The sequence below is a fragment of the Hyperoodon ampullatus genome, assembly GCF_949752795.1.
Source record: "Hyperoodon ampullatus genome assembly, chromosome: 4".
Classification (NCBI taxonomy): domain Eukaryota; kingdom Metazoa; phylum Chordata; class Mammalia; order Artiodactyla; family Ziphiidae; genus Hyperoodon; species Hyperoodon ampullatus.
This window is the reverse complement of record NC_136917.1, coordinates 83,781,632-84,069,989: the sequence shown is the minus strand read 5'-3', so window position 1 is coordinate 84,069,989 and position 288,358 is coordinate 83,781,632. Positions and strand designations below refer to the sequence as shown.

At 38.9% G+C, this 288,358-nt stretch overlaps 3 protein-coding genes across 20 annotated transcripts; 1 reads left to right on the top strand and 2 right to left on the bottom strand.

The window, feature by feature from the left end:
• Positions 1-29,096: 29,096 nt before the first annotated feature.
• REEP5 (receptor accessory protein 5) lies at positions 29,097-70,444 on the top strand. The gene is made up of 5 exons (XM_079703173.1): positions 29,097-29,253; positions 29,935-30,028; positions 54,580-54,718; positions 65,295-65,463; positions 70,255-70,444. Exons 1-5 carry the CDS (start codon positions 29,136-29,138, stop codon positions 70,302-70,304), a joined length of 570 nt encoding a protein of 189 aa, XP_079559299.1. The 5' UTR covers positions 29,097-29,135; the 3' UTR covers positions 70,305-70,444.
• An 8,673-nt stretch (positions 70,445-79,117) lies between these two features.
• SRP19 (signal recognition particle 19) lies at positions 79,118-85,275 on the bottom strand (the record flags this gene model as incomplete). 2 transcript variants are annotated; one of them, XM_079701840.1, is made up of 5 exons in its annotated part: positions 79,118-79,662; positions 81,883-81,994; positions 82,089-82,160; positions 84,480-84,555; positions 85,220-85,275. In XM_079701840.1, 5 exons carry the CDS (start codon positions 85,258-85,260, stop codon positions 79,529-79,531), a joined length of 435 nt encoding a protein of 144 aa, XP_079557966.1. The 2 variants fall into 2 exon arrangements, with proteins under 2 accessions (XP_079557966.1, XP_079557967.1); XM_079701841.1 differs by lacking the exon at positions 79,118-79,662 and adding an exon at positions 79,663-79,694 and having other exon boundaries at positions 85,220-85,260.
• Positions 85,276-94,353: 9,078 nt separating this feature from the next.
• APC (APC regulator of WNT signaling pathway) lies at positions 94,354-232,855 on the bottom strand (the record flags this gene model as incomplete). Of its 17 annotated transcripts, none has more annotated exons than XM_079702112.1 (16): positions 94,354-101,007; positions 102,821-103,035; positions 107,830-107,946; positions 108,236-108,313; positions 108,891-109,030; positions 112,742-112,795; positions 114,087-114,182; positions 116,099-116,477; positions 119,136-119,234; positions 131,514-131,618; positions 147,919-148,002; positions 157,551-157,664; positions 160,893-161,001; positions 166,176-166,377; positions 173,362-173,446; positions 232,691-232,855. In XM_079702112.1, the coding sequence occupies 16 exons, from the start codon at positions 232,853-232,855 to the stop codon at positions 94,422-94,424; spliced, it is 8,628 nt and encodes a 2,875-aa protein (XP_079558238.1). In that variant the 3' UTR covers positions 94,354-94,421. The 17 variants fall into 17 exon arrangements, with proteins under 17 accessions (XP_079558238.1, XP_079558250.1, XP_079558245.1 ...); XM_079702124.1 differs by lacking the exon at positions 232,691-232,855 and adding an exon at positions 197,810-197,869; XM_079702119.1 differs by lacking the exon at positions 232,691-232,855 and adding an exon at positions 183,370-183,519.
• Between the last annotated feature and the right edge of the window lie 55,503 nt (positions 232,856-288,358).

The following is a 288,358-nucleotide window of genomic DNA, read 5'->3' as shown; positions in this document are numbered from 1 at the left end:
AGGAGAGTGACATGGACAGTCAAGACACACATTTCCATCACCATAAGGATCCTTCATGATGCCCTTTTATAGCCAGCATTTTCTGTGTAGGTGACATGTATTTATTGTACATTCCAAATGAAGACCCTTCTTATCAATTTTACATGCCTTCCTCTCAGCTTTGCTTAGAAACTTATTGGCAGTTGCTTAAAATTACCAAAACCTATTTTTTCAGAGCTGTCAAACACACTGACTGATATAATCCTAAAACTGAACTGACCAAATTTTAGGAACCATAGATAGACTAGCAAAATATGAGCTCAAATAAGGGATTGAGAGCAGTGCACAAAATAGTGGAGAGGCATCCTGGGACTCCAGCATCAAAGCAGCATGGCAGGGAGGCAGGGCAGTCAGTGTAACCACCTGGGTGGCCCAGTCATCAAACACGTGACAGACACTGCTACTGCCAGCTGCCTCTTCCAATATCCAGGCTCCTCGTTCCTTTCAGTTAAAGGGCTCACGTAGGAATGCATGTTGGTGCAGCCACTATGGAAAACAGTATGGAGGTTCCTCAAAAAGCTAAAAATAGAGTTGCCATGTGATCCAGCAATCCCACTCCTGGGCATATATCCAGACAAAACTATAATTCAAAAAGATACATGCACCCCTATGTTCATAGCAGCACTATTCACCATAGCCAAGACAGGGGGACAACCTAAGTGTCCATCAGCAGATGAATGGATAAAGAGGATGTGGTATATATATACAATGGAATACTACTCAGCCATTAAAAAAGAATGAAATAGGGCTTCCCTGGTGGCGCAGTGGTTGAGAGTCCGCCTGCCGATGCAGGGGACACGGGTTCGTGCCCTGGTCTGGGAAGATCCCACATGCCGTGGAGCGGCTGGGCCCGTGAGCCATGGCCGCTGAGCCTGCGCGTCCGGAGCCTGTGCTCCACAACGGGAGAGGCCACAACAGTGAGAGGCCCCCGTACAGCAAAAAAAAAAAAAAAAAAAAGAATGAAATAATGCCATTTGCAGCAACATGGATGGACCTAGAGATTATCATACTAAGTGAAGTAAGTCAACAAGAGAAAGACAAATACCATATGATATCACTTATATGTGGAATCTAAAATACAACATAAATGAACTTATCTACAAAACAGAAACAGACTCACAAAGAGAACTGAATCACTTTGCTGTACAGCAGAAATTAACACAATATTGTGAATCAACTATACTTCGATTTAAAAAATTAAATTGAATTAAATAAATAAAGGGCTCACTTAAAAGCCTACATCTCCTGGCCCCTCTCACAGCTGTATGTAAGTAGATGGAGCAACTGCATTTGGCCAAGAAGATGTATGCATAGGGTAGTCTAGGACTTCAGTAAAGTCTCTAAAAGAAAGTGGCAAGCTTTTCTTTACTCCTTCCTGTGGCCAACAGCTGACCCTCTGGTCAGAGAAGTAAAATAGAAGATGCTGTGGACTCTGATGACCTTGGAGCCACCAAGCCAGGCCTGGAGTACCTATCTGTAGATTTCCTTTATTGAGAGAAAGAGAGACAGGCAGAGAGAAAGAGAGAGAGGTAAACTTCTGTCTGTGTAAGCCATGATATTGGGCTTTTTTCTCTTACATGCAGTCAGTGATCCAAACTGACATAAGCAATCTTCCCCTTATCTAGAGGCAAAGGCTTTTCTCATTTGAGGCTTAAAACTGCTCTTTTGATTTGGGAAAAAAACACTTCAGTAGGCTTTTTAATCATATAAAATTAAAGGCCTGAAATGATTACAGACTGAAGAGTTTGAGACAGTGGGAGGTTACCAGCTCTGTGGAACGATGCAAAATTTTCTCTTCCTTTGAGTAGAGTTGAGGCTCTGAAGAAAGAGGGTTACTATATTGGAGGAAGGAATAATGAGCAGAAAGGAAGGATTTCTTATCTTTTTAGAAGAAAACAAAAGGGTATAGTTGAGGGCCTGACCCCGGGTAGAGTTTAAGTTCAGGATACCCACATCTATCATCTATTCTCTCAAAGACACTTTTGCCACCAGAGGCCTAAGGAGAGTGACAGCAAGTGGGGCAGCCTTCTGTAGAGATGGATCTGGGAGCCAGGATATCAGCATACATTAATTTTAAGGTAGATTTTTTTTTTCCCTGCACCGTAATTCTCTTTGCTGGTGTCTAAATGTAGTGAGCATCTGTCTTTCCTTTCCTTTCCTTTCCTTTCCTTTCCTTTCCTTTCCTTTCCTTTCCTTTCCTTCCTTTCCTTTTCCTTTCCTTTCCTTTCCTTTCTGCATCCATTTTCCCTCTGGTAACATGAAGCTATGTTTCCTTCAGGAGCAACTCCTCCCCCACCCACATCCTAGTGTTTTGGGAGGGTTTGATTCCTCACCCCCAACCCCCTCACCCTAGCCCCCAATCTCCAAGAGCATTTGTCACAGTGATAAGTTAAGGGATAAGCTAGAAACACAAGTCATGCTCAATAAACCCAATACTATGACATTTGGGGGGCTTAGTGGGAAAGGAATGTCTTCTTTCTGCTCTTCTTGCTAAAGTGCTCAGAACATAAGCCTGGAGATTCTGTGCCTTCTCTGCTACCACTCAGGAGAGCCTGCCTGAGAATGAAGCCAAAACAGAGGAAACAGGGGCACGAGATGAAAAGAAACTATTTCTGATCACATTGTTTGCACCCTGGTATCCAAATGAGCCTTGAACTACATGTATCCCCTGCATTTTTCATGACCTTAGCCAACACATTCTCTTTTACTGATGGTGGTGTTGTTGCTCTTTAAAACCAGTTTGAGTTGAGTGTCTGTCTCTTGCAACCCTGAGTCCTGACTGACACACTAAGTCTGGTCTTCCTGTGTTTTGGGGAATCAAGGAAGAAGTGTGTGCCTACATTTGGAGTGTATGTTTATTAGGGGAGCAAAGCATCAAGAGAAAAAAGTTGTGAGAGCAAGAGAAGATTGGCAGGAATGGAGCAGCAGGCCAAAAGCAAGAGGGCGACCTTGGGAATGGAGATGAAAGCTTAAACCCTCTGTTTGGCACTCAACAAGAATGACCTCTGAAACCTAGAGACCTTGGGAACACTCCGATTACACTAATAAAGTCAGTATATCATAAATGAAATATGGTATCTGCAAAAACTGTCTCATAAGTCCAAGTGGGAAGAGCTGAATCAGATGGTTGGCTAATATTATTCACATCTTCAAAAAACAGCGAGCCAACAACGTGTGGAGAGGAAAGCCTCAAAGAGATCTGAGATGCAGAGTTTGGCACTGCCTCTCCAAGTCCCACAGACTGGAGACACACTGAGTAGCCAACTTGAGCCTCTGCTTGGCAGTTCTTCCACATAATGGCTCTGATAGGACCATTAACCTTTAAAAATTACTCAACTTAGGTGCCATTTCAATTCAGCACTCTTCAAGCAACTTTAAGATTACAATTTCACGTCCATGTAGCCTTCCATCAGCACTGTCAAGGCTGATGCAAGGCCATGGACAGGAGAGGAGGCACGTTCAGGTTAAAACCATTTGGGAGCATGCAACATCAAACTGTACCAGGAGGCCAAGTCCAAAGACCAGGTCTGGAGGGTCCTAAACAGAATCAGAGTTTGGGAAAGGGGTGTGAAATTGGAAGGTGGTGTTGGGTGAGAGGGCTACACTTTCTGAGACAGAGGCAGAGAAATAAAAGATCAGGTTGGAAATGAACAAAGACATTTGGTAATGGTTCTAATCCAACTAGAGGGTCTGCATCTGGCCTTTGTTGGCTTGGGCTCTGAGATGTGGGGCTGGTTAAAGGACAGGGCCCACAACACTTGGTCCTAATTTTTGCATGATAGAAGGCTCCCTGCCCACCAGGGGCCAAATCCACATTTTCATTAGTGTTGGAAATACCATTTTAGAAACTTAGTCCTTTGTCCTTATGCTTTTTCCCCTCTTTTGCATTTGGACAAATGCAAATGTCCATGAAGAGCATTAATACATTAAACTTCATCACTCGTATAGACATCCTTATTGATAATTTTCTTGTTTTAAGCAAAAATTAAGTGCCTTCTGTTTTACTTCTTAAAAGAGCTTCATTGTTTTTACTAGTAATCGACTTTCTAAAAGTTAATTTTCCTAACTTTGAATATGAAAAATTCATGCAAATCGATGAAAGACTCACGCTGAGAATAAATAATGCACGCAATTTTTATGCTGAAAAAGTCCAAGCCGTGATGTCATTAATATACAAAACTAGATTGTTAATTTCTGTACACCTACCCATACATATTATTCTTTCCATGACAGCGGGGTATGTGAACCATAAATTTATATTTTCCAGAATTACATGTTTTAAAGATGATCTACCTCTAGCTTTTGAGTGCCACTTCTTCAGAGGTATTTGCTTGAGAAAGAATTGAAAATAATGGCCAGCTGGCAGACTGCCAGGTTTCAAAAGAACTGGTTTGGCCTTGTATCAGTACTTACATTAAAGTCTGTTTATTTAATTTTCTACAGAAGAGAATTTGCATTGCTAAAGTTGGCATGTACAGCATGCGTCCCTAATTTAGGTAAAACACCCATTCTGCCAGAAATCCATAATTAGAAAACAAGCATAAAAGCTATTCAAAAGCATATGTTAGTTTTTACAGATTTAAAGTTTTATGTGCAAAGCATCAGCCCACTTGATACAGGTGTTACGTGTATCATGAATTATTAAATGAATTATTGCTCACTTCCTCTGCCCTGCTTTTGTTCCTAGTCTGGCTTACCTCCTCTCTCTTCCCTTCTCCCCGATTCTCCGTTTCCCCTACTCTGAGCAAGTTAACAATCTCTGCATGTCCTTGCATGCCTTCTCCCTACTCTTTTTTTCTTTTTTCTTTTTGGCCATGCTGCGTGGCATGTGGGATCTTAGTCCCTGACCAGGGATCGAACCCATGCCCCTGCAGTGGAAGCACAGATTCCTAACCACTGGAGTGCCAGGGAATTCCCTCCCTACTTTTTAAATTAGACAAACATATATACATGGGGATTTCCCCCTCATTGTCTTACAAAATAAACGAGGGTTATAAAATTTTTAAAATTTTCTTTCTTAGGGCTTCCCTGGTGGCACAGTGGTTGGGAGTCCACCTGCCAATGCAGGGGACACGGGTTCGTGCCCCGGTCAGGGAGGATCCCACATGCCGTGGAGCAGCTGCGCCCATGAGCCATGGCCGCAGAGCCTGCACGTCCGGAGCCTGTGCTCCGCAACGGGAGAGACCACAGTGGTAAGAGGCCCGCATACCGCAAAAAAAAAAAAAAAATTTTCTTTCTTAGTAAAAATATGTGGAAATCTCTCCAGTCAATTGATAGAGAACTCACTCATTCTTTTAAGTATATAATATTTTGTGTTGCTTTATATTCTATGATGTGGCTATACCACAATTTAGTCAATTATTTCCCCACTGATGGGCATACACTTTGCTTTTGATCTTTTGTTCCCGCAAAAAAAAAAGTTCTGCAATAAAAGTCCTTTATGCAAGTCCTTAAGTACTGGTGCCTCTATTTCTAAGGACTAGAAGGAGTGAGATTGCTGGGGCAAGGGTGTGCATATTTTAAATTTTAATAGGTACTGCCAGATTGCCTTCCCAATGCACAGTATTGAATTCACAGTTCAAATGTAATGTATGAGTGTGCCCTCCCCTGCACTCACCTCTACTGCCACCAGTCATAGGCACTGTTATTCTTTTTAATTATTGCATATTGGTAAAAAGTGTTGGCATGTTCCCTGACTTCAGACTATACTACAAAGCTACAGTAATCTAAACAGTGTGGTACCAGCACAAAAACAGAAACATAGATCAATGGAACAGGATAGAAAGCCCAGAAGTAAACCCCCACACTATGGTCAATTAATCTACGAAAAAGGAGGCAAGAATATACAATGGAGAAAAGACAGTCTCTTCAATAAGTGGTGCTGGGAAAACTAGATAGCTACATGTAAAAGAATGAAATTAGAACATTCTCTAACAGCATATATAAAAATAAATTTAAAAAAGATTAAAGACCTAAATGTAAGACTGGATACTATAAAACTCCTAGAAGGAAACACAGATAGAACACTCTTTGACATAAATCACAGCAATATTTTTTTGGATCCATCTCCTAGAGTAATGGAAATAAAAACAAAAATAAGCAAATGGGACCTAATTAAACTTAAAAGCTTTTTCACAGCAAATGAAATGATAAACAAAATTAAAAGACAACCTATGGACTGAGAGAAAATATTTTCAAATGATGCTACCAACAAGAGATTAATTTCCAAAATGTACAAACAGCTCATACAGCTTAATATCAAAAAACAAACAACCTGATTAAAAAATGGGCAGAAAACCTAAATAGACTTTTCTCCAAAAAAGACATACAGCTGGCCAACAGGCACATGAAAAGATGCTCAACATTGCTAATTATTAGAGAAATGCAAATCAAAACTACAATGAGATATCATCTCACACCAGTCAGAATGGCCATCATCAAGAAATCTAGAAACAATAAATGCTGGAGAGGGTGTGGAGAAAAGGGAACACTCTTGCACTGCTGGTGGGAATGTGAATTGGTACAGCCACTATGGAGAACAGTATGGAGGTTCCTTAAAAAACTACAAATAGAACTACCATATGACCCAGCAATCCCACTACTAGGCATATACCCTGAGAAAACCATAATTCAAAAAGAGACATGTACCAAAATGTTCATTGCAGCTCTATTCACAATAGCCCGGAGCTGGAAACAACCTAAGTGTCCATCATCGGATGAATGGATAAAGAAGATGTGGCACATATATACAATGGAATATTACTCAGCCATAAAAAGAAACGAAACTGAGCTATTTGTAATGAGGTGGATAGACCTAGAGTCTGTCATACAGAGTGAAGTAAGTCAGAAAGAGAAAGACAAATACCGTATGCTAACACATATATATGGAATTAAAAAAAAAAATGTCATGAAGAACCTAGGGGTAAAACGGGAATAAAGACACAGACCTACTTGAGAATGGACTTGAGGATATGGGGAAGGGGAAGGGTAAGCTGTGACAAAGGGAAAGAGAGGCATGGACATATATACACTACCAAACGTAAGGTAGATAGATAGTGGGAAGCAGCCGCAGAGCACAGGGAGATCAGCTCGGTGCTTTGTGACCGCCTGGAGGGGTGGGATGGGGAGGGTGGGAGGGAGGGAGATGCATGAGGGAGGGGATGTGGGAACAGATGTATATGTATGACTGATTCACTTTGTTATAAAGCAGAAACTAATAAAAAAAGAAAAAAAAAAAAAAAAAAAAAAAAAAAAAAAAAACTACAATGAGGTAGCACCTCACACCAGTCAGAATGGCCAATTTTTTTTTTTCCGGCCACACCACACAGATGTGGGATCTTAGTTCCCCCACAAGGAATTGAACCCGTGCCCCCTGCATTGGGAGCACAGAGTCTTAACCGCTGGACTGCCAGGGAAGTCCCCAGAATGGCCATTACTTAAAAAGTCTACAAATAATAAATGTTGGAGAGAGTGTGGAGAAAAAGGAACCCTCCTACACTGTTGGTGGGAATGTATATTGGTGCAGCCGGTATGGAGAACAGTATGGAGGTTCCTCAAAAAACTAAAAATAGAGTTACCATATGATCTTACAGTCCCACTCCTGGGCATATATCTGGAGAAAACTCTAATTCGAAAAGATACAGGCAGCCCAATGTTCATAGCAGCACTATTTACAATAGCCAAGACATGGAAACAATCGAAATGTCCATCAACAGATGAATGGATAAAGAAGATGTGGTAGGGCTTCCCTGCTGGCACAGTGGTTGAGAGTCTGCCTGCTGATGCAGGGGACACGGGTTCATGCCCCGGTCTGGGAGGATCCCACATGCCGTGGAGCGGCTGGGCCTGTGAGCCATGGCCGCTGAGCGTGCGTGTCCGGAGCCTGTGCTCCGCAGTGGGAGAGGCCACAACAGTGAGAGGCCCACGTACCACAAAAAAAAAAAAAAAAAAAAGAAGATGTGGTATATATATACAATGTAATATGTATATATATATACACAATGGAATATTACTCATAAAAAAGAATAATGCCATTTGCAGCAACATGGATGGACCCATAGATTATCATATCTAGTGAAGTAAGTCAGAGAAATACAAATATCATATGATATCATTTATATGTGGAATCTAAAAAAATGATACACCCTTGCTGAGATCTATTGAAAGTCAGCTCTCGACACAAGGCTTTGTTAAAAAAAAAAAAAAAAAAAAAGAGAAGAATGAAAAAAAAAAGAAAAAACTGATATACAAAGGAATTTATTTACAAAACAGAAATAGACTCATAGACATAGTAAACAAACCTATGGTTACTAAAGGGGAAAGGGCTGGGGAGGAATAAATTTGGAATTTGGGATTAACAGATACAGACTATATATATGGAATAGGTAAACAACAAGGACCTTCTGTATAGCACAGGGAACTATATTCACTATCTTGTAATAGCCTATAATGGAAAAGAATATGAAAAAGAATAAATAAATAAATATTTATTTATTTATTTATTATTTGAATGCTTTGAATCACTTTGCTGTATACCTGAAACTAACACAACATTGTAAATTAACTATACTTCAATTTAAAAAAATAGAAAAAAGTGATAGTTGTATTTTTAATATTCATTTTTATTAATTTTATCTTGAATGCACACACAGCAGTTATGGATCAGAGTCAGATTTCTTAATACCTCACAATAAATAGCATACTGGTCCCCTTGCACCAGTTCTGATTCACTTGTTGTCTGTATCATGGGGAAGTTCTGTGATGTGCTCTCTGAATCCTTGTGGGTCCATATAGACTTTTCTTTCACCTCAATAGATGAATGCTATCTGAGCTGGGTAAAGATTCTTGGGTAGGGATTTTTGTTTTTTCCTATCAGTATTCTGTAGATTTTATTTCATTCTCTCTAGCTTCAGATTTTTAATGGGAAATCCGATGCCAGGCTGATAGCTTTCCTTTTTAAGTAACTTTTTCTTTCTATCCAACAGATTCTAAGATTAGTACTGCTGATTCTTGAAGTTCAGGAATTTTACTAGAACATACCTGTATGTAAATATATGTTTGGTTTTTTTGTTATTATTATGTTTTAATCAATCTGACTGGAACTCAGGAAGGCCTTCCAATCTTCAAATTGTTCTTTAGCTCATATAAAATTTCTTCCTTTTTGGTTCAGTTATTGCCTCTTCTCCATTTTTTCCTTTTTCTCCTTCTGGTAATATTATTTACATGTTGCATCTCTAGTATCTGTCTTCCATGTCTTTATTTTTCACCATTTCTACTGCTTTTCTTCTTCTGCGTTTTGAAATTTTTCTTCCCTTTCCAGACCACTAATTCAGGTTTCAACATTACCATCCCTTATTTAAATTTATCTGCTAAATTTTAAAATTAGAAAATTATCCTTAATATTTCCAGAAATTCTCTTTCATGCTATAATTGAATCACATTAAATTCTCTGGCTTTTTGGGCTGTGGTTCAGGTTGTCATTTTTCTCCTGCAGTAATTTCTATTTTGCTACGAGTCACCTGGTGACTTAGTTATCTATTGCTGCAAGACAAATTACCCCAAAACTTTGTATTTGAAAACAACAGTAAACATTTATCTTCTCTGGAGAATTCAAATGGAATCAAAGTACTCCAAGAAAAGTAAAAGTCAGTTCAAGGTTTTTGAGCACAAGCCACCTGTCCTCCTTGCTTGGCCCCTCAATAAACTTTTCTCTGCTCCAAAAAATTTTTTAAAAAGAAAGAAAGAAAGAATAAAAGTCTTCCTTCTACCCCAGAACTTCGCTTCCATCTATCCATTCATCTACCCAGAGATAACTATATTTTATAGTTTTAAAACATTTCTAAGCATATACAAGCAGATACACATATGTGTAAAGATATATTTTTGGCTTTTTGCTTTGAAATAATTTCAGACTTACAGAAAAATTACAAAATGGCACAGAAAACACATACCCTTCACCCAGACTCCTCAAAGATGAGTATTTTGCCACATTTATTTTCTTATCCTCTCACTCTATACTTTTTTTCTGAACAATTTGAAATTGGGTTGCAAATATGATGCCCCTTTACCACTTTATGAATGCATTACTATGTGTTTCCTGAAAACATGGACATTTTCCTTTATAACCATAGTATAATTATAAAGATCAAGAAATGTGCATCAATGGGAAAACAGTATGGAGGTTCCTCAAAAAACTAAAAATAGAGTTGCCATATCATCCAGCAATCCCACTCCTGGGCATATATCTGGACAAAACTCTAATTCAAAAAGATACATACACCCCTGGGACTTCCCTAGTGCTCCAATGGGTAAGACTCCATGCTCCCAATGCAGGGGGATGGGGTTAGATCCCTGGTTGGGGAACAAGATCCTGCATGCATGCCACAACTAAGAGTTCGCATGCTGCAACTAAGAAGTCCACATGCCACAACTAAAAGACCCCATGTGCCACAAGGAAGATCCCGCATGCCACAACTAAGACCCAGCACAGCTTAAATAAATAAATATAAATAACAACAACAACAAACCCCAAAATAAAAAGATACATAAACCCCTATGTTCATAGCAGCACTATTCACAATAGCCAAAACATGGAAACAACCTAAACGTTTATTGACAGATGAATGGATAAAGTAGATGTGGTATATATATATGATGGAATACTACTCAGCCATAAAAAAGAATGAAATAATGCCATTTTCAGCAACATGGATGGACCTAGATATTATCATACTAAGTGAAGTAAGACAGAGAAAGACAAATACCATATGATATCACTTATATGTGGAATCTAAAATATGACAAAAATGAACCTATGTATGAAACAGAAACAGAATCAGGGACATAGAGAACAGACTTGTGGTTGACAAGGGGGAGGGATAGATTGGGAGTTTGGGGTTAGCAGATGCAAACTATTATACATAGAATGGATAAACAACAAGTTTCTACTGTATAGCACAGGGAACTATATTCAATATCCTGTGATAAACCATAATGGAAAAGAATATAACAAAGAATGTGTGTGTGTATATTTATATAAAAAGCTGAATCACTTTGTTGTACAACAGAAATTAACACAACATTGTAAATCATCTACATTTCAATAAAAAAAGAAATGGGCATCAATGTAATATTGTTATCTAATCTACAGATCTTATTCAAGTGTTACTAATTACCCCACTAACATCTTTTATAGAAAAGAAGAAGCATTTTTCTCTGGTCCAGGATCCAATACAAGGTCATATACTGCATTTAGTTGTCATGCCTCTTTAGTCTCCCTTAATCTGGAAGAGTTCCTCAGTCTGTCTTTTCCTATAGATATGTTTTCATAAAATCACAAAATAGAATAATTTTATATAAACCTATGTCCCTTGTCTCTTGCACTTAGTCTATCTTGGATATTTTCCATTTTGGTACATTTTTATCTGTCTCATATGTTTTATTGGCTGCTCAGTAGACAGAATCAGTCAGGATAATCTAGGTTATGTTATGATAACAAACAACACCAGAATCTCAGTGGCTTAACACAACAAAAGCTGATTTTCTGTTCACGTGAAGTTTGCTGTCCTTGCTGTGAAGGCTCAGTCTGGCTGCTTCTGTCTTGTGACTCTCCCTCCCAATGTGTGTTTCTACAAATGCTGCACTAGAAGAGAGCATGGAGAATCTACCATGGGCTCTTAAAATTCTTCTCAAATCTCAGGGGCCAAAGCAAATCACGTCAGCATGCTCAACTGCAAAGGGGCAGGGAAGTGTATTCCTTCCATGGACTCAGAAGGAGAAGGGATTAAGAAATGTTGGTGAACACTAGTAATGTCTACCACACATATCATTGAATGGGTATACCATAATTTATTTAAATAGTCCCTTATTGATGGACATTTAGATTACTTCTGGGTTTGTTTTTTTTTTTTTTAGAGATCTTTCTACTTTTATTTTTGCACACTTGTGTGAGTATATCTACAGCACAAATTCCAAGAGTGGATTTGCAAAAGTAAAAGGAATGTGCGTCTAAAGTTTTGACAGATCAAGACTGCCATTTTGAGCTATGTGCAACGTGAGTGAACAGAGGAAGACAGACAACGAAGGAGACAGAAACAGGAAAATCAAGGAACGAAAGAGATGGGAGAGACAGAGAGAGTAGATTTCAAAGCCTGACTTTGCAATTCACAGGCCCTTTGAATGCAAGTATTCTTGTCTATTAAACCTCAGCATGTGTTCAATAAGCACTTGTTTTCACTTTTGCATGTTTACGTGGGTTTCTGCTCCTTGCCTTAAGTTATACCAGACTTCAAGGGGAACAGAAAGAGGCCTAGTATGATCCTTACTCTCATGTCAGCTTTCAACCTAGTAAACAGTGGGGGCAGGAAAAGACGTGAGCACTGAGTTATCCAACCAGAAGGTTCCCCACTGGACCAGTGTTTATGAGTAGAGCTGCTTTTAAATCCAGGGCCAGTGGTTGATGGAATGAATTTTCCTCAGATCTGGAAAAAGAGCACAGTCCAAGAAAAGCCTTGCTTTTCCATCTCTGCACCAGAGGACATTTTTCTCATTTTTAAAAGCCCAGCTCAAATTTCACGTACTTCATGGAGTTTCACCAACTGCTATCAGATCTCGTCTGATCTCCAACTTTTCTAAATTCTTATGACACATGACATACAAGTTAGCCCATATTTGGTTTCATATTGTCCTCTGTCTTATATCTAGAATTAGGTTTTAACTTATTTGAGTGTAGGGAAAATATTTTACATTTATTTTAAATTTCCTACAGAACCTTGCAGATAAAACACTCAATAAATGTATAACTGTTGACTGATGAATTCTACCTAAGCCATGCAAACCAGACTTAACATGAGTGTATTTAAAGCCACAAACAAAATGAAGGACAACTCAGCTGAAACCAACATGTGGTTCACATTTGCCAGGATTCCCAAGGAATAAAGATTATTGCCTTGTTGATATAACTGCAGCAATTTTGAAAACCTAGTGTGTGCACCTTCTAGTGACTACAGACTATTTTCTTAGACTTGTATTATAAACTTGCCTTAAGTAAGCTTACACACATTCTATAAGCAGATTTATAAAATCTGGTACTCACTCCATAAGTAATCACTCTATAGAGAGATTTATTTTAAAGTATTGAAAGTCTCTTTCTCCCTTTCTTGGAAAATCATTCTATAAATGTCATTGTATATCATTCCTGTGAATGTTTTCATATTTTTGCCATATTAGTATGTATCCATAAATAATATGTACTATTGCTGTCATGTACATTTTAAGTTTTAAGTGTTATCATACTCTACTTATTATTCTGCAGCCTCCCTTTTTTCTCTTCGCAATATGTATTTATAATTTACCTCATGTTAATATAACTGTAGATAACTTATTTTAACTGTCTAGAATTTTATTTTAGTAAACCCATTTTCTTGTTGATGCACATTCAAACTACTTCCAGGGACTTCCCTGGTGTTCCGGTAGTTGGGACTTCACCTTTCAATGCAGGGGGTGCAGGTTTGACCCCTCAGGGAGCTAAGATCCCGCATGCCTCGCGGCCAAAAAACCAAAACATAAAACAGAAGCAATATTGTAACAAATTCAATAAAGACTTTAAAAATGGTCCACATCAAAAAAAAAAATCTTTAAATAAACTACTTCCAGTTTTTCCCAGGTTCAAAAATAGGCTGCAAGGAAAGTTCTTGTTCATACCTACTTACACACATACAGAAGGAGTTCTCTGTGGCATTTGCCTACAGGTAGACTTCTGGGTATTGATATCTTCAACTTTGAGAAAAAAACCATCAACAAAATGTAAAGACAACCTAACGAATGGGAGAAGATATTTGCACATGATATGACCAATAAGGGGTTAATAACCAAAATATATAAACAGTTCATACAACTCAGTACCAGAAAAACAAACAACCCAATTAAAAAATGGGCAGGGCTTCCCTGGTGGCGCAGTGGTTGAGAGTCTGCCTGCCGATTCAGGGGACACAGGTTCGAGCCCTGGTCTGGGAGGACACCATATGCTGCAGAGCAACTGGGCCAGTGAGCCACAACTACTGAGCCTGCGTGTCTGGAACCTGTGCTCCACAACAAGAGAGGCCGCGACAGTGAGAGGCCCGCACACCGCGATGAAGAGTGGCCCCCACTCGCCGCAACTGGAGAAATCCCTCACACGGAAACGAAGACCCAACACAGTCAAAAATAAATAAATAAATAAATTTTTAAAAATGGGCAGAAGAACTGAAGAGACATTTTTCCAAAGAAGATATACAGATGGCCAACAGGCACATGAAAGGATGCTTATCATTGCTAATCATTATAGAAATGCAAATCAAAACCATGAGATATCGCTTCACACCTGTCAGAATGACTATCATCAAAAAAAACACAGGGACTTTCCTAGTGGTCCAGTGGTTAAGAATCCGCCTGCCAATGCAGGGGACACGGGTTCAAGCCCTGGTCTGGGAAGATCCCACGTGCCACGGAGCAACTAAGGCCATGTGCCACAACTACTCAGCCTGTGCTCTAGAGCCCCCGAACCACAACTACTGAGCCTGCATGCCTATAGCCCGTGCTCCGCAACAAGAGGAGGCACCACGGTGAGAAGCCCCTGCTGGCTGCAACTAGAGAAACCCCAGGCACAGCAACGAAGACCCAACACAACCAAAAATTAAAAACACACACACACACACACACACACACAAATAACAAACATTGACAAGGGTGTAGAGAAAAGGGAATCCCAGTACACTGTTGGTGGGAATGTAAACTGGTACAGCCACTGTGGAAAACAGTACAGCGGTTTCTCGAAAAACTAAAACTACCATATGATCCAGCAATTCCACTCCTGGATGTATATGCGAAGAAAACAAAAACACTAATTCAAAAAGGTAAATGCACCCTAACATTCATAGTAGCATGATTTACAATTGCCAAGATATGGAAGCAACCCAAGTGTCCATCAATGGATGAATGGATAAAGAAATATTTTACATACATATATATATATATATATATATATATATATATATATATATGGAATACTACTCAACCACAAAAAGGAATGGAATTTTGCCATTTGCAACAACATGGATGGACCTGGAGGGTATCATGTTTAGTGAAATAACTCACACGAAGAAAGACAAATACTGTATGTTATCATTTATTTGTGGAATCTAAGCATAAAACAAATAAATGAATATAACAAGAAGAAAAAGACTCATAGATACAGAGAACAAACAAGTGGTTACCAATGGGGAGAGGGCATCAGAGAGTGGCAAGATAGGGACAGAAGTAGGGGATTAAGAGATACAAACTATTTTGTATAAAATAAGCTACAAGGATATATTGTGCAGCACAGGGAATACAGCCAATATTTTCATAATAACTTTAAATGGAGTATAATCTATAAAAAATTTTGGATCACTGTTTTATACCTGAAGCTAATATAAAGTTGTAAATAAACTATACATCAATAAAAATTAATTAATTTCTGTGCTATTTTTTCTTGCATCTAATTTCTGCTCCCTGGGTTTACTGTTCTTCTTATTGAAATACATCTTTTACTAGGTCTCTCACTGTAGGTCTATGGTTAGTACATTCTTTTCCTTTTGTATATTTATTTTCCGTAGTTCATATCTAAAAATGTATTTTCATCCAACACTTAATGCTGCCTTTCCTATACAAAGTAAGCAAATAGAAGTGGAGAAGTTTCTCATTATGGAAGTATTTCACCAACTAAACAACGAAAGAATGATTAAATTTGAATATCACCATTTTGCAACTCCTAATGAATTAGTAGATCAGTGGCTTTCAATATTACACAGAGAGAGACAATCAGCTATTACATGTCTCCTCCATGCCACCTACAATGGAGTCTGTCACAAAATTGTACCTAAATCTGATCAAGTTCATAATCCCATTCCCAATTTGTAGAAAATACAGAAGACAGAGGAATGGGGAATACAATTAACAAAATCCAATTGTGGGAAACTGTACAAGCAAATCAAACAACCCAGTTTCTTCCAGAACTAAGTTGTAAAGAAAAAGGTGGGGCAAAGGAAAAATAGAATGTACTTGGAGAATTGGAAGAGACTTAAAAGGTGTACATTTTTTAAACTATAGGGTTTAGAGATGTATCTTGGTTGACAGACTATAAAGAAAGTAAGGAAATGACCATACAAGTCAAGATATGGTTACTTTTGGGCAAAAGGGAAAGGTTTGGGATTAATACAGGGTAAATGAAGGACCTCTGGGGTGGCTGGTGCATGGACCCAATCAGGGTACAGCAGAAAACAAGACAAAGTCCTGGGTCTCAGGGAGATTGCCTTCTATAGGCAGACATATACCAATACATGCCTAATATTACAATGACAGTGATAAGTGCTATAAAGAAATACAAAGGATGATCCCAAACCTCTAAACAAGCAACAGCTGAGTTTCACTCCTAACATAAAATATATAGAAAATGTAATTATTTGATGAAGTCAATAAGTAACACAATTTTTCTCAATATCTTATGGCAAAACCAAAGACTGATACATAGAGAGATACCCACAAAGGCATAAAGAAACACCCACATCCACGGGGCTAGTAATTTTATGGAGTAAAATCTTTTACTACTGCTACAAATTCACCACTCTACGTAAATACATTTTCTTTTTAAAAATTAATTAATTAATTAATTAATTAATTTTTGGCTGTGTTGGTCTTCGCTGCTGTGCGTGGGCTTTCTCTAGTTGCGGCAAGCGGGGGCTACTCTTCGTTGAGGTGCATGGGCTTCTCATTGCAGTGGCTTCTCTTGTTGGGAGCATGAGCTCTAGGCACATGGGCTCAGTAGTTGTGGCGCACAGGCTTAGTTGCGGCATGTGGGATCTTCCCGGACCAGGGCTCGAACCCGTGTCCCCTGCATTGGCAGGCAGATTCTTAACCACTGCACTATCAGGGAAGCCCTACAACCTTACTTTTTTACTTAATATATCATAGATATTCTCGGTATATGGTAGAATGAAAAAATAAGTTACTGAGTAATACGTATGTTCATAGTATCAATGTATTTCATTTTAAAATTCTATGTTTATATCTAGATACAAATATAAATCTAGATATACAGATATATAACTTTATTTGTATAGAAAATGATCTGGCAGGGTACAAATCAAACTTTTAACAGCAGGGAATGGGATGGAAGGGGGATAAGTAGAGGAAACTTAAATTTTTTACTTTATATATATATATGCATCTATTCTAAAAAGGCATGTACTGTTTCAGAAATTAATAAAAGTATGCATAATGAACAGCTTTTCATGTCAATTAAAATATTTGTCACCCTTTTTAATTGTTCTTTTTAAATTTGTCACCCTTTTTAATTATGTCATCTTTTAAATTGTTTAATAATATTCCATTGTACAGCTATACTCTAGCATTTAATCCATTGTCTACTTACTGGGTTTAGGCTTTTTCCTATCTTTTGGTATAAAAACAGTGTTGACAGAATATCCTCCTGTATGTTTTCTGCACTTTCTCATCAGTCCTGGGTATTATCAATTTTAATTTTTTTTTTCACCCACCAGTCAAAAATGGTATCTCATTGTTTTAACCAGCAACTTTTGATTTAAAGTGAGAATGAACATGTTTCCCATGGTTGTTGTGTATTTTTCTTATTTTGTGAATTATCCTATTCACTTTGTCCACTTTTCTTGTAATTTTCCTATTTTTCTTAGATAACTGCTTATACATAGTTACTAACCCTGTCTGTGATATACACATTAAATATTTTTCCAGATTTGCTTTTGCCTTTTAGATGTCTGTTTTTACCATTCCTCTCCACTAAAAAAAAAATATATATATATATATATATTTATTTATTTATTTATTTATTTATTTGGCTGCACCAGGTCTTAGTTGCGGCATGTGGGATCGTCGTTGAGGCATGCGGAATCTTTAGTTGTGGTATGCGGGATCTAGTTCCCTGACCAGGGATTGAACCTGGGCCCCCTGCATTGGGAGCGAGGAGTCTTAACCACTGGACCGCCAGGGAAGTCCTCCCCTTCACTTTTTTTCACATGTTACTTTTACGTATATATTGTTGTCTGTCTATATGTTGTTTTATTTCTCTGATTTGTCCATTCTTGCACCAGGATACATGGCTTTAATTACTGTAGCTATATACCTGATAAGACAGTCTCCCTGCATATTTTTCTTTTTTTGAATGTTACTAGTTATTTTTGCATGCTTATCCTTACTGGTGAAATTTAGAATCATTTTGTCAAATCCAAAACGTTGGGATTGTGTTCAACTTATGGATACATTTGGGAAGAGCTGACACATTTATAATATTGAATATGTCCCAAGTCTTTTATGTTCCTCAGTCAAGCTATGCAGTTTTCTTTAAATATGTCCATCAGGGACTTCGCTTGTGGTCCAGTGGGTAAGACTCTGTGCTCCCAATGCAGGGGGCCCAGGTTCGATCCCTGGTCAGGGAACTAGATCCTGCATGCATGCCGCAAACTAAGAGTCCATATGCCACAACTAAGAAGTCCGCATGCTGCAACTAAGATCCCACATGCTGCAACTAAGACCCAGAGCAGCCTAAATAAATAAGTAAATATTTAAAAAATGTCCAACAATATCTTGTCAAATTTGTGCTTATCTATTTTATGCTTTGTGTTATTAATGCCAATAGGAATTTTTATTTCTGCTTAATAGTATGACTGGCATTTTATAGGCATTCATCAAGCATTTATTGAATGAGTAAGTACATAATAGAGAAAACTACTTTTAAAAATCATGAAAACTGGGCTTCCCTGGTGGTGCAGTGGTTAAGAATCCACTTGCCAATGCAAAGGATGTGGGTTAGAGCCCTGGTCCGGGAAGTTCCCTCATGCAACAGAGCAATTAAGCCTGTGTGCCACAACTACTGAGTCCATGTGCCACAACTACTGAGCCAGTGCATGTAGAGACCATGCTCCACAACAGGATAAGCCACCGCAATGAGAAGCCCGTGCACTGCAACGAAGAGTAGCTTGCTGCAACTAGAGAAAGCCCGCATGCAGCAACGAAGACCCAACGCAGCCAAAAATAAATAAATAAAATAAATTTATTTTTTAAAAATTAAAAGTTGTGAGAACTTTAATTATAGATGAAAGGAGAAATGTGCTTTAATATCTAAAAGATTTTGGTTTAATTGTACTAGCACAAAAAAATGTAGCCAGCTTGGTTTACTAGGACTCATATCAAAAAGTGAACTGATCATTCAGGAGTCAAAGTCAGGACTAGCCTTATTCATTTATGGTGGACCTTGGGAAATTACATACATTAAGGGGAGAAAGGCTCCATTATTGCTTCACTAATGTTTAGAGCGCTACCATTAATTTCACTGCTTCAAATTAAGGAATTCCTTTCTCTGACAATGCAAACACCTCTGAGAAAGATAGTAGAATACAATGAATTTAGCCATTACAGTCTTTTACACAATAGTGTGACTTAACAATCAATTTATTCTCAACTTGTAGCTAATTAAGAAGAGCTTTTGACAACAGGAGAGAATAAAGAGAGCAAAGAACAAGAAGTACTAGGATACTGGACATATGGGGAAGTACGGAGGTTAAAAAAAAAGGTCAGGAGAGGGAAGCTAAAATTTATAAATTTCTCTGGGCAGGAAGTGCATCTTATTCACCTTCAAGAACAATGCTTAGCACATCACAGCCACTATATAGATATGCGTAAAACAGATGAGTCAGTGAATAAATAGCTCTGCTCACCTCACAATTTTGGCTTTGGGTTGTCCTGCCCAAAGCTGTAGTCTCAGGCTATTTTGGGGTGACTCTGCTATTCTGGCTTCCTTTCCTCAGAATTACTCAAGTGGGATAGGATGCCAGAATCTCATTGTTAACAGATGTTAGTTCACTGGTATAACAAAAAATTTCTAATTGCCAACACATTTTGCATTAAGGTAAAACAATAATATGTCTGTTTATACAGTTGGAAATGTCTCCCTAAAGAATAAAAGGAGATTATTAACATAAGGTGCTTGGTCAGGTCAATGATTAGCTCTCCCTCCCATTCCTCATGGGTCTGATCATTTCACAACTGACCCCACTAGGGAAGTACTGGGAGACTGGAAGATGGGGGATAAACAATGGATCTTTACCCCTTGTTTAGTTTTTTCCACTATTAGCACTTATGAATTTATTATGTAATGTGGCATAATGATGATTCATCCGTGAAGTCACTACTCCCCCAACTCCTGTTGGATCTGGGGAAAGGGGGAAAGAAAAGCTGATGGAGTTGGAAAGGATTTGCTGCTAGCAGAGTAGAGGGTGGCTGGTAAAGAATGAACAAATGATACCACATAATGGTCAAGTGGAGAAGTTTCTTGACCTTTATAATAGTTTTCTCTTTAGTGAAGAAAAACATAAGTATTGGGTTAAGATATTAAAGTTTCTTTCAAATTCTCACTCATAGATATCAAATATTTTGAGATACATAAAGCTGGGAACTCATCTATCTTGGTTTCTGGTGTATATTCAGTGCCTAGCAGATAGTAGGTGCTCAGTAAATAAATGTTGAATGAATGAATATTAAGTACTGATGATTCAGTAGCCTTCTGAAAATGAGTCTGAAACCTTTAGAAAATTAAATCTAAATAGTTAGGTCTAATATTAATGGAAAGTGACTTCAAGGGTGGAGGAGTATATTCTGGAATATTTTCTATACTTGACAAAAACAGCACTGACCATTCTAAGTCATCCTGAGAAATCTACCCATGTCCAATTTTTCTCTGTTAAAAGGCCATAGCATGGGGCTGTCTACACCAAGTTATTGTTCATATAATTTTTAGCAGTAAGATCCAAAGATTTTTGCTTAACTCTCCACTTTCCTCTGTCAGTGGGGTTGTAATCTAAGGCAAGTGAAAAGAAATCATACTCTATAAACTGATGCAGGTCTTCAGGCTAAGTTGTTTCTTTTCTTTATTCTCCTCTGAATTAATACAAATTGGAAAAAGTAATTTGAGGTAACTATAAAAAATTATTTTAAATAGATTACTCTGAAATTGAGCCAATGTTTTTGTTTTCGCTTATCAAGATAACTGCCTATCCTCCACTTAATTTTGCACTCAAGTCTTTGTGGCTTATTTAAGATATCTGTATCTAACCAAATCATGGCATTAACATTAAAGTTGTGAACTTGATATCAAGCAATCTAAGTATAAAGGTCCTCCTACATGTTAAAGACATATGCTGTAAGTAACCACACTCCCCAAAAATCCAGAAATGGAAACTCCTCCTTTAATCCATTTCATATGTCACTATGTTATAAACATACCAAATATTCAGGTGATGTAGGCTTGGTGTACTGTGCTAAACATAAATTTAGTGACAATTGTACAAAATTATAAGTTACAGCTGTAATGACTAATGTTTCCAAGTTCAAACTGTTTGCCTAAGAATGATCATCAACAGTCTCAACACTGTGACTTTCAGTAAATTGTGTAAAGCTGATTAAGATGATACACACAACAGGTGATGTGTTTTGGAGGCAGTGTACGTACATCATAATTTTTTATACTAATACATTCTCACTTTCAGCAGAGAGTTTTTCTTTCAGTGGTCGATAGGTAAGGAGTTCTTAGAAACATAAGTGACAAAAAAATCCAGCCTGTACTCCCAAATCTTATTCCAAACCCCTCAATACTAACTAGTTATAAATCTACATCAGCACTGATTTTAGAGAGACCATCCTGGTTAATAAGCAAAAGGCTACATGATCAAGTCATCCTCTCCTAAATGCACGGAAGAGCTCATAATAAAGCAAAAGTTATTTACGTATTTTAAGGAAGAGGCATGTTCTTGAGTCAATGAGTGTGGTCACGGCATGAATGATGTCCAAGAGCTGGAGGATCTTGGGCCAAAACCCATCCAAAAAAGGTTGAAAGACAGAGACCAAGGAGAAAGAGGAAGCATTTGGAGACTATTAAGTGATAAAGAGCTGCATACATCAGCTTGCTGTGTGTCAGAGGACAGCTTGACCTGACGGGTCATGCGTTGTTAGGTCAGTTCCTTGTTCGCATCTGTGCAGGCCTGGCGAGTCCATTTCCTTTGGCCACTGATTAGTCAAAGGGTCCTAAACGCAATAGGAAATTAGCAACTTGGTTTCACTATTGTGTACCTGGAGAAAGCCTGCTTTTTAAATCCTCAAGCACCCGGTGCCTCCACTCTATTAAAATATGCTCTTGGGGGCTTCCCTGGTGGCACAGTGGTTGAGAGTCCGCCTGCCGATGCAGGGCACACGGGTTCGTGCCCCAGTCTGGGGGGATCCGCATGCCGTGGAGTGGCTGGGCCCGTGAGCCATGGCCGCTGAGCCTGCGCGTCTGGAGCCTGTGCTCCGCGACGGGAGAGGCCGCGGCGGTGAGAGGCCCGCGTACCACAAAAAAAAAAAAAATAAAAATAAATAAAAAATAAAATATGCTCTTAGATCCTTCGTGGACACAAATCGCTAACACGAAATAGGTGCTCAGTAAAAATTTTTGTTTTCCTTCCTCTTTCCCGTAATTGCTGATGAAAATATGCTCTTATTTCTTCTAGAGTATTTTTATTTTCACAGATAGCAGATACTGGAATCAAAGGGATGAGACAAGAGAGGAATTTCAGGTATCGACTCTTATGATACTTCATGTATGTATGAATCTTTCAGATTAGCGAAAACTTCATCAGCACTCGTGAGGCTAGGCACTCTAAGGAGTGCTTTATTTATTTTTTTATTTTTATTTTTTTGCAGTACGCGGGCCTCTCACTGCTGTGGCCTCTCCTGTTGCGGAGCACAGGCTCCAGACGCGCAGGCCCAGCGGCCATGGCTCACGGGCCCACCCACTCTGCGGCATGTGGGATCTTCCCGGACCGGGGCACGAACCCATGTCCCCTGCCTTGGCAGGCGGACTCTCAACCACTGGACCACCAGGGAAGCCATAAGGAGTGCTTTAGATGAAGTATGCCATTTGTCTCAACAACCCTATGAGGTATTATATTAGTCCATTTGGACTGCTATAACAAAAATAGACTGGGTGACTTAAACAACAAACATTTATGTCTCACAGTTCTGGAGGCTGGGAAATCCAAGATCAAGGGGCTGCCAGATCTAGTATCTGGTGAGAGCTGGCTTCCTGGTTCATGGACTGCCATGTTCTCTCTGTGTCCTTGCATGATGGAAGGGGCGAGAGAGCTCTCTGGAGCATCTTTTACAAGGGTACTAGTCCCATTCATGAGGGCTCCACCCTCATGACCTAATTACCTTCCAAAGACCCTATCTCCAAATACCACCACATTTGGGATTAGGTTTCAACATATGGATTTGGGGAGGACACAAACATTCAGGCTACAGCAGGTAGATACTAACATTACCTTCATTTTATAGACCAAGGAAAGTGGGGCTTTTGGAGTTTGAGAACTTTCCTAAGATCTTGCAGCTAGTCACCCAGGGTGTCTGCTTCAGGACCTGTGCCTTAATTAAACCTTTGCCATGTCCTGGGTGGGCCCTCAGTGTGAATAAAAGGGCTACATCAGCTCACTAATCTTAACATATTCATTCTTTCTAGGGACCTTGAGGCTGGTTTTGGACCCTCCATGTATGGCTGGTGTGGTAGGCAGAATAATGACCCCCCCTGAAAACGTCAATGCCCTAATATCCAGAACTTGTGACTATGTCCCCTTACATGGCAAAAGGGACTTTGCAGATCTTATTAAGGTTATGGACCTTAAAATAGGAAGATTATCCTAGATTATCTGGGTGGACCCAACATAATCACATGAGACCCTAAAAATGAAAGTGGAAGGAAGATGGATCAGAGAGATGAGATGGAAGAAAAAGGAAGAGAAATTTGAAGCATGAGAGGGATTCAACCAACTGCTGCTGGCTTTGAAGATGAGGAAGGAAATGGCAACCTCAGTCCTACAACCACAAGAGCCTGAATTTTGCCAAAAACCCAAAATGAGCCAAAATACAGATCTTGCCCTGAGCCTCCAGAAAGGAATGTAGCCTTGCTGACGACATGTTGGTTTTAGCCCAGTGAGACGTGTTTCAGACTTCTGACATAAAGAACTGTAAGACAACAAGGCTGTGTTGTTTTAAGCCACCAAGTTTGTGGTAGTTTGTCACAGCAGCCACAAGAAACTGATACAACTGCTTGCTTCCTTTATTCAAGTTAAGTACATCTTCCTGATGCCTAGTCACAAAGGGAAGTGCACAAAATTGTCTGACTCTTTCTCCTCCTTCTCCTACATGGAAAGAAGAGCAAAAAATGCACACCACCCTATAGGCTATGAGGCGAATCTGGATTGTTCTCTGTGGTTGTAACCAGACCCCAAGGTCAGTGGACAATCTCAGTATGGAATCCAAATGCCATGGTTTGTCCAGAACTGGACTAAATGGTCTTGATCATAGAGAAACAACCTACCAGTGACTTATTTTCTATATGTCTCCTGTGCAGGCACTATGAGAGAAATGGATGGCCATTTTATACCTGATGAAAATCTCTAGATTTATGGGCAATAGCAATGGCATATGCTATTTAATTTCAGAATAAAAATCTTTTGCTAAACAATAGGTTATTCCCAGGTTGATTTATTCTCAATTGTGAGCAGTTATTTTTTAAAATTCAACTTCTTGTTTGATACATGGAAACACAATAAAATGCTTTGTCCATATTTTCAGTAGAAAATGTTTAAGAATAAGACAAATGAGGCAAACAAAATGTAATTCAAATGTATTCAATGAAGCATGGTAATTTTCACATTTTATTTCTTTTAATACTCTTTCTTCAGTTATATTAATAGCCTCTGCATTTTCCTCCTGTCGTCTGTGCCTCAGGCTTTGCTTACTTTGTCTTTTCCTTTTTATTTCGATGACATGTTTCCACTAGCCTCCTCCAGCAGAGGGAGGTGGGGTGTGTGTCCAACAGGGCTGTGTCCACAGGGTCAGAGGGTCTCCTGACTGAGAAGGCTGGCTACCTCATGGGTGCCAGGCTCCAATAAAAGCCAGGGTCCCCCCTCCATATGAGGGGTGGGGGGAAGGTAACAAAGAGATTATCTGGCAAACTATGCCCTACAACTTCTTCCTAACATACATGAGAGTTAGAACAAAAATATGTTAATGACTTCAAGTGGTTAAGAAATTATCTTAACCTGAAGAAACAGCTTGTGGAGAACAAAAGTGACCTGATCATAGGTCTTGGGCAGAAATTTCTTCCCTAGCTCAGGAAAGGGTAGAGTAATAGCATTTGCATCATCCCAAGTTGGTTTCACTTCCTTCTTAGGAACTGCCAAAGTCAGCGGGCTTCAGGCCAGCCTGCTCCATGGCCTTCCAGGCAGAGACCTGGTCTGTCTGCTTCCCAGGTCTAACAGAGTCTGGCACCTAGGATATACTCCATAAATACGAGTAGGTGAATGGTTTGAGACCCAAGTCTGAGCTCTTATCTTCTGCATCTTTTTTCTTAGCTCTGAAAGAGTCTAAGCTTTGTAGTGGTGCCTGAATGGGCTAAGGGTCCCACACTCCCCAACCTTACTGTCATTTCCTAAAGGCAAGAACTATGTACTCCTCTATCTCAATTTTAGCATCTAGCTGTGTTTTTTCTTCTTCTTTCTTAAATTATTCAAGAGGGACTTCCCTGGCAGTCCAGTGGTTAAGACGCCATGCTTCCACCACAGGGGTTATGATTTCGATCCCTGGTCGGGGAACTAAAGATCCCAGAAGCCAAAAAAAAGAAAAAAATATATACTTAACCAACACTTATTGTGCAACAGGCACTCTTCCAAAAACTTTACAAATAGCAACTCATTCAATCATCATGATAACCCTATGAAATAGGTTCTATTGTCACCCCTATTTTGCAGATGAGGGAACAGAGGAACAGAGAGCTTATGTAACTTGCCCAAAGTCACACAGCTAAATGGTGGAGCTGGGATTTCATCTGTACAGGCTGGATCCAGAGGCTGTGCTCCACACACACACTACACCTTACCTTGCTGCCTCATCTTGCCAGTGTTAGAATGACGGAGGAAAGAAAAAATTTAGAAGCTAACTTCACAGAAAAGTGGGAAGGGAGCAATATTTATACAAAAGAATTCCAAATGAATGGTATGTTTCCAAATACTTCATGCATAGTGTGTTGACACTATATGAAACATAGTCATAAAAATCTAGGCTGATTTGAATACCTAACTTGAAAGATTTTGTTCCTTGGCTTAAAAAAGATAACACTATCAAACTGTGAATCATTTGAAGTTCTCAAAAACATGACACTGACTTCCAACCAAATGAATAATTACTGTATTCACTTAGTAGGAAATTACACAAACACACAACTGGTTAAAAAGTTCAAAATTCAGTTATCCTCGTAGCCAGTTGTACTAGCTACGGCTGCCGTAACAAAGTACCACAAACTGCCTTAAATAAAAGAAATGTATTGTCTCACAGTTCTGGAAGCCAGATGTCCAAGATCAAGGTGTCAGCAGGGTTGGTTTTATTTGAGGGCTGTGAGGAAGGCCTCTCTCCTTGGCTTGTAGATGGCTGGCTTCTCCCTATGTGTCTTCAGATCATCTTCCCTCTATGTGTGTCTGTCTCTGCATCCAAATTTCCCAATTTTATAAGGACCCAGTCATATTGGATTAGAGTCTACCCTAATAACCTCATTTTAACTTGATTACCTCTATAAAGACCCTACCTCCAAATAAGGTAGGGGTTTTAACTCCAACTTATCCATTTTGCAGGGGACACAGTTTAACCCGTATCAGCAGTATATTGAGAGGTAAGAGTCCTGTCTGAATTCTAGCTCCGACATTTATCAGTTTTGAGACCCTGGCATACCTCATTTCCCTCCCTTAAATGAGGATAAAATAGGTAGTATCTACACCATGCTGTTGTGAGGATTAAGTGAATTAGTACCTGTAACACATAGAATACTGAGTAGTACAATGCACGTTAGATATTCGTTAATTCATCAAATAGTTACTGAACACCTATTAAGTACCAGGCACTGTTCTAGGTGTTTGAGACACAGACATAATCAAAACATGCAAAAATACCCACGTTTGTGGATCTCATAATTTAGTGGGGAAAGAAAAAAAATACAAATATTAGAACACATAGAATATCAGAGAGTAATAAGTGTTATAGAGCAAAATAAAGCAAGACAGTGGCTAGAGAGCATTGGGGGTTGCAATTCTGGATCAGAGAGGGCCTCACAAATTTGTCATTTGATCAAGGACCTGACGAATGGGAGGAGACAGTTAAGTGCTTATCTGGAGCTTTTAGATAGAGAAGGGTTTCCCCACCTCAGCACTACTGACATTTGGGGCTGGATTATTCTTCTTTGCGGGGGTGGACGGCGGAGGGGGGGACTGACCTGTGCATTGCAGGATGTTTAGCAGCATCCCTACTAGATGCTAGTAGTGGTGAGTAACATCTGCTACCCCAGTTGTCACCACTCGTCTGACAACCAAAGATGTCTCCAGACATTGCCACATGTCCTGTGGGGGACAAAATCACTGCTGTTTGAGAGCCACTGAGACAGAAAAAAAGTAAAAGCCCAGGGGCAGGAGTGGGCTCAGCTTGTTTGAGGCACAGCAAGGAAGCAGGCAATAGGAGATGAAATTAGAAGGGAGAAGGATGAACCAAACATATCATCTATGACCTTGAGGCCACTCTTTCAGCAGATGGGAAACTACTGGAGGGTTAAGAGCAAAAAGACAGCACAACTTGACTCACATTTTAAAAATATTCCAATTGGCTGCCACACTGAGAATTGCCTGTAGGTACAAAGACAGAAATGGACACCTCAGCCGGGGAGGCTATCACAGTAATCCTATTATTGGTTTATTTACTTTTTTTTTTTTATTTAATTTGGTCACTGATTTGCCTGGATGGTCATGGGACTACTGAGAGAATTGAGCTAAGATCTGGGGAAGAAAAGAGGAAGGAGAATTAGCACAAAAGGAAAAGCCTAAGAGTGGGCAAGGTAGTTTTTCACCGAAGTGTAAGGCAGTACTGTAAAGTCAATTTGAAAGAGCAGAGGGGCTGCGTAGGACAAAGAATGTTGGGGGCAAGTCTGTGCGCAGGGCCAGTGAATGCTATACTAAGGAATGGGAGCTCTGGTCTGTAGGGAACGGAGAGCCTTTCAAGCTTAAGCAACGAGGAAAACTCTGCAGCAGGGTGCAGATCACAGGAGTAAGAAAGAATACTTTCAAAGGGAGTTTCCTGAAATAATACGGGCGAGCGATAACAAGAGCCTAAGTTTAGGTGGGGGAAGAGCATGAGCACGACATTCTGAAGGAAGCAAAGTGAAGTCCTGCCCAAAGATTTGGAATTACCTTCTGCAGGGTAATTTTGCTTGTAGGCAAGCGCACACTACTGACTTCGCGGCTGGGGTCTGGAAAAGTTTCCATGGTATCAGAGATCAAGCAAATGCCAAGCCCACCATGAAATGGTTTAAGCAGTGTAGGGCAGGACTTTTCTTGGAAATGGTGTCCCCAGAGGAGGGTGTGCTAAGTTTCTTCAAGGGTCTTTTCAAAAAGACTACTATCTGTAAGTGAGAAGAACTATGCCGAGTACTGACAGCGAAGGGAAAAGTAGGTCTGCAACCAAAGAGTTCTTTCAGGATGGTCGAGCATTTCAATTTCTACATTTAAAACGTCTCAGCAGGTTTAGCAGAGCAGGGTAGGCACATCAAACCAGTCCAGCTATTTTTTAGGTGGGAGCAACAAGGCCGCCTGCCCCCTCCTTTCCACCTCCTTTCGAGTACGATTTCCGAAGGGACCTCACAAGACTCACCACCCTCTTTTTACCCAGTTAACAGAGGCAGGGGGCGGCCGCCCAGCAGGGAGCAGCGGCTGCTCGGGCCACCGCCGAGGGTGTGGCGCTCGCCGAGGACCGCGGGAGGGAGAGGGGGCGCGGCTGGGCGGGGCGAGAAGGGGGGCTGCAGGGCGCGAGCGGAGGGACTCGGGAAGCGCCCGCCTCCCGCCCCGCCCGCTGCCGCCCCAGTCACCTCGCTCTGCGGCCATCCGGCACCAGGAGCAGCCACAGGCGGCGGCGCGACGGTCCCCGCCATGTCTGCAGCCATGAGGCAGAGGTTCGACCGGTTCCTTCACCAGAAGAACTGCATGACTGACGTCTTGGCCAAGCTCGAGGCCAAGACCGGCGTGAAGCGGAGCTACATGGCCCTCGGTGAGTGTGGGGCTGCGGCCCGCGGGATCCCGCCGCTTGCCCGGCCCGGGAGCGGCTGACGCATCGCAGCTGGGACCACGGGCTCGGTGACAGACGGGGGGTGAGTGGCGTCGTCGGGGACAGAACTGGCCGCCTGGACAGGCCAGGGACCAGAGACCTCGCCCGGGGCGGCCCGGTGGCGGGGCACCCGGGACGTGGGGCCGGGGACCGGCCGGCGCTGACGTGTCTGCCCTGCGGCCCAGTGCCGCGTGCCTGTGGACGAGCGCAGAGCTGGCGCCGAGTGGCGGGGCCCCTGCGGGAGAGAGCGCGGTCCCCGTGGCGGAGTACCGGGTCCTAGCCAGACCCTCCGCGGAGTTGGGCGCGGGACGGGAGGGGCTGCGGGCCGGCGCCGGAATCCCGGCCTCCCCAGAGCCTCCGGGAAGGAAGCGGGGCTCCTGCAGCTGGTGCGCAGCGTGGCGTGGGGCCCCTTGCGGGAGGGACGGGAGAAGGAAGGGCACAAAGGTGCGGCCTGCCGGGTATCCCCAAACCAAAGGCAAAGCCCCGAGAAGGCGCGGGCCCAGCCTCGGTGCGGTTTCTTTTTCTCCAATGCCTAGAACGGGCCAAGCTTTGCGGTGTTGGCGGGGGCTGCCCGGCTGGAGCGCCTGTGTGCCACCCGACCCACTTCCCTCCTCGTGTCTGCAGGTGTCATCGGGCTGGTGGCTTTGTACCTGGTGTTCGGTTATGGAGCCTCGCTCCTCTGCAACCTGATAGGATTTGGTTACCCAGCCTACGTCTCGTAAGTGGCTCCCCCTGCAACCGTCCCTTCCTCCTCTTTACTCCCCTTCCCCCATCCAGAGCTGTGCTAGTTACTGTACCATCCCCATTTCCCTGGGAGAGTGGTCAGAGGACCAAAGAGTAGGAACTGACTGCTTAAGGTTACACGTTTTAGAGCCTTACCTTGACACCTGATCTCGACTAGCCGAAATGTATATTTCATCAGGTTAAACTGACGGAGTGTGTGCCTTCTAACAGCTGCACAAATGAAAGGCAGAGCAAAGTCGACCTTTACTGGTGGGACGATCTCAACGGGTACAGAGAGCCGATTCTTTCTCCCTAATAATTATTTCAGTCTGTATTTCACCTTATATTTATGTACAGTAAAACCCCATCAATTAGAGCTTCTTTAGTTCAGAGTTAATGTTAATTCAGACACTGGGGAGAATTTTGTCTTCTTTATATTAAAAAGGCTGGCCACTTATTACAGGCAAACGGGAAACACTTACCCTGTATAAAAACAAAAACAAACCTCATAAAATGCATCCCTAATATATCTCCTTGGTTATATAAATGACCCATTTATATAATTAACCTAAATTACAAGTGAATCTTAGATTACGATCTGACTTTTCTGCTAGCTGAGGCTGTTTTTACTCTACAGTGTGTTTAATTTGAAAATATTCTACAATTTCATTTTTCCATTCATTCAATAGGAATTATGCTTCCCCACAAATAAATTTTGTTTTATTCTACAGTTCTTCCCAAGAAAGCTGGTGGGTTTTTACTTCTATTGAATTGGTCTGTACAACTTTCCTCAACCACAGGGATAAAAAAAAAGGAAGAAACAATTTCAGCTGGAAGGCTAAGACACCAATAACACATTATTGTAACTGTGTCTATCATAGGCCAGGCTAGAATTTAATATATGACTAGAAAGGGGAAATGTGTTTTAGAAAAAGTTCTGACTTGAAAAATTAAATAGAAATTACATAAGTAGTAATTACTGAATTAGTCCGGTACAGACACTTAGTGGCTCCAGAAAATCTAGCTACATATAGGACACTACTTGCTTTTGAATTTGGAGATCCTCTCCAGCATTATCTACTAAAGTACCATCCACACTGTTTGTGTATACCAAACGATTATGAAGACAGACCAGAAAAACTGGTTTGACTTTCAGATCAATGAAAAAGTTATAAGAATAGCAGTTATCCATAAAATAATAGATGGTGTAGATAGAAAGTTTGTAGGCAACACTGGTTCAAAATGGCTTGCATATCACTGTGTCTGTGATAATGGACAAAATAACCAGGTAGAACATTCCTTTACTTTCTTCTGTTTGTGTATTCTACTTGTAAGAATTCTTTTAGTAAGAAAGATTTTGAAGCATTTTTCAAGTTTGTGCTTTAGATGTTATTGATCACATTTAGTAACTGCCTAGCTGCTTGAATTGTTTTGAACTAGGGAAGACTGTGGATCTTTAAAAATACTGAAGAGCATAAAAAACATTTTTTCCACATCAGTGCTTTTGGTGAGTAATCTTGTGAGAAACATAACCTTGTCTGTTGGTGTGATTAGATGATTGATACGGGCTTTAGAAAAGTAAAAATCTGTTTCTGGGTGGGATGTGTAGATCCATGTATGTGGAAGTGGATGTGACTGAAGGCAGACAGGGCTTGGACATGCTTTTCTTTGACCTAGTGGATTAATTCTAACAGGAGCCACTTTGTCTGTTTTTAAATTAATTTTTATTAGAGTATAGTTGCTTTACAATATTGTGTTAGTTTCTGCTGTGCAGCAAACTGAATCAGTTATATGTATACATAGACCCACTCTTCTTAGATTTCCTTCCCATTTAGGTCACCATAGAGCATTGAGTAGAGTTCCCTGTGCTATTCAGTAGGTTCTCATTATTTATCTATTTTACACATAGTAGTGTCTGTATGTCAATCCCAGTCTCCCAGTCCATCCCACCTCGCCCTTCCCCCCTTGGTAACCATGAGTTTGTTCTCTACATGTGACTCTCTTTCTAGCAGGAGCCATTTTTAAAGTCATATTTTAAAGTAATTTCAAGCAAGTCAATTTCAGTTTTTTATCGTTTGTTTGAACTCATTCTTTCATTCATTTTCTACATAGTCAATTGAATATTATCGGCTCTCTTTATTTACAAGAAACTAAGTGTTCGTGTCTATCGCTAGGAGTTCTGTGAAATGGTAGAGATGGTCATGTATCTGAGTAGTTCAGGTAAGTGGGTTTTATATATTTTAGAATTTTTTTATTCACCAAGTAGACACACTTTTCTATCTGAGTATTCTGAGGCAAAGTGACATTTGTAGTACACTTTAATAGGAGCTGGAAGAGTATTAAAAATCTAAAAAAGGGGATTTAAATAAACATTCAGGAAACAATTTATGAGTATCTCTAGATTAGTATTTATTCATAGGATGCTTCCTTTTGGTACAACCAGCTCTTTTACCTTTAAAATGAATACAAGATCCTATTATCATAAGGGAATTAAGTGAAGGTTGGTCTCTGTGGGTGCTTCGATTTTTCACTAAAACAGTGCTTCTCAGCCTTGGCTGCCCATTGGAATTATCTGAGGAGCCTTAAAAAGTGCTGATGCCTGGGCCCTATCCCCAGAGATTCTGATGTAATTGGTCTGGGGTGCAGCCTGGGTTTCGGAATTTTTAAAGTAGTCTCATGTGCAGCCCATGCTGAGAAGCCCTGCTGTAGAGCAGCAGCATAACCTGTGCTTGTTACACTTGAAGAGGGGGTGAAAGGGGCAGAAGAACAGCCTGCTAACCCTGGGAATAGCCCACAGGCCCACCTGGCCTCTGCTTTGTGAAGGAGGTTCAAGGACACATGGGATTGTGTGCACAGTAAAAGCACACAGACCCCCAGTTAGTAAACGTTCAGGCAATCACTGTTATATTAGTCAAATCAAGTCTGTTCATTGCTTAACTGATGTAATTGTATAATTGTCAGAAAGCAAGTCCTTGTAAGTGGTACTATTAGTAGCACCACAATCAGTGTTACTTAAGATGTGATCTGTGACCACTTTAATTGTTCTCCTTGTCTCTTGGAATTCTCCCCAGCCAGAGTTATTTTTAAAAATACAGGTTCATCTATTTAGCAAACATCAAATGCCAACCATGCACCAGACACTGTGGCAGCACCTCAGATACACCAGGGACTAAGTTGGACATACTCCCCATCTTTGCATGACTAGTCTACAGGGTAGACTACAATAAACAGTAAAGTAGTGACAGTGTGGTGAGCCCTCCACAGAGCACCCGCAGGGAGTTGTGGTAGAGATTAACAGGAGGGGCCCCCTGTAGGTATTTATCTGAGCTGCTATTTGAGTTAAGACTTGAGGGATGAGAAGCTGCCCGCTGAGAGCAGAGTCAGGCAGAGGGAGCAGCATGTGCCAGGCCCTGGGCAGCCAGGCACTTGGGCTGTTGGAGGACCTTGTGCGTTGGAAGCTCTGAGAGGGAAGAGGGGCGAAGGAGGACCAGAGAGGTGCAGGTGCCATCAGGCACAGCTGGTGGCTGGCACACCAAGTGTGCATTTTATTCCAGGTAGCTGTGGGGAGTTTGCATGTTTTCTGATTGCCTTGGATCGGTTCTAAGTAGGAGGTGACATGTTACAATGTACATTTTAAGGTCATTCTGTCTGCTGTGATTCCTGGAAGGAATTGGTGATCCTGCCAAACTATTGCTAATAGTCCTTCCTTTCTCAGCTTTCAGCTTTTGCTCCTGCTGCTTCCTTTCCTTAGGCCACCATAGAGTGGCCCACAGATTGTGCTTAATGGTCAGTGATAGGCTTAGAGGCTGCAGGGTGCAGAAGTAAAATAAGGAAAAGCCTATTTGGCTTCGTAGCTTTTCTCGTGACTCACTACCTGGGGAAATATGTGGGTGGGGCTCAAGTGCACCTGGCTTCACACCAGGCCTTGTCATGTTGGAGCACTAGCCAGCTGGAGGCCTGGCTAGCCCTCGGGGCGGGGCACCTAGTGCCTTATCAGGTAGCCCCTTCCTACTGGTTACTCTTATTTTCTGCATATATCATTTCCCTTTGAGAGCAGGGCCATTAATCCTCTACCTCTAAGTTTCCAGACTTTTTGGCCACACTTTGTAGGCAATTTGAAATATAATTCCAGACTTCTCATTATCAAGAGCTGTTGACAGAATGACTTTAATCTCCCTACTTCCTTCTATTTCTGATAAGAGAAGGCAGACTACTGGATAATAATAGGAACCTTTATTATTACAGCAGACCTGCCCCTCCCCCCATTTCTTGCTGAGATATAATTTCCATGCAACCCTTTTAAAGTGTACAATTCAGGGCCTCCCTGGTGGCGCAGTGGTTGGGAGTCCGCCTGCCGATGCAGGGGATACGGGTTCGTGCCCCGGTCTGGGAGGATCCCATATGCCGCGGAGCGGCTGGGCCCGTGAGCCATGGCTGCTGAGCCTGTGCATCCGGAGCCTGTGCTCCGCAACGGGAGAGGCCACAACAGTGAGAGGCCCGCGTACCACAAAAAAAAAAAAAAAAAAAAAAAGTGTACAATTCAGCGGTTAGTATAAAGTTTTGCAACCATCACTGCTTTCTTTTTTTTTTGATAAATAAATTTATTTTTAAAAAAAGATGATGCAGGAATTATAACAGAAGCAGAAGTAGGGTCTCACCCAACAATTTTTATGTAATGTTAAATATAGCATTACCATTACCATTAAAATATCTCCAAGGATTTTTAATCTTTTTTGTATAAATAACTTTCACTGCTCTTAAGTTTATGATTCCCCTCTCCCGACTATTATTCTCGGGTCAAAAAAACAATGAAAGTCGTCTAACAAATAAACCCTGAACAGCCACCAAGTGTGTCACTTTTATAAGAAAGTTACTGAAATTTTGAGAAAAAATAAGGTAAAATAAGCTGGAATCTAGAAAATTCATGACACAAAAACTAAACTGTGATCCCTTGTGTTTAAAAATCTTAAAAAATTTTTTTACCTCTGGTGGGGTTCCAGATCCACCCCATTTTTCTCTCACACATTATTATGAAGAGAAACTACTCCAAAATAAAAATAATAATGTTCTGCATACTAAATACAGTCTTTAAATTATGTTCCACATAAGAGCTCTTCCAAAGAAAAGCCACAAATTTCCTTTAATATAGAAAGTAAGAGTTCCAGGCAAATATCTCTTTTTTAACGGTAAGTCTCTTAACAGTTTTAATATCCAGGTTTTATATAACTATTGGCTACCATTCAATCTGAAATGTCTAATCCACAAAAAACAAAGTATGAATAGGTATCTTGCTAAGTATCAGCATCTAAGGAATTTATTAAAAATACACATGGGGCTTTCCTGGTGGCACAGTGGTTAAGAATCTGCCTACCAGTACAGGGGACACGGGTTCGAGCTCTGGTCTGGGAAGATCCCACATGCCGTGGAGCAACTAAGCCCGTGCGCCACAGCTACTGAAGCCCGTGCGCCTAGAGCCCGTGCTCCGCAACAAGAGAAGCCACCGCAATGAGAAGCCCGCGCACCGCAGCGAAGAGTAGCCCCTGCTCACCACAACTAGAGGAAGCCTGCGCGCAGCAACAAAGACCAAAAGCAGCCAAAAATAAATTAATTTATAAAAAGAAAATAATAAAATAAAATAAAAATACACATTATTTCAGGCCCTACATATTTATATGTCTCCCTTGTTTGACTTAAACAGGATAAACATTCAAGTCTAAGAAATATCATTCCTAACACGGACACCAAAAAGAAGATTCCTATAATAAAATGTTCCCTACTTTTACAGGTTTCACACATTCTCCACAGTAAGTGAACATTCATTCATATTGCCAATGCAATTTTTGTTCTTTATCCATTATCATAAATTATAAAACGTATATCCCATCAGTTTGCAAAAAGTATGATGGAATAGTAGAATTAAAGATTCCACAAGTTTTTATATTAAAGCCAACTACCCATCTATTCAGTTTAACTTTTTTAACCTCCTTCAAAACCTGTCTAAACTCCTAAACCTAGAACTCTAGTGAGCAAAGAAGCACTTCAGGTGCCAATTAGAAAATACCTGGTCATTTGCTCTTATCATTTACACTATATCAAGAATATGATTTACTAACAATGTACTACATTAAAATGATAAAATTCTATAATAAAGGCATTGTAACTATCAAATATATCAAAAGAATAGAATTTTTCTTGTATCCCAATATTTAGTACATTTGGCCTATGTAGGAGATCTGGCTGCATCTTTACATAAGACAGCCATGAGAGTATAATCATCACAGAGTGACCAGCGGTTTCTAAGTACCCTGACGTCTCCTTGTTCTACCCTCTGTATTTCCCCCGAAAAGAGGGCTCCCTCAGCCTAATGACTGCAACTATCTACCATTCCCATAGTCAAGTCTCATGGGTCAGATAAAGATAAAGTGGCAGGGCATGTAATATTGAAGGAATGACCCAAGATGCCTCTTACCCAGTCTCTCCACAATAATTTTATACTCTTATTTTCCATCTTGTACCTTTATACCCAGCCCTCTGGCAACCCTGCCCGTCAGTCAACCCACAGGTACAGAAATGAAAGAAAGTTTGAGCTCCAGAGAGAAAAAGAAAGTTATTTTGATTTCTGTTGCCATATGATGGAAATCTAGAGGCATTTAACATGAAAATATTGTTATACCTAGCCGACGGGTTCCATATGAATATACTTCAAGTACATCAGTGTTTTAAATAAGCTGCTGTTGACTAGTATGGAAATCTAAGAATTTATAACATTAAAACCTCAAATACATTTCCTTATAGAGAAACAATCAGACTAGTGTACATTTATAATAGTTTGTAGCTGGGAAATGCCTTTACTAAGATATGTAAACCTTATTCAAGTGCATTTCTAATACTCAAAAGCACACTATATAAAAAAAATCACAGGACAGTCTTACTAACATCCCCCCCATTGCCTCAAAAATTTTATAATTCAATTTAAACATATTCAAGAAGAAAACCAATCAGGTCAATTAAAAAAAAAAAAGACAAACCTTTACATATAAAAATTAGTACCTTGGGCTTCCTTGGTGGCGCAGTGGTTGAGAGTCCGCCTGCCGATGCAGGGGACACGAGTTCGTGCCCCGGTCCGGGAAGATCCCACATGCCGCGGAGCGGCTGGGCCCGTGAGCCATGGCCGCTGAGTCTGCGCGTCCGGAGCCTGTGCTCCGCAACGGGAGAGGCCACAACAGTGAGAGGCCCGTGTACCGCAAAAAAAAAAAAAAAAAAAAAAAAAAAATTAGTACCTGATCCATCTGTTCCTGAACCAGATCTGACAGACGCATCTGTGAAGGAAATGGATTCAGAATCAGAGTGGCTAGCCTCACTTCGGGTGTCATAAACATTTCCCTCTTCCTTCTGGTCTCTCTTATCCTGTTCATATTCTTCTTCTTCCTCCTCCTCCTCCTCACCATCGTCATCCAGCTCTTCATCTTACTCTACATCTTCTTCTAATTCTTCATCTTCTTCCACATCTTCCACCCTTTCCTCCTCATTCTCAGTGTTGTTGCCTTACTCATCAGCAGAACCAGTGCTGCCAGTCTCATGGTCAGAGCCATATTCTTCAGAGTTCACTTCCTCCTTAGAAGACTGGCTGTATCTGCTTGCACGTCTGTCCGCTTCAAGCCCAATTCTCTCAGAACCATCTGGCGTAAGGGATTTGACCCTCCTTTCAGGATCCCTTTTCCGCAGACGTGTTTTTTCAGGTTGACTCTTATAAGGTTCTCTGGAGGCCCTGCTTGACAAACGAATTTTCTGACCAGTTTCTAGATGTTTGTTTGTTTCAGATCTTTGATATTCCTCATTTTTATACTCTGTGACTGACTTTCCTTTGGTACTAACCATTCATTTTTATTTTTATTTTTTGCTGTACGCGGGCCTCTCACTGTTGTGGCCTCTCCCGTTGCGGAGCACAGGCTCCGGACGCGCACGCTCAGCGGCCATGGCTCACGGGCCCAGCCGCTCCGCGGCATGTGGGATCTTCCCGGACCGGGGCACGAACCCGTGTCCCCTGCATCGGCAGGTGGACTCTCAACCACTTGCGCCACCAGGGAAGCCCTGTACTAACCATTCTTTTGTTATTGCTAACTGATGAGCTCAGTGACTTAGAAATCAATTGTCTTGAATGAACAGAAGGCTTTTGTCGCTCTGTGTCAGTAGATTCCATTTGGTCACTTTTTCTTTGTGAACCCTTTTTCTCATTTTTATCTTGTTCACTCTCTGGATTTTGGAGTTCTTTATCCTGTTCTGATACTTCAGTCAAAATATCATCTAGAACATAAGTTCTCCATCTGCTAGTGTTGGAAGGGCTCCTGCAGAGGTGGGGGGCGGCTGTGGCTCACCATGGGAACAAGGCCACTGGCAGCAGAAATTCTGGGAGGTTCTCCTTGGTGTGGGCCCTCCTGGAGTCTCCATCACTGCTTTCTAATTCCAAAACATGTTCATCACCCCAAAGGAAACCCTGTACCCATTAGCAGTCTTTCTCCATTTCTTCTACACCCCAGTCCTCAGAAACCACCAATCTACTTTCTGTCTCTATGGATTTGCCTGTTCTGGACATTTCATACAAATGGAATCATATAATACGTGGTTCTTTGTTTCTGGGGCGGCCCTGCTTTGAATGGCACAAAAGTGAGTCTTTCTGAGAGACCTCTCGGGGAGTGTGCTTTGCTGCACCGTCACATACACAAAGTCAGAGCCCGAGACCGAAGGTAACTGCCTCCCAGTGGTCCCAGAATGTGGAGGCTGCTCCTGTCCCTGCTTCTTTATTCAAGTGTAGTTATGACAGAAGTCTAATGACTTTGTTTTCTATTTTTATCTTTGCCCTGCAGAGAAGGGAAAGGAGGAGGGTTGGCTTTTTGTCCAACTCATCCATCTTTTTGTTTAAAATTATATTAAAACGTCTATTACTTTTCCTTTCATATATTTCGTATGTTTCTTAAGGATCAGGTGGCCACCTTCCTGGGACTATCAGAGCTGGGCCTTAGAGATGAAACATGTAGTCTGATCACTTTTCAAAAGATACAGGGATAGAGAGAGTTAGAAGGTTTTGCAAGGTCACACAGAGGCTAGACTTGTAACTGAGGGCTCCAGACCTACACAGAAATGTGAAAGCACATTTAGGCATATTTTAGTACCAAGCTTGAAAAGATTAAATATGCTTAGAGTCCAGAATTTTAATGTCTGTATTTAATGTTTGGCAACACTTCAAATCTGATACCCACTTTAGTGATGTGTCATTTTATCTTCTGTGTGTCCTCACCAGCCCATTTTAACCTTTTGCTATCAGTACAAAGAGTGTTACTGCTTTTAGGTTTTTGCACGGCTGCTGAACACCTGTGCAGCCCTTAATTTAATAAATACTTAAATATATCTGTTTAAGTGCTTTATAAATATAGCTTATTTAATCCTCATAACAACCCTATGATATAGGTATTATGATTATTCCCATTTTACAGGTGAGGAAACAGAGAAAGAAGTAACTTGATTAAGGTCTCATAACAGTAGATGGTGACACTGATATTTAAACCTAGGGAGTTTGGCCCCAAAGCCCATGTTTTTAACTTTTCGTTATATTGCTTCCCATATGGCTCTTTGAGTGTCCCACAGATACATGCCATAACCTTATATAGAGATGAAAATTAACTATTGATGTAAGTTTTTCTTTTATCAGTTTGACACTGTCAATACAAATGCATGACCTTCATGCAGTGTAGTTCTCAAATAAGGTACTACTATCCCAAATCATATATCTGCACACATAGTCATTTGCAGTGTTTTGTGAACATGAGTTAGAATATATTACTAACAAGTTCTTTTCTCTTGTTGGCTGTGGTACAGCATTGATTTACAACAGCAGCAATATAGCTCATAATGTGCAGAGACCTGCTCTTTTTTTAAGCAGTGCATGCCCATCTGAAGATGACACACTGCACTGTATCTCCTGAGGAAATGCAGCCTTGTGTTTAGTTCTTTGTCAGGAGGCAACGAATCTCAAGGGGGAGATGTTTGGGGATGGTCCCTATGAGGTCAGATCAGAAAAGGGGATCGTGAGGGAGAATATTTGAAGGAGACAGTCAAAATAACTACAAGAGTTGTAATACAGTCAACCACAAGTAAAAGCTACAACATCTTAGCAAATGATGCACAGCAGATAACATGAGGGAATATAGGTTAAAAAGGGTTGAAATCTACTTATTTACAGTTTGCAATGGCAGATTCCTGAACAGGTTCACTACCCAGAGGAGAATTTGGGGAAGTCGCCATGGTTCTGACTGATGGTTCTGAACCACTTTCTGTTTCTCAAGAGCAAGTCATCTGAAGCAGAGCTAGGCTTCCCTAATGTTGCTGGAGGATGTGTATTTGTGGTTGTCTTCATGGACTCATTAGTAAGGGGTGTGTTTGTGTTCTTGTGTTTTTTAAATAACTTGTAATTATCTTATTTTTTTTCTTTTTTTTTTACTCATGAGCACTTGGGAGCAGATATATTTTCTACTAAGCTGCTTATGTTCCTATTACACCAGCTTTTCTCTGTAACTGTGTGTTCTTTGTTACTAGCACTTCAGGGCAGAGCAGCTCATGCCCACACTTTCCTTCTCTGGGTAGCGTGAAGCACATGCACATATTCTGGCCTACTGGGCACTTGGACCAAAAATATAACTGGCATTCTGTAAATGCCTTAAGCAACAGTGTAGTTGTAAACATTTAAACATTTACCTTTGTCAGCTTTTTACTGGTTGTGTTTTCACTAAGTATTATGGCTAGCATTACTGAACTATTTTAAAAGGAAGAAGTTGTGGAGAAAACTTAAATGTAGATAATTAAAGCCAGCATTTTGGTTATGTTTTTGTTTTTTTCCCTTTGCCTGTGTCATAGAGAAAAGAAAGCTTTGAGGAGCAAATAAGATTTACACGATTTATTCATGATCTAGTTTCTGGGCTCTAAAGCAGTTGTGGAGGGCGATCTCATTCCTAAGACTCTGTTCTGGAGTGTTCCCTATGAACTTCAATGAACTTTTTTTGTTCTCTTTATGGAGGCCCTGGAGATAGGGTCTATTTGTCCTTCTGAGCTGCCTCCCTCTCCCCCCGTCCTAGAGCTCTCTTTTTTAGGACTTTGAATGAGAACTCTGTTTTTCAACTTAATATCCTCAGTATTTAAAACAAGTATAAATATTTATTGGCCATTTTAAGATATTTAGTGCCTATCAATAATATTACCAAGTAATTAATTTTTTGAATAAATGATTATAGCAGAAGTTTAAAAACAATTTCAAAAATTGCTAATGAAATTACTTTTGTAGCAGTTGAAATATAAGCAGGGGCTGCAGAAACCTATCCCGATTTCATTCTAACACTCCCTGATTCCTGGGAGTGGAAGAATCAGGGAGTGGAGCTATCATGCGTCCCTCTCACATGGCTTCTATATATATCCTGCAGCTTCTGGTAGTTTGGCCAGGTGATCTAGTAAAGGGATCACTTACACGTCAGAGGTAACTCTGGACTGCTGTCTACATCTTGATGTGGCCCTCTTTTGTCTGGGAAAGGTCAGTTTAGGTTGTTCTTGTGCAGGTTGTGAGGGTGCTTGAGCGTAAGTTAAATTTTCTGATGCCAGACCTGACATAGATATTATATATACAGAGCCATCAATTTTATTGACAGAGGGTTGTCGTAGTAGGATTTGCATCTGCTGTTTTTTTGTTTGTTTGTTTACTGAAGTATAGTTGATTTACAAAGTTGTGTTAGTGATTGCAATGTGGTGTACAGCAAAGTGATTCAGTTTTACATGTATATTCTTTTTCATATTCTTTTCCATTATGGTTTATTACAAGATATTGAATATAGTTCCCTGTGCTATGCAGTAGGACCTTGTTTTTTGCATCTGCTGTTTTATTGCTTCAGGCGTTCATCTTTTTTAACTGTCTATTGAATAGTCTAAATGCATTCTGTTTTGAGTTATAAAATGTTAGCTAGGAGAGGTCTTAGAGATCAGGCTGCTGGGGCTATAGCCATCTTTACCAGATTTGGAAATCGAGGAGACAAAATGAAGTTTTATGACTCAGGTCACAAGTCTGTTGAGGCAAAGCCAGGCGTAGATGTAGGGGTGCCTGACTCCCCTGGCCTGCCCACTGCCAACATTCCTCATGCTTTATATTCAACTGTGACTGAAGCTTCCATTTTGCATTAAAAAACAAAATGGTGAACAATTGACAAATAAGATCAGTATAATTAAACACCAAAATATTTGTCCAGTAAATGACTGCTTTTGGTTTTTTTGTAATTTAATCTCCATTAGAGATGTTTTACAGACTCATCTTAAAATGCATTTGCTTGTGAATTTACCTTATATTATGCATTTCATTAAGTCAGTCATTTTATACTATAGGAGAACACTATATTAAAAATGAAAGGAACATGGTATATTTTTTCATTGTTCTTGTATAGTCATCTTATAGTTTCTACATATTTAAGAAGCATATTTGCTGCTAGTGATTGTATCTTTTTTGGGGTGGGGAGGAGGATTGAGCGTGATATAAACAGTAAATAAGCAAATTGGTTTTATTGTATGTTTAGTTTTTTCCCTTTGTTTGTTTGATCTCTTGCTCTGTTGGTTCTCTCTCTTGCTTCGAAAGCACACCTACTCTGCAGTGAAAAACAAGTGTACTTTTCTGAGTGCCCATAGTTTCTGACCTTCTTTTTTCCATGAAGAAGAAAAATCTTTTCCTTACTGGCATGGAAATAAAATACTGTTCATGTCTTAAAAGGTGTGATTTTTTTTCCTTCTAATCTGACACACTGTGTCAAATAATATTTGCAATGGCAGACTGCTAAACAGAGTAATAGGAAATAGGAAAATTATTTTGAGCTATCAGGAATTCCTGCTTCCCATTCCCTAATAAACACAGCCAAAAGCAGTCCTACACGTAGTGGGCACTGTGGATGGTCACACTGTGTGTCTGCTGTATCAGAAAGGATTATAAACATTATGGTCCGTATTCTTCATATTCATGCTTCAAAGACTCTACCTTGAACTCTGGAATATTTGTTATTAAATATAACTTACCACGTTAGAAATAAAACAAAGCAAATGGACCAGAAGTAGTTTTCCTTTCTGTTCTTTACCAACAGCACATCTCAAAGCTTTTTATTGTTATAGGTTTTTTTCATGAGCTGCTTTTTTTGATGTCCTGTCTGGTAATATAATCAACTCATTAAAATCCTATTGATGAGTACAACTGGTTTCAGTAGTAAAGCCAGTGGTCTGAAGACATATAATATTACTTAATTTTATATCATTTGGCTAGTGTGAACTGTAGTGGCTAAGTTACATATGAACCATGTACAGTACAGGTAGTGTGTACCTAAGTTTCTTTGGTGTGAGTGATCAGAAACATATGTACATGGACCTGATAATTACTAGTTGAATTAACCCTTGGGGAAATAGATTAACTTTTATAATACTCAGTTTTCTCAAATGTGAAAGGAAGGGATAAGTTAAACACTAGCACAGGATCAAGATTTTAGTAAGTGCTTAATTAAGTGTGGCTACTTTTGATTAACATACAAAGAGGAAAACTGACAATCATAGTCATGGTTGTCTAACTCCATGTCATTGAACTTTAAATGATTAAGGAAAAACCCCCCAAGTAGTATTTCCTTTCACTTATTTTTTTCGCTTACTCTTTTTCTGTTCCTTATCTTACTTTTTCCTGTACTTAGATCAGCAGCTTAAGACTTCGTTATTCTAAGGCGCAATAAAGTACCATAAAGTTTTCTTCTTCCAAGCTAGAAATATGGCTAGTGGTTTTCTTCTCTTTTGGTACAGTGGTATACATGTTCCTAAGCCCTGGGCATGGTTTAACGAATAATTTTTAAATATTAAACCTATTTTTTACTTGTTTTGTTTCCATTGAGATTTCCAGTCTCCCAGAACTCCTTCACTGGACCCCTCCGCACGCACACGTGTGCTGCTTACTTAAGAATGGAATGATCTTTTGACTGTTTTTCACTTTATGTCCTTGAGCATCACTATTTTGGCCCCAGAGCTTCAGTACAGGGTCAGTGCATGGTCAATGCTCGGCATATGCTTGCATCCAAAAGAGTCTGTCACTGACAGTTGCGGTGGATTACCTAGACAGGGCCTCTCTGGCCATTTCACTTCATCCCCCACCACTAAGAATCGAGTGGAGAAAAGTAGAGCCAGTTAGGTTTTTGGTTTGTACTGACGGTAAACAATCCTACTTAGTTTTTGATTTCCTTTTTATCTTAAGAAAAATTTTAACAAAGAAGATTAAGCCAGACGGTCTTATTCCCTGTTAGAAGCTACCTTTGAAGTAGACCATTTGGAATATAGGACATAGGAATAAATAATTGCAAAACTTCTCAATGAGCTTTTTGTATTTGTCATCTATCTTATGCTTCTCCTTCATTGTAGACATACATGTATATAATACTAAATATAATATACACACAGTTTATCCTTCATACTAGTGTAGGAAATTGACATTTTTCAACTTAATGACATGAATGAAGGTTTTGAAATACCCATTAACCAGGAATAACCTTTGAGTCTGAAAAAGTTAATATAGTGTTAAAAATGCTTAATTTATAACTATATCAAAGTAAGAGAATGCAACATCCATCCCAATGATAAATATAACTAAAGTTGTCATTGATGGAAGAAGAAAATCTCAGGAACAAATATCTATTACATATCTCAAAGGCTTAGAAAACATGGCTTTCCTCCACATATCTGCTTTTCCTATTTGCTAGTTTTAATTTCTTAATGATATAACGATAGAATATTTATAATAGTAAATATTAGGTAAAAGTTGGGTAGCATATTATTTGACATATTATTGTTTATATTTGTTAATTGCTTATACCTCTGAAAGCTATTTACTTGTTACACATAATAAACATGGACTTTGTCCTAAAAAGACAAGAATTAGAAACAAATATAAATAGGTTGTACAATTCATATATAGAAAAGCATTTTTATCTATTTTGCTTACTAATAGCATGAATCTGAATTAAGAGGATGTGTGTAAAGGTGAATGTTTCCCTGATGGATGTGTTGTGTCTGAAATAATTCTAAAAATAGTATGGAGGGTTATCTCTTCCCTGCCCTCCTACATGAGCATTAACTGTAAACAATGATATATTTAATCAATAGATAAAACCTCAGTAAGGGAAGCAGAGCTGTTTCTGACAGTTACCTAGATATCTAATGTAAGTTTGGTTTAGAAAGCTTTTGGTGGGGCCACTCACGTTTTAGATCAGGGTTCAGTCAGCTGCTTCCATCAACCGTGGCCTGAGCCACTGAATTATCTAGCATAATAAGAAGTCTGGAGGTTGATATTCCAGGGCTGGGACAGCAGAGGTTCAGGCTTTTTTTCTGGTCACCTTGGAGTGCTGGCTTTCCTGCCCATGCCCATAGCTCCAAGATATCACAAGACTGTTGCCTCTGTTAATGATTTTTGAACTAGTTCATCTCTAAAATACCTTCCTTTTGCCTCACAAAATTATTTAAACCCCTGGACTGTCCTTAGTTTACATGATTTCATTCTAATAAAGTACTCAGGGGATTTGCAGTTTAGTGGTGCCTGTGGGTCAAAGCTAATATTTAGGTTCTCTGAATGATGACTCTTAATTTGGGAGGGAGAGGATGCTGGTAGCCCAGGACTGTATCTGCTCAAACTTTGGTTTCTTCACACATGTTTAACGCTATCCTTTGGCCATTTTTAGTTCGTGATCTTGCGTTTAGAAAAAGCAGCAAAGAAAGAAATAGATGAGCCAACAAGGTAGAGGCAGCCAGTACCAGTCACTGGCGCTGGGTGGTCTGGACGAGGGCTGGCCAGTGGTTACCTCCCTATCAGTACCAATCTGATACCAGCGTCAAGACTTTTGGCCAGTCCTCCCCTGTAGCATGGGCCTGAAAAATGTTTTCAGCAGCGTCCAAGTTTGTTGCCATTGACCTGCAAATAGGATTTTTGGATTTCAGCTAACCCTTTACTCTCTGTAGCATTTGGGATTTGGAGAGTGAGGTACAATTAAAATTCATGAGTAATTCCCTAATCACCCTTTAGCCTTGTTAACAATGCTATTAATCCTTTACCTGTTCTACTTAGCCAGAAGGACTGGAGTGTTCTTATTGCTCTTTTCTTTTTAATCTCTTGCCTCCCTATGATAATAATAAACTATCACCACCATATTATAGTTACTACCTAATAAGGTAATATTTCTGAATGCTTACCCTGTTTAAGTGCTTAACATGTATCAACTAAGTTAATCTTCACAGCAACACAATGAGGTTTATCATCTCTACTTTACAGATGAGCACACTGAGGCCCAGAATAACTTGCCCACGGTCATGTATTGGGCTGGCCAAAAGGTTCAGTCGGTTCATGAATACGTTGTTCAATAAAGTTCTTGGTGAAAATGAAAAATGTGTCTACTTAAAACCAAACGAACTTTTTGGCCAACCAATACCTAGTAAGTGGTAGAACCAGGATACAAAGCTGCAAGCCAAGAATGGTGAAATGATGTAAAGCCAGGTGAGCATTGGGAAGAAATGAAGGGAAAAGCCTGGCTCTTTCATAGTTCAGTGTAATTAATAATTTTTTGATAGTTTGCTTTGTTTAAGGAGGAAATCAGAATGAGTGAATCACATATGATGGGCCATGTGACTTTCTTTTCTCCCTCTGTGCCTTTCTGTGTGTATTGAAGCCCTTTTAAAGCCCTAAAACACAATAGATTGTGTCTAATCATTGTTAGAGAAGTTTGTTTGTTAGAAAATCATGAGCTGTTTCCTCAAGAGAAAAATTAAATGAATGTGTCTGATGTTCACTTTAGTGTTTGTTTTTAACAAAGCCCTAAAGAGAGACCTAGTCTCATAGGAGAAAGTAGTTGTATAAAGTCTGGTGCCCTGTGGTTTTTTTTCCTTCCAAACAAATATTTTTCCTCACTTTCATTATTAAAAGTAGTACATGCTATATATGTATAACTGATTCACTTTGCTGTACACCTGAAACTAACACAACATTGTAAATCAACTATACTCCAATAAAAAAAAATAGTACATGCTAGCAGACTCACAGAGAATAAACTAGTGGCTACCAGTGGGGACAGGGATGGGGGGGGCAATATAGGGGTAGGGGATTAAGAGATACAAACTGTTAGGTATAAAATGAGCTATAAGAATATATTGTACAACACAAGGAATATAGCCAATATTTTATAATAACTATAAATGGCATATAACCTTTAAAAATTGTGAATCTCTGTACTGTACACTTGTAACATATAATATTGCACACTGGCTGTACCTCATTTTTAAAAAATAGCACATACTCATTGTAGAGATCTTAAAAAAGTAAAATTCTGCAATCCCAATACTCAGGATTAACTGTATACAACTTGAAATAAATATTTCTGAATACCATTCTTGGTCTGTAAACACATGCAAATATATATCTTTCTTTTTTCTTTTAAACACAAAGTTAGTAATCTCTTTTGACACAGCACTATATCTTGGACATCTTTTCCTGTTAATATCCTTTTCAAAGGCTTCAGAATATCTCATTGTATGGATATACCCAAATTTATTTAAACAGTCCATTCTGCCCTTAAAAAAATGTGTAAACACATGCTTCTATAATCTTTTTTTTCTATAATCTTTTAGTTTGAGTTGAAATTCATTTTAATATCACTCTTTCTTCTTTGAACTTCATTTTTTGTGTCTATAAAATGTGGAATCTGAACTAGTTCTTTAAGATACCTTCCAGCTCAACATTCTACAATTTCTAATTCGCTCAGTGAATTTTTAGAACTGCTAGCTGCTCCCATAATATTGCCAACCATCTTCCTCACCCTAGGCCCATCTCCTGCTCACCCAGGCCTTGCTTCCTTTTGCCACCTGCTTGAGGGAGGTGAAGCTTTGCCTCTAGAACATGGCACGTGGCTCAGGAGAGAATAAGGAGCCACAGCTCTGGGCTTAGGTGGCCAGGCTTTGGGCCAGTGGTGAGAATGTGGCAGTAACAGTGGGCAGAGAGCAATGTAAGACCATGGTGCCCATCTTTTGTGAATGTGTCCTTCCCAAACCCCTGGGAGTAGTTCTGAGCCCAAGGTCACTGCTGACACCTGCCATTTGATGACAAGGTGGCACTAGAGAGATAGTGGCCCAGGACTTGGGAGAGAGTGGTGGAATTGCTGTCAGCTGCTGTTGGGACAGTTCCAGAGCTCCTCTAGGATTGAGCTTTTCTTGTCTCTTGGCTTCTCATTCATTGCTGGAAAGGGGTAGCCTCCCCTCTGGCTATAGCTGATGGGACCCAAATCAGTCATTTTGATTTTCTGTCCTAGAAATGACATGACGAAGTGGTAATGAAACTGGAACTTGGAGCTAGTGATTCTGAAACTTGGCTGTGTGTTAGGATCACCTGCATATGTTTCTAAAAGCACATACCTGTGCTGTACATGGTAGAGTTTGAGTCACTAGATCTGAAGAAGGACCTGGGCATGTATAGTTTTTAAAAGTTCCCAAGGTGGATGTGGATCATCATCTAAGCTTGAGAACGAGTGGACTAGCAGCGGTGCCCAACCTTTTTGGCACCAGGGACTGGTTTCGTGGAAGACAGTTTTTCCATGGACAGGGCGGGGGATGGTTCGAGCGGTAATGCGAGCGACAGGGAGTGATGGGGAGCGGAAGATGAAGCTTCAGTCGCTTGCCTGCTGCTCCCCTCCTACTGTGCGGTCCGGTTCCTAACAGGCCACGGACTGGTACCCACTCCACGGCCTGGGGGTTGGGGCACCAACTTAGAATACCATCCTGTTCACTTTTTTAAAAAAATTAATTAATTAATTAGTTTATTTAGTTTTGGCTGCGTTGGGTCTTCATTGCTGTGCGTGGGCTTCCTCTAGTTGGAGCGAGCGGGGGCTACTCTTCCTTGTGGTGCGCAGGCTTCTCATTGCAGTGGCTTCTCTTGTTGCAGAGCACAGGCTCTAGGCGCGCAGGCTTCAGTAGTTGTGGCAAGCAGGCTCAGTAGTTGTGGCTCACGGGCTCTAGAGTGCAGCCTCAGTAGTTGCGGCGCACGGGCTTAGTTGCTCCACGGCATGTGGGATCTTCCAGGAGCAGGGCTCGAACCCATGTCCCCTGCATTGGCAGGCAGATTCTTAACCACTGAGCCACCAGGGAAGTCCCATCTTCTTCACTTCTAATGATCCCCCCACCTCAAGAAAGCAGGATGGAGGGTGGAATGGTCCTTTAGGAATCTGGATGTTGAGACTATGACCTTTTCTCCTGTTTGCTCTGTGCCCAAGTTAACCTTTCTAAGCCTGGATTTTCTCCAATAGAGGACTCTGGTCCCTTCCAAAAGTAAGATTATGAACTCCTTTTGTATTTATATTTATGCAATAAATATTTAGTAGCTGCCCACTTAGCACCAGACACTTTGCTAAGTGCTGTGCAGTCGGGTAGTGAGTGGTTCTCCCAATTAGGAAAACAGCTTGGGATAGAGAAACAGACACAGGCTTTGTTGGAGTTAGTCTTGGGTGTAAACCCAGTCTCTGCTGTTGCAGCTGGGTGCCCTGTCCACGTTATTTTTCTTCCCTAAACCTCAGTTTCTTCCTCTCAAAAATGAGAATAACGTTACCTATTCCATAGGGCTATTCTGAAGGTTACATTAAATAATTATTAGGTTCCTACCCTTCCCATTCTTTAGCTTTGCCACTTCGGCTAAAGGCCAAAAACTACAAATGACCTAAGGATAGAGATTGCATCTTAGGATTTCTTGAATCCCCTGTGTTGCCTGAAAAGTTGATACATCCTCATTCTGATACGCGAGTTGAAATACCATTTAGCATAGGTACATGGCAGTAGAGCACATTGTCAAAGAATCACCCATGTGCAGAGGGCCAAATTCGAAGGCTTCTCCACACCAACAAGTAATTCTCAGAGGCCAGCAGAGAGTCCGAGAGTTCACCTCAGTTCTGTCACCTTCTACCGGAGATAGAATCAAATTCCACAGGTAAAGGGCTCAGTCCAACAAGACTGCCTTCCACTTCAGACACCAGTAACAAGCCCGGGTTGTTAACCTGTGCTTCTGACCAACTGGCTATAAATCAGAGGTCCCGACGTCCCCCTCTTCAGGTTCAATTAGAATGGCTCACAGAACTCAGGAAAACGATTTACTCACTAGATTACCAATTTATTATAAAAGGAAACAAATCGATAGCCAGATGAAGAGATACATAGGCGAGGTCCCAAATAAAGGAACTTTTGTCCTCGTGGAGTTTGGGGTCCAGCACAGTGGCACAAGGAAGCATTGTGGTTCCCCAACATGGAAGCTCTCTGAAAAGGGACAAAAAGCTGTCCTTTGGGGTTTTATGGAGGCTTCATTACATAGTCATGACTGACTAAATCATTGGCCGTTGGTGATCGATTTAACCTCCAGTCCCTTCCCCTCCCCAGAGGTCAGCGATGGGACTGAAAGTTCCAGCCCTCTAATCACATAGTTGGCTCCAGGGACATCCAGCTCCCCTCCTTATGTGCTTTATAAAAGTCACCTCATTAACATAACAACAGACACCTTTATCCCTCTCAACACTTCAGAAATTGCAAGGGTTTGGAGAGCTGTGCAGGAACCTGGATGAAGACCACATATATAGGAGAACTATATTTTGGTCTTTCGAATGACCAAATATATATTTTGCTTATAAATCACAAGTTTGCATCCACTCATTTGGACAAGACAGTATATATGCAAATAGCATTCAGGAAATCCCAGTATTAAGCTCTTTTCTTCTCTTAACCTCTTTGAGTCTTAGGTTCCTCAACTGTACACTGAGTGGGTTAGACTATCTTTTATGTTCTTTCTTGTTCTGACTAGCTTATGATGTTATGACATGTAGACACATTTTAAAAAATGAACATTGTGGTATTTTTAATTAAAACAGTAATTAAATGCTTCAATAATAGAAGTTCTATTTAAAAATTCTCTTTACCTTAATGAGACTCTGTGATCTTTCCTGTCTTTTTTCCCAGGCCTTTTCTACAAAGTTGTGTTCAATATGTGTGTTCAATTTTGAGTTCTTCCTACTTTTCAGTGTTACTGTAGAGTGTTCCAAGTGTATCAGCTTGGAAACTTTTGAATTCATATTGTTGATAGCTTAGGGAGCTTATTCCTTGAGGGACTGAACTTGAACTGTTACAGTAGTTTTTCTGTTTTTGAATCTGTGGATCTTGACTAACATCTTAAAAATAATGACATAACAGGGCTTCCCTGGTGTTGGTTGAGAATCTGCCTGCTAATGCAGGGGACACAGGTTCGAGCCCTGGTCTGGGAGGATCCCATATGCTGTGGAGCAACTAGGCCCGTGAGCCACAACTACTGAGCCTGCGCGTCTGGAGCCTGTGCTCCGCAACAAGAGAGGCCGTGTTAGCGAGAGGCCCTCGCACCGTGATGAAGAGTGGCCCCCGCTTGCCACAACTGGAGAAAGCCCTCGCACAGAAACGAAGACCCAACACAGCAAAAAAAAAAAAAAAAAAATAATAATAATAATAATGACATAACAGTTTTCCAAGGCAATAGAAATAAAAGCAAAAAAACCCAAATGGGACCTAATCAAACATATAAGCTTTTGCACAGCAAAGGAAACCATCAACAAAATGAAAAGATAGACTACAGAATGGGAGAAAATATTTGCAAACAATACAACTGACAAGGGATTAATTTCCCAAATATACAAACAGCTCATACAACTCAATAACAAAAAAACAAACAACCCAATTAAAAATGGGCAGAGGGCTTCCCTGGTGGCGCAGAGGTTGAGAGTCCGCCTGCCGATGCAGGGGACGCGGGTTCGTGCCCCAGTCTGGGAGGATCCCACGTGCCGCGGAGCGGCTGGGCCCGTGAGCTATGGCCGCTGGGCCTGCGCGTCCGGAGCCTGTGCTCCGCAACGGGAAAGGCCACAACAGTGAGAGGCCCACATACCACAAAAAAAAAAAAAAAAAAAAAAAAAAAAAAGGGCAGAACCTTATATACATATTTCTCCAAAGAAGACATACAGATGGCCACTAGGCACATGAAAAGATACTCAACATTATTAATTATTAGAGAAACGCAAATCAAAATTACAATGAGGTACCATCTCATACCAGTCAGGATGGCCATCATTAAAAAGTCCACAAATAACAAATGCTAGAGAGGGTGTGGAGAAAAGGGAACCCTCCTACACTGTTGGTGGGAATGTAAATTGTGCAGCCACTATGGAAAACAGTGTGGAGATTCCTCAAAAAACTAAAAATAGAGTTGCCATATGATCCAGCCATCCCACTCTTGGGCATATATCCAGATAAAACTATAAGTGGAAAAGATACGCATATCCCAGTGTTCATAACAGCACTATTCACAATAGCCAAAGCATGGAAGCAACTGAAATATACATCAGCAGATGAATGGATAAAGAAGATGTGGTGTGTGTCTGTGTGTCTGTGTGTATGTATGTGTATATATATACACAATGGAATATTACTCAGCCATAAAAAAGAACAAAATAATGCCATTTTCAGCAACATGGATGGACCTAGAGATTATCATACTAAGTGAAGTCAGACAGAGAAAGACAAATACCATGTGATATCACTTATATGTGGAATCTAAAATATGACACAAATGAACTTATCTACAAAACAGAAACAGACACACAGACATAGAGAACAGACTTGTGGTTGCCAAGGGGGAGTGGGGGTGGGGAGGGATAAATTAGGAGTTTGGGATTAGCAGATACAAACTATTATATATAAAATAGATAAACAACAAGGTCCTACTGTACAGCACAGGGAACTACATTCAACGTCTTATAATAAATTATAATGGGAACGAATATTAAAAAGTATATATACATACGCATATATATAACTGAATCACTTTGCTATACACCAGAAACTAACACAACATTGTAAATCACGTATACTTCAATAAAAAAATAATAATGACATAGAATGGAATTGAAAATATCAGTGGTTTCATAAATGTTTGTTTCAGTTTATATTTGTGTGTGGATGTGTGTTTGCTGGTTAGTCATGGACTGCTTTGGTTCCCAAAACTAAGACCTTAGGTGAAATATAACTATGTATCCCCTCTGCCCAGGATGGATGTGTAAGAAACAAGTTTTTTTTATTGTAGTGATAATTTTAAAAATCCACTTAAATATAAATAGGTAAACCATATTCTATACCAAATAAAGCACAGAGGGGAAAAAACCTTACGTGTAAAGGGTATACATGCTTGCCTACCCTCTTCCTTTGGCCTTCTATTACATCACCTAGCTTCTACGTGAGGAAAGCTAAAACACAAACACAGTCCACATGTGAGAAGCCATTATTTTATAATTAGCTGCCTTCAATTCATTTTATGATTCTGTGTTTATTCTTGATGTTCAAAGCAGCATTCATTTAATCACTCCCTCCTCTCCTTTTCCTCATTAGCAGTCATCTCATTCAGCTATAACTTTTACCTGCTCCGTCATCTTCTTAAAACACTCATGCAGGCACACACACCTACGCCCACGGCTACTTCCAATTAATTCAGAGGCTTTCTTAGGGGATGACTCAGCATGATTCATCAGCCTGTCTCTGGTGAACCCTGTTACCAAGTAGCCAATGTATTTTTAATAGTTAACCCATCGCATAGGCTAAACAAGATTCAGGTTTCTTCTAGTTTACTGTTGTAGTCCAGCTCAGTTACAATAAGTATCCAGGCATGTATCAGGATAGGATAAAAGATTATGGAATTGAGGTTTAGAATGAAGGGATTCCCAGGACTGGAAGAAATTCCTGTGATTCAGAAGTAAAAGAAGGTTATTTTAAATTTAGTTCTCTTCATTTACAGAGTGAATTTTGTTTAAGCAGTAGTTGATACTGAGAAAGTCATATTATTAACCGATAAGAGGAGGAAAGGTCACAGCCTGAGGATCATATAATGTCAGTCGAAACCAGATGGACACCATGATGTTTGTTTTCACCTCTTTGTAATGAAGTGTGTTGTGAACTTTGGACAGTGCCTAAATTATGTTCCAGAAGGTCTTTTATGGAATGCCTCCTCACCATGATGTACTTCAGTTATTAAAAGTGCATGAGAACTGAGTTACATGAGTGAATTATTGATATATCCCTAGTGGCAGGACCCCACTTGAGAGTGGGGATTACTCTAGTTCCCAGTCATTGGTGGTATTTCCTGGAGCCTTGGTGGAGTCTCAAGCAGAGTAGAGATCCAGGGGACAACTGGTGCTGGTTTCTCTGGTAACCAGAGAACTGGTAACAGGTAGTTATAATGGCTTGTCCTGACATCTCTACATTGCTGCCTGTTTTCATGTTGTACTTTTGCATCTAGTGACATGATGCATACATTTGCCTGAGTTTCTCAGTTGGTGTTGGAGGGCAGCTGTGAAAGTGTAATGTTTGAAAATGTCTCATTGAGATCTTACTACATGATACACTTGCTTTTGTATTGCCTTTCAGAATTAAAGCGATAGAGAGTCCAAACAAAGAAGATGATACCCAGTGGCTGACCTACTGGGTAGTGTATGGTGTGTTCAGCATTGCCGAATTCTTCTCTGACCTCTTCCTGTCATGGTTCCCCTTCTACTACATGCTAAAGGTACGTTGGCTTTCCTGAGCTGCCGTTTTCTTCTATCTATGTTTTTGCTTTGCTCCCTACCCCTGAAATAAACTCCATCTCAGGACCTGTATACGAGGAATAGGAACAGATGCTTGAATGTTGGACATCTGTGGCTCTGCCTCAGATTAATAAACAGGAAGACAGGATTCAACATGTCTAACTTATTTTGTATATTATCTTGGAAACAGCCAAAGCAATTGTCTTTACAATGTGTTTGATAATAATAAAAGATGGAAATACTATGAACTAGCACAAGCATTGCTCTTTGCCAAGATCCTATCTTCATGCTCTGTTGTCTGTGTTTGATGCGTCAACATTGCAAATTTTACCAAGTCATCAATTATTCACAGTGGTGTGCTGGAGTCATTATTTCTGGAGAAAAATACTTATTTCTTAATAGGTTTGGAGAAAGCAGACGTGAAACGGGCTCTCTGAGGAAGTCATTTTAATAACTCTGGCAGGTGCAGTAGTCTGGGATCAGCCCTGCCAAGCCTTGTGTTTGCCAGAGAACTCTCCTCGGCTACATCTGTGTGAGGAAAGGGAGTAGGATGTTGAACTCGTCCCTAATGGCACCTGTATCAACTCCAGCCTTGGCCTCCAAGGCACATGACGATGAAAAGTTTGCATCTTTTGATAGATAGAGTGGTTGGTTCTTTTTGTCTAAATGGGACAGACTGTCTTCAGTTGATTCCTCAGGTGTCTTCCATGGAAGAGGCTTGCTTCTGGTTAGTTGCATAGGATGTAAATAGTTCCTCAGGTTCACCGACCCAGACTTCCCAAGCTGCCGAGGGTGGTGAGTCCAGCTCTTATGAATTCTGGGTCCTCTTCTTTTCCCTCATACTCTTAAGTATTTGCTTTAGTAAGAGTTACACATGACATAGTTTAAAGACTCAAATAGCTCTGGAAGAGTTTTGAAGATCTGCACTCCTGCCCCTTATATTGCCCTTCCTTAAAAGCAACCGCTGTCCCTTCATTTATGACACATTATTTTGTCATTTACTTCTGTTTCTAAATAATATCCTTGTTTAGTTACCTCTTAATTTTCATGTTTTACACGTTAGCTCTTTTATTTATTTATTTGGCTGCGCCAGGTCTTAGTTGCCGCATATCTGCAGGATCTAGTTCCCTGACAAGGGATAGAACCTGGGCCCCCTGCATTGGGAGCACGGAGTTTTAACCACTGGACCACCAGGGAAGTCCCTACACATTAGCCCTTGATTTCCACCAGAAGATAAGGATTTGGCTTTGTTTCCTCCTTCCTCCCTGCCACACATGCAGGCTTGATAGTAATAAAAGATGTCCTCATCTTCCCCAGGGATAATTTTGGTTAGATAAGGCTTCACCGCTTTTATTATTATGACTTGTTAAGCACTGTTTAGTTGGGCCATATAGTATATATATAATGTGCATGCAGTGTTACTGCAGTTTTTTAGCTTCCCCAGAATCAATAATTGTTTCCTTATTTCTATATTTAGGCCTATTTTGAGTGTCCTTGTTATTTTAATTTGTCCTAATGTCTACATTTCTATTCACTTGCTTTTTAAATTTTCTATCTGAAGAAATGTAGTTACAGGAAATTAGATAGCGGAAGCTCTGTCATCCTTTGGTCTCCTTCCCTGCAGCCGCCACCACGTTGATATTACCTTGATTTTTAATTCTTGGTAATTATGGATATATTTTTTCTTTTCCTCTGGCCTTACCTATTTTTCAAACGTATTTATGTGTATTTTCCTTCTTTCTGGGAGATTTTCTCAATCCGATCTTCCAATTTTCAGTTTTGTTCCATTCTGCTGTTTATGCCATACATTGTGTTATTTCAGCTGTTATATTTTTCATACCTAGTAGTTTTGCTTGGCTCTTCCCTATGTTTTCTTGTTCTTCTTTCATGTCGCTGTATTTCTTTTAGTATAGCTGTTTTTAAATTCTTGGTTGTTCACTTCTAAAATTTCTGCTGCTGATAGAATCTGTAGTTGATTGTGTTGTCTCTGTTTTGAACTGGTTGTACTTTTCAAATACCTTGTTATTTTGGCCTGTAAGTTCCTTCTCCTCCAGGAGTACCAGCTATTCCATCGGGTGTTAGAATGGAGGAGGCCACACCCTGATCCATGCTAGTCCATAAGCTCAGGGTAGGAGTGTGTGAGTCCTAGGGTGGGGACCCCCAGGCAGCAGAAGAGCCACAGTTGATTCCCTTCCCCCACTAAACAGCCCCTCAGGTGCAGGTGTCACCCTTTGCTCCCCCAGCAGCACTAGAAGCAGGTGCTCCTAAGTTGGAATTCACAGCTCTAGGGGTTGGACCAGGAGGGCTTGAGGAGGAACTGCCCTGGCTACTTAGCCCTAGCTGTTCTCCTCAGTGCCTCACAAGGCAGGACTTCTATGCCAAAACCTCTGTTTTAGAAAAAGTGGAGGAGAATGTTTTTTAACTTGGAGGTATGGAAACTAGACAGAAATTTCTATATGACAGTGGGCAGTATAAGCAAAGATAAAATCATGACAGACTAGGAGGATGTCTTTACAATACTTACACCAGATAAGGAATTAATATCCAGAATATATAAAAACATTTACAAGTAAGAAGAAAAGGAGAAAAATGAACAAAGGTTATAAATAGACATTTCACAGAAGAGAAAAAAATATGAGTAGTCAGTGATCTGGGAAATGTGAGTTAAAATAGTGAAATACCATATTTTGCTCATTACATTGGCAGGTATTTAAAAGGTTGAGAATATCTGGTATTGGTGAATATATTGGGAAATGGATGTGTGGTGGTAATGCTATAAATTGGAATAGCCTTTTTAAAGGAGGATTTGACAGTTTCTTGTCAAAATGAAAAATGATACTCTAGCAATTCTAAGTATCCATCCTAAGGAAATATTCACAAATAAGAGAGCTGCATAAAGGACATTTACTGCAGCATTTTTGTTTATAAATAAAAATAATTAAAAAAAAAACAACCCTGCAGGGTCCACCAACTGGCAACTGGTTAAATGAATTAATAGTGCATCCATACAGTTAAATGAAATGATCCATTTGTAGAGATACAGAAGTTTTGCATAATTCATTAATTATAAAAAATTATAGAATATTACAGTATGAAACCACTTATGGTAAAAAAAAAGCTAAATAGTTTAAAAGTTTAAATGAAAACATGGATATTCTCTTAATTTTGAATGCTGTTACCACAGAACGCCTGTAACAAAGCTGAAAATTTTTCCTTCAAAACAAATGGGAAAAAAGTTGGTCTCTGGGAAGATTTAGGATTCCAGAGATTGCTGGATTTTTCATGTGTTCTTGTTATCCAAAGATATTTAGCATTTATAAAAATAACTTTATAATCTTTAATTTGAATGTCCATATTTTAAACTTAAAGTATTTTTGAACCCCTTAATAAGATCCATCTGATGGCAGTGACATCACATTGTGGTCTCTAACAGAAGGAAACTGGGCTTTTGCCTTGGGCCCCACTGCTCGCCCTGAACAGTATCCCATCAGCAGAACCACTCACACTAGTATCTGACCTCAGACTTCCGAAACACAAGCCCAACTTCAGCCTGCTCCTGATCGCCTCTGCTAATGGAGGCCCCTTGAGGTAGAAAGTATCCAAAATAAAAGATAATCACCAAGTCATTTATATTTGATTTTGAAGTACATTACAAAAATTGCTTTGCAACGAATTTTCCTCCCTAACAGTAAAACAAATGCACATCCATTAGTAGTGAGTGTCCAGCTGTTTGATGTCACGGCGTCCAGAATGAGAGAGTGAATTTTACCGCATATGTTCCAAAAAGATAATATACTTGAGATGATTAAAAATTGATTATGCTGTCAATAAAAATGCTTTCTTCCTGCATTAGTGGCATATTCTGAGTGGCTTCAGTGAACTGACTGAGAAAAGGTCTCTGAATTGCAGAGTGTGTAGGAGAATATCCCACTTTAAGGACTAGCATAGATCTTACCTGTGCCATTGCTACAATGACAAGTTGATTGTGTGGGAGGATGAAAAGGAGACCTGCAACTAAGGCCATGTTTACTATTTTATCTTTTGCAGAATTAGTATTGTTGGCCTTTTCCCCCCATTTTTCTAAAGCAGCCTATAAGATTGCAGGAATATAAGAGGAACCAATGATTAGGCATCAAGGGTTAGTCGAGAAGATACTGTTCAATGTATTGAGCTAGAAAAAGTGGATCCTGCCTGTTCAGAGCTTTGCTCTGAGGTCCATCTTTGAACAGGAAGGTTTAAAAATAAATGTATTTATTTAAAAATAAATTTTTTCTCTGATTGTGAAAGTAGTGTATTTCTTTATTCAGCAGATATTTATTTAGAACCTCTATGTGCCAGAATCTGTTCTAGGTCAGGGGATTTTGGTGAATAAAACAACATCCCTGCTGTCATACTGTTTGCATTTGTGTTGTGTGTGTGTGCATGTGTGTTGGGGCATGTTTTAGATAGGGAAGAAAATAGTATTTGGAAGACTACCACTGGTATCATCTTAGGGTAGTCTTCCTTTTTTTTTTTTAATGTGCAGATAAATTGCTTGATGTAAGACAATTGTTATTGTCTTAACCATCTATGTATGGTTGAAACCATATATATCAGGGGTCCCCAATCCCCAGGCCATGGACCAGCACCAGTCCGTGGCCTGTTGGGAACCGGGCCACAGAGCAGGAGGTGAGCAGCGGGCGAGCAAGCAACGCTTCATCTGCTGCTCCCCATCGCTTGCGTTATCACCTGAACCATACCCCCCCGCCCCCCGCGGAAAAATGGTTGTCTTCCACGAAACCGGTCCCTGGTGCCAAAAAGGTTGGGGACCGCTGGTATATATGATATATGATTCTATAACTCACTTTTTTTCAATTAACACAATATTATGAGTATTTTCTCATTCAATATTCTTTGACATAAATGTCTAATCCATTATAGGTAATAATGTATTCATTCCCCAGTTAATAGACATTTAGGACATTTATCTTGCTATTTTAACTAATGTTACAATTGACAGAGAGCATAATATTTCTCTTCTTAACTTTGTAGGAGGCAAAAAAGATAGAAAAATCTTCCCCTTCACATGTTCATTTTTTTTTTTTTTTTTTTTTTTTTTTTTTTTTTTTTTTTTTTGCGGTACGCGGGCCTCTCACTGTTGTGGCCTCTCCCGTTGCGGAGCACAGGCTCTGGACGCGCAGGCTCAGCGGCCATGGCTCACGGGCCCAGCCGCTCCGCGGCATATGGGATCCTCCCGGATCGGGGCACGAACCCGTATCCCCTGCATCGGCAGGCGGACTCTCAACCACTGCGCCACCAGGGAGGCCCCACATGTTCATTTTTACCTTTCATTTGTGCATGCTGAGCAGTCTGTTTTTTTTGTTTTTATTTATTTATTTATTTACATCTTTATTGGAGTATAATTGCTTTACAATGGTGTGTTAGCTTCTGCTCCACAACAAAGTGAATCAGTTATACATATACACACGCCCCCATATCTCCTCCCTCCCACGTCTCCCTCCCTCCCACCCTCCCCAACCCACCCCTCCAGGCGGTCACAAAGCACAGAGCTGATCTCCCTGTGCTATGCGGCTGCTTCCCACTAGCTATCTATTTTACGTTTGGTAGTGTATATATGTCCATGACTCTCTCTCGCTTTGTCACAGCTTACCCTTCCCCCTCCCCATATCCTCAAGTCCATTCTCTAGTAGGTCTGTGTCTTTATTCCTGTCTTACCCCTAGGTTCTTCATGACATTTTTTTTTCTTAGATTCCATATATATGTGTTAGCATACGGTATTTGTCTTTCTCTTTCTGACTTACTTCACTCTGTTATGACAGACTCTAGGTCCATCCACCTCATTACTTCAGCCCATTACTACTCTCGTGGCTATGTTGCAAAAGCTTCCCAAGGCTTCTCTTTCTGATCAAGTGATTGCAGCATACCAGGAAGTCAGTGTTGAAATACATTTTTTCTGACATTAACTCTCAGTTCTCACCAGGCTAGTCCCAAACCGTGCATATTAAATATATCCCTACCTTGGAAATACCTCTTCTAGGGCAAAATTGAATAGTGACAGCATTAGAATCATAGACGGAATTATCTGGCCTGTTGTAATTTGTAATTTAAGGATTTAGTGTGTCATTGCTAATAGTGCCGAGAGTTGAGTTGAAATGGCATGCCCGGACTCTTTGTCTGAGCTCTTTGTCTGAGTGGGCTTGTGTTTGCTGTTGGAAGTTTCGTCAGCTGGCACTATGAGGGCAGCTTGATTAAAAGGATGGCCAGATCTGTGTAGCTCAGGGTATTCCAAGGCTGTAGAGTAGTTACATAGATTAAGAAAAGGGAGTTGTAAAAGCTGGTGGCTGAATATCACCTTGAGAGTTGAATAGTAATTAACTTTATTTTTAATACAAGGAAGTTACTTCATATGAGAACTGGAAAATGCTCACGATGTAGGTAAAGAGCAGTAATTATTTTATTGTCTCAAGACGATAGCTAGAAGGTACCAGACAGAACTAACTAAACAGCCTGGAGAATAGCCTATAAAGTTAATCACATTGCAGAGGTACAAAAATGTAGACTCTTGGCTCTGGTCCTGTCTGGTAGCCATGCTTAATTCATCCAGAAAAGGTGAATGAATCAGCTTTTCTGGGTTGCTGAAGGGCTGTTATCTGCATAGGCAGGTAATATTTCAGAGATTTTTCAACAACAGTAAGAACTGTAGGACTTGGTAATACTACTACTGTCTTGTACGTTTTTTAATTTGTGACTTTCCTAAAACTCCTGCAGAAGAGAAAATCGACTCTTAGAGAGGTTGTTTGATTTACCTAAACTCATAGAACAGATACCAACTCGCCTGATTCTTAACCCAGTGAGTCATTTCTACTTCACCTTGAGGCCTATGGGCATGTGTGTCTACATCAATAATCCATTCCTGACAATTATATATTCTACGTAGGAATACCAGCCAGGAGACTATTTCTTGCAATTTTAAATAGTAAAAATTAAAATGTATTACATGTCAATTTAAAACTCCATGCCAATTTCCTAAATATTAATACAACAAGATGCCCCTGTATAAATTACAAATATATTGAATGTTAGATGCTAAAAACTAAATCCAAATAGTTCCTGCTCTCCAAATAGTTAATATAGTTGGTCGGAAACTATTGCTTTGTTTGCAGTAAGTAGTACATGGCACATCCCCTTGGACACTGCATTCTCTTCAAAATGTCCACACAGAATTCTGATGTTCTGTCAAGAATGTAACTTTTCCTTTTCCTGTATATCATTTTGTCTAAATTGTTTTATTAAGTTTTAGGTGTGTGTGTATGTATTAGTGCTACCTATATAAGCAACCGATGGAGGGATTTCCCTGGTGGTCCAGCGGTTAAGACTCCGCGCTTCCACTGCAGGGGCACGGGTTCCATCCCTGGTTGAGGAACTAAGATCCCGCATGCTGTGTGTGCGGCCGGAAAAAAAACCCCAAAACAACAAATGATGGAAAACATGAATGTTTGGATACTAAAAACCACAGGGAAATGTCAACTAGAGAGATGGTCTCTAGGGTCTGCCTGTTAATAACAGAGGACATCAAAGCTAAAGCCAGTGAAAACTGCAGTCACACTTAGTCACACTTAGTTCCATACTTTGGGTTAATGCAAATGTGTAGTTCAGAAAACCAGGTTTCTCTGGCACATCTTCACAAGGATGGCTGGCCAAGCCCAGTGTGTGCTGGAGCAGAGTCACTGGGAAAACTGAAAGTAAACGTGGAGCTACACACACACACTAAAGACCGAGCATATTTCAAGGAATTGGCTTCATTTAAGAGCTTGGACCTGTAACAGAAGGTCTTACTTGCCACTGTGTGTCTGTGCGGGCTCACTGGAGTTTTGGGTGGTTGCACATACAGCTGTAGTGAGACTACGAGATGGCCAGTCTGAATCTTTGCCCTTCCCCTTCCTACTGCCATGCTCTTCCATCCTTTGCTTTCCTAACTCTGAACATCCCATTTTCAGGAAATGAGTTTTGGAGTCTGTCGCACGTAAGGGGTGGGAGAGGTGAAGAGAGGGCTGGCTTAAAATCATAACTTGGGAGATTATGGCAATGAATTGCATGGCTGAATTCTCTGATATGGAAAGCAGGCAACCTTTTGGGAATACATGGAGAAAATTTTGTCTGTAGCTGTTAATAGTCATTGATTCTACTTATTATGTTGTTTTCTAATATAGTTTGGCTTGAATATTTACATTTTAAAATACATTGTTTTTTTATAAATTACTTTCACTTTGTTTTTTCTTTATATTCCAGTTAGAAAACTTTTTTTTTTTTTTGTAATTGTGTATGTAAGTATGTCATGACTTTGAATTTCAGGTAGTAAAAGGAGAGGTAAGAACAAAACAATTGTTTAAAAAGGGTGTATGTTGGTCCTGGGATTTGATTTTACCTGGCTTAAAGCTCTAATGAGGGAGCTTGTTACTGTTTCATGGATGTTGGTAGAAGACACAGTATTCTTGGGATAGGGACAGAGCCTTACTATGCTAGATGCTCGAAGTGTTTCTTATTTTCTTACAAAATCTGTATGAGGTAGATTTTTTAAAATTTCTATTAATATATATATTTTTTATAGAGTCAAAACAGACTTAAGCAATTAAGTAACTTGCACAAGGTTTTCCCAGCTAGTAAGAAGACTGGAACCAGTTTTTCTGAGCCCAGTTCTCTTACCTCTATATACTGTAGTATACAATTCTCTTAGTCCCCAGTTTGTTGGGTGGAGAGATCTGTGTATGTCTTTAGATCAAGATTTTAAATTTTGTGTATTTTGCTTTGTATTCTTACTGATTTCTAGTTTTTTGATATATCAATTTCTGATGGAAATGTTAAAAATCGACTGTGGATTTTGTCCATTTATCTATATAATTCTGACTTTCAAGTTTATACATTTCAAAGCTATATTTGGAAGTGATATATAATTATAAACTACATAATTATAAAAATTAAAATTTATATAATTGTAAATATAAAAAACACAAAGCTATATATATTTACATATTTCAAAGATATATAGGTTCAGGTAAATTGTTCTCCTTGACAAACTGTTTTCCTTCTTTATCACTGTTTACTTATTTTGCCTTATGTTTATGTACTGCTAATATTACTATAATATGTGAGCTAATTTGAGAGTTGGTATTTGTCAGATACATCTTTTTTCATCTCCTTATTTTCAGTGTTCCTAATTGGTTTTATCTCTGGTGTGTTTCTTATCAGAAGCATATAGCCATAGTTTGTTTTTTTAGAATCCAGTCTGGTAACCCCTGTCTTTTGAAAGCTCGCCCCCCGACCCTAATCTGTTTAGAACCTGCATTTTGTTTTGTATTTTGAGTGTCATAGAAGTTCAAAGTGTAATGGAAATTTCTCAGAGCCAACGTGGTACTGCTGGGGTGAGCTTTGGGCACAAATGTGTGCATTTTAACTCAAGCTCTCTGTCAGTAGTAGCCCCTTAGCAGGTTTGCATCTCTAGAGCAAACTTAAAAGACCATCTTAGAAAGGAACGTAGCTTCTTGATTATTTGAATACATTCTTTGGTTTGGAATAAAAGGACTATAGAATTAAATATATATGGCATAAGAAGTTGAAAGGTTTTTACTTTAAGGAGGAGAAGTAAAAACTACAGATTTGGAATCTCAAGAAATGACTCCTGTTTTTTATAGAGTCACCTATGCTGTGTGGAATACAATATAGTTAGAAGCTTTTAAGCTGAAAGAACACAGTCTGCTGTTTATCAAACATTCTAGGGAAATGAGCGTATCATTCTGAATGTTCCCTTTTTTGCTCATTCATTATATTATAGAGGAATAAATTGCTTGGACAACTTAAAGTGCTGAGTTATTTATCATTTGAATAAACAGTAAAGGTTTTTCAAAGTAAACATAGTGTGACAGTTCTTGTTGTGTAAGTTTTTAGGGTAGAACTCTTGTCAATTTTTCATCTCAATAGCAAAGTAGAGCCATAAAGAAAGAGTTAGGAATAATATCTACATTCAAGGTGAAAGATGATGAACAGCTGACTGTAAAGATTCCTTGAAGGCTAAGATCGACCCAAAACTGAGATCCCACTAAGGGAAGAATTCAAGAATGGCCAGGGTATTTTTTTCTATAACAGGATGAATAAAGGTGACAAACTTACTGAGGTAAGCCTGTTGAGAACAAGCCTCATAGATACCTACGTGGACAGGGTTTACACATGCAGATAAATACTATTTTTTTAATTGATTAAGAGTTATAATTAATACAAAGTCTCTTGTAACTGTCAACTAAAAATTGGTCCAAGTTAGGAAGGAAGTTAAGCTGCTGGACTTGGTGTGTTTTGCCTTTTTTTTTCAGTCTCAACTTTTCCTTACTAGGTCATTACTTGTCATGTTTTTTACATCTAAGAAAAGTGCACCTGTATCCTGCAGGAAACACTGGAAATGCTGTTGGGGCAAATAGCAGAGGCAGTGCCATCCCCAGAGTAGTGGTGGCAGCGTGTGTTGTCAGATGCTGCTGCCCTCTGTCACCATGCTGCCTCTCCTCTGTGCAGTGCGGCTTCCTGTTGTGGTGCATGGCTCCCAGCCCGGCCAACGGAGCAGACCTGCTCTACGCACGCATCATCCGTCCTTTCTTCCTGAAGCACGAGTCGCAGGTAGACAACATGGTGAATGACTTGAAGGACAAAGCCAAAGAGACTGCAGATGCCATCTCTAAAGAAGGTATGGCTCGGGGACAGCTGATTCAGCATGTGAGAGGACATGGGATATACTGAGCCCACATAACAAGCTTCCTCACTTCGTGTCCTATAACCTTTCCTCAGCCATGTGCCAGGGCTAGTCTGGGATTTCTTTCCCAAGACTTTGCCTGTTGCCTTTACTTTTCCCGACATTCTTCTGCCATGTCACATAAAACACATCATTCGGTCAGCACATTAGGAAGAATGACTTTCCTTTGGTTGGTAGAGATTTCAGAGAGTCATCTGTATTTATACACAAGTGCAATCTCTTTAATTCATTTCAGGTTGAACTGCTTAATATGCTGTTCACACTGCTTTTGTTAGAGGCCCAAGAGAATGCCCTCTGTCTCAGCTCTCCTGATCCTTTCATTCAAATACTTATTTGTTGAGGTGCTTAATATGTGCCAAGCATGTTCATAGCACTGGGCATGATCCAGGGAACCAGACAGACCAATGGACCATAGTGAACTCATGAAGGTTACAATCTTGTTGAGAGAGAGAGAGAGACAATACCATTGAAAAGCAAGTTATATGGCATACTTAGCAGATGATACAGAGAAAAATTAAGCAGATAGAAAGATAGGGAGTGCCAGGGGCTGAAGGGAAGGTTACAGTTTTAAATAGAGTGATGTAGCAACTCCTCACAAAGAAGGCTCTACTGAGTCAAAGTTGAAAGTGTTAAGGGTAGGAACCATGGGGAAGAAAGCTCCAGATAGAAGAAACGGCATGTGCAAAAGCTGGGAGCGGGCAGAGTATGATTGGTAGGGGGTGATCTAGAGGGAGAGTTGAAGGAGACAAGGTCAGAGAGGCTGGGGAGTGGAGCTGGAAGAGGACAGATCATATGATGCCCTCCAGGCTGTTGTAAGGGCTTTGGCTTGTATTCTGCGTGAGATGGGCGTGAGATGGGGTGCCACTGGAGAACTGTGAGCAAAGGAGCAACATGATTCGTCCTCTGTTGGAACAGGCTTATGTTGGCCACTGTATTAAGAATAGACTGAAGGGGGACAAGAAGGAAATCAGGAGACCAGTTACAAGGTTATTGCGGTGATCTGGCTGGAGATGGTGGTGGTGGCTTGACTTGTTTGTAGTGGTAGCAGTAGGAGGTAAGAAGTCAGATCCTTGATATGTTTTGGAGTTAGAACCAGTAGGATTTGCTTATGGATCAGGCATGCAGTATGAGAGAGGAGTCAAGGACAAGGCCAAGCTTTTTTAGCTTGAACATATGGAAGGATAGAACTGCCACTGAGCTGGGGAAGACTGGGTGTTAACAGGTGTAGAGGGGAAAATAAGGAATTAAGTTCTGGACATAACTTTGTGTCTACTGGGTACATGGAGAAGTCTCAGCACAGCCAGGTGGATATGGATGTTGAGAGTTCAGGAGACAGGGCAGGGCTCGGGCGGGGAGGGAAATTTGGGGGGGGTTGCCCACATATGGACAATATAATAAGCATGAGACTGGATGAGATCACAAGGGAGTGAGTGTAGTTAGAAGAGAGGAAGTCTGAGGCCTGGGCCCTGTGGCCACCAATATTTAGAGATTGAAGAAATGAGAAGCAACCAAAAAAGCAGACTGATAAGGACTGGCCAGTTGAGCAAGCAAGAAAACTCGAGACTGTGGTATCCTTGGGGCCAAGTGAAGACACTGTTTCAAAGAGGAGGGAGGGGTCCGTGGTCACACGGTGCAGATGGGTCAAGGAGGATAAGGGCTGAAAACTGACTCTTGGATTTAGCAGTGAGGAAGGCACTAGTGGTCTTGACAAAACAGAGTTTGTGGGGTGGCGAGAGCAAAATCCTGATCAGAATGGATTTTATGGGAGGAAGGGCATGAGAGAACATAGGTTAGTCTTTTGAGAAGTTCCTCGCAGAGAGGAGTAGAAGAATGGGGCTGTAACTGGAGGAAGGTACTAGGGTCCTGAGGATGTTTTTTTCTTTTTCTTAAGGTAGAAGAAACAAAGTAGGTTTGAAAATTAATAGGAATGATCCAGTAGAGAGCAAAAAAATGATAGGAGTGAGAAGGTGAATTGCTGGAGCTCTGTCCTGGAATAGACCAGAGGAGACAGGGCCTAGAGTACAAATAGAGGGATCGGTTGTAGGAGCGGGAACAATTTAGAATCATAGGGGGGGAATCAGTGTTGATGGGTGAAGATGCTGGTAGCTGAGCGTATGTGATGGTGAGAGCTTACAGAAGTGATTTTCTCATCACTTCAAATTCCTCAGTAAACTAAGAAGAAAGAAGGTCAACTGAGAGAGGGTAGGGAAGGAGGTGATAGAAAGGGGAGATGGTATGAAATAGTTACTTAGGACGAGGGTCAGCAAGCTTTTTCCATAATGGGTCAAATAATAAATACTTCAGCTTTTGCCGGCCGTCAGGTCTCTGTGGCATCTACTCAACCCTGCCATTGTAGCTTCACGCAACACGCAGCCAGAGGTGACACAGTGACCAGTGCGTGTGACTGTAATGTGCTGGCTGCTCTAAGACAGGGGAGAGTGGATGGACTGGGACAGTGTTGTGTGATCGCCAGGGGGCATTAGAGGCTCACTGGAGGTTTGTGTTCCTGGACTTATAGTGAGGCCGCGTAGTCTGCTTGTGTCTTCTTTTCCAGCCACATTTCCAGCTGTGTGGGTGCAGCTGTGGGAGAGATGGAGAGCTGCGTCTGGGTTGACTTGGTTAAGTAGGAGCTCTGAAGGGGGATCTAATGAGTGGTTCATGTTTGATGGCGGAGGAGGGAAGTGAGGACAAAAGCGAAGTGAGGAACAGTGAAAGGGGCGATAGAATCGATGGATTATACAACCAGGTGGTGGGGGAAGAAGAACTTGGAGTCAGGAAAATAGAGGGAGCGGGCTGCAAAGATAGGAGGTGATGGTGGAGTGGGACGCTCGGCGCTGAGACCGGAGAGGGGCAGCCATTACCGGTTGTGACAGTGAGGACGTGAGGTAGGCTGGAGCAGGTAGGGTGGAATGTCAAGGTTATTGGAGGGGAGGAACCAAGAGGCCAGGATACTGGAAGAATATCGTAATCACTGATAATTAAAGTAAGAGTAGTGCTAGAGAGTGATACTAAGTTTGGAGTTAAAATCTTAAAGAAATGAGGCAGCACAGCCCAAGGGTCAGCAGACTGGAAAAAGAAGGGCTAGTGGGAAAGATAATCTGATGACATGAGATTCTGAACATGGCCCTGAAGAACAAAGGACACTTTCTGGACCTCCAGACCCAGTAGTACCAGGGTCATGGAAGGAAAAAACAGCCGACACTTGAGAAAGCAGTGTCCTTAGGGGATAGCCAGGTTCCTGTAAAAGCAACAAGGTAAAGGAAACATTCAGAGAAATGGATGAGGATAGAGGAGATCTCGCTAATGATGGGACTTAAATTCCAGGGGGCACAGTAAGAGTTTTAAACACAGAATTAGAGAATTAAAAAAAAAAAAGAGTTCTACAATAATGAGAAAGTGGGGGACAAGAGGTGACCTGGCCCCTGGGGAAGGAAGATCCCCCAGACGGTCCCCCGGCAGCTGTGTGTCCCCGCAGTGGTGTGCTCTCCCCTCCCCCGCTCACCGTCCATTCTCTCCCGACGCCCTCTCCTGGGCACATGGCTCCAGTCTCCTTCAGAACGTTTTTTAGTTTCTTCACATCCTCCTGCTTTGGGATCGCCAGTTCCTTTTTAAGAGATTTCTTAACTGTTCATCCTTGCTCTTAGCCTAACCAGCAACCTCTGGTGATGTCATTTCTGTCTAGTTTGCCCGCATTTCTTAGTCTTTGATTCTCTCAGATCTCAGTACTCTGAAATCCGATTTTACTTTGATACATTCCTAAACAGAGGTGTGAGAATGAAAATAAGAGGAATTTAGGTGCTGACACATTTTAGACTTTTCTCTGAGTTTCTGGATTCTCCAAAAAGGACATTTTTGCAAAAGGCTAGTTAAGAGAGAAGCTGCAGTTTCTGTGTAAACTTTGTTCAGCAATTTTAAGTGAGTGAAGGGAGAGCAGCTGTCAGGCAGCTGGTGAACAAGGAGGGGCCTCCTTGGCTGGCATTCCCCTTGGGGCTCCATCAAGAACAGCTGCAGTTTGTGGAATCTCAGGCCTGGAGGCTTCCAGAACACTCCCCCCTGCCCCATCACACATATCGCACTCCTTCTTACAGCACATTTCAAGCAACTTGGTAATTAGGCAGGGTAGGTGGGGCTTAATCTCCCACAGATGTAAGAATATTTTCCTGATGAATGTAGCTTCGTGCCACGAACTTGAAGACTTACAGCAAACTCTTCCCATCATACAAGGAAATGGTGGCACAACGATAGAACATAAACATGCATATAAGTATTCCGTCATTTCTTGATTCGGGGAATGATGATTGTCTCTGATTTCTGTCACCAAGGCATAGACAGCCGACCCTGTTGTCATCAGATTGAGACACAGTGAAATTGTACAGGTGAGCGCTCAGACACAAAGGAGAATTTCTTGAATGTACAGGGGACACTATACACTCAAGGAATCTCTACTTCTTGTGATACTTAAAGGAGGACAGAGGGCAACGGCTTAGGTGACAGTCACTACAAGGGGGCTAGGCCAGATGATCTTCAGTAACTCTGCTCAAGTACTCAGGATTTGCCCTTGAAGAGGTCTCTTGTCCATTTCCGGAAAACTCTCCTAGCCCTGCCCGCAAACCTCCGTATGTTCTCATCTGAGCATGAGTCATCCAAGTTGTTAATCTAGTAGCTACATTAGGCACAGAACCGCATTGCAAATAGCTCTGATGCAATTTTCTTTCCTCCTAATAGCCAAGAAAGCTGCTGTGAATTTACTGGGCGAGGAAAAGAAGAGCACCTAAATCACTGACTGGATGAAACCTTTCTGCCCTCTCTGTACCCTCCTTTTAGAGCTTGATGTTGTATTAGGAACTGTGGTATAATCATTTTAATAATGTTGCCTTGGAAACATTTTTGATATATTAAAAAAAGGAATGTGTAAGTTTTTTTGCTTACTTTTACTGTCTATATACATAGGGAACATTTAAATTTAATGCAATGGACAGTGTCCAAGTTTCTGGAAAGTACATTTTGCCTCTGGGTAGGAAAAGACATATGTCACCATCCTGCAGGAAATATAAACTTAAAATTATATATCCTACAGGCTTTGTACTTCAGTGGGCTCTCTCTGCATGCATTTTCTCTGTACTTTTAGGATACTCTATAATGGTTTACTTCATGTAATGTACAATTTTGTATTAAATGTTTTTAATGTATTTGTGCATACACACGCATAGGGAAATGTTACTGTGTGTAATGCTCATGGGGAGCTCCTGCAGAAGGCTGAAGGTTCCACTGTTTTGGTGTGATCTGAGTAATACTTCGGAAAATTAATACACATGAGTAATGTTTCAAGTGAACAGTTAAGTGATAAATGAGGCTGAACTGGAGGTTGGCCTGGGGGTTTTCCTAACATTGTAGCAGCTGAATACAAAAACATCTTTGTAAAGCAGTCAGTTGAGTGATAAATGGGGAAATGTACATACACACATCACAGCTCCCAGTTCTGTAGAACTACTACATGCTAATGATGACACCAGGCTCTAAGAGCAATTCTCGGAGAAGAAAGGAAGTATGATATAACCCATAATCCAGTCGGCAGTGGTTAAGACAAACGGCCTTCACCTTCTTTCCCTGGCCTTTAAGGTCAAACACCAGACGCTTCCCTAGTTTACAAATCAGAATCATTTGTAGTCCATTTACACGCCTTCATCTTTATGCTTTATTTTGATAAACTGCACACAACCTCATAGTTTAAGTACAGAACACAAAGTTAAAATTAATGTCACTAGCTTGATTAGCCACATAGCTTATAGGGACCTTGACAACTTGTCTGTATTACAGAATCTGAGCTTTGCACCAACCACACTGCTAGGATGCTTCTGAATTAGACTAAACTGACCAAAACAAAAGCATAACAAAACTAAAATTAAATATCCAGGCCTGTAAAATATTTCTTAAAGCAAATAAAGATGATTAGTTCCCTTTCAGATAACAATTAGGTAAAATCATAATGTCGTCTCATGAAATCATTTCTCACGAAATATCAAAGATATCAAAAATAGGGGATAATATCACCCTAATATTATAATAATATGGATAATATCACACCCAGTATTATAGTAATATTTTGGGAGGGGAATGTGATGATAAGGCATCTTATTAACCATACCTTAAAAAATAAAAAACTTTTAGAAAGCAAACAGAATTAGTTGTTATTGGAAGAAAATCAAGCCTTAGGTTAAAGATTAAAAAAAGTACCTCTAAGAGTATTTAAATCCCTTTCCCCATAAATAAACTATGCTTTTCTTGGTGGCAGAAGAATGAAAATTAGCAACTTCTAGCTAATCAGAATATATAATCAGACTGTTAGTATACAAAATATGTAACTTTTAGTATACAAAGTATCAGGCAAGGTGGAGCATACAAGTTACTATTGCTCATAACTACTTACAGGCTAGTATCAGTTTTAAAACTACTATACTAAGAAAATTCTGAATGCAGTTTTTTTTTTTTTTATCCCTATAGCTTTATCCTGCAGTGCATTCTGTAAGAAATTTTAGTTACTGTTTTTGGCAGTCAACGTGTACATATTAATGACAGGAGAACTTATGAGTTGAGCAATTCTGTCTCAGTTTAGTTTTCCCAAATAAGATACTGCCATGGCTAGAGTATTTGAAAAACTAATCGAGCCTGTGTCTAGCTATAAGACAAGCATTTGTTTATACATGAACACTATTTCGGGGATATGTAAAGGCAAAGAATTCCTACGACAATTCTCCTACTTAAGAGCTTCTGGTTGACAATTACTGCTACTCTACCTACAGCCTGAAGAACATGAGCATAGCCTTTAAATAAGTTACCACCTATCCTGAAGATGTGATATAGTAAATGAAAATGGATGTAAATAAAATTCCGTTATCTCATTGAGCTGTTTTAGTTCATTTTATTTGATGGGGCTTAAAAGACTTTCCCTAAAAACATACCAACCAAAAAAAGAGTTTCTACCAGTAATTAGCATTAGATGTAGAGGAAACCTAAACTACTCTTGACCTTTGAAATAACACAGGTTTGAACTGCACGCGTCCATTTACATATGGATGTTTTTCAATAAATACATACTACAGTACTACATGATCTGCGGTTGATTGAATATCCAGTTGCAGAACTGCAGCTCTGGAGAGCCGTTTGTTTGCAAAGTTATCACTGGATAGTTGACTGTGATAGTTGTCAGCTGTACTGCTTTCTACTGGCATAATGTATTACACACAGTCACATACAACTACTAGTTGGTGTTATTATTGCATGTAATATATTTTGATGTAGTAAACACATATGTGCCTCCAAATCACTCTGTACTTTTAAGAGACCAAGAAAAGAACTTGGGATTTATTAAAAATACCTACTTCTGGAGGGCGTACTTTGGTCAGCTTCATCTCCTACATTTGCTTATTACATGTCTGTATGTCTAGAATCATGGTGTTTAGAGTAATAGATACAATTCACATCCTTAGCCATCAAATATTACAGTTCTATATAATACAGCAGGAGAAAGTAAATATATTTGAGAATGACCTTATTTAAAAGTTTTTCTGGCTGCTTACTACAATATTAGCTTATAAAGTATCTTTGTAAACACACACCTCAGAGAATTAAGAGAAATAAAGAGGTTATTTGGTCAAATCAGTGGTTCTCAAACTTGTGTGCATCAGGATTTCTTGGCGGGGGTTGCGGGAGCGGGAATTGGTAAAACAGATTGCTGGCCTCATCCCCAAAGTTCCTGATTCAGGAAGTCTGTGGTGGGGCTGAAAAATCTGCATTTCCAACAAGATCCGAGGTGATGCTAACGATCCAGGAATCACAATTTGACACAAAGCCACTGGGTTAGATTAATGCTCTCTTTACACTTAGTATACAGAGGTTTTCAGGCCTGGGCTGTGCATTACAATCATCTGAGCAGCTTTCAAAAAATACTGGTATCTGCCTCCACTACCAGAAATTCTAACATTAACCTACTATACACCCAGGTGCTAGTATTTTAAAACTCTTCAGGTGATTCAAATATGCAGCCAGGGTTAAGAATGTGAAATAAGATTCGTATTTATGGCAACACAAGAAAAATTTAAACATAAAAATTCTTCTCTGTCCTTTGGTCTCCCCTCTCCCCGCAGTGTGCATTGTGTACCCACATTATGCATTGACCAAAGCTCCCCCATCAGCAGGAATACCTGCTCAACCATAAATAGCAACATTCTCCTAGCATCAACAAGACAACTCCTTGAAAGATAACAGGCCTTTTTGAGCTTGTAAAGGTTCACATGACCCACCACGATGGCGCTTAGATCTGGATTATGAAAACTGTCAAGTACAAACACGTCATTTAACATACAGCCCTGTCTCGAAAAAAACCATATATAAACTGTGTCTTGACTTCTAACGGGCAGAACAATTCTCAGAGCTTTCTGAGATGCTCTTCCCGGGTTTGAGGATGCTCAATCCTCAAATTTGGCTTGAATAAAATTTTCCCATTCTTTCTTAGATCGACTGATTAAATTTTTCACCAACAAGAACTACTGGTAGAGACTACTAGTAAGGTCGAGAATCCCAAGGTCTGGAGAGTTTGTCTTAGCTCATTAGTTACCTGGTGTGTTAGTTTCCTATTGTTGCTGTAACATATTACCACAAATTCAGTGGCTTAAAACAACACGGATGTATTAGCTTACAGTTCTGAAGGTCAGACATCCAAGAGATTGGCAGGGCTGCATTACCTCTGAAGACTGTAGGGGAGAATCCATTTCCTTGCTGCTTTCAGCTTCTACCTGCTGCCTGCATTCCTCGGTTTGTGGCTACCTGGTACTCTGACCTCTGCTTCCCTTTTATAAGCACCTTTGTGATTACATTGGGCTCACCTGGATAATCCAGGATACCCTCTCCAGCTGAAGATCCTTAATCTCATATGCAAAGCCTTTTGCCATGTAAAGTAACATACTCACAGGTGGTTTTGTTTTTTTTTGTTTTTTTTTTCCGCAGGGGTGGCCAGTGGTAGGGAGAGCGGCCCATTCTGCCTACCCCACCTAGTCTCTCTTTGGGTACAGAAATTTCATTATAGTTACCCTCAATATCAAAATAACTGCAAAGAGCATCTTAATGTTGGGAGGGAACTAAAAAAAAAAAAAAAAAAAAGGGTTTAGGGAAGAACTATTCATATCCAGGTAAAGACTGGAGGTTTATCCTCTGGAGATAGTAAGACGATCTTTGGAGTAGGGGACACAGGCAGAGTTAAGGGAGGGAAGTCGCATTAAAAACAGGATTGAGCGACTAAATGCTGAGACCCATTAGCCCCACCCTGCCTTCTCCCACTCAGCTCCCAGATCTTTATCCTCCTGGAAGCTTCTTAGACTTCTCTCTGGGGAAGCACATCAGCCTAAGAGAAAACACCTCTGATCTTGGAAGTTTCCCCCCAAAATGTCTCAGGCAGATATCCCTTTAGTGAAACTCACAGTCTGCAAGCCCTTCTTATATGCTCAGAACTTCCAATCAACTTTTTTGGTCTTTCCCTCTTAAAAAAAAATTAAGGAAAGCCACTTAAACATGACAGGGATCTAAATAAAAAAAATTTTTTTAAAAAGTGACTTGGAAGTAAAAGGATATAAACCATACCCTCTAAGAAAGAAGAAATTACATCCATGAAATAAGAATAGAATGCTAGAAAAAGGAAACATTTAGATGACAAAAGAGCTTACAGAAGTTGAAAATAACAAGAAAAATGAAAAGTTCAATAGAAGGGTTGGAAGATAAAGCTGAGAAATTCTAGGAAATAGAACATAAAGACAAAGAAATGGAAGTAAGAAGGAAAAAAGATAAGAAAATTTTAGGCCTTGCCCAGCAGGTCCAATATTTAAATAAGGAATTCCAAGATCAGCACTCCGGCTATAGGATGCCTGGATGCTCAGAGTCTGAGGCCGATGCCACCAGGACCCTGGGGGAAGAGAGGCTCTGTTCTCATCTTTCAATAAAGCTGTTGGTCTAATTTTTTTAAAAAAGCAATTCCAAGATCAGAAAGGGGAGAAAAATCATCAATGAAATTTTCAAGAAAATCTCCCAGAACTGAAGCACACAAGTCTCCATACTGAAACGGCCCATTAGGTACCCAGTACAACAGACAAAAGGAGACCCACACAAGGCACACTATTGTGATATTTAAGAATACTAAGATCTGAGTTTCAGTAAGAAAAATGTGAGTCATGATAGATCATGAACTAGAATGGCTACAACAGAAGACCATGAAGCAATGCCCTTAGACTTCTGAAATAAAATGATTTCCAATTCTAGTTCTATACCCAGCCAAACAGTGTGAGGGTAGAATGATGACACTTTCAGATATGCAAGGTCTAAGAACATTTACCTCCCTTACATTTCTCCCAGGAAGATCCTGAAGATGGGCTACACAAAACAAAGAAGTAACTCAAGAATACAAAACATGCAGAAATACAGGATATCCAGAAACAGCAAAGTGGTGAAGCGAGTCATACTCTGAATGATGGGGAAGAGAGAGCCCTGAGTGAAGCTGTGCACTGGGTGGAAAGGGTAACTAGTAGAGATTAGAGCCAGGTGAAAGGCTCCAGAAGAGACTTCTTTAAAAAGATGAAATTAATGAACTACTTGGGCTTCCCTGGTGGTGCAGTGGTTAAGAATCTGCCTGCCAATGCAGGGGACATGGGTTCGAGCCCTGGTCTGGGAAGATCCCACATGCCACGGAGCAGCTAAGCCCATGCGCCACCAACTACTGAGCCTGCACTCTAGAGCCTGTGAGCCACAACTACTGAGCCTGCATGCCACAATTACTGAGCCCGCGCACCTAGAGCCCGTGCTCCGCCAACGAGAAGCCTCTGCAATGAGAAGCCTGCTCACCGCAACAAAGAGTAGTCCCTGCTCACAGCAACTAGAGAAAGCCCGCACACAGCAATGAAGACCCAACGCAGCCAAAAATAAAAATAAAATAAATTTAAAACAACAAAAAAAATAAACTACCTGATGTGAACAAACTATTTGTAAGGACGTTTTGACAACTGATAGTTTATGGCTGAGTTAGTGACAAATATTCAGAAAAGTGAGCAAATAAAAGAAAAAAAATTAGCCCCAAAGAAATAAAAAATAATCGTAGCATACTCAAGAGTGTTTCTGGAGATCAGCTGGGGATCTTCCTAAATGCATTCGAATTCTGGGCTTGGGCCAGAGATTCTGCATTTTTCACAAGCTCCCAGGGGAGCCCAGTGCTGCTGGATCCCTGACCGTAATTTTGAACAGCAAAGGTACTACATGGTTCAGCTATGAATGGAATATAGGATAATAATGTAAACTCTGAATAGTGATTAAAATTATAAAATACAGTGGTAGGAGGGAAGATGGGAAAAATGCATGCATGTGTTGGGGGTAAAGGAAGGAAAATGAAATCATCCTCTTCTACAGATGGAAGTTAATGCCTAAAATTGAAACTATTAAAACTGGATGGCTCTTTATATTATGTACAATATTGATAACAATAAAGTCCTTAAAAAAAGGGCAAAGGATGTGAACATAATTCACTGAAATAAATACAAATGACATTTCAACATATGAATAAATGCTCAATTTTGCTCATTAGAGAAGAGTCTATTTTTCACTTGATTGGGAAAGAAGCAAAGTTAATTATTCACTGATTGCAGCAAGATGAAGAAACAGCAATATGTTACAGCAATAGTTGTGAAACCTTTTCTGACAATCCTATTGCCCCATAAGTAGAAGAATTTTAGATTCTAGTCATCTTTCTGTAACAAATCTTTTAAGTTGACTGCCCCAGTATCCACTCTCAACTACTCACTTCCTTGGCTGCCTCTATCAGGACCTGAAAGGCTGTATTTCACTTTGTGCCAGAGTTCTCGACAATGAAACTTAAGTGAAAGTTGGCCAGGAGGAATTTTGAGAAATCTCTGGCTTTCCTTTTAAAAGGGGACACATGTGGAACTCTGATACAATGTCGGGTCTGGTATCAGCCCTTTTACAAGCTTGTGACAACTCTAAGGATGTTAGAAACATGCCATGGATAGTGGAGTAGAAAGGTATGAGGGCATCACTGAGCAACTGAACCAACACCAATAATAACCTTTGGGTTTCATGTTATTTGAAAAAATTTAATTCCTGCTTAAGTCCCTCATCATTTTCTGTTACACAGCCAAACACATTCCTAAGTGATACACTTCCCCAAAGAGGGCTTCTCTGAATGTTTTGCACCCCTGTATTTATTGGTAAGTCTGGTATATAAACTGCTGTACTATTATGTTCACTATAAAACGTATTAACAACAGAAGTCATTAGAGAGAAAAAAACCTAAGTAGCAATTCTAATACTTCTTCCTGCATACCAATGGATCATCTCATACAGCCTGGATGTGTAACCCCTTTTAAAGCTCTGAAAGTCTGGCTTCGTTTATTCTGTAATCACTTGGAATTGTTTGATCTCAAGCAATAAAAACTTGAAGAAATGGGGATTTAAAGAAGGACATAAGGGAGCTCATAAGATTCACAGAAGAGCTATACCAGGCCTCAGGATGACAGGAATCAGGATAGCTCAAATTTGTAAACAATTCCCATCACCATCTGTACTTGTGTTTCTACTCCAGATTTAATATTCGTGAGAAATAATCCATTGGCCTGGCTTGGATCATATCCTGTGGTCAGGATGCAGTCCTGTAATTAACAGCCCTTCCAGAAGCATATGGAGTCAGGAAAGGCAGTTCCCCAAGAGATGATCAGTAGACAAAAACATATGGCTGGACAAGGAGTCTCTTAAATTTTACACAAAATCACCACTTTTAGAACAGTGCTTTGGAATAAAGTCAGAATCACCAATCCAATTTAGTTTCTTGAAAAAATGTTTATGTCAAGGTGCTAAAGCATAGGTAATTTTAGAACTCCAATGAAAATAATATTCTTAAGTCTACACAATAAGCAAATCTAAAGCTTAAACTCCAGGACTTTCCACATGCCAACAAACTAGTAATTGATTAAACAATTCAATTACAATAATTGAATAGAAGAATATGATCTACAGAGTGAAGTCAGAAAAACAAATATATATTAATGCATATATGTGGAATCTAGAAAAATGGTATAGATGATCTTATATGCAAAGCAGAAAGAGAGACACAGAGATCAAACATAGGGATACCACGAGGGAAGCGGGGGTGGGATGAACTGGGAGATTGGGATTGACATATATACACTACTATGTGTAAAACAGATAACTAATGAGATCCTGTTGTATAGCACAGGGAACTCTACTTGGTGCTCTGTGGAGACCTAAATGGGAAAGGAATCCAAAAATGAGGGGATATATGTATATGTATGGCTGATTCACTTTGCTGTACAGCAGAAACTGACACAGTAGTGTAAAGCAACTATACTCCAAGTAAAAAGAAAAAAAAGAATATGATCTACAGACTGCCCGTTCATAGACCTCCAAAAGGATTTAACCACTTTCTTCTGGTTTTAGGCTCACACTACGCTTCCACTCCCCGTTTTATTCTCTTTATCTCCTCTGCTGGCATTAACTAGTTCGTAAGCAAAAGCTACAGAAGTCAGTTTGAAATTTATTTCATTAACTTAAAAGAGGAACAAAATGTGTACTTCAAATCTTATTAAACTCATTTATCTGAAACATGTTTACACAGAGGACAAACAGATATAGGATTTCAAGTAACTTATGGTAGAGTCCACTGTCCATTTAAAAATATGATTCTTTCTTTCACAAAAGCTCTGCATTAAAAGGCGAAAAGAAAAAATTTCTTTTATACTGCCTCAGAGCTGGATGCATACTTCTGATGTAAATTTATTTCATTGTCAACTCTGATGCTGAAGCTGGGAGGCACAAATGTTCATAGTTCAGTTAAATGATGCAAACAGAAAGCTTCTGTTTCTCTCAGATACAAATGAGAAACCTCCATTCATGTCTCTTACAGTAGTACCACATCCTTGATTCTCATACCAGGTCACTTCTTCTTCTTTCCTTTCCCTTTTTTACTTCCCTCTCCTTGCTGAAGACTCTGGTCACCACCTCCTGTTTTTTGTGTCCTTGTTTTCAGTTTAGGAATCATTTCTGCAGCATACAACATTACTGACTTACCTAGGAACAAGAAGTTAGGCTTAGTGTATAATCTGAGAAATGAGACACAAAAGGTCGTTAACTTGAAAATCATAAAGTTTAAGAAATCATCACCACATCAAGAACATAAGAAGTTAAAAAGAAAAAATCAAATGACTATGAAGACAATGATTTGCTCAAGTGAGGACCTTTCCTGGAGAAAACATATTAAGAACAATGCTGAAATATTTAAATGAACAAAATAAAAATTTAGAACACTTTATTTGAAATAAAAAATTTGATCTTGGTTCCAGGAATTGACTTGAAGATCAAAGGAAAATATATCTAAACATAACAAGGTGGAAACAGAGTCAGGATATCATTGTAACTTAAGCTAGGAAGCACAGGCCCTCTCAGTCTTACAGCAAATGCCCACGTCATTAAGCTACAAAATATGTTACTCACACGCCCAAATGATTTATGCCCACGTGCCCCCTGCTCTGGGCAACAACCACCTCCTCCAGCTCCAGTGGCTGCTTTCAACACACTGCCGCTCAGCTCTGTTTTTTACTTTCTTACTGTTTTCTTACTGGAAACAGGAAGCAACATCTTTTCAACTGTAATTTTTACTTCTGTGTTATTAACTAGTCAAAGCAAAAGGCTGATGGTTTTTTTTTTTTTTTTTGGTCTTCTGACTTGTAAGAAGTAGTGTAGGAAGATGCCAAAGAAAAGAAAAAATACACTGAATATACTACCTGTCATTCCTGAGTCAGACCCTTAAGTTTCTAGAAATATCTACCAATCCTGACAGGTTTTGGTAGATATTAATAAACAAATAATTATGTTAGAATAATAACCAGTTATTTTAATTCAATTAAAAACAATTCAGTTGTCACTTTGAGGTTATTGTGTCAAGAAAAAAATTAACAGCTCCATTTAAAAAACCTAGAACATATTTTTTACAAATAAAAAATTCAGAAAAGTAAAGAATTACATGTAAATAAATACTTATCTTCCCAATACACCGAGTTAATATATTGGAATACTGAAGTTTGTTTTGTTTGGTTCTCGTTTAAGAAATAAAACACTAGAGCTAATGCTACAATCTACTCTGACCATCACACCCCTGACCACACTCCTCACCCCCTACTCGCCATTAGGTTAACTACTACCTTAAGACTTGGTGTCTTCTTCTAGTCCATTTCAAAAGTGTTTACATATATGTCAATAAACAATACTGCATATACATCAATCAATAAACAGTAATATTTTGTATTTAAATGTATACCTAAATGGCACCACACTATGCATATCTCTTGCGTTTTTCACTCAATATGGCTTTTTATTTTTAATTTTTTAAATTATTTATTTATTTATTTATTTTGGCTACCCCACCCAGCTTGTGCAATCTTAGTTCCCTGACGGGGGATTGAACCCTGGGCCCCTGGCAGTGAGAGCACAGAGTCCTAACCACTGGACTGCCAGGGAATTCCCTCAATATGGCTTTTTATTTTTTTATTTAATAAATTTATTTATTTATTTTTTGGCAGTGTTGGGTCTTAGTTGCTGCCCGTGGGCTTTCTCTAGTTGCGGTTAGTGGGGTCTACTCTTTGTTGCAGTGCACAGGCTTCTCATTGTGGTGGCTTCTCTTGTTGCGGAGCGCGGGCTCTAGGTGCACGGGCTTTAGTAGTTGTGGCATGTGGGCTCAGTAGTTGTAGCTCGTGGGCTCCAGAGCACAGGCTCAGTAGTTGTGGCGCACGGGCTTAGCTGCTCCACGGCATGTGGGATCTTCCCGGACCAGGGCTTGAACCCATGTCCCCTGCATTGGCAGGCGGATTCTTAACCACTGTGCCACCAGGGAAGCCCTCAATATGGCTTTTTAAATTTACTGATAGAAATGAATAACAGACCCCAAGGGTCTCCAGGATCTGAAATAACAGTAATGTATGACCATTTAATAATTTCACATTCTTAACCTGGGAACAATGATGGGACTTCCAGAGGTTTATAAAATGTTCACGCAACAATTTTTTTTTTGGAGAAATGATTAGTAGGTTTCATCACATTCTCAAAGGTCCTTAACTTAAAAGAAGTTAAAAGCACTGTTTACCTCTCTGCATCAGCAGTAGTCCTTTTTCTAAATTAATCTATAGAATGCAAATTATGTTTTTGACCTGTCAAAAGGTCAGTTTTAGAACATTTTTTGGCAGTGTAGAGGAGTAACCGATCCCAAACTTAATTCATTCATTAAAAAAAGCTTACGTGATGGGAACTGTACAAGACAGAGGCTGCCATCTTCCTGTTTGAGCTGCACCCGGACTCTGCCCCTGTACTGAAGATCACGATTCCATTCTCTAGAGTACATTTTATTTTTCTAACATAAAGAAATAAATAAAAACAGGCTTTAAGAAAGTTATTATGTCAATGAGATGAATATGGAACATAGTGAACAAAGAACCATATCATACCTCAAGAAATACATTAAGTCCAACTGCTGAGCATACATCTTGAATCTCTGTAGCTGTAGGATTTTCAACAGCCTGAAAAGTTAAAAACAAAAACACTAAATAGCTCAGCTTTAAGTGGATATTGCTACATTGTTGTATAAATCATTTCAAATACTATGATCAAAACACACACCAAAATCCTAGGTTTCCTTTTTTTGTTTTTACTAGGTACAGTTGTTTCGATTTTAATTTTTAAATTCCTGGGACTCACACTGATTCACACTTGTGTATCCACCTCCCTTCCAAGAGAATAAACTTCACAGGGTTAATACTGGTTAAACAACTATTACAGATGCAACCATTTCTTCCCTCCCTCCTTTCTTTCTTTCTGTCTGTATTTACTCTTTAGTGTCCATACTCAGCAAATTATAAGGTATAACAACCTTATATTCAGAATAGACAAAGTTTAGTATGGCTAATGGAGATTCCATTGCTTAATGAGGAGCAGTGTGTGTCCTGATCACCAAGTACCCTTTCTGGCTCCTCCAGAAGCCCTCAGAATTCTGTAGTCATTAATGGTACACTTTGATGGACACATCTGTCTATTAAATAAATATATGCTAGGAACTGTCTTTGCCACAAGGGTCTTTTTTTTCAAGAAGTCTACATAATACAGATGCAATCACTTTAGAAAACTGTTTGGCAATATCTACTAAAGTTAAATATATGCATTTTTTATGGCCATGCAATTCCACTGCTATAGGTATGTATCGAGGAAAAATACAAAATAGACAATCTCAAGAATGTTCACAGTAGCACTATTTTTAATAGCCCCAAACTAGGAACAACCCAACTATCCATCAATAGTAGACTGGATTGTGGCATATACACACAATGCAGTACTACAGAGCAGTGGCTTTCAGCAAGGTAATTTTGCCCCCTGACATTCAGCAATGCTAGGAGACATTTTTGATCATCACAACTAGGGTGGGGTAGGGCACTGGCTTCTGGTGGGTAGAAGCCAAGGATGCCGCTAAACCCCCCACAGCACAGCACAGCACAGCACAGCACAGCCTCTGCAACCATGAATCATCTGGCTCAAAACGCTGGTGGTGCTGCTGTCGGGAAACCCTACAACAGAGCAATGAAATTCAACAAACTACACTCACAAATGCAGGGTGTAAGCACTCGTAAGCTGAAACCTCATAAGCTTCATGTTCATTGAAATCAGACAGACATAAAAGTACATAGTGTGTAATGCCACTGAAACAAAATAAGAAACAAGCAACAGTAATCTATGGTATCGGAAGTCAGGGCAGGGGTCATCCTTTGTAGTGAGTGTATGTGGAGGGAACAGAGACTGGGAAGGGACACAAAGGAATCTTCCCGAGTGCTGGTAACGTGTTCTTTTTAAAATTTGGGTGCTTGGTTACCCATGCGTACTCATTTTATGAAATTTAATCAAAATAAACACTTAAGATTTATGTATGTTTCCGTATGTATGCTATAAATCAATAAAGCTAAAAACAATTCAATCATTCTCCAAATTATCTTGAGAGCTTGCTTCCAGAGGCCTCTGTCAATGTGGCTTGATGTTACGCATTATTCTGAATCAGTGCTTTGGCGTCTTCTCTTTTACCCTGTAGCAGCAAAGTAGACTTTCCTCTACACATTTAAGCAGTAAAATGAGAGATATTAAATAACACAAAAATAATGTACTGCTTCAGGCCAAGTTCCTTAAATCCATCATCAGATTACAAAATGTAAATGAATCTTTAAAAAAGTAGAATATAACATTAATTTTGAAAATGAAAAGCTACAAAGACCCCCTTCACTTGGCACTAGGCACTTTCTAAACTTAAGCCACCAGGCCAACTAAGAACTCGGGTTTTCCTACTGAAACGGCACAAGGGAGAAATCATCTTTTAAAACTATAAACACCTACTTTTAAAAAGTATTAATTTTAAAGTAACTTTACTCCTCTCAAAAAGACGACGATGACGATGATGATGGACATAAAACTGTAAAACTCAACATATCTGAATTTTCTGCAAGTCTTGTTTAAAAACTCAGCTGCATTCTGTATATCATATTGTACAATGCCATAATTTTGGTTTCCTTTATTAAGGGAAAGAGTGTCATAACCTTAAGTTTAAAAAAACAAAAACGTGCAAACCCTACAACGCTCCACCCCCAACTTCTCTAAAACACAGGCTCATGAAGAACCACTTAAAAAATTCTTTCAGTTATGAATCAGTGCCCTCCTGCATCACCATTATTAACGAAAGCACCCCAATTGTTGGCTGCCGTTCTCCTCATGCCCCAAACAATGCAGTAAAGTAAAAGAAGCCTTTGTGGCCCTGACAATACAACCTCCCCAGCCCTCAAAGACAGAAGTATCAGCCCGCTTACCTTACTTATAGGGATTCGCCGACCCTCCGCTATGGTCTTCTTGTTATTTAAATAAGCAGGATAGATACAAATGAACCTGCCACAGGAAAAGCCCAGCTTGTATCACTAGAGAAATATTTCCAAAAGTTCATTCATTCTTTCTTTCATCATCATCAGCAGCATCATCAGGATTGCCGGTACACCTATACTATTATGTGCTTAACTTTTTTTTCTTTAAATTGCCTCCCCTCTGCTTAAAAAGTGAAATTTAACTTACTACCTTAGATGGAAAAAAAATCACTTGCTAGAGGGAGGGAGGGAGGGAGGGAGGAAGGAAGCAACGCCGTAACTGTTCAGTTAGATACAGGTGCCTGTCAAAAGCTTCTGAGGGCGGGGCCTGCTCTCATATAGAAACTACGGAGTCAGAGGTATTAAAGGCTTGAAAGAACTCAAACGAGCCTTTCCGAACGTACCAACTGAAAGAACAGATTTTTCACACTGTGATTACTTAACGTCATGTCCACGTAGCACCCAAAGTCCTCTGTCTCACGTACAGGTAAACACTGAGCTAGGTAAAGTTGGGATCTACGGACCTGCGAACAGCCCTGGCGCAGCCGGCCTCAGGGAGGAACGGAAGCCGGAGGACAGGCCCGGAGCCCGGGGCTGGGGCTGAGCTCCCCCGGCGAGCCTTCCTCAGGGCTGGGGAAGGCTGCGCAACACCCACGGGCTCGCCGCAAGCCCCTTCCTCTCTCCGGACTCACCTGTCCTGGTCGGCCGGGGACCGCGCAGCGGCGCAAGCCATCTTCACCGAGCCCCCAGGCCTAACATGCAAGAAAAACCGGGCCTGAATTCCGCTCGGAGATTTCCCAGACCACCCCATTTCCGGCGGAAGTCCTGCCCACCGAAGCGCCTATGCGTCCGCCGCTTTTCACCGTCGGTTTGTTCCAGCACCTGTCGCTCAGCGTCAGGGTCTCTAGTTTCTGACGTGGCGTCGAAACCTCTCGCGAGAGGGTCCACGAACGCTACTAATTCCTTCGCTCCTCAAGATCTCGCCAAAGCTAACCTTTGGGGCGCCTTCTCTGTCACTAAAGTTGGCTTAAGCGTTCACGCGCTTTCTTGGCCAATTTCACATTGCGTTTGGATGGTGCTAACGTCTCTAGTCCTTAGAGTAGGGCTCCACACCGCGGGTGATCTGTGAGTTCTGAGCAAGTTGTTAGAGTAGGCAAGAAAATACCCTTTATGTTTAATCTTTAACCGCTCCTGGGCCCTGCAGCTTGCTTTCAACTTGGCAAAAATGGAACTAGCAAAATTACTTGGCACTGTATTTCAGTGTGCTGTATAATGTTAGAAATTTGACTATATACTTTTCAAAACCTTTACCCTAAAATTCACTGTATTTTTACATACCTTAGGTTAATTGCAAAGCACTGTTTGAGTATCCCATTCTTTAAACACAACTGTATTCCTATTTTCGTAGCGGCCGTTTATTCAGAAAACCGGACAAGGTAAAATAGGTATTTTCTTCTAAAAATGAAAAAACAGAATAAAACAAAAATCTGCCCAAAGGCTTGAGTCTCGGCGAGGCTGGGTAATTTTTGTCACTCAACGCTAGTGATGGCTGAGCATAAATACCCAGCTGGTCTGACTGGAAGCCCCTGATTTTGCTCCATCCCCTCAGTTCCTGTCTCTCAAATCTTCCTTGTACTAGTAGTGTCTTAGTTTGGTGGATTAGTTTGGTGCTGATGTATATAAATGTCTTACTTCTTTATAAAGTGCACAAGATTCCTGTAAAAAGAGCTTCATGCAATGACCAGACCAAACCAGTTTCAACAGAAGTCTGAGAATTTGCCCTAGGATAACTGTCACGGGGGGAATTCCAGAGCACAACGTGGTGTTTATGAGTAAGATTTGTCTACATTCCATCTCCAGCCTCTGTTGGATTCATATCTATTGATATATCTTGGTGTAGGAGGGTAGACTGTAAGTAAAATTTCTTTTAGTGAACCTGTTTCATTACAAATCCTTTATGGCATTTGAACACAAGCAGTACTGCTTTGGTACTCTTACGGGGAAGTGTTATACCAAATACCAAAGTGGAGGACAGGTGTGCTTCCACTTCTAGAGGAATAGAGTGCAACTTCTGGACACCAAGAACTCCTGACAGTATGGTCCCCACTTAGGCACCACCAAGATTCCAGCTGGTGTCTGATGGAGAGCACTGTTTTGGTAGATCTGGTTGGTTTGAAAAGACCTAACATGAGAACATTTACTGAGCTGAAGACTCAAGATTGAAAAGACTCAGTACTAAAAGATAGGGCTGTGGAAACAAACACACACATGGACTTAAGCTAGTAAAACTGCTTTATTTCAAGGATAAAAACAAAACTCTAAAAACACCAAGGTAGGAAATAAAAGTAATCTATAGGAGAAAAGAACTCTGACTGTTGAACTTCTTAGACACAGTAAACATTAGAAGTTAAGAGTTTTGAAGAAAATGAACTGTGACTGAAGTTGTGACCCAAATTATCCTTTGTTTGAGGGCAAAAGAAAAACAATTTTAAACAAGCAAGGATTTAGAAAGTATATTCCCAACTTAGCTTTTCTGGGAAAAAAACAAACAAAAGAAAGCTATTTAAGGACATACTCCAGCCAAGCCAAATTATATTAACATAAAGATTTGAAGAAAGTGTTTCCTCTATGCTATATAGGGGAAACAGTGGTGAACACTTATATCTACTATATAAGTGAATTCAAATAATTATTAATAATGTGATGGTGAAGATAACTGCAATTGTTAAAAAAAAGATTCTGAAAATTAAAAACAAGTGAATCCGTTACTACTGGAACAGAGATTTTGCAAAGAACTTAGATTTCAACTGAAATAGTGTGTCTCTGTTTCTAAAATCATCACCTGCTGCATCACCAGGGTTTTCATAGGACCTTGACTTCTTACCATTTTTTCTGCCTTCTCTTTCCTTTTGTCTTCCTCTGTTCCTCAACCCCCCCCCCCATTCCTGGGTACCCCAAGAACCCCAAGTTCTTGCCTCTCTTAAGCACACCTATGAGATTTTCTCTAATCCTCCTCCCACTCAAACTCCAGGCTAGGCTTTACAGATCCCAAACCCACCAAGGTCCTCAGCTAAAGAAAAGGACCTTTTGAGAATTTTACCTTAACAAGAGCCACACTTTCTGGAAGGAAGTTGTGGTTTTAAATAATAACTCTCCTTTTGTTTTGTATAGATGAAGTCATCTGTCAAAGACTGACAGTGTCACTGGTTCCATGGTTTTTGTCAGTATCCCTTTGTGTTTGTAATTTTGTTTCATACACTTGATGCTCTATCATTTGATGTTTAAAGAAAGTCATAACTGATGTTCACCTTCTTTTCATTATGTTTGATGTCTTTTATCCAGAATTATACTTTGACATAAATTTACCTTTACTGTTTTCTTTGCATTTGCCTGTGCAAAAGTAGTTGTGCTTTTAGTTTTATACATTCTGGAACATTTTTTTAATTAATTAATTTATTTTTTAATTTTTATTTTTTTGGCTTGTTGGGTCTTTGTTGCTGCGCACGGGCTTTCTCTAGGTGCGGCAAGTGGGGGCTACTCCTCGTTGCAGTGCTCGGGCTTCTCATTTGCAGTGGCTTCTCTTGTTGAGCACGGGCTCTAGGTGTGCAGCCTTCAGTAGTTGCAGCACAGGGCCTCAGTAGTTGTGGCACTCGGGCCCTAGAGTGCATGGGCTTCAGTAGTTGTGGCTCGTGGGCTCAGTAGTCGTGGCTCGCGCGCTCTAGAGCGCAGGCTCAGTAGTTGTGGTGCATGGGCTTAGTTGCTCCATGGCATGTGGGATCTTCCCAGACCAGGGACTGAACCCGTGTCCCCTGCATTGGCAGGTGGATTCTTAACCACTGTGCCACCAGTGCAGTCCCCATTCTGGATAATTTTAAATGTGTCTTTTACTAATGGCGTATAATTGGAGGATTTTTTTTTTTTTTACTTGACTCCAACCTGAGAGTGGTTGTTTTACCATATGTACTCAATCCACTCATTATTTGGTATTACTGTGTCATTTTATGCTTCTTTGTGGCTAATTCTCCCTCTCCCATTTTCTCCATTCTTTGATATCTTGTTCAACTATTCTTAGTTATCTTTGACTAATGATTTGGATGGAAATTTTTCTTTCTTTTTAACATAGGGGTTACCAGTAAATAAAAAAATTGAATTCTTATTTTTCCAAGTTAAAAGTATAATAGTATCTTTTGACACTGCCTACTTAAGATTAGAAATTTAGCATGCTTTTATGTCTTCTCTCCCTCATTTCCCAGTTTGGGTTGGAATAATCTGGAATTTAAGATTATTAAAATTATTAAGCATTTCATCTTTTCAGTTTTGAGTTACATGGACATTCATAATGAGATTCATTATCAGATTAACCACAATTATTTACACAATTATTCAAGTTTAAAGGTTTTATTGTTCAAACCATTTCCTTAATAGTTTCCCATTTATTTTAATTGCTTGGGCAGCAAGAATACTATGGTAGAGGTATGTCATGGATTCTGGTTTCCCAGTGCTTTAGAAATGCCCCTCATAGATTTGGAGAATTCATGTCTTATGCATCCTGCTTCCTCAATGGAGAAACCAAACAACCGAGCGTTCCCAGACTCTACAGGCATGTGACAGAGCTTCTGCCAATCATGTCCACCCAAGCAAGACTTCAGTCCAGAAGTGAGCAATGTGAGGAAGCAAGTGCTGCACAGAATCTTAATTTATGGGGAGGGTGGTGTCAGAGGGTCCCAGAGGTTAGGGGCAACAACTTGTTCTTTTTGAAGCAGTCTGACAGTATGGTTTGGATATTATTTCCACTGTGGTTTCCAAGTCTGATTTTCTGGCCCTCATACAGCTCCTGTGAGCTACCTAAGATTCCTTAAATGAATGTTTTGTCTTTCAGAGAAGGTCTTGTTGTTAATAACTATAATAAGAATCCCAAATGATACAAATATTCCAGATAAATTAAATGCTAGTTTGGCTGGTTTCAGAATTCTTAGGTAATATTTCCATTTGCTTCCAAATGCTGTATATATTGTTCCATTGCTTTATTTTCCTTTTTTGGCATTTGGTATTGCAAAGAAATCTGATGCCAACCTATTTTTTTTTTTTGGTAGGCAGCCTATTCCTCTCTCCCCACAGATGATTTTAGAAAGCTTTCTCTATATTAAAAAAAAAACCAAAAAACCTCACGAAGATGTGTCTAAAGAGTTTTCTGTTAGTTTCAAGTTATTTCAGGAACAAAGTGGGTTTAGAAGTTCATAAATGCCCCAAACACAAGGAAAAGTAGAACTAGGCCCCAGAATTGGCAGGGACTGAGGTAACACCAGCAGCTAATGACTCTTTTCTCTCACTTGCTTTCTATGCCTCCCTCCCATATCTGTTCCTTCTCTCCCTAGTGACCAACTTTCTCTTAGTTTTAGCTTCATGATGCCAATCATAGTGACCTCAGCCTTAGCTCTACACGATCTTTCAGTTCCAGCACTCAATCACCAACCAGAAATTTCCTTAGACTCTTATTTAAAATTGGCCCAGTTTTTTTTTTTTTTTTTTTTGACAAGCCTCACAAGTCTTTGGTCACTGGTCAGTTAATGATGAGTCTCCCCTGGGTCAGGCATCTGCCTCTGGTGGAAACAGCCATGGTTGGGGGGAAAGACTGGGTACGGGTTTCAGTGACCAACAGTGAGACTAAGTGTCTGGATTCCAAAAGGTGGTGTAGGTGGGGCAGGTAATGTGTGCAACATTCTCAATAGTTCATTTTTCACTACTGTTGCTTTATATTCAGTGGTCACCTCCACTAGTGTAAAGTTGAGTATTTTTAATTAAAAAAAGGAACAGTCTCATAACTTCAAGAAAATAAGCAAATAGTCACAGATGTAGAGAGTTATCCTGAATATCAGAAGTGTATTTAGCACCAAGAACATTATACACACAAAAGAACATACAGGTTGAAAGAAGCATCAGTGGTCTAACAAAAACCAGAATATAGTTTTATAGACCAAAGAACAGAGGAGAATGGCAGGAAAACGACCAGGTGTTTATAGGAGTCAAAGTCAATAGGTTTCAACACTACAAAGTAATATTTAAAAGTCGGCATAATATGAAGGAATTAGAAATTTAAAAAATTTTATACACTCTATTTCAACCATCAAGACTTTTGAAAAATTATTTTTGTTTGGTAAGTGTGAACAATCTGATTACTGAAATACTCTTCAGCTCTTGGCAATTTTCTTTTTGCATTTGTGGGACTCTGTTCTTTTGCTATCTTAGATACAAGGAACCCCCTGTGATAACATGAATTCAGATATAGTGCAACTGGCTCCCTTCTCCAGCAAGACTCATCCCTTCAGTTAATTAACCTTGTGGTAACTAGTTTATGGAAAAGAAGTTTTTTGACCGTACTTAAGAGTGCAATTTGATTCTTTTGGGCTTATCTTTTATTTCATTATTTCCCTCTCATTAACTTTCCTGTTAGTGCAAGGTTAACTTGTAAAGCTTATTCTCAAATACCAATTTGCCATAGTTAATTGGTTGTTTGTATACTAACAAAACGAGTGCATTTTTCTTTCATCTGAAGTCAATCTGCCTTCACTTCAAAGTTCTCTTTTCCCTTTTCTTGGTGTGTGTGTGTCTCTTTTGATCTCTTATTGCAAATCCAAATTATATATTTGCTGAAATTTTTGCCTTTTTGATAACCATTCCAAAGGGAACATTCGTCAATCCCTCAGACACAGTCATTCTCTTTAGAATTACCTGTTCATTCATGTCTGGCAAATTTGTCTACTATTGGGAGTTGCGATGGCCTCCATCAGATTGTATAGCTCAATATTCAAATCTTTCCTGCCTAAAGGAGAGGGAAGTTTGGTATACTTTCTCATATGTCGAGTCCAGTTGTTGAGAAGAGCAGCTGGAACTGAAGGCAATCACTCAAGGAGCTTCGCTGTGGTGACACAGGGCAGTGGTTCTCAGAGTGGTTCCCAGACCAACAGCATCAGCATCACCTGAGAACTTGTCAGAACTGCACATTCTTGGGCCCCACTCAGAATCACAAAGTGTGGGTGTGTGTCTTAACAACATTTTTGGTGATTCAAATGCACTCTACTTGTTTTTTTTTTTAACCACAAAGGACATATATTGAGCATGTTTTCATATTACAACATTACAGAATGTATGGATAAATTGAAAAAATACACACAAACAATAAACAAATGCGGCTTAGATTTGCACTAAGATCAAATGCACTCTAGTTTGAAAACCACTCACTGCCTTAGGAGTGCTGTTTGCTGCAGCCCAAAGATAACAGGGCACTGCCCTACTTCTCTTAACAAGTGTTGCAACTCCACGCTGGGCTCAGCATGCTTGGTATGCCGCTTGTAACAAGCATAAACTGAGAATATTTGGCCTGCTATCACTTATGGCAGCACTCTGTGAAGTTCTAAAAGTAGAATTGAGATTTGCTCCTTTACTAATTCAGAGCCATTATCTCTAACTAGAGGGTCTCATACAGCAACTTTTTCCTCAATGGGCAAAGCAGACTGATTGCACCTTCTCCTAGTAGGCTGTCTACCGGAATTCCTGAATTTTCTGGCATATGGAAGGCACCCTTTTCTCATTTTCAGCATTGTTTTTTTCCCTTCCTTGAGAAAGGTGATTTTATTCTAATTGACTTATATCCCATCTCTTTCCATAAAAGTATTTGAAGTGGTTTATAAAAATTGGCACAAGTAACTCAAAAAAATAGAAAATCAGGACTAAAGGAAAAGGAAAGAAATATGACCTACATCCACGTGTCCCTGTTGGATAAGGCAGCCTTTGAGAAAAACAGAACTATTTAGTATTATTACTTACAAACCATTTCATTCAGATAAAATTTGACAAAAATTTAAATGTAGATATACTCCAAAGGTCAGTAAATTGAGGTGTTTGCAAAGTGGTGGAATAGAAAGAGTATCGGCTTTGGAGTCAAATGCCTTATTTCAAATCACAGCACTTATTTACTGGCATGTTAGTAAATGACTTTAAAAAAGTCATGACCTGTAAATGATAAACACAGGTAAGGGTAGATAATTAACTACATGATGTGATTTCAAAGACACCAGGTAGATGTGCTTACTCCTCACCCCCTTTCCCAGCATCCTGCTATATCCAAATACCTTTTCCCTTCCCCCCAACGCAGAGTGCATGAATTTTATTATTAAAAATAAAATTTCGGGCTTCCCTGGTGGCGCGGTGGTTGAGAGTCCGCCTGCCGATGCAGGGGACGCGGGTTCGTGCTCCGGTCTGGGAGGATCCCGCGTGCCGCGGAGCGGCTGGGCCCGTGAGCCGTGGCCGCTGGGCCTGCGCGTCCGGAGCCTGTGCTCCGCGGCGGGAGAGGCCGCAGCAGTGAGAGGCCCGCGTACCGCAAAAAAAAAAAAAAAAAAAAAAAAAAAAAAAAAAAATTTCATTTATTCAACAAATATGTGAGCATTTATCATCATCCTTACACTCTGATCATTTAGAACAAATTCTGGGAAGATAATATTAAGTTAGCTTTTTAAATACTTCTATCAGTTTATCTTCCTTCCTGAAGGATTCTCTCCCTGCTGTGAGGAAGGAGGAGCTGGAACACATACTCCACAAACCTACCTATCAAAAACAAAGTCTCCCTTAACAGACAGGGGTTTCTAAATAGTCTTTTGAATATCTTAATAGTGTTAAATCTACCTTTGAAGTTCAACATGATTTGCATTTTCTGAGCATGGCAAAGTGCTGATTATAGTTGGTGCTAATCACACAGTGACATTTTTTTTTTCAGGAAAGGTTAAGTGCCAATGCATGGAATGGTTAAATGCCAACAGTCAGCTTCAATTGTTTTTATTACAGTAAGAGGAATTTTACTCTTAATGCATAGAATTTGAAGAAAAAAATTATATAAGCTTTTAAAAGAGGCCCTTTTGACAATTATTAATACAAATGTGAAATAAGACCCTTCAAACAAATACTGATTTCAGTAAGTTTATACATACAGCAATAATTTATTCTTAAATGTTCATTTAGTTTCTGTTGAGACACGATTCATGTCTCATTAATAAAAGAGCAGCCATCTCACCTCAAATACCAGAATATACAACAAGTTACAGCATAGCAAAAATTCTACCTACTTTCAGATAAAATCTAGTTCAGGTAAAATAGTTTCATTCAATGATTTACAGCTACACAGATTTTTTGTTTGTTTGTTTTGAGCACAAAATAGTGTAAGTTGTTACACTATAGCTATCTATATGAACATCATGTGACCACAGAATTGTTAATCATTACTTCTGAAATTGAACCATCAGTTTCATTCATGCAGTAAAGCAAAGCAGGCTGGGTAAACTTGTTCATCGGGAACCATATTACTGTGAATTTCACAGCCACATGATTATGATGTCAGATGGACTCACAAGGACTAAAACAGAATGGTTTTTGCATAAATACCAATTTCTCCCTGATGTAAGTTTAGTCATATAGTCTAGAAATGATTGATAACAGCAATATATCATATCTTCTATCTGTAGTGTTATTTTAAGACAAGCAATAATTAAAGGATGATGGGATGGGATGCTACTTAAATACATGAAAAACATACTGTACAAATATACTTGGCTTTACCATTTTCTTCCTAACTATCAAGAGTGCCTCCCAAAATATGACCAGTGAAGATGAAGTATACTATCAAATATGGCTTCCAGAACAAAAACCCTCTAACAAGAATCAAACCTATTTACAAAATTTTTCAGTCTTTTAGTTTCATTTGAAACAAAATTTTTTTTTGAATTTTATTTTTTATACAGCAGGTTATTAGTTATCTATTTTATACATATTGGTTGAAACAGAATTTCTACATAGCAGTTGTAATTAACACATAACACATTCTTAGTTTCATCATTCCAGCTCTTTTTAAACAGATGTCACAAGGTAAGACCCAGAATGGCGTTTAGGACTTTGAGTTCCACTGGATTCTGTATTGTCAGTTTTTGAATCTCGTTTCTTTGTGTTGTTATTCACTGGTGTTGGGATCTGAGATGGTCGGGCTGAAGTGCTATCTGCGCTGCTTTTCCTTGGGCTTGGGTTGTAATTAAAAGGACTCACTCTGGCAGCAACAGTCCCACTCGGTGAACTGTGCTTGCTTGAGCTGCTAGAACTAAATGGGGTACGTTCAGCTATAGAACTTTCATTAGTCTCTGATGCAGGGACAGGATTACTTTGTCCTGGTTTTGCCTCAGTTCCTTTTTGGTCTGGGGCATCTACCTGAATAAAGGAGTTCAGGCGGTTTTCCAAACCCATGGTGCATACAGGAGCACTACCATTGCTCACATTTTGTTTTCCCTGATTATCTTTTGAATCTTTAGTGTTTGGGTTTCCCTTTTCTGAAACAGTGTCAATCACTGGGGGAGTATTTCCTGTTGGAGATCTTCCAGATCTAGGGTTGTTAATGGGGCAGTCCTCAATTCTCACCCAAACATCCTCTGTTTTAGAAACAGCAGGTGCCATTTGATAAATCAGAGTCTTTGATTCAGCACCATTTGCAGCACCTGAGGAAGTGGTCTGAGAAGTACTATTGGTGGGAGAAATTTCACTTTCTTTCATTTTTCTCCATGTTCCTTTTGTGGATACTTGGTTTTCTTTAGTTTGTTTGGTTCCCGAAGTAGAGTTCACATGTTTTTCGTCCTCACTTTTTGCTTTTTCACTAGACTCTGATGAAGCAGAAAGAATTGAGGATGAACTTCCAGTTCTCCTCCAAGTGCTTACTCGAGGAAGGGATGATGAGTGTTTGCTGTGCTCACGTTTCCAGGTTCCTGACCTATTGATGGGAAGTCTGGAAGGACTTTCAGAATGAGAGCGTGCTATATCATGGCGCTTTACTGGTCTTCCATCATTATACTCTATGGTGGGACTGAGATTAGGTGGGAGTTTTCGCCATCCACCAGCCTGAACAGATGAATGTGTAGACAGAGACATATCAGGAAGGGAAGGACTTAAAATTGGAGTCTGTGCCTGGGACCTAGTGGGAGAATCTGGTCTAGAAGATGGAGAAAGAGATTCAAATGAAGCAGATTCCTCCAATTTTCTTCTTAGGGTTGGGCTTGGAGCTTCTTTGATGAAAGTTGACTGGCGTACTAATACAGGTCTCTCTGACCTATCAGATTCACTTCCACTTGATTTAGTTGAAGACATTCTAGAAAGTTCTACCTTTTTATTGGATCCATTGCTAGTACTCATTTGACTTAGTCCTTTGGAGGCAGATTCACTTCTTGGGATACTACTGACATTTTTGGATAAACCCGTTTGTTTGGTGAGGTTCTGTTGGCTCATCTGTCTGCCAGGAGATGTGTAAGACATTTTCCCAGAACCCGAGGACTTAGTTGAAGCAGTACTAGGGGATGACGTCCTTGGCAGTTGAGATAATTTGTTAGGAGGACTTATTCCATTTCTACCAGGAGAAATTGAGTTTCGCCCTGGAGACTGCAAAGGTCTACTTAATGGCTGCTGGGCAGGTCTTGAAGGAGTGGAATCTCTAGATCCTGATCTAGAAGGCCCTTTATTTGACCCAGGTGTCTGGGATGCTTGCCTCGTAGCGGGGCTTAATTCTGACTTCACTGATGGCTTGGCTCCTCTGGGGGAAGTGGTAGCTGCCTGACCTTCACTAGGGCTTTTGGAGGCTGGAGTCTTAAGGGGTGGGCCTTTTTTAGAAACCGGACTTGTACTTGAAGAGCTATTCCGAACTCCTGGAATATGAATCATTGTCCTACCTCGAGAGATTGAAGGCATGTTTGTCTGAAGGGGTTGTTTCATTTGGCTTGAAACTTCCGAATTAGATCGAACTTTTCCAGTAATCAAACTTTTATAAACTTTTTTCCCTCCTTTTATTCCTTTATTTTCAGATTCTAACTTCTTAGTTTCCAATGTACTTTTCTCCCCAGGTTTTAGAATTCGTGGGCCTTTATTACTTGCAAAGGGTTTTTCCTCTTGATCAGGTGTAAGATGAAATGGTGATCCCAGAGAGATTCCTGATTTCAGGGAAAGGATGGAATCTGAATCAGACGAAGCTTGTCTAGATAAACACGCGGCAGCAGCAGCTTGATGTAAACTACTTACTATGGAATTTGCACCTTCCTGAATAGCTTTCCAATCGAAATTTTCTGAATCAGGGGATAAACCATGTTCTGAATCTGGTCTCTGTATATCTTTCAAATCAAGTGTCAAATCTTCTGTTAATATGCCACTCATATTTCTGGGACTATGCTTTTCATTATCAGCCTTGAGTCTTGAAGGCTTTTTCTTTTTTGGCATTGCAGAACTTATACATTCCTGCAACAGGTCATCTTCAGAATCAATACTGAGAGAACTGAGAGAACTGTTTCTTGAGAAACAAACAGGGGTATCTTCAACGTGAAATGATTTAGGAGCATAACCTGACGCCTGAGGTTTACTTGCTTCTCCCTGTGAGTCAGGGGGCTCTGTCTCTTTGATAGGTTCATTTTCCTTATTGTTGTTGTTTTCTTGATCAATGTCACTAAGAGAACTTAGAGAGGAATTTCGGGAAAAGCAAACCGGAGTATTTTCAATAGCAAAATTCTGTAATTTCTCATCTGTTGCTGCCCCTCTGTCTGGTATATCTTTGGAGGACTGGGGAAAAGTGGATTGCTTCTGCAGCACGGGTTTAGGCTGACCTCGATTTACTGGATGTTTTGGAACAGCTTGTGTCTTATTAGCTGATTGTTGGTTTGAGGTTAGTTCTGTGTGGTTGGTAACTTTAGCTTCTGATTCCTTATTTTCCTTCCCCTTTCTTAATTCAGCCTTTTCCCTGGAAAGGTCGACATCATCATCATCAAAATCTAGAGAACTCAAAGAATCATTTCGTGAAAAACAGTATGGAGTGCCTTCAATAGGTGTGTAATGATGAGGTGAATCAAAAGTAAAACTTCCTCTGGCTCGATCTTCATTATTTGGGACCTTATCATTGAAGTCCTTGGAATTATTTTTCAAGCTCTGTTTCTTTGAATCTTTGTTGTCTGAGAAATTTCTTTCAGCATTTAAATTATTTTTTGAGTCCGTATTTTTTCTTACACGTGTCCTGTATTCAGTATTTTGTGGTATAGGTTTTACTGGTGAAGTAGGTTTCTTTTTCTTACCATCTAATTGATTTTTGTTAGTTCCAGATGAAGACATAGATGCTTGTTGGACCTGGTCCATTATCTTTTTCACACGGAAAGGCTTGTGACTTTTTCCTTTGGGCATAGCAGAATTAATGCATTCTGCAAGAATATCGCCTTCTTCTGTTTTATTGTCATCCAGTTCAGGTATAGTTACAGATGAGGCTTTCCCTGTTTGAGCCTCATCTGTACTTCTGCCTTCTGTAGGAATGGTGTCTCGTTTTTCAAATTCACCTGACTGTGTTCCTGCTCTAACACCTTCTCCAGCAGCTAACTCATTTGGAGGGGATTCTATCGTTAGATCACTTAGAGATGTAGCTGTGGAAAAGTTTATAGGTGTCCCTTCTACACAATACACCCGAGGCATATCATCTCCTGGTGTAAAACTAACATGCTTTTGTGCTTGTAATCTGGTTTGTGATGGCAGAAGTTTGTACACAGGCAGTTGACTTGGTTTCCTTGCCACAGGTGGAGGTAATTTGGAAGAAGTCTGGGCTGGCTTTTTGGCTTTGCGTGAAGATTTTGTTGGCATGGCAGAAATAATACACTCTTCTAGTATTTCAATATCATCATCATCTGAATCATCTAATAGATCTTTTTCAGAATCAGTGGGTTTTTCTGCCTCTTTTCCCTGGCTTTCATTTGATTCTTCAGGCTGCTCATTTTCTGTTTCATTCCCATTGTCATTTTCCTGAACTGGAGGCATTATTCTTAATTCCACATCTTTCTGAATAAATGGCTCATCGAGGCTCAGAGCACTCAGGCTAGATGAACAAGAAAATCCATCAGGAGTACTTTCTGTGGCAAAATGTAACAAAGCATCAGCATCTGGAAGAACCTGGACCCTCTGTACTGCAGCATTTACAGCAGCTTGCTTAGGGCCACTTTCTCTCTTCTCAGCACTAGGTGCTTTATTTTTAGGTACTTCCTGCTTAGTCTGAGCTGATTGAGGAGGAGGGGGAGGAGGGGTTTTACTTCTGCTTGGTGGCATGGTTTGTCCAGGGCTATCTGGAAGGTCACTGGGGCTTATAATGCCACTCACCATTCCACTGCAGGGTTCACTCTGAACGGAGCTGGCAATCGAACGACTCTCAAAACTATCAAGTGAACTGACAGAAGTACATCTGCTAAACATGAGTGGAGTCTCCTGAACGTAGTGCTCTGGTGGACTTTTAGGTGTCTGAGCACCACTCTTTGATGGAGATTTGGCCCCTGAAGAAAATTCAACAGCTTTGTGCCTGGTTGATTCTGAAGATAAACCAGAAGCCTGGAGTCTGCTGGATTTGGTTCTAATGTGTTGTGACACTGTTGGAACTTCACTCACAGAATCTTCAGTTGATCTAGTTCCACTGTTTTCTTTTATTTCTGCTATTTGTAGGGTATTAGCAGAATCTGCTTCTTGTGTTGTCTGATCACATCCTATTTCATCTTCAGCTGATGATAAAGATGATAATGAACTACATCTTGAAAAACATATTGGGGTATCTTCTACACAGTAAGTCTGTATTGTTTCTTGGTTGATAGAGGGAACTTTGCAAGAGGAAGAGGTGGCTTTTTGGGTCTGACCACTCCTGCTCTGTGCTGAACTTTGATGGAGCTGATTCTGCCTCTTGGCATTAGATGAAGGTGTGGATGTATTCTCACTGCTTGAAGAGATGTGTTCAGTTTTAGTGCTTTGTCCAGATGAATTCTTTGAGAATGAAAATGCTGGTTTCTGTGAAGAAGGAATGTCTGTGGCATATTTTAAACTATAATCAATAGGCTGATCCACATGATGTTTTTCTTCATTATATTTTATGCTATAATTGGTTGGTCTCTCTTCTTCCTCATGTTGCTCTTCCTCAGAGTAACGTTCACTGTAGTTGGTTGGCTTATCATCTTCATAGTCATCTTCCTGACACAAAGACTGATTTACATTTTGATTAATTCCATGATTAGAACCTACTCGATTTGTTTCTGAACCATTGGCTGCTCTTGACCTATATGGGGAAACACATTCTTGCTGTCCAAAATGTGGTTGGAACTTGAGGTGTTTATCATCAGTGCTCTCAGGATATACAGGATAAGTTGTGCTTTGACTCCTTGATTGTCTTTCCTCATTTTGTTTTATTTCATCTTCTATTATATGTTTGGGTCTTGCCCATCTTTCATTCTGTGAAGGACTTTGCCTTCCGGAGTTCAACTGTTCATCAGAATATTTAAGACTATAATTTATTGGTGTATCTAGTTCTCCATCATTATCATCCATATGATTTGCACTATGTATTTTATGGGCTAGGTCAGCTGGATACTGACCATAGCTGCAAAATTTACTTTCCTCATCTTCAGAATAGGATTCAACTGAAGGTTTCATTTGACCTCTTTTACCATAACCATCACTACTGCTGACACTATTTAAACTATCATTTGAAGATCTCTTGTATTCTACTTTGGCATATGGCACTGGACATGTCCTGTTTGAGTTTTCTGACTTGGTGAAGTTGTAAGAGTTTGCATGTGTGTGGGCGGTAGAGCTTCTTCTTAGTGCATTCCTCTCATCTGTCCCACAATGCAGTTCTGGGGTAGACCCAGAACTTCTGTCTTCCTGGGAGGTATGAATGGCTGATACTTCTTCCATGACTTTGGCAATTTGGGCTGCAGTGGTAGAAATCTGCAAACCTCGCTTCGAAGAGGTTCCTGGATTTTCTGTTGCTGGGTGGTAGTTGACTAGGCTAATACCTCGTTCTCTCTCCAAACTTCTATCTTTCTCAGAACGAGAACTATCTAAACTTCCCCTTGATGAAGAGGAGCTGGGCAACACTGTAGTATTTAAATATGGTGACAGGACAGTCATGTTCCCAGTATTAAAATTGTCTGACCTATTATCATCATGTCGATTGGTGTCAAAAACATAGTCACTATAGAGATTTTGCTTGTGTCTCTGCTTACTACGATGAGATGCCTTGGGACTTAAATTGTCAATATTGTCAAAAGTCTCTGATAAATGTTGAGCATCTAATTCTGCTTCTAGGGCTTTTTGTTTCCTGACATGAAGAGAAGGCAAGCTTGAACCAGGAGACATGATATTGGCATCCTTATACTTTGCAGGTCTATTTGCCATGAGATTCCTTAAAGCTGCAGCACTTCCCATAGCAATCATCTTGTGCTTTGAATGAATGAGGTTCTTGAGCATGCTGACTGCTCCCATGTCCCATAATGCTTCCTGATCTTTAGGATTTCTTGCTGAGAGATTCCACAAGGTTCCACATGCATTACTGACTATTGTCAAACTGTGAGATTTCAAGTGTTGTAATAAGGTTTGTAAGCAATTATTCTCTCTTAGGATTTGCCTGAAATAAAAATATCACAAAAGTAAGGTAAAAATCTGTTCGTAGTAACAACAAGTAAAAGGACAGAAAAGAAATTTAAATCTAAAGATAACTACTAAAGCTTATTAACAACAGGCATAATAAAATCACACCAGATTATACTATAAATTTCAGGCATTGCCCATCTCCTTTTGTTCTTAGTTCATTTAATGTTTATTGTTTTAAAGTACTCATCTGTCAGACTAAAAGAAGTAAAAGCGTTTAGTTTAATCAATTCTGCATTTCCTATTCTGACCCAATAGCTTCAAACACTTTTTCTTGAGTAGATATATTTACTTTATTTACATAGTGACGGAGTTTCTCAGTTTGAGGAGTACAGATGTATTATGAAATCTTAAGCTGAACAGGGGCTGTGGTAATTTAATCTCTGGATGGGCACCACAATGCCAACAAACTGAGATATCTCAGAAGAGGTAGATAGAAGAAACTGATTGACAATAGATCTTAACAAAGTCAGGGAGCACACTGTAAGCTCCTAGGTAAGCAGAATGACTTTTAGATAATCTTTCTGCCTCTGGTTTGATTTTGTAATACTGCCATTCCCCCTTACAAGTGTTCTCGGGCAAATTGTGTGTAGTCGTTCTTTCTAAAAATAAAGTGAAAGAAAAGTTTTCAAAACATTAACTATAAAAACAAGAGTTAAGAGTCAGCATAATGAATGTTAGGATCTGAAAGAGCTATGGCTTGTTTAAGGCATGGTAAAATGAAGTTTAATGACAGCACAGTTGGCACTGGTGGGCTTTAAAACTGATAGGCGGGCTTCCCTGGTGGCGCAGTGGTTGGGAGTCTGCCTGCCGATGCAGGGGACACGGGTTTGTGCCCCGGTCCGGGAAGATCCCACATGCCGCGGAGCGGCTGGGCCCATGAGCCATGGCCACTGGGCCTGCGCGTCTGGAGCCTGTGCTCCGCAACGGGAGAGGCCACAACGGTGAGAGGCCCGCGTACTGCAAACAAACAAACAAACAAACAAACAAACAAAAGAAACCTGATAGGCAAGGGTGCAGTAAGCTTTACCATGGCGGCTCTCTAGCAGTCCAGTAGACACCTGAGTGCTTACTGGGTCTAAGAGGTCTTCTATGAACAGAAGAAAGGGCTATAAGGCTTGTAGCTGGTGCATCAAAAACTTAAAGAAAAGATGTTTATGTTCTTTTCAAAGCCCTTTTACTAAAGGTACCTCATAGTCTTTTTGAAAATGAGAGAGGAACAATACAGGATAAAATAAATAAATATGCTGTGAAAGATACCCATATTTTTGTTGAGATAATACAGAGCTCAAGTTCTGAAAATATGTGCCTTGTACCTGAGGTGCCTCTTAGGTTTCACAGCTCTAACAGATTGGATGAATGGTGGTTGGCTGAAAAATATTATGATTATTGATGTTATGGCACCACTACAAAAATGTGAACCATTGTACTCTCTGGATCATAACCACAAGGTTTTGTTTTTTATAAACCTCATATTCGTTTAAGCCATGCTAACATATAGGAAAGGATTTTCTTCTCTGTAATATTTATGACTTTCATTTTTTCTTCTACACATGGGTTATACCTCTCAAGTATCATTTATTTCTAGACATCTTTATGATACTATGAACTTTTATTAGAATAAATATGTTAATGAATAAGTCAGGAATTAATAGTTATATTTTCATTGTCATAAATGTAATTTGGCTTAGAACTTGCATAATTACATAAAACACTGCTTACAGTTGAGTCTTTCTGAGAGTATGAATCTTACAATTTCATTTAAAAGTAATATAAACTCCTGTATTTACCTGTGGTCCTCATTCGTAGCTATCAAGCTGGACACATTCCGTAATATCCCACCTCCACTTTCAATAATAGCTAAAGTATTTGTCTGGCTCCGGTAAGTGAGAGTGCCAACCAAAAATGCAAGCGCACCATCTACGGCACATATATCAGCTTTATTCTCAGTGCAGTGTGCTGACAAATTCCATAAGGCACTCAATACGCTTTTGAGGGTTGATTCCTATCAAGAAACAGAATATGTGTCATCTAATTAGAGTTGGAATTTCCTTCTTATAATGTCTATGTTTACTTCTATTGAGGAAGCTTTTTTTTTTTCCTCTTTAGATCTTCCCTGCTGCCCATCCTTCACTGGTAAAGTATTAGGAACTCCTCGTTTAGAAAAACTTTCATAAAATACCAAATCGAACTTAAGACAGTGATATCCCCATGAAACAAGCAGAACGCAATATTAAAATAATGGCCTTTATGAACTTTATTCTAAGTGTTTAGATGGTGCACGCATATCTCACAAGAGCTTATATTAGAATATGAAACAGAACTGATGTGCATTCTGAAAGATAGCATTTTCAGGACAACAGAAGCTAGAGAAAGCCCTCTACATGCCGATATGGAAAGATATCTAGATGTATCATTAAATAAAAAGAGCAAGTTGCAGAGGAATATGTGCAATCTTGTTTGTATAAAAACACACATATATATTTATGTGTGGTTGATTCAAAAGTAACAATGTAACTTATTAAAAAGAAAGCATACTAGAAAAACTCCAATTTCTTAAAATCCCCAAAGAAACAAAGTAATTGAAAAACCAGAACTCCCTGGTATACAGTATCACAGCAAACTGACAAATTATAAATGCCACAGAAAATACTCTGAGTATACGATTAAGGATATTTGGTCAAAACTTGCCATGATCCTGATGTCAGTCTTTCTTTTTACTACAAATTAATCAGGGAACAGACAAACATTCATTAGAGATCTACTCTGTGCCTATCACTATTAGAGGCACTCCAGAAAACATAGCAACTGATACTTGCTTTGAAGGTGCTAACTGTTTACTCTGGGGAAAAAAGAATGCAAAACCATACTTGAAACCAAGGGCTCTAATGGAAAGATTATTACCATCTGAATTTAATTAAATAAGTAAAATATTTCATGGAGGAGAGCAGCTCTGCAGAAGAAAAGACATGTACATTCAGAGAGAAGGCAGGGGAAGTAGGAGGAAAGGCATGGAAGTGGAAATAAGCAAGGGAGGACTAAAGAACAGAAAGAAGACACAGAGGAAGTCAAAGTCCATGCTGGGGCATTGTGGGAAGTAAGGTCAGAGAGGTAAAAGGTGGCCCTGAATGTCGTGGCAAACATTCTGGGCCTAACCCAATAAGGAACTAGCCATTGTATTCTCTTCATCAAGGTATTAAATGAATAAAACAATGTAGGAGCAGGTTTAGATACTACTTATCAGGAAGCAGGGAAGAAGTGCTTTCACCACTGAAGATGTGAAAAGGCTAAGAGCTCAATTTTAATTATATTGTGAATGAGGTAAAAGGTGGGACATTCAAAATATCCTGAGAACAGAAAAAAATGGCAAGAGTTTAGAGGAGTGAGCTAAACTTACAACTGACCTAGAGGCGAGAGCTGAAGGCAGGAAAATAGAAGTTGCTCTTCTAGACTACCTGTAGAGGGCCAAGGGTCTTGTTTCAAAGAAGCTTTATAGTTAAAGGAGACAAGGAGAAATGATTAGATGTTGGAAGTACAGGTGGTAAAAACAAAGGGAAGAGATTCAGTAAGGAGTGTGATCAAAAAGTATCAAATATAGGTGTAGGTAGAAAAGAAATACCCTAGTTAATCTATAAGTCTAGATTTTGGTAGAAGCAATATTAGAAAGGACTGAAGAAGGTATGGCCAGTTAAGAAATGAAGCAAGTGACTACGTGTTCAGGGTTTTGGTTCTTATAGGAAAAAGAGGAACACTGCAGAAGTTAGAAGAAGCAACAGACGATTTTTGTTTTCATTTTCAAAATATTGGGCTTCTTACAGATAGCTGAAACATAAAAAAGCTGACTTCTCTACACCCAGTAGAGATATAGAAGACAAGAGTAAGGGACTAATAGCTTTGAGTAAATAGCCACGCTTAGGGCACAGAGTGCAGGTGAAGAAAAGATTCTGCTGTGTAGAAGAGTAAGAGCCAGTGAATGATGGTAAAATGATGCAGTACGTGGGGAACATGGAAGGTAGTTTTGGTTCTTGTGGTCATTAGTAGTAAATGAAGTTGACAAGGAAGAGATGACAAATTAAAAAAGAGAAACAGAACATTCATAATGACGGTTGCACTGAATGTAGAAAAAGAGGGAAAAAATAAATTCTAATACTGCTAACCAGAGCAGGCCCAAACCAGAATTGGATATTATAAATTTCTGATGGGCTACTTTTTCCAAGATTGGGCCTTGCATTAAAAATTTGTAGATGAATTTAGGGAGAAATGGTCTTTAAACTACTACTCTTCCTTTACAAGAACAGGCTATGTCTTTCCATTTATTACAGTCATCTCTTAACGCTTCTCAGTAGGATGTGTCTTTTAATCTAACTTTCTTGGTTTGTAGCAATTAGTTTATATGTAGATCTTTGAGGTCCTTGAGCGACAATAAAATAATGAGCTATTCAGCAGCAATACAAGTTCCCATAATACCTACAAATACATTAAATCTTTCTGAAAACACACAAGCTTGATAAGAAAGGAGTCTTAAAGTGTACATGGGGCTAATTTTTTGTATAATTTTATTAAGGTATAATTAGAGAACAATAAACTGCACATATTTCAAGTGTGCAATTTGATCATTTTTGATGTGTGTGTATACCAAGATAACATTTATATCACCCCCTCCACTTTCCTCATGCCGCCTGTAATCCAACCCCAACCCCAGGCAACCGCTGTTCTGATTCCTGTCATTGCAGATTATTGAATGTATAAATAGGTCACTTTTTTTTTAATAGCCAAATTGTATTCCACAATTTGTTTACCCATTTACCTACTGATGGACATTTGTGTTAATTTTAGTTTTTGGCTATCACAAATAATCTTTCTGTGAATATTTGTAAGTCTTTGTGTGAATTTAAGTTTTTGTTTCTCCTGGGTGGCCAGGTTGTATGGTAGGTAAATGTTTAATTTTAAAACACTGCCAAATGTTCTCTAAAGTTGGATAGGCATACCTCAGAGATATTGCGGGTTTGGTTCCAGACCATTGCAATAAAGCCAATATCGCAATAAAGCCAAGTCACATCATTTTTTTTTTGGTGTGCATATAAAAGTTATGTTTACACTATACTGTAGTGCATATAAAAGTTATGTTTACACTATACTGTAGTCTATTAAGTGTCCAATAGCATTACGTATAAAAAAATGTACATACCTTAACTGAAAAATAATGCTGTTGGAAAAATGGCACCAATAGACTTGCTTAATGCAGGGTTGCCACAAACCTTCAATTTATAAAAAATGTAATAACTGCAAAGTGCAATAAAGCGAGGTATGCCTGTACGGCATGTAACATTCCCTCTAGCAGTGTGTGAGAATTCCAGCTGCTCAACATCCTTGACAACGCTTGGCCAATATTTTAAATTTTAACCAAGATAATATCTTTAATGGTATCTCGTAGTTTTAATTTGTATTTTTCTGATGACTAACAATGTTGAGTATCTTTTCAAGTGCTTATTGGCTATTCACGTATCTTCTTTTCTGCAGTGTGAGTACAAGTGGTCTGCTGATTTGGTAGTGTTTTAAAGGTATCTTTATGCAGACCCCAAGTATATTTGAGTATTACCTTTTTTCCCAGTTTTGAGATATAGTTGACATGTAACACTGTTTAAAGTATAAAGCATAATGATTTGACTTATAAACATCATGAAATGATTACCACAGTAAGTTTAGAGAACATCTATCATCTCATACATACACAAAATTAAAGAAATAGAAAAAAAATTTTGTTCCTTGTGATGAGAACTCAGGATTTACTCTCAACAATTTTCATATATAATGATACAGCAGTGTTAATAAGATTTATCATACTGTATATTACATCCCTAGTACTTATTTATCTTATAACTGGAAGTTTGTACCTTTTGACCACCTTTGAATATTAACTTTATATCCAGTTATTTAGTTGAATACTTATTTCTAACAATTTTTCAGTTGATTTTCTTGGGTTTTTCAGGTATAAAATAATATAATTTAGAAAAAATACATAAGTAAACAAACAAAACATCCCCAGACTCTTCCTTCTCTGAAAAGGAATTTTTTTTTTTTTTTTTTGAAAAGGAAATTTTGAAGAGAAAAATATGTAGGCTCTGGATCAAGGAGTTCTGGTTGGGTGAAAGGAAATTCAGATTAGCTAAAAAGACTTGCTTAGTTCCTCTCAAATTTCAATTTAAAAAAAAATTAGCTTAGTTTCTGAAGTAGATATACTATCTGGAGTTATTTCCTTTTGTAAACAAATTATTATTTGAGGGATTTCTCACCTTTGGGTCTGATTACCTCTTGACAGGGTAACTATCAGAATTTGAGGACTCAGGTAGATTGAGATTTGGGCAGCAAAGAGTTAACACTCAACACCAGTGATTGGCAACTGAGGGTGATTCTGTCCCTTTTCCTTTACAGAGGACATCTGGTAATACGTGGAGATATTTCTGATTGTTATGACTGAGGGGAAGGTGTACTGGCATCTACTGTGCAAAGGCCAGGGATGCTGCTAAACATCCTACAAGGCACAGATCAGTCCTCCAAAACAAAGACTTATCTGGTGCAAGATGTCAACAGTGCTGAGTCTGAAAAACCCTGACTTAATACTAGGCTACCTTGTACAATCTTTTCCGGCTTAATACTTTAGGAGTTTGGAGCAGACTAAGTCTAGGGATAGGTAAGATAAGAGGGTCAGAAATTAGTGAGTCTCAGGGGTGGGAGACGGCAGCAAAAAAGTATCCAAAGATGAAATCCCTATTGTAATACTAAATGTTTTCAAAGGTACCTTTTTCACTTCCAAAGCACATTCCATCAATGCTTTCACACTTCCAACTTCACGCAAAGTCTTTTTACTATTTACATCTGCTCTCCAAGACAGATTCCTCAAAACACTTGCAATAACCTGCAAATAAATCAATTTTAGAATAATTTGTTTATAAAATTATTCATACTAGTTGCTTTCTTGTTCGTAATGTTAAGAGTAGAAATATATTAATAAATAAATTTCTTCTAAATGCTAATATAGTGCCAAAAGGAATTCCTACAATATAATTATTTTCCTCTATTGTGGTGTTAATGTAGCCACAATTTAAACATGAGATGCTAAACAGTGAGCCACAGCTTAAATTAATCTAAATCAGGGTATTAACCCACTAATAGCCAAGAAAAACATTTGAAATTCTAAGTAGTACCTGCTGTAAGTCCTCACTTTCAGATTTTAGTTGGGCCACAAGTGCTCTCATGCAGCCTTTCATAGAGCATAGTGTAGCCTGTAAAATCAAATATTGCAGAGGGTCAATAATAAGGCAACCTGGAGCCATGCTTTATTTTTGACTAGTAAACTTCAAATCCAGTTTCAGTCGTCTCATTTCAATCCTAACTAATGTTTTACTCATAAAAGAACTAGAACCAGATTACATAAATGAAAGACAAATACCCTCCTAATCCTTTGGTATTTGTTCTTTTCTTGGCAAACTGGAAAAATAAGGTGAATAAATGATAAGAAACAATAAGCAAAGGGTTTTAAAGTCTTTTATTTGGATGGAACCAACACGTGTATAACACTTGCACCAATCATCAAGATTTCCAGATTTTTGCTATCATTCCCAGGAACAGTATTTTAAATGTGATCACATAGATCCACTACTGTGTTCCATCTTTTGCTTTTGTTTAGGCATAAGACAACCAAATGAATAAGGATATGCAGTGAGGTATGAAGTACAAGCTTTTGTTGGTCAGTGTTTAATGAGGAGAGTGACAAAAAGAAAGTCAGTGAAAAGTAGTTTGTATGAAAGTAAAATAACTCACACCAGAGATATCGTAAGAAATGGATCTTATAAAACATACCTTGTTGGCTACATCTCCGAAAGTCAAGTTTGTCAAAGCCATTCCTGCATATCGTCTTAAGGTAATACTGTAGTGGTCATTAGTAAGTCCATACATTTCACAGTCCACTTGCAATAATTCTGCAATGGCCTGTAGTCCCCCTAATTTAAAAAGGGCAAGAGGAAAAAGATAATAATCTAAAATAAAACAAATGGGTACCAAGTTTATAAATTATTAGGAAAAATTCTCAAAGAATGAGAATATATAAATTTAATTTTGTCTTTAGAATTATAAGCTACAGAAAATATTATAAAGGACTCTTGTGTAATATACTTATAAAGTACAAGTGACAACTATTCCATTTTCTGCCAGTTTTTCCACCCTCCAGCCCCTTGCCTTACTGAGTGAAATGAACATTATACTCTATTTACTGCACATACGCTGTATCTTGTCACGGATGAAGAAGGCTATTTTCTAACACTAGGTCTTCCTGAATGTAAGCAGAAAAAGGTAACTTATTTTTATTATTAGGACTTCACAAACACTCTTCATTGTCATACACTGTGGCCTAATTACTTTAATATATTTTTATCTCCCAAATAATTTTTAGTATCCTTAGGAATACTAAAACTTCTAAATGAAACTGTGCATGAAGCAAAGCTTATTTTTTTTTTATGAAAAAGAATTACCTATTCAACTTATTACTAAGCTCTATAAAACCATTTTTAATTTTACTTTTTTAATTCTTACTTTTCTTTGATACTCATGAAGTGTCAAATACCAATACTAGGATTTAGTATTTTCTTTCCCCTTGATTCCCACCAATGGGTATACTTAACAATGCCCACAGTGGTCAGCAGTAGGAAGGCAAGGAGGAAAATGAAGGGAAAGGAAAGGAAAAGACATAAAGGAAGGGGTGGTAAAAAGACAAAACAAAAAGACAAAAGGTGAAGCAAAATGGTGAGGGAGTAAATAAAAAGAAAAATAAAAATGCATATGGAGGTTATTCAAAATATTATTCGTTATCAATATTAATCATCATGGGACTGGAGACATTCTTTTGTCAGAGAAGTGGCTTAGACAGAAAATGAGAAGATGAATATAAACAGGCAATTCTTGGATACTGTAAGTCTAAACAATCAGGTCATTAATCTGAAAGAGGATCGGTACATTTTTGTAAATGATCTAGAAGGGTCAGTATGTAGATGAATCAGCAAGTCTGCAAAAAGACCAAGTTCTATCTTGGGTCAAGAATGCCAGGCCAGGGGATTTAACTCTTGGAACATTTGTGTAAATCTTTACAACTAGCACCAATGACAGATGAGTTTGAATGTAGGTAAGTAAAAATTAATTTGGTTAAGGAAAATCCAAACCGTATTTAGGAAGATTTTCCTCCATCCACCCATGATGATGGGAAGATAAACAGCCAATGAAAAAAACAGCCAATGTCTTTATGGAGCTTACAGATTAGAGCAAAGACAGGCATTGAACAACTAATTTAAGTGTAGTGGATTGTGTAGAAGCACAGGGCAAGATAACAGGTGAACTTAACCCAGACTGGGAGGATCAAGAAAATGGCTGAGGAAATAATGTTTAACTTGAGACTTAAAGGATGAATGAATATCTAAAAAGGGTGGGGCAGAAACAATAAGGAAGCATCTCAGGCAGATCAAACAGCATGTGCAAGGACTGCTGGGCCTGAAATATACAGCAACAAGGAGAGGGTCACAGGTGAGGCTACAAAAATGGCTAGAGGCCAGATTATGCAAGACTTTGTGTGCCTCACCAAGGATTTAAGGCAAGGGAAGGAATAATCAGATGTTTGTTCTAAACAGATTCCTATGACTGTAGGCTGCAGAATGGATTATGATTGGAAGTGGGGGGACAAGTAAGACAAACTATGGGAGAACAGGAGAGATGACAAAGGCTTGCTTGGGGTGGGGATAAAAAGAAGAGCAGTGATATGAGATGTATTTAAGAACCAGAATTAAAGCATTTATGAGATATAGGGGATAAGGAATAGACTAACGGATGTCTTCTAAGATTCTGGCTTCAGCAAGTGGGTTGACTGCAATGCCATTTTCTGAGAAAAGGAACCCTGGAAGAGACAGAGATTTGGGGATGGAGGAGACAACAAACTCAGTTTTTGTCAGCTGAGTCAGAAATGTCTGAAAAATCATCTAGGTGAAGATGTCGAATGAGCAGTTTGAAAAATGTGTGTAAATCTCAGGAGAGAGAACTTGGATTAAGCTGTAAATTTGAAAAACACTGTAACTGAAGCCATGGAGTAGAGGATACTGCCTAGGGAGAGTAGAAGAAAGCCTAGTACAGAGCTGCAAAAAATTCCACTATTTATTACTTCGGTAAAGAAGAAGGAACCACCGGGAAAAGAACTGAGAGTTTTGACCCAGGAAACAGATCTGGGAGTCATTGTTGACCTGAAGACAGTGGCCTTGTGTACTGAGGAGATCAGCAAACCGCTGAGGATTATAAAGCAGACGATCAAAGCCAAAACAAAACATACTATGCTTCGTGCCTACATAAAATCCTGCCTGGCACAGAAGTATCTGTGATACTGTTTTAAGAAAGGTGAAATGATCTAAAGAAAATCCCAAGAAGGCACTTGACTACTTTTGTCTGGAAAAACCAAAAATCTTAGGACTTGATTCTGAAAACAAAGATTAAAGAAGGATTTGGTCAATGCCAATAAAACCATGAAGAACGTGGCTAATGAAAAAAAGGACATTCAATAAAATTTAGTGTATCAGATAAAAGAGAGAGCCCTTTATGATTTCAGGCAGGTAAAAAGAAAACCTTCAGTGAATTTTAAGGCAAAGAATCTATACATTAAAACTATAAATGGATTCACAAAAATATGATGTGAATTCATGAGCAATACAATAAAAAATAGGTTGCCCTAAGAAATATTAGGATGTTTCAAGGTAATGCAAAGGTCATGAACACATCCTTCCACATTTTCTTGGTGTCTATGTTAGAGAATAGTGGTCCAGATGAACCAAATATTATCTCATATGGTATCTCATAACCTTACAGATAGTAGAGGATCAATGGCTTCAGGTGACATTTAACAAAATCCTTAATTTAAACTTATCAAAAAGAGATAATAGAAAGATGATACTTAATTTTTAAAAAGTATATTACTTTTCTTTTACTTGGTTTAGATAGTCACCATTAGCATGAAACACCTCATTCTAAAATAAATATCAGGGGCTCAGCATCAATATTCTATATATTGGTGTTTCACAAAATTTCCCGATCATAAGAATCACCTGGGCCACTTATTAGATTTGATTCCTAGGTTCCCTCCTCCAGAGATTCAGCTTAACTAAGCTTGCTTACCACGCACGGGCCAGAGAAATACATGGTTTGACAACTGCCTCTGGTGATCATTATGATCTAGTTTGGGAAACACTAATGCAAATTAACTATGAATTCCTTAAAAGTCAGGACCACGTCTTAATCATTTTTATACCTAGTGCCTAGCACAGTTTCTGGGACAGAGCCGGGAATTAATGAATGTATACATTACTGATACTATGGTCTAAAAATTGCAATACTAATAGGTGCAAACTTAAATGACCCTAATAGTTGTACAATTTTCTTCTATGTACAAATGACAGTCCTAGCTGACTGGGCTTGGAAATTTCCCTTCATCCACTTGGGACTTCTTTCCTCCTTATTGCTCACTGTCAGATCCCCTGTGCTGTCTTAATCCATCTCCCCACGGTCCACACACCTTGATCCTTCTTTTGCTCCAATGCAAATTCAGAGGCTAGGAGTGAGAAGAAGGTAATCCCCTGTGGCTATATCCCCAGCAGTCACACCCCCAGAGGCCCCATCCTGCTCCTCACCTGAAAGCCCCTGCCCTAGCTCCTGTGATGAAATGCCCCGGGTAGCCTTCCTACCTGAAGAAGGAAGAGGAACAAATACTGAGTCTAGATTTTACTTGGAAATTCAGATGATTAATGTGTCAGTCCTAGTCTATAGTTCATTGGAACACAGGAACATTTATAAAAAACGTTTGTGGGAGCTTAAAATTGGTTTAGTTTTCCCGTTCATTCATTATTTTCCCCATTATTACTAGCATTAAAAAAACCACCCAAACTTAAAATTTCACCAATGCTGAGACAGTACTGAGGAGGGGAGAACTCATAAGCTCATACTCAGTTTCACAGGAGGCTGGGGGCATGGGGGAAGGAAAGAGAATCAAGTGGGCCGACTGCTAGGGCCTGTGGGAAGAAAAGCATGGCTGGAGGGCAGGCGGAAATCACAAAGTACACAGCCTCCCAAAGTGATGACTCTGAAGGAGACAACACTCATTTTTGGCCGTTCAGGTTCTCTGTGTTTAAGAGCGTCATGACTTTGTCACTTCGAAGATAAGTGATGAATGATAATGATGAGGGGTGGCAGGAATACACAGTGGGGGCTTGAATGAAATGTAACATAAATGGCACAAAAAGCAAGGGCACAGCTACACTAAGATGGAAACTCAGTGTATGGTTCTTGCTTGTGGCACGACTAGAGCGATCCAGTTCACATGAGATGGCTCAGCATGATGCAACTTATAAATACCACATGTGCAAAATGAACCTAGAAATCAAAGAAAAACCATTACATGAAAAATGGGGCCACAAATGCAGGTTATATAAGGTTTAGAGTATGTGAGAACACATACCTAAGAGTAACCCTTCCACAATTAATGGAATGTTTCTAACATAAATCAGAGCATAATGCTTTTCCGTATTAATCAGTTGCAGAGATACCACGCTGCTTATCATGAAAATCTAGTAAAGTACAGATAACCATGAAGATAAATGAGAATATTAGTAATAATTCCTTCTGATGTCTTTCAGAAGTGACTGAGTTCAAGAATAATTATGTAGCCCCACGTCTCAAAACAATTCAAAGTACCCTCCCCATCAACTGTCACCCAGGGGCTACCTTGACAATAGGGGCACGAATGGACCATTTAGTGTTTTTTCCAAACTTTGGCTAAGATTTTAAAAATCCAAGTTAGGTTACAAGGGTAGCAGTTTCTGCCACTTAGGACATTGTCTCCCCTGGAAACCAGAGTATAGTCATTTGCTACAAGGAGGAAGCAGATGGTAATAAAAGTTAGTGGCCTTATATCCTAATTCAACAATGATGAAAAATCTTTAGTATTCTTCTATGGCATTAAGAAACATTTTGTCTTACCAAGTTCATTCATTGCATGTCTATGCTCCTCATCAAACGAAAGTTTCATTAGAACACACACAGCAGGACAGATTTGATGTTCAACAGGAGCTGGCACTGAAAGATAAAATTGACATAAACCATAATGCTTTGTTTTCTCAAAAGTAGTGACGTTTATTATACTTAAGAAATACTCAGGGCTCACTAATACATCCCTAATGCATAGCAGTTTAGTGAATCAACAAGTATTTGCTAAAGAGATAAATAAATACTACAAACATGGAAAGGAAAACGTAAGGGTTTTTCTTGGTTCCATAAAAATGTCTACCTCTCATCAGCCTTTGACCAAGTCTGCTGGACTAAATCCCATGCAGGTTTATGCTATAATTCAAATAACAACTTAAAAATTATATTGGTGGGCTTCCCTGGTGGCGCAGTGGTTGAGAGTCCGCCTGCCAATGCAGGGGACACGGGTTCGTGCCCCGATCCGGGAAGATCCCAAATGCCGCGGAGCGGCTGGGCCCGTGAGCCATGGCCACTGAGCCTGCGAGTCCGGAGCCTGTGCTCCGCAACGGTAGAGGCCATAACAGTGAGAGGCCCGTGTACGGGAAAAAAAAAAAAAAAAAAAATTATATTGGCTATGTGAAATAATAAAAACATTTTGGTATAAAACTTTTTATTTATAATCTCTATTTAAACTTAAAGGCATGTGGCTGTATACAAATGTAGTAGAGAAACCTAGTATAAACCTAGTATAGAAAGCTTACTATACAGATACCAGATAGTAAACAAAAATTTAAAGACAAGGTGTCCAAGAAAATGTACCTGCACATTTAATACTACGCACAAAGTTTCAAAACTGTTACTTGAAGTAAAAATTTAAAAAGCAAGTCTATTTTTCAGAAGTAATATTTATTCTATTTAACTTTTCTGAGAATAGGTATTAAGAGCACAAAATGCGAGTCATTATATAATTGTGGACAAAGAAAACCATCCAGAAAGACAATGTTCTTCCAGTAAAGCATCTTATAGTTCTCCTCATCCCTAGGACAAATAAAGGACATTTCTGCTGTACTCTATTCTTGAAAACTTTTAAATTTTAAATAAATTCACTTTTATACCTACCTAAAAAAAATCTGCTAAATCTTTATAGATCATGTTTTCATCATCACTCTTTCTCCTACTCCCGAAATCAAGATACTGATACAATAGTCCTTTGTCATGTGTGTGTGCGCATGTGTGTGTTCTTATCAGGCGAAAGGAAGGTCTTACCTTATATACTTACTGCTTTTGGTTCTTGCTACAGGAATGAAGTAAGTTATGTCCCCAAAGGTCCCAACTCCCATGTTCCCTGCTCCTGAGGGAGAGGGGCTGGTGGCCAAGGGTTTCTCCCTGAGCAAAGAGCTGGGAGGCTGATCACCCCAGCAACTGGGGCCCCATGGCCTGAAGCAGGATGGTGCAGTAGGAAGAGCACTGGGCTAAGAGTCAGGAGATCTGACCTCTGATCCTGGCTCCACCACCCATTAGCTGTGAGGCCATAGGCAAGTCTTTTAGCTTCTCTGAGCCTCAGTTCCTTCATCTGTAAAATGGAGATGATATCTTCCCTTCCTACTTCACAAGGTTGTTGTAAGGATCAAATAACATATATAGCACAGCTCTGTAGCCACTGAGTAGAGTGATATGCAAATGTAAGAGATTATGGGTTGGTCACTAACAGCTGAAGGAACTTATGTAAAGTCACTTTCTTGAGCTTAATCTCAAGAGATGGAGGACATAATCGCTCAAGTTCTTTCTAGATCTGCTATGCTATGACTCTGTCTTGATTTTCTGTTCTTTTGTGGTTGCACTGTAGTACACATAACATTTTCCTTTGCTAATTTTTTTCTAGAGAAATTAAGCTTTAAACTATGTTAGCAGTGTACATGGCTAATATGAATTTCCCAGGGCTATTCATAAAGACACCATCCTAATTTAAAGTTTTCATTTCAAAAACTTTTACATTTGCTTTGTAACATGCACCATACGGAACATACTTGGATTTTTGTCCTGGTCCATGCCTTGTTCATGGGCTTCCTGCCACTCCCAACAGGTTTCACAGTAAGCTCGTATCTGTTCCAAAAGATGAAGGACTCGGATTTCACGCCTGCCTCTCTTGTCATCAGGCTGTGAGTGAATGATGTTGTGGAGTGCTGCACTGGCCCTGGCCCGAGCCTCTTTACTGCCCCGGGAATTTCCCAACAACACAGAGTCTTTGTCATTGCCATGTAAAAGCTGGATGAGGAGAGGAAGACATCCAGACTGTCGCATGGATATACAGCTGTCTTGGGAGCTAGACATAGCTAGCAAAGTTCGCGACATATCATCCTTATCATGAGTACCAAGCATTGACAACAATGAATACACCATTTCCACCTGTGGGCCAAATGAGTTTAGAAACAAAATTATGACTTTAATATCCAAAAGCCAACACCAATGAAGTGATGAATGGGATATTTATTGTAACTCATTAAAAACAAAAACAAAAACCCCTTTCCAGGATGAAGTAATGAGCGTTATTTCAAAATCCATATAATATAATCATCACCAACTTGGTTATGAGTAAATATTAGTAGTGGTAGTACATAGTGTTGAAAAAGAGAAAGTAGGTTCTTGCATAAACCTAAATTGCTGTTTGTCTGGATCAGCTGGTGATAATCCACTGATTATGATGAATGACAATCAACGGATTTCTCTGTCTCTCACATCTCCCCCCCGCACCACACACCCCCACCCCCACCAACACACACGCAGAGTCAGAGATGTGGTTTATCTAAATTCTTTACATAATTTAAACTTTTAATTTTTAAAATCTACAACCATAATCAATAAAGAGAAAATATTTTTCAGCAATTATTATTTACTAAGTACTAGCTCTCAGCAATTGCTAACCCTCACCAGATTATAATTATAGTAAGTCCCCTACATATGAACGAGTTCCATTCTGAGAGCACGTTCACAAGTCCAATTTGTTCATAAGTCCAACAAAGCTAGCCCAGGGACCCAATTAACACAATCGGTATTTAGTACTATACTGTAATAGGTTTACAATATATTTGCATCTTTGAAAGTTCGCAACTTGAAGGTTCATATGTAGGGGACTTACTGTATAATATTGTTAAAGTTATGATTTCTCCCTTATACATGTAAAAATATTTTGTTATAAAAAGAAGAATGCTCTGATCATACAGGGATACAAAGCCAGGATTCTTATTCAATTTTTTTTTAAAAGCAGCTGGTAAGCATCAATTACTCCCTGACCATAAATTCTAAGAATTTACTTAGAAGCAGATTAGAAACAGGAAACAGTACCCAGTTATCCTGCACTGTGATCAACCTCATTTTAAAGTGAGAGCTATCCGGTGCTTTGTGGCTGCTTGGAGGGGTGGGATGGGGAGGGTGGGAGGGAGGGAGACGCAGGAGGGAGGGGATGTGGGAACAGATGTATATGTATGACTGATTCACTTTGTTGTAAAGCAGAGACTAATAAAAAAAAAATAAAAAAAAATAAAGTGAGAGCTATTGCATAAAAGTAGAGGCTATTACATAAATGTATCATATCTGTAAATTAGTGGTTCTTAACCAGGCGCAATTTTAGCCACCCTGAGACACTTCTGGCAACATCTTGGAGACATTTTTGGCGGTCGCAACTTCGGGAGGAAAAGCTTCGGGCATCTAGTAGGTAAAGACCAGGGATGCTGCTAAACATCCTACAATGTAATGAGGAATTATCCAGCCAATAATGCTGAGGCTGAGAAACTCTACTCTAAATGTGTAAACACACACTACTATTAGATATGAAAGTTTTATTAGGAAGGCAGTACAGAACTGTGGATAAATAGTCTTTCAAATTCTGACTCCACCATTTACAAGTGAGTTGTGTGACATGACCAAGTTATTTGAATTCTCTGAGGCCCAGGTGTCTCAGTTGCAAAATGGAGAAATTTACCTAATAGGGTTTTCTTTGTGAAGATTAAATAAAATAACACATGTATAGCACAGTAACTGACATTTAAAAATGTAGTAAGGTCTTAATATTATCATGCATAAATCACTTCAAAAGGAAATGGTATTCTAGCTGCCAGTTTTCATGCAATAGTACTGTTGAATATTAAACATTTTCTTTATAGTGAAAACTACTTGTTGATGTTGGACAGGTCTGGGGTTGAATTCCAATTTATTTACACAACAGCTGTCTGAATCTTTTTTTGGCTTCAGTATTCTCATTTTAAAAAGAGGGGCAAGAATACCTCAAAGGGTTTTCGAGAAGATGAGATAATAAACATACAACTCCCAGCAGTTACTGGCATCCTAGTGGTCCCAAGTAGTAACTATTGTGAGTTATTAAAAGAATTAAGTTTCACATTAACAATACCATTGATACTCTAAAATTCATTTCTTAAATCGACATTAGTTATTTCAGTAATGCTTTTCCTAAGAGCCACTATATTACTAAAGTAAAGAAAGACTATGTAGAGTATGCTGTGAAAACAACTAGTGGAATTATTTAGACTTAACTGAAAATATACTGCTTAGTAATATTAGAATTTCATCTTTGTTCATATAATAGTAAAGCCTCTGGCTTTAACAATAATAAAATAATTATTTTCTTTTCAAACATACTATTCTCAAGTCCCCCCCAAAATTTACTAACATCTAAGAGACCCTAAGAAAACTCACTTATCAGCAGTGGATAGGATAACATTCAATTTCAATAATTTTTCCATCCACTAAGTATCTATTAAACACTCATTATGTGCAGATTCCGTGCTAGATGCTGCAAAGGATAAAAAACAGTCCCTATGCTCCAACTGTAGTGATTCAAAGGAGGTAGACAGATTGCATGGGGAGGTGAGAGGACCCTGGAAATCAGAAAATGTTTTGTAAAGACGGAAAGCCCAAGAAGATTTCTGAAGGCTGGCTAGGACTCTGACAGTCATTTTTCGGTGGGGTGGGAAGTGGAGGTGTATGCCACTGCAGGCAAGGCACAGAGGCAGAAGTCACAGGTTGTGCTCAGTGCTTATAATCTATTACCTTGGTTCCGAGATGACTTGTTAGCCTTCGAGGAGCAGAATGTGTGCTGCTAGAACTCAAAACACTGGCTGTTTCGTGATCTATTCGTGCAGTTGAACCCTAGAAAGTAAGCAAATTATAGACAGTATAATTTAGATTATAGATAAATACAGCTAACTTCATGTTAAGGTACTCCAAATGAACTGTCTTTAGGGTAAACAGCTAAATATACCATTAAAAGTGTGAACATTATAACTGCTCAAAATGATTATTTTTACCTATAAACTTAAGTAGAGTTTAGAGAAACACTGAAGGAAAAAAGATTGTTGCAAAAGACAGTTAAAGTACAATGTGGAAGTAACCGAACACTGCAGAAATTCTAAGAGCAATATTCTTTCACAAATCAAAAGGCATGAAACTACATTGAGTTAAACATAAATTGATTGGTAGAAAGCTCCACTGAGTGACAAAATGCTCTAAATTACCACAAATTTTGTACAGACCAAGTTCTCCAGGAGTCAGAGTAGAAAAAAGACTGCTTGAAACCTCTATTGGAGAAAGGCATGAAAAAATAAATAATTGCACTGAGATATCATGAGCACTTAGCAAGAAGAATGCATAAAATACTGAGGGAAAACAGAAAGAAATAACTACTTGCTTAAGAACTATTAAAGACTGAATAAGTTATACTTAAAGGTAGGCCTTGGATTTTGGAAGAATGATGGAAGAGTCTGTGTAAAGGGATAATTATGGAAAGCATGCTAGAAAAGAATATAGGCAGAACACTCTCTGACATAAATTGTAGTAATATTTTTTTGGATCTGTCTCCTAAGGCAAAGGAAATAAAAGCAAAAATAAACAAACGGAACCCAACTAAACTTAAAAGCTTTTGCATGGCAATGGAAACCACAGACAAAACAAAAGACAACCTACAGAATGGGAGAAAACATTTGCAAATGATGTGACCGACAAGGGATTAATATCCAAAGTATATAAACAGCTCATACGACTCGGTATCAAAAAAACAAACAACCCAATCAAAAAATGACCTGAAGACCTGAATAGACACTTCTCCAAAGAAGACATACAGGCACATGAAAAGATGCCCAATGTCACCAGTTATTACAGAAATACAAATCAAAACCAGATATCACTTCACAACTGTCAGAATGGCTATTATTAAAAAAAAAAGTTTTAAGAGAAAATTACATTTGTAAATGTAACTGTAGAAAAAAACTGTAAATGTGAAATTCATTTAACTGTATATTTAAAATGAGTATGTTAGTCTTTCCTCAATAAAGATGATTTTAAGAAGTTGCAACTTGAGAGGTCTTTTTTATGTCTCCCCATATAAAAGCATGAAGACCCACTTATTCACACCCACGTAGGGAAATCTAGGGTTAGATTAAGAATACTAGAACAGAGTCTCAGAGTGGCTACCCTTTCTAGTCTCTACTCCTTCTGTGGGTCTGGATGCTTTATGCTGGTTAGTCCTCTAGGGATACTTCTCAATTTGGAGCAGCAGGTTAGTACCCCTCAGGGTAGGGAGAACAGGCAGCAGAGAAAGACATCCTGCAACTCCTTCCACTGCCACTAGCTACTGGGTGCTTCTATAATGGTATTTCAATTCACATGCAACCAAACAACAAACATTTACTGAGCTCTTGCTACTTTCTCAGTACAGTGCTAGTCACTAGCGATATAAGTGAATAAGATATTCCCATCCTCACCGCACACAGACTCTAGACAGGTTGCTCAACATGTAAATATACAGTAGAAAGTGCTTTGACAGAGGCCACATGCACACACGGGAATGGCATATACTCAGTCTTGGGAGTACAGAGTAAAGTGCTATCCGATTTTGAACTACGAGGAAGAGTTTAGATAATAAAAAGGAGAGTTAGCCACAGGGCAGCCCAGACGAGGCAGAAGCATAAGCAAAGGTCAGAAAGAACGTGTGTGTGTGTGTGTGTGTGTGTGTGTGTGTGTGTGTGTGAGAGAGAGAGAGAGAGAGAGAGAGAGGGAGAGAGGGAGAGAGGGAGAGAGGGAGAGAGGGAGAGAGAGGGAGAGAGGGAGAGGGAGAGAGGGAGAGAGAGGGAGAGGGAGAGAGGGAGAGAGGGAGAGAGGGAGAGAGGGAGAGAGGGAGAGAGAGGGAGAGGGAGAGAGGGAGAGAGAGGGAGAGGGAGAGAGGGAGAGAGGGAGAGAGGGAGAGAGGGAGAGACAGACAGAAGCTGATTCACTGATTGATTTGGAGATAAAGAGCTTATTCTGATTGCAATAAAGAAGATGGAGCTGAGGGACCAAGACTCAAGGTAAAGAGAATAGTCAGGGGGCTTTTTAAGGAGACTTAGGCAAGGGGCCTCTCTTGCTCTACAGTAGAAGGGGAATGACTCCTTATCCTGAAGCAAACATACTGCCTTTAAAAAAAAAAAAATTAATCAATTTATTTATTTTTGGCCGTGTTGGGTCTTCGTTGCTGTGCGCAGGCTTTCTCTAGTGGTGGCAAACGGGGGCTATTCTTCGTTGTGGTGCACAGGCTTCTCATTGCAGTGGCTTGTCTTTGTTGTGGTTCGCGGGCTCTAGAGCACAGGCTCAGTAGTTGTGGTGCGTGGGCTTAGTTGCCCCGCGGCATGTGGGATCTTCGCGGACCAGGGCTCAAACCTCTGTCCCCTGCATTGGCAGGTGGATTCTTAACCACTGCACCACCAGGGAAGTTCCAAACATACTGTCTTTGAGGATATCTAAATATTTCTACTGTTTCTGGTAGTGAGGATCTAACACAACCCCTAACGATCCTTGTTACCTGGTATTCACACCCTTATGTAATCGCCCTGCCTTTGACTGTGGGCTAGATTTAGTGAATGGCTTCTAGTGAACAGACTGCTGCAGACGTGATGAGAAGTCACTTCCAAGATAAGGTTACAAAGACTGTGGCTTCCATCCTGGGCACCCTCTCTTGTGCTCTCTGAGGGAGGCCAGATACTACGTTTTGAAACGCCCTTTGTAGAGACCCTGGTGGCAAGGACATGATATCACTGGCCAACAGCCTGAGGACATGAGGCCTGCCAACAGCCATATGAGTGAGCTTAGAAGCACATCTTCCCCGAGTCAAGTCTTGAAATGACTGCGGCCCCAGCTAACACCGTGACTGCAGCCTGTGAGAGACCCTGAACCGGAGGCACTCAGCTAAGCTGCATCAGGATTCCTGACCTACAGAAACAACAATAAATGTTTGCTGATTTTGCTAAAACTGTCAAGCAGCAATAGATAATTAACACATGGTTTGAAACAAAAGAGAAATAAGAGGTTAAACTATGAAACAAGGGAAAACCATGTCCACACTAAAACATGTTCCGGACATTCATTTCAGTGTAGATACCAAATCATCTTTAAGCTTCAGTCTCCATACCTTCCTATACAGCTCCTTGATTTTGGGACACTCACCGCTCTATTCTCCCAAACTCTCTAGCTAGAAATCCAGATGCATTTCTTATAAGGAGATTTCAAGAGAACATTCCCATACCCACACTACCTATAGGCCTAGAACTCGAGCCCTGAGAATCTTTCCTGGTCCCTTTTATTATGGCTAGGCCTGCACTGACATCTATCAGAGGAACCAGAGAAATGGTAACCTGCAAGAAATGGTACTTTCCTAAGAAGTATTCCCACCTGACTCATGACTAAATTCTGAAGAAATGAGCGTCATTAACTCTCTCTCAAACTCAAGACCTATTAAATCAGCCATATTTTACATCCACTAAATCAGCCTTGCTCACTGTCCAAAAACATATCATTTCCAACTGTCAGCCTTCAAATGTGTGTGAGACACTATTTCCTACTATTTTCTTTCCTATCCAAACTTCCTTGTGAAATTTAGGTTCCATGCTCCATAAATACCCACACCTCCTCAACTTTTCACATAATGCTCCTTTCATTTCATTAACTGAAACCTAGCTCTTATTGGACACCACCTCCCCCTGCAGCCCTCGCTCCAATATCCCATGTACTCTGGCGTCAGGAGGTAGCATAAGCCTATGTTTTCCTCACTCTTCAACACCACTTTGAAACTATTATTTCTCCACCTTCCGATAATAGCCCCAAATCTCCTTGTGTTATAATCACTTTTCCCTTTCCCCAGTGCTATCACCTACTAACCACCCAATCACTGTCTTCAATCGTTAAACAACTCTGGCACAAGGGTCACTGACCTTCTACTTCAATTTACTGCCACCATTCTGGGTAACTTGTGCCCCATTCAAAACCGTGGTCTCTCAGTTCTCTGGTATGTTCAGTGATGTTATTCTCCTCTACTCCAGTTTAGTCACTGACATCTATGGCTGTATCCTAGACCATTTCCATCACCCTAAAATGTACCATCTCTGAATAATGCATTTAGTTATCTTGTGGTAACTCTGAAAACCTATTCTGGCAATCTCCTTTAACCTTCCCCAAGAAAGTGTCTTTAAAATGATTGGAATGTCCAGCGCATGAATGTCTCTACATACTCCACCTTGAATTTTTTCGTGGTCCATCACTTCTGTAATTCTCTTGTCAGTTTTCCATGTCTTTGCCCCATGGCTATTCCATCCCACCTGCCTGGAAACATTGCAATTGTAGATGAACCCAACTGTCTGTTTTCTCTACACCTTAACATGGACTGCTGAGCAGTATTTGAGAAATTTGAGCATGTGAGAATATCACACAATTCTCCAGGGTGCTGCCCATATAACATTTATGGTCACCAATACACCTGGGCCCTTAGTCCTCCATCTGTAATCCTTGTATTTCCCTAGTCAGTTCTCCCTTCTTTGCTCACAGTGGCTATTTTGGATATGTCTCCTTTACCACAAATAATTTTACCTTCTAATTGAGAGAGAAACAGAAGCCATCAGACAAAACTTCCTCAAACTTGCTGCTGCCAAACTGACAAAATTACCTGCCTCCACACCCATCTCCATCTTCTCCTGCAACTGCTTCAGAGGCACCCCTTCTGCTACCTAAGGCCCGTCCCTTCATGTGTGCTCTGGATCCTTTCCCTCCCCATTTCTCTTTGCTCTTTTGGACCTTCAATCCTTTTCTCTACTGGCTCCTTCCCATTACCATTCAAATATGCTTATCTCTTCTATTTTATAAAAAGAAAAATAATCTCTCAATTTTCTCTCAAATCTCTACTCTGTGTCAGTTAATGGCCTTTTCTCTCTTGGGCAGTTCATACTCAGTCTTTTTGAGTTAGCTAAAATTGCTCTCTTCTACTTTTTAACCTTCCAATTTAAACCTCAACTCACTCCAATATCACATGGTAGAGAAGAAAGCCAATGAAACGGTTCTTGCCAAGATCAGCACTGAAGTTCTTTATTTGGTGAAACCTAAAGGAAAATTTTCAAGTCCTTACAGTCAATGGTGGATATTGTTAACTATTTCCTCTTTTGGAACAACAATGTTATTCCCTTGCTTTGGGATTTTTTTAGCCCAGGTCTTCATCTTCTCATTCTATAATCACAGGGGATATAAAAATCTCCCATACCTTTAATTATCACATTTTTCACCCTTCCCTTTGATTCCAAACCCACTATCTAATAGCCTAGTTGACATTTCTGCTTCATTGTCTCAGACTGAACATCTTGAAACTTAACATTTTTGAAACTAGATTTTCCCTCATAAACTTGTTCCTCATCTAGTGTTAGCACTGAAATGCATCACCATCCTTGTAGCTGCCTATGACAAAAACCTGGAAGTCATTCCTGACTTCTCCTTCCTCCTCAGCCCTCGCATCCGACACTAACCCTTATGGATTATCGTTTCTAAATCCTCTCAGATACTCAGATATTTGCTGACTAAATGACTCTCTCACATCTATCAATTCTTCCCTAACCCCCAGGCCACCATAATCTTTCACCTAGATTACTGTACTTAATGTACCCAATCATTCTTAAGGTGTCAGAATAAATTGATTTGTAACTTCCTCTAGGATGAAAATCACCCTGACACTAGGTTAAGTGCTGTAGTGCTACGTACTTGCCCTTTCAAAGTACTTAACACACTTTGTGGAAAATGCTCATCTGTCTTACTTCTAGATGATAAGTTTCTTGAGGACAAGGTAGCATCTACCTAGCCCACCACCACACCCGAGGGTTGAGAACAGTCTTGGCATAATGCAGATCCTTAGTAAACAGATCCTGAACAGTGATGAGTTTTATATTATCTTTCAGGTAAAAGGGCTGAGGGAGAAAGTTAACAGCAGAGTGAAAAATGGGCTAAGGAGCAGAGAGGTGGGGATAAGATGAATTGTCTAGAGGGGACCCCTCCAAGTAAATACAATTCCTTTTCACTACATATTAGAATCAAGCATCTATCTTCTGATTCCCCTTTATTCACCCTTACATATCCATTGCCATTACAGGCACTCAAATGTTTGTTGAGGGACCCTAGAAGGACTATGCCTGGCAGTTAAATTAGCACAACTGGGATACAGTCAATTTCAATTACACTTGCTGGGTTGGAACCCCTCTTCTATCCTCTGCTTGCTCACTTTACAAAGTGACTCAGAAGGGTTCACCATAAAGGTAGCAACAGTCTCCAACTCACTATGAAACTTGACATAAGAGGGGGAAGAAGCAACCACTCCCCTTGCCTTGCCTTTTTTTCATACAAACTGTATCTGGAAGTAGTCAAACAGTAGATAAGGAGAAGTTTCTCTTTATAGAAATACTACAGCTAATTTTGTAACCCCTAAGGAATTAATGGAGCTAGGCATTAAGTATCAGTGGCTGTTAATACCACAAAATAGAGACAACCAGACATTTTGTGCTTCCTGATGGAAGACCACAATACCATCTATGAAAAAGTCTTGTCCAAAAAAAAGGAGGGGGGGCCCTTGAAGCCAAATCTGATACATCTCTAGATCTAAATACCAATTTATAGGAAATACAGAAGACAGAGGATCATGTCAAACTTCACCATGGAGATGTTATCTGCAAAATCCAGACTATGGAAAACACTAGAAAACAAATAACTTTGGTTAGTCAACAAACATATAGCAAAAAACTGAGAGACAAAGAGGAAACCTATAGATTAAAAGAGGCTTCAAAGACATATTAACCAATCTCTGTGCACGAACCTTATCTGGCCCAAGTCAAATAAACTGAAAAATTATGACATTCATGAAACAATTGCAAATTTGAATACTGACTAGATATCTGATGCTACTAAGGAATTACTGTTAGTTTCTTTGGCAGTGTAATAATGGCACTATAGTTATGTATTTTAAAAAACTGTTCTTTGGGCTTCCCTGGTGGCGCAGTGGTTGAGAGTCTGCCTGCTGATGCAGGGGACACGGGTTCAAGCCCTGGTCTGGGAGGATCCCACATGCCACGGAACAGCTAGGCCTGAGAGCCACAGCTGCTGAGCCTGCGCATCTGGAGCCTGTGCTCCGCAACAAGAGAGGCTGCGATGGTGAGAGGCCTGCGCACCACAATGAAGAGTGGCCCCCGCTTGCCACAACTGGGGAGAGCCCTTGCACAGAAATGAAGACCCAACACAGCCAAAATAAATAAATTAATTAATAAACTCCTACCCCCAACATCTTCTTTAAAAAACAACAACAACAAAAAAAAAACTGTTCTTTGTCTTTTTTCCCCAGGATTGCTTTAGCAATTCTGGGTCTTTTGTGGTTCCATATAAATTTTAGTATTATTTGTTCTAGTTCTGTGAAAAATGTCATGGGCATTTTGATAGGAATTGCATTAAATCTTGTAGATTGCTTTGGGACTTCAGACAATACTACAAAGCTACAGTAATCAAAACAGTATGGTGCTTGCACAAAAACAGACATACAGACCAATGGGACAAAATAAAGAGCCCAGAAATAAAGCCACACACCTACGGTCAATTAATCTTCGACAAAGGAGGCAAGAATACACAATGGAGAAAAGACAGTCTCTTCATCAAGTGGTGTTCAGAAAGCTGGACAGCTACAGGTAAATCAAAGAAGTTAGAACACTCCATCACACCATAAACTCAAATTGATTTAAAGACCTAAATATAAGACATGACACCATAAAACTCCTAGAAAAAGACATAGGCAAACATTCTCAGACATAAATTATAGCAATATTTTCTTGGATCAGTCTCCCAAGGCAAAAGAAATAAAAGCAAAAATAATCAAATGGGACCTAATCAAACTTAAAAGCTTTCACACAGCAAAGAAAAACCAAAAAACAAAAAACCCATCAACAAAACAAAGACAATCTATGGACTGGGAGAAAATATATGCACAAATGATGCGACTGACAAAGGGTTAATATCCAAAATGTACAAACAGCTCATACAACTTAATATCAAAAAAACACAACCCAATCAAAAGATGGACAGAAGACCTAAACAGATATTCCTCCAAAGAAGACATACAGATGACCACAAGCACATGAAAAGATGCTCAACATTGCTAATTATTAGAGAAATGCAAATCAAAACCACAATGAGGTATCACCTCACACCGGTCAGAATGGCCATCATTAAAAAGTCTGGAAAGAATGTGGAGAAAAGGGAGCCCTCCTACACTGTTAGTGGGAATGTTAATTGGTACGGCCACTGTGAAAAACAGTATGGAGGTTCCTTAAAAAGCTAAAAATAGAGCTACCATATGATCCAGCAATCTCACTCCTGGGCATAAATCTAGAAAAGAGGAAAACTCTAATTCAAAAAGATACATGCACCTCAATGTTCATAGCAGCACTATTTACAACAGCCAAGACATGGAAACGACCCAAGTGCCCATCAACAGATGATTAGTTTAAGAAGATACCATGGAATTTTATTCAGCCACGAAAAAGAATGAAATACTGCCACTTGCAGCAACATGGATGGACCTAGAGAATATCATACTAAGTGAGGCAAGTCAGACAGAGAAAGACAAATATTATATGATATCACTTATATGGGGGAATCTAAAAAAGAATACAAATGAATCTATATACAAAACAGAAACAGACTCATAGACCCAGAAAAAAACTTATGGTTATCACAGGGGAAGGAGAAAAGGACAGATTAATGGTATGCGATTAACAGATACAAATAATCTGAAAAAAAATTACTGAAACACTCTGCTGTACAGTTGAAACTAACATAATAATATAAATCAGCTATACTTCAATTTTAAAAAAAGTAATCTTAGACATAGAAAACAAACTTATGGTTACCAAAGGGGAAAGGGAGGGAAGGATGAAACAGGCGTATGGGATTAACAGATACACACCTCCATATATATAAATTAGATAAACAACAAGAATTTACTGTATAGCACAGGGAACTATATTCAATATCTTGTAATAACCTATAAGGGAAAAGAATTGGAAAAAAATATATGTATAACTGAATCACTTTGCTGTACACCTGGAACTAACAATATTGTAAATCAACCATACTTCAATTTAAAAAAAGTATTCCATTTTTTAAAAAATGTATTTGGTTGTGCCGGGTCTTCGTTGTAGCACACGGGCTCCTTAGTTGTGGCATGCATGTGGGATCGAGTTCCCTGACCAGGGATTGAACCCAAGCCCCTCGCACTGGGAGCATGGAGTCTTAACCACTGCACCACCAGGGAAGTCCCCCCAAAGTGTGTTCTTATCTTTTGGAAATACAAAGTGAACAATTTATGCAAGAAATGATGTCTGGGATCTTTTCCAAAAATAAAATGGGAGGGCAAGTAGATAGGGTACATGTAGATTACTATATTATTCTGTCTGCCTCTGTATATATTTGAAATTTTCCATAATAAAAGGTTTAAAAACACATTACTAGCAGCAGAAAAGGTCCTCCTACCATTTTCTCTCTTTCCCACTCTTTGTTGAAGTTCATTACTACTTACTGGTTATATCACTAGAGATCTGGTTCTAAACATTAAACAGAAAAGCTGAGGATCAATTCATTAATGAATTACACACATAGTTATATACTAAGTAAATAGGGATCTGATCTGTATAATTTACTTTTAGCTTTCTCTTTTCATTTAACTTCCAAGGGAGATTAATCACAGGTCAAGAAACCTTATTTCTAGAAGGGGTGTTAGTCATTCCTTCCAACCTACATGTATTTATTGTTGTTATCTACTATTTATCAGGGATTGTGGGGATATAAAAATGGATGAAACTGGAAAGGATCTTTGCCCTTCTGGAGCTTATAGTCTACTGGGGAGAACAGAAATAATCACAGAAATAAACATAAAACTGCAAATGTGGTCTGCAAGGGAGAAGAACAAGCTAGGACAGCCTTTAATAATGGGATGTGAACAGTTCAAGCCTCTTGAGAAAGCCATGCTTAAGCTCAAACATACACAAACTGATGTTAACTGAGTGAAGTGGGATGAGAAGAGCACTACATGGAACAGGAGCAGACGGTGCACAGGCTGCAGAGGAGAAAGCCCAGGAAAGGTGAGGTCCTGAAAGGTCAGCGCAGCAGAAGTGCTGAGAGCAAAGTGTGACATAAAGCTAACACGTTGGGAAGGAGCCAGATTATACAGGTCATAATAAAGGGTTATCTTATTCTAAGAACCAAGGGACGCCAACAAAGGATTTTACAAAGAGGGTGATTTACTCATGTAAAGATCATTCCGGCAGAGTGGATGTGGGCAGGAAACCAGGTGAGGTAGAATGAATTTCCACAAAGTGGTAGAGATAAGGGCACCAGGATAGGAGCTTTGGTAGATCATGCTACTGTGATCCTGAGAGTCAAAAAGATTATTTTCATTTTTAATTACTGTCAATGGTTTTTGTCTCTGGAGCAAATAATAAAACAACGCAAATGAACAAACCCCAAGCGGTTGTCACATGGGTAGATCCGATTAAGACAGGTTAAAGGAATCTTGGCATAACTGAATTACAGTCCCACAGATATATATCACTCATCTACATTAGGACCTGGGAGTAGCTGTAGCATCATTAATGTGATCTTGTAACTTTGCTATCATTTTATGGCATACTGAAGTTTTACATTTTTATATGAAACCTACTGTTCCTTTCTCTTATGGTTTCCTACCCACTTCATGATTATAAAAATTCTACCCTCATTTTCTTCTTATCTTGTAGTATTTTTAATAGTTTTCATTTTAGACATCAAATCTAATCTACTTAGAATTAATTTTGATGTCAGAAGTGTGAAAGGGTTTCAATTTTTTTAAATGAATATCCAGCTTATTGGATAGGTGAGGTGTTAAAAGTATATAATAATTGGAATATGACCCAAAGCACTAATAGTGGGTCTAATCCTAAGCAAACAATTTTTTTTCCTATCAAAAAGACAGAACTTTTCTTCTTTCTACATATGTGTAGGAACACGTAATGTTCCCAAAGAATTCCCTAAACAATACACAAAGAAATAACCCAAATGTGCTATTTAAATATAATTTCCCTAATTTACCATCTATAGAGTTTTCTCCACTACAGTGCTCACCAGTAATATTAAAATGAAGTATCTTTTTGTTTTAACTCAGTAAAATAAATTTAAGTACTCAAGTATGAGACATTTTAAGCTTTAAATTTTAATGAACTAATAGAAGCAGGCTCTTTTAAAATAAATAGTATCATTAAAAGTAACCTACAGACACTAAGGGAATATTTTATATCAACAGTAAGAAAATTTCCTTAAAATTATCTTAGTGAAATTGTATTTAAAAAGATGATTCATATACAACATAAAATATTCATTGAAAAAATGTGGAGAATACAGAAAACTCCAAAGAAAAATACTGTCATAGTAGGATGCATTCCAATAAAACTCTAATAGAAGACTGATGGCAACATAACAAGATAATAGTTCTACATTAAAAAAAAACAAAATTGACGTCCATAATTTTGCTAAAGATGACAACAGTAAACATCATTAAGCTATGTTTCTACTTTGTATGAGCATTAGAATCATCTTTTTCAGTGATAGGATTTAAATTTCTAGATTTATGTAACCTTGAAGTGCAACATAAAACAAGAACTATAACTAAGTCCTTATGACCATTTTTTAAAAACATAAAAATGTCTTTGCAAAGAATGCCACAGAGAAAGAGCAAACCTATTCAAATAGAAGCAATAATAACTAGGTCAAATCACATATGACCAAAATGCAGCTTAGTATTTATTTTTCAAAAAAATTCTTCTCACGCTAATCATTTTAGGCTAAAACAGAGACACACAATTTAGAGCTATAAAATATACTTAGAAATTTTGAAAGCATTATTGTTAGATATAATAAAGAAAAATGACATAGCATTTTGGTACTGAATTCTTCTGGAGATATCCATTCAAGACTAAGAAAGTAGATAAGATTTACAGATCTTTCTGAGAATCATCTCACTCTGTATTCCTTTTTAAATATTTAAATAGTTAATTGGAAAAAAATTAATAAAATATTTACCTGACCACTACCCGAAGTTGCCATGTTGATTTCTGCCACTGCTTGACTTTCATTCTGTCGCTCAGCTTCATGTGAGCCGGCTTCATGCTTGCTCTGAGATGACCTCTGTTAATATGGAGTTAACATCATTACATACAAAAATGGTGTATGCTTTCTTAGCCCAGAGCTTTCCTACGTTCTTGCTTTAAAGCTTTGAATGCCTCAATTATACAGGTTTACAAAAGCATGGAACTGCACTTTATACTTCATCAGCTCCAGCAGGGTTGACTGTCGACTATTTCGGTAAAAGGAAAGTGAAGTGTGTCCCTCGAGCATTAGAGCCACACAAGACAAAGGATTTTCTGAGATTCACAGAAACACCATCCTCCACCAGCTGTGCTCACATCACTATCAGGAATATAACCCAACTAGAACAAATAACTGTCTTTTCCGCAAGGTCACATGGCTCTGGCGTTTATTAGAGCTGCAAATATAACAGTTAAACTATTAACCTAAGCTTAAAAACACCTTCTGTATAACTATGTTTATACACAGAATATATATATATATATACATCTTCTGCTAATAAAAGTCATATGAAACCAACAGATAAATTCGTAAGATTCTGATCTGAAAAAAAACAAAAACCTTTTCTAATGTAGCCACCATCTGCTATGTAAAATGAAAGTGACAGATTATATCCAGTAAAAGCAGTCATTTCAAGAGAGATTATATCCAGTACAAAGCAGTGACTTTGAAAAAAATATCACTGCAGAATCAAAGAAATAAAATAACTTTTCCATTATCTTTTATAGAAACAATCACAAATGTGCCTGCCCTAGGAAAATGATAATGCAAAAATAAAAATTACACTTTAAAAAATTTGACGTAATAGTGGAAAACTGTATTTATTGTACAATGGCTTCCACTAGAATTTCTTTAAACATAAAGCTTTCCTAGACCATTTAAGATGTGACTTAATAATTTACCAGTATTTCCATCAATAAACTAGTATAAGTTATATATAGGCAAAAGAGAGGTAGTCTCAATAATTCAGAAACAGAAGAAAAAATATCACCATGGGAAAATTACACTACGAAATTCAACAAAATCAACAAAAGTAGAGAATACAAAATCAATCTAGAGACAAAATGAATCAAAAACCACTAAATCCACCAAGATTTGACACTAACATAATTGAAGACGTCAATATAAGAGTACTGAGTATCTGCCATGTTGGTTACTTTCACTAGGTGCTGGGGAATACAGCATTGGCAAAACCAGACACTGCTCAATGCACTCTTCAAGCTTCAGGCTAGTCAGGGATACTATCAAATAATGAGAGAATGACAATAGAGTTAAAACTTTGACAAGTACTCTGAAGAAGGGTACAGGGCGCTATAAGGATATACACCAGAGGGACGCCATACGTTGTGGGGATTTGGGGGGAAGAGCTCCCTTAGGAAGCGTTATCTGAACTGAGATCTAAATACAAACAGGAGTTCTAGGAAATGGGATGGGGATAGAAGGTGAAGGTTTTAGGTAAACAGAAGACCATATGCAAAGAACCTGGGCTGGGAGGAAACATGGCTTGCTCTAGAACATCAAAGAACTATAGTGTGAAGAGTAGAACAGAAAGATGGTAAAAACAAAAACAAAAACAAAAAACGTACTGATTTTACTGAATTTAGTGTGATTCTCAGATGGCACTCTTGCCCTCACATAACTAATACCAGTAATACTAATGGGAAAAGGTGCGTGTATTTTGATTTTTTTTAAGTCAAATTTAAAATGGTCTAAGTAGGTAGTAAAGAGAAGAGACCAGTTTGGAGACTATGTATTAAAGTAAGTATTAGATAATGGTACTTTACACCTAGGGAAGCAGTGATGGAGATAAAAGCAGTGGAGACAGAGGTAAATCTGAAAGACTGCATGATAGATTGGATATGGCGAGTGGAGGAAGAGGTCTGGTGTCAAGAATTACTCCTGTGTTCCTTAGCTCACACGACTGAGTAATGATGGTACCATTCACAGAGACAGGTAATACTAAAGGAGAATGAGGGTATTTTGGAGGATGTGGGGCTCATAAGGAGGACTTAGGAGGAGAAGATCATGAATTATGCTTTGGATATGTTGGATTTAAAATGCCTTTAAGGCAACTAAGTAGAGATGCAGAGTAGGTACACAGATTTAGGAGTCTGGAGCTCGGGGCTAGAAAAATGAATTTGAGAGCCAAAAGCATACAGCTGGTGAGTGAAGCCCTAAGCATAAATAAGATGGTCTCAGGGAGGGAGAGAAAATAAAGAGAAAAGAGAAATATGTCTTAAGGAATGTGTATGAACCAAAAAAGATGCCAAGAGTGTAATATTTCAAGCAACAGTGTTCAGTAATGTGGAAAATAATCAAGATGAAGACTGAAAATGTCAATTTAATTAGCCATATGTAAGTCATCAATGATCCATTTCAGTGAAACTATGAGAGTAGAGACTAGACTGGTGTGTGTGAATGGTGGGGAGGAAATACAGACTTGGAGTCTAGAAACACCTTTGGAGTGAAGATTAGGAAAAGACAATGAGGACGGGAAGGGAACAGATGAAGAACAGTTGCAGGGAGAGGTGGACCTGAGGAAGGTTCATTTTCTATTTTTAAAGATAAGACTTGAGCATGTTTAAATTCCAATGAAAAGATGCTACAGAAAGGAAAGAAGATAAATAAGTGAGAGAAACGAGGTAAGAGTACAAAGTTCCTGAGAAGGCAGGAGCTGAAAATCCAAAGCTTAGGAAGGAAGGCAGAATGCTTCCTGGTAGGAAGGAGAGAGAGCTCTGACGATAGCTACTGTTTTCTCTGTGAAGGAGGAGATGAAATTATTAGAAGGACGAAGATTAGTAGATATCAGAAATAGTCATTTCCAGTAGAGAGAGAATGGGGGATCCAGAGAAACATAGTAGGCCTGCAGGACTGCCAGGCCCAACTGATGATGGTGATAATGATGAAAATAATGAAGTTAAAAAAAAATCTAATGTTTGTTATGCACTAATCACTTGGCATCTATTGATTTAGTTAATCCTTACATCAACTCTACGAAGCACATACTATTATTATCCCCATTTTACAGATGAAGAAACTGAGGAGGCACAGATGATAAGTATCTGGCTTTAGGTCACATACCTGGTAAACGGCAGAGCCAGAGCTGGGATCACAACCCAAGCAGTCTGACTCTAGAGCACAAAGTAATATTTAACACTTATTATCTTTATTTTCTTTACTTATTTACTTCCCTTTATTCTTTCATTGATCCTAGGCTACAGGCCTGTCTGTGTTCTTTGATCACTATCTAAAACTACTGCTAACACTGAGAACAAAGAGATTGTTTCTGATTCCTTTGAAAGAATAATCCTATCTAGTTTCCTTATTCCCATAGTTGCTGGACACCTTGCCCAGTTTTCTATCCTAGGACTAAAAAAATTTAAAAAAAAAACAAAACAATTTTGTTGAGGTATTTACGTATCTCAAAATTGGCCCACTTTAAGTGTACAGCTCAATGATTTTTAATAAACTTACCAAGCATCACAATACTCCAGTTTTAGAACATTTTCATCACTCTAAAAAGATCCCTTGTGCTCTAAAAGAACGCTTTATAGTTAATCCCAATTCCCACCCACAGCCTCAGGTAACTATAAATCTACTTTGTCTTTATGAATTTGTCTTTTCTGTACATTAATTATAAGCGGAATATGTGGACTTATGTGTCTAGCTACTTTTATTTAGTATAATGCTTTTGAGGTTCATCTCTGTTAGAGCATGTGTCATCAATTTGTTCCTTTTTATTGCCAAACAGTATTCCATTGTAAGGGTATACCACATTTTGTTTATTAATTCACCAATTGATACACATTTGCATTTTTCTACTTTTAGGCTATTGTGAATAATACTGCCATGAACATTCAAGTGAAAGTCTCTGTGTGGACATGTTTCCATTTCTCTTAGATAGATACCTAGAAGTGGAATTGCTGTGTCATATGATAATTGTACATTTGATACTTTAGGTGACTGCCACAGTTTTCAAGTGACCAAACCATTTTAGATTCCCATCAGCAATGTATGACGGCTTCTATTTATCCATAACTCTGCCAATGCTTACTGTTTTCTTTACTTGCATTTCCCTAGTGACTAATGATGTTGAGCATATTTTCATGTGTTTATTAGCCATTCCTATATATTTTTCTGGTGAAATGTATATTCAAATCTTTTGCTCATTTGTAAGTGGGGTTGTCTCCTTATTAATGGGTTGTAAGAGTACTCTGCATGGGATTTTAATAAATATTTCTCACTGGCTATTTTCTAGAGATTTTTAAACCGTGCCATAATTTTCCTCACAGTTCTCACCCTTCTGAGCCACTCCCCCTGCCCCCAAATGTACATGTTTGCCAGTAAACAACTTGTTTGAAATGATACATAAGAAAGTGGCAGCACTGGTTGCCTCACATATCCTTTTGGAACTTTTGAGATTTGAATCATGTGTAATAATTACATCATTTGAATTATGTTCCACATCTAGACCCTAAACCAGGTAGGGCAAAGACAGTGTTATAAGATGCTTCATGGTAGAGAAATTATTTAGCAGACATCTTTTCTCTTCTTGTCTACACAGTATGTGACCTAATTTATGAGCATCTGATTCCCAGTTTTCTCTATTTTCAAGCTTCTCTCTCTGATCTATATTAGAAGAATGATAATAATGGAATAAAGAAACATCAAACAGCAAAATTAGAATTTTCTTTCTTGAGTAAGACATAGCACCTTCTTTTAGTTTTCATTCACTGAATAAATGTAAACATTTTAGACTACGAATGATATGACCATTATTATAACAAAAAGAAACAAGAATTACATTAGGTCACAGTGGTAGACAGTCAGTCCCAAATCCAACGATCTAAATAAAATTTTGAACAAATACAAAAAACACAAACAGGGCTTCCCTGGTGGCACAGTGGTTGAGAGTCCGCCTGCCGATGCAGGGGAAGCGGGTTCGTGCCCCGGTCTGGGGGGATCCCACGTGCCGCGGAGCGGCTGGGCCCGTGAGCCATGGCCGCTGAGCCTGCGCGTCCGGAGCCTGTGCTCCGCAATGGGAGAGGCCACAGCAGTGAGAGGCCCGCGTACCACAAAAAAAAAAAAAAAAAAAAACCACAAACAAGCGCCCAACTTGCAATAACCTTATAATAGTGCTGGAAAATGAGAATTGCTATTAACAAATGACAATTTTTTTCTTTTTTTTTTTTTTTTTTTGTGGTACGCGGGCCTCTCACTGTTGTGGCCTCTCCCACTGCGGAGCACAGGCTCCGGATGCACAAGCTCAGCGACCATGGCTCATGGGTCCAGCCGCTCCGTGGCATGTGGGATCTTCCCGGACCGGGGCACAAACCCATGTCCCCTGCATCGGCAGGCGGACTCTCAACCACTGCACCACCAGGGAAGCCCGACAAATGACAACTTTTAAATGAATTTTCAGAGGCCAGAAAGTTGGTAAAATTTGGAAATATACAGACAGGGAATATGTTACACCAAGCAAATGATAACAGAAAGAAGGCCAGTGCAGTAATACTAATAGCAAACAAAATAAAATTCAAGGTGAAGAGCATTAAATGGAATAAGGAGGGCTATTTCATATACATAAAGGAGTCAATCAAATAGAAAAAATGTGAATATTGATTTAGAAATAGAAAAAAACCCTGCTGATGCAGCCAAATAGCAATAATCAGAATATAAGAAAGATGGGGGGAATAAAAACTAACTATAACTAAATAAGCTTGAAAGCAGCAAAAACTCAAAGCATAAAATATCAAAAAAGAAAATACAGGGCTTCTCTGGTGGCACAGTGGTTAAGAATCCGCCTGTCAACACAGGGGACAGGGGTTCGAGTCCTGGTCCGGGAAGATCCTACATGCCACGGAACTAAGCCCACATGCCATAACTACTGAGCCTGCTCTCTAGAGCTTGCGAGCCACAACTACTGAAGCCCGTGCACCTAGACCCCGTGCTCCACAACAAGAGAAGCCACTGCAATGAGAAGCTGATGCACCACAACAAAGAGTAGCCCCTGCTCGCCGCTGCTAGAGAAAGCCCGCGTGCAGCAACAAAGACCCAATGCAGCCAAAAATGAATAAATAAATAAATTAAAAAAAATAAACACAGTGCTGCTCAATAAAAACAAAAGCTGCCTCTTTAAAAACAATTTAAAAAATAGAGTGTAGTTTAGTTCGATCAAGGAAAAAAAAAACAGAGTTGCACAAGCCTCTTAGATAGCCTCATCCACCAGAGGGCAGACAGCAGAAGCAATAAGAACTACAATTCTGCAGCCTGTGGAACAAAAACCACATCCACAGAAAGACAGACAAGATGAAAAGGCAGAGGGCTATGTACCAGATGAAAGAACAAGATAAAACCCCAGAAAAACAACTAAAGGAAGTGGAGATAGGCAATCTTCCAGAAAAAGAATTCAGAATGATGATAGTGAAGATGATCCAGGACCTCAGGAAAAGGATGGAGGCAAAAATCGAGAAGATGCCAGAAATGTTTAACAAAGATCTAGAAGAATTAAAGAACAAACAAACAGAGATGAACAATACAATAACTGAAATGAAAAATACACTAGAAGGAATCAATAGCAGAATAACTGAGGCAGAAAAACAGATAAGTGATCCGGAAGACAGAATGGTGGAATTCACTGCTGCGGAACAGAATAAAGAAAAAAGAATGAAAAGAAATGAAGACAGCCTAAGAGACCTCTGGGACAACACTGAACACAACATCATTCACATTATAGGGGTCCCAGAAGAAGAGAGAGAGAAAGGACCTGAAAAATATTTGAAGAGATGATAGTCGAAAACTTCCCTAACATGGGAAAGGAAATAGCCACCCAAGTCCAGGAAGCGCAGAGAGTCCCAGGCAGGATAAACCCAAGGAGAAACACGCCGAGACACATAGTAATCAAACTGGCAAAAATTAAAGACAAAGAAAAATTATTGAAAGCAACAAGAGAAAAACAACAAATAACATACAAGGGAACTCCCATAAGGTTAACAGCTGATTTCTCAGGAGAAACTCTACAAGCCAGAAGGGAGTAGCATGATATACTTAAAGTGATGAAAGGGAAGAACCTAAAACCAAGGTTACTCTACCCAGCAAGGATCTCATTCAGATTCGATGGAGAAATCAAAAGCTTTATGGGCAAGGAAAAGCTAAGAATTCAGCACCACCAAATCAGCTCTACAACAAATGCTAAAGGAACTTCTCTAAGTGGGAAACACAAGAGAAGAAAAGCACCTACAAAAACAAATCCAAAACAATTAAGAAAATGGTCATAGGAACATACGTATCGATAATTACCTTAAACGTGAATGGATTAAATGCTCCAACCAAAAGACAGGTTCGCTGAATGGATACAAAAACAAGACCCATATATATGCTGTCTACAAGAGACTCACTTCAGACCTAGGACACATACAGATTGAAAGTGAGGGGATGGAAAAAGATATTTCACGCAAATGGAAATCAAAAGAAAGCTGGAGTAGCAATACTCATATCAGATAAAATAGACTTTAAAATAAAGAATGTTACAAGAGACAAGGAAGGATACTACATAATGATCAAGGGATCAATCCAAGAAGAAGAAGATATAACAATTATAAATACATATGCACCCAACATAGGAGCACCTCAAAACATAAGGCAACTGCTAACAGCTATAAAAGAGGAAATCGACAGTAACACAATAATAGTGGGGGACTTTTAACACCTCATCTACACCGACGGACAGATCAACCAAACAGAAAATTCATAAGGAAACACGAGCTTTAACTGACACAACAGACCAGATAGATTTAATTGATATTTATAGGACATTCCATCCAAAAACAGCAGATTACACTTTCTTCCCAGGTGCGCATGGAACATTCTCCAGGGTAGATCACATCTTGGGTCACAAATCAAGCCCAGTAAATTTAAGAAAATTAAAATCATATCAAGCATCTTTTCTGACCACAACGTTATGAGATTAGAAATCAATTACAGGGAATATAATGTAGGAAACACAAACACATGGAGGCTAAACAATACGTTACTAAATAACCAAGAGATCACTGAAGAAATTAAAGAGGAAATCAAAAAATACCTAGAGACAAATGACAATGAAAACACGATGATCCAAAACCTATGGGATGCAGCAAAAGCAGTTCGAAGAGGGAAGTTTATAGCTATACAAGCCTACCTCAAGAAACAAGAAAAATCTGAAATATACAATCTAACCTTACACCTAAAGGAACTAGAGAAAGAAGAACAAACAAAACCCAAAGTTAGTAGAAGGAAAGAAATCATAAAGAGCAGAGCAGAAATAAATGAAATAGAAACAAGGAAAACAATAGCAAAGATCAATAAAACTAAAAGCTGGTTCTGTGAGAAGATAAACAAAATTGATAAACTATTAGCCAGACTCATCAAGAAAAAGAGGGAGAGAACTCAAATCAATAAAATTTGAAATGAAAAAGGAGAAGTTACAACAGACACCACAGAAATACAAAGCATCCTAAGAGACTACTGCAGGCAACTCTATGCCAATAAAATGGACAACCTGGAAGAAATGGACAAATTCTTAGAAAGGTATAACATTCCAAGACTGAACCAGGAAGAAGTAGAAAATATGAACAGACCAATCACAAGTAATGAAATTGAAACTGTGACTAAAAATCTTCCAACACACAAAAGTCCAAGACCAGATGGCTTTACAGGTGAATTCTATCAAACATTTAGAGAAAAGCTAACACCTATCCTTCTCAAACTCTTCCAAAAGATTGCAGAGGAAGGAACACTCCGAAACTCATTCTGTGAGGCCACCATCACCCTAATACCAAACCCAGACAAAGATACTACAAAAAAAAGAAAATTACAGACCAATATCACTGATGAATATAGATGCAAAAATCCTCAAGAAAATACTAGCAAACAGAATCCAACAACACATTAAAAGGATCATACACCATGATCAAGTGGGATTTATCCCAGGGATGCAAGGATTCTTCAATATATGCAAATCAATCAATGTGATACACCATGTTAACAAACTGAAGAATAAAAACCATATGATCATCTCAATAGATGCAGAAAAAGCCTCTGACAAGATTGAACACCCATTTATGATAAAAACTCTCCAGAAAGTGGGCATAGAGGGAACCTACCTGAACATAATAAAGGGCGTATAAGACAAACCCACAGCCAACATCATTCTCAATGGTGAAAAATTGAAAGCATTTCCTCTAAGATCAGGAAGAAGACAAGGATGTCCACTCTCACCACTATTATTCAACATAGTTTTGCAAGTCCTAGCCACGGCAATCAGTGAAGAAAAATAAAAGGAATACAAATTGGAAAAGAAGAATTAAAGCTGTCACTGTTTCCAGATGACATGATACTATACATAGAGAGTATTAAAGATGCTGCCAGAAAACTACTAGAGCTAATCAATGAATTTGGTAAAGTTGCAGGATACAAAACTAATGCACAGAAACCTCTTGCATTCCTATACACTAATGATGAAAAATCTGAAAGAGAAATGAAGGAAACACTCCTATTTACCATTGCAACAAAAAGAAGAAAATACCTAGGAATAAACCTACCTAGGGAGACAAAAGGCCTGTATGCAGGGAACTATAAGACACTGATGAAAGGAATTAAAGATGATACAAACAGATGGAGAGATATACCATGTTCTTGGATTAGAAGAATCAATATTGTGAGAAGGACTATACTACCCAAAGCAATCTACAGATTCATTGTAATCCCTATCAAATTACTGATGGCATTTTTTACAAAACTAGAACAAAAAAATCTTAAAATTTTTATGAAGACACAAAAGACCCCAAATAGCCAAAGCAGTCTTGAGGGAAAAAAATGGAGCTGGAGGAATCAGACTCCCTGACTTCAGACTATACTATAAAGCTACAGTAATCAAGACAATATGGTACTGGCACAAAAATAGAAATACAGATCAATGGAACAAGATAGAAAGCCCAGAGATAAACCCATGCATCTACGGTCAATTAATCTATGACAAAGGAGGCAAGGATATACAATGGAGAAAAGACAGTCTCTTCAACAAGTGGTGCTGGGAAAACCGGACAGCTACATGTAAAAGAATAAAATTAGAACACTCCCTAACACCATACACAAAAATAAACTCAAAATGGATTAGAGACCTAAACGTAAGACCGGACACTATAAAACTCTTAGAGGAAAACATAGGAAGAACACTCTTTGACATAAATCACAGCAAGATCTTTTTTGATCCACCTCCTAGAGTAATAGAAATAAAAACAAAAATAAACAAATGGGCCCTAGTGAAACTTAAAACCTTTTGCACAGCAAAGGAAACCATAAACAAGATGAAAAGACAACCCTCAGAATGGGAGAAAATATTTGCAAACGAATCAATGGACAAAGGATTAATCTCCAAAATATATAAACAGCTCATGCAGCTCAATATTAAAAAAACAAACAACCCAATCCAAAACTGGGCAGAAGACCTAAACAGACATTTCTCCAAAGAAGACATACAAATGGCCAAGAAGTACATGAAAAGCTGCTCAACATCATTAATTATTAGAGAAATGCAAATCAAAACTACAATGAGGTATCATCTCACACCAGTTAGAATGGGCATCATCAGAAAATCTACGAACAACAAGTGCTGGAGAGGCTGTGGAGAAAAGGGAACCCTCTTGCACTGTTGGTGGGAATGTAAATTGATACAGCCACTATGGAGAACAATATGGAGGTTCCTTAAAAAACTAAAAAGAGAATTACCATATGACCCAGCAATCCCACTACTGGGCATATACCCAGAGAAAACCATAATTCAAAAAGACACATGCACCCCAATGTTCACTGCAGCACTATTTACAATAGCCAGGTCATGGAAGCAAGCTAAATGCCCATCTACAGACGAATGGATAAAGAAGATGTGGTACATATATACAATGGAGTATTACTCAGCCATAAAAAGGAACGAAATTGGGTCATTTGTAGAGACGTGGATGGATCTAGAGACTGTCATACAGAGTGAAGTCAGTCAGAAAGAAAAAAACAAATATCGTATATTAATGCATATATGTGGAACCTAGAAAAATGGTACAGATGAACCGGTTTGCAGGGCAGAAATAGAGACAGAGATGTAGAGAACAAACGTATGAACACCAAGGGGGGAAGCGGCAGTGGGTGGTGGTGGTGGTGTGATGAATTGGGCGATTGGGATTGACATGTATAAACTGATGTGTATAAATTGATGATTAATAAGAACCTGTTCTATTAAAAAACAAACAAAAAACACCAAAACACAGATAAACTACACTGGAAAGCCAAAAGGGGTCATAATAACCAGAATGCCACATACAGTAATGCCAATGACACTGAAAAAGAAGCAAAGAGAAACTGGATTTTGGGTTTTTTTTTTAAAGTCCTTAAGAGTCAACATTGCAAAAAGGACACTTATTCTTTATATTACAAATATTTGGTTTATATTGACTTAGGACAGCCAGGTTAAACTACTTTTAGCAATATGACTATTACGCTGTACTTAAACTGCCTATTTAGGAAATACACGTTTCTACATATTTCATATTTAGATGTACTGAATCCAAAGATATTTAAAGACAAGCATGGATGAAAATAGTCTTAAAAAGGACTCTACACTTCCAAAAATTGTACTTTTAACATTAGAAAAAGTTGTCTTCCCTGCACTGTTTTTGGCTCAAAACAGAACTGTTCATTATTTGATCAAATTTTCCATGAGTGGAAAATACGTGCTGGCCATGACAGGACATGACAAATTTGTTTTGTATACAAAGTTTTCTCTCATTATAAAAACTGTACATAGTTAGTATAAAAAAAATTCCAAAACTGGCCAAACCAGAAAAACGAGGAGGTATTAAGAATGGTTATCTGCCTTTCCATATTATTTCTGATACACTATGTTTGTGTATATCTTTAAAAAAAATGGGATCAAAGTGTACATACTATTTTGTATATCATAAACATTTAAAAATATCAATAAATGCTTGTGTTTTTAGGAATTATATTTAGAAAACAGCACTATGCTGATGTTTCAGTCTTTGCAGTCTCTTCTTTTCTCATGATCTGGAATGTGAGTCTGAATCTGGCTGCACATTAGAAACTTTCCATTGATGTGTCTCAAATCTGTCCCCAAATACTGAGCCAATTTTTCCTAGCAAAGATTCTGTTGTTTATTGTTCAATGTGGATTTTTATTCAGCTTTTCTTTTGCTCCTGTTGCACAGAGACAGGTCTTCCTGCAGTTGACTAAAGAAGCAAATAACTTCCTGAAAATTTATTTTCTCTGAGCCTCCCACATGCTTCTCTGAAACTTATTCAGCAATAGTTCACTTAAGCCCCATGTAGGTTTTCTTATTATTTACCTATAAACAAGGTGAGAAGTGCCCATATTCGCTGGCTATAAACAGATAGGTGAGGGGATGGTCTTTTACACCCCCATCCTTCTATATGGTGATCAAAACCAAATTTCAGCAGCAGAGCTGACCAATACGCACAAGCCTCAGTAACATTCAGTTTCTAGCATGGATAAATATACAGTATTTGTGTTCCACTGAGATAGTACCTTCCTCTTACTTCCACTGCTTGGTCTTCTTGTTACTCACTGATAGTATATTAAACATGACTTTTCCTAGGATATACTGCTACCAACGTTTTTGCTTTCTCTAAGCTCCTCTTAAGTTCTTTACTAATCATCATTATCAAGGTATAATTATTAAGCCAATCCAGATTATAGAGGAAGATAAGTATAAATATCTTCTAAATGATGGCCTTGGCTCTTTTAAATGTTTTATTTTTATCATAGTTACACACAGTTGAAATAATCATTAGTTCTAAAGCCTTGTGACAATGAACAGTGATCTTTCACACTTGCTTGCTCTGTCCCATTTCCTGTTATCTTAAGGCAAACATTTTCATCTCCTTCAGAGGATTTTTTTTTTTTTTGGGAACTCACTTCTCTATCTCTAAATAACCTGCTTGTGTTGCTAGGTTCTGCTTTTCTTAGTTTAATGCCTCATTTATTGATTTCCTATTATGTAAGACAGGGACTGATTTCTCTTTTATAAATATTCCACCCTTAACACAGCATACTCATCCTGTTCCTCTATTTGTCCAATTTACATTTTATAGTTAGATAAATTGTTCCCTATTTGCATTATTTGACTATTAAATTATAGTCATGAGTGACAGGTGGTATACTATGATTCTTTCCTTTACAACTTCTTGTTGTCCATTGAGTAAGAGTATCTTTTTTTTGTTTTGTTTATTTGGTGTTCCGTGTACTTATGACACCCTCACAGTTTCTCTCCTACTGTGTAAATTTCTTTTCCTTTCAATAAATTCAAAAACATTAAGTAGTCTACTGATTTCATCTTCTTAGACTCATCTCTCCCAGAATATTCTCAACTGTGCCAATAGGGACTCGTTACTTTCTCTATCATTAGTCTCAGAATCTCCCTTCATCTTCATTCTGGGGAGTCTTTCATGTCTTTCTCTTGTATTGTATTCTTTATGTCTTGGATCCCAAATCTTCATTTGTTTTGCTTTACCTTCTCATTTTAACTATATCTGCTAATAGCTTCCAGAAAACAGTATAGAGAAATACATATTTTTGATACTTTATCTGAAAATGCATTCTACTCTCAAATTTAATAGGCAGTTGATTAGAGATAAATTTATAGGCTCGTGTGGTATAATAAAAATATATATATATCTGGTCTTTGTCCCTTTGTTCTTTGCACAGAGCTTCTAAAACCCTTGGAATTTCTTGAGTTTGCCATGCAGATGAGGTGACCCATGGGGGATCCCTAGATAGCTTCAGGATGGGTGCTGGTCACCTGAAATGCCAACCATGTGACTAGAGGGTTGAACTAGCCAAGACTGACCTCCAGGGATGGGAAGGGTGCTGGAAACTGAGTTCAATCATGTAGCCACTTGTTTAATCAAGCATGCCTACATAATGAAACCCCAATAAAAACTCTGGACACTGAAGCTCAATGCAGCTTCCTGCTTGGTGAACACAAAGACGTCCTGGGAGAGTGAGAGATCATGGAAGCCCTCACCTTCTCTAGGTCCTGCCTTATGTGTCTCACTCGGCTGTTCCTGATCTGCATCCTTTATAATAAAACTGTAATCATAAGTGTAGAACTTTTACTGAGTTCTGAGTCACTGAAGTGAATTATCAAACCTAAAGGCTGTTGTAGGATACCCCAAATTTGAAGAAGTATGGGAGGCTTGGCATCTGAAGTGGGAGTAGTCTTGTGAAGGGCTCTGCCCTTAACCTGTAAGGTCTAGGCTCCCACCAAGTAGTTAATGTCAGAATTGAACTGTAGTGTAATACACCCACTTGGGTAGAATTTACAACAAGCTGGGCAGAGTGCAGATGGTTTGGGACACCTGAAACTTGCCTGGTACCTGAAGTGAAGGCAGTCTTGTGAATGACTTACCCTTAAATGTAGGGTCTACACTAAGTCTGGGTAGTGTCAGAACTGATTTGAACTGTAGGACAACTAGTGGTGTCAGAGAACTCGTTTGGGAACATAGCTGAAAATAATCTTTCAGAAGTTTTAAGAAATTGTTACTCTACTTCCCAGCTTCCAGTGTGCTGTTTATATACCTAAAGACATTTGTATTCCTGTTTCTTTGTGTGAAATTTGTTTTCTTCTCCTTCTCTACAAGGTTTTAAGATTTTCTCTTTATTCCCAGTGAGATGAAATTTCATCATGATGTGCCTAGTGTGGGATTTTCATCTGTGGCACTGGATACTGGAGAGACCATTTTATTTGGAAAACTATGCCCTTCAGTTCTGGGGAATTTTAATTTATTTTTATGATTTCCTTCCTCTAGTTTCTCCATTCTCTTTCTGGAACCCCCTTTTTATTTGGATATTGAACCCTCCTAGAATGATTCTCTGACTTTCTTATCTTTTCTATTTTCCATTGCATTATTCCTTTGTGCTATTTTCTGAGAAATTTATCTTTTAACCTTTTTGTTGAGTTTTTCATTTCTACTATTACAATTTTAATTCCCAAGAACTGTTTTTTAAATTCTCTGAATGTTCCTTTTGTATACCATCATTTTCTCACTTTATGGATGCATTATCTTTTATCTTGAGAATATTAATGTTAGTTCTATTTTTCTTAAGTTTTCTTCTGCTTGCATAGTCTTTATTTCCATTAAATCTTTTTTATTAGAAACTTTCTTAAAATGTCTGGTGGTCTTTAGCTGTCTAGCCATATTTAGGAATGGACTGCCTATGAAGCTCTATGCCTAAAGGATGGAGTCTGTCAGCTGTAGCCATCCAGTAGGGTGGTCTAGCTGGGATGTTTTATTGAGAAATCCTCCAGTGTCAGTACCTTTAGGTCTCTCTTCCTGGGTTAGTCACATTTCTTAGAGAAGTTGCTTCTAGAAACTTGCCTGCATTATAAACCTGGATGCCAATGAGGGTTTCAGCATTCAGTAAGGAAATTTTCACTTACTTCAGTTTTTAGTGTGATACCTCCCTCCCAACTTCAACTATACTAGGATTACCCTTATCCAAAGACCCTTTCTTTTACCTTTTCCAGAATAAATCTCTCAGCTTTTGCTGAGCCTGGAAAGTAGCAGTCACTTAGCCATGCAGAGTTGAAGAGAGGTTCTGGAGGCTCCACCGGCTTCTTAAACTTTCAGTCATCCTCTCGCTTTTAACCTCTTTCTTAATCCCCACATCCAGAGGTAGCACATCCAGGTGTAACCAATTCTGGAACCTTGTAGGACTCCACAGTGTAAAATGGGTTGCTTCCTGACTTCCTACTGCTGACTCAGGGGTCAACTCTCTACCATAAGCTAGAAGAGTAATTTGTTTATCTGCTTTCCAGCTCCCCAAATTTTACTGATGTCACCTCCCCTGGTATTTGTGATTTTTAATTTTATCCTTTTACTGTCATTTTAATGGAGTTTATAGAGTAAGCATAGATATATGTGTATGATCAATTCTTACTATGGATTACATACAAAGAGATAGCTTATTTACAAATTGTTAGTAGCCAAATTAAGTTAGTTATCTGATTATATGAAAACAGATAACTGAAGTAAGGTATCTGTATTTATGGCTCTATAAATTTTAACTGCATTAAAGTTATGAAGAAACCAAAGTAGTAAAGGTTTTTGAAATCTATTTAATTTAATGAAAAAACTTATAAACTTATTAAGTGTCTCATTTCTTTAGAAGAACACCTATTTCAATGATGCCACATTAATTATACCTATTTCCTCTTCTTAGAATAACGACCTATATTTATGTCTGCAAACAAAAGAGACAATTTACTAACCTCTGCTTCTGTTGCTTGGGACTGTAAAAGCTGTCGTATACGAAGTATGTCCTTCTCTATTTGTTGAATTCTGGTTATTCTTCGCTAAAATAAAATAAGTAACCAAATTAGATCTATTTTTATTAAAAACATTAGTTTAAATAACCATACTATGGTTACCATTTAACAGCTTAGGGTTATACCAAATCACTCTTATATAAGAATTAGATATGTATATATATTCATACACTGATGACATATTAGGATCAGTTCAATTTTTTAATAAATCTAACTTTATACAACAGATCTCTAGATCTACTTAAGAAAACTGTAAAAATACAAGTCATATATTAAATTGTATGATGTATATAGTGTGAAATTGGTATTTAAAAGCTAGTCTCAAAAACTACTTCAACAAAGAGAAAATTACATCTGAATTTAATCTTCTATATTAATCCAGTTGTCAGTACAGTGTAATGGATTTATACAAAGCATGGTATACCTGTAAAGGGAAAGAGCAGCTGATTTGTTTTAATAAACATCAGGCTTTAAACAGTAAGAATAATCTTCCCCAAAGTTATTCTTATTATAAGTCAGTGGTACCTTTCAGATTTAGCTTTCCCAAATACCTACTGCAGCTAAACATTATTTTTATTCCCAACACTAAGATCACAATGATGGTAAGAGCTACTGCTCTGCCCATATCCTGAGACCTTCAAGTGAACACAAAGCAGTAACTACAGATCAAACAATGTGGAACTGAAAAAAATGTGGGAAAAGTGTTTTCAAGTATACGTTTTAAAAACAAGTACTGCCAATGTTGTAACATCTTCTGTAATAATTCTATAGTCAACATCCTAATATTGGTATAAAAAATTGTATTATAAGAGTAATTGTTGGGCTTCCCTGGTGGCGCAGTGGTTGAGAGTCTGCCTGCCGATGCAGGGGACACGGGTTCATGCCCCGGTCCAGGAAGATCCCACATGCCGCGGAGCGGCTAGGCCCGTGAGCCATGACGGCTGAGCCTGCGTGTCCGGAGCCTATGCTCTGCAACGGGAGAGGCCACAACAGTGAGAGGCCCGCATACCACAAAAAAAAAAAAAAAAAAGAGTAATTGTTTCAATGGGGAAAAAAGTGTTAGAAGCTAGATGGAGTCATTTCCAAACTTTTATGATTATGCACCCATCAATAAAAGATTTCTGAGCATGTATACCTCAATAGATAAATAATAAAAGTACTGTAACAAATAGCTTTAACTATATATATAGTTATAAAACTTACATACAAAACTTACCCTTTGAGCATATCTAATTTTGCTTAAATACAATGTCCTTACGATTTTATTGCCATAGTAAAAATGCTTATTGTTGCTATTTTCCAATGTTATGATAAACAAACACAGAAAAGCTCAAAAAAGTTGCACTCACCAAAAAAGAATCCTTCCTTCCTCCCTCCCTCCCTTCTTTCCTTCCTTTGTAACACTACAACTCTGCTGATCCTATATCATAATCCTGAAAATAGTGAACCTAAGGTAAATAATATTCTTTAATTAAGAAATTTTACCACATCCAATTTTCATCATGAAAACATGATGAAGAAGAAATACCTGTGCTTTTGGTAGCTTTCTAAAGAGACTGCAAAGATGAGTGATCACCTCTACATCAGATGGTAAATATTTCCTGACATTACATAAGCAATGAAACTACATACAATTAGTGGCTTTGTAATATTGTTGTAATTATTGTTCTCCTCTCTCTATGCAACTAACTCCCCTTCACCAATAAAGTCCTAAGTCAAAATTTTCAATATTCAGAGGATGAAAAAAGGAAATCGTATCTAATACTCCTCTCCACAGAACTACATTTCTGTATTGCTATTAGGTCACTAAATCCTGAAGTCAAGTCTGTGCCTTGGTGATTTCTGACACAACAACCTTTGTGCTTCTGTTACTCAACATGAAAATGGAAGAAGCCAGCAGTGTTTCTTTCCATTCTCTATATGACAATCTTGAATATTTATGAAATTATGTTTAACGAAAAATGCTTACTTGTTCTGCCATATGGAGATGGTATTACTTTTGCAAAACTGATTTAAAAAAATAATATAGTAATACAGTTCAATATGAATTCAGGACAACTCTCAACAAATTAGGAATAGAAGGTAAATTCCTTAACTTGATAAATGGTATCAAAAACCTTGAGTAAACAACATACTTAATGGTGAAATTTCAGAAGGATTCCTTTTAGAGCCAAGAGAAGATGAAGAAGACCAATTATCACTGCTTTTTATTCAAAGATGTATTAGAGTTCTTATTTAATACAAAGAGAAAAAAATGACTGGAAAAGACAAAATTGTCATTACTTGCAAACAAAATAACAGTTTGAATGGAAAATCCAAGAAAATCCTAAACTACTGAGACAATCTACTAAAAGAGTTCAGGAAGACTGCTGGACGCATAACAAATCAAATTTAGTAACATAATTAAAGAAAATCCCATTCACAATGCAACAAAAACTGTAAGATATCTAGGAATAAATGTAAAAAAAAGATGTGTAAGAGTTTTATGAAGAATACTACAAAACTTTTTCGAAGGACATAAAAATAAGACCTAAATGAACGGAGAGATAAAAAATTAATAACAATACCTAATATTTCCTGAGTGTTTTCTGTTTGCTGGATTCCAAGTGTTTTACATATATTAACTCATTTAATCCTCACATTTTACAGGGAATCATTATTTGTATTCTACCAATGGGAAAACTGAGACAGAGTTTACCCAAGATCACAGTGCTGATAAGTGACAGGTAGGGAATTAGAACCCAGGAGGACTGGCTCCAGAGTCACCCTTTCAACCAAGAACCAATCTTTATATTGTAAAGATATAAATTCTCCTCAAATTAATTATAAATTCAATGTAATTCTAATCAAAAGCCCATAAAGCTTTTCCTTGAATTAGATGAGTAACAAAACAGAATATAAACACATTTTTACAAACAAAAATAAGAAGGACTCACCCTACTAGGTACCAAGATTAATAAAGCCATAGCAAATAAAACAAATGTGGTTATCAGCGCAGGGACAGAGAAGCTAAAACAGACTAATCGAATAGAGTCTACAAATATCCAGCAAATGCAAACTTCTCAGATGCCAGAGACAGCATTACCAATCCATGGGGAAACAGTGGCACATCCAGTAAGTGATAATGGGAAATTTAGTTAACAACATAAATATGCATCGATCTGTGTGTATCTGTGTTATGCATATGTATGTATACATAATTAATTATATATTACATAATTAATAATATATATTTATTAAATAATCAAAATTATATTGCATATAATATATATTAAATAATTATATATACACTGATATGAAAATCATATGTGTGTGTATATACATATATATATATATATATAATTAGATTCCTACCTCCAAAACATATAATAGCAAATTTGAGATGAATTAAAGACCTAATTGTAAAAATAAAACATTAAAACTATTAGAAAAAAATACAAGGGTATCTTTAAGGATAGGAAAAGATGTATAAATAGGTCAAAGAAAGCACAAATATGGCAATACAATTAATTTAGCTTTATAACAAAAACCAATTTTTGTTATCATGAAGCTAAAGTAGGTAACATATTTGGCAGGGAGGTGCTGTGATATACATTATGTATAACAGATTGGTATCTAGAGGATATTAAAATCTCTCTCAAATACATAAGAATAAGACATTTAACATAATAGAAAATGGGCAAAGGATATGGAAAAATGACAAAACGAAAATCTAATAAATACATGAAAAGATAATCAGCTTCAGTAGTACTCATGGAAGTACAAACTAAATGACAAGATAATGTTTCAAATGCCCATTGATTGTTAATTATAAAATGTGACTCACAATTGCTGAAAAAATCAGGTAAAAGAAACTGGAATTCTCACATACAACTAGGAGAAATGTAAACTGATAAAATCATTTTGAGTGCAATTTGGAACACACTATTCAAAACACTCATACCTTATGACCAGCAATTACGCTTTTAGGTATATACCTTAGAGCAGAGGTCAGTAAATTAGGGCTTGCTAGCCATCTGTATTTATGAATTAAGTTTTACTGAAAGACAGCCATGCCCATCTGCTTATATATTGTCATCTATGGTTGCCTTCTTGTTACAAAGGCAGAGCTGAGTAGTTACGACAGAGACCATATGGCCACAAAGTTTAAAATATTTACCATATAGCCCTTTAAGAAAAAGACTGACTCTTGACCTAGAGAAACTGTTGTACGTGTTTACAGGATATGAATAAGTATGTTTATCAGAGTTGTTTTAACAGTGAAAAATTACGCATAGAGGAGAGCAGGCATGACCATACTAGGTGCAAATATGTGTTGAACAAATAATGGAGAAAATAAATAAATAACAAAACTGTTAACAGAGATAGAGACTAACACACACGCATGGGCAAGAGTGGATTTTGTTTCAACTTTCCCTAAATTGTTCCTCAGTCATTCGTATGTTTTACTGGTCACTTACATTTTCTTTTCAATAAATTGAATGATTACATCCTTTACCCATATAAAAAAAGAGTTGTCGGGCTTCCCTGGTGGTGCAGTGGTTGAGAGTCCGCCTGCTGATGCAGGGGACACGGGTTCGTGCCGGGAAGATCCCACATGCCGCGGAGCGGCTAGGCCCATGAGCCATGGCTGCTGAGCCTGTGCGTCCGGAGCCTGGGCTCCGCAACGGGAGAGGCCCCAGCAGCGAGAGGCCCGCGTACCGCAAAAAAAAAAAAAAAGTGTTGTCTTTTTCTTATTGTTTGTAGGAATTCTTATAGTACAGGGATATTAACCTTTTCCCCTTACGTGTACAAATATTTTCCCTTAGTTTATTTTCTGCAGGATGAATGTTTTAAATTTTTATGAAATAAATCCTGTTTCCCACCCCACCTTTATTGCTTTTGAGTTTCCATTCTTAATTAAGATCTCTCTTGTTCTATATTTTCTTCTATTAATTTTATGTTTATTTTTTACATTTAGATATTTAATCCACCTATAATTGTCCATGTACAAGATGTGAGTTAGGGATCTAATTCAATTTCTCTTCTACCAAACAGGTTCCTAGTTATACCTATGCGTTTATTGAGTTATTTACCATTTCCCCCCAAATTTATAACTTTTATCATTAAAAGATTCCATATCTTCTTATATCTTTTTCTAGTCTCTATTCTGTTCTATTTGCCTACATCTATACCTGTGCTATCATACTGTGATTACTACAACACCTTTACAGTAAGTTTTAACAAATGGTAAGGTAAATCCTCACTCATAATTTTCTTAAATACTTTTGGACATTTTTACTTTGCAAACTTTAGAATCATTTTTCCGGGCTCCAAAAAAAATTTAACGTTATGACTGGAATTGTATTATATATCAACTTTTTAAAGAAAGGCATTTTTAGGATATTAAAGTCTTCTCACCTAGGCTTCCTTATTTATTTATTTTTTTCAGCAACAGAGACATCAATGGTTTAATGGATGGGGGATCTTACACACCTGAAGCAAGGTCCCGGAGTGACACCCCACCATGTGCGGCAGACAGCGGGCAGGACATGGCAGTGGGTTTCCCTCCCGGTGGAAGGGGAGATTTGCTAGTTATAGGGAGAATTACCTCAGGCAGGTGCATTAGTTACCAGGGAAGCCAGAAGAAACTAGCAGAGGGGGACGTTCCTCACTGCCCCACTGATGAGAACAATCACCAGCTGGGGCCTGGGGCAAGCATGCAGGAAGGTCAGTCATGTGAGTGGGGTGTAGGTGAAGCAGGCACTGGTCGAGCAGGGGATGTACAGAGAGCAAGACAACAGCCGTCCTGGGTGGCCTGATCATACGCTCCACCCCTCCATACCCTGCACGACCCTTACCATCTGGGTCCGCCCCTCTTCTGCGATTCCCTGGGGTCAGCTATGTAGGGGCACTTCAACCAGATACCCCATATACAATACAGACAGCAGCATAGGCTCTATTTTTAAGCCCACATTTTGCGGCCTTTAGCAATTTTATACTTTTCTTCATGTGGGTATGTTCCAGGTATTTTAAAGTGTCCTGTTATTGTAAACAGGTCCTCCTACCCCATCTCCCATTTCCAAGTGGTAGCTATTGCTACTAGAGAAAACCTACTAATTTTTGTAATGTACCTTAACTCCAGCCACCTTACTCAATTCTCTCATTAGCTGAAATATTTTTTGACTCTCCTCTATGGTTTTTCTAGGCAAACAACCATATAATTTACAAATGACAATTATTTGGTCTCTTCCCTTCTAGTTGGAAAATAGTGTAGTATTTAAACAACTTATTTTCTTTCTAACTGAATTAGTGGACCTCCAAACACAGTTAAATAATAGTGATGACAGCAAGCACCCAACCATATTAATGAGTGCAATGGTAATAATCTTATTATTTCTCTATTCAAGTTAATATAAAGTTGGCTTCTGGTTTCTGATACATAATTATTCCTTAAAAAACTTTTACTCTATTCTTATTTGGAATTTTTATCCATCCTTTCTCCTTGCAAATGAGATCCCACATTTTTTTCTCATGGCTTCAGGTCTTCCTGGGATCCACTTCCCTATGTTCATTAGCTGGCCATTCTAGTCTTACATGTTGAGTCACTCAAGCAGAGAGTTAGGAGGGAAAGATGTACTGTGGACAATTACTAACAAATAGCTAACAGAAGCTAGCTATCAGCTACCAGAAGATCAGCATCTAATTCTTCTTCCCTCATAATTCCAAGGCATAGCAGAACAGTATCAGGGAAATGAAATATGAAGGCAGAATTATGTGAACACTGGTTATGTTGCCCAGCAGCCATGGTAAATTCTTTTTAACATTTTTATTGGAGTATAATTGCTTTACAATGGTGTGTCAGTTTCTGCTTTATAACAAAGTGAATCAGCTAAACATATACATATATCCCCATATCTCCTCCCTCTTGCGTCTCCCTCCCACCTTCCCTATCCCACCCCTCTAGGTGGTCACAAAGCACCGAGCTGATCTCCCTGTGCTATGCGGCTGCTTCCCACGAGCTATCTATTTTACATTTGGTAGTGTATATATGTCCATGCCACTCTCTTTGTCCCAGGTTACCCTACCCCCTCCCCATATCCTCAAGTCCATTCTCCAGTAGGTCTGTGTCTTTATTCCCATCTTGCCCCTAGGTTCTTTAGAACTTTTTAAATTCCATATATGTGTGTTAGCATATGGTATTTGTTTTTCTCTTTCTGACTTACTTCACTCTGTAGGACAGACTCTAGGTCCATCCACCTCACTACAAATAACTCAATTTCGTTTCTTTTTATGGCTGAGTAATATTCCATTGTATGTAAGTGCCACATCTTCTTTATCCATTCATCTGTCGATGGACACTTAGGTTGCTTCCATGTCCTGGCTACTGTAAATAGAGCTGCAATGAACATTGTGGTACATGACTCTTTTTGAATTATGGTTTTCTCAGGGTATATGCCCAGCAGTGGGATTGCTGGGTCATATGATAGTTCCATTTTTAGTTTTTTAAGGAACCTCCATATTGTTCTCCATAGTAGCTGTATGAATTTACATTCCCACCAACAGTGCAAGAGGGTTCCCTTTTCCCCACACCCTCTCCAGCATTTATTGTTTGTAGATTTTTTGATAATGCCATTCTGACTGGTGTAAGATGATATCGCATTGTAGTTTTGATTTGCATTTCTCTAATGATGTTGATCATTCTTTCATGTGTTTGTTGGCAATCTGTATATCTTCTTTGGAGAAATGTCTATTTAGGTCTTCTGCCCATTTTTGGATTGGGTTGTTTTTTTGTTATTGAGCTGCATGACCTGCTTGTAAATCTTGGAGATTAATCCTTTGTCAGTTGCTTCATTTGCAAATATTTTCTCCCACTCTGAGGGTTGTCTTTTCATCTTGTTTATGGTTTCCTTTGCTGTGCAAAAGCTTTTACGTTTCATTAGGTCCCATTTGTTTATTTTTGTTTTTATTTCCATTTCTCTAGGAGGTGGGTCAAAAAGGATCTTGCTGTGATTTATGTCATAGAGTGTTCTCCTTATGTTTTCCTCTAAGAGTTTGATAGTGTCTGGCTTCACTTTTAGGTCTTTAATCCATTTTGAGTTAATTTTTGTGTACGGTGTTAGGGAGTGTTCTAATTTCATTCTTTTACATGTAGCTGTCCAGTTTTCCCAGCACCACTTATTGAAGAGGCTGTCTTTTCTCCACTGTATATTCTTGCCTCCTTTATCAAAGATAAGGTGACCATATGTGCATGGGTTTAACTCTGGGCTTTCTATCCTGTTCCACTGATCTATATTTCTGTTTTTGTGCCAGGACCTTACCATCTTAATTACTGTAGCTTTGTAGTACAGTCTGAAGTCTAGGAGCCTGATTCCTCCAGCTCCGTTTTTCTTTCTCAAAATTGCTTCGGCTATTCAGGGTCTTTTGTGTTTCCATACACATTGTGAAATTTTTTTGTTCTAGTTCTGTGAAAAATGCCAGTGGTAGTTTGATAGGGATTGCACTGAATCTGTAGATTGCTGTGGGTAGTATACTCATTTTCACAATGTTGATTACTCCAATCCAAGAACATGGTATATCTCTCCATCTGTTTGTATCATCTTTAACTTCTTTCATCAGTGTCATAATTTTCTGCATACAGGTCTTTTGTCTCCTTAGGTAGGTTTATTCCTAGATATTTTATTCTTTTTGTTGCAGTGGTAAATGGGAGTGTTTTCTTAATTTCACTTTCAGATTTTTCATCATTAGTGCGTAGGAATGCAAGAGATTTCTGTGCATTAATTTTGTATCCCGCTACTTTACCAAATTCATTGATGAGCTCTAGTAGTTTTCTGGTAGCATCTTTAGGATTCTCTATGTATAGTATCATGTCATCTGCAAACAGTGACAGCTTTACTTCTTCTTTTCTGATTTGGATTCCTTTTATTTCTTTTTCTTCTCTGACTGCTGTGGCTAAAACTTCCAAAACTATGTTGAATAAGAGTGGTGAGAGTGGGCAGCCTTGTCTTGTTCCTGATCTTAGTGGAAGTGGTTTCAGTTTTTCACCATTGAGGACGATGTTGGCTGTGGGTTTGTCATATATGGCCTTTATTATGTTGAGGTAAGTTCCCTCTATGCCTACTTTTTGCAGGGTTTTTATCATAAATGGGTGTTGAATTTTGTCAAAAGCTTTTTCTGCATCTATTGAGATGATCATATGGTTTTTCTCCTTCAATTTGTTAATACGGTGTATCACGTTGATTGATTTGCGTATATTGAAGAATTCTTGCATTCCTGGGATAAACCCCACTTGATCATGGTGTATGATACTTTTAATGTGCTCTTGGATTCTGTTTGCTAGTATTTTGTTGAGGAGTTTAGCATGTATGTTCATCAGTGATATTGGTCTGTAGTTTTCTTTTTTTGTGACATCTTTGTCTGGTTTTGGTATCAGGGTCATGGTAAATTATTTATTTTGAACTAGTGTCAAAGTAAAGACAGACTTTAACATATTTGTAATAATAAAATTTAATCAATGGTAACAGAGCTGTAATTGATTAGATTCTTAATAGATCTCTAGCTAGTGCTGTTTCACAGTTTAATAATAAATAAGTTACCTGTGCACGTTTTTCCATATCCTGGCAAGTACCCAGTTGTTCTTCCATTGCAACTCTGATTTGCCTTGCTTCATATTCCAATTGCCTTCTGGTCATATCTGTCTGTAAGGAAAACTGAAACCACAAATAAAATGGAAATGTTAATATCTTGTGTGTTTATCAGTAAAAATAAAAAAGCATATAAGTACCAATAAAGAAAATGAATAATCAAATATGTAAGTTACTGTGTATGAGAGAATTATTTTTTACTCCAAAGAGTCCTAAAACTTGATTATCAGTGCTAGGCTCAGACTGGGTCTTTGATGTGAAATGCAGAGTTGAAACACTTTTATTGCTCCATAGTCACAAACAGCTTTAATTAAATTGTACACTTTCATTTAAAATATATAATTGGGGACTTCCCTGGTGGCACAGTGGTTAAGAATCTGCCTGCCAATGCAGGGGACATGGGTTTGAGCCTTGGTCCAGGAAGATCCCACATGCTGCAGAGCAACTAAGCCTGTGTGCCACAACTACTGAGCCTGTGTGACACAACTACTGAAGCCTGCGCACCTAGAGCCCGTGCTCTGCAACAAGAGAAGCCACCACAATGAGAAGCCTGCGCACGAAAGAGTAGCCCCTGCTCGCCAGAACTAGAGAAAGCCTGCATGCAGCAACGAAGACCCAATGCAGCCATAAATAAATAAGTTTTATAAATAAAATAAAATATATAATCGGTCCAGTTAGGCTAAGCCTATCTTCAGTCACCTTATAATCCTTCTGCTCTGAAGAAGTAGTACTTTGAATTATTAAAAACTAGAATAGTAATGTGGACAACATAGAATAATCAAGAATCAGGTCCATCATCCTTAAGTTTATACCTCAATTTTAGGTATGGACTGTTGTATACATGTAGACTAAACAGAGAGAACTTTCCCATTTGTAAAAAGAAGAAAATGGAATAAGAAAAAGCTTTTATATAATATAATCATTAATTGTGAGACAACGCAAACTTTTTGGTAAAAATCCAAATGTGAACCCAAGTTGAAACAAACCAAAAAAAGTACTTCACAGAGTGGGTGTTAATTCATTCAAAATTTTATTTGCCCTTTAACTAAAATTCCAGGTACTGTGGTAACTGCTAGGCATAAAAAAGGATGAAAAGGACAAGGTAAATAAACTTGCAAAGACATGCTCCAAGAGGTGATAAAGGCTAAAAATATGATTAGACAAAATGATAAGTAACAGAGTTATAATGGGCCATGACGAGAGTAAGGAAGTGCTGTACATTTTCCATGCTCTATATGCCCAATAAAAAGCTGCATGTGTGGAAATTCCTGGTGGTCCAGAGGTTAGGACTCTGTGCTTTCATTGCTGAGGGCCTGGGTTCGATCCCTGGTCAGGGAACTAAGATCCCACCCCCCCAAAAAAAAGCTGCATGTGCACATGTCTGACTCAGAATAGCATTCTGTAGGCCTAAGGATCCCAAATTGTGTTGTCAGATAAGTCAGAGGAGCTCTCACCCATTTCCTTTGCAATATACAGATGACATAAGCAGAATGTATTCCTATAGGCATACCCACATCATGGGTTGCAACACAGATGAAATAGTCTGCATGTTATTTCTAATTCCCAGTGAGCCAGTCGTAACTACACTCATTTGTCCTCCACTTCCCCAACCCCCCTGCACAAACGTTGAACGTGACACAGTATGTTATAATAATGCAGTTTAGATCTGATGTTTTAAGCAATACCTAGTATCTTAATAAGTATTTCCATATGAGAGTGTTCTTAACTTGGCTTCCCAATATAAAAGCAAAGTTTTGTGAAATTAAAAAATATTTATGAAATGGAAGCAATTTACATTCGCTAATGTTGCCAAATGGTCCATAACATCTTACATATCCTCTTTTTCACACATACACACTGTATTTTATTTTTACAAGAGATAAATAAACTGACACCAAGCTTTGTAAATGGAAGACCACAACAAAACCAACAATGATTGCAATTACCAAACACGAAACACACTCATACTATTACATATCCTCTTAAATAAATGTGATTGGCTATTTAGTAAATTAACATGGGAATGAATGATTTGACAATTAATCTTTGTTTCAGATATTAACCAATCGATCTTGAATTGTCACATACACGACTGCATGCAGACAGTTGGATTCTAAATTTTGTATGCAAAACAATGCTTTACTATTTTTAAGAGTAAAAATCCCACCAAACCCTCCTGAGTTCCTAATCCTCATGTGCCAAGAACTCTCCATGAACTGTTCTTTCACTAGTGGTGTCTCCTTAACTCCTGAAAAGACATTAAGACATCGTCAGGATGGGAGATTTGTTCCCTCTCAAAATCCTGGATGACTGTTCTAGGAGGCTGAGCACTTAAGCTTCTAGCTCTAGCTCCCACCAGGCAATGCCCACTCCAGTCAGGAAACTGACTATGTGTTTTGAAAAAGGTTTTCCTTCTTTGCACTTTTGCCTTTTGTTTATTATGCTCTCTCAAAAGTGCTATTAGAAAATGAAAGGGAGTTCCCTGGCGGTCCAGTGGTTAGGGCTCCACGCTTCCACTGCAGGGGGCCCGGGTTCAATCCCTGGTTGGGGAACTAAGATCCCACGAGCTGTGTGGCAGGACCAAAGAAAAGAAAAGAAAATGAAAAATTTAAGCTAAGAGCGGAAGATATATTTTAATTAGCCTATTTTTTCCCTTTTTAAAAATTATTTTAAAATTTATGGATAACAGTTAAAATATAGTCTTGTTTAAAATTATTAATGTATTTCAGAAATGTTCTTACATGTGCCATCCCATGAATGAAACAGTTGACATGGAGAGGCTGGGTGGGGAGGAAGAGGATGACAGAATTAAATTATTTTTTACATAGTTATATTTGCAAAACAAGTTTCGTATACCTGCAAAAAGCCCTAAAGTCCATACCACCAGATACTGTCATTTGAATAGGACACAAGTTATCGCTAAGATACTTTTAATGCAAAAATTATCTAGCATGAGTCCTGTAATACAGTTCAAAAAACAGACAGATGGTAATAAACATTTCTACAGAGTATGTCTGGTAATTGAACATACAGAATAAAAAACCAGTTTCCTAGTAGAACCCTGAGTCCTTTAGTATTCAAACTTAAGAGGTTTTCTTAACAAGGGACTTAAAATAAATATGCTTGAGCGTAATGAAGTTTTATCACCTTTATAAACAAAATTCATTATTATATATTTAGGTTTATTTAAAGTTGGATAAAACATATTACTGTTTACAAATAACTATAAATGCAGTTATAAATTTATATATACTTTTATATATTAAAAATAAGTCATTTTGTCAAGTTACTTACATTTTCAGTTAAAGGAAGACTATCTATTCTTTTAGTGAGATTCTGAAGTTGAGCATAATACCAGTCTTTTTCCTTTTCTTCTTTGTCAAGGTCAGCAAGAAGCAATGATCTGTTTTTCAAAAAAAGTTAAGTTTACACAATGCTAATATAGCACACACAACAGCAGTTCTGATAAGCTGTAACTGTACTGTTCTCTATTTAAAGTATAATGAATAAATGAAAATATTTTTAATTTTGGATTTTTGAAGGTGGGACTTAATACAAGAATAAAAAGTATAATAAAGGAGTAAAGAAAAGCAGTAATTATGCAAAAAACAAACCTAGAGTACAGGGAACTACTGCATTGGACACAGATGTAGCTTTCAGCTTCTCAGCAGTCAAAACAGTAAGAAATATATTGTCACTGTGTAATAAGAGGAAGTTATTCTGAGGGAGAGAAACATTTTCTTAGTTTGGAATTTGAAGATGAATTTGTTACATAATTCTTCATAACCTAATCGATGATGTCCTCAATAACAATCTATATCAAGATACTCCATACCTGATCATTATAAAGATAAATGCGGGTTTCCCTGGTGGCGCAGTGGTTGAGAGTCCGCCTGCCGATGCAGGGGACGCGGGTTCGTGCCCCGGTCTGGGAAGATCCCACATGCCGTGGAGCGGCTGGGCTCGTGAGCCATGGCCACCAAGCCTGCGCGTCCGGAGCCTGTGCTCCGCAATGGGAGAGGCCACAAGAGTGAGAGGCCCGCGTACCAAAAAAAAAAAAAAGATAAATGCAAAATAAGAGTGTTAATGGGAAAAAATCAGTAGGTACAAGAAGTATATGATCTATCTCCTTTCCCAAAGCGACCACTATTATCACTCTCGTGTATATATTTCCAGAGACACTCTATAAAAATGCAAGGATATATGTATATAATTACGTGTACTTTTTTTTTTTTTTTTGCGGTACATGGGCCTCTCACTGTTGTGGCCTCTCCCATTGCGGAGCACAGGCTCCAGACACGCAGGCTCAGCAGCCATGGCTCACGGGCCCAGCTGCTCCACGGCATGTGGGATCTTCCCGGACCGGGGCATGAACCCGCGTCCCCTGCATCGGCAGGCGGACTCTCAACCACTGCGCCACCAGGGAAGCCCTACATGTACATTTTTAAACATAAATAGTAGCATATTTTTATGTGTGTTGTCGTATAACTTTTTTTTCCCACTTAAAAATCTATCTTGGAGATCATTCTGTATCAGAACATAAAAAGGTCCTATGTGTTTTTTGCTAGCTGCAAAGATATTCATGAATCCATACAGGGATAAACTATAACTGGTTCTATGTTGGAGGGCATTTAGGATCTTTCTAATCTTTTGCTATTATAAACAATGCTGCACTGAATATCCTTATACATAAGTTCATTTCACCAATGTGCAAGCATGTACAGAAGATAAATTCCTAGGGTAAGTAAATTTTAAAATTACTGCCCTTATTAGGTATTGTACCTATTTATGCTCTTGCCACCTTCACCAATGCAAACATTTTATGAAATGTTCCATCATCGGATGAATGGGTAAAGAAGATGTGGCACATATATACAATGGAATATTACTCAGCCATAAAAAGAAACGAAATTGAGCTATTTGTAATGAGGTGGATGGACCTAGAGCCTGTCATACAGAGTGAAGTAAGTCAGAAAGAGAAAGACAAATACTGTATGCTGACACATATATATGGAATTTAAGAAAAAAAAATGTCATGAAGAACATAGGGGTAAGACAGGAATAAAGACACAGACCTACTAGAGAATGGACTTGAGGATATGGGGAGGGGGAAAAAAAAAACAACACAAGATCAATGTTGTTTGTGCATGGAGGACCCATCTCAGCTTCACTGGAGAGGGAGCAAATGTGATAGGGAATGTGCAAATGCAGGCTTCAACAGTATATATAAGGTTTTATTTACTTTTAAAACAGATCTAAAGCACATTTGGAGAAATACTGACATCTCTTAAAATCAGGTGTCAAAGGCCTGTTTACTTGTTACACTTTTCTGTGGAGTTAGAAGTATTTCATGATGATTTTTTTTAGTACTATTGTTGTCAATGTTTTTCAGTTTTATTGAGGTATAACTGACAAAACTGTAAGATACTTAGAGTGAAAAAAAAGGAACATGGGATAACTATATTTAGAGGGACATGCCCCACAATAAATATACTCATACGAAAAAAAAAAATTTTTTTTACATACCTAGGATTTTAAGAAATGGTACATCACTACGGTTATAATTTGATTTCTGTTAGTATGAGTAAGGTTAAGTATTTTTTCAAGTTTAAAATCCATTTGTATTTCCGTTTCTGTGACTTTTTCTTACTTATTTATAGGATCTCTTCTATATTAAGAATGATAGCACTTTGTCAGTTATAAATATTTTTTCTCAGTTTACACTTGTTTTTTCACTGTTTTTGCCATGTAGAAAATTTTAATTTTCCCGTAGTCAGATCTGAGGATATTTTTTATTATGGCTTCTGGGGTTTGCTCTTACACAGAATTGTTCCCCACTCTGACACTGTTACTTTAAAATTCTATTTGATTATATTTTCTTGAAGAATATGTATGCATGTGAGGATGTGGAAGGTTCTATTCTTGCTAAAATTCCCTTTCCTTTACTGAGAAGCAATTTAAAAAATAAGAAATAAGCCTTCACTTTTGATGTGGCAACCTCAGTAGTGAGGGAATCCATGGGAAGGAAGCCAGGCACCGGTTATGATGTAACAACCTGGGGTGGGGGAGATGTGCTGACCAATGAGAAGCTGTCCCCTCCCTTCCATTTTTGACAAAAGAACCAGGAGAAAGCAATGTAAAAATCTTGAATCTCTTTCACAGGCTGGATACTAAAACTGACATAAAAATGAGATCTGATTCTATTTTTCAATGTTCCCTGCTGAGTACCTGTAGGACCTACCAGGACTAAGGTGGGGAAATAGGGATACATGGAGATGCTATTTCCTCTGATTACTCTCCAATAAATAGGCTTATTTAAATAAGATCTGGGTGCTAAAAGTGCTTAAATGGATAGGCTAATGTTAGTGATGGTTGTGGAGTGAGGAAAATGTTAAGGAGAAGGAGGGACAAGTTGTTACTCTCAAGTTTAAGATCAAACTGTGGCAAAATGCTCTGGGGAAGCAAAAGTTACCAAGTCTTGAGCCAGCATGATAACAAGTGGTTGACTGAGAGTAGTTGATCTTGTAACTCACACAACAGTGCTTAAGACTCAAAACTGAAACAAAATCCAGACCCAGAAGCTGGTGGGTCTCTATGGTTTGTTTACTGTACTAAAGGCTTATTTAGTGACTGTCAAGAGTCTTCTTTAAAATGTAAATCTCATGTCTTCTTAGTCCTCTAGCTAATTCAGGATCATCTAGAAGAGCATGGCACATGTATTATGCACTTAAATATTGTTAAATGTATTAATGGCTAATGTGACAATAGCTGCCTATTGAGTGTATCAGACATAGTGCTAAGTACTTTTTTAAAAATCGAATTTTATCCTCACAACATCTTTTAAGGTAGTTATTCTTATGCTCATTTTACAGACTGGAAAACTGAAGTTCAAAAAGGTTATGGACCTGGGTTTGAGTCCTGGCTTGACTACTTTCTAACACTTATCTCAATTATCTTGGGCAATACAGAAAACAAGAAAAAAAGAAACACAGAGATAGTTGATCTATGACTTAAGGGATGTCTAGAAAGAAAGAATAGAAAAACAGAGGGAGAAAAATCATCAAAGAAATAACAGAATTTTCGAAAGCTAAAGAAAATAAATTTCCAGAGCAAAAGGGCACAGCGAGTATACAGCATGATGAATCAAAAAAACACATATACCAAGGCATTCTGAAAGTTTCAAAAGAAGAAAAATGGTTCCCTGAAAAGGAATGTGAATCAGACCGATACCAAATTTCTCATCAGTGACATTGATTATGAAGAAGGAAAATAAGTTTGAGCCTAGACCTATCTAAACTATCAGGTGTGAGAGCAAAAGAAAGATTTTGTCACATAAACAAGAACTAAATTTACCCCCAAACACAGTGAAAACCAAGAGGACACAAGATGTATCAGAACTACACACACATATACTCTCCCCCCTCTCTCTCTGCTAATAAAATTAGACTTTTATCTACATGAAGCAAAGTAAGTTCCTAGGAAAGTCAGTATGCTCACATTCCTCTTAACAGAGCTCAAAGGGGACAAAGAGATGGAAGATTGTAGACCCTAGTTATTAGCTTCTTATTTTTCAGGATAGTGTTTCCTAGACTCTCAGAAACAGTCACGGTTCAGGGTATGAAATAGAGACTCATGTAAACTCAGGAGAGTAAAGAAAGCTTAACAATATTTCTGGTCCAGATGATTATCCCTATTTTTAGAGATGGACAAACCTGAAACCAGAGGGAAAGTAGTAAAAGGTCTTTTGCCTCTCAGTGAGATATGCTAGGCATTTTCCATATATTAATATTCATTTTTCATAACTCCACAAGGTAGAATCATATCCCTATTTTACAGAAGGGAATGACACAAAAATTTAATAACCTGACCAAGGTTCCAGAGGTAATATGTAACATTTATACATTTGAATATTTCTTGAAAGTCTAATAGAACTTTTAGTAATATAATACGGTATTAATCACACATAAAGGAATTTATAAGTTTTTAGAAGGTACAAAACACTTGAAAAAGTTCCTAATAACGATATATATTCTGATACTTGTAGTGAGATGATTTTAACTTCAAGAAGAAAAGAATTAATACGCTAGCTCTGAGAAACCAGAACTTATTCTATGTCAAGTAACATTTTTTAGACTCGGAAACTGATAAATTAAAAAATGTTTCATTTGTGGCCACTTGTAATAGGCCTTTAATAATGGAAACAGTCATCTTATACTGGATCTAGTAGTTATTTAATTCATTTCAAAAGATAACCAGAAATTCAATTAAAAATCAGTTACATATTTTAGCCAGATATAACTATTGTGATCATGTGTATTAATGTACACAGCATGTGAGTATTTAAGTGACAAAGTAGAAGTTCAGAATCCCAAGAAATTGCCTCCATTACATTTTTTCGATTTAAGGTAAGTACAATCAATAACATAGTTTTTGAGATAATAAACGCAAAATGCTCTCTAAGTCTTTGTGATCATCCACCATACACGCTTCATAATTCCTATCTTGTATCATTAAAAATGACAAAATACTAGCAAAAATTGGAGCATAAAAGTTTACTATTTAATGAAGAAAAGTTACCTCTCTTTTTCAAGTTCTTCTAAATAACCGGTATTTTCTCTGCTTCCATTTACAAACCCTCTTCTCGGAAATGAACCCATAGGAACAGGACTGCACTCTCCTGAACGACTAGATACAGATCCTTCTCGGCTTCCGTAAGAACGGAGGGACATTTTTGACCGTAGTTTCACTCCAGGGAAATTACTGCTATCTAAGTTAAGTTCTAAATAAAATACAGACAAGTTTTTATAAAACAATTGCATTAAGTGGTCTAAAATATTGCTAATGCAATTATATTATCTTTTTATGTTTTAACATCTTTATTGGAGTATAATTGCTTTACAATGGTATGTCGGTTTCTGCTTCATAACAAAGTGAATCAGCTATACATATACACATATCCCCATATCTCCTCCCTCTTGCGTCTCCCTCCCACCCTCGCTATCCCACACCTCTAGGTGGTAACAAAGCACCGAGCTGATCTCCCTGTGTTATGCGGCTGCTTCCCACAAGCTATCTATTTTACATTTGGTAGTGTATATATGTCCATGCCACTCTCTCACTTTGTCCCAGATTACCCTTCCCCCTCCCCATATCCTCAAGTCCATTCTCTAGTAGGTCTATATCTTTATTCCTGGCTTGCCCCTAAGTTCTTCAGAACTTTTTTTTTTAATTCCATATATGTATGTTAGCATACAGTATTTTTTTAACATCTTTGTTGGAGTATAATTGCTTTACAATGGTGTGTTAGTTTCTGCTTTATAACAAAGTGAATCAGTTGTACATATAGTGAATCAGTTATACATACACATATGTTCCCATATCTCTTCCCTCTTGCATCTCCCTCCCTCCCACCCTCCATATCCCACCCCTCTAGGTGGTCACAAACCACCTAGCTGATCTCCCTGTGCTTTGCGGCTGCTTCACACTAGCTATCTATTTTACCTTTGGTAGTGTATATATATGTCCATGCCACTCTCTCACTTTGTCACAGCTTACCCTTCCCCCTCCCCATATCCTCAAGTCCATTCTCTATTAGGTCTGTGTCTTTATTCCCGTCTTACTCCTAGGTTTTTCATGATCTTTTTTTCCCCTTAGATTCCATATATATGTGTTAGTATATGGTATTTGTTTTTCTCTTTCTGACTTACTTCACTCTGTATGACAGACTCTAGGTCCATCCACCTCACTACAAACATCTCAATTTTGTTTCTTTTTATGGCTGAGTAATATTCCATTGTATATATGTGCCACATCTTCTTTATCCATTCATCCGATGATGGACACTTAGGTTGCTTCCATATCCTGGCTATTGTAAATAGAACTGCAGTGCACATCTTGGTACATGACTCTTTTTGAATTACGGTTTTCTCAGGGTATATGCACAGTAGTGGAATTGCTGAGTCATATGGTAGTTCTATTTTTAGGTTTTTAAGGAACCTCCATATTGTTTTCCATAGTGACTGCATCAATTTACATTCCCACCAACAGTACAAGAGTGTTCCCTTTTCTCCACAGCCTCTCCAGCATTTATTGTTTGTAGATTTTTTGATGATGGCCATTCTGACCGGCGTGAGATGAGATCGCATTGTAGTTTTGATTTGCATTTCTCTAATGATTAATGATGTTGAGCATTCTTTCACGTGTTTGTTGGCAATATGTATATCTTCTTTGGAGAAATGTCTATTTAGGTCTTCTGCCCATTTTTGGATTGGGTTGTTTGTTTTTTGATATTGAGCTGCATGTGCTGCTGGTAAATCTTGGAGATTAATACTTTGTCAGTTGCTTCATTTGCAAATATTTTCTCCCACTCTGAGGGTTGTCTTTTCATCTTGTTTATGCTTTCCTTCGCTGTGCAAAAGCTTTGAAGTTTCATTAGGTCCCATTTGTTTATTTTTGTTTTTATTTCCATTTCTCTAGGAGGTGGGTCAAAAAGGATCTTGCTGTGATTTATGTCATAGAGGATTCTGCCTATGTTTTCCTCTAAGAGTTTGATAGTGTCTGGCCTTACATTTAGGTCTTTAATCCATTTTGAGTTTATTTTTGTGTATGGTGTTAGGGAGTGTTCTAATTTCATACTTTTACATGTACCTGTCCAGTTTTCCCAGCACCACTTATTGAAGAGGCTGTCTTTTCTCCACTGTATATTCTTGCCTCCTTTATCAAAGATAAGGTGACCATATGTCCGTGGGTTTAACTCTGGGCTTTCTATCCTTTTCCATTGATCTATATTTCTGTTTTTGTGCCAGAACCATACCATCTTGATTACTGTAGCTTTGTAGTATAGTCTGAAGTCAGGGAAACAGATTCCTCCAGCTCTGTTTTTCTTTCTCAAGATTGCTTTGGCATTTGGGGGTCTTTTGTGTTTCCATAGACATTGTGAAATTTTTTGTTCTAGTTCTGTGAAAAATGCCAGTGGTAGTTTGATAGGGATTGCACTGAATCTGTAGATTGCTGTGGGTAGTATACTCATTTTCACAATGTTGATTATTCCAATCCAAGAACATGGTATATCTCTCCATCTGTTTGTATCATCTTTAATTTCTTTCATCAGTGTCTTATAATTTTCTGCATACAGGTCTTTTGTCTCCTTAGGTAGGTTTATTCGTAGCTATTTTATTCTTTTTGTTGCAGTGGTAAATGGGAGTGTTTTCTTAATTTCACTTTCAGATTTTTCATCATTAGTGTATAGGAATGCACGAGATTTCTGTCCATTAATTTTGTATCCTGCTATTTTACCAAAATTCATTGATTAGCTCTAGTAGTTTTCTGGTAGCATCTTTAGGATTCTCTATGTATAGTATCATGTCATCTGCAAATAGTGACAGCTTTACTTCTTCTTTTCTGATTTGGATTCCTTTTATTTCTTTTTCTTCTCTGACTGCTGTGGCCAAAACTTTCAAAACTATGTTGAATAATAGTGGTGAGAGTGGGCAACCTTGTCTTGTTCCTGATCTTAGTGGAAATGGTTTCAGTTTCTCACCACTGAGAACGATGTTGGCTGTGGGTTTGTTATATATGGCCTTTATTATGTTGAGGTAAGTTCCCTTTATGCCTACTTTCTGGAGGGTTTTTATCATAAGTGGGTGTTAAATTTTGTCGAAAGCTTTCTCTGCATCTATTGAGATGATATGGTTTTTCTCCTTCAATTTGTTAATATGGTGTATCACACTGATTGATTTGCATATATTGAAGAATCCTTTCATTCCTGAGATAAACACCACTTTATCATGGTGTATGATCCTTTTAATAGGCTGCTGGATTCTGTTTGCTAGTATTTTGTTGAGGATTTTTGCATCTATGTTCATCAGTGATACTGGCCTGTAGTTTTGCTTCTTTGTGACATCTTTGTCTGGTTTTGGTATCAGGGTGATGGTGGCCTCATAGAATGTGTTTGGGAGTGTTCCTCCATCTGCTATATTTTGGAAGAGTTTGAGAAGGATGGGTGTTAGCTCTTCTCTAAATGTTTGATAGAATTCGCCTGTGAAGCCATCTGGTCCTGGGCTTTTGTTTGTTGGAAGATTTTTAATCACCGTTTGAATTTCAGTGCTTGTGACTTGTTCTGTTCATATTTTCTATTTCTTCCTGGTTCAGTCTTGGAAGGTTGTGCATTTCTAAGAATCTGTCCATTTCTTCCAGGATGTCCATTTTATAGGCATGTAGTTGCTTGTCGTAATCTCTCATGATCCTTTGTATTTCTGCAGGGTCAGTTGTTACTTCTCCTTTTTCATTTCTAATTCTATTGATTTGAGTCTTCTCCCTTTTTTTCTTGATGAGTCTGGCTAATGGTTTATCAATTTTGTTTATCTTCTCAAAGAACCAGCTTTTAGTTTTATTGATCTTTGTTACCGTTTCCTTCTTTTCCTTTTCATTTATTTCTGATCTGATCTTTATGATTTCTTTCCTTCTGCTAACTTTGGGGTTTTTTTGTTCTTCTTTTTCTAATTGCTTTAGGTGTAAGGTTAGGTTGTTTATTTGAGATGTTTCTTGTTTCTTAAGGTAGGATTGTATTGCTATAAACTTCCCTCTTAGAACTGCTTTTGCTGCATCCCATAGCTTTGGGGACATCATGTTTTCATTGTCATTTGTTTCTAGGTATTTTCTGATTTCCTCTTTGATTTCTTCAGTGATCTCTTGGTTATTCAGTAGTTTATTGTTTAGCTTCCATGTGTTTGAATTTTTTACAGATTTTTTCCTGTAATTGATATCTAGTCTCATAGCGTTGTGGTCGGAAAAGATACTTGATACGAGTTCAATTTTCTTAAATTTACCAAGGCTTGATTTGTGACCCAAGGTATGATCTATCCTGGAGAATGTTCCATGAGCACTTGAGAAGAAAGTGTATTCTGTTGTTTTGGGATGGAATGTCCTATAAATATCAATGAAGTCCATCTTGTTTAATGTGTCATTTAAAGCTTGTGCTTCCTTATTTATTTTCATTTTGGATGATCTGTGCATTGGTGAAAGTGGGGTGTTAAAGTCCCCTACTATGATTGTGTTACTGTCGATTTCCTCTTTTATGGCTGTCAGTATTTGCCTTATGTATTGAGGTGCTCCTATGTTGGGTGCATAAGTATTTACAATTGTTATATCTTCTTCTTGGATTGATCCCTTGATCATTATGTAGTGTCCTTCTTTGTCTCTTGTAATAAATAGTCTTTGTTTTAAACTCTATTTTATCTGATATGAGAATTGCTACTCCAGCTTTGTTTTGATTTCCATTTGCATGGAATATCTTTTTCCATCCCCTCACTTTCAGTCTGTATGTGTCCCTAGGTCTGAAGTGGGTCTCTTGTAGACAGCATATATATGGGTCTTGTTTTTGTATCCATTCAGCCAGTCTGTGTCTTTTGGTTGGAGCATTTAATCCATTTACATTTAAGGTAATTATCAATATGTATGTTCCTATTACCATTTTCTTAATTGTTTTGGGTTTGTTATTGTAGGTCTTTTCCTTCTCTTGTGTTTCCTACCTAGAGAAGTTCCTTTAGCATTTGTTGTAAAGCTGCTTTGGTGGTGAATTCTCTTAGCTTTTGCTTATCATAGAGGTTTTAATTTCTCTGTTGAATCTGAATGAGATCCTTGCTGGGTAGAGTAATCTTGGTTGTAGGTTTTTCCCTTTCATCACTTTAAATATGTCCTGCCACTCCCTTCTGGCTTGCAGAGTTTCTGATGAAAGATCAGCTGTTGACCTTATGGGGATTCCCTTGTATGTTATTTGTTTCTTTTCCCTTCCTGCTTTTAATATTTTTTCTTTGTCTTTAATTTCTGATAGTTTGATTAATATGTGTCTTCGCGTGTTTCTCCTTGGATTTATCCTGTATGGGACTCTCTGTGCTTCCTGGACTTGATTAACTATTTCCTTTCCCATATTAGGGAAGTTTTCAACTATAATCTCTTCAAATATTTTCTCAGTCCCTTTCTTTTTCTCTTCTTCTTCTGGGACCCCTATAATTCAAATGTTGGTGTGTTTAATGTTATCCCAGAGGTCTCTGAGACTGTCCTCAATTCTTTTCTTTCTTTTTTCTTTATTCTGCTCTGCAGTAGTTATTTCCACTATTTTATCTTCCAGGTCACTTATCCGTTCTTCTGCCTCAATTATTCTGCTATTGATTCCTTCTAGAGAATTTTTAATTTCATTTTTTGTGTTGTTCATCACTGTTTGTTTGCTCTTTAGTTCTTCTAGGTCCTTGTTAAACGTTTCTTATATTTTCTCCATTCTATTTCCAAGATTTTGGATCATATTTACTATCGTTATTCTGAATTCTTTTTCAGGTAGACTGCCTATTTCCTCTTCATTTGTTAGGTCTGGTAGGTTTTTGCCTTGCTCCTTCATCTGCTGTGTATTTCTCTGTCTTCTCATTTTGCTTAACTTACTGTGTTTGGGGTCTCCTTTTTGTAGGCTGCAGGTTCGTAGTTCCTGTTGTTTTTGGTGTCTGCCCCCAGTGGCTAAGGTTGGTTCAATGGGTTGTGTAGGCTTCCTGGTGGAGGGGACTAGTGCCTGTGTTCTGGTGGATGAGGCTGGATCTTGTCTTTCCAGTGGGCAGGTCCACGTCTGGTGGTGTGTTTTGGGGTGTCTGTGGCCTTATTATGATTTTAGGCAGTTTCTCTGCTAATGGGTCAGGTTGTGTTCCTGTCTTGCTAGTTGTTTGGTATAGGATGTCCAGCACTGTAGCTTGCTGGTCACTGAGTGGAGCTGGGTCTTGGCGTTGAGATGGAGATCTCTGGGAGATTTTTGCCGTTTGATATTATGTGGAGCTGGGAGGTCTTTTGTGGACCAATGTCCTGAACTTAGCTCTCCCACCTCAGAGGCACAGCCCTGACGCTTGGTTGGAGCACCTAGAGCCTGTAACCCACACAGCTGGTCACATAGAAATCCACGGGTCAGTGAGGACAGATGAAACTTGAGGCTGGTTTCAACTCACACTTGAACTCCAGAGATAACTTGTCATGTAAACTCAGCCCCCGCAGAGAAAACTTTACACACAGCACAGTGAGCCACCCCACGACTCCCTCCTCGGCAGTGCCCGGCGCTTCTATCTTTTAAAAATGAAATATTTGGTTCATGTTTTAGCGCTCTGATTTTAAGCCATTTTATAATATAATTGAAAATACATTATATATATTACATAAAGCCTGTAGGAGTACTAAATTATGGCAGTTATTGAGCAGCAAATTTATATAGGAAACAGGAGAAATCCTTAGCACAAATGCTGATACTCAGAGAAATTCACTGACTCCTGGTTCTATAAGAGAAACAGTCCCACGAAAAATCAGGCCATATGTATATGAAGATAAAGCACTTCTATCCTGGACGGAACAAAGAAGGTCACTGACTCCTTCAAATGAAGCAATGGACCCAGTCTGTGGCATACAGCTTATTAAAGGCCTATTTAGTGACTAGCAGAATAGCAATGAGTTTTAGAAAGAGCTGAAAATTATCAAGGAAGGAATCTAAAATAGTTTATTTAAAGCCAAGAAAACCCAATACCAACATTCTAATCAAGAGAAGCTGTACTTGGATATATACACCTAAAGCTGACAACTGGAGCTTAAAAAAATTACTTCAAAACACTTTTAAAAAGTCTACCTTTGATATATGTATATGTATAGCTGATTCACTTTGTTATAAAGCAGAAACTAACACACCATTGTAAAGCAAGTATACTCCAATAAAGATGTTAAAAAAATAAATTAAAAAATCTACCTTTGAGACGCTCTAATAAATCAATCTGTCCAGACGAAGCCATAGCTTCATCTTCAATACTTCCTTGTAGTTGTTTAAGTACTTCCTGTAAAAAAGAACACAATATATTAACATGACAAAATTCTAAGTAATTTTTTTAATAACATCAACTTTATTTTTTAAATTTAAAAAAAAAATTTTGGCTGCATTGGGTCTTCGTTGCTGCGTGTGGGCTTCTCATTGCGGTGGCTTCTCTTGTTGCAGAGACAGGCTCTAGGCACGCTGGCTCAGTAGTTGTGACGTGCGGGCTCAGTAGTTGTGGCTCGTGGGCTCTAGAGCACAGGCTCAGTAGTTGTGGCTCACAGGCTTAGTTGCTCAATGGCATGTGGGATCTTCCTGGACCAGAGATCGAACCCGTGTCCCCTGCATTGGCAGGCAGATTCTTAACTACTGTGCCACCAGGGAAGTCCCCTAAATAACTTTTTGAAGACATGCTTCTAAGTTTCTTGGCATTTAGGTCTGCTCGGGGAACAAAGTTATTTCAGATCTATCTGAAAATGTATCATAAATTGTAAAGTACTCTACATATATTACCCATTATTAATTATGAAAAATAAATTATAGCCCAACAACAGTGATATTTTGTGATAATGGTGATTATGGGTAGTCTCCATGCAATATATTATATATATAGTTAAGATATATTATCTGTAACTTCTGAAATAATATAGCAAAGTGGATCATTCTCATCTTTCAGACAGATCAACTGAGACTCAAAGACTTGCTTGAGGCACAAAAGCTAGTTATGTGTTTAAAATCCATGTCTCTTAAGCTTATACCAACATGGCCATGAAAAACACCAGATTAACACAGTATGCTGTTTTATTTAACACCCCAATAAACAGCAAGCCTTTATATACTACATTTATGTACATTCTACTAGTACACTGATTTATAATCAGCAGATAGTTAAGTGACTGTATGCTCATTGTCTCCTGACTTTTGATCCATTATTTCCTTTCCCATCTAAATCCTTCTCTTGATAAATTTTTGTCAAAGAAGGTTGGGAACTTTCATCTTCTACTAGTTTTTCTATAATTTATATACATTTACATTTATATATTCTGAGGCATCCCATTCTAGTTCACAGCAAAATCTTTTGTTGGCCAACTAGGTTTCCAAATGCAAAACAGTGTATTTGAACATTTACAGTCTTATAGCTATGGGCAGTGTTCCTCTATATGAAAAATGATCCATAAATAAATTGAAAAGGAAATCTGTCAAAAAGTGAGTAAATGTAGCAAAGACAACCTCACTGGTTTACCTTGACAGTGACATTATAAGCATTAAGAAAAGAATCCCTATGTTAACAACAAGAAATAGCCTGTGACCTTAAGATCTGACCTTCAAATAATAGACCATGTTGGAGGTTAAAAGGCTTAGATAAGTAGACGTGGGAACATGGAGGTGACTGATATTCACGTTCAGAAATTATGTCAGAGTGTATCACAACTGTGGGATAGGAAATAAATTTGCACATGGATGCCTTTCTCGAACGAATGTAGATTACTCTAAAACATTTAGTATAAACATTAGGACACCATCTCTTCCATAAAGTTTGAGATTACCACTGTAGGCTACCTGCAGTGTTTAGAATCCCAATTCTCCTTCCATCCACTGCTGCTTGTAGTCTTTCAATGATCCTTTAATCTTATCCCTATTTCTTATAATCCCCAGTCTCACAATTCAACAACTGCCTTTCTCAAATAACTTCCAATTATATGTCTAATTCTAACCTCACTTTCAAATTTCAGACTCACTTTCTCAGTATGACTGATAGATGCTTTACATCCAGTGCATCTGGATGATATGCACTGCATATGTAAATGTCCGAACTATCATTTTGTGCCACTAAAACCTGTTCTTCACCTTGTGTTCCTTCAGTTAAGTGGCAGTAGCCTTCTTTTGTACCTCCAGGCTCAAATCCTCAGCATCCCTTCCTTCATCTTCCCAATCAGTTATCAAATTCTGTATTCTAGCTCTATTATCTCTCTTATAGCCATCTCTTTTCTATTCTTACTGTCACTATCCTGGTTATTAACCTCAAAACTACTAAAATGAACTCCTAAATGGTCCTACCTTGCACAGAACTATCAGAGTAAGCCTTTTAAAACACAGCTCTGATCAGGTCTCTCTTTATACAAGATTATTCTCCAAAGCCTATCATCAAGAGTTAACGGTGGTATTCTATGGAAGTTAGAATTGCAAGCAATTTTTTTTGCTTGTTTTTGGTTTCCTAATTTTAAAACAACAGGTATTACAAAAAAATATTGTTTTTAGAAAAGGTACAAGTTCAAAAACAACAAGAAAAAGAAATCCTTGGCATCTCATAGGACATATACCTAATTTTTTAAAACTAATGGCACATTAACAGTTTTTAAAAAACATGTTAAAAAATAATAAAGAAAAATTAAAATAACACCAACAATAGAAATTAAAAGGCTATGTAAACCTGCATGTCCAACAATAAAGGATTAAATAAATTTATGGCATTAGTCATACAATGGAATATTATAGAACTATGAAAATATTATAAAATATTTAATGACATGAAAAGATAACTATATTAAATTAAAAAGCATGCTTCAAAATATGATCCCGGGCCTCCCTGGTGGCGCAATGGTTGAGAGTCCGCCTGCCGATGCAGGGGACGTGGGTTCGTGCCCCGGTCCGGGAAGATCCCACATGCTGCGGAGCAGCTGGGCCCGTGAGCCATGACCGCTGGGCCTGTGCGTCCAGAGCCTGTGCTCCACAATGGGAGAGGCCACAACAGTGAGAGGCCCGTGTACTGCAAAAAAAAAAAAATATATATGATCCCATTAAATGCATGCCTGCATAAAATGCACAGAGAGAAAAATATACACATTATCAAAGGTTACTGCTGGTATTAAAAACTTTTTTTTTTTTTTGCGGTACGCGGGCCTCTCACTGTTGTGGCCTCTCCCGTTGCGGAGCACAGGCTCCGGACGCGCAGGCTCAGCGGCCATGGCTCACGGGCCCAGCCGCTCCGCGGCATGTGGGATCTTCCTGGACCGGGGCATGAACCCACATCCCCTGCATCGGCAGGCAGACTCTCAACCACTGCGCCACCAGGGAAGCCCTAAAAACATTTTTTAAATGGGTGATTTTGATATCTCTTTTCGTTTGCCCATATTTCCTAATTTTTAAAAATAGTAAATACGCACAGCTTGTAATATGTTTTTTTAAGTTTCTGTGCATGTGGTTAGAAGTCTGTTGATAAAAGCTCTAACCACAAAAGTAAATAAAACTATTGAAATTTAAGGTTTAAAAAAAATTTTTTTTAAGACTTTCAAAGCAGCCACCTTGGAAGCTACTCATTCCAATATGTTCCATTAAACATTTTTTGTACATTCTGAGTTATGAACCTCACCAAAACAAAGAAAAAAAAAGCACACATTATTAATTCATAGTCAGATCCAGTTACCTTGCCTCAATACGACATCATCCAGCATGACTACATTACTCACTACTTTGTTGTGAATAGTTTATGGCTATTTCATGATAAAAATTAGCCCTAATTTTTTTTCTGCTTTACTGAGATACAACATACATATGAAAAGTACACCAATATTAAGTTTCTGATGTAATCTAAGTATCCATCACTACCCAGGGAAGACACAGAACATTTCCAGTATCTCAGAAGGTTCCTTTTTGCCCCTTACCAATCAATATTCACTCCCCAGAGGTACCCAGTATTCTGATTTCTGTATCTATTAGTTGGCATGCTTGTGAACTGCATATAAATGAAATCATACAGTATACAGTCTTTTGTGTCTCTCACGTTTTTTGCTCACCAAAATTTCTATGAGATTTATTCATGCTGTTGCATGTATCAGCTATTTTTTTTTAATGCTATGTAGTTATCCACTGTATGAATGCACCTCAACTGATTTATCCTTTATTCTCCCTCTTGATGGACATTTGGGTTGTTGCCAGTTTGGAGGCTACTATGAAGAATGCTACTATGAACATTTTTGCACATATCTTCAGGTGGACACATGCACTCACTTCTCGAGTATATATCTGGAAGTTTAAACGCTAAGTCATAGGGTTTAACTTTAAAAGAAACTGCTGAAAGGTTTTCCAAAGATGATGTGCCATTTTATACTCCTACCAGCAATGTATAAGCATCTTGATGTTCCACATTTGGCATGATCAGTCTTAAATTTTAGTGATTTGAGTAGGAATGAAATGATATTTGCACTTCCCTGAGGATAAAGGATCCCTTTACATGTGCTTACTGACCATTTACCTTCCTTTTTGAATTGTCTTTTCAAGTTTTGGCCCAGATTTTAAAAACTGGACTTTTAAAATTATTGGTTTGTAAAAATTCTTTGTATATTCTGAACCAAGTCCTTTATCAGATACACATACTGCAAATATTTTCTTCCAGTCTATGCCTTGCCTTTTCATTTTCTTAATGAAGTCTTTTGAAAAGACTTTAAGTTTTAAATTTGATGACATTCATTTTATACCTTTTTTTCTTTTATGTTTAGAGCTTTATGTGCACTAAGAAATTTTGCCTTCATGAAGGTCAAAGTGATATTATCCTATATTTTCTTCCAGAAACATAATGGAGTCTTTTGATGAACAAAAGCTGTCAATTTTAATGATGTCCAACTGATAAATTTTTAGTACTTTGGTATTCTATTTAAGAAATCTTTGCCTACTCTAAGGAGATGAAGCTATTCCCTAAGTTTTCTCCAGAAGGAAACTGTTCTGTCTTCACATTTACATTTTTTGCATATGATTTACTTGAATTACTTTTTTGCATATGATTTGAGGTAGAGCTCTTGGTTCTTTTTCCCTTCATAAATGGTGCCTCTGCACCATTTATTGAAAAGAACAGCCTTTCCCCACTGATCTGCCGGGATGCCTGGATCATAAATCAGGTGACCATATATATGTAGGTATTTTTCTCAACTCCATTGCTTTAGTCTACCAATCTACTCTAATTACCACATTGTCTTAATAACTTTACAATAGCTTTACATTAATTCTCAGCCACTACATCTTTAAATATTACTTTTGCTCCTTTCTCTTTCCCTGCCCCTTCTAAGACTTTAATTATATTTGCCTTTACCTATTTGCCTGTGTCCCTCATAACTCTTACATACTCTTTTTGTTTTCCATTTTTTCTTCCTCTTCTGTGCTTCAGTTGGATATTTTTCTATTGACCTTTCTACATGTTCACTAATTCTATCTTATCACTAGTTCATTAATCCTGTGTTTAACCTGTGGTCAAGCCCATCCAATAAGTTAATGTCAAAAATATTTCAGTTATAGAATATCTATATGATTCTTCTTAATTACAGATTCCAATTCTGTCAAGATTTTCTGATTTTTCATCCATTTAATCCAACCTTTTCTTTTTTTTCAAAACATTTAAATTATGTTAAAATCTTTGACTACTAATTACAACACATGGATCATCTTGGGATTTGCTTCTATTTTCTATTTGTTCTTTTGATTATCAGTCATTTTCCTATTTCTTTGCATTTCTTGTAACTTTTAACTGCATGCTAGTCATTATGTATACAAGAACAATAAAGACTTCAGATCAGATTTTGCCTCAAAGAGTTTGCCCTTTCCACCATTGGGGTCTGATTTCCTTCATTCAATAACTGAAAATAGGTTGCAGTTGCAGTTTAAGTGAACTTCATATCTGATTTGGTTTGCCAAGTTCCTTGAATGTCTCTCTCCTCTACACTTAGACTGAGGAGACCTGTTGTATGAGTATTCCTCTAGCAGGACATGGCCTCCTAACATCCTGCCTCCATAGTCCATCCCCAGCATCCTTCCCCACAGCAAAACTCAGCCAATGCCCCATGCATTTGGAGAAAATTTGGGAAAACTAGCCATAAATTTGGAGCTCCTCTAAATATCAATACTTCACATCTGCCCACATGTTTGCCAAGACCTCCAACAGTTTCTTTCCTCCAGTAGAGTCCTGTGCCAGTGATGAATTATCAGTCTGTCCCTAGAAATAGGAAATACCCCTGGGGAAGAAAATTACCAGTGATCTCAGCTCATCTAGAAAGGGGTCTTTCCTCTTAGGAATTTTAGTTAATACAGTCCTTGATGATTTCACAGTTCTCCAATGTCTTTAAAAGTACAATTTTTATTTTTTATCCAGTGTTTTCTAGTTGCTGCAGTAGTACTGAATGATGGCCTGGGGCTGCATGCTGCATACAACCTAAAAGAAGTCCTCAATTTCAAAGAGTTTTTAAGAGAAAATGCAACACAACTGCAAAGCGATTCCAAATAAAATATTTCAAAAAATGTTTTGAGAAACGACAGCTTTTTTAATTAATATGTAAAATTTAAAGGAGAGAATATTCATTTGTATTTATAAATTCTGGAAGTTTGGTTTTAAAAAATTACTTAGTTACATTACATAATCACATTATTTTACAAAACATTTTAAGATTTTAAAAACATCAGAGACTTAATTATTAGAGACAAAATATGCTGTGGTCATATCAGTAAATAGGAAATATTTATCAATGAGCAACTGTGTCATTTCAAGGGGGTTTCTGCTTGACCCACTTCTGTTTTTCTCAATATATCATAGTTATTTATTCTTTCCATTACCAGATAAAAGTATACTTGGTAATTAAATCTTCAAAATAAATTATGAAATGTGCCAATTTGAATTTCTACTTCTCATTTTTTCTTATACTCTGAGAATAAAAGATGCTTTCCATGTATGGTTTTATAGTTTACAGAGCAAGTTATAAATATTTCACTTTGCTAAAATACAAAAAAGATAAAAATGGTTGATTAATATTTTACCCAAAGATAATTTTTTCTATACCATGCCATATATCAGTTTAAATGCTTCACAACTCACCATATTTACCTTGTTGCTATGCTCAACATTTTAAAGTAAATCACGTTCATTTCTAGCCCTGGAGTAAAAAATATAGTACATAATTTCTCTTACTTAGCTGCAATTGCTGCATTTATCTGATCTATATCCCACAAAATCTGTATTTTATTTTAATTACAGAAATGTCAAGTATATACATAAATGTAGAGAACAATATAACAAACTCCTATGTATCCTCACATCTTACTTCAGTAACTATCAACTCATGTGCTTCTTTCATCTATACCCATAACCATTTTCTCCATTCCCCCACAACCCAAATTTATCTGAAAAACAAATCTCACACTGTTTCTTCTGTAAAAAAATTCGGTATGTATATTTACACAGGGATTCTTTCTAAGCACAACCACAATGCCATCATTATACTTAAAAAATAAGCATTTCCTTAATATTCTCAAATATACAGTGTTCACATTTCCCTAACTGTTGTACACATATTTCCTGACACACACACACAAAATATTTTTATAGTTTCAATGACATGTAATCAATAGCAAAGCAGTATTCTCTTTTGCCACTAGATGGTACTACTGCATAAACTTCAGAAATCCTGAGATACCTAGTTGGAGGAGACACAACTTGCCTTCCATAGGGTAAATATGTTAATGATCAGGAAACATAATTCAAGACCATATGATGTATTCCAAAGTCTAATAAGTGATTTTTTGAGAAATAACCATTGTTTTGGATTAACTTTAATCCAATGTAGGAAGTGCCAATGTTTCCAAGTGTCTTTTCACAAATCGATATTCTAGACAAAATAAACAGGTCATGGTTCCTATTCTTTAACATCATAAAGCCTCTTAAAAGGAGAGATACATAAATAACTTCAGTACAAGGGCATAACTGCTATGATAACATACACGCAATCCTGAAGAGATATGTGGATGGCTTAGCAAGGATGTCTGTAAAAGCACTTGCTGAGTAATAATCAATTCACAGTTGAAATCAGACAATATTAGTATTTAATTAGTATTTAATATTAAATAGTAATATTCATGATGTATATTATACCACATGGCTAAGAGGTCACCCTGATATTCCACTGTAGAAATTTAAGGGTCTGACTTGTATTGTTACTCTGAGAGACATTCCATTTCAACATAGAGATGGATCTAAAGATAGGTTAAAATGTTTCCCAAAAATGAATTTTGAATTTGCTCAAGTAGTTTAAAAAAAAAAAAAAACAACTTTTAAAAGGGACCTCAGAATTCTGCATCACAAAAGAGACATTGAGATAGGCATGCCAGGAAGAATTCCCTACTAAGTATACTTCTGAAGTAGACGAAAGAGTAGTCCTGCTGAGAATTTTAAGTTTTTTATCTTTAAACTTTTAAAACCACATGCCATGTACAATAATTTTAGATATTTTATGTTGATCTGTGTTAAAATACCAGACTATTCTCTTTTAACCTAGTAGGTAATTGAGTCAGCTGTTTTTAAGGTCACCCAAACTCTGTGGTGAGACAAAATGTTTCTTTATAGTCTACTTAATCTCCAAAAGGACTTGAGGTAGGCATCTTGGAGATCTGTCGATTGCTATTGCCATAGAAATAGGCAATTAGAGTGGAAAAGATTTATAGATACATAGGGAGGGAGGGAGGGAGGGAGGCAGGGAGAGGAAGAAAGAGAAAGAGAGAAAGAGAGAGAGAAAGAAAGAGAGAGAGACAAAGAAAGAAAGAAAGAAAGGAAGGAAGGAAGGAAGGAAGGAAGAAAAGAAAGAAAGAAAGAGAAAGAAAAAGAAAGAAAGAGAAAGAAAGAAAAGCTCATATGAGTAAAAGGCTGAACTGTTATGATAATGAATACAAAAGTAAAAGAGGAGCAAAGGGCTTCCCTGGTGGCGCAGTGGTTGAGAGTCCGCCTGCCGATGCAGGGGATACGGGTTCGTGCCCTGGTCTGGGAGGATCCCACGTGCCGCGGAGCGGCTGGGCCCGTGAGCCATGGCCGCTGGGCCTGCGCGTCCGGAGCCTGTGCTCTGCGGCGGGAGTGGCCACAGCAGTGAGAGGCCCGCGTACCGCAAAAAAAAAAAAAAAAAAAAAAGAGGAGCAAAAATATTTCAGTGATATACAGAAGCTTCAAGAATAAGGGAGACCTCAGAATGCATGGAAAAAGAACTAGAAGAGACTAGGAAATGAATAAGGAATAAGAGTAGTGAGCAGACAGGAAGAAAGGGTCAGAAACCCAGATGTTAAAATAGCCAACGCACAAAAACAACACGTAGCAGGAAGAATTTTTTAAAAGAGAAGGAGGTAACAGTTTTGTTGAATCTCCAAATCCATATAGTTATTAAATTCAGTGAAAGGAGAATCTACCTAAGTAGCTGGAAATTAAAACAAAGTTTTAACCTTAATTATTTTGAAATTAGAACATATTTTCCCCAGTGCAGACTTAATATTTTATAACTTTTCGTGGAGGTTATCACAGCTTTTCAATGTTTGGGAAACCAATTTCAGGGCGTGAAGGTGTCATGGAAACCATCTATGCTAGTGCAATGACTGTATTTTCCAAATAAGGCAACTTAATTCTAGAAGGGTACCCTAGAGCATGTAGTTTAGCTTATGGCAAAACCAGGAACAGGACCAGGTACTGACTTTCAGTTCAGGACTCTTCCCACTAGGGCACCCTGATTTTCTTGATCATCTATCATTGCAGCACTTAAGTGAAGACAAGATCTGAGAGAGTTGGGGATGATGGCAATATTTAATACTTGAGATATATTCTAAGGTTGTGAGGCTAGTTTCTATGAATTACACAGAACACCCAGCCTCACTATAGTGACGGTTAAGTTGGCCTTTTATTTTTAAGCTTAAAAATAACTAAGAACTAACTAATGAGTCACTGGGGTTTTACAATCATTTTCTTTATGTGATTTGCTGGATGAATTCAAAACATTTTGTTTAAAAATATAAATGTTAACTTTTGTAAGAAAGAGTTTACATATTACTGCTTAACTTACAACACACTTTTAAGTAAGTGAAGTGTCTAATCCCAAGTTTACAGAAAGGAGTACTGAATAAAAATGGATAAACTACAATTAAAAGTCACAGTCTTGATACCTTCATATTAGATGCCTCAGTTTCCAGTTTTGTAAGATGATTGGAATTATCTTCTAGCTCTTGTCGAAGATTTGAGTTCTCCATCTTCAGTGCCTCAACTTGCTTTAACAACTGATCATATGAAGCTGCAGCCATCCTTGGCTACCCTTGGACCTATAAGGTTAAAAAGGATTTTGAAATTCACTACTAAAAATATAGTGGCTGCTTGTTTACAAAGAAAGGGATAAAGATACAAAACCCTGGAGACACTTAATAAGAAGAATTGTGTTTATGTAGTAGTTTCCATCTCAAAACAATATTGTGCAAGTAGCAGCATCTTTCTAAGAGGATGAAATACTGGGGTCTTAATTAAAGACAGATAGGACTAAAATAGAAGAGAACTTCAGTAGTGTTTGAAAACATTTGTCTTTTCACAGGTGGATGAGATTTCTATCAGGTTAGAATTTTTTAGAAGGTTTTAAAGATATTTTAAATGGCAAGACTTAGGAAATATAATCATTGATAAGAAATTTATTTATATTGGTAATATTAATTTATTTCTGGATTTTGTCCAATAGTCACATGATTTTAAAGCCAGAATGGATTAATGAGATTAGATATTGCATTCTACCACTTTTCAATTGATAAAAGGCTAGTCTTAAACATTATCCATAGGGAAGTATGAAGTTCCAAGAAGGCCTCATTAAAAAGGCAGTCATTAACAAAATGGACACAAGGGATAAGTTTAGATTGAGACTTCAAATCTTTTGGATAGAAAGATGATAATAATTACTAGTATAAATTCTAATACATTCATCCAAAAGGATGAATATAACAGGCTATGCTATGGCATATGCATCTTGGGACCCACTGTGTTCAGACTGAGGCTGAAAGACACTTAAAGAAAACTGATGACTTTAGGAGTAGAGACTGTCAAAGAGAAGTGAAGAAGAGCCTGGCTATTAATTACATGACTATGAAAGAAGAGGGGAGAAAAGAAAGATATAGAAGATAGCCTGGTAATAAGAAGTCCTTGGCCTGAAGAATTAGAGAATGCTAGGAGTTACGTTCAGACTAACCAAGTTTCAAAGACCCAGATTCTCTTTTTAGTTTAATCCCAAACTCACTTATGAATAAATAAAATTCTACCTATATTTAAAAGCTAAAAAGTATAACGAAGTTTGTACTCAAGCAATACTTAAAGATCTGGACATTAAAAAAAATGTTTCTATAATAAAAATCCACTACACAAAATAAGGCAGACAAATTATAACACTGGCTAGTCATGACAATATTGGGGGTTCAGCAACTGGAAGGTCCCTAACAAGGGAAATCAAGGGACTTAGGTCTCATCTGTTCGTGAATGGCTAGAGTCAATGATAAACCTGGTGCGACCCACCATCTCCTGAGGAGGAAACAGAATCCTGGGAGGTGGGGATCACTCACAAAAGTCTTTACTACTGAAAAGAATGATTTGTATTTGGAGATCTGGGTCTTAATTTCAGTCTTGGTCCTGTTTTTACCTTTGCCCCTTCATTGAAACTCATTTTACCATTTGTACAATGGACATTTACTACCTGTTCTAATATAATTTACAGGGATATTGTTAGAATTAAGAAACAAAAGGAGGGTCGAAAAATAAAAGTGCTGTGTAAGTTATATTACGAAAATACACTTGAAACGTAACTTCCTTAGTAAGACCTACTGTTGATCTATTGTTGTAAGCCCCAGTCCCCCAACCAATGGACAAGAAGTGAAGAATAATTCACCCTCTTGAAAAGGACAGAGATGTCTCAAAAACAAGGGAGAAATTCATAGGTGGGGTCACTTAACTGTTTTACACCATACCTCTAATAAGCAGGTCTGGAAAGAGGTAGCACATTAAAAACCATGTGACAGAAATGGGGATCTGACAGTATTTAATAATGTAAGCCCTAAAATTCTTCATTTCAAATAAAATCCTAACAGGTAATTTTCCACTAAAATAATAAAATAAGAGAAAAGGTAATAACACAGAGAAAGAGCAAAGTACACAGAAGTACGCTAAGACACAGAGGTTATAACCTCACACAATCACAAAAAGAACCAGATGGGCAAAATGAACACAAGACTACTAAAAGTGCTCTTCACTGGAAGGAAAAGAATTCAGCCCTTCAGATGGACAATTAAAACATTTAATCATGGGACTTCCCTGGTGGTCCAGTGGTTAAGACTCCACGCTCCCAATGCAGGGGGTCAGGGTTCGATCCCTGGTCAGGGAAATAGATCCCGCATGCTGCAACTGAGGCCCAGCACAGCCAAATAAATAAATAAATATTAAAAAAAAAATTCGATCACCTTTTTCCCCCCTCCAGAATCAAATCATTTAAGTCATTTCTGCTTTAGAAAGCAGGGTGCTTTCATACAATTTTACAGGAAAAATAAGACGTTTCATGGAGTAATACTTTGCCTTATATCCTTGCAGGATGTTGCAGCCATCCCTAAGTCAAAACTGCTTACTGAAAAATTTAAGAAATCATAAATTTATTTTAGAATGCCTTTTATACAATCACATGAATTTCATACCAAATATATCTTAAATGAAAGTCACTCAGCATCATTAAAAATATCAAAATTTATCACATGAAATGGGGAAAAACTCTGAATCTTTCACGCTACTGAGAATATACAAAGATCTAAATTTGTTTTTCAGTAAGGATACCCAGTAAACAGATCCTCACCCCTTAAGAGTAGGGTAGGGGAGAAGAAAGCAAAAGGACTGTTATTTAGATTTTTATCCAAGTGTTGACCGGAAAACAAATTTACAAGTATCCTAAGAAATTAATGCAAGGAGGCAGAAAAGTTTAGGCAGGCAATTAGAATTAAATCTGAAGGATTCAATTAGAATTAAATCTGAAGGATTCTTTATTATAATTTAAGAAGTTTGGGATCACTTTTTTAAAAATTAGTTAAACTGCTTTTATTGTTTTGTTTTAATGAATTAAAAAAAGATGTATTTGCCAGTACTATTAGATGGTAATGAAAAAAGAGGAAAATACCAATAGAAAGAGAAGAAACCAAAAGAGTTATAAAAGACTACTTTGCTCAATTCTATGTAAATAAATTTGAAAACTAAATGAAATAGAAAATTTACTAGAAAATGTAATTTATCAAAACTAAGAACAAAAAGAGATGGAAAATCTAAAATTTACAACAAAAATCACTATTATAAAATCGACATTATTCAACATATTAATAGGTCTACACAGAAGAAAAATATTATCATGCCAAAGGTGATGAAAAGATGCTTTACAAATTCAATGTCCAGTTTTGTTGAAAATACTCAATATAATAGGACACTTTTTTTATTAACACAATATATAGCAGCCCAAAGCCAGTACCACAGAATATGGAAACACTGGGTATACTAGATTGCTAAACTAAGGGAAAGCCCATTTTTACCACTCTTACTCATTGTACCAGTCAACACAATTAAAGAATGAAATTAGGGCTTCCCTGGTGGCACAGTGGTTGAGAGTCCGCCTGCCGATGCAGGGGACGCGGGTTCGTGCCCCGGTCCGGGAGGATCCCACATGCCGTGGAGTGGCTGGGCCCGTGAGCCATGGCCGCTGGGCCTGTGCGTCCGGAGCCTGTGCTCCGCAACGGGAGAGGCCACAACAGTGAGAGGCCCGCGTACCGCAAAAAAAAAAAAAAGAATGAAATTAGAAAGGAATACTATTGGCAGATGATATAATTATATACCTAGAATATCCAAAAGAATCAACTAAATATTACCACAACAAGATAGTCTAGTAATTTAGGGTAGTACAAAATATACAGAAGCCTTTCCTTTATATGTGCAAAGAGAAACCAGATAGAAGATGAAATGGAAGAAAAGATCTTATTTACAATCAAAAAAACACAGGCAAAAAAAAACAAACAAAAAAAACAAAAACAAAAAGAACACAGGCATAAACCGAACAAAGAGTCCAAAACATATTATGAGAAAACTAAAAAACGCTTCTGAAAGACACAAAGGTACATTTCAACAAATGGAAAGACATACCTTGTTTGTGTACATAAAGATTCAGTATCATAAAGATGTCATTTCTCCCTAAGTTAATTTATAAATTTTACATGATCCCAATATAAATATTATATAAGACTGGTTTTTATTTTGTTTTCTGCAGCTAGAAAACTGAAAAAAAAAACAAGCAAAAAAGGGAAAACATGAAAAGAGAAGAGCAGGAGTACACCTACCACATACTAAATTACTGTACAAAGCCATTATAAGTAAAATAGTATGAAGTTAACTGTACTGTACAGTAAGTTAATTTCTTAGTTCTGATCATTATACTATGGATATGTAAGATGTTAACATTAGGAGAAGCTAAGTGAAGGGTACATGGGAACTCTCTATTATTTTTCCAACTCTTTTGTAAGGCCAAAGTTATTTAAAAATAAAAAGGCTTTTAAAAGCCATAATAGGACTTCCCTGGTGGTGCAGTGGTTAAGAATCTGCCTGCCAATGCAGGGGACATGGGTTCAAGCCCTGGTCCGGGAAGATCCCACATGCCGCGGAGCGACTAAGTCCGTGCGCCACAACTACTAAGCCTGCGCTCTAGAGCCCAAGAGCCACAACTACTGAGCTCGCACGCCACAACTACTGAAGCCCGTGTGCCACAACTACTGAGTCCACGTGCTGCAGCTACCGAAGCCTGCACGCCTAGAGCCCGTGCTCCACAGCAAGAGAAGCCACCACAATGAGAAACCTACACACTGCAATGAAGAGTAGCCCTCACTCGCCACAACTAGAGAAAGCCTGTGCACAGCAACGAAGACCCAATTTAGCCAAAAAAATAAATAAAATTTAAAAGAAAAAAAAAGAGCTATGATATTGGCAGATGAATAGATCAACCAAGGGAACACATTTTTTTTAAATTCCAGAAGTAAATATATGTAAATTTACTCATAATAAAGGTAGCACCTCAAACACAAGTGAAAAGATGAACTTTAAATAAACGGCAATGGAAACTGGACAGCCATGAGGAAACAGACAAAACTGTACCCTTCCTTGTATTACACACCAGGGTAAATTACAAAAGAAACAGGGATTTAAATGTTTAAGAACATTACGTGGCATTTAAATCATGGAAACAGGGCTTCCCTGGTGGCGCAGTGGTTGAGAGTCCGCCTGCCGATGCAGGGGACACGGGTTCGTGTCCCGGTCTGGGAAGATCCCACATGCCGTGGAGTGGCTGGGTCCGTGAGCCATGGCCGCTGAGCCTTGCGCATCCGGAGCCTGTGCTCCGCAACGGGAGAGGCCACAACAGTGAGAGGCCCGCGTACCACAAAAAAAAATAAAATAAAATAAAATAAATCATGGAAACAGTTCTGTTTTTAACTAAAGATACTTAAATGGAATATACCTGCTTCCAAGGAGGCTATTATGGAGCAAGTGAACATTTTAATTTTAACTGATTAGTTAATGGGTAAGGCACATGGAGGGCCTGTCGGAGCTCTGAAGTGATGATGTCTATTACTAGACTAGGAGTGACTGATCAGGTTCTTAGGTTCTTTTAAACAAATGCGGAAGTTTTTACTTGGTATAAAAGCTTAACTACTTTTAAATAAATAGGATACATCCATGCAGTAGAATATTACATTGGCATTAAAAAGAATGAGGTTGATGTAAAAACAAACCGAAAAAAGGGGGAGAAAACAAAAAAAGAGTACAGATCACTATGCCTCATACTGGCCATCTTGTTCTAGTAAAAAATAAAAGGATTGTATAAAGATAAAAATGTATTTGAAAGGATATACAAAAGTACAGTCATTGCCTCTGGAAAAAATGGTCTCAGGTCTGCTGAGAAGCAGCTTTCCTTTTCATTGTATATCTTTGTGTAAAGTCTGAAGATCAGAGCAAAAAGTTGTTTTTTCGAAAAGACTGATTATGATTAGAGAGAGAGAAGAGCCCAAACATTTAAAATGAACAAAATTCAAAGGTGGGGGGAACTGACTCAAGAAGAAAAAGAAAATCTTAAAAGTTCTGCAACAACTGAAAAACTGGAGCAGTAGTTAAATATTTCCCTTTTCCTTCTCCTAACACAAAAAATACCAGATTCAAATGGTTTTACAGACACGTTCTACCAAACATTTGAGGAACAAAGTATTCCAACCTTTTCTTTGTTTTTTATAAATTTATTTATTTTTGGCTGCGTTGGGTCTTTGTTGCTGCACGCAGGCTTTCTCTAGTTGCGGCCAGCGGGGGCCACTCTTGGTTGCAGTCCGTGGGCTTCTCATTACGGTGGCTTCTCTTGTTGCAGGGCACGGGCTCTAGGCGTGTGGGCTTCAGTAGTTGTGGCACATGGGCTCAGTAGTTGTGGCTCGTGGGCTCTAGAGAGCAGGCTCAGTAGTTGTGGCACATGGGCTTAGTTGCTCTGCGGCTTGTGGGATCTTCCCGGACCAGGGCTTGAACCCGTGTGCTGTGCATTGGCAGGCGGATTCTTAACCACTGCACCAGCAGGGAAGTCCCTAAGGTACTAATTTTCTTCTCAATACAGCTTTAGCCATGTTTCATAGGTTTTAGTATAAAATGCTTCCGTCTCTATTTCTTGAAAATTCATAATTTTAATATTGATTTCTTCTTTGACTCAGGGATACTTAAAAGATTCTTCTCAATTATTAGGTGTGTAAGATGACTTGTAAGTCATCTTTTTATTGCCATTGATTTACTGTTTATTAGATTGATTGGAGATTGTTGCCTACAAATGCTACCATTTTGAATTTTTTAAGGTTTGCCTTGTAGTCAGGAACATGACTAATTTTCATAAATATCTCACTGAAATTAAAAAAAAAGAAAAAGTGTACAAAGTTCTCCAAGTTATATACCTATTTACTGACTGTAGCATATTATTTAAATCCTCTGCATATCTGTTAATTTTTGTACTTGATAGGTGAAATTTAGAAAGCCTACCATTTATTGCATATTTACAATATGTCATGTAATACTTATATATTAATAATACCTTATATATTATATACCTTATATACTTATATATTAATAATACCATATATTAATATATATGTAATTTAATCTTCACAACTGTGAGGTAGGTATCACTTCCCATTGTAGAGTTAAGGAAGCTGGGCTTTCAAAATGGCAAATAATTTTCGTAAAAACACAGACAATGTGGCTAAGCCAGGATTCAAACTCATATTTGTTCCCAATGCTCATGCTCCTGAGACCATGTAATACTACCTCTACATGGCTTTCATGACCTGGTGTACCCGATACCAGTCTATGTTCCAAACTTATTTTCTATCAAGTTCCAGTATAACCCTTCTCCTTAAGTAATTCTCTCTTCACCATTCCATACAAACTATTTTGTACTTCTGCTCATAATTCATCTCCTTTTTTGAATGCCCCATCCTTTTCCCCTCTGCTTTGCTATCCTTTAAGGCCCAATTCTGTTGCCTTACATAAAACCTTCCTGTCTCCTACAGCCAGTAATGAGTCTTCCTGCTGATTGTACAGTAAATACTATACAACTTGGCTTAACTGTTCTCTAATTATTCCACTTTACTTTGGCAAGTTTTGTTTTCTACCTTTAAGACAAGGTTTGTATCTAATACTTAGCATTTGTAATTCCCAAAATGCTTTACTCAGTGACAGCCACAAAAAGATAAATACGTGCAAGAATAAACAGCCATGGAGAGCAAAGAAGAGAAAAAAGAGGGCACAAATTCAGAGAATGTCCAGGATGACTTTCCCATTAAAAGAGTAAGATGATGTATTTCTCTCTATGCAATTCAAATCGACAAACATTTGAGAACTTATTATTCACAAGACACCGTGCAAATATTATAAGGAGATTTTTGTGGGTTGAATTGTGTTTCCCAAAATGATACATTGAGTCACAGGTAGCTAATCTCTGGTACCTGTGAAAAGTGACCTCATTTGGAAACAGGGTCTTTGCATCTGTAATCAAGTTAAGATAAAGTCTTACTGGATTAGGGTGGGCCCTAAATCCAATGACTGGTACACTTAAAACAAGGCCACGGGAGGAAATGAACACAGAGACACAGGAAAAATGCCAAGTGACAATGGAGGCAGAGACTGGAGTGAGGCAGCTGCAAACCAAGGAATGCCGAAGACTGCCAGCAACCACCACAAGCCAGAGAGAAAGGCATGGAACAGATGCTCTCTCAGAGTCTCCAAAAGGAATCAACTTTGCTGATGCTCTGATTTTGTACTTCCAGCCTCCAGAACTGTGACAGAATACATTTCTATGATTTTAAGCCACAAGTGTGTGGTACTCTGTCACAGCAGCTCTACAACACAGGGGGAAATATAAATTGACATGTTCCTTATTCTCAAGCATCTTATTAACTAGCAAATGGGTAGTATTCCAGTAGGAAGGGGAAATAGGATCCATATACAAATAAATCAGACGTTTGTGTCTCATCTTACATTCTCTTGGCTCACTTTAACTCTAGTCATTGCCGCATCAGTCAGCTCACTGCAAGATATAAACTGACAGCACAACGGCTGTCAGGTATCCTTTTGCTTTCTGTTCTAGTCTCAGTGACACCCCAGTGTGGGTCCCCAGCATTCATGCATATACAGCCTATAAAAGAGTGAACACTTGATGGGACAATCCTTGACTAAAGGGGAATGGGAGCTAGTAAATACAATTTTTTTCCTTAGATGGACAATTTTATATGGCTTCTTTAAAAGTCTCAGCTTTCAGGACTTTCCAAATTATCCAAAGTGGTGACCAACTTGAGAACACATACTTATACTGGCTGTCCCTCTTTGCTATTTAACACTTTCTAAGCCACTACTCCTGTTCCTGGATCACTTCCCAAAGCAAGTATTTCGCACAAGGCCTTGTCTCAAAATTCTGACTCACAGGGGACCAATGCTAAGATACAAATTACCTACAATTCAGAGGCAAGTTTGGGTTCAAAAGATTGATATAGAGTCTATGGGAGTCACACCTTGCTGAGAAAATTGGAGTTAAGGGCACAAATATGGACTGGAGCTACATTGTGGCTAGCTATCTTCACAGTGTGAGGAAGATGAGACTTGGATAGAGTACCCACTGAAATGGTACGATAACAAGACTAAAAGGTACAAAGTCACGTTGCTTTAACGTTTCTCAGTTTCTATTATAAACAATGTCAGAAGTAGCTAATATACTGACAGATAATTTATCATTTAATTAATGATAATAAAACCAAGAATCTAAAAATAGCTAGTGGAATATATATTTCAATATTCTTCATTGGATATCTGCTTACTATCTTAGTCACCACTGTATACCATACTATAAACAAATCCGGTAAATGAAAATCTGAATTTACCCAAAAAAGTAACATTCATTCACAAAAATACAACTTAAAAAAAAACACTTCAGCTTAAAACAAGGAACTCTATGTGTATGTCTGAAAACAAATGAAGACCTGTATGTGTATGCCTATAGTAGACAGAACAGTGGCCCCACAAAGATGTCCATGTCCTAATCCTGGAGACCAGTGAATATGTTACCTTACAAGGCTAAAGGGACTTTGCAGATGTGAACAAGTAAAGGATCTTAATATGGGCAAATTTTCCGGGATTATATATGGGTGGACTTACTGTAATCACCGGGTTTTATAAGAAGGAGACAGAAAAGTCAGAGTCAGAGAAGGATATGTGAAGACAGAAAGGGGGTCGGAGTCAGAGAGAGATATTGTGCTGCTTGCACAAAGATGGAGGAAGAGGCCATGAGCCAAGGAATGCAGTTAGACTCTAAAAGCTGGAAAAAAGCAAGGAAACGGATTCTCCAGATAGCCTCTGAAGGAAGTACGGCACTGCTGCCTTTATGATTTTGGTCCAATGGAAACCATTTCCGAATTCTGATCTCCAGGGTTGCAAGATAATAAAGTTGGGTTGTTTTAAACACTAAGTTTGTGATAATTTGTTACAACAGCAATACGAAAAATGCCCTATGATCCAGTGATCCCTCTCCAAAGAATAAATTTCAGTGAAATCTCTCTGTGTAGTGATCTTAAAATAGATCCACAGGGCTTCCCTGGTGGCGCAGTGGTTGAGAGTCCGCCTGCTGATGCAGGGGACATGGGTTCGTGCCCCAGTCCGGGAAGATTCTACATGCCGCGGAGCGGCTGCGCCCGTGAGCCATGGCCGCTGGGCCTGCGCGTCCGGAGCCTGTGCTCCGCAACGGGAGAGGCCACAACAGTGAAAGGCCCGCGTACCGCGAAAAAAAAAAATAGATCCACAATTTCTTTGACCATATACCTTCAAAAGTGGAGCTTAATTCATCTCCTCTTGTGTGGGCTGGACTTAGTGACTCACTTCTAATAAAAAGAATAGGTAGAAGTCATGGGTTATGTCATAAAAGGCTTCCTTCTTGCTCTTTCTCTCTGGGATCACTGAGGAAGCCAGCTGCAATGTCATGAAGACTCTCAGGCAGCCCTTTGTAAAGACCCATGGAAAAGAAGCGAGGCCTTCTGCCAACGGTCAGGAGAAACAGACTGTGAGTGAGCCACCTAGGAAGTGAATCCTCCAGTCTAGTCAAGCCTTCAGATGACTGTAGCCCTGGCTGACATCTTAACTGTAACTTCATGAGAGATTCTGAACCATATACCCAATTAAGATTTTTTTTTTTTTTTTTTAATTTATGGCTGTGTTGGCTCCTCGTTTCTGTGCGAGGGCTTTCTCTAGTTGTGGCAAGTGGGGGCCACTCCTCATCGTGGTGTGCGGGCCTCTCACTATCGCGGCCTCTCCCGTTGCGGAGCACAGGCTCTGGACGCGCAGGCTCAGCGGCCATGTCTCACGAGCCCAGCCGCTCCGCGGCATGTGGGATCTTCCCAGACCAGGGCACGAACCTGCGTCCCCTGCATCGGCAGGCGGACTCTCAACCACTGTGCCACCAGGGAAGCCCAAGATATTCTTGAATTTCTGCCCCAAAGAAACTCTAAAATAATAAATATTTGTTGTTTAAGCCACTAAGATTTGGGGTAATTTATTGTACACTGATATGTAACTAAAATAGTCTATAAGAAGTCATATACAAGGATGTACACCATAGCAAAGTTTGTGGTAAAAGAGATTTGGAAAAAACCTAGGACCTTCACATCTGACATACACTACAGAACATTAGATAGCAGAGTGAGAACGACAAACTAGATGGACGTAAAGTAAAATAGGTCTTAAAAACAGTATCGAGTTAAAAATGTTCAGAAGTTATGTAAATTAAAAACATAAATTTGGGTACATACCCCCAAAGAAGTGAAAGTAGGAACTCAAACAGATATTTGTGCATCCATGTTCAGAGCAGCATTGTTCACAAAAGCCAAAAGGTGGAAGCAACCCAGGTGTCCATTGAAAAATGAATGGATAAACGAAATGTGGTATACATACACTGGAATACTATTCCGCCTCAAAAAAGATGGAAATTCTGACACATGCAACAACATGGATGAAACCTGAAGACATATTTTATGTGAGGTTCTTAGGGAAGTCAAATTCATAGAGAAAGAAAACAGAATGGTGGTTGCCAGGAATTGGGGGGAAGGAGAAAATGGAGAGTTAGTGTTTACCAGGTAGAGTTTCAGTTGGGGAATGTGAAAAAGATCTGGAGATGGACTGTGATACATTCACAACAATATAAATGTACTTAATGCCACAGAACTATATATACACTTAAAAATGGTTAAGCTGGTAAATTTTATGTATGTATATTTTACCACAATTTTAAAAATCCTCATTAACTATAAAAAAGACAAAATGCTAAATATTTCACAAGAATTAACGCATATTTAAGAACATATGTGAATGAGTGCCTATAAGGGGAGTGGGAATAGGGCCTGGGAATAAAGGGGAGAAGGCTTGCCTTTTATGGACTGATGATGTCATGATTTGATTTACAAAAACAATTTTCAAGAACATATCTATTACATAACATGTGAGATGTCACCTATACCAAAACAAGAAACCGTCTAGGTAGCTTTCCTTCTAAGAGGTGAACTTACAGAAATCAAGAACCACAGATTATTGACTATTGGAACTAGAAGATCTAGAAATCACTTCATCTAACCTCATTTTACATTCAAGGCACTTAATACTTCAAAACTAATTTGCTTTTCAGAATTATCTGCTACTCCAAGCAGATTTTACAAGGCATGGTGTTTCAAAGAGCAAACCACCATATTCTTTCAGTTACAAGACATTTTAGATGATATAAATCTTTAAAGATCCTAGGAGTAGCCAAAGCAATCAGTGTTTTCAATGCAACAGCAATAATATTTCACATAGTTCTATTGTAAGTTTCTTAGAGGTTAGTTTCCATGTCTTACTTGACTCTCCTGAACCTTTATAGGTCTGGCATTTAGTAGGTACTCAAATGTGTAGTGAATGTATTTCCTCAAGTCATCTTTTCTATATTATATTGCCCTATCCTATCTTATGTGCTATGTAAAATTCCAGAGTGTAGTACCAAAAAAAAAAAAAAAGAAAAAGAAAAAAAGAGGAGGGAGGTCAAAATTAAAGAGAACATTTAATATAAAAGGACTGTTAAATTATGTGAAATTAGTAAAAAAAGAAAAGAAAAATAGAGAAAAATGGTAAAATAAAAATCCAAAGAGCAATGCATGAAAAGACTGCAATTAATAGCTTTGATTCAGTTCATAGACCTACTTATGAATATTTAACTTTTGAACTCCTTAATAGCTCAATTCTGGCAATATCAATCAACAATGAATAATTTCAAAGACCACTAAAGCCAAAAGTACAGTCTTATATTAGGTATTTCATAATGCAAGGGGAAAGAAATCAACTTTTGTTACTTTAGTTCTTTATTTCTTATTTAATTCCAAAAAATATCTCTATCTAATACTGTTCTGTTTAGTTGAAGTTTAAGTTGATTAATAAGATGATAGTTTCATAGAGTTAGAACAAAATAGAAGACTTATTATGTTCTTTACATCCTTATACAATACACGACCTTGGATAAAGTCACAACATATGCAATTAGGAATAATCTAACATTTAAAATGAAAATAATGCTACATTGAGCTGTTTAAATCATAAAATAAGATAATTTATGTAAAAATAAGAATCATAAACTCTCAAAAACTATACCAATTGGAGTTCAAAGAAATGAATGGTATTAGCTATTAAATTTCACTTGAAAAAAAAAATTTAAATTATTGAAAAAAGTATCTTGAAGGATCTTCTGGAAAATTTGGATATACTGCAAAAAACAAATAAATAAATAAATAAAATTCACTTGAAAATTTAATGCAACACCTTTAATTCTAGGTACAGTTTCCATCAGATTTTAAAAAGAGATCCTAAGAACTATTAACCCTGATACCCATGACTAAATAATTCTTAAAGCAAAAATACTTTTAAAAATAAAGAATAAAATCGCTTATTTATCAGTGAAAACTTTACATAGTCTAATTTTATTCAAGTCCAATTCCTTATTATCTTGAAAAAAATTACTGAAACAAAAATTATAGGTTCTTTCAAAACTTTCTATTACATAAACACTACTTAAGAGACATTGATCCTGGAGGGCTTTACAAAGCCACTGCCATCCTGTTCAGAGAGTAGGGAGGTGTGACAAGCCGGCTACCATCAATAGGCATAAAGATAAGGCATTTAAAACTGTACTCAATCTGAAAACTTGTTTTTAGACATTTAATGAAACAAAAATACAGTGCAACGGAAACACTCTATATCAAGAGTATATCTTATGAATATTCACTAAACAGAAATACATCTAAAAGAAAAATCATACTGCTTTAATTTCAAATATTTGCCTATAGACTTTATTCAATGATATCTAAAACTGACCAGAGTAATATAAAATTACTTAATAAACACAGACCTTAAATATAAAGCCTATGAAAAATTTATCACTGTAACTTTTCACAAAGTGATTTACATTATAAAGTGATTTACTCCTGAGTAACCTAATTAATAGCATCAAGCTATACTAACAAAGGAAAAGATCCACTGCTTCATACATAATTTATTAAGATTTCCTATAGGATTTATTTAAAGCAAAGAATTTGAGCATCTCTTTTGTGATACAGAATCAAAGAGTCTGATAAATTCCACTGTCAAAACATTCATAGCCTGATATTCTTCCTACTTTAAAAAACTAAGTTATTCTTTCTATCCAGGTTGTAATGATAAACTATGGCTTTTTGTAAATAGACTTCTACCACCAGCATTGCTGCAAGGGTTCTTATTCCTCTGCAGTTATCTTTCCAGCCTGGGAGGGAGAAAAGCACTGCTGCAGTCATCTGCAAAAAGGCATTACATTGCATCTTAAAACTAACAAAGACACTGGTATCTTTTTGCCACCCTATTCACTGGCAGTTCACTTAGAACTGCAAAAGCAGGCACTTTTGGTAACCCAAATTTCACGGATCAACCAAACCCACCACTGAAGCTCTGCAGTACCTGCCTCCACCTCTTCCTCCTCTCCCAAGGAGCCCTTTCCACTAGGTTCGTAACAGCCATCAAGCAGCAGCTTCGTAACCCCTCCCCTGGCTACCACTGCATGTGTCCTTGTGGCCAGGGAGGAAGAGAAGCCTTTCAGTGGGCTAAAGCTTTTGCTCCTCGCCATGAATATGCTCCATTCTTTGTTGTCCTCTACCCGTTTCCTTAGATACTGTTATTCCACTCGACTCTGTCAACATGCATTATAAAAACAAAACCTCCTTCTAGCTTCAAAAACAGCTCTTTCTCACCAGACTCCCCTTAACACTCCTACCCCTCCCCCCCTTCTTCCTCTTCTGTCAAAAACCCTGGATCAGAAGCACAGGAAATCCATCTCCTGTGCTGCAATGGGGGGGTGGGGGGGAGACGCCCCTGCCTCCTCGCTTAGCATGTGGCATCAGACCCTGTGCCAAGGAAAGACCATCGGCTTTAGACAGTGCAAGGGAAAATCGCCTCCTTCTCCCCCGGCAGCTAGCCGGGCCATCGTAGCTCCAGCACCTACCCCATTTCCGAGCTCAGCAGCACCTCCATTCCGTCTCCAGTGACACCCAGGCAGGCTGCGCCAATACAGCCACATGTCGGTCACGTGTGCCCACGCCCAGCCAATCGGAGGGTCCCCGACGGGAAAGGGGAGCGCCCTGGTCCGCATCCAGCGGATTACACAGCTGCTTCACGCTCCGCTTCCCGACCCGCACTCCGCACTCCGCACTCCGCTCTCCGCACTCCGCAGCAGGACATACGGCCCCGCCCCGCCCCACCCCACGGCTCCAGCCCTAGCCCGCACTTAGTGCTCACCGACTCCACCTCCGGGCAACCCACTGGAGCTGATGGAAGCGGACAAGCATAATGCGGGTGGGGTGGGGGTGGGGGAGGCCTACGGGGCAGGAAGATTAGCACAAGATACTGGCGGTGGGTGGGTAATAAATTACATCTCATTCGCTATTTGCTAAGATTTACATGCTTGCAACACACAGAAAAAGAATTTTACTAAATGGATTAAAACGAATAATTTTACATTACGTATCACTGATTTGTTAGGTAAATCACTGGAACTGTGTTTGAATTAAAAATACAGTCTCCAGGAATGCTACGGTGGCAGTACAGTAGAGTAGTTGAGATCAGAATCATGGAGCCACACAGTCTGGACTGAATCTTTGCTCCTGTCACTTACTAGCTGTGTGACCTTAGTCACTTTCATTTCCCCTGCAAAACGGGAGTAGAAATGTTGAATAGAGAAGTTAATATATAGGAAGCAGTATTTAGAGCAGACCCTGACACAGTAAATGCTGTCAGTCACTACTAATCTGAGACTTAAATATTTTAATGCAAATTCTGCATTTCACTTAAATTTAACCAAGTGAAGCTTGAATTACTAATTTCTTGAAAATTTTTATTTTATTTTTGGCTACATTGGGTCTTCGTTGCTGCACGCGGGCTCTCTCTAGTTGTGGTGAGCGGGGGCTACTCTTTATTGCGGTGCGTGGGCTTCTCATCGCCATGGCTTCTCTTGTTGCGGAGCACGGGCTCGAGGCACGTGGGCTTCAGTAGTTGTGGCATGTGGGCTCAGTAGCTGTGGCTCGCGGGCTCTAGAGCGCAGGCTCAGTAGTTGTGGCGCACAGGCTTAGTTGCTCCGCGGCATGTGGGATCTTCCCAGGCCAGGGCTCGAACCCGTGTCCCCTGCATTGGCAGGTGGATTCTTAACCACTGTACCACCAGGGAAGTCCCTGAATTACTAATTTTTATGAGTTAGAAGGACAAAATGAAATTGCCAAGAACTTAAAGTGGATTTAAATTCTGTTTTAAATGGGGATGGAGGGTGGCATCAGTTTTCATGATCTATTTCGAATTTAAAAGGATACTTAACTTTAGGTTTTTTAATGAAATGTATTTACTATAATCTTTTAATTTTTCAAATTAATAGCATGAAAGGCAGCAAGCAAGCTATTAAACAACACACTTGGAGCAATTTCATTTTATTAAAAATGGTATAAATTAGAAAAGTAATAGACAAATAGCAAAATGCTCCTAGATGTACACACAATGGATGTTCACAGTGGTTATCCATGGAAGGTGGGATTATGGAGGGATTTCTGCTTTTCCTTTCTGCTTTTGGGTATTTTTTTCTTTATCTCTGTATTATAATGCCTAATATATAGCAAATACCCCCTAAATATTTGTTGAATGAACAAATGAACAAACATCAATCACATATTACTAGTAATTTACTAGTAAGTAGAAAAATTATATATTACATAAAAGTTTAAATATATTTAGAAACACTTTCCCTTGATATTTGAAATAAAGGAAACATAAATCAATTTGGTTCTATCTTAAATATTTCTTTTGTCAAGATGACTTAGTTTTACAAAAGGCTTTCAAGATTCTCTTACTGAAAGTGCATGATTCATTGAACAGGACTTACTTATACAGTCATCAACTATTTGTGACAAATTCTGAATAAATTTCTCATAAGCCCTAAAACTTCTGAAAAGGAAGAATACATTTTAGAAGCTCCTAAAAGTAACTTCTTAGTACCCTAAGAAACAACGCTATTACTCTTGACTCAGACAATGACTCAAGCTATTATTTAGTATACCAGTTTGTAGACAAAATATTTGTCTAAATTTTTATTACATGTGTTGTAACAGTTAGTGTTTCAAATGACAAAATTTTAAAGAAAGCTATGACCATTATATGTTCACCGATCAATAAAACTCAAATCAATCAAAAAGCAAGCCAATCTAAAAACTTTACATTTTACAATGTGGCCAACTGAATTTTTTCAGTAAAATTTTCAAACCAGTTTTCTCAGATTCCACAAAAGTTTGATTTGAATTTTGTATTAAAAATATACTTAGTTATTTTTAAAACTATAATTAAAAACATATACAATCAAAATGTTTTAGACCAAATCTGAAAACAATGGAGGTCACTGAAGCATTAATTTGTGCTACTAGGTTTATATGTATCTCAGAATAAAGCTCCTGCCATCCCTATTTATATAAAAATGTTATCATTCAGGCTACATACATATGTATGCATTAAAAGTATTTTCTGATCAAAATTTACTACAGAAATAAATTGTACATTAAGGCTACTATAAGACTGTACTGACAAACATGCCCCGATTTCAAATATCTGTGCTCATTATGATTAGCTTTATTGTTTTTAATAAATATTCGTAAGTAAATGTTATAAATATGAACACACAGTTCACCTTAAAAAAATAAACAACCTCTGAAACTTCTGTAACTTAAAAAAAATTGATGACTCAATAGAAATAATAAGATTCTTAATGTCTTAAATCCTGCATTCTATTTTAACATGAATATGTTAGGCTTAATTTAAGACTTGTGACTTTAAAAACTGACAAGAATATTGGCAACAATATCAACTAGAATAAAATGAGTTAAAATCAGTGCTCTGAATTCAGTTATCTCAACTTGTACTTTAATACTTAAGTCTTTCTTTACTGGAGGCCTCAGATACATTGATAGCAGAATAGAATACATTTATGCCTACAAAGAGATCAACGAAAGTTTTTTTCTTTAAAAATAATAATTACGTATTGTAAAAGCACATGCTAGTGTAAGTTCTCCAGGTGCTAAGCAACCAAATAAAGCTCAAATTCATTTAAAAATCTTCCAGTCTTCAGATTCATACTGGGTTAGGGTATGACAAAAAATCCCAAGAACAGAATAAAGTGGGTCAGAGACCAAAGACCAATTCTCCCATTGTTTCTATACTTCTCATGGGACATGGGAAGGCGCTGAAATGTTGCGATGGAAATTGGATTTTTAGTGGTGTATAAACTAAGTGAGAGACATGTACATGGTCTTCTACAAGCCAGACATATAGATGTGTTCTGTGTTACCTCAAAAAGCAAAAGTTTCTCAAAAGAAATGTTTCTAGCACCAATAATAGAATCTTAGTGTCTTTCCCTCCAATCTTTCTCCTCTCTAATCAGCAAATATCAAAATAGATTTTTATACCACTGCTCAAGAACATTTCATGGCTTTCTGTTACTGACGGTGGAAGTGAGATAGTTTGGAGTTTAATTGTAGAGTGCCTACGCTAAAAGGCTTCCTACATGTATTAAGCTTTCCATGGCCGCCATAACAAATTAACACAAATTTAGTGGCTTAAAACAACAAAATTTATTATCTTACAGTTTTGTAGTTCAGAAGTCCAAAATGGGTCTCACTGAGCTAAAATCAAGGTGTCTGCAGGGCTCTACTTCTTTCAGGAGGCTCTAAGTGAGAATCTGTTTTCTTGCCCTTTCCAGGTTCTAGAGACCAACTATATTCTTGGTTCAAGGCCTCTTTCCTCCATCTTCAAAGCTAGCAGTGGTGGCCTGAGTCCTTCTCAATTTGCAGCACTGTCACTTTGCTTCTATTGTCATTATCTCTTTCTCTGAATCTTGTTCTTCTCTTTCTTCTTTTAAGGACTTAAAAACCGTTCTTACATTGGCCCACCTCAATAATCCAACAATCCAGGGTACCTCATTAGCAACTTTATTCCACCTGCAACCTTAATTCCCCTTTGTAACATAATCTAACATATTCACAGGTTCTAGGGATTAGGAACTGGACATCTTTAGGGAGCCATTATTCTGCCTACCACACTAAAGCTTTATCTTCAACTATTCCAGCACTTGCATCCTAATACCAGTCCAATCAAACTAAACACTTAGCCATTTCTTTTTTTAAAAAATAAATTTATTTATTTGTTTATTTTTTGGCTGCGTTGGGTCTTCGTGTTGTGCTCACGCTTTCTCTAGTTGTGGCAGAGCAGGGGCTACTCTTCGTTGTGATGTGCAGGCTTCTCACTGTGGCAGCTTCTCTTGTTGCGGAGCATGGGCTCTAGGTGTGCGCTCTTCAGTAGTTGTGGCTCGCGGGCTCTAGAGCGCAGGCTCAGTAGCTGTGGCGCACAGGCTTAGTTGCTACGCAGCACATGGGATTTTCCAGGACCAGAGCTCGAACCCCTGTCCCCTGCACTGGCAGATGGATTCTTAACCACTGTGCCACCAGGGAAGTCCCCACTTAGCCATTTCTAAAACTCACCTTAGACAAAGAACTTTCTGCCTTTACTATAATGTGGTACAGTAGAAGGCTCCAGCATATGGAGACTGAAGAATCAGGTTTAAAGTTCTAAGTCTTTCATTTTGTAGCTCTGTGACTCTGGATGTTACTTAACTATCCTAAGACTTGGCTACTCTTTCATCTGTAAAATGAGAATAACTGCTTGGCTTATTTTATAGAGCTGTTATAAGGATTAAATGTGTAACTGTGAACAAACTTTATAAACTATGAAATATGTTTTACAAGTAAAGGCTTATTAATTGCTCTATTGGTCCAAATCAAGATTCAGCTTAAACATACACTTCCATGAAGTAATCTACCATCCCACCTAGACTCCTAGACTCCTCACCCTGCTCTTCCCTCCATTGTTTCCTCCTTTTATGGCACAAACACATTGTAGCTCTGTGTGTACATCTCCTTTCCCATTCCTGACTATAAGAATCCGAGAGAAGAGCCACACCTGATTTTATCTTGAACGTCTCATGGTGTATACCATAATATTTTGTACATAACAGGTGTTCATTAAGTATTAGTAGAAGGAATGAGTTAAAATTAATCTCCAAAGGGCACCCAATGCAGATGCTCTCAAGGAATAATAGTAGAGCAAATGCTGAATAATGAATATTAGTACAAAGTATAACTTTCTACAGAGGAAATGGAATGCTTTAAATAGAAACCCTAGGCCCTGTTAAGTGAAAAAAATGTGATGCAGCCTTGGGGCTACGTTTCTGAGGTTAGGTGGCTGCACAGTAGAAGCACTTTAGGAGCTTGAGAAGTTTTAAAAACACCATTAAGTCAGAATCTCTGAGGATGAGGTCCAGGCATTGGTGGGTGCTGCCAGGATTGCGAAGCACCACACACCACTCTAGCTTCTGCTGTCAAAGCTCCTACTGCACTATGATAGGGAGACCATTTTGAAATGCCTTTTAATTCAGTGTGCTATACAGATTGAGGCATTTGCTTACAGAGGAAAAAAACCTTCCTTTTTCCTGTCAAAAAGCTTCCTAGTCATGTATTAACAATTAACATAAGAAAAATAATAGGGACTAATAAATACACAGAATATGTTCTACTACATTAAGAAATCAAAGAAATAAAAACAAAAGAGTATCATTTTCACCTATTAAGTAGGCAATGATATTTTAAAATAATATCGCGGGTCAGTGAGGATACATTTAAAGAAAATAGGCAGTAGCTTTTGAAAATCCTTAAAATGTTTAAAATGCTTATACTGAAATAAGTCCAGTTAAAAGAAATTATCTTATGTACAATCAGGTACATGCACAAAGATTTATATTCAAAGATACTCAGTATTGTTTCCACAAGTGAGATTTTAGAAACAACCTCAATGATTGATAACAACAGCTTGGTTAATTATACTTTTGGCACTCTTAAAGATGATTAATATTATGCCAGATACACGATTACATAAAAAAGCATAAAATACATAAGAATAAATTTACCCAAGGAAGTGAAAGATCTGTACAGTGAAAACTATACGACAGTGATGAAAGAAATTGAAGAAGACACAAATAAATGGAAAGATATTCCATGCTCACTGATTAGAAAAATTAATATTGTTAAAATGTCCATACTACCCAAAGTGATCTACAGATTCAGTGCAATCCCTTTCAAACCTCCAATAGTATTTTTCACAGAAACAGAACAAACAATCCTAAAATGTCTACGGAACCACAAAAGACCCCAAACAGCCAAAGCAATCTTGGAGGAAAAAAAAAAAAAAAAAAAAGAACAAAGCTGGAGGCATCACACTTCATGGTTTCAAACTATATTACAAAACTACAGTAATCAAAACAGTATGATAATTGTATATCAACTATACTTCAATTAAAAAAAAAAACAGCATGGTACGAACATAAAAACAGACATGTAGATCAAGGAACAGAATAGCAAGCCCAGAAATCAACCCAAGCAAATATGGTCAATTAATTTATGACAAAGGAGCCACGTATATACAGTGGTGAAAAGACAGTCTCTTCAATAAATGATGTTGGGAAAACTGGACAGCCACATGCAAAAGAATGAACTGGACCCCTATTTTACACCATACACAAAAAGCAACTAAAAATGGATTAAAGACTTAACATTTAATACCTGAAACTGTAAAACTCCTAAAAGAAAACATATAGAATAAGCTCCTTGACATCAGTCTTGGCAATAATTTTTTTGGATTTGACACCAAAAAACAAAGGCAATAAAAGCAAAAATGAACAAGTGGGACAATATCAAACTAAAAAGCTTCTACACAGTGAAAGAAACCATCAGCAAAATGAAGAGGCAACCTATCAAAATGGAGAAGACACTTCCAAATCACATATCTAATAAGGGGTTAATATCCAAAAAAAAATATATATATATATATACATATACATATATATATATAAAACAACCTCATACAACTAAATAGGCAAAAAACCAAACAACTGGATTAAAAAATGGGCAGAGGAACTGAACAAACATCTTCCCAAACAAGACATCCAAATGGCCAACAAGTACGTAAAAAGATGTTCAACATCACCCATCATCATGGAAATGCAAATCAAAACCAAAATGATATCACTTTGCATATGTTCGAATGGCTGTCATCAAAAGACAAGAAATAGCAAATATTGGGGAGGATGTGGTGAAAAGGGAACCCCAGTGCATTCTTAGTGGGGATTTAAATTGGTGCAGCCACTATGGAAACAGCATGGAGGTTCCTCAAGAAATTAAAGTTTAACTCCCGTATGATCCAGCAACCTCACTTCTGGGTATATATCCAAAGCAAGAGAGATCTGCACTCCAATGTTTATTGCAGCATATTCTTAACAGCCAAGATATGAAAACAAGTGTCCATCAATGGATGAGTGGATAAAAATCTCACACACACACACACAAACACACACACACAAATACACACACACACACACACACACACAAAATGAAGTATTATTCAGCCATGAGAAAGAAGGAAACCCTGCCATTTGGGACAACATGGATGGACCATGAAGGCATTATGCTAAGTGAAATAAGCCAGGCAGAAAAGACAAATACTGCATGGAATCATTTATATGAGGAATCTAAATAAAAAGCCAAATTCACAGAAAAAAATAAAATTGTCCAAGAAGATAATTATATATAACTGCATTAAATAATTCATATAATATCAAGTGAAAATGCAGAATACTGTATATGCGTTAATATGGTACCAACTAGCCTTGTCTTTTTTAAAATGAATTATACAGGTGCACAGAGAAGACTGAAAGAGATCAACTAAATATCAAGTGTCCTCCCTGGGTGTTGAAATTATAAAAACTGCAATTTTTCTAAATTTTATAAAATTTCCACAACCTAACACACATAATTTCTGTATTTTTTTCCAAAAGTTAAGTGCCTTTTGGACACAATGTGAAATCACCACATGAGAAGAAGAGAGAAATTAACATTTCTTTCTCATCTAATCTGTAGCCAAAGGCAGATCCAGATTTTGTGGGGTTCAGGATCATATATAAATTATGGGGGAGCCTTCCTTAAGGAAAATACAAATTAATTCAAAATTGCTATTGCTGCTGCAAAAGAACCTAGGAAGGGTCCATGAAATTAGGTGCATTAAACTTCGTTAGTTTCATGATAAATCTTCTAAACCAGTAGCAGACATTATGATCAGCAAATATATATAATCAGCAAATTCATCTAACTTGAATTTCTATAGAGAGTAAAAAAAGATCACTGTTCACACACATAGGCTCAAAGAAATTTCAAAATTCATTCAGGTCCCCACATAGTGAAGTGGCAATCTGCCTCCTAAGCCAGTGTTGGTCAAACTGCCTCACCCTCCAGGTCTCATGAGCACTTCATGTTAGATCTTCTAATTAGATTTAAATACAGTAGGTGCTCCGTATCCTTGGGTTCTTCATTCAACCACTGAGGATTCAACCAGCCATGGATCAAAAATATACAGAAAAGATTCCAGAAAGTTCCAAAAAGCAAAATTTGAATTTGCCAAGCAGCCTCCAACTACTTACATAGCATTTACAATGAATTAGGTACTATAAGTAATCTAGAGATGATTTAAAGTATAGTGGGAGGGATATGTGTAGGTTATATGTAAATACTATACTGTTTTATATAAGGGACTTGAGCATCCCTGGGTTTTGGTATCCTCTAGGGTCCTGGAACCAATCCCTCGTGGATACCAAGGGACGACTGTGTGTCATCTCCGAGAGCAGCTTGTACTTCCTCCTTCAGAGCCTCATGCTTCATAAAAAGTTACTTGTTCAATTATTATCATCCTGATGATTACTGCAGCACCTAGCTCTGTAGTAGTAGGTGCTCAATAAATCCTTATTGAGTGAATACATTTTTTAATAATCAGAATAAGTGAAAACAAGAAATCTCAAACAGCTTTGAAAATGTCAATCTGGAATCTACAAAAAATCCCCTTGACCCAAAAATTTTTATCAATGGGTAACCACAGATTTCTCTGGAAGATATCTAGAACAAAATTTCTTTAAATGCAGGAGACATTTTCACATTGTCATGTTAATTTAGTTAAATAACTAAAGAGAAACAGTTTGGGGTTGTCTTATGGGCGTGTGGCAAATACAAGGTAATGACTGATAGTGGGCATATAAGCAAAGGCAAAAGAAATCAGAAAAACTGTGAATGACTCAAAAAAGGCTACTCTGTCAGAGTTACTTCTGCTTCACTGCCCTTGTATGATGTTAAATATGTTAAACGTGTATTAGGCTAAATATGCCCTGGTGTTACAGTAGTGAATACGCTACATTACATGGTAAGAAGGACCTGCCATTGTAATTAAAGTTATTAATTGGCTGACTTTAAAATAGGGAGATGAAACTCACTACCTGTCACTGGTTCGGCACTTTCTCTGCATGCCATATGGTATCCTGCACCCCTAAAGGAGGTAACACACTCTGAAGGATGAGCTTATATGGGGAAGGTGACCCCCAGAGCATTGTGACCCTTGCCCAGAAGTTCAGGAGTGATCAATGGCAGGATTTGTTTGGCTTTGTTTAGCTGAAATTTATCCAATAATGGTACTGAAAACATCTGCTTTTTTTGAGGCAAGTATGAATGTAATAAAATAAGTGCTTTATTGCAGATGAAGAACCATGTGGAGACATGAGAAAAGAAACTTGTAAGGAATAACTCTTACAGCCACAGTCAAACTCTTGAGATTCAAGTAGGCCAGCTCCAGAGCACTGCAGTCCTGGGCCTTTAGACAGGGACTTTCCTTGAGAATGCAGGTCACTTTTGCCTTGTTTTTACATGACTTTGGGGTTAAAATCTTTTCTTGCTCAATAATGCAAATCAGTGCCTAATATTGTGCTAGTCATACGGTATACTCAATAAATACTTGTTGAACAACAAAAAAAGGGGGCAGGGGGAGACGATCCTGGGTGGGCCCAATGTAATCACAAGCCCTTAAAAGCTACAAGCTGTTCACTGGCTTCCAAATGAAGTTAGAATAAATTTCAAATTCCTTAACTCGGTTTACAAGACTCTGTATAACCTACCTCCTGCTCCCATTCCCACCCTCCTCCCTAACTCCCCCTTTCTTCCCTCTCTCTAATGCCTTTGCACTGCCTTTCTTTCAGCTTCAAGAACTCTGTTCCCAAATCCTCAAACGACTGCTCTATTGTATCATTCAGCTTTGGCATAAATGTCTCGTCTTCAAAGAGACCTTCCATGACCATCGAATCAACACTGGTACTGTCCTTATATTTCTATCACATCATACTGTTTTCTCCTCAAATCATTTAAGATCTAAAAGGTTCTACCTATGTATCTGTTTGTTTAATTTTCTGTCTCCCTCATCATCGTTTCCCAAACTAGAACACAAATGCCATGAGGACAGGAACCTATATTCTCATGCACTGCTGTTTCCTTCACACCTAGAAGAGTGCCTGGTGCACAGTAAGCATTCAATAACACTGTTGAATGCATGAATGTAGATGATATAAAGACGAATAAGACATCAACTTACAATCTGATAGGGGATCTAAAATGTGCACAAGAAAAGTTTTAATACAAGGCAACATGTATATCAAAGGATGAGAGATTAGATAATTTCTGGCCAGGTAATCAAGAAAGATTTCAGAGAGAAAGCAGCAAAAGAACTAGCCTTCAAAGATGTTTAGGAATTTTTTAGGACAGAGATTTAGATTTTGTCCATTAGGTTAAAAATTTTAGATATCTTATAGGCAATGAAAAATATAAACATTTCAAATAAGGAAGGATACATGATTACAGCAAGATCTATAAAAATTTACAGAACTAGTTGCTAGTTCCTACTCAAAAGAAGAAATAATCAGAAGTCATAATGCATACTATTACTAATTTATAGTTAAATTTAATGGTCAAAGGTTTTTTCAATTGTAAACTATAATAGCAGGAAAAAAACACGAAATTTTACACTCTATGAGAAATTTAATTTTGTTTTATTTGGTCTTATTTTGGCAATTTTGACTACACACTTACTTATTAATTTATGTTGTTAATAAGACAAAAAACTCGAAATCACCTTTGGCAACCACTTTGCCCAATTAACAAATATTCAAACATTTCCATGTAAGTAAAGAAAATTTTTTTTCTAAATTCTTAACACGCCCTAATCTGATAAAGTTCCAGTTTCTGGTCAACCAATATTTTAAGCTACCCTTCCCCTAGGCGGGGGAAAAAATCTGATTTTTTGAAAACTAAATGTTTAAAGCAGAATTTTATGCTTGCCCGTGTGTGTGTTTTAAGTATGTCTTGTTTAATGTTTTTAGTTTGATCTTTACTGAAAACCCAAAGCAGCTGTAAGACTGCTCCCAAAGGTACAATTTACAATACAAACTTATAAACCCTATTCATAAAGATAACATGTTAACATTAAAGACTTCAGTGACTTAAGTCACCAAAACAGCACCAAATGTTTACGGTATCACTGTGAATTCAAGAAAAAGGAGCACACAGAATGAGTTTTTTAAAAATAGTCTTTCTCCCAAAATATAATTAAAACTCCCATCATTTTAACATTTAAAATATCATAAAATACTTAGATTACTTGACAAATCATTTATCAATTTATAACACACAAATTACCCCTTGAAATACATTAGAATTAATAACAAAAAATCCAATTTTTAAATTGACGTTAAAAACAATTTGGTGTATATGAAAGAATAAATTTATGGCCTAGTAATGGTGTGTATTTATTAGAAACTTAAACCAAATCCTTGGGTTAAGACTTTTATCCTTACACAATATCCCCAAATTCTTACCCCGAATGACAAAGCAATGACTTTTTCAATACCCTATATACCAAATGAAGATGGTATTGCCTAATTCTATAATACTGTTTCCTTCCTTTTTGAATAGCTTCTCTCCTTCTTGCTTTATGCTGAATTTTAATATATAAGGCACAGTACAGACTATAAAATTATTTCACTTCTGGATATCTGAAGATAAAGGTTTGCTATTATAGGCTTAAAAATCCAAATGTCTTATTAAGTAAAATGAAAAAACAAAATCTACCTAGCATTACTGGACTGTGTCAATCAAATCAGAAACCTCTGGGTGACTTGGACTACCCACAATAGTATCTAATATATAGATTCATTTTAAAGATTAAGAGAATGAGTCACCTCATAAGAGTTCAACATGAACACTTAACATTATGTTCTAAGAGGGAAGAGAGAAAGAAAAATCAAGACAAACTAATAAATTTAATTCCTTTTTTCAATATAGATTGTTTTTAAAACTAAACTTCATATTTACTTTGTTAAGTCTTTAGAAAAACGTGCTTTGCCAAGTTCTCTAAGATTAGGTAGAATTAGTTGAACTGTCACATAGCTTTTATAGAAGCAAAAAGTAAGATTTCTTAAGAACTGGACTAAATTTCATTTCACATTCAAATACCTTCCTCAACAGACACCAGCAGTCAATAAGTACCTTGATTCTCAAACCAGTCTGTACTTGATACAACATGAAAAAGGCATTTTCTTATTCTGTTCCCAAAGAAGGTCTGCTATTTAATTCAAACTAATAGTTAGATCTGCTCAATTAAAACACTTGGAACTTTCATAGAAAAGGTATTTTTGATACTTGTTCTTTTACAATAGAGAATGCAAAGTTCTTAAAAAAAAAGTCTCTTGTGAAGTGATAAGACAACTCTGACCAACTCCAAAATCTTAATAAAAAAATCTCAGTTCCCAAAGTTTCAGTCTCTGAAGCATACTTCCTATCCCTCTAGTTTATGCTACCATCTCCAAATACAACATTCTTTTACCTCACTGGCTTCTTCAATACAATGTTCTCATCAATTTTCTTTATTTTTTTCTGCTTTATAACAAATTTAATCAGTTATACATATACATATGTTCCCATATCCCCTCCCTTTTGCATCTCCCTCCCACCCTCCTTATCCTACCCTCCTTATCCCACCCCTCCAGGCGGTCACAAAGCACCGAGCTGATCTCCCTGTGCTATGCGGCTGCTTCTGTTCTCATCAATTTTCACTATCACTTTCATCTTTACTTTCTTCTTTAGACCCAACAATAGCCATTCCCTTTCACTCAAACCCCTATTCTTCTGTCCCTCTATTATATTTACCTGGTAAAACCCCAAATCTGGTTGAACTGAATGAACTATTCCACTTTTGCATGCCTTCATCAGGGCAGGTGTGTGTGTGTGTGTGTGTGTGTGTGTGTGTGTGTGTGTGTGTGTGTGTGTTGGGGAGAGTGGGGGTGGGGGAATGATCAGATAATAGGGGCTGGCTGGTTTCACTTTAAATTCACAACTATAAACATGGAAGAATATTTAACACCGCCTGGCAGGCCTACTGTGTTTCCTATAAAGTCTGCTTTCTCACTACTTGAGTTAACTTCTTTACACCTTTTTTCTCTCCTCAAACCTGTAACATCTATTTTCCTACCTATGCCACTCCCAGTTGAAGACCTACTTCATTCCATTAAAGAGAAATTCCCTCATATTTCCCTACCATGCCTACACTGCTTCTCTCCTATTAAAATAGAAAAAGCATCCCTGCTCCTATCAAAGACCAATACCTTACTTGGGCAATGGAGTCCAGCTAATCAAGAAAACCTTTGATTAGCCCCTCTATCTCCTGTATAATCAGTTTCTCCTTCTCTACTGGATCATTATCATGAACACACAAACATGCTCTAATATTACTCATCTTTACAAATTCCTCTCCTGACCTTAGCTCCCCTCCACGCACCCCCTCCACTAGATATGACAATTTCTTTGTTCTATTCACAGCCAAACCTCTTGATCTAGTGGTCTTCATTTTCTGTCTCTATTTTCTCACCTCTAATTCACTCTTTAACCCACCCGAATCCTCAACAATCTCCTGAAGCTCAAATCAAGGTCACCAATGACCACCATGTGGCCAAATTCCACTGCCCTCATCTAGTACAATAACCTCTCAGTAACATTAGACCAAGCAGATCACTCTTTTCTACCTGAAGCAGATGTCTTCTCTTGGGCTCTAGTGACAGATTCTCCTGGTTTTCCTCCTCCCTCTAATTTCCTTTATTGGATCTGTCTCTTCACTAGTCTTCTAAAACATGAGTGCCTCAGGGCTTGTACCAGGACTGCTTTCTCTCTTCACTGTTTTCTCACCTACTTCCAACGCTTTTAACCATCATCTATATGATGTTAAATCTCAAATTTGTATCTCCATCCTAACCCCCTTCTGTGAATATCCAACTATCTATTTGATTATTTCACTTTGATATTTGAGACATTTAAACTAAACAGATACTTGATCCACAAATCTTCCTGTCCTCTCCCTACGAGACTTAAATCTTCAAATTCTTACTCCTCTAAAGATTTCTCTCAAAAACAACACAAAGGGCAATTTTTTTTTCTCTTACAGTGGCAGCCTTATTCTTCCATACTATTCCAGCAGCGTAAGTATGCCGGCACCTAAAATCTCTGAAGACTATAGTCGGAATTCATTACTTTGTGAATGAAAGATGCCCTATATCCAGTCAGGTTTCTGAATGACACCTGGATCCAATGGCTAGATTAAAGCAGTAACATCAATAGAAGGTAGTGAAGATTTCAGCACTGTGTTAAAGCTCGAGGATGTATCCTACAATTTCTAAGAGAAAGCCAGAATTAGTATCTAAAGATATTCCCAGATTATGTGGGTTTTGTTCTTATCAGGCATCAAACATAATAAAAAATAAATCACTGTGAAAAGCTTGGCAATCAAACAGGCATTTTCCTGAGCAGTGCATAAATAATAGAAAGGTGTGCAGCATTCTAAAAACCTTACTTTTTTGCATAAATTCACCTTGAGATTACCATAAACACCAAATATAAGATTGCTGATCCAATACTTATTTAAATGGGGGGTGGGGCTATGGCTGGGAAGTACCACAGCCACTTTCCAAGATTATCCCTAATGATCTGTAAATTCTTCTATTCAAGCCTTTGTACAGTGGTCTCCCATGCTGAATAGAGCTGACACGTGTGACCAGTAAACTACTGCAGAAGTGTGTGACCTCTGAGGCTAGGTCATAAAAGACATTGTATCTTCTACCGTGGTCTCCTGAATTGCTTACTCTGGAGCCAGCCTCTGTGTTATAAGGATACTCAGGTAACCTTATGGAAAGGCCAACATGGGGCCCAAACCACTAACAACTTGCCAGCCAAATGAGTGAGTGAGTGACCTGAGAAGCAGATCCTCTAGCCCCAGTCAACATTTGTTGCTCATGTAGACAGGGAATAAGCAAAACACACAGATTCTCTCACCTTACTGTAACCCACAATGGAAATTCCTCACAACCACCTTCTTGGGTAGCTAGCAAATGAGCCATCCTAGTCAGATTTCTCCGAATTATCTTCAATCATGGGGCTGTTTTTGTTAAACTCCAAACCAGTAGGATTTCCACACTGAAGTACTGGATAATCAGATTTAAGTAGAAAGCTTTTTATCTTCTTCCAGTATCTGCTTTGTAATTTTTGAAGTGAAAAACTGTTCTGGAGCTTGAATGAGTTATCATTATAATTTAAAATTCTTAAGTATGTCATGTTCCAGAATGCTACTTTTTGATGAAAGCACAAATTAGACTTTACCACAATAATATATATTTGCCCTTCTAAAGAATATCCAACAGCTATGTTTGTGAGATTTGGGTTTCTGTGGACTGTAGTTTGAAAAGCTAAACAAGAAACTGGTAACAGCAATTGCCTCTGTGCAGGGGATGTGTGCAACTAAGGAACAGGGGTAGGAAATTTATTTTCATTTCATTTTCTCTTGTACTTTTTGAAATGTATACTACATGCATGTAACATCTGCTCAAGGATATAAATTTTAAAGTCTCTTTTCCTGACAAAGCTACATTTTTTAATGTTTAAAATAAGAGAAACCTAAAACAACTTCAGTACTTACTCAAAATCATGCTCATTACTTTTTTTTTTTTTTTTGCGGTACGTGGGCCTCTCACTGCTGTGGCCTCTCCCGTTGCGGAGCACAGGCTCCGGACGCGCGGGCTCAGCGGCCATGGGTCACGGGCCCAGCCGCTCCGTGGCATGTGGGATCTTCCCAGACTGGGGCACGAACCCGTGTTCCCTGCATCGGCAGGTGGACTCTCAACCACTGCACCACCAGGGAAGCCCCATGCTCATTACTTTTTAAAGTGTACCAAGTAAGACGTTATCTCAGTATCTTACTAGTGCCTACATTTAGGTTTGAGGCCAAGAAGCACGTTACTTGTTACAACTCTGGAAACAACCAGGAAGAGATGATAAGAAACAATCTGGCTTTAATAACATAAAAGAGAAATATGATTTTTAAAACTGTGTACGTAGACCCGCCTTAGAAAAGTTATGACAGTTGTTCCCTATATCACTTCAGAAAAATATTTGAAAAAAAGCATAGTTAAAACGTTGTGGGCTTCCCTGGTGGCGCAGTGGTTGAGAGTCCGCCTGCTGATGCAGGGGACACAGGTTCGTGCCCTGGTCCGGGAGGATCCCACATGCCGCAGAGCGGCTGGGCCCGTGAGCCATGGCCACTGAGCCTGCGCGTCTGGAGCCTGTGCTCTGCAGCGGGAGAGGCCACAACAGTGAGAGGCCCACGTACAGCAAAAAAAAAAAAAAAAAAAAGAAAGGAAAAAAAACATTGGGGCTTCCCTGGTGGCACAGTGGTTAAGAATCCACCTGCCAATGAAGGGGACACGGGTTTGAGGCCTGGGCTGGGAAGATCCCACATGCCGCGGAGCAACTAAGCCCGTGCGCCACAACTGCTGAGCCTGCGCTCTACAGCCCACGAGCCACAACTACTGAAGCCCACGCGCCTAGAGCCCGTGCTCCGCAACAAGAGAAGCCACCACAACGCAAAGCCTGGGCACAGCAATGAAGAGTAGCCCCTGCACCGCAATGAAGAGTAGCCCCAGCTCGCCACAACTAGAGAAAGCACGTGCGCAGCAACGAAGACCCAACGCAGCCTAAACAAACAAACAAACAAACAAACGTAGTATGTCCTCATTTCGTGGATGAAAAAGCTAAATCACAGGAAGGTCAAGTGATTTGTCCTGATCTAGTTAAAGGCCGAGCCAGACTTGAATCCAGGTTTCATTTTCCACTGAAAAAAAGTAAATTACTTTTGATTTAGAAACCTAAATATATTTACTTTTAACAAAGAGATGTCTTCCTGTGCCACTGGTTGGTCCTTAATTTCAATAAAAAATGGACAAATAGGGCCTCCCTGGTGGCGCAGTGGTTGAGAGTCCGCCTGCCGATGCAGGGGATACGGGTTCGTGCCCCGGTCTGGGAGGATCCCATGTGCCGCGGAGCGGCTGGGCCCGTGAGCCATGGCTGCTGAGCCTGCGCATCCGGAGCCTGTGCTCCGCAACGGGAGAGGCCACAACAGTGAGAGGCCCGCATACCACAAAAAAAAAAAAAAAAAAAAAAAAAAAAAAAAAAAAAATGGACAAATATAATGAGACATAAGTGTCAGATATGAAGAAAACTGTGTAAAATACCCCAAACTTAAATTAAATGATGAATATAGATAACCTAAGTAATAAAACCAGAAGCTTCCACTACTAGGTTTACAGAGTGCCTTACGCAACTTCATTAAGAACCAATTAAAAGCCAAATAAAAGATTTTAATTTGCAACTCAGCAATGGTGAGACAGATTAGCACAGAATTTTAAAAAATTACATACAATAATCTACTTTTTTCAGGAATATAGTAAAGCAGTATACCAAACACTGCTTACAGAAGATGAGAAGAACTCTTTTCCCCATTCAGCTATTCTTTTCAATTCCTTACATTTTGGCAAGAAAACTGTCATGGTTCAAGTCCAGTCCTCAAGGTCTTAATAATAATATTTAATTAGCTGATTGTTATCAGAATTGAGATTAAAAACTTTTTGTCAAAGACCTAAGTGTACACTAAATGAAGAATCTCATTAGTCCAAATCAACAAATAGGAAATCATAGCATGTGGCAACTCATCATAAAATATCATTAAGTTGTGGGAAAAAAATTCTACCAATATGTACTTCCAACAGATAGAATGTAAATTCTTCTATAAAAGTGAAGCAAAGCTGGATTTTAAAGCTGGCATAACACATTATATTGGTACAACAGAACTGATTTTTCTCCCACATGGCTTTTGGTTTTTGAGTAAGCATTAAATTTCTGTGAAAATTCAAACAGTTTTAACTGAGACCCAACTCAGTAATTCATTAGAATAATGTGGTATGAGTGAACACATAACTGAGCGCTAAATGAGCACATAATTAAAATACATTTGTATATCTTGTCCAGTGTGACATTTTTCCAACCAGAGTTTATTTTCTTAACTGATAGCTAATATCATCTTTCAGTGATACTAATATGTAACTTGATGTTTGTTAGAGAAGGCAGAGGAAAAACTCTTGTGTTAGAACTCGAAAGCCATACAAGAAATGCCATTGAAATATTAGAAAAGATATCAGCATCTCTGAAATGAAACTAGAGCAAAGACAGAAGAAATGAAAGAATGACTACAGTGAGAAAATGCCCTAGGCCTAATTAAAGAGGTACTAAAATCAGGCTCTAATGAACATGGATGAATACAACAGGGAAAATGTGTGGCAAGCATTGTACATTTTGGAAACGAGTTATTTAACAATGACTAAATATGCTAAATGTGTTATCATAGTAGAACAGTGTCATTCATCCATTGTCTTAAGTACTTACTCTAACATAAGAGTTGCTTTACAGGTGATATTATTAAAGTAAAAATCCCCAGAAAATATATGTAAGAGTCCAACTCAGGAACAGCACAGACATTAACAAATGCTGAGACTGAATACCTAGACAGACACGTCTGAGTTTAGTCACAAACAGCAAACTTTACAAAATTAAACACTAGACTCACGAATTGAGTTTAGGAAGTATAAAATTAATTGCATTTGCAATAAACATGTGGCTAATCAAGATGCATTAATATCTTATCAGATCTTAATAGTTACAGATAAATCATCATCTTATCTATGTCTGGTATAGCTAATGGAATCATCTGGTTGAAAAGAACCTCAAGAAACTATGATGAGGAAGAGATCTGGGTATCAGTTCAGTGTAACTTTAGGCAAATCAAGTCACCCAGACTACCTCGGGCCTCTGTTTTCACATCTTTAAAAAGGGAAGGATGTGGGAAAGGGGCACACATGAGAGAACTGATTCCTAAAATTCTCTGTCACCTCATTTCACCCTTCAGTTTTCTGAAGGGAAGTAAGCAAACCAAAAACAACCACTGTTTAAATCTAACATAGCAGGGAAGTGAGGGAACTATAATTAACAAGAATCTTCAACTTATTTTCTTTTAGCAGAGAGAAAAAAAGAAAGAATCAAGTAAACAAATACAAGAAGTCTAGGTTTCCTTAAAAGAGAACTGCTTTTGTATTTTGTTGATGCACCAGTGTAATCACAAAGTGATGGATGGCATTTCATACTAAGAGCTGTGATTAACATCCAAAGTGTCTTTAAAATAAAAATATATTGGTATGTTATACTAAATTTTCAACATCCTTGCAACCACAGAAGAAAGTCAATTTATGTAAAGACTAATTTAGTTTGCCTAGTGTGATATCTAACCTGTGTGTTTAACCTATTTAATAGATTTAATCTCAGAAATCAAATGCAAATTGTACCTATAACTTTGTCGTTGTTGTTGTGGTGGTACGCGGGCCTCTCACTGCAGTGGCCTCTCCCATTGCGGAGCACAGGCTCTGGACGCGCAGGCTCAGCAGCCATGGCTTATGGGCCCAGCCGCTCTGCGGCATGTGGGATCCTCCCGGACCGGGGCACAAACCCGTGTCCCCCTGCATTGGCAGGCGGACCCTCAACTACTGCACCACCAGGGAAGCCCCTGTACCTATAATATTTTAAATAGATGTGAGTAAAAAGATTAAAAAGTTATATTCTGTCCCTGAGGTATACCAAAAAATATTTTAAAAAATAAAAATAAAACATGACATATAGAGAGCTGTTGCATTAATTATTAGAAATGCACCCCACTTCCAAAAGAAATACTAAAGGACAAATTTGTTTGCAGTCCCTCCTCAGTTCAGAGCATTCTCCCTGCCTCTTCACACATCTCCACTTCAAAAATGTTCACTCTGTATTCTCTTTGCTCACACAAAGGACAATTCCTACCCCAAAGCACTACCCACATACTACAAGTATTTCTGACTTCTCCCATCAAATAAAATACCATCTGCCTCCTTCCTCTGGAGCTTTGCAAAGTAATAAGAACTGAAGATTATTGCAACACATGTTAAAGGATTAAAAGGCAACCATACCTTAACGTCTACCTTTCCCAGGTATCTCATTTGTACCACAAAATGTGCCTTAAAACAAAGGAATGACTAACATAGAAATGTCAAGTTCTCCTTGAACAGTTAGTCAAAGAAATAGTTGGACTTCCACTTGTAAAAGTAGCAAACTACACAATTCGGACCAACTGTCCTTCTGAAGTCAACTTAAAAAGTTAGACAAAATATTAAAATAATCTTAAAACCATCAAATAACTACCAACATAGTGAGGAGTGAATCACTAGTTCAAATTTACCAGAAGTCAAAACTCAGAAAGGTAAGCTCAGCTTTTGTGTGTGTGTGTGTCTATTATTTTTTTTTGAATTTCTGAATTTTATTTTATTTTTTTATATAGCAGGTTCTTATTAGTTATCTATTTTATACATATTAGTGTATACATGTCAATCCCAATCTCCCAATTCATCACACCACCACCTCCTCCCCATCATCACTTTCTCCATTTGGGTCCATACATTTGTTCTCTACAGGTAAGCTCAGCTTTTGCCTTCTGTGGGTTTGCCAATAAAAAAGTATTTAAGGGCTTCCCTGGTGGCGCAGTGGTTGAGAGTCCGCCTGCCGATGCAGGGGACATGGCTTCGTGCCCCGGTCCGGGAATATCCCACATGCCGTGGGGCGGCTGGGCCCGTGAGCCATGGCCGCTGAGCCTGTGCTCCGCAACAGGAGAGGCCACAACAGTGAGAGGCCTGCGTACCGCAAAAAAAAAAAAAAAAAAGTATTTAAGAGGCTGAGCTTTATAATTTGTTGCCTGCCTTGCAGGACTGGGGGACAAAAGTCAGAGTCTGGGACCCACTGAAGGTAAGGACAGTAATAAAAATGCCCTTGTCTTTGGGCTGGGACTCCAAAGGGATGCACCCTAAGAAGAGTAACAAAGAACCAGATGGTGGTCCAGAAAAGGTAAACATTTGAAATTGGATTAAGATGGTCTCATATTCTTCGCAATAGCAAATGAAAGTCTTCTCTAGAGAAAAATTCACTTCATTTTATACATCAAATTGTTTCTACAACAGACAACAGAATCAAACCCACAGAAACTTAACAATATTGGAAGCATAAGACACAGAGTGAAAAATAACTATGCTTACTACATTCAAGGGTATAAAAGTTGAGCTTAACTATTTTTGCTTGAAACTGAAAATTATAAAAAGTGACATGGTAGATTTGAAAAAGAACCAAATAAAAATTCTAGTACTGAAAAAGACACCAATCCACACATTCATGAAGCCCCAAGAATCCAATGCCTAATCACAGCATAACAGAACAACAGAAAACCAAAGATAAAGATAAAAATCTTAAAAGCATCCAAAGGAAAATGTCAGATTTTTTTTTAAGGAAAATGAGACACAAAGAGCTGAGGATTCAACAGCAATGAATGTGCTGAAATAAAGTAACCACCAACTTACCATGTACTGAAGTAGCTGCTAAACTAGAATTTTGTACCTAGCAAAAATATCCTTCAAGAATGAGGTAAAATAAAGACATTTCCAGGCAAACAGACTAAAGGAAATTCTAAAGAGTGTGTTTCACTGTCCTCAAAATCAAGGAAAATGGCCCTAAATGGAAGATCATAGGAAACGTAACAACATGGTAGATACATGCACTAACCTGAACTGAATATGGACGGTATAAAACAATAACAACAACAATGAGAAAGAGAATAAGAATGAATTAAAATGCACAACAGGGCTTCCCTGGTGGCGCAGTGGTTGAGAGTCCGCCTGCCGATGCAGGGGAGACGGGTTCGTGCCCCGGTCTGGGAAGATCCCACATGCCGCGGAGCGGCTGGGCCCGTGAGCCATGGCCGCTGGGCCTGTGCGTCCGGAGCCTGTGCTCCGCAACGGGAGAGGCCACAACAGTGAGAGGCCCACATACCACAAAAAAAAAAATAAATAAAAAATAAAAAATAAAATGCACAACAATACTATATAAGTAGGGCTGCAAGTAAATATAATTAAAGTGTATCATCTGAGAAGAGGATAAAGGCATTGATTAACATTAGACTTTATAAAATGTATATTGTATTTCTTGAATAACTAGTAAAAGAAGAGAAAAAGAAGTCATAATTTCCAAATAATAAGGGGAAAAATGTAAAATGATAGAATAGCCACCCATCTAGATGGCAAGAAAGTAGAGAAAGAGGAACAATTAACAAATAGGGCAGACATAAAGTACATGATAAGATGGGAGATTTAAACCCAATCACGTCACAGGAGACACATCTAAAACGTAATACAGAAAGACTGGAAGTAAAAGAATGGAAACAGATAAACCATGCAAGCAATAATAAAAAGAAAGCTGGTACTGTTGTATCAATCCCAGACAAACTAGACCTTAATGCAAAAAGTACTTTCAGAATAAAAGAGAAATATTTCATAATGTTAAGTCACTAAGAAGATATAACCATTACACATTTCTATCCACCTACTAACACTGTCTGAAATATATAAAGCAAAAGTTGAGAGAATACAAGGGGAAAAATCCACAGCGTAAATGGGATATTTTAACACACCCTTGTCTGTAACTAATACAAGCAAACAAAGGTCATTAATGATCCTGAAGATTTGAAATACGGGACTGAAAAGCATGACCTAATGGAAATATATAGAACACCAAATTCAATAACTGCAGAGAAAAAAAAGATAATATACTGGGCCATAGTGTAGTTCTCAAATTTTAAAGGTCTGAAGTCAGACCTCTGAAACACTGAAAGTGTTCTCTGATTACATTGTTATATTGTTAGAAATAAGGAACAAATTCAAAAATAATCAGAAAACCTCCATGTGTTCAGAAATTGAGAAATATAATACTTTCAACTTATCCAAAAGTCAAAGTAAACACCAATGAAAATTAGAAAACATTTTAAGTGAATTATAAAAGTACTACATATTAAAATTTGAATAATAGAGCTAGCTAAAACAGTGCTTAGAGGGAAATGCTTAGCCTTAAATGCATATATTTAAAAGGAATAAATGCTGAAAAATAGTGATCTACAAGAAGTTAGCAAAAGAACAAAAAAGTAAATCCCAAAAAAGTAGAAGGAAGGAAATAAAGAGCAGAAATCAATGCAATAGAGAACAAATATATAATTTTTAACAAAGGATAAGCAAGATTCAAAATTTGATTCTTTTGAAGGACTACTAAATCTCCAGTGAGACTTATAAAGGAAAAAGAAAACGTACATATAGCCTATAGCAGACATGAGAAGGTAATGCTTTCCTGCAGTCATTAAAAGGATAATGATATTTATTATAAACAATTTTATGCCAGTAAATTTAAAAGTTTAGATGAAAAAGACAACCTCTTAGGGAGGAAATACCAAAATAATTAAGAAACAGAAAACCTGAATAGGCTTAAAAATGAGAAATCAAATTAGTAATTAAAAACCTTTCTGAGACTTTCCTGGTGGTGCAGTGGTTAAGAATCTGCCTGCCAATGCAGGGGACACAGGTTCGATCCCTGGGCTGGGAAGATCCCACATGCCACAGAGCAACTAAGCCCGTGCACCACAACTACTGAGCCTGCGCGCCACAACTACTGAGCCCACGTGCCACAACTACTGAAGTCCGTGTGCTCTATGGCCCGTGTGTTGCAACTACTGAGACTGTGTGCTGCAACTACTGACGCCCGCATGCCTAGAGCCTGTGCTCCACAACAAGAGAAGCCACTGCAATGAGAAGCCCACGTACTGCAATGAAGAGTAGCCCCCACTCACTGCAACTAGAGAAAGCCCGCACAAGCAATGAAGACCCAATGCAGCCAAAAATAAATTTAAAAAATATATTGGAGAAAAGAAAGCAAAAATGGTAAAATAAACATAAATCATATATTAAATAAAATAAATAAAAACCTTTCCACAAATTAAATTCCCAGCCCAGATGGCTTCTCTGCCAGATCCTTGCAAGAATTTAAAGAAAAAATAATTCTAGTCCTACACAAACTTTTCCAGAATAGAAAGTGAGGGTCAGCTCATTTTACAAGGCTAGCATAATGTTGACTGTTGATTTCAGATCCTGACAAGGACAATATAGGTCACGTCACTCATGAACACTGATGCAAAACCATTAGCAAAATATTAACAAACTGAATCCAGAAATATGTAAAAAGAATAATATGGTAAAACCAAATTAGGTTTATCTCAGGAATCAGGTTAGGTTTAGCATTTTAAATAATATATAATTCAATATATTAACATAGTGAAGGAGAAAATTCATATGGCAATGAAAAGCTTCAACAGCAACAAAAAAAGCATTAAATTCAAACAAACAGAACAAAACACAAAATTCTTAGTAAACTAGGTATAGGAGCGAACTTCTTTAACATGATAAAGGTTTTCACAAAAACAAAACAAAACAGAAAACAAACATTCAGCAAACATACTTGGAGTGAAAGAGTAAAAGCTTTCTCTCTTTTTTTTTTTTTTTTTGCAATACACGGGCCTCTCACTGCTGTGGCCTCTCCAGCTGCCGAGCACAGGCTCCAGACATGCAGACTCAGCGGCCATGGCTCACGGGCCTAGCTGCTCTGCAGCATGTGGGATCCTCCCAGACCGGGGCACGAACCCGCGTCCCCTGCATCGGCAGGCGGACTCTCAACCACTGCACCACCAGGGAAGCCCCAAGCTTTCTCTTTTGAGATCAGGAACCAGAAGGGAGAGTAGCTCTGGGATGATGACAGTGCTCTATTTCTTGACCAGAATAATGACTTCATGTGTGTTTACAGTAACACATTAAGTTCTTCATGTTATGTTTTATGTAGACTTTGAAATATATGTTAAAGACAAAAAAGAAAGAAATACTTGGAGATGAACAAAAGGTTGACCTAGGCTATCACTCAAGCTCAGCAACTCTGTAGGTCCTAATTTTTTTCCCCGTTATGATTACCATACTTTCAAACCACTTAACATTTATTGGGCCTATAAGACATTGTACAATTTGGCAATATGTATCATAAACTTTAAAAATGTTTAATTGAATAAGGACATGAAGCCTTATCCAGTAACTCCATCATCTATGAGCCTACCCTAAGGAAAAAGACCAAGATAAAAAAAAAAAATCCATAATGTGTTAAGATGTTCATTGCCCATATGATAATAAAATAGAGAACAACTAAATAACCAACTACAGGAAATAGTTAAGAAAAATAATTTTTATAATGGGATTATTATACAGTCAATAAAAATAAGATTTACAGGGCTTCCCTGGTGGCGTAGTGGTTGAGAGTTCGCCTGCCGATTCATGGGATGCGGGTTCGAGCCCTGGTCCAGGAAGATCCCACATGCCGCGGGGCAAATGGGCCTGTGCACAACTGCTGAGCCTGTGCTCTAGAGCCTGCGAGCCACAACTACTGAGCCCGCGTGCCACAACTACTGAGGCCCATGTGCCTAGAACCCGTGCTCTGCAATAAGAGAAGCCACCACAATGAGAAGCCTGCGCACCGTGACGAAGAGTAGCCCCTGCTCACCGCAACTAGAGAAAACCCGCGCGCAGCAACGAAAACACAACACAGACAAAAAAAAAAAAAAAGAACTGAAGAAAATAATCACAAATCTAAAGTATCCTAAATATTAAAAAAAGTTACTTTAGGGGGCTTCCCTGGTGGCGCAGTGGTTGAGAGTCCGCCTGCCGATGCAGGGGACGCGGGTTCGTGCCCCGGTCTGGGAAGATCCCACATGCCGTGGAGCGGCTGGGCCCATGAGCCGTGGCCACTGAGCCTGCGCGTCCGGAGCCTGTGCTCCGCAACGGGAGAGGCCACAACAGTGAGAGGCCCCCGTACCGCAAAAAAAAAAAAAAAAAAAAAAAAAGTTACTTTAAAATATAACTTTAATATTTCAATTTTTATCTCAGTATGATTTTATTCAGATAAATTATTTTCTAACATTTAAATTGTGTAGTCTATGATATGCTAATTACTTAGAACAGAGATAATTTCTAATTATTTAGTATTTAAAATATTATAACTTTAATTAGATCCCCAAAGATATATCATCTCCAATTTTCTTGCCAATAACATTCCCATAATTGTAAAACAGTTTGCTCCTTGACAGCTAAAGGAGAAAATGATCTACAAACAGGCTTCAAGTAGTTATTCCTATAAAAACAAAATAACTGTTAGTCTCTGAATATAAGACTGTTAATGGCTCCTCAGTTTCTTTTTTTTTTTTTTTTTTGCGGTACGCGGGCCTCTCACTGTCGTGGCCTCTTCCGTTGCGGAGCACAGGTTCTGGACGCGCAGGCTCAGCGGCCATGGCTCACGGGCCCAGCCGCTCCGCGGCATGTGGGATCTTCCCAGACCGGGACACGAACCCGTGTCCGCTGCTTCGGCAGGCGGACTCTCAACCACTGCACCACCAGGGAAGCCCTTCCTCAGTTTCTTGAGCAGCCATTTTTCTACCTCAGTATTGCCAACCCTGGTGTTTTCTGACCAGTTTTGAGAGATGTCGCAAGTAATTTGATATCAGTAATAAAGTATAACTGTTTTTAAAGCTTATCATTAGAAATAATAATAAATCGAAGCAAACATAAGGTTATCCCCATATGACTGACTATACTTTGCATCCCAGTATACTTTACTGAGAGAGAGAAAAAACTGTAAAGATAAAGCTTACATGTAGGGAATTCCACATTCACTTATTCAATGTTTACTAAGCATCTATTAGAGGCCAGAGAACTAGAGGCACTGTGCTAACAACTGAAATAGAGTTGAAAATCATTAGATCATAGGGTTAAATATAACTGGCATTTTAGCATTTAAAGCCTTGAACAGACTAACCCAATCCTACTTTTCACTACTCACCCAACACAGACTGTCTTCTTTAGTTCTCTGACTTTCTTTTAAAACACTGTAGACTTTGCCTGCTGCCATACCTCTGCTCAAGCTGTTCCCCAGCCTAAATGCTTTTTTGTTCATTCACCAGCACCTTAGACTGTTCACCACAAGCTAGGCACTATGCTTGGCATGATAGAAGAAAAAAGCCTTTTCTATCCTTTGTATCCTTTGAAGTCCAGGTCAAGTTCCACCTCTTTCTCAGAGATTTACTCACTACCCTCTCCATACTCGGGCTGCTATAACTATTATTGTCCAAAACAGTAGCTCCCAATCTTCTATATAAGAACCCATTTTTAGTACCAAAATGTTTCATGAATTCCATTCTCACTCCCCAGGTGATCTCATCTGGTCCCATGGCCCTAAATACCACCTATACACTGATAATTTCCAAATGTTTCCAAATGTTCCAAATGTTTATCTCTAGCATTGAATATATATACCTATTGAATGTCTCCAGTTGGTTTATGTAATAGGTATTTCAAACAAAGCCACATCAACAACAAATCTCCTGATTTAACTTTCCAAACCTGCTTCCCACCAACCCCTAACCCTTGCCCCACAGTCTCTATCTCAAGAAGATATACCATCTTTCAACCAGTTGCTCATGTCAAAAATTTTGGAGTCATCCTTTATTTCTCTTTCCCTCACACTCCACATCAATTCCATCAATGAATTCTCATTACTTTACTTTCTAAATATATCACAAATCTGACCACTTCTCTGGCCCTCCACCACGACAACCCTGCCCAAGCACCATATTTCCAACCTAGATTACTGTAAGATTTTCCTAACTGGTCTTCCTGCTTCCATTCTTGCCTCATACAATCAATTTTCTACACATAGCCAGAGTAAACCTCTCAAAAAACAAGTCAAACCTGGATATTCCCATGCTTAACACCCTTCAATGGTTTCCATCTCATGCAATAAAATCAAGTCTTCAAATGACCTTCAAAACCCTACTTGATCTAACCTTTGTGTATGTCCTACCACCTCTTCTGCCACACTCCCTTTCTCTCTCTACTTCAGCCATACTAGCCTCCGTGTTGTGCTTCCAACATGCCAAAGACACTTACTTCTATCTTAGAAGTCGCTGCTTCTTCTACCTGAACATTTTCCCCCAGATAGTTCCATGGCTTACTACACTTCATTCAGGTCTCTCAGCTCAAAGGGCTTCTCAAAAAGCCTTCCCTCACCAACCTAGCTGAAGTAGTATCCCATTACTTTTTATCCCCTGAAACCTGTTTTATTTTACTTCAAAGCCTATTAGCTACCTGATGTATGTGAGTGTGTGTGTGTGAGTGTGCACACATGTATAATGTCTACTGTCTCCCTCACTAACATTTAAGCTCAAAGAAAGCATAGGCTCTGTTTTGTTTCCCACTGTTGTCACATTATGTGCAAACAGCAGGCTCTCAAAAATATTTGTTGAATGAATGAATGATGGTAATTGGTTTTATTTTTGTTGAGGAAATAATGACAAAACACTACTAGAATTCAGTAAGGCTTTCAAATGAATTCATATGCAATCACAAGAGCATTACACACATACTTTGGTGGTAGAAGGAGTACAATGTTCGTAATTCAAGGTTCAGTAACAACTACTGAAGGAATGGGGCCTTCTTGTTTTTCTCTGCCCCTTCCCATATCCTTCCTCCATCATTCATTAATTCTTTCCATAAATGGCTACTGTGTACCGTTAAGCCAGAGAGTATTCTGGACATTAAGAATACAAAGATAAGTAAGACAAGGTAATTCATGAGACATAAAAATAATACCCATAGAGTATGACATGTAATAGAGATATATAAGTTGTAACATAATGGAGGAAGTAATCAACAAATACTTGCAAAATCAAATACAAAAGATATTCTTCACTTTACCTTATATATGAAATGAGGGTATTAAGTCTGAAAATGTTACAGTAATTTGCTACCATGAGATAAGCTAGCTTGAGAATGAAATCAAAACAAGGGGAATGACAGAGCAGAACGAATCACAGAGAAACTGAGCCAAGTCCTTGATGATTTCAGGCTGCATGAAGCCCTAGCTGAAGTTCAATTACAAGATCTAATCATGCCTTTTATTGTTTAAGCAGTTTGAATTTGGTTTTCTGTCACTTGTAATATAAGTATACAGATGAATCTCAGTGAATTCTCTCAAAAACCAAAGCATTTGCTATTTCAGTGTATAGGGGTACTACTGGCATTTTGGAAGGGACAATTCTTGTTTTGTGGGCAAACATCATAGGACACTCAGTGTACCTGGTCTCTACCTGGTAATTGTCAGTAGGACCTCACAATCACTATGACAACCAAAAGTATCCCCATATATTTCCAAATACCTCCCACCTCCAAGGGGAACCACAAATCTATTCCCTAATAGTTGTTATATATATATCCATTTCTCATAGTGCATGCGTAAGTGTACTTAACAACAACCTTAAAAGAACTGGGATATACCACTCAAATATCCTAATTTTATATGATAATCTAATTTTAATCAGTCATCCATGACTATCTTAATGATTGGCCAAAATCCCATGTATAGCTTATATCAACTCAGTGCTTTAAGTTTGCTAATACTATCTGAAAATTCTCATTTATTTAAGCTTACTTCTCCATACAATACTATCAAGATACGTCACTGACATTGTTGGTTACCTTCCCTGTAGCCATTCACCTAATTTCCTTCTAGACTGAAATGCCAGATATTGGTTTTTCCAGCCCCCTTGCAACTAGGGCATAAGCATGCCAGGATGACATCTGATACAGGGCTCCAGTGAAGGGTTTACTTGCCTCATCAAGAGATGGGAGGGCAAACTTCCTCCTGTCTTTGGTGGCTATGTAAGAAAGTGATGCCTGGAGCAGAAAGAGCAACATGCAGCCACGAGAGGATAAACCTGAGCACAAAGGTCAGCAGCTGTGGATAAAGATTAAAAGCACTTGGATCCTTGATAACATCACTGTGCTGTTAAACTGACTCACCATGGAATCCTCCAACTCTGAACTTCTTTCTATGCGAGATACTGTCTACATCACTGTTAGTTCAGTATTACATAACCTGGGGCCCAACTAATACAAGGTATGTTCAAGCTCTGATATCTGAATGAAAGTGGGAGAAGAACCAAGATGACTACAAGGTTTCAAGACTGGGTGGCTGAGAGAAAGGTGGTTAGAAAAAGGAAATCAGGAGGAAGAGAAATATATATACCTTCACACATGCACATGGAAACACATTAGGTGAGGGTAGGTGGATGGAAATCAAATTGATTCAGTGTGGTATGAGGTAAGCTTACATTAGTACATCTAAGGTAGAGATATATATAGCAAGGGGTAGAAGGGAAGTAGAGTTACAGCACTGAGAAACACACACACAAAAATGATGACTTACATCATTTAAAAGAGGACATGATCACCAAAAGAACACAGTGAAAAGCAAAGAAACCCCTGAAAACGCTTGCTATCTCCCCATGATCCATTCCACCTTCCTCTCATTTTAGATGGGATTTATCCACTGATTAGGCCAATTAGAATAGGTCCATCCCTCTTGACAAAGCTATTGTGACAGACTTGGCACCATGATCTTCTCCATTTGTTCAATCAAAGTAAAGCTTAGGACTTTTGGGCAAAGGCTAGGAGAAGAGAAGACTTCTCTCTTTGAAAGTCAATGAAGAAGGGTTTAACACGAGCATTGCCGACACCTGTCTTTTTCTAGAAGGGAAGCCAGTCTGAGCGTGAAGCCCAAACAGGAGGACAAAGTTTAGCGAAAAGCAGAAAAACAGAACCTCTGCCCCGATAACAAAGCTAAGTTTATGAACAAACTACTCTTTAAACCAATTCTACTTACGCACTGGCCAATTACCTGAGCTAATACATTTCTTTTGTTTTTAAGACCACTTTGCATCCTAACTGATGTAGGAAACAGCTATGTTTAGCGGGGAGAGCAAAATCAAGACAGTGCAGGAAACGCAAAGAAGTTTTCAGAGAAGTAAGAGAATGAGGAAGTACAATGCACAAGAACCAAGAAATCAGATAATTTTATTCCTATAGAATATATTTCAAAAATGCTCTAAGGAAACCAAGGATGACTGAGGAAAGGCCATTAGATTTGGTAATTACACTGTCATAGGTGACTTAAAAAAGCAATTTCAGTGCTGAAATGGTAAAGGAAGTCAGAGTGTAAAGGAAAGAATAATTTATATTTTTAAGAACTCCATAATGTACCAAGCCCTTGGAAAGACATGTAACATGGGTTAAACTCCTTCTATTACAACTCTGTGAGGTAACTGTAACATTCTATTTTATAGATAAAGAATAGAGTCTCAGTAGTAACTTGCCCACAGACACATAGGCAGTAAATTGGTTTTAGCAGACTTCAAAACCAGATCTATGTGGCTTAAAAATCAATGTTCTTCCTACTATACCAGGCTCCTGGGATTAAAGAATAAAAATACAGTGGTACAACAGGCTCAAGATTCAGACGGGCCTCCTTGAATTGCACAGCACAGAGCACTGTATTTTGGCAGCCCTGTAAAAGATATACATAAATATGTATATAGGTTACAGAGGGAGAGACTGAAAAAGGAGTGATATTGGACAATTATGGAGAAAGAAAGATGGAGAGGGATGATCGTGGACACATTTGGAGAAGGTTGCTCTTGAAAAAAAAGGAAGGACATTTCTTCTCTTGAGATATGAGTAAATAAGGAAATGATACCAAGATAGAAAAGACTGTACCTCAGATGGTTGAGATTTTTCTCAGGAAAGGAAGAGTTATTTGCTATAAAAACCTTCAGGAAATAAGACAAAAAGGAACACAATCAACACTAAAGATCCAGCAGATAAGCAGAACACTAATTGGTATGGAAGCAAACCAATATCCTCACATAACTGTCTCTTGTATCTTTCAGGATTTCTGGGGTCAAACTGACAAAGCTAGTGATGAGACTTGTTCAGGACAGGGGACTAGAAAGATAAATCTACAGAAAGTAAAGCATTCTAAAGCATCAATGACAGCTTGGTAAAAACTGATGACCATGGGATCCTAGTTACAAGGGGAGGCAAATGAGTTGCAGCAGTAGGCTAATGGGTTGAATGAACAGAGAGACAAAGAGGGGTGTTTTCCTAAAGAGAGGAAGAGGGGGAGAGAAAGAGAGAGAAAACAGGTTCTATTAAGAGTGGAAGAGTGATTGTTTGTGGCCAGAAAGGTCTCGACACAATGCCCAGGGCAGTGAGCCACTGACTGGGGCTCAGCAGTCCTACATCCTTTCAGCTTAAAGCACAAAACTAGAGACAACCAGCTCTAAAAACATGCAGTCCTTGGTTGTAGAAAAGTGAAGGCTAGCAACAAACAAATGAATTAATTAGCCCATACAGGAATCAAACATTGAACTACCTCCTCTCCTTTTATTTTTTTTTTTTTTTTTTTTTTTTTTTTTTTTTTTTTTGTGGTACGCGGGCCTCTCACTGTTGTGGCCTCTCCCGTTGCGGAGCACAGGCTCCGGATGCGCAGGCTCACGGGCCCAGCCGCTCCGCGGCATATGGGATCCTCCCAGACCGGGGCACGAACCCGTATCCCCTGCATCGGCAGGCGGACTCTCAACCACTGCGCCACCAGGGAGGCCCCCTCCTCTCCTTTTAAAATGAACAATTCTAGCTCCAAAATCAAAAGTCTACAATAAAGGGTAAGGCAGAGGTGTGTCATGAAGAATGAAAAGTAAACAAATCTTTCAAGCCAATTGTAACCCACCTGTTAAAGATTTCTAGTATAGAATTCAAATAGGGCAAGGATAGTTTGTGCTTTCATAACTTTGGAGAGCATCTAGCAGAGCTTCAACAAAATGATATCACTCAATTTAATGTTAATTTTAAAAGGTCCACCCATTTGCAATCTCAATGGATAAGCTGCCATTTATATTTATAACCTCATTTTTACCATTCTGGGGCTCTTGACACATTATCCAACTACAGGAAAAGATGGGAGAATCAGCCATGGCAACTTCCTCCCCTACCACTTCGATCCTGCAGTTTGCACTTATGAACTCTGGCAAGGTACCATGTTATTTAGGGCTTCTTACACCAATAATTCTGACTTCTCTTGCCCCAATATTAAAGGAAGGAGAAATGAGACTGGCACAGGCTAAATTTAACAGAAAATATCAAGTACTATAAAGATTGTTAAGTAGTAGCAACAACTGAGAATCCAAGAAATTTGAGAAGTTTTGAGTTTAAAAAGCTTTTTCTCCATTTTAGTCCTTTCTAAATAAAACAAAGGGCTTGGACAGTACGGGATTCTAAGGCTTTAGTGGACAATGTAAGCTAACACTGAATAAAAGAATCACTTAAATCACCCTTTCTTGTACTATTACATTTCTTACATTCATAAAGCCTTTTTAAGAAACGAACACTTCCCAGTTCTTTTCCTAGATCTAGAACACTTACGTCCCCCACTCAAAGTTTACAGACCAGATTTGCGATAGTCAGAAAAAGATTAATTTAGATGATCAATCATTTGCCGTCACCGGCACCATTCCTCAACTCTGCAGGAGTTCGATGGGTCAAGGAGTCAAACTCTCCCAAACCATCCCAGTCTCCTGGGGACTGGATTCCCCCAACAAGGTGAACAAAATCCACTGGCCTCTGGATAACAAGCTTTTTCTTTGTAACTCTGTAAGCCAGGCTATCGGCTAAGCTTCCCAGACAGTTAAAAACTTTTAAAGGAAGCAAGAAGATCGAAACCAGGAAGATGGGGAGGCGACTAAAACAGGAGGACGACCCACCCACCTAACGCGAAGGAGAGACCGCTTGCAGGGCTGACGCTTCACTAGGAGCCAGGAAAGGTGCGGAGGGCGTCAGGCGTCGCAACCCCCACCCACTGGGTGAGAACGGAGGACCTGCAAAGCCAGGGGCCAACTGGAGGCCTGAAAGAGGGCGCGGGGCGGGGAGGGGGTGGGACGTGGACACAAGGGAGCGGCAGAGTCCGGCTGAGCACCACTAGGGTCTAAGCAACGGCGGGGCAAAGCCGACAAAGGTCTGCCAAAGGAGGAGACGCCGAATCTTGCAGCTTCACTCACCTGCCAGACGTTCGCCCCGAGGACAGAATAACGGACGCAGCCCCGGCGCTTCCTCTCCTGCCGGACACAGCCCCTGCCGCCGCCGGAGCTCCAGGACCCGAGAGGACAGGGTGGTACCGAAGCAGGCAACGCGGCGACCGGACCCGAGCCGAGGGAGGCGTACATAGGGGGCACCGGGGGGCTCGGGAAGGCAACTCTGTGCTTCGCCTTCCTTACCGGTAGCCAACAATGCTTCCCAGGAACAGCATTCTGCCAGCCTCAGCCCGCTGCTCCCGGGCCTTCACCCGCAGTACCCCTCCCCACCCCCCAGCAGCGGCCGGGTTTCCGGCGGCCACACCCCGCCCCCTCGCTACTTGGCCTCCGCCATCTTGTCGGAAGCGGGAAGAATGCAGTGCGCAGGCGTGCGCCGAGGTTGCCGGCGTCCCCTACCCTCGCGGAGAGGGAGCTAAATAATGCGCAGCCGTGTCGGCCGCTGCGCACGGCTGCTGTGTTCCGCTTCGGCGTTGCTGACTTCTGCCTTGCACGGGTGCTGCCGGCTTCTCCTGAATTGTACTGCGGCCAGATTAATACACCCTTCTGCGCACCCCGCAGTCATTCTGCAAAAACCTATCGTGCCTAGTATGTGCCAGGTCCCAGGCTAGGCGCTGATGATAGATTAGTAGAACTCGGCTCCAGCGCTAAAGATGCCCATAATCTAGTGAAAAAGCGAACTTTTCTTCTAGTGAAAGAGAGTAATTTCCTAAATTCTTGTTTTGTAACTGCACACGACCTCCTCTCTGTTGACCCCGCAATTTTAATTCAAAACATACCTCTTCTGGGAAGTCCTCTTCTCTCACACAGTTTGATCAGTTCTTTTACCTTGCGTTACCTCTTTAGCTTTATTTCATTCAGCATTAATTCAACAAATATTTGAGTGTCTATTATATACTAGATATGATTCTAGGTTTATAGCAGTAAGTAATATAAACTTATGGGACTTACATTCTAGGGGAGAAAATAAACAATAAAAGACTAAAAAATCAACAAAATAACGCTCGATAGTGAAAAGGGATGGGAAGATAACAAACCACAAAAAGATGGAGAGTGAGAAGTGGTAATTAGCAAGCGATCTCTCTCCAGAGATGACACTTGATCTGAGGCCTGACTGACCATAGGGGCCAGAAGTCATGAGACCATGTGGGGCAGAGCCTTCCAGAGGAAACAGCAAAAGCAGAGGCGTGAGGTGGGAATGAGACCGGCACTTAAGGGACAGAAAGAATAGGTGGCATGGACACCTGGGGAGGAAATGCGGTCAGGGGGAGGCAGGGGCCAAATTAGGTAGGGCATTGAGGCCATGGTAAGAGTTGGAGTGTACTCCAAGCGGCCCCTCTGTCTCGGTGACACTGACCGAACTCCTCCTCCGCAGTCACTTCTAGCTCCTGACTGCCTCACTGCACGTGCTGATTCCACTGTCTTGAAGACCCTTGCTCTGGTTCTTTACACATCTAGCTTGTCATCTTTCATGTTTCAGTTTAAATGTCACCTCAGAAAGGCTATCCTTCCTAAACTAAGTCTCCCTCCTGCCCTCTTCTTTAGTCTCCATCATTGCACCTGATCATTTCTTCCAGGGCACTCAACATATTTTTAAATTATATGTTCATTGTTTTTCACTGGCTCCCCACTAAACTGTGAACTCCATGAGAGAGGGAAGATGTTTCATGTACCAGTTAATACCCCATGCCTAGCTCCATGCCTGGCATGGGTGGTCACTCAATATGTTTGTTGTATTCATGAATGTGGAAGTTTGTCAGCACCTAAATAGTCAGTGGTATACTACATTGTTTTGCACTTGTTGGTTTTTAAAATTAAATGCAAGTCATTTCCTGTTTATGTCTCCTCTGCTAGATTATAAATAGGAATGAGAGAGAGAGGGGGAGAGAGAGAGAGAAAGAGTAGGTCATGGTGGGGTAGTGGGCAGAGATTGTATTGCATTTTTTAAAATAAATTTATTTAATTTATTTATTTTTGGCTGTGCCAGGTCTTCGTTGCTGCACACAGCCTTTCTAGTTGTGGCTAGCAGGGCTACTCTTTGTTGCGGTGCGCGGGCTTCTCATTGCAGTGGATTCTCTTGTTGCAGAGCACGGGCTCTAGGTGCATGGGCTTCAGTAGTTGTGGCTCATGGGCTCAGTAGTTGTGGCTCAAGGGCCCTAGAGCTCAGGCTCAGTAGTTGTGCTGCATGGGCTTAGTTGCTCCACAGCATGTGGGATCTTCCTGGACCAGGGCTCAAACCCGTGTCCCCTGCATTGGCAGGCGGACTCCTAACCACTGCACCACGAGGGAAGCCCTGTGTTGCATATATTGATATTTGCAGGACTAGAAAGATGAAGGCTTCAATTTAATGGAGCACCTATTATATGTGCTGTGCACTCTGCTAGACACTTAATCCTCACTACACCCCTGCTAGGTAGTTATCCTTGTTTTTATACATAGAAAACTTTAGAGAGGTTAAGTCATTTGCCCAGGGTTCTACATTAAGAGATAGTGCCGAGCCTAAAGCCCATGTCCTTCCCATCTAGAGAAACTGGATTTCGAGATGGGCTTGTTTGGTGATTTGAGTCTGTGTCATTAGCAGGCTTTCATTAGCGATTTCAGCTACTGCCATTTAAGAATCCCAATCATACTGCTATTCTTGTGCAGGATCTCAACAAAGGGCCTGATTGGAAACTGCTGTCATTCTTTTCTTTCAGACTAGAGCAGAGCTCATTTTACCATTTCCTTTTCATGTCTTTTTAAAATTTGTATTTCTTTTTATTAATAACTTTTATATGTTTGATCAAAGGAAAAGAGGAGATACAGAAAAATGGGTGCATTCTCTAAATGCTAGCTGCATCCCCTCAGTTAGGCTTGTTACTGTATGACTAACTCTTTCATCTAGGTCCCAAGTAATACTTTAGTCATCAAAGACAGTTCTCTGGCAAAGAGTGACAGGGTTACTGCAACAGTCACTTATCCCATCTACTCATCAGAATTATACACCATCGTTTTTATACTGTTAACTCACAATAACACACACTTGTCAACCAAACCCAGTTAGTCCATAAGCAAACCAAGTAGTAGGTGGGAATATATACCGAAAAAGACTCCTCCACCTTCTACCCCACTGTAGTATGATTCCTCCTTGGAATAAATCCTGGAATCAAGGCAATGTCTTTGGTTCCTATGGTATTCTCTCCTCTTATGGTTAACATCTGTTATGGGTTGAATATTTCCCCACCCCTCAAAAGATATGTTGAATTCCTAACCTCAAGTACTAACCAGTATGAATTTATTTGGGAGTAGGATCATTGCAGATGTAATTACTTAAGTTAAAATGAGGTCATACTAGAGTAGGGTGGACCCCTAATCCAATAACTAGTGTCCTTATAAGAAGACAGCCATATGAAGAAAGAGACATACAGGGAGAAAGCCATGTGATGACAAAGGCAAAGATTGGAGTTATATGGCTACAAGCCAAGGAACACCAAAGTTTGCTTGCCAACCACTAGAATTTAGGAAGAGGCAAGCAAGGATTTCTCTACAGGTTTCAGAGGAAGCATGGTCCTGTCAATACCTTGATTTCAGACTTATAGCCTCCAGAACTGTGAGACAATAAATACCCATTATTTTAAGCTACCCAGTTTGTGGCACTTTGTTACAGCAGCCCTAGAAACAGCCCATCATATGTGTGTGTGTACATATATATACATATATATATATACATATATATGTATATGCTAGGCCCTGAAGTAGAGGAAAGAGGTGGGGATGAGCAGTGAGGAGTTCTGCATTACTGTCTCAATTTGGCAGCAACCAGCTGCAAGACTTTGGGGCCAGTCCCTCTACCCCATGGAGCAAGTCTCCTCATCTGCATGAACAGGAATTATGATAGCTGCTCTGCCTACCTCAGAGCTCTGCAGCGATAGCTAACAAGTATTCCTCCAGAGATGATATAACCAAGATGACCTGACAGCTACTGAGAAACAATTATGCAAAAAAACCAGGGTTCCTGCCCTGGGGAATTTTACAGTCTGGCTGAGAAGAAAGGTACCTTCCTGTGATAATATAACTAGCAGAGGTCAAGTGTCAAGTGTGTAGTTTGGATCTGATTCACTGTTGATATGGAAAGAAGAATCATTGTGGACTGGGGTGGAGAGGAGAGAATTCATGAAGAACCTTAGCAGAAAAGGCATTCGTTAGAAGAATATTGCATGCCTGTAGGATATTCAGGAGCAACACTCAACATTATGCCCAGAACTGGTCCCAAGGAGCCACCCCTGTATCCACTGCTGGATACAGATAACCAAAACTGGGACCACCAACACCACTTGACCTAGACACGGGATGATGTCACTGCTGCCCCTGGAAACAGATCAGTTACTATCGCTGCCACTACTCTCATTAGAACAGAGGGTCACTGTGACTTCACCATGCTAGCTGTCAGTCCCAAGCCTGGGGACAAATGATTGACACAACCCAGTCACATGTTAACACTCTAGCTCAATGCTGTCCAATAGAAATATAATGCAAGCCATATATATAATCCTAAATTTTCTAGTAGCCACATTAAGAAATTTAAAGAAAAAGGTGAAATTAATTTTAACAACATATTTTATTTAAGCCAATGTATCCAAAATATTATCATTTCAAACTGTGACGCTACTGCATTTCATGTGCTCTATAGCTACATGTGGCTAGTGGCTATCATATATGACAGCACAGCTCTAACTGATAGGGAGGCTGGGAGAATGACCACACGGGCTTTGGATTTCCATTGTGAGAGGTGGGCTCTGCTTCATGAGGAAGGCAACTTCCCAGACAGCAGAAGAGGGTTCAGATGCAGTCTTGTGAATGGAAGACAAAGTTGAAGGAAAACAAAGACTGGATTGTAGAGAAAGTGAAATGGTAGTGTAAGGACTTTCATTATCAGTCTTATCCTGTAGTGACTGGGAACCACAGAGGGTTTCCGAACTGGGGAAATCCTTTGAAAAGTTTAGGGAAAGTGCCATGCAGATACAGGTATAACTTTAAGAATACTAAAAGTGGAATTAGAATTCTGGATTTTAGTTATGCTTCTTATCTGTGCAGCCTTAGGCAGGTTGTCCCTCTGGATCTGTCTTCTCATCTTCAAGGATGGGGATGATGATATCTGTCTCTCAGGCTTGTTGTGAGGATTAAATGAAATACCGTATGTGAAAATGCATGGCACCTACCAAGCACTCAATAAATGTTACTCAAATCTGGATGAATCTGAGTATTAGAGATCTAGATAAAGAGCAAAGAGGTTGAACTATTTCCCCAAAGCCAAGAGGAACATTCTAGAGTAAAAAAATCAGAAATATGTATTTCAGATACTTCAATTCTGTCTTAGCTTGAACAAGGTAAAAAAATGTACTTGTTTCCTAAGTAGCCCATTTCTTCCTTGAAGCTTTTACTGGTCATTCCTGGCTGAAGGTGTTTTCTCCTTCCACGGTCCCGGGTTCTCCTTTGGGCAGTATGACATGGTGTGTTGGGCTCATGCCTCATCTTCTTCACCAGGTACATACATGAGGGCAGAATCCATGTCTCATTCATCTTTGTATCTATGCCCTACAATGTCTTGAACTGGAAGCATCCAAACAAACAAGATCAGCAAAATTTGATAATTTTAGAACTTGGTTGATGAGAACCATGAATATCCATTATACCAGTCTCAGTGCTTTTGGGTATACTTGGAAACTTTCATAATAAAGAGTTAAAAAAAAAAAGACATCCAAGAAACTTCTGCTTCAAGATAGCAGACTAAGTACAAGTGTTTACCTCCCTTCTCTCTGTATCCCATTAAAATGTCAGCAGGGCTTAATTTTCAATGAAACTAAAGAAGGTTAGGTTTCAAAGACCCCCATTTGCACAGCCCCTTTCCAAGGTCCTGGAAGGTGCCTTAGCAATATGTTCATGTGTTTGTACGATTTTCTAAAACCTGCAAAAGTAATATATTTCAACCAAAATTGGTTAAGGGCATTGTCTCTTCCTACTCTGATTTCCCCTCTATCACAGTTCTCCTTGTGTCAGGTAGTATTAGAGTGGTTGGAGTCATTTTGGGATCCAGTTAAAGGGAAGTTGAGCTTGGGATACAATTTGTTAGAATTGAGTGGGAGAATATTTATATGATTCACAGTCACTTCTGTGAGTAGTATTTTATTGCTAGCCATCCTTGCGGAGGAATAGCTTCCAGGAATACTCCTCCAGCCATTGTCTGACTTTCCCAGTATCGTAACATCAAGGTGCAGGGCCAGAGGTTGTGCTGCAATATGAACACATCCTATGGCACTTGTACCAGAAGTACAGAGCCAGAAGCTAGTCTGTAGAAAATTCTCCCAAATTTTATAGCTCCTATAAATGAAACCTAATAGAAGCGTCCCCAAATGTGACTGCAATCTTAAAAACTTACAAGTTGTCAAGCTAAAAAAAAAACCTTATCAGTAATAAAAAATTTTTTTATCAACCATACTTGAAGAAACACTGAATGATCTGTTCAACTGATACAAATATGATAAAACAAGATCACTGTCATATGCAGAGGCAAGTAAAGAGCATCCAGACAAAAAATGTAGGGAAAAAGTATTATAGAAGTATGTCAGGCAGTAAAATAATAAACATACTATATTGTTTTTTGGATTTTGTGATATTTGTAGATTTTATGTTAGCATTCCAAAATGTATAATTTGTTGTGATTTTTTCTCATTCTAAATTAATATTTACTTCCTTACTTAAATTTGTATTCAAATTTTCTATTTTTTCTCTTACACAGGGACTCCAAAATTGATCTCTCATAAAACATTGATCCCAGAAATTATAATTGGAGACTTCAACATCCCCCTCTCAGCAACTGATAGAACTAAGAGTCAGAAAATGAGCAAAGATATAGAAGACCTAAACAACACAATCAACCAACAGGATCTAAATGACATTTATAGACATTCTACCCACAATAGCAGAATGCACATATTTTTCTTCAAGCGCCAATAATAGACCAAATGCTGGGTCAGAAAACAAATGTTAACAATTTAAGAGAATTGAAACTATACAAAGTATGTTCTCTGACCATTATGGAATTGAATTAAAAATCAGTGAGAGAAAGGCAACAGGAAAATTTCCAAATACTTGGAAATTAAACAACACCCTCTAAAATCATACCTTTTTGGGAATTCCCTGGTGGTTCAGTGGTTAGGACTCCGTGCTTTCACTGCTGAAGGCCCGGGTTCAATCTCTGGTCAGGGAACTAAGATCCTGCAAGCTGCGCAGTGCAGCCTATAACAACAAAAAAAAATCACATCTTGTCAAAGAAGAAGTCTCAAAGGAAATTTAAAAGAATACACAGAACTGGGACTTCCCTGGTGGTCCAGTGTCTAAGACTCTGCGCTCCCAATGCAGGGGGCCCAGGTTCGATCCCTGGTCAGGGAACTAGATGCCATATGCCACAACTAAGAGTTCGCATGCCTCAACTAAAGATCCCGCGTGCCACAACTAAAGATCCCACATGCATCAACAAAGGTCCCGCATGCCACAACTAAGACCCAGCACAGCCAAATAAATAAATATTAAAAAAAAAGAATACACAGAACTGAATGAAAATAAAAATACAACATTTCAAAATTTCTGGGTTACAGCTAAAGTAGTGCTGAGAAGGTAATTTATGCATTAAATATTACTCAGAAAAAATAGAAAGACGACATTAGGAAAGTCTCATATCAATAACCTTAAGAAGCTAGAAAAAAGAAAGAGCAGAAATCAATGACATTGGAAAACAAAATAAAACAAAACAAACAAATGCAACAAAAAGCTAGTTAATAGACTTCCAGCAAGACTGCCAAAGGGAGAAGACACAAATCATCAATATCAGTAATGAAACAGTTTATCATTACAGTTCCTGCAGCCTTTAAAGGAGTAATAAGGGAATATCACAGACACCAATAACTTATAATTCAACAACTTAGAATAGACCAATTCTACACACCACCAAAACTCAAACAAGATGAAACAGAATAGTCCTATAACCATTAAAGAAATTGAACTTGTTATTATAATTCCCTGGAAAAAGAAATGGAGAATCCTTTCAAGTATTCTGAGAAAAATTAGCACCAATTTTATACAATCTGTTCAGAGAACAGAAGAGGAAGGAATACTTCCCTATTCACTTTATAAGGCCAGTATTACTATGATACCAAAATTAGATAAAGACATTACAATAAAGAAAACTACAGACCATCTCCCTTAAACTTAGATGAAAATATCATCAACAAAATATTAGCAAATCAAATCCAACACTGTATTAAAAAATATACATGACCAAGTAGGACTTATTCCAGGTATGCCTGACTGTTTAACATTAAAAAAAAATCAATCAATGTAATCTACATATCAATAGGCTAAAGAAGAAAAATCATATGATCATTATCAATTGATTCAGAAAAGCATTTGACAAGGTCCACATCCAAAACCTGTTCATGACAAAACCTGGACCTGCTCCCTGACCAATAAATGTACATAAAAGGGAAAACATCCATGAATGTTGAGAATGGGAGAGTGTTCCATCAGTTCATGAGAGATTTTTGACAAGTATCTGTAAGACAGGAAGTGACAGAAGAACAAAGGTGGAGGAAAGACTCCAGCCCAGAACATAAGGGGAGGAAGACTCCAGTGGAGGACCACAGCAGAGGTGGTTCCTAGTTCTTCTTGGAGAAGTCTAGCAAAGACACAGTTTAGCCAGTCATAGTTACAAACAGAAATGGGATATGGAGCACTGTCAACACTAGTGCTTCCCAACCATTTTTATGTCATGGCACATGTGGGAAATAATAATATGTGTAAGGATGGTTTTAAGGAAGTGATTTCAGATCAACAACTTTCATATGACTTTGTCTCTAAAACTGATTTGCCTGAGAAGGCATCCGGAGTCATACTGGTTCTCTTTCTTGACTCCATTTTCACAATAGCTATCCCACCACTTTACCAAAGAGAAGCAAGCATTTCTCAATGATTCACTGCCCTGAATGCCAAGCAAAAGAATAATTTAACATTTATTAATGCCCTATTAATGCCCCCAGTCCATCTCATTAAGACACTGATTTCTAATTTTACTTTTTGTGCTGGTAATTTTTCTTTAATCAATAAGAATAATTTTAAAACACATTATCTTATGCTTACAAAAATAAAAATATAAGAAATTAAATTAAATTTGTTTCTAGCAGAGAAGTATGATAGAATTATTAATAAAGATTTTCAGACACTTCCACTTCTGGATAAGATGGAGTAATAAGTACCAGGTACACCCTCAAGCTTTAAACAACCCAAAACTGGACGAAATATGTGAAGCAACGTTTTTGTTTGTTTGCTTGTTTTTGAGGCACTGGACACCTGGCAGTGGAAAACAGTGAGCCCTGAAAGACAGGAAGCAAATATTATACCTTAGATGTTTCTCTTGCTTGTTTGCTCTAAGGAGGCCAGCTGCCATGTTGTGAGCTGCTTTATGGAGAGACCCACATGGCATGGAACAGAGGAGGGCTCTGGCCAAAAGCCAGCAAGATACTGAGGTTCTTAGTCCAACAGTTCACAAGGAATGCAATCCCACAACAGTCATGTGAGTGAGCCTGGAAGTGGATCCTCTCCCAGTCAAGCCTTCAGATGATACCACAGCCTTGGCTAACAGCTTCATAGAAAAACCTTGAGCTACAGGGAGCCAAGTAATTCATAAACTATGCTCAACTTCCTGACATATAGAAACTGTGAAATAATAGCTATTGTTTTTAGCTGTTAAGTCTTAGAGTAATTTGTTACATAGCAACAGATTAATACAGGAAGAAGATTAATACATGAGAAGGGATAAATTCCATTTCTAACACTGCTGGAATTGGACAAAGAGCAGGCTTAAAAATCTTCATCACATAACCAATTACACATTTTAACTCTTTGCCTTCTATCTCTTGTACCTGCTTCAACTTTTCATTCATAATAGAATAAACTGCCATTTATCTAAGCTCCACCTATTCCTTAAAGCTTTCCAACTAAAGTGACTAAATGTAATAAAATAAGCAGCCAGAGATACTGTGTTTTTCCATCTAATGATAGAAAAAAAGAAAACACTCCATCTGGGTAGAAATTGATAATTAGCCAAATCCAATTCCTGGACATCTGGCTTTTAAATGAAACTGAACATAGTAATGTTTGTTTCCGGGGGCATTCTTTTACCGAAAATGCAACTTATTCTTTTGGTCTTTAAAAGCATAACATCAATGCACTTTTAAATATCAAGTTACCAAAGATTTGTCTCAATTTTTTTACATATTACCATGGTGTTACATGTTTATTGTAGAAAATTTGTAAACCACGGAAAATTGCAAGAAGAAGGGAAAAAAACTCACCATCCAAGATAATTGTTCACATTTTCATGACTATTTTCCCATATTTGACTTTAAAAATAAAAGGAATTTCAGAATAATATTTTTTCCCTGAACAACAAATCCTCATTAGCAACAACAAGAGAATTTTTTTTTTTTTCCGGTACGCGGGCCTCTCACTGTTGTGGCCTCTCCCATTGCGGAGCACAGGCTCCGGACGCGCAGGCTCAGCGACCATGGCTCACGGGCGCAGCCAACTGCTCCGCGGCATGTGGGAACCTCCCAGACCGGGTCACGAACCCGTGTCCCCTGCATCGGCAGGCGGACTCTCAACCACTGCGCCACCAGGGAAGCCCCAAGAGAATATTTTAATGGATGAAATTTAATGAAGAACACCAAACCATTTATGCCACTGAAATCCACATCCATTTTCTCATTACAGTTTAAGATGTGGCTGATGACATTGATATTTTAGCCCTGACAACCAGTCTGAATGGCTCAGGGAAATATCCCACAAGGCTAAAGCAGCCCTGGCAATATATTGAGGGCAGTGGCGCTTGGGGAAGCAACATAGGTTTGCACCCATTCTCCCTTCATACTGCCTCTGCTGCTACAGAATTTGTGGTGGGGCAGGGGCTCATAGCCTTGCACTCGGATCCTTAATGGGCTGGAGCCAGCTCAAAGAAGTGCTAGAAAACTGACTGTGAAATTTCAGGAATTTTGTGAGCTAGTTCTTAAACACAGTCATTATTAAAAATTCAATGATGTAAGCTTTAAATTAAATAAATTACACTCAGAGCAAAGGTCATACTCAAAACTCATCATTTTAAATTATTTTACTACATTTTGCTGTTGCCTGTGTTCCTGATGCTGTTTCCATCTACTGTATCTGGATGGTGGAAATAGCGTATAATGGTGTGCTGGAGGACTTCTCTTTGTCCAGTGATTTCACTTTGGTAGTTTGGAATTGTTCAGTGTGAGAGTATTTAAACCATGGAAAGAGAAGGATGCTCCAAATTTGGGCTCAATTTATTGTTTTGTTGATTGTATAGTGATGGAGAAAATGTTAATACTGTAGATTAAACTTAAAAATATGTCGTGTCTATAGCTGTTACATTGTGACTAGCACAAAGTTCAAGGAACTATTCCTCCAGTATTCAAAAACTATTATCAAATTCATCCAAGTCACTCAGGTCATTGATGAATAAGTCAAGTTCCAACACATTTCTTTGTTGTTTCACTTTCATCTTAATCATTAATGTCAGTGAAAATATCAGCCAGGATTCTTGTCAAAACTACACTTGTTTGTTATTTACAATGGTATGTTGGCTACAGATACAAAAGTTCAGCAAAAATCAATGAAACATTCACTGGGAATCAATTGGCTATATGGAATTCACACTAAAGAATAATGTATATTCTATTATTATTTATAAACTATGGGTTCTATATCCTTTATATCAGTAGAATTTAAAATAAATCTCTCTGTGCATTCATGTGTGTGTTTCAGAAAGCTGGTTGTTAATCATTTACAAATACACCTCTGTTCAGAGCAAATGCTTCCCTTTGCCCCACTCACCATAGCCTCCAGCAGATCCCTTTCAGCTAGGCACAGACTGATAAATCAATAGGGAAAAGAAGTAAAAGAAAAGAGCTGGGGGGAAAGCAGAAAGGGGAGGAAGAAATAGAAAAGAAAGAAAGGAAAGAGAAAGTTCTCCTTGTCTTGTCTTTCAACATCAAGTCAGCAGCTGTCTACGAGAAAGGAGACAAACCATTGCACAACCCGTGTGACCTGGAATAAAACATGTGTGGGATTAGCTGGCAACCCCACTTGTAGAGAGCTAAGAAGCCAGCAGTCTCCGTCAACAGTGACCATGCCGACTCTGGGTCAGAGGTTGTTTTAGGGTTTTTTTGTTTGTTTTTAACATTTAAAAAATTTAGGTATAATTTATACACAGTAAAATTCCTCATACAGTACAGTTCTATGAGTTCTAGTCATGTAACTACCACTGCAATCAAGATATAGAACATTTCCATCATCTCCCCAAATTCACTTAAGCCTATTTGTGATCAACCCCTCTCCCCATCTCCAGCTGCTGACAGCCACCAATGTTTCCTATCCCTCTCGTTTTGTTTTGTTTTCCAGAATGACATTTAGAAGGACTCATATAGTATGTAGACTTTTGAGTCTAGCTACTTTCACTTAACATAATGTATTAGAGAGTCCCTCATGTTGTTGCATGCATCAGTAGTTCATTTCTTTTTATTGCAGTATACAGATTGCAGTATACAGTACCACAGTTTGTTACCCATTCACTGGTTGAGGAACACTTGCATTGTTTTTAGTTTAGAATGATTATGAATAATTCCACTTGTTTATTTACTTACTTAAAGACTTTTTTGGAAGAGATTTAGGTTCACAGCAAAATTGAGAGGAAGGTACAGAGATTTTCCACATATCCTCAAGCACCTCCCTACATGAATCAACTTCTGCATTATTAGCATTACTCACCAAAATGGTACATACATTTGTTACCAAGTATGAAACTACCGTGACACATCACAATCACTCAAAGTTCATATTTATCTTAGGTTCACACTTGGTATTGTACATTCTGTGGGTTTGGACAAATGTATAGTGACGTATAGCCATAATTAGAATATCATACAGAGTATTTTCACTGCCCTTAAAATCCTCTGTGCTCTGCCTATACCTTTACCGCCCCTCCCCAAGAAACAGTGACGTTTCTATTATTGCCATAGAGTTGTCTTTTCTAGAATGTCATATGATTGGAATCATACAGTATGAAGCCCTTTCAGATTAGCTTCTTTCACTTAGTAATATGCATTTATGTTTCCTCCATGTCTTTTAATGACTCAATAGTTTATTTCTTTTTAGTGCTGAATAGTATTCCATTATATGGCTGTATTACAGTTTATTTATTCATTCATCTACTAAAGTACATCTTAGTTGCTTCCAAGTTTTGGCAATTATGAATAAAGCTGCTATTAACATCTGTGTGCAGGTTTTTGTGTGGATATGTTTTCAATTCCATTGAGTAAATACCAGCATGATTAATGGATTGTATAGTAAGAGTAAGAAACTTACAAAACTTAGTTTTGTAAGAAATTGCCAAACTGTCTTCCAAAGTGGCTGTACCATTTTTGTATTCCCATCAGCAATGAATAAGAGTTCCCATTATTCTACATCCTTGCCAGCATTTGGTGTTGTCAATGTTCCAGATTTGGTCTTTCTAATAGGTGTGTAGTGGCACTTGTTTTTTATGATTGAGTCTAGAGAACTCTTTACATATTATGGATACAAATCTTTTAACCGACATGCATTTTACAAATATTTTCTCCCAGTCTGTAGCTTGTATTTTCATTTTGTGGTGTCTTTTGAAGAGGAGAAGTTTAAAATTTTGAAATCCAAATTATCAGTTGTTTTTTAAACAAAACTTGTTTTTGGTGTTATATCTAAGAAAATTTGCCTAACTCAAGGTCAAAATGTTTCTCCTATTATTTCTTCTAGCAGTTTTATAGTTTATAGGTTGTATATTTATGTCGATGATCTATTTTTGCACATAGCACAAGATAAGGGTAGAGGTTCCTTTTGTTGTTGTTGTTGAACATGGATGTTGTAAACTGCTCACCAGTTCCCAGGGGTTAGTAAATTCCTGAGACAGGAAGTTTGGAGGAAGGCTCAGGCCTATTCTTCTTCTACCTTGAACTGGAGGGAATGGGAAGGCAGGCAGGTGCTAAGAAAGAGAGGCATTATTTCCTTTCACTCTAGTGGCAGGAATAAAAGGCTTTAAGAAAATTATTATTGAAGCAAGAAAAGTCTTCTATTACAGGGCTATCTTTCCTCCTATACTTGTTCACACACACACACACACACACACACACACACCCCATAACCAGGTGTTACTAATCTAGTATTCTGAGGCGGAAGAGAGGTCAATTATCTTTGTAAAAATATTTTATGCTGGGATGTAGAATGGAGGTCACTTTGAAATACAATAACATCATCTCTTCTCTTGTGTGCAGTTTCATTTCCCAAGTAATAGGTTTTTTTTTTCAAACAGAATTTGCTTTGACCTAATCCTTTAAATTGTACATGCAACCAAGCAATATGTGAGTACAAAGGTGAGTACATATTAATTCTAAAATTGATTCTATTTATTAAATGTTTTACTTTTCTCAAATGCTTACTGTAGTGTATTATTTATGTTTCAAACCCCTTTACTCATCCATGCTGTCTCAGTAAAACATTAAGAGCATAGCATTACATTAATCTCCACAGCAATTAATATCATAAACCCCAGATTATGGCTTTGTTACTAAACGTAGCAGATGGGAGACAGAACTGAGAAAAATAAAGCTCCCTTCAAAACATGGTATTTTAAAAACTGTTATTAAAACTGATGGTGGAGGGAGTACAGGAGTAGTAGCTCAAAGTAACTTGCATAATATTTACCTAAATTCCTTATTTACTTCTAAGAAATATGCTTAGGGCCAAAATCTTATTTCACAAATTAGCTCATAGGAGTTACATAAGAATGAAGTAGAACATTTTGGCAAAATCTTGCCATAAGGAACTACTTGGATGTATTGTTTCTAGGTGTATTACCCATAAATTGCTATTACAAACTGGCTTTTCAGGTATTAAACACAGAAGATGATGGACTTGCCTTTAGTAAAAGAACAAAAGGGACCCTTTGGGTACCAGAATTTAATTAGTTTCTGGCTGAGGTTGGAGAAACATGATGCCCACCGTTTGTTCCTGCTGGAGGAGATAGAAAGTTGCAGGGGAGGAGAAGAGGGGGAGAGGGCTCCATTGCTGTACTTAGAACCATCAAATACTGATGCTAGGAATTTAGGAAAAGCATCCCTAGAGAGCACAGAGCTTCCCGTTCTTAGTGCTTTCTGAAACAAAGGAAACAAGCCAGATCTCAGATGGACTCTTGTCCTGGACTGAAAAGCCTGGAGAGGGCAGGGCGGCAGTGAGGGCGGTAGCATGGATTGGTTTAGTCTCCACTTCTGCCTCTAGCTCCTTGGCTGAAAGCTTTTAGACTTAGGGGACCAAAGACTTCTGGGTCCCTAAGGTCCCCAGGGAACCATTTGGGCGGGGTCATCCCAAGCAGCATTTGACTAAAATTACCAGAGTGTCAGCTGGATCAATGTGATTCTGAAAATTGAGGCAAAATGCCTAAATAATTCTGTTCAAACATACAGCTGGCTGATGCAAAAGTAGTCTTTTTGGCTTATCTTAGATAACAATAAAAGTTATTCACATCATTTAGTAAGTGTACGTGAGAATTAAAATAATTTTTTAGGAAAATGTATATATTAACGTGGATGAAGTTGTTAGAATACATTTATCCACAGCCTTTACTAAGAGCAGATGACAATGTCTAAAAGACAGACTCTGATGGCAAAATTATAGTGAAGTATGAAATCTACACATATCTTAATCTCAGGGGTAAGAGTCATAATGGTGACTTCCTCCATTGGGCTGTTAGGAAGCATGTAATATTCTGGGTAAAAGGGGGCTCTTTGAGGCAATCAGTGGCTCTAATATACCAAGAATACGGCAACATCTTTCTTTAATTTTCTATCTTAGTTTACTAGGCTGAAGTTAGTGTTGGTATTAGTTAGTGAAGGTATTATTCTAATCTATATCCAAAGAGTTTACAATTCCTGGGCTCACAGAGCTCATGCTAATGCAAATTCCATCTTGTCATTCTACTATGTACTAGAGTGATGTGAGCTTTGCACTGGGCAAAGCTTCAAAGAGTTGGCAAGAAAATGAAGGGCCTGCCCCAAAGAATGTCCTGCTTCAGCTTCCACTGAGGAAAAATTCTTCAGTGGAGCATACCAGCTGCCACAGAAAAGCAGAAGTACAAAATCCCTCTCAGTGAGCCTAGAACCCACACTGTTCAACTTGAAAGTACATTGGTATTTGTTGAAGCTCACTATAGAACAGGCTATTGCCAAGTTCTCAAGGTAAAAGACAAATAGAATCTCTTTTTCATTAGAAAGAAATGTTCATAATAAATATGATACATTTAAAATTGTATTTTATTGTGAAGATAGACTATTTTTTTAAGGTTAGCATTATCTTAATTTAAATATCTACAAAATGAGCTTCTTCCTTTGTACATTCAGTGACTCTAGCTTATTTTCCCAAAATACATCACATAGTCAAACATTCCCACCAAGCTAAGAATAGGAACAAGCTGTTAGTAAGAGGGAGTGATGGGTGAGGACTAGACCTGCCAAGACTGAATGATTATAAATGATCCTAAGTTTACAAAGGCAGAGATTTCCCCCCACTCCATTGTGTTATAACATCTTGCAACAGTAGCACAAATGTTTCTTTGATTTACAACCAAAATGGCAGTATTCCTTAGGTCTGGTGACTTAAAGAAGGAATTCTCCCCTGACCTCCTCCCATAGTGGGGCATAGTGGGCCAGACGCAGCTCTCTTGCCCTTTGGCTTCTTCAGAAGCAGATAATTGATTTTTTTAAATATCATGCTTTTCTTGTTTCTGATTAAGCAAAATGAAAGTTTATTACAAAGAGAATGTTGATTGGCTATTCCTCACCTCTGGTGAAGATGGAGAGCAAGGAATAGGGTTCAACTTCATTAGAAGGAATTTAGGGTTGACAGAGCAAGAATTTCGTGAATCCAGGGGTTATGAGGCACAGAGCAGATCCTGATGAATGTGCTTTTCCTGTCCTTGGAGAACTTGCAGGAACAATAAGACATACATTCACGGGGAGAACTTGCAGGGACAATATGGCATACATTTAGGAGGAAGGAGGGGGTGATAACTGTAGGAATGGAATCAGGAATGCAAAATATTAGTTATGGAATAACAGGCCACTCAGTTGCTAAGGAATCCTAAAAATAGGGATGAGTGACTGGCTGAGAGGGGTGGAGAGGAGTAGATATTTCCGTGGGTTTCTTCGGGCAGCCCAGACCTGACAAAGGCAGTGCAGAGCTGCTTCTGCAGCTGCAGCAACAGAGCAGCAGTGAACATGCACAGCTACCTGACTGCCAGCTATCTTGCAGAGTTATTCTCCACAGTGGCTGCACTTTCTTCCCGTGCAGGCCAGCCCCAAGGAACACAGACCTCAGACCCACAGTAAGGGCTGGAGGCTCAGGTCCTAGAGAACAGGGATCCAGTGCTCCTCCAAGAACTGTACCCATTTACACATCCCCAGTCCCACTCCCATCTACTTTTCACACTGATCCTCCAGCTTGGAAATATTTTGGATTACAGATTCACACCCCTCTTTCCACAGGGTGTAAAGCTGACTATTGGGGAAGTGATGAAAGGAATCTAAGGGTAAGGAGTAGGGTGGGAGATTTTATTTTAGAGGAAAGTAGTTTTTGTTTTCATCCTGGACAGGTGACCTTTTCAGTCTGATGATTTCTAGTCTGATGATAAAATATTTTAAACAAATTTCACTGCATATCTAATAAATGGAGATGCTCCCTAGGGAATTTGCCTGCATAGTTGCCACATCCTCTAACTGATAGCCTATCAATACTGTGCTACTGTTTTTCTCTAAGAGAAGTTCCTTTAGAGATTGTGACTTTCATCTGTTATTTCCTGCTTGGTGGTGTTTAAAAACATTCTGATGTTGCTATAAGGAAGCACTTTGCTCACCAGTTTATTTTTCTTTTGTTAATGGTAAAGCATGGTAGAAATGATATTTGGTCGCTGTGTGGACACTGGGCAGATGGCAGGAAAATGGAGAGAGGTGGGGACACATGGTAGAGGACATCAATTGTGAAACAGAACCCAACTCTCCTCCTCTGAGCAGGTGTTGCTACAGGACACAGCAGGTTGGGTTCATGTTCTCTGAGTGCCTTTGATGCCTTTGTCCATTCTTTAAAAAACTGGCCCCCAGAAAGAAAGCTCAGGGCTGTTTCCACAGATTTCTACTTTAACCTTGATAGCAAAAATATTAGTTCGTGGGCTTGGAGGCTCACTTAGTGACTTCTGTTTGTGGGGTTACACAAAGGACATCCTAACCCACAGGAAAAAAAATCTTTCCCTAAACTTTCACTGAGATTCTTTTTTTTTTTTTTTTTTTAGTCATTATCTCTCCCTGAAAGGCTCTGTTAAATTAAAAAAACAAAAATAAGAAATCCTTGGTAGGAAAGAACTATTATCAGTATTAGACATTATAACCTTACAGTCTGATGACAAACTAATAGAGTATAGGATACAGAATAGCTTTTTTCATTTTTAAAACTAAATATAATTTAGATTCAGTAAATGTTAGCCCTTTTAATGTCCAGTTCTGTTAGTGTTGACAAATAAACACAGTCACGTAACCAGCACCACAAACAAGGTAATATGGAACACTTCCATCACAGCAAAAAATTCCTCTATATCCCTTTGTGTCAAACCATTCTCCATTCCTTAGCAACCACTGATCTGTTTTCTGATCTGATAGGTTTGCCTTTTCCAGAATGTCATATAAATGGGCACATATAATATATAGCCTTTTAAATCTGGCTCTATTACTTAGCATAATTCGAGATTCATCCATGTTACTTTCTGTTTCAATAATTTGTCCACTTTTTTTTTTTTTTTCAGTATGCGGGCCTCTCACTGTTGTGGCCTCTCCCGTTGCGGAGCACAGGCTCCGGACGCACAGGCTCAACGGCCATGGCTCACAGGCCCAGCCGCTCCGCGGCATGTGGGATCTTCCCGGACCGGGGCACGAACCCGTGTCCCCTACATCGGCAGGCGGACTCTCAACCACTGCGCCACCAGGGAAGCCCTGTCCACTTGTTTTGCTGAATAGTATCTCACTGTATGGAGGTACCAGATTTTGTTTATTCATTGCCCAGTTAAGGGACTGCTGTGGACTGAATTGTGCCCCCCCCCAAAATTCATATGGTGAATCCCTAACCCACAATATAATTGTGTTTGGAGATAGGGCCTTTGGGTTAAATTGATTATAACCTTAATTAAGGTTAAGTGAGGTCAAAAGGGTGGGGCTCTAACCCAATAGGGCTGGTGCCCTTATAAGAAGAAGAGACACAAGAGTTCCCTCTCTGAGCACACACACTGAGGAAAGGCCATGTGAGCACACAGAGAGAAGGTGGCCATCTGCAAGCCAAAAAGAGAGTCTTTACCAGAAACTGAATCAGCTGGCACCTGGATCTTGGACCTTCCATCTTCAAGAACTACAAGAAAATAATTTCTGTTGTTTAAGCTACCCAGTCTGTGGGATTTTGTTACAGCAGCCTCAGCAGACTAATACAGGGACGTTTGGGTTGTTTTTATTTTTGTAATTATGAATTAAATTTTTAAATTTAATTTTTAGAAGTAGCTAAAACACTTTCTTGTGGCTCAAAATTTTAAACAGTAATATTTTAGGAAATCCAATAGATGGGCTTGTTCAGCATATACAACTTATTGTACTGCACAGCACCAACACAGTGTATTATCAAATTTCTATTTTTTTAATGCCAATCTAATAGGTGAACAATATTGTCAGTGTATTTTAACTGAAAAATTTTTCATATGTTTAGGAGCCTTTTATATTTTCTTTTCTGGTGAACCATTTATCTCTTTTGTCCCTTTTTCTATTGGTCTTTGGTTTTTCATTCAGCATCTTTTTTTTTTTTTTTTTTTTTTTGCGTATGCAGGCCTCTCACTGTTGTGGCCTCTCCTGTTGCGGAGCACAGGCTCTGGACCCGCAGGCTCAGCGGCCATGGCTCACGGCCCAGCCGCTCCGCGGCACGTGGGATCTTCCCGGACCAGGGCACGAACCTGTGTCCCCTGCATCGGCAGGCGGACTCTCAACCACTGCGCCACCAGGGAAACCCCAGCATCTTATTTGTAACAGCTATACTAAGTTAATTAGCTATGTGTTTATAATATGATTTGCAAATTCTTTTTCCAAGTTTCTTTCTTTTATTTGATTTTAGCATGTACTTTAAAATTATGTTTAATGTTTTTGTGTTATAGTTTAGAAAGGCCTTTACCATTCTGAGGATTTTCTCTCTTTTTATCATTCTTATATTGCTTACTTTTTGGTAAACGTTTACTTCTTTGATCCATTTGGAATTTATCTTGGTATAAGGGAAAGGTAAGGGTCTGTGGGGAGTTGATTCTCCATGGATCTCTCATGTTTCTGTGCATCTTATGACAGCTTTTATTCTGAACTATCTTTTCAAGGATGTTTGTATAATAATCAGCCTTGGGAGATAGAAATAGTGTTTTCCTCCATGTCGAAGGGCAGATTTGTTTGTTGTCCAGCGTGATAAAAGTAATGTTTCCCTTTGGATCAGATTTGCTAGCAGTCCCCTTATAAGATAGAGAATTTCCTAAGCTCAGATTTCCTCAACCATGACACAAACCCACTGTGTATGCAGCTTCCATCTGGACCAAACTCTGCATTACCTAGGGAGCAAGATGAACTAACGTAATTGTGAAGCTTATGCTTCTTGCTGGTCCATGAGTAAGAAAATCTTTTGTCTCTGACCTAGGAGTCTCATGTCTTCTGACAGCGTCTATGAAAACCTAGCAGGCCAACTTGTTAGCTTACAAGCAGGGTAAAATCTAAGACTCATCACAGTTCTTGACAGGAACTGCCTCTATTTTTTCCATATGGCTGTTACCCCATCACTATTTTTTTTTTTAAGATGTTGGGGGTAGGAGTTTATTAATTTATTTATTTATTTTTGGCTGTGTTGGGTCTTCGTTTCTGTGCAAGGGCTTTCTCTAGTTGTGGCAAGCGGGGGCCACTCTTCATCGCGGTGCGCGGGCCTCTCACTATCGCAGCCTCTCTTGTTGCGGAGCACAGGCTCCAGATGCGCAGGCTCAGTAGTTGTGGCTCACGGGCCTAGTTGCTCCGCGGCATGTGGGATCCTCCCAGACCAGGGCTCAAACCCGTGTCCCCTGCATTAGCAGGCAGATTCTCAACCACTGCGCCACCAGGGAAGCCCCCATCACTATTTTTTTTGCAAGTGGGGAGTAGTTCCTTTTTTCCCAACTGATTCTAGATGACAATTTTGTTGTATGCTAAATTCTTGTATGAGTTCAGGTTCATTTCTGAGCTCAGATTCTATTCAGTCAATCTGTCTATGTGTGTGCTAAAAATTATTGAGACTATATAATGTTTAATATCTGGTGAAATAAATTACCACTTACACTCTTATTTTCCAGAAATTCCCTGTAACTTCCCACATGATTGTTCTGCTTATGAAATTTAGAATCAACTTATCCAGTTTTTAAAAAATTCCTTGTATTTTATTAATGACAGTGTCAGACATAACTTAATTTAGAGAGGATTAACATCTTTATGATGTTGAGTCTTCCTATGCAGGAACATGCTATGCCTTTCTTTTCATTCATTTTTTTCTTCAAACACATGAGCTCTGTTGATTTGTGTATGTGAATTTTATACCCTGCTATTTAAAGAATTTTCTTACTATTTGTTGTAGTTTTTCAGTACTCTTTCTTGGATTTTCAAGTTTTACAATTATAGTAACTAAAATGTAGATAATTTTATTTCTTCTTTTAACACCTCTAAATCCCTTCTTCTTTCTGTTTGGTTTGTCTACTGCCTCAGAAATAATATTAAATAATTGCAATGGTAGCTAATATTTACCAAACACTTACATGCACCTATCAATTACTTTGTTCCTATCATCCTGTTAATACCTCATAGCAAGCAGCCTTAAGATTTTAAGTATTATCATTATCCCCATTTACAGAAAGGGAAACTCAGCAGAGAAATATTAAGTAAACTGCCCATAGTCACACAGGTTCTAGGTGGCAAGGTTGGGATTTGAACCTTGGTAGTCTAGTTGAATACCAAAGTCCACAAGATTTACCATTTACTACAAGACCTCTTAAGAGAAGTGTGAGTAAATAAATATCCTTTGTTTCTGACTCTGGTGGAAATCCTGGTGGTTTCCCATTAAGTATGATGAAGGCTTCCAGGTGAAGATGATCTACTCAGTCATGTTAGGGATTGAGAGTTTTTATGAAGAATAGATGTACATTTTTTTCAAGAGCTTTTCCAGTATCAGCATAGGTAATATTAGATGATTTTTCTTACAAGATCTATTACAATGAATTAAGTTAATAGAGTTCCTAAAATGGACTTACCCTTGCATCTCTGGAATGAAACCCACTTGGACTTGGTGAGTTATTCTTTTGATGTATTGTTGGATTTGTTTGATAATATTTAATTTATAATTTCTGCATTGTTATTAATAAGTGAATAGGCACAGTTTGACAGTAGAACAAATTCCGGTGTAGAGAAAGTTTTAGTTGGAGATCCCTTAGTGAAGAGGAGGGGCACTTGGTTGATGGCAAGCAGAGGAGTACGACAGCTATGTGTTCTCATCAAAGGAATTGATGAGGAAATTGAGGAATTCCCAAGCAATAAGAAAAGCATTAAATAGGAACTCTACCTACTTTATACAAGTTCCGTAAGAAACGGTTTCAAATCATTCAAAGAAAATGTTCCTATACCTCCTATATTTTTCCTATACCTCCTATTGTACACTTTCTATTTAAAATATTCTAGGGCCTTCCTTGGTGGTGCAGTGGTTAAGAATCTGCCTGCCAATGCAGGGACACGGGTTTGAGCCCTGGTCTGGCAAGATCCCACATGCCATGGAGCAACTAACCCGTGTGCCACAACTACTGAGCCTGCAATGTAGAGCCCAGGAGCCACAACTACTGAGCCTGCGTGCCACAACTACTGAAGCCTGTGCGCCTACAGCCTGTGCTCCACAACAAGAGAAGCCACTGCAATGAGAAGCCTGTACACCGCAATGAAGAGTAGCCCCTGCTTGCTGCAACTACAGAAAGCCTGTGCGCAGCAATGAAGACACAATGCAGCCAAAATAATAATAATAAATTAATTAATTAATTATTTTTTAAAAAGGAAAGCACTGAAAAATAAATAAATAAATAAATAAAATAATATATTCTAGTGGTCAGAAGGGAAAATCCAGCTAGAATTCTAGTCACACCATTACATTATTAGTTACTAATAAAAGGATAATCATTTGATAACTGAATCATTCCCTAATGATTCATTCCCCTATGATGATGCATAGTTTTCTGCTCTTTAATGAGCTACAAAACCATAAATGAGAATAACTGAGGGTCCATGGCTAGACCACAACGGTTCATTTCAACATGGAGAAAAATTGAAGAAATGCCAGAATGAGAAAAGATGAATAAGTTGACAGCTGTCAAAGTAATGATACTAACTGCCCTTAAGTCCTTTTTATGACTAGTTCTGCCTAAAATAATTCAGTATTGGAAATGCTCAATTCCGTCCTTCCACCAAGGGGAGAATACAGCTCAGTTCCTCTGAGGGAGTCCTCTGCTGTTTCCTCAGGGTAGTGTTTGTTAGATGAGAGATGATGGGGCCATCTGCATCAGAATCCCCTAGGTGTTTGCTAAAAAGCAGGGTGCCTAGGCCCTACCTGGGGTGAAACTCTGAAATATAAAATTGCTAAAGTCAGATCATTCTGATGCAGACAGTCCTAGGACCTCATTTTCAAAAACTGTTCCTTAAAGATGGTTAATTTCTCCACTCTACCTTTTGTAGAATCAAAGCGCCATATTTTATTTTATTTTATTTATTTTTAAAATTACTTAATTAATTAATTTTGGCTGCGTTGGGTCTTCGTTGCTGTGAGCGGGCTTTCTCTAGTTGTGGCAAGTTGGGACTACTCTTTGCTGCGGTGTGTAGGCTTCTCATTGTGGTGGCTTCTCTTGTTGTGGAGCACAGGCTCTAGGCGCATGAGCTTCAGTAGTTGTGGCACATGGGCTCTGTAGTTGTGGCTCATGGGCTCTAGATCGCAGGCTCAGTAGTTGTGGCTCACAGGCTTAGTTGCTCCACGGAAAATGCCATATTTTAAATTTATCATTACTTAGATCCAAGGCCTGCTTCCCAGAAAGATGCATACAGACAGCCTATGATACATTTACGCAGACAGTGCATATACATACTGTGACCATTTCATTATTTTTATGCAGAGAAAACCAGACAAATTGATATTACTGAAACAAATTCATCTAAAGGTAGACAACTGACCTTCCAGGATCCATGGGTTTCTCTGCATAAAACCTTTCAGTCAAATCCTAGATGTCAAGGATGCTAAATGACTGCACATCCTTTCATACCTTTTAGTGGGTTGAACACTGAAGGGAAAATTTCCTGTGGGCGTCGCCATGGGGCATTACAGGAAGACAGCTGTCCCTGGCTTCTGGTCAACAATCTGCAACGAAAAACGAATATTTCAGTATTTCTGAATAATCTGCTTAATAATTTGGAAAGCAGAACCCATCTTCTGATGCTTACTAAGCATTTCTGGCTAGTAATTTGGACACATTTATCATCTCTGACATTGCCTAATGGAGCTATCTACTACCCTCGTGCATGTTGAAAGTGACTGGATGAAGTGTATGCATTCTGAACTCCACAATAAAGTGTGTGCCCCACAGATGGAAGCAGACCATCTTGGGCAGCCAGCCTAAAAAGTTAAACTAACCAGTTTTCCAGAAGCTATTCAGTGGGGGTATTTGTCATTTTAAAGTTTTTAATCCCAGACCGTCAAAATATATTCCAGTTTAAAAACAATATTCCATTCTAAACTGAGTGGGAAACAAACACTAGAAATTAGTTAAAAGGAACATTGTGATTGCTTTACCGAGGTCTCAATTCTTGAACCTGGAGAAAGTGGTGATACTAGAAAAATGTGACTTATTAAGACAGCACAGATAGTTTTAAAACTAGAATAAGAATCTCTGATGATACAGAGTGAAGTAAGTCAGAAAGAGAAAAATAAATATTGTATAATATCGCTTATATGTGGAATCTAGAAAAATGAGACAGATGAACTTATATGCAAAGCAGAAATAGAGACACAGATGTAGAGAACAGATGTGTGGATACCAGCTGGGGAAGGGGGAGGTGGGATGAACTGGGAGACTGGGACTGACATATGTGCACTACTATGTATAAAATAGATAACTAGTGAGAACATACTGTATAGCACAGGGAACTCTACTCAATGCTCTGTGGTGACCTAAATGGGAAGGAAACCCACAAAAGAGGGGATATATGTATACGTGTAGTTGATTCACTTTGCTGTACAGCAGAAATCAACACAACATTGTGAAGCAACTATACTCCAATAAAAATTAATAATAATAAAAAAAGACAACAAATAACAAGTGTTGATCAGGATTATGGAGAAAAGGGAACACTTGTGCACTGTTGTTGAGAATGTAAATTGGTGCAGCCACTATGGAAAACATTATGGAATTTCCTCAAAAAATTAAAAATAGAACTACCCTATGACCCATCAAAAAAATAAAATAATATAAAATAAAAAATATTTCATATAAAAAAATCTCATGATGATGATGATGATGATGATAAAGAAAAAGAAGAAGAAAAATGATGGAAGTTTTGGTCCATAATATCTTTAGTAAGTCTGATTAGAAATACATGGCCCCTAAATTAAGAAAAATAAAAGGGAGGGCGGGTGGCAGGCAGCCAGAGAAAGGAAGAATCCAAGATCCATGCTTATATTTTGTCCTTAAATTCATCCACAAAATGGCATAAATCTTGTAAAAGAAAGGTAAGCAGTGGGTTTTCATTGGTGCAGTCAAGTATGTACAGGCTCCTTCTAACTATCTGAGGAGAGATAATTCTAGGAGACAGGCTGCTTTTGCTGTAGGGGCATGTTGACTACTCTGATTATAAACTTTGGCATAGTAAGTCTTCCCAAACCTGTCTTTACCAATTCATACCTCCCAATTCAACACTTAACACTGTCAGCTTAGTTTTTCATTCCAAGAAAGGTGATAAAATCAAATATTACTAAAATGGCTCTTCATACAAAAAACCTATTTGCATTTTATTCAGTTTCATAGAATTTCTGAACAGCTATTGAAAACTGAAAGTTTCTGTAACTGAAAGTTACAGATGGATATAAATATTTCAGTCATCCACTGTGATAAGTGTAGCAAATAAATGTTCTTGATGCTTTGGGACGCTTTTCTTTCAAGATGAATTCCAAATGTTAAATGCAACATTTTAAAGTTAGGGTTAGAGAATATTCAGACAGCACTGGTAAAGTCAGTCAATATATTTTCTTGAATTGTGACTATTCCCATTCAATCAGTAAAGCAGTTTCCCCAGAACAATCTCTAAATCTCTTGCTTTCATCTTGCTAAGGAAGTATTGGTTTTTGCTACTTTGGGAAGTTAAAAAAAAAAAAAAAGAGTATTTCCATCCCTACCCCTAACCCAAAGATCAGGCCACTGGCTGCCCTTCCCCTTCCCAGATAGAGTTCACTGTTGGTATAGCATCCTTAGAATCTGTTAAAGTGATTATATGACAACATGGGAAATGAATAGGGTATAATAATAAGTAAATAAACCAAGGTTCAAAATTGGATTCATGCAAGGATTGCAATTTTGTTGATATCATATATACATGCAGACAAGACTCGAAGGAGACAGGGGAAAGTGAAGCCAAATGATTTTTTGGGAAGTGAGATTTGGGATGAATAACTCCTATTTTAAATTTTCCATTACTGTTCTCATTATATTGTTTGAAAAAATAACTTCTTTTAAAAAAGAATCTGCCTGGCAAAGGACGATGGCTCAGCTCCGAGCATGGACATAGCTACAAAAAGGTAAACAAGGCGACAATTTGTTTTCCAGACTGTCAAGATTTTCACTATTTTATGGCTTTCAGCCAACATAATTCATTAAATGTGTAACAAAGGGGATTCAATATTTATACCTTCCTTTGTAAGGCTTAACATGTAAATAAACCTCAGATTCGCAACAACAACAACAACAAAAAGAATCTGATTGATTTATACTCTGAAAACTATAAAATGTTGTTGAAAGAAATTACAGAACACACAAGTAAATGGAAAGCCATCTAGTGTACATGGATTGGAAGGTGTAATACTGTTAAGATGTCAATACTATCAAAATTGATCTCCAGATTCAATGCAATCTCTATCAAAATTCCAACAATATTATTTTCATAAATAGAAAAATTCATCCTAAAATTTCACGTGGGATCTCAAGGGATCCCAAATAGCTAAACAATCTTGAAAAAGAAAAGCAAAGTTGGAGGTCTCACATTTCCTGATTTCAAAACTTTGTACAAAATCCCAGTAAACAAACAGTGTGGTATTGGCATAAAGACAGCCATATAAACCAATGAAATAGAATAGGGAACTCAGAAATAAACTCTCTCATATATGGTCAAATGATTTCAACAAGGATGCCAAGACCACTGAATGAGGAAAGGACAGATTTTTCAATCAGTGGTGTTGGAAAACTAGATATCCATATGCAAAAGAATGAAGTTGAACCCTTACCTTACACCATGTACAAAAATGCACATAAAACGGATCAAAGACCTAAACATAAGGGCTAAAACTATAAAACTCTTAGAAGAAAACAGAGGAAAATCTTCATGACATAGAATTTGGCCATGTGAAACTAAAACCACAGGCAACAAAAGAAAAAAAAATAGATAAATTGAACTTCATCAAAATTAAAAATGTTTGTGCATCAAAAGACACTATTGGGCTTCCCTGGTGGTGCAGTGGTTGAGAGTCCGCCTGCCGATGCAGGGGACGCGGGTTCGTGCCCTGGTCCGGGAAGATCCCACATGCTGCGGAACGGCTGGGCCGTGAGCCATGGCCGCTGAGCCTGCGCGTCCGGAGCCTGTGCTCCGCAATGGGAGAGGCCACAACAGTGAGAGGCCCGCGTACGGGAAAAAAAAAAAAAAAAAGACACTATCAACAGAGTGAAAAGGTAACCCTCAGAATGGGACAAAATATTTGCAAATTGTATATCTGATAAGGGATTGATACCTAGATTATATAAAGAACTCCTATAACTCAACAACAAAACAAACAACCTGATTAAAAAATGGGAAAAATGGGCTTCCTTGGTGGTGCAGTGGTTAAGAATTCGCCTGCTAATGCAGGGGACATGGGTTCGAGACCTGGTCCGGGAAGATCCCACATGCCACGGAGCAACTAAGCTCGTGCGCCCCAAGTACTGAGTCTGCGCTCTAGAGCCCACGAGCCTGGAGCCCGTGCTCTGCAACAAGAGAAGCCACCGCAATGAGAAGCCTGCACACCGCAACGAAGAGTAGCCCCTGCTCACTGCAACTAGAGAAAGCCCGCATGCAGCAACAAAGACCCAACACAGCCAAAAATAAATAAATAAAATAAATACATTTTTTTTTTTAAATGGGAAAAGGACTTGCATAGACATTTCTCCAAGAAAATATACAAATGGCTGCTTAAGCAGATGCAAGAATGCTTAACATCATTAGTCATCAGGGAAGTGCAAATCAAAACCACAATGAGATACCACATCACACTCATTAAGATGGTTATTATTATTATTATTTTTTTTTTAAAGGGTAATCAGATATTTTATTTTATTTTATTTTATTTATTTATTTTTTTTGCGGTACGCGGGCCTCTCACTGTTGTGGCCTCTCCCGTTGCGGAGCACAGGCTCCGGACGCGCAGGCTCAGCGACCATGGCTCACGGGCCCAGCCGCTCCGCGGCATGTGGGATCTTCCCAGACCGGGGCACGAACCCATGTCCCCTGCATCGGCAGGCGGACTCTCAACCACTGCGCCACCAGGGAAGCCCAAGATGGTTATTATTTAAAAAAAAAAAACAGAAAAGAACACGTGCTGTCAGGGACGTAGAGAAATTGGAACCCTTGTGCATTGCTTTTGGGAATGTCAAATGGTAGAGCTGCTGTGGAAAACAGTATGGCAATCCCTCAAAAAATTAAAAATAGTATTACCACATGATTCAGCAATTCCATTTCTGGGTATATATCCAAAAGGAATGAAAACAGGGACTTGAACATATATTTATACACCTATGTTCATAGCAGCTTTATTCCCAATAGCCAATGGTGGAAGCAACCCAAGTGTTCTCTGATGGATGAATGGATAAACAAAATGTGGTATACACATACAATGGAAAATTATTCAGCCTTAAAAAGGAAAGAAATTCTGACACATGCTATGACATGGATGAACCTTGAAGATATTATGCGAAGTGAAATAAGCCAGTCACAAAAGGACAGATCTTGCATAATCCCTCTTATATGAGGTACCTAGAGTAGTCAAATTTATAGAGACAGAAAATACCTCCCTTTTCTCCTTTCTTCCACTCCCTAGGTTGCTAGGGAGTGAAAGAAAGGAGAAAAGGGAGGTATTTTTTTTTAATGAGTTTCTATTTTTTATAGAGTTTCAGTTTTGCAAAATAAAAAGAGTTCTGGGGAATTCCCTGGCAGTCCAGTGGTTAGGACCCTGCACTTTCACTGCTGAGGATGTGGGCTAAATCCCTGGTCAGGGAACTAAGATCCCACAAACTGCATGGTATGGCCAAAAAAAAAAAAAGAGTTCTGGAGATGGTTGGTGGGGATTGTTGCACAACAGTATGAATGTATTTAATATCACTGAACTGCACACGTAATAATGGTTAAAATGATAAATTTTGTTACATGTATTTTACCACAATAAAAGAATCTGATTAATTGTACACTGTAACTATTTTATCCTAGGCAGTACATCCTGATGTCCTTGTCCCTTTCTTTATATTCCCATTTCCCTTGGCTTTTCTCTTAATGAGATAGTTGCAGATTAATTGCCCTAATCTCAAATCTGTAGCAAGTTCTCTTCTGACTACTTCAGCTGTCAATTTCTGTGCTAATGGATTCAACTCTTGAGTTATAAGTATTTACTGACTGTGTAATATATGTGGGGCCCTGTGCTTGCTAGTGTGGACAATAAAGTAGAATATGGACCCACTGACTTTCAGCAGCAATACTCTGACAAGATGGGGTGCATGGAACACAGAGCACTATCTCCAAAGGAAAATGATACACACATAGGGAGTGCTTCCGACCAAAAGTGCCTTAGGAATTCAGGGAGAGAACTGGGCGAGGTGGAGTTGAAGTAAGCTTTGGAGAATGAGTAGGATTTGATTACATGGAGATGGGAGGCATTGAACTGAGGGGGCAATTGATGAATTAACTATTAACATGTGCCCTTTCTCCATCTTGGCACCATTGACACTTTGTACTGTTCTATTTTTGTTGGAGGGAGCTGTCCTCTACATTGTAGGATGCTTAGCAGCATCCCTGGCCTCTAAATACTAGATGACAGTAACTCCCTTCTCCACCCCCATTGGGACAATCAAAAATGCCTTCTATTTGAGAACCACTGATATATGGAGCCTGTCCCTGAGCTAGAAAAGACATCAATTTGATCAGAATAGAAAGTCCATTCATGAGAGTATCTTTCACCTATGTATTCCAAGTGTCAGTTTTGGTACTTGACACATCATGGATGGTGTATAAGTCTTTTTTGTTCATTCCTCTTTGAATGGTGCTATAAGAAAGTTGATTTGAAACCTTTAAAAGTTGGATAAAGCCTAGAAGTAGATGGACCATTTAGGAAGCTTCTGTAATAATTGAGAAAGAGATGTAAAGACCTGAACTAAAGTTGTGATAAGTGAAATAGAAAGGGGATGGATGCAAGAATTCATGTGAAGGAAGAATGTACAGAACGTGGGGGCAGAGGACAGTACATCTGGGTAAGCTGGGTAGAAGACAGAAAGGGCCCTGGTCTTACTGAGAAGCAGGGAAATCAAAGTATATATAAGCAGAAGTCTTTAAGTAGATAACTGAGGGTTGAGTGTGAATAGTTATTGGTTATCAAATCATAGAAAGAACTTCTGTAGCAAATAAGCAAGCTGAATATGGAATTATCTTGCAGGTAAAGAAGGCAAGCAAATTTAGACTTTCTTTAATCTTCTCACAAAAAGAAAAGAGAAATATAAGAAGAAGGACAAGGAGAAAAGTACTACAAAATTTATCTTTCTTTTTTGTTGTTTCTGCTCTGTAGTATCAGTCGGAGATGTAAAGATGAATAATCTCTGATTTAGGATTCTGAAATCTGCATTTGAAGCTCAGCACATCCCTTTAAAAGCCCTAAGAGAATAAAAACAGTGCTTTTTAAAATTCTAAACCATTTCCCCATTTTCACGGAGGAAATGCAGACAAAGCAAGGGCAAAATTTCCGCATGAGGGCCTCTCCCTGGCTCACGGCCTTGGCCGTCACTAAGCTGGTGAGCATCCCATTGTCATTTGAGAAAGCCAGCTGCACAGCTAGATAGAATGAGCCTGTCTCTGCAACTCCAAGACTGTAATTATGCTAAAATGGGATCTTGCAGCAGTGAATATAAAGAGAAGCCTTGGAATATCTCTCCTACACTAAACAACTTTATGGTTGAAAGGAAGCAATTACTGAGAACAAGATGAGGCTAAGGAAAAATAGCACAACTTTCCAACTTTTCTAACTTGGTTATTGAGATTGTGCTGACCTCAAACAGTTTTTGCTTTTCTTTCCCCTGAAGCCATAGTAATTCCAGCTTCCTAGCCTGATTTTTAGATTAAGTGGAAAAAATTTTTTTAATTAACTATCTCCCTCACTCAATTTAAAGCAACTTTCTACATTGGCTTAAAAATATCAATAATTCTACCAAAGTCTTTAGGTTTAGTTATCCCTCCCACCAAAACCTGGAGAGACACTAGTATCCAATTAAGTCCTTTGCTATTTACTTGATGCAGCAGCTCTACCTTCCTAAGTTACAACCGTCCAGCTAGGAGGAGAGTTATCTGGGGATAGGACAGATGTGAAAACAGCAGAACCTGAGGGCTCCTAATTACTTTCTTCTCCTGTGATAGAAGTTGGCAGAAATAGGAAATTGCAGATAGAACAGGATTATGTCTGAGGCTGGAAACTGCAAATGAGTATCACCTACAAAAGTACATCCATCACCTTCTCATTCTGCCTCAGTTGTCTGCGATTAAAAATGTCCACCTTGAGGGCGTATCAAGATGGCGGACTAGGAGGACGTGGAATTCATGTTTCTGTACAACTAGGGCACCTACCAGGCACCAGTGGGGGACCATGGACACCTAAGGGGATGGGAGGAGCCCCCAGCGACCAGGTAGGATGTGGGGTGTGTGGGGAGTGAAGGGGGAGGAGAAGTGGAGGCGGGATGGGACTGACGCCCCTTAGGGGTGGCTGGGGGAGGGGAAGGGATCCCACGCCCGAAGGGGGAAAATGGGGGACCACTGGGAGGACAGAGGATCAAAAGGGAGCGTGGCCAGGTTTCCCCTGCCTACTTGGGCCCCCGGGAGCCTGTTGAGATCCTGAGCCTGATCCTCTGCCCACCTAGGCCCCCTCCAGCCACGTGGGTCCTGAAGGAGTGGGAGGGAGGGAAGGGGGGAGCAAAAGTAAAGGCCGGATCTATGAGAACAGCACCCCTGAGGGGTGGCTGGGGAGGGAATCAGTTCCTACACCCAGCAGGACCCACCCACAGTTAGGGGTCCAGCAGGGACAGGGGGAGATGGTGGGGGAGGGGTGCGAAGGAATGGAAGGGAATGCTGGCCAGTGCTTTCCCTGTCCATTTGGGCACCAGGAAGCCTGTTGGGCTCCCAGGCCTAATCCTCTGCCCCGGAGCCTCCCTCCCGTCGTGCAGAGCCCAAGCCCTGCCCCACACCCCCACCCAGGGCCCCACCTCTACACTCAGAGACCCCCTCCAATGAGTGGGGCCTAAACCCCACCCACACACCCACACCCAGGGCCCTAACTCCAAACTCCAGAACCCCACACTCCAGAGGCCCTCCTTTCCAAGTGCTGCCACTCCCCTTCCATGCAGGTCCTAAGCACAGGTCCTGCCCCACACTTGAACAATGCCCCGCCTAGGTCCCACCCCACCCTAAACCCCACCACTGCCTAAGTTCCACCCCCGCCTAAACTGTGCCCCCATAGCCAAGGCTTTTCTTTTTTTTTTTTTCTTTTTTCCTCTTTTAGATTCAGATTCTGTTTTACCTTGTTGATTCATTGTTGTTGACACTTTTATATTTTTATTTTTGCTAATAAATTTTTTATTTTTCTAATTTTATTTTATTCTTTATACTTTGTTATTGTTCTCTCCTTTTGGCTTGTTCCCCCCGCTCCCTTTTTTGTTGTGGTGGTGGTTTTATTTACCTTGCTGTAGTTGTTTCAATTATAGTTTTATTTTTCCTAATATATTTTTTATCTTTCAAATTTTATTTTGTTTTTTATTATTTGATATTGTACTGCCTCTTTTTCTTCCTTCCTTCCTTCCTTCCTTCCTCCCTCCCCCTCTCTCTGTCTCTCTCTCTCTCTTTCTTTCTTTCTTTCTTTCTTCCACCACAAAGCTTGCATGATCTTGGTTCCCAGGCTGGAGGTCAGGCCCAAGCTCCTCTGGTGGGAGCTCTGAGTCCAAACCACTAGACTAACAGAGAACCTCAGACCCCAGGGAATATTAATCGGAGTGAGGCCTCCCAGAAGTCCTCATCTCAGCACCAAGACCTGGATCTATCCAATTGCCTGCAAATTCCAGTGCTGGATGTCTCAGGCCAAACAACCAGTAAGACAGGAATACAGCACCACCCATCAAAAAAAAAAAAAAAAAAAGAAAGAAAGAAATGACAAGAAATGCGTTACAGAGAAAGGAGCAAGGTAAGGACCTACAAGACCAAATAAATGAAGATGAAATAGGCAACCTACCTGAAAAAGAATTAAGAATAATGATAGTAAAAATGATCCAAAATCTGGGAAAGAGAATGGAGAAAATACAAGAAACATTTAACAAGGATCTAGAAGAACTAAAGAGCAAACAAACAGTGATGGACAACACAATTACTGAAATTAAAGATACTCTAGAAGGAATCAATAGCAGAATAACTGAGGCAGAAGAACAGATAAGTGAGCTGGAAGATAAAATGGTGGAAATAACTGCCAGGGAACAGAATAAAGAAAAAAGAATGAAAAGAATTGAGGACAGTCTCAGAGACCTCTGGGATAACATTAAACGCAACAACATTCAAATCATAGGGATCCCAGAAGAAGAAGAGAAAGAGTCTGAGAAAATATCTGAAAAGATTATAGTTGAAAGCTTCCCTAACATGGGAAAGGAAATAGTCAATCAAGTCCAGGAAGCACAGAGAGTACCATACAGGGTAAACCCAAAGAGAAACATGCTGAGATGCATATTAATCAAACTATCAAAAATTAAATACAAAGAAAATATATTAAAAGCAGCAAGGGAAGAGCAGCAAATAACATAAAAGGGAATCCCCATAAGGTTAACAGCTGATCTTTCAGCAGAAACTCTGCAAGCCAGAAGGGAGTGGCAGGACATATTTAAAGTGATGAAAGGGAAAAACCTACAACCAAGATTACTCTACCCAGCAAGGATCTCATTCAGATTTGACAGAGAAATTAAAACCTTTACAGACAAGCAAAAGCTAAGAGAATTCAGCACCACAAAACCAGTTTTACAACAAATGCTAAAGGAACTTCTCTAGGCAGGAAACACAAGAGAAGGAAAAGACCTACAATAACAAACCGAAAACAATTAAGAAAATGGTAATAGGAACATACATATCGATAATTACCTATCGATAAGTTCTAAATAGACATTTCTCCAAAGAAGATATACAGATTGCCAACAAACACATGAAAGAATGCTCAACATCATTAATCATTAGAGAAATGCAAATCAAAACTACAATGAGATATCATCTCACACTAGTCAGAATGGCCATCATAAAAAAATCTACAAACAATAAATGCTGGAGAGGGTGTGGAGAAAAGGGAACCCTCCTGCACTTTTGGTGGGAATGTCAACTGATATAGCCACTATGGAGAACAATATGGAGGTTCCTTAAAAAACTAAAAATAGAACTACCATATGACCCAGCAATCCCACTACTGGGCATATATCCAGAGAAAACCATAATTCAAAAAGAATTATGTACCCCAATGTTCATTGCAGCTCTATTTACAATAGCCAGGGCATGGAAGCAACCTAAGCGTCTATCAACAGATGAATGGATAAAGAAGATGTGGCACATATATACAATGGAATATTACTCAGTCATAAAAAGAAAGAAAATTCTGAGTTATTTGTAGTGAGGTGGATGGACCTAGAGTCTGTCATACAGAGTGAAGTGAGTCAGAAAGAGAAAAACAAATACCAATGCTAACACATATATATGGAATCTTAAAAAAAAAAAGGTCCTGATGAACCTAGGGGCAGGACAGGAATAAAGACACAGATGTAGAGAATGGACTTGAGGACACAGGGAGGGGGAAGGGTAAGCTGAGACGAAGTGAGAGAGTGGCATGGACATATATACACTGCCAAATGTAAAATAGATAGCTAGTGAGAAGTAGCTGTATAGCACAGGGAGATCAGCTCGGAGCTTTGTGACCACCTAGAGGGGTGGGATAGGGAGGGTGGGAGGGAGATGCAAGAGGGAGGGGATGTGGGGATATATGTATACATATAGGTGATATATATATATATATAGCTGTATATTCCATTCTTTTCAGTGGTCTGTAGGTTGTGTTTCCACAGAAGCAGAACCTGAGGGAAGGAAATGAGTGGAAGTGGTTTATTTGGGAGGTGATCCCAAGAAGCATTGGTAGGGGGAGAAAAAGTGAGGGAGGGGAGGGGAGGAAGGCAGTAAATGGTATGGTTCGAGTAGCTTACTTGTGTGGGCAATAGGAACTCCGGGAGACAGTGTAGAACACATAGCAGAGTCAACATAATTGAGAGCGGAGGAACTAGATATTTACCCCTGGTTGTCAGTCACTGACTGAGCTTTGCTGGAAGGAGGCATTAATTCCCCAGCACTTCTCTCTGCCCCACAAGAGGTCATGTGGGCTCAGCTGGTCAAAAACAAATACAAAAACAAATCAAAACGCTCAGAGAGTTGTAGGTGCTAGCGATTGGAAACCTGAAAAGCAAACATGGTAACTGTGAATGCTGAGGGGGTGTGGGCAGAGCCCCTACGGTGTCGATAGATACCCTTTGGTTTTGGATTTTTTCCCCAGTTCACCCTGGAACTCGAATCCTTCATGTTTTTCAGAGAGAGTCAACACTATCGACTGCCCCGTTCTCTATTTTTTTTCCTTTCTCTCCATATCCATTTCCACTCATCCTCAGTCAGAAGATGAAAGAGATATACATATGTACTCAATATATTTCTCTTCAGATTGCTGAGAATCCTCAGGATTTTGTTGCCTATCTCCTACAGTTTCTGTGAGTGGAGTGAGGTTAGGAGCTGAGCTTTCCTGTGTATCTAGCTTCTATGCTCTGTATTAGAAGCTGGTGCCCCTCCTCAGCCCTCCATACTGCTCACACAGCCTTCCAACTGCCCAGTTTTAGAAGTTTGTTGTGCTTTGGTTTAAAAATATATCTACAGGGCTTCCCTGGTGGCGCAGTGGTTGAGAGTCCGCCTGCCGATGCAGGGGATGCGGGTTCGTGCCCCGGTCTGGGAAGATCCCACATGCCGCGGAGCGGCTGGGCCCGTGAGCCATGGCCGCTGAGCCTGCGCGTCCGGAGCCTGTGCTCCGCAACGGGAGAGGCCACAACAGTGAGAGGCCCGCGTACCGGAAAAAAATAAATAAATAAATAAAAAATAATAAAAATAAAAATATATCTACAAATTCTTTGACATCCTCTCCCTAAAAGGCAGAGGAGCATTCCCCTCCCCTGGAGTGTAGGCTGAATTGTCTTCTAATGAATAGAATATGGTGGAAGTGAAGGTATGTGATTAGGTCATGAAAGGCATCCTTTCTCCTCGCTCCTCTCTCCCTCTCTCTTTCTCTCCTTCTCAACATTCGCTCTGAGGAAAGCCAACTACCCTATCGTAAGCACACTCAGCAGCCCGATGGACAAAGCCACACGATGATTCTGTGAACAGCCAGCAAGGAACTGAAGCCTCTGGACAACAGTGTATGAGTGAGTTTGGAAGAGGATCCTCCAGCCCCAATCAAGTCTTTTTATGGGAAAACTGGAGCCACAACCACCCAGCTAAGCTGTTTCCAGATTCTTGACTCCCCAAAACTGAAAAGAAATGTGTTTTAAGCCACTGAGTTTGGGAGTGATTTGTTAAGCAGCAATAGATAAATAATAGAATTGATTAGGATTTTCCATTCCTAGTTAGGTTCTTTTTGGTAAATTTGGAGCTGGCTTTTTTTTTTAATTTTTTTAAATTTACTTTATTTATTTATTTTTGGCTGTATCGGGTCTTCATTGCTGTGCGCGGGCTTTCTATAGTTGTGGCGAGCGGGGGCTACTCTTCGTTGTGGTGCGTGGGCTTCTCAATGCGATGGCTTCTCTTGTTGCAGAGCATGGCCTCTAGGCACGCGGGCTTCAGTAGTTGCGGCATGTGCGCTCAGTAGTTGTAGCTTGCGGGCTCTAGAGTGCAGGCTCAGTAGTTGTGGCGCACAGGCTTAGTTGCTCTGTGGTATGTGGGATCTTCCTGGACCAGGGCTTGAACCCGTGTTTCCTGCATTGGCAGGCAGATTCTTAACCACTGTGCCACCAGGGAAGCCGGGGGCTGGATTTTAAACTATTTTTTGCACTCCTCTTTTTAAATATGCAATTTAAATTCACCATATTAAACACCTTTGAAGTTAACTCTTTTGTCTTGAACATGGCATAATATGTTAAACTTTGCTTTTTACTCCTTTCTGTTGTACGTAAGTCATAGGGGACCTAGGGAATCTTTTGTCACTTTATTTCTTGGACAACAGTGAAGACGGAAGCTGTTCAGTATGTCTTTCCCCTTCACATTTTATCTATAAAGAGAACAAGGTAGGAGGTTAATACTTTTAGTTGATAGAGGTACTTTAACAAGTTCTAGACAAGGGAAGGCTTTGATGCTGTCTCCAAGAATCTCTTCACTTTTTTCTACCTGCTTCTAAAACTCCTCTTGGATCCTCTGGAATGTCAGATCCCTCAGTCACCAGCACCGCTACTGTCTTTCCTCTGCTTCAAGCTGATTGGAATTGATTGCTCTTCTGTATCATGAGGTTCATAGACTCAATTTTCTCTGTTTGAAATCTCTAAGAAGTACTTTTCTCCTATAAAGTTCACAGTGGTACTTCATTCTTAGAAATATTGCATGAAGGAGATGGAACAAAGTGCGGAATCAGACAACTAGGGAGGTTATGACTTCATGAATTTATAGTAGACTCTCTTAACCCAGAAACTAAATAAAACAGATATTCCACTTGAAGCAACTCTTGCCAACTCAGTTTTTATAATAACTTAAATCACTTTAAAATAAAAATCTTCTATTTTGAAACGTAAGAATTAGAGAATAGGGTCTCAAGCCAACCTTGATGACTTGAAGAAAAAATCTCCATTAGAAACACAAAATCGTACATACTCTATGATACGAATCATGTGAAAAGTATGTGTATATGTGGAAAAAGATTAGGAGAACTAAAGGAATGTAAACAATTATTTCCTTTAGGCTGAGACATTATAGGTAAACTTTTTGAAATTGTAAAATCAAAATCTTTCCGGAAGAAAGAAATATAACTATGTATGCCTGGGTGGATTTCTGTAAACACTACAGAATTTTAAAAAGTAAACTGGGCTGGGTTATGAAGGAGAGAGAAAGAGACCATTCTTTCATTCTGGCTGAAGGGAGGTGTCTGAGCTGAGACTGCACTCGTACTGCTGAAAAACTCCCTCTGCTTCCTTCCCTTTCCAGCTCAACCCCATTTCACTATAGTCTGCTTTTCTTCTCTCTTGATAGAAAATCTCCAAATTAGTTGAGAGTTGATTATTTTGTCTGAACAAAAATAATGATAATAAAACTTCTAAAAAAATGAAGTCTGATAAGTCCCAATTTAGAAATCAAACCAACCAGGCAGCATCTCAGGGGCTGAGGCTACTGTCACCTTTGGCTCTTAAGAAACGACAGCCTGTATCCTCCTCCCGTGTTTTTGACTCTCTGAGTGTGGAAATGACCTAAGGGAAGCAGCAAAGCAGGCTGTGGAGCAGTCTTACAACTGGAAAAAATAAGTAGGCCTGCTTATTATGTCTGTCTATAAAACTCTGATCTGATACACCCCATTCATTAAAAAAGGTAATAAGCACCACAGGTTACATTACAGATGTGCATGTGGTTAACTTTAAAAATGCGACTATTGGGCTTCCCTGGTGGCACAGTGGTTGAGAGTCCGCCTGCCAATGCAGGGGACACGGGTTCGTGCCCCGGTCCAGGAAGATCCCACATGCCACGGAGCAGCTAGGCCCGTGAGCCATGGTCGCTGAGCCTGCGCGTCCGGAGCCTGTGCTCCACAATGGGAGAGGCCACAACAATGAGAGGCCCGCGTACCACAAAAAAATAAAAAATAAAAAAAATAAAAATGTGACTATCTCCAGAAGGAATTACATTTGGAGAAGGGCCAGTTGCTGGGCAAGGTCAAACTGTTTCCATTCGCCCTGGGAACTACTGAGCACCGATCTCTTATGCCAGGTTTTAGCATTGGAGTCAGCAAGGTCTTTGTCATCTCTTGGCAAGCAGAGAGGGGGCGGAGGTGTACATCAGACCAAAGGCGATAGATCTCTACCCAGAGGACCCAGCCCTGACCTTGGTGCTTGAGTAGAAGTGACCTTGCCAAAGGCTAGGTTTGTTTTTGTAGTCTTTTTCATTTTTTACTTAATTTTTTTTTATCAGTCTATCTCCCTCCTCCAGAATGTAAGCTCCGTAAGGGTAGGGAATGTTTGTTCATTGCCATATCCCCAGCATGAGAGTGCTAGAAAGTGGTTTGGTCAGTGTATCCAGGCTGGGTGGGGATGACACAGGGGAAGGAGTTGGGGACGGAGGTGGGGTAAAATCTGGGTCAGAGAAATTAGATGTTTTCCAGAGATTGCCAGGGCCATGAGTCAGGAATCATCACCAAGAGAAGCCAAGGACAGAGCTTAGGTAGGTTTAGGGTGAGGCCTGAGGCTCTGCATTCTTAACAAGCTCCCAGATGATGCTGATACTGTTGGTCCAGGGACAACATTTGGAAGAGCAAGGTTCTAAATTCAGGTCTGCTACGGACTACAGCAGAAACCTCCGTGGAGGAGCCTGGGTATGCTGTGATGAGTGGGAGACAAGAGTGAAGACCTGGGCAGGGTGATGGCCACGGTGGGTCTGTGAGCAGCTCGGGGCATGGGCAGCTGGTGTGCAGCCTCAGCTCTGGCTTTGTTAGCCTCTGGCTTTGGGAGAGGTGAGGTCTTTTATCTTTTTAGAAATAACCTGCGGCTCATTTTCTGACACATTTCATGCTGTGACTTGACTCCTACTACAAGGGCGGAGTGGTTAAGGGACCTGGGTGTGGGGAGGGACGTGCATAGGAAGTTCTCTGAAGTACCCCATTCTCTTTGCCCTCCCATCTTATCCTTCACCTTCATCTTATCCTTTACCTGTGCACAGTGCTCAGAGCACTGGGCTGAGAGGTAGTGAGGTGAGTGGGAGGAGTGCTGAACTTGAGTCAAAAGATTGAACTGAGTCCTGGCTCTGCTGCTTATGGAGTGGCCTTGGACAAGTTGCATAACCACAGTGGCTTGCAATTTCCTCAACCATAATATGGGTTTAGTAAGACCTGCTCTGAGTATCTCATGAGAGTATTGTGAGGATTGAGTTAATGTGTATGAAACAAGAGTTATTACATCAGTGACGTTGCTCCCTTTGCCCTTGACTTTGGGTATACCTTGAGTGTCTTGAAATGAACAAGTCACTCAAGTAAGTGTTTCTACTGCTAGCCTTGACCAGGACATATAACAGGTGACTTGTTTCTGTAAAGGTCATTTACATTTGGAATGTTTTAAAAGTTTACTTCATTTATTTCTTCCCTCAGGAAAATCTCTGTTCTCTGCATGATAGAATCCTTACTCATCTTTTAAAAATTCTACATAAATACTGTAATCACTTTAAAGTCACTGGCAGGAAAAATAGGTTTCTTCAAGACTCGATCATTTGCTGCAAAGGGTAAAAGATGACCTTGTCTGAAATACAGGGTGTAATTATTTCAGATTCTGAAAAAACTGTTCTTTGAACAGTCCATGCCTCTCCTTTGCTTGTTTCTTTTAAAAGAACTGCAAGCTCTAGTGAGAAGGTTGCCACAAAAATAGAAATGCCAATCTCTAAAGATCTCAAGGCACTTGCAAAATGATAAATAATTAATTTTCACAGCATCCCTGATATGATTAATCTTGTTTTAGAGATGAAGCAAGGGAGGCCAAAAGAAGTTAAGGGACCTGCCCAAGGTTATAAGCAGCCAAGCCTGGAATAGAAGCCAGACTGGAACTCAGGGCTTGTAACAAAAAGGTTTAGTTTAGTACATTTACTGAGCATGAACTACATCCTAGGTACCAAGTTTAGTACATTTACTGAGCATGAACTACATCCTAGGTACTACATCCTAGGTACTACACCAAGGGGACTGTATCATCTAGGAGTTCATGATCTAGTGGGGAACACACACACACACACACACACACACACACACACACACACACACTCCCCTAATATAAAGCAAACAGCAATGAATACTATAATTAGATACCAAAAGTATATAAAAGTAGAAGAGGGGAAAACTTAATTATGACTCAGGCAGAGGGGGAATTTGGGAATGTTTTATAGAGGAGATGAGATTTGACCTGAGGCTTGGAGAATGGGTTGACCATTGATAGGAGAACATAGGAGGGGAAACAAAAGGACATCCCTCCAGGCTGGCTATTCAGGTTTGAGTCAATAACCAGGGTTTGGAAAGCAAAGGAGCAAAGGAGACATTCTTACAAAATAGCAAGTAGAACTGGGTTATATGCAGAGTAGGGATCAGATTGCCAAGGATCTTGAATTCTAAATTGAAGAGGATGGATTTTGTTAGCCATGATGAGCCATCAGTGGCTTTGCGGGTAGGGAAGATATAAGGTATCTGTTCGAATAGGAAGGTTACTATGGCACCGATATGTAGGATAAATGAGAAGAAAGAGAAATAGCAGGCAGGAAACCAATAGTAACTTCTTCCAATCACTGAACAAATGTTTGTGGGATATTTTATTATTATTGTGTGCCAGTTGTAATGCTGGGCACTAGGGACACCAATATAAAAAAGACATAGCTTATGCTGCTAAAGTGAAGCAGTGCTTACAGAACAGCCCAAGAAGTGCTGAGAGTGGTAGGAATAGGGTGCTTTGGAAGCATGGACAGGGGTATCTAAATGAGGGAAGACTGGGTGGGAGCAGGGAGATAAATTACGAGGTTGGGATGAAAATATACACACTACTCTATATAAAATAGGTAAACAACAAGGGCCTACTGTATAACACAGGGAACTATATCTTGTAATAACCTATAATGGAAAAAATCTGAAAAAGAATATGTGTGTGTGTGTATGTGTGTAACTGAATCACTTTGCCATACACTTGGAAATAACACAACATTGTAAATTAACTATACCTCGATTTTTAAAAACTGCAAAAAAAAAAAAAAGCATCTCTAAACTCAATAACTAACTTAAATAAATAAATAAATAAATAAATAAATAAATAAATAAATAAATAAATAAATGAGGGAAGACTTCCTGGAGGAGGTTTCCCTCTAGCTAAGTCTAAAGAATGAATGGGGATTGGTAGGTGAATGAGGCATGGAAGCACATTCCAAGTAATGGCACATGAGAGGTACGAATCAGGATGACAGGTTCAGGGAACAAGGGGCTCTGTGTGACTGGGTTGAAGTTGTGTGTGATGGTGAGGGAGGAGAAAGGGAGATGAAGCCAGAAGGCCAGCGAGTCTGGAGCATGAGAGGTTGTGTGTGTTGGTTAAGGGAATGAACTTCATCCTGAGAGCTTGTGAAGGACTTCTAAGTAGAGGAGGTACTATATCAGACCAGTTAAGTGATATTGAAATCATTCTGGTGAGAGATTATAGGGCTTGACCTAGGTCAGTGGGCAGGTGGTGAGACTAGAGAGGACTTTATCATTTGGATGGAGAGTTTAGACTAATGTACAGAATGAGATTAAAAGTCAAGGTGAGTATACTTAGTGAGATTAGTCAGACAGAGAAAGACAAATATATATCACTTACATGTGGAGTCTAAAAAATAATACAAATGAATGTACACTTAAAACAGAAACAAACTCACAGACATAGAAAACGAACTTATGGCTACCAAAGGGGAGAGGGAAAGGGACAAATTAGGAGAATGGAATGAAGAGATACAAACTACTATACACAAAATAGATAAGCAACAAGGATTTACTATAAAGCACAGGGAACTATATTGAATATCTTGTAATAACCTGTAATGGAAAATAATCTGAAAAAAATACTGAATCACTTTGCTGTAAACCTGAAACTAACACAATATTGTACAATATTGTAAATCAATTATAATTCAATAAAAAAGGAAACAAAGAAAGTCAAGGTGAGGTAAAAGGCTGAATTATGGATGGATGTCAAGGGCTCTGGGATTTTGAAGAGAATAATGTGAAGCCTGGCATATATTGGCAGGCAGGGTTCCAGGAAGGGGTGGGGCCTGCACTGAGGATGGTGTTCCAAGTAAGGACTACCGGGCAGGTGGAAAGAGGCAAGGTCATCTTCCATAACCATGAGGAGAAAGGGCTGCATTGGTGGAGAGCTTGTTTTATCATATGGATGGTAGTATGGTAGGGCTGGTTTATAAAAGACTTTAGAAGAAGCAAGACTAGATGAAATAAGCAAGAGACATTGAAAACTTTTGAACACAGGAGTGATCTAATAAAAATGACATAACTTGAGGGAGTTATGGGATGGCCAACTTTTGAAGGTTCTTGGGGTGACTTAGGAGATGGAGAGCGTCTCTTAATATCCTGAAGATCTGGCTGCAAGATGTGGATCCTTTCAAGTTCTCTAACTATATGATCATATCTTCTCGGGGGATGGCCATGAAATAAATCTTTTTCGGCCACCACCAATAAAACTCTTAGAGTATTAGCCATCACTGGCTAATCTAAGCTGAACAGTTGCTAGAAGAGAAGGACTACTTCTGGGAAGCTACCCTCCTAAGGTGCAGAGCACTCAGCTTCAGTGAAGAAGGACCCTGTGTCTCTCGGTGAATTCTCCTGGGACCACTCTGTGTATCCCTGACGAATTACTGTGTACAGAGGCCAACAGAGTGGCAACTTTCAACCTGAGTGATTATAGCAAGGCTCAACAGCTAAACAAAGAAAGCTAAAGGCTACATAAAAGAGCAACAAGTTGACATAAATCACAGCAATAATTTTTTTGGATCTGTCTCCTAAAGTAAAGGAAATACAAACAAAAATAAACAAATGGGACCTAATTAAACTTAAAAGCTTTTGCACAGCAAAGGAAACCATCAACAAATGAAAAGACAACCTACTGAACAAGAGAAAATATTTGCAAATGACATGACTGATAAGGGATTAATATCCAACATATATAAACAGCCCATACAATTCAACATCTAAAAAACAAACAGCCCGATTAAAAAATGGGCAGAACTGAATAGACATTTTGCTAAAGAGGAAATGCAGATGGCCAACAGGTACATGAAAAGATGCTCATCATTGCTAATCATCAGGGAAATGTAAATCAAAAACACAGTGAGATATCACCTCATACCTGTCGGAATAGCCATTATCAAAAAGTCTACAAATAATAAATGTTGGCGAGGATGTGGAGAAAAGGGAACCCATGTACACTGTTGGTGGGAATGTAAATTGGTGCAGCCACTGTGGAAAACATTATGGAGATTCCTCAAAAAACTAAAAATAGAGCTAGCATATGATCCAGCAATCCTGCTCTTGGGCATATATCCAGATAAAACTATAATTGGAAAAGATATATGCACCCCAATGTTCACAGCAGCACTATTTGCAATTGCCAAGACATGGAAACAACCTAAGTATCCATCAACAGAGGACAGGATAAAGAAGATGTGGTATATATATATATATATATATATATATATATATATATATATATACACACACACACACACACACACACACACATACATACACACACAATGGAATACTACTCAGCCATAAAAAAGAATGAAATTTTGCCATTTGCAACAGTGTGAATGGACTTGGAGGGCATTATGCTAAGTGAAATAAGTCAGATAAAGGAAGATAAATACTATATGATATCACTTATATGTGAAATCTAAAATAATACAACAATCTAACGAATGTACCAAAAAAGAAGCAGACTCACAGATACAGAGAACAAACTGGTGGTTACCAGTGGGGGATGGGGAGGGGCAATACAGGGGTGGGAGAGTGGGAGGTACAAACTGTTGGGTGTAAAATAGGCTCAAGGATGTATTGTACAACATGGGGAATATAGCCAATATCTTGTAATAACTGTAAATGGAAAGTAACCTTTAAAAATTGTATTAAGTAAAAAACATTTTATTTTAAAGGAAGGCAATGAGTAAGAGAAAGACAAAGTCACAAGGAGAGTTTAGAAATTGACTAAGTGTATAGATCTGTGATCTGGTGACCTAGGAAGGGTAGGCCTATGGTGGTGAGATTCTTAAATCATGGCTAAGACTTGAAGAAAGAATAATATATCTGTTATGGGCTGAATTGTGTCCCCCCAAAATTCATATGTCAGTGTCCTAATCCCCAGCACCTCAGAATTCAACTGTACTTTTCGATAGGGTCTTTAAAGAGGTAATTAAAGTTAAATGAGGTCATTAGGGTGGGCCCTAATCCAATATGACTGATGTCCTAATAAGAAGAGATTAGGACACAGACACACACAGAGGGAAGGTCATATGAAGGCAAGGATAAAAGATGGCCATCTACAAGCCAAGGAGAGGCCTCAGAATGAAACCATCTCTGTTGACACCTTGTGCTTATACTTCTAACCTCCAGAGTGGTTTAAATTTTTGCTGTTTTAAGTCATCCAGTCTGCATTTTGTTATGGCAGCCCTAGAAAATACAGTGCTCTAGAAAACTAATACAATAGTTCCCTTGGGGCTAGAAGAACTCAAGGACTTGGACCAGAGCCAGAAGTACAGCAGACCGGAAAGCAAGGTAGGAAGAGAGAGGCCAGGGCAGACGGAGGCACACAGATCTAAGGATCTCTGAGTGAGATGTCTCTCAGACAAAGTATTTAGTTTCTGCCTTGAGTCATCTGCTGGTTTTTAGGAGTAGCTTGGCTGCACTTGGGATGCCTGGCCTGAGGGTGTGAGCCTTTTGTGATTTAATGCTGATGAAAGATATAAGAGATGATAGTTCTACATCCTCAAATTATCCCCCTTCTGAGCAGCATTCAAAACAGTTGACCACCCCTTCCTTCTTGAAACTCTCTCCTCTCTTGGATTGTGTGATACCACGAGTCTCCTCTATTTCTGCTGGCTACTTTTTAATTTCATTTGCTGCCTTTTTTTTTTTTTCCTCTGCCTACATTCTAAATGATGGAGGTCCTCAGGGCTCCATCACGGATCCTCCTGTCTTCTCTGCCTACCTGATTTCTCCCGGTGAACTCATCCAGTCCCTTGGTTTAAACGCTGTGTATAAACAGATGATCCCAAATCTACATTGCTGGCTGCTCCCTTGAGCTCCTGACTCATGTAAACAAACACGTACTTGATGGTTTCCCCCTGGATGTCACACAGACATCTCAGATTTTGTGAGTACAAAATTACACTTGATTTTCCTGCTCAATCTTGTTCCTTTGCCCATCCTTCCATTCTCAGTTACACATTATCACCATCCACTCAGTTGCTCAAGCCAAGTCATCCTTGATCCCTTCCTTTCTCTAACCCAATCCATCAGCAAGTGCAGACCATTCTACTTTTAAAACATATCCCAACCTGTCCATCTCCCTTTATCACCTCTGCCAACATTACAGTACAAGTCACCATCTTTTGTTGCCTGGACTACTGTTAGAGCCTCCTGCTTTGCACATCTACTAAACCCAGTCTGCACCCAGAACCATGGAGTATAACATTCTCAGTTCTGCATAGTCTGCTCCCATCCTACAATTCCAGCCTCATCTTGCTTTACTCTCCTCCTTGCCCACTCCCTTTAAGACCTTTATTCAGTTCCTCTAATGTGTGTGTATCCTAGATTGAGTCCCTTTGAAATGACTTAGGGGCAAATTGGTAGTGGGGGGGCAGGTCAGTGATCCAAAAGGAGTGAGGGCATGAGAAGAAAGAGGAAGAAAAGGAGGGGAATAAACAAAGAGCACAGTTTTGGAAATTGCTGTTGGGAGCAACATGTCTCTCTTCTGCTGAGACCTCCTGAGAAGTGTACAGAATATCTCCCAGTGATGTTCACCTAAAGGAGGGGAGGCTGAGACATATATGGACCAGCTCCTGTGCCCTGCAGTTGAGGGTTGCCTGGCGGGGGTGGGAGTAGGGGACAGCATTAATACCCTGGCATTTCTAGGCTGCACTTGTGCCATTATCAGAGAAAGAAGAAAGATGCTCAGATGCTTGAGGTGGGTGGCTGTCAGACGGATGTGAGCTTGAGCTGTCAGGGACCGTTCACCATAGCTATGGCTGAAACAGAGGAGGGCTGAGAGGATGTAACATGGGGCACCAGAGGTGTCTCTGACTCCAAACTCTTTCTTGCATTGGTGACTTTTATATGCTGTTCCCTCGGCTGGCCTTCTCCTCCTTCCTCCTTTGTGAGTAACTGGATCCCTTCCACAGCCTTAGGTCTCAGCTTAAATATCACTTCTTCAGAGTTGCCTTCCCTGATTTCCCAGTCTAAATTACATCTCCTTTGGTAGCCTCTCTCATAGCACCTTCAGTGCATGTGCCAGGAGCTGTGATCCTATATTTGTGTATTCAGTGTTGTATCTGTCATTCACACAAGAATGTTCGTCTCTGTACACCCAGTGCCTGGCATTATACCTGGCACATAGTAGGTGCACAACTGACAAATGAAGAAAAATTATAAACCTAAATGTGTATCCCAGAAACCTGTCTCAAGTCTTTCTTTTGGCAGCAAAGGCAGGGAGCCTGGCTCTCCATCAGCCTGCATCGCTGCTGGAAGAGTTCAGGTTTCCCGGGTAACAGTTGGACAATAGTGGGAGGAAATTTAAGGACAGCAGAGAAAAACAGGGAAGGATTCAACAAACATTTGTGGAGCTTCCACTGTGGGTTAAGCCCTGCCTAGGTGAAGGGGATACAGAACTAGTGAAGACACAGTATCTCATAAGGTGGTCATGGGGGCAGTCACAGAAACGTATAAGTGGCAAAGTGATTGGAAGACAGTAAATACCAAACAATGTGAGGCCGTATGATGATGAAAGATGCAACTAGATGGTTCTGAGGAGGCTTCCAGCCTTTTAATCAAAGGCATTCAGTCAAGTAGGGCCAGTCCAGGGGGGTGTGAGCATCTGAGGGAGATTCTTGAACTATTTAAACACAAGGGGTACTGAAAATAGTTTTGCTCACAACTCTCCAGGGCTGCCCAGCACTTTGGAAGATAGTTTCAGATACAGAGTGCAGCTGTGCCATTCCCAAGCTGGAGGGGAGAATGTTGGTTCCCTGCCACTTTCTCTGTGGTAAATGAGTAGCCATATAGGGTTAAAATGGGCCTACTCTCTTTAGTCTAAACTTTCTTGATTTAATACACTTCTTTTTTGTGGCAATAGCCAAAAATGAGTGGTAACATTGAATAAAATTTGATATAATTTATCTCTAAACTTGCAACTCAAAAAGTACATGTTTATATCAAAGATATTCTGTGGTAACATTTGCTTTAACACAATATCTATCTATCCCGTATCTACCAGTATGGGAGCTGAGTGGTAGAAAGACCCTGAGAATTGAACTCCTTCATCACGGTCCCAGGTCTCTCCTAACCACTTCTCCTAAACTACTTCTCAGTGTAGATGCTCCATTCATGCCCAAAGTGTTCAGAACTTCTCAGGAATTCAAAGAGACAACATTCTGAAGGCACTGGCAGGTCACGAAGTGTAGTGGAATGCGCCAGGATCTGGGAACTGGGAGACCTGGTTTCTAGTTCAGGCTCTGCCACTACCCAGCTGTGCCGCAGTGAGCACCAACCCCTCTGGTCTATTTCACCACCTGTGAAGTATGGCCTGGCTTTTCAGATCTAAATGCATAGGGAAAACACGAGAGGCAGGACATCGTGTTTGGGCCTTAGAGCCAGACTATCTGGATTCAAATCCATGCAGATCAAAGCCACTTACTAGCTGTGTGACTTTGGGCAAATTACTTATCTCTCTGCCTATTTTCTCATCTTTAAAATGAACTAATGGTAGTTTCTGTGTCATAGGATAGTTATGAGGATTAACTGACTTTCTGTACATGAAAAACACCAAGTAAGAACTATCTAAGTTTTTGTTAATATTGCTTATTGTAGCACTGTTTGTAACAGAAAATGCTCGGCATAACCTAAGTACCCATCACTACGGGACCAGTTACATAGACTATCAAACATAGAATGAGGCACAGCTTGCATGTTCTTATTGAAAATCTCCAAGTCACTGGTTAATTGAAAAAAGCAAGGCACAAACCAGGGAAGAGCCTGCTGCCATGTGTGTGAGTTCATCTTTAAAGAGCACATATGGATAGAATTGGGCTAGTGTGTACACAGAATTTCTAAAAGGACATAGAGAAACTCTTAACAGTAATTATATCTCAGGAGGAGACTAGGTGGGGACAGGTTAAGAGGGACTTAACTTTCTATTTATGCCCTTCTACTTGAATTTGTTGCCCTGTGTGTGAATGTATTTTTCAAGAAATAAGCTAGTTAAAAACAAAACAAAAAATGATAATGCTTGCTTTGTCTGTCTCAGAAGACCATTTTGAAAAATAGATGAGAGATAATGTATCTAAAAGCATGGTGAAAATTGGAAAATGCTACATCAATGTAATGCATTATTTAAATAAGAGTGTTTGGCCTACAAGATCTAGAAGCCCTAAATGTACATGGTTGCTGAAATGAATCAGTGTGGCTTTAGAGTATTTGCCTAACAATGGTAACTTTCACAATAGTATTAACAATAGTATTGACTAATGATAGTAAGTAGTATTGGGGTATTAGCAGCACCATTAGAGTAGTATTAGTAGCACCCAGGGTTCCAGAACTTTTCTTTCGGAAATCAATTTATTTTTCCATTTAAATAAAGGGTAAGGGTCCCTCCCCAAGACTTTTTTCCTTTGGAGTTCTAATTATTTTGCAGCTTTGGAAAAACAAATCCAATGTTAAATTTTACAGTATTTTAAGTATTTTCTCCTTCCTCCCAAGATGTATAACCATTAAGAAAATGTTCCCAAATTAGATACCTTGCATCTTTCATTAGCTATCCCACTGGTGAAAGAGATTTATTTAAATTGAAACTTTAAAAAAAATTAAAATCAGTAAGAAATTAAAAGTCAGGTTAATGTCTAAGGTGAGGATTATATGTATAAGTGCTTTGAAACCAGGGCTGGAGAAGAGAAACCAGGTGGGGATGAAAATGATGAGAAACTCTCCCTCCCCTGTCTCTCATTTCCCACAAAGTGGAAATTTTGAGTCAACCTTAAGAAAACATAGAATTCCTGCCTTGTGGCTCGATTGTGAAAAAGGAGGTTGTATAATTGTGTACATTGATTCCACACAGCATACACAAGAATGATCCTCAAGACTCCTCTTCACTGGGGTTTGTGAGCCTGGACACACAGCTTCAGATTACCCGCTTTCCAGGCACAGGCCCTTTGGAACAGCTCCCAAACGTGAGCTTGCTCTTCCCTGTGCAATTTTGCAAGCAGGCTATCTCAGCTCATTCACCAGCCCCCAGCACTTCTGGTTTGTGGTTTCTAAGCACCCCCTAGGGTCCCTGACAACTCAGTTTCCATCTCACAGACCTTTGATTAGAAAGCTGCAGTGTGGCTTTGTGTACAGCGCTGGTCCCATCCATCCGAACAGTTTCAAGTCTCAGGGGCCGTCCACTGGGAGCCGTGCTGGAGTGCTGCCTCTTTCCCACTCCCTCCCACATCCTGGAGAAAGAGAAGTACATCTAGGGCGACTCCATTTTCCTCCCCACTGCAACCCTCTAAACTGGACTGCAAAGAGCTGCTTTCCCCCAGCAGAGGACTCTGCTGGTCATCCTGATTTCTTTGGTTGTCTGGAGGGCAAAATGCAGAAATGCTGATAGTTCATCCACTCTTTCCTGTTTCTCTCAGAAAAGCCCTCTTCCACGCAGTGGCTCGTGGGTGCAGTGACCCTGGCCCCTAGCTGCTCTGGGCAGCTTCTTACCTCTCCTCCCTGCCAAGGCCCCGACCATTTCTGCCTGCTGAGCTGCATGTCACAAAAACCTTAATATCTCCAGATTTGGAGAGAAAGATTCGGATGCTTGAAGTAAAGTTATAAAGCATTCCTTTCCCCCAGTGACATAGGAATTCAATCACACGATCCTGCTGGTGTTTGGGAAAGGTGGCTATAAGAGAGGTGAGCCCTTGGGATGAGGCTGTGTTCCTAGGCACAGAATGCCTCTCTGGAGAGCCAAGGGAATGCCTTCACCACAGTTGCCTAAAGGCAAGAGTGGAAACAAAGAAACCTCTGCCCTGGAAAAACAATTGGCTATTGGGCTCTGATTGTGACAGGGTTCTTCCCCCTTCTACTACAGCCGCCAGGACCAGAGCTCCGGCCCCCCAATCCACAGCAGACATTCCTGCAGTCTGGGCAGCTGGGCAAGGAGACTGCCAATGAGCAGTGACAGGCAGCAGGGGACAAAGGTCTAACGTTTAGTTCCTTTGTCCACTTTTGGGGGGCAAATTGTGGACAAGTTGCAAAAATATATAACAAGGTCCACATTTAGGCTTTGAGGTCACAGAGATAATAACGGGTGATACTTTATAGTGCTCTCCAGCACCAGACACTGTCTTAAGTTTGTTAATAGTAAGTCATTTCATCATTAAAATAACCCTTGGAAGTGGTTGGTTTTATTATCATCCTCAGTTCACAGTTGTAGAAACTAAAACTTGGAAAGGTTAAGCAACTCAAGGAGGATCACCCATTCAGTAAGTTATCCAAGTACAACTGAAACCCAAGAATTCTGTGCCAGCGTCTGTAATTGGAACCACCACATTCTTCACCTTTCTTGGGGACTGCTGGTTTAGGGCTCTCTAAGGTTCCTGATCTTTGTTCTGTGGGATAGACATATGAGTAGTCTGGAGACAAAAGAGGCTACTCCTAGCTTTATGCAGGGCTGTTGACCAAAAGAACCCAATGTGTGGAAGAGCTGATGTGAATTTTGATTTTGATCTGAAAATGAAATGAAATAGAGGAAAAACAGAAAACACTAAGTAGGAAAGGAAGATGAAAAAGAGAGAAAAAGGGGAAGGAAAAGTAGGTTTTATTCATTCATTTGTTCATTCATTCAGTTAATAGATGTCTTCTATGTGTTAGGCAATGTGCCAGACACTAGGAACCAATGGTTAGCCAAAAAAAAAAAAAAGAAAAGAAAAATTTTTTGTCATTGAGGAGCTTGTAGTTTAATGGGGGAAAGTGACCAACAAATAACCACATATGTAGATTTCACATGACAACCCCTATTTAGTGCTATGAAGGAAAACATCTTGAGGCTCAAAATGGTATAATAGGGGACCTAGCCTAGTCTATCCCCTGGCTGAAATGTGTAGGGCAGAGGTTTAATACATTGCCCGTTTCAGGGGAAAGGTAGAGTTGATTCTGATATTCTTGAATGAATAAATCTTGCAGACATGATAGTCATCTTCATTTTTCATTAGAGGAGCTTAGAAAGGGAACCATAATCGGTATGATTTTTTGCCTTTCAACTCTCCCCAATCTGCTCTAATTTTAACTTTATTTCTCCTGGTTCAGTGCCCCTTTCCCTACAGTGCGCCTCCTAAATCACTTCACTTCCTCTTTAGTAATAGGTTCTCATTGGGCAACTGTCTATTGAAGCACTCATTTGTCAATGATGCTGCTGTCACTCCCTGAGCTTTGCAAAAACACATGGGAGCCAGTTGGCTAACCTCAATTTCCCTTCAGCATTTGGTTTACCCCCAGAAGGTTTACCTGAACTCAAGGCTCCAATATTCTCCATTGTTTATTAAATTCATTCTCTCTTTAAATTAACTATAGACTCTTTGGCATTATCTTTTTCAACGCATACAGTAAATCCTATTTCTTCTAGTCTCCCTTCATTCCATATAGGAAAGCTCAGAACACTCGAAATTCTAAGATAATGATGTAAAACAACTAATTATACAGCAATCCATAATATCTTATGTCATAGGTAATAACGAATTTGTATATCCGAGGTAACATTTATTTTCAAACTTTTGTTGGAACAAAAAAAAATTGATTAGTTTATAGAACTTTAGCCATTAGGAGTTATATTTAGTTGAAAATTGAGAGGATTGTTATTTTTACCACTATTATGCTGTAACTGCTCTTTGCCAAGGACATTTTTCATGTAGATGTTGAATGGAGTCCAAAGTGGTGGGTCATTGCCTCCTGACATAGGCTTCTTGTGTTTGGATTTTGGGATTTACAGCCTTCGCGGGAGTCAGCAGGCACCAGGGGAAAAAACACACATACTCAAAACATATTCTCCTTTCCCCCTACACACAACCAGGGCATAAAAATAGACACCAGAAGCTGAGGGTGCATGTTTACTATTTCCTTGCAGGACACACTGGGAACTCAGGCAAGACCCCCTGAGGAAGAAATCTCACAGCAGGGTGCTGAGCCCAGCTCCTCTCCAAACACGAAAGGGCATTAAATACCTTGTTTTCAAAAGGATGTGTTTCCCTCGTTTCTGGAAATGTTTCCCAGCTGGAGGTGGCTGTGAGACTCTTTCTAGAATTCCCTGCTGTAGGCACTTGAAAGGCACCCTGGGTGACTGTCCTGACCCCTTTCAACCTGAGCTTTCACTTTGGGTCATTGCCTCATCCTGCCTGTAGCATCTCAGGAAGAGTCTTGTAGGGATTTCATTATCGAGAAATGTCAAGTGGAAACCAACGTTCAGATAGAAAGTGATACTTTCCTAAGGGAATAAGTCAAAGTAAGTACCACGCATTCTGTCATTCATTCAGGCACTATCAATCAAGCAGCACTATTCACTCTTCTAGGGCTAGGGGCTGGGGCATATACAGTGGGAAGCAAAAGAGCCCTGGCCTCTGTCCTAGTAGAGCACACCATCTACCAGGGAAGAGAGAGATTGATCAAAATGATCCCACAAATAGATGAATACAACTGTGAGAAGTGTTGAGTGAAAGGCAGGAAGCCAGGGGAGTAGAGGTGGGTCGGGCAGGTCCATGGTGAACTCAGACCTGAAGGACATCATCCTTCCATGCCTTGCACTTGGCTGGCTCCTGCCTTTGTCCATGCAGTCTGCTCTGGAACATGGACACGTAGTGGGGTAGGGATTTCACGGGGAGTAACTCATCCACAGAGGCTGGTATAAGTCTTTGTTTAGCACTTGGTGGATGATGCCAGGCCAGCTTCTTGGAACCAGAGCCTGGGCTCTTAAAACAAGAGAAGTGTTGTTACAAATCTTTCTTGGCAGCATTTAAATGATTTCAACAGAGGATGTGACTAGGAAGTATAACTAAGAGTCATTCCACTTAACAGAGACTTTAACCACATCATCTCATCTGGTTCTCATGTCTGCCCGAAAGGTAGATATTCTTTTTATCATGCCCAGTTTTTAGAGGAGGACATAGGCAAGATTGTTGTTTCAGCTACTCATCCCTTCACGTCTCTTACTGTAACACTCAATATACTTTATTGTCATGACTTATTTGATTGTATGCTTCCCTCACAAGACCTTAAGCTTTATGAAGGCAGCTATAATCACCCCTATGTCCCAAGAACCTAGCAAGTATCATACATAGAAATAGTTGTTTGTTGAAAGAATAAACAAGTGAATGAATGAATTGTTACAAAGAAAATCTGTGTCCTGGAGGAAGAAAAAGACATTGAACTAACTTTCCAGTGGGATGTAACCAAACAAGACTACTTTGTCCCAGATGGGCTGGAATTCAAGACAACAATAAATGTAAGCACCAACCCAGTGTTTCTCATGCCCGAACTGAAAATCTGTAAAAGACATGTGAAAACACACAACACTTATCTTAAGCCTCTCCCACAAAATTACTACCTCCACCTCTGACTGTTGTCAGCCCTGCTGCCAAGAGACACAATGAGAACTCCCTGTCCCACTTCGATTTCCTGCTCTGCTTCACGGCAAGATAATCTCTGAGTATGGCTTTTTACGTGTCGGAGCTGAAACAGGAAGTCCTGCGTGGCTGTTTTAGAAACGTGACTTCATCAGGACAGAGGTAA

Bases quoted from the DNA above. Each gene is read 5' to 3' on its own strand.
- REEP5 (XM_079703173.1), top strand. From the start codon at position 29,136: ATGTCTGCAGCCATGAGGCAGAGGTTCGACCGGTTCCTTCACCAGAAG. The intron at 30,029-54,579 runs GTAAGTGGCTCC...ATTGCCTTTCAG, and splicing joins GGTTACCCAGCCTACGTCTC to AATTAAAGCGATAGAGAGTC. The intron at 54,719-65,294 runs GTACGTTGGCTT...TCCTCTGTGCAG, and splicing joins CCTTCTACTACATGCTAAAG to TGCGGCTTCCTGTTGTGGTG.